Raw genomic sequence first — 288358 nt, 5'->3', positions numbered from 1 at the left:
CTGAGTGAAAAACTGAAATCTTAAGAAACTATCTCCCCATCAATACATTTCAACAAAAATATTGGAAGACAGAGAGGAAAGAACACGGAAATTCCTGCCCGGGACCATCACACAACAAGCTGTGTTCTTCAGGGCGGATTTGAATGTACCAGCTACTATCAAAATGGGTTTCAAGTGTAAGCCAACAATACAAAATAAATCCTTTAAAAATGCATAAGAGTTTACTTTCTATACCAGCAGAGGCAGGAATCAACCTGTTCAACCCACTTCCCAAAATACTTTAGAGGGAGGAGCATACTCAGCCATTTCTTTTTATGTTTCAAAGCTGTAAGAAAGAATATGAAATGGACTGGGGTTTGACTGCTTTATTGCACCAAATCACTAGGATGAAAAAGTCACTTCTGTTCCTAGAAGAGTTCAGACAGCCCAAAGGCAAGAATTTCTTTTCAGGAAGTTGGATTTAGAGGAAGTTCCAAGGATCATCAAATTAACTCAAAATGTAGCTAAAAGAAAGGGTGTAGGTTTTGCTGCTAACTTGGCAAGTGAGAACAACAACAACCCCAAAACAATTAAAATTACAAGTTGGAGCATGAAGTATTCCAACCACCGATATTTTTTTGTATTGTCTCAGTTTCTCTAGGCTTTTAAAATGTCATAAATGGCCTCTGTGCCAGAGGAGCTGCCTTTCAAAGTCGCAACTCTAAGCATTTGTTTATGTGAAATACACTACTGTGTTAGCCTTCACCCCTCAGGTCCAATCATAAATTACACTGTGGAGCAGATCTCCTAAAAGCACACACAGATTTAGCTGTGGAGATTGAAAAAAGAACACCAAAACAGGAAAAAAAGGTCACATATATTGACGGAATATTCTTTTACTTAAGCCACATGTTAAGATGTCCTCCTATATACAAATCCTCTTTCAGTCACCCAGGCAAAAGAATTCAGTCCTTCAGGGCCTTTTACAAAGTAATACAAGCCAAAGAGTCAAATTAAAAAAAAAACCAAAACAACAAAAAACCACCACCACCCTGAAAGTAATAAGGGATTTTGTGTAGGGTAGATTTAATTGGCAAGAAGTAATCTTTGTGCATAGTATGTGGCAACATGGGAAGTGCTCTGCCATTTGATGCTGCGAGCCCCAGGTTAATAGGTTAGCATGCCTAAAGAGAATAAGATCCTATGTCAGAGTGAACCTTTACACAGTTTACTTAGGATATTTTCTCACCATTCATCTTGTTATCCTTAATCCAGGCCTCTGGCACTATCAGGAGAAATAGAACAGCTTTCCTGCTTTCCTTCTTTCTTTTTTTTTGTAATGACAACACCATTTATGTAACAGCCTATACGAATATTGTATTTTTTATTTGCCTTACTTACATAACAAGCATAAAAATGTGCCTGATTTTTGTCTGTAGCAATGACTAGTTTGCAGAATTGAAGTTTAAAGTGGGTTACATTTAAAAAAAAAAACAACAACAAACCCTACCTTCTGAGAGAACTCTTCTTGCTATGAAGAGTCCTTTCAGGTTGAATTTCAATGCTTCCAGCATTCATACTCTGAAAAACACCATTCACAAAGCTGAAAAATAACACATTATCCTATGACTGCAGCCATCAGCTAGTGCTGACAAATATACTTAAAACAAATTTGAAAAGAATATTCAAAATGTGCCCAATTCAGACAAGAGGATGAGAGTTACTCCACTGCTTGCACATTTTCATTAGAACATACAGAGAATGTAATTTCTTTAACCCCCCAGAGTTAAAACATACTCTCCAGTGTATGAGACATATTTTTAACATCAAGTGAAAATAATCTTTTAATGGTTTTCGTAGCTCAACAGTAATTTACTTCTTTGTTGGTAGATGTCCTTTTTTTAAAAGAAAAAATCACAACAAACCCAAAACAAAACATGGAACTCCTTAGTTATGGGCTGAATTGGTTTTTCTGTTCTTTTTCATTGCCCTTTTAATCTTTACTCTTCAGTTTGGCTAAACAGCTTTTTTCTTTAGAGTTATAGGAAAAAAAAAAAAAAGATATGTTTTATTTACCTCCCCTACCCTGTCACTCACCCTTCCCCCACAAACTGCAATCTACATTTATGAATATTGTCCTAAGATCAAGGAAAACTAACTTTTAAGACTGTATTTTATCAAGTGAAAAGAAATATACAAAAAGCTTATGCCTGAAGTCAGATTTCTCTTTTACATAGGAAGGACTGCAAAGTTAACTTCAGTCTTCTTCATGCTCTTTTGAGAGTTGTTGAAAATTTCATTTAAAGTCAAGAACTGAGTTCTGAGAATAGGAAGAATTTGGACATGTTCATCAAAACTTTAAATCACCTCCTTCAATAACTAGTATGAGAACATTTTAACAGAAAATAAAGCAGAAGTATGCAGACCTGTTCCACGGGCACTTAAAAAACAGACTATACAAGTCATCATGCAGTTCTGTAGGGGTGTTTCTCACCTTGGTGTACCAGTATAATCATAACGTGGGCCATTGAACTACAATGATAGCAAGACAATCATCATAGTAGTTAACATTTTGCCACTGGATGCTCTTTTTTTCCCCACAGATACTCAATCTGTCTGGCTATCAACACATCTCTGTAATATACCCTTAGGGAGAAACACACTTCTACTGCAAGATCCAAGCTCTCAAAAAGCTCCTGCATTAAAAAAATTATTGATAAATTTTAAAGCTCTAAGCAAAGGTGTCAGTTCTTTGTAATCACATACTTTTTCCTCAAAACAAAAACTCTGCTGCTGTTAGCTGGCCTGGTCTTTTGCAAAACTCATCACATGACTGCTCTGAGGCTGGAGCTACTGCAGAAGCTCACCCTGCCAATACTCAGCTTGCCCCTTCTGTTGGTCATTCTTCACCTTCACAGCTGAGATCCATAACATTTAGCTGTGGATAAAAGGAGCAAATGTCTCTAGTCTGGCTGACATTGGTGTAATAACATGTAAATTTTTATATATTTTATAATTTAATATTTTGGGTGGTGGTATCTTCAAACACCGCTGTAACTTCTTTACACAGTATATATTTACAGGTTCTATTTGGTTTTACATTCCACATATAAAGACCATCAAATGATTTAAGCACAGATTTATGAATTTCCAATACAGTGATTCAAATTGGAAATACAGGTGCTGTGATCTGTGGTTTTCCCACAAACAGGATTCCATGGCAGATTGGCTGAGTACTCACGACTTGCTCCTCTGTCTGGTGAAGCTGTCATTGATGCTAGGTCTCTAGGAGAGGCACAGAAAGCCATCCTGTGGTTGCTGCAGACGCTCCCCTCTGTACATTTTCTGCTGCCTGCTGATTTTTATCATTCTTGGAGCCAGGGATTCCAGATGTCTCCTCCAAATTAATACAAACAACTGAGAAGTTTACAGAAGTCAGATGATCTAAAAATTTCTCTTTCCTTTCAATTTTTTCCCTGCAGTTTCTGATATCCACAGAGGACCTGCACATAACATAGACTTGCTGCCATAACACAAACACCTACAACAACAGCATATACAGTCCAAGTGTCACAGAACACTACTTTCATGTTCCAGAGACAGTCCTTGATGCTTACAAGCAGCGGTCAGGCCACCGGGCTGAACTGTCTCCTCCTAGCACCCAGTTTTCTTCTGTTCATACTCTATCATCATGCCAAAACAGGGAGCTAAGGCTTGATCTGACATTAATATCCATCATCTCAGGGTAGCCACTGGCACAACAAAACGAGATACAGAACTCAATGCATTAAAATTTGACAAAAAAATCACTGCAACGTTTTTCTAGCCATCCAGTCCTACACTACCTTGAGCAAAGGATTCTACTTCGTTTGCCAAAGAAGTCATCTGAACACATAGAGAATGTAAGATACACAATTACACTTCCAAATTTCATAATCATGTTTTATTATACAATGAAACCCTGCCAAGTCCCTTTATCAAATTCATCAAATATTTTCCTGATTCCATTGAAGAATCAATGCAGACACCCTACTCTTATTTAAAAGAAATTCAAACAAACGAACAAAAAACACAAAACCAAACCAAACAAAACAGATTGTGCTGAGGAATCCAGCTTCAGTGACTGCTGTGCTTTATTGAAGGCCTCAAACTTCTTGCAGCCAGCAGCTCACAACAATGGCCTCTGAGTATACATACAGGCATTTACTTTTCAGTGACTATTTTATGAAGATATATACGCACAAAACAGGTCCTATGCATGCATTATTTACAGCCTTCCTTGCCTCCCACCAGAATTTTTTTTTCATCTTCAAAACAAAGAACCATGGATTTTCCAAATGGAACAAACATTTCTAAAGCGACGGAAATCTAGCTGCAATTACGCAATATTAATCAAACCACAGTAACAAAGCACAGAGATGATGCTATTTTCTAACCAACACAGCAGGAAGGGCTTTTTGGAAATACTTCTAGTGATTTTTAGCATTAGCATAAAATATACTTCTGCCTGTCAGACTGATGTTCACTGTTCCTGAAAAAATTTTTGAATTCTGCTTTCAAAAAAAAAAAACCCAAAACAACAAAACCCCTCACACACAAAAATCCAAAAATACAAAAACAAAAGCAAAACCAAAACCACCCTATGCACTGGAGCTAAAAGACACAGCCTATCTGCAAAACAGAAAAAAATTCAAATTTTTTTCCAGGAGCTGACATCGGAAAGTTCAGAAAAATTACTTCAAACACAGACAAGACTTCCAAGACCTTGAACTAGTATTAGTGAACAAAGGCACAACTTGGAACTTCTGGCTGAAAATGGGACTGGCAACTTTCCTGCTGCATGTCAGAACAAACAGATGTGACTTTTGTTTGCATCAGCAATTCTATTCTTGTCAGTCTATAGTACACAGTAATGAAAAATACTGATTTTATAAAGCTTCAGGTTTTAAGAAAGTTTATGGAAAATTATCCACTTGATATCAAGCAGTGTCAACTGGTAAACTGCAAACTGAAACAACTGCAAATTATTTTGGAGGATATTTCACAAGTGGGATTTGATGAAAATATATTTTAAAACAGTCTTGGCACAACATCATTTTCCAAACAAGCACAGTGAACTTGCTATTGACCAACATTCAAACCACTGCCATAGGAGCATTATCATCAGCCTTCCATCTGCTCAGCACCTCTCTATTTTTCTTCCTTTTTTGAGCTAAAACTAATCTTTAAACTGTGAGAGGAACAGTAAGACTTAAAATCTGAGATGAGAGACTCTGCTAAGAACTACTGGTTTCTTATTACTCCTAAGATGAGAAAAAAAAAAATCAAACCTATCACTCACTTTCAGGAAGAATCTCTTTTAACTTACAGATCAAGCTTCACTATCCTTTCTCCAGCCCTACACCACCACAGAATACAAGTTGTTGCTTTCACTAAAATCGTAAGAGCACCCTCTTCATAGAGGATTACATATTGTAATTCAGACTTAAAATAATGTTTGAGTACTAATAATTTTTTGTAACATGTAAACATCAGCTTATAGCCGCAAAACAAAGAACTGCATGAAGCATTTCAAAGGTGGCAGCTATGGGTAAGCAAAATACTGTGTTAGAATGCTGCACTGACAGAAGCTACATAATTCATAGTTTCTACAACACTGCAAACACCAGAGGGTATTTCTAATACAGTTGAAGCAGAAGTTAAGCAACATTGAATGCTTTTCTCTGAATATCGCTGCAGGAAAGCTTCCCACTCAGCAAAGACCGAAATCTGCTCTTGATCAGTAGCATTCAATATGCTGCCAAAAGCTCCAAAATATCTGCATGATTTAGAGTCCCAAGCTTTCATTTTATCCTTCTGCAAAAAAACGTAGTTTCTCTCAGCCTTTTGTACTTTAGAAAGGACAAATCACCTACTGAGGGTTGCTCTGCACCAAAAGCTGAGCATCCTCCCTATAACAACGCAGAACAATTCAATCTACCTTCTAAAAGCAGCAAGCAGGCAATTCTGTCCAACTACAGCTAACAGTACTAGATAATGTTAAAGCTAGCATTTGAGAACTAAAGATGAGGATAACGCCCTGGGATAAAGCCTCTTATTTGGTTAAAATTATAAAGGCAGCCTGTTAATCAGCACAGCTGCCATCGACCATTACTGTGCAACTCTAAATGGTCAAGCGCAAGTCAGCAAAATGTTGTAGCAACTCAAAAACTCAGACTAGACCTTTATCAAAAAGATGATCAGAAGATCACAAAGATTTGTGTATCCATTTAATTAAAATCATATGTTCTTTACTACAGTATGCAGTTCATCACACTTTAGCAAACATTAAACCAGCTCTCTTCCATCACTGTTCAAGCAACTTTTCCATGGCAAAACTTCTATTCTGTTATCATAAATTTAGATCAAGTGATAAACATTTTTACTCAACAGACTTTTTTCTAGACTATGTCACAGAAACATCAAACTGTTAAGGCTTTTAAAGATAGATATGAGTCTGATTAGCCATTTTATTTCTTCCTCAAATCACAGAATTTAATCGAATGAAATTACAAGTAGTAAACTACCCCAAAATACTTAGAAATTAAAAAGCAGAACAGGAGCAGCACACAATTCAAAAGATTCCTCCATTTAAATACTACTGTGTCCCAAATAAGAGTAATGTTTTTTTTTCCAAAAGTAATTAGGACAATGACAAAAGGTCAAATGTTTTATCTGCTGTGTTCTATCTCTGCTCTCTTCTAGGAGACTTTTAAAACACCTGAGGCCAATATTTGTTAAGATTTCTCTCTGGGCCTCTTTTAACATTTTTTTTGTTTGTTTGGGTTTTCATTGTTTGGGGTTTTTTTTTTGTTTGTTTGTTATTTTGTGGGGTTGGGTTTTTGTTTTTGTTGGATTTTTTTTTTTTTGGACTTGAGAGGTGAAAAAAATGTCTCAGACCAGAGTTTTTCACCTACTTCAGTGGACTCTGGACAGAGGTGCATCAGCAGATACGGACATAACCTTTCTTCTTTCAGGCTTTGTTGCATGCACACAAACGTTATAGGAATAGCTCCTGAAAAAGCCACAGCTGTTTCTCGCATTAAATCCAGGTGGATCATGTAATGACTCTTAGAGTTGTGCTGATTGTTCCAAGTTTGAACACAGCCAACATTTTAAAAATGCCTAAAAACCTTGGGTGGATCAGGCCACCCTGGTTGGAAAATCTGACAAAAGACAGAACTTTATCTAATTCTCACAGACTTAGGCATGCTGCAAATTGCTGGACCCTTATAATAGACACTGCGTCACTGAGCTCTGTGCCAGTTAGGAAACAGGACTAACACATAGAGAAACAGCTAAGAAATATTCGGTTGATACATATAGATTAAATTCAAGTGGAAAACGGAGTCATCTTCTCTTCATCTAAGAGTCGGCTATTTTGACTTTCACACAGACAAGAATGGAAATAATATGAATATCAAAGGCCCATTTTTTTTACCTATTTTGAAAAGTGATCCTTTATTAACCACATGATGCTTTACTATACACTAGCTTCCATTGAAACAAATTGTAAAGACCCATGCCACATTATTTAATATCTTACGTTAAACAAACCAGTATGAAGTCAAACTTACATGGTCCCTTACTGAAGAACGGGTACAATTACTTTGAAATCAATACTTAAAATTTCATCACCTGGCATAAAAAAACAGAGTTCCATCGTCAAAATACCACGGCACCATTGCCAGGGCTATTAGTTTTGTTTCTACTGGCATGGATAACACCACAAAAATATGCTTCTAGGTGAATCTACAAGCACGATCCTGTAAAGAAATGTGCAACTATGGTCAATACCAATCAAAACTAAAGAAGCTCATATAATTTTCAGCTCTTATGATTTTAATCGTGAGTCATATCTGGTGTTTTCCTTGAGTCATACATTTAGAACCTTAGCAGTTGTGCCCATAATTACAATTTTTGTTGTGGTGGTGAAGAAGAAAGGAATCTGCCCTATTACAGATCTGGATCCAGATATGAAAAAATCAGGTGACACCCTTGGTCACATGTCAGACTGCTGGATATCAGATTTTGTTGCACAAAACCCAAGAGATTGTTTCATCTGGTAATGATGATTTCTTAGTGACAGTGCACTAAGATTCACATACACAAATTCCAACATGTGTTCTTTGCTGTATCTCTAATGAGAGAATTCCCATCGTTTTCCCTTCAGAGAAAAATAAGTATTTATTTATTTGACAGCTTATAACTGCAATGGTATGATATTCCACCCATGAGTAAGATGGAACAACTCAAAAAACTGCAAAAAACACAGATGAAGCTATATTTTACACTTTTCCCCCGTTCCCAACCAAATAAATGTAATTAGTATCAGTAAGAAAACAATATTGTCCAGGCCACTGTTGTTAAAAACTGTTAACTCTGTTGTGTGATTTGAAGACCATTCAAATGCCATTCAAGGTGCAATTTTGATTGATCTAAGAATCAATAGAAATATATAGATATGAAATATACTTAGACATTTTACAATTTATATGCTCAAAGCTGTTACCAAGCTTTTGAAAATCAGCTTATGCAAGCAAACTGCCTGTCAGTGTTCACAAAGTCCTCTCCAAAGCCTGATCACTGAAACATGTATCACTACTCCAGCAATGACATAACAGTTTAAGTCAATGGAGAAACAAGAAAAGAAAGAAGGCTTCTCCTGTCCTTATTTCCAGCAATTAAAGTATTAAAACTTCCTCTCATGTTACACCCAGTAGGAAGCAATTCTGCTTCAGCAATGGATTAAGTGGACGAACTAACAGATTCTCTCTCACGTGAAATTTTGATGATGTTCCACATTTTAACTAACTTGTAATTTAAAAAGGAAAGCAAGAAAGACCTCAAACTGAATTCTCTCAGATTCAAGCAAGAATTATTTTAAGGGTTCCATAGAGTCAGATGCACTAAGAGAAACACAAAACCAAGGATAAAGTTCTAGAATATTCTATTACTTGCTAAAAAAACGTGCTCTGGCTGTTATTCTTACAAACATCCCCATCAGGCCTCATCAAACAAGGCAGAAAAGTGACGCAATTTTCATGGCACCCCCATCCTCAAAGCAAGACACTCCAACTAGGTCTCAGCATGCCCCTACAGACATCTTCTCAAATAACCACTTCCCACCAAGACCTGAAACTGGCTCTCTTTCACATCTGTTAATCTAATTGTTTCCTATGAGCCTGACACAATTAAACCTGTTATTGCAGGGAGCAACAGGGGAAGGGAATATTACATATGCACAGCTGGGCTGTTAGCAGAACAAACACACTGCATCAGACTCAGTGTCTCTCACCAAAATCCAGTTACTAAGCTGTGAGAACAAGCCCTAAATAAAGCAACTGGGCTGAGCTCAGAGCACTTACCAGCTGCTTTGTCACAACAGTGATCATGAGGAGAGGGCAAAAGGCTTCAGAATTTCTCTAGTCATTACATTGCACAATCTTGGAGGAAAGTCCAGCTACAGTTGTGGCTAATGTAGAGTGAATCACACATTCTAAGAGAAAATAGAATTTCTGTACGATACATTATGAAGTTGGCAATTTTTACTTCGCCTGTATTAAAAAGGAAGAAAAAAATGGAATCAGTGTCTCTGCTTAGATTTAATAGAGTTTCGCAAAAAGTGAAGTATTACAACATCTGAGCATACTCAAGTTCGTTACTTAGGCAAAATACTTCAGTGGATTGAAATTTGAAGTAAGGGTTTTTTCATCCAAAAGAAAAAGAAAAATGGAACAAAGCAGTAGGCAGCTTAGTATCAGTCCCAGTCCCATTTCCACAGATACTTACAGATGCCTCTCTCTCTCTCTCTGCGTACTCACAGGAGATTCTCACCTTCAGAATGAATTCTCATACATCTAAGTGATGTACATATGGGTTTGCAGAGCAAGAGGTGTAACATCTTATCTATCATAAGAATCCAGCAATAGGAGAGGAACTAACACTTCATTCTAAGTTTTATAAATCTCTCTTAACCTAAACAGCCTGAGAAAGCAAGCAAGCCTTCCCAGTTTTCTTCCACTGCACCAGATTAATCCCTCATATAGCTATTTTTTCATCCTTTCTACAGCCTAGTTCTAAAACAACTTAATGAAACACTTTTCAAAATATTTCTACTCTGTGCACTCTTCTATGCTTTCCACCCCAGTTTTTGTCACCTAAGCAGCTGGGTACAACTCTGTACCAAAGTTACATCACTATGACCCCTGGAAATTCCTCATGAGATCTTGCAGTATTTTAACAGATTATGTGCCTCACAGTTGAGACATTACCAGTTCCCATCTTTGGGTGTGTGAAGAACCACAAGTATTATTTACCTTATGGTAAATACCTTACCTTATGAAAGACAAGGAATTAATAGCTTTCAATATTTGTTTCTTTAAGAACTTTCTAGCCACTGGCTTTTATTTTTTAAAATGTTTTGCTTGTCATTCATCCCTTTCTTAATCTGCTCCTCTAATGTTAGCCAACTTCTATGAAATTCCTCAAAGACAACTTTTAAAACAGAAATGTTCCTAACAGGAAGTTGACACTTGATTCTTTTTAAGTGCAGAAAATGTTTCACTTTTCCAGAGTACCTCTGAAGAAGACATATGTATCTGAAATTATAGCCCTCTCTCCTCTTTTTGTTTTCCTTTCTGAATTTTAGATTAGATTTTTGTGATTAGACCACCAAAATTATGGACACTTACTACTAGATTCCATAATGTCAGCCAAGAATTCATCAGTTAAATAATTCCTTTTCTCTGATGACTACAAAACACTTCAAACCTGTATTAATTATACTTCATAATAATTCCAAATAAAACTCACTAATCATTAAAAGGTATGTACTGTTGTTTGATGTTCCAACAGGTAAAATTATTAAAAGTGTGCTGATGTAATTTGGTTTCTTTTAAGAGTCCTCAAATACCCAAGACTCCTAACAGGGTCTCTCTGTAGATGCAAAATTCTGAGCTGTGCCTCCAGGCACATCTGCAAACAGCACTAGGGATCTATTTGCATCTTTGGGCTCAAAAACAGCTTTTAAATTAATAGCCTTGCTAGACCATCATTTCATGAAATGTCATTTTATATCATTTTCTGATCATTTACTGATCTCTAGTATCTTCAGTGTTTCAATAAGCTGACTCTATTTTCTCTGAGCTTTTATCTATTTTTTTATCTCATTTTTATTTCTGCTATGCCTAGACTGTAGACTAAGCAGCATCTCCCTATATTTCGTAAGTATTAGTATGCTAGGAGTACCTCTTGAAGCGGAGACCCTCCACAGCTGCCAGGAAAACAGTCATCAAGAATAAAATAAACTCAGCAAACAAGACCAGCTTGATAAATAGTCATCAGAGGATGGACTGGTGAGAATGCCAGGAAGGCGAACCATGAAATGCTTTAATTGTACTAAATATAATGTTGTCTTGACTTACGTTCATGCAAGAGTACTTTATTATCATATTCCTAATGGATTTGACAGTTTTGGGAAGGGATATGAAAGCTATCCAATTTCCAGAGAGAAATATGCTCAATGATATCTGGAAAACTAGCAGGATTTCAAGTGATATTTTCAGCCACTCTAGTATACAATTTCTCTTTGTTCTTCTCAGCCTCAACTTTTCCAATAAATTTAAAGAACAATCTGCAGGGAGGATTTTTTCCTCATTTAATAAAGTCTAAGAATCTTTGGAGACTATTATTTTTTTCATTTTCTACTGCATTGAATTTTACGCCCAGAAGATTCTTTATGGACATATTTGTCTTTCTGTATTATTTGTCTAAGAGGTGGATTTAAAAGCAATCCAGTAAAGGTCATCTGCAACATTCTACCAATTAGACAAAACTATTTTGCTACAGGAAAAACAAACAAACAAACAAAAAGATAAAAACCAATACAAAAAATGCAAAACGAAATAAAATCAGCAGCCCACATTTCATACAGTGTATTTTTCAATTAAAGCAATATCCTATTTTATCAGGAATTAACTGTATTTCATCACAATATCATTCTAATATTTTAGAACAATAAGATACTAATTTTAAAGACATTTTTCATGGGTAACTTAAAGCACTTTAGCATACATCCCATCCACTCATTCAATTTATTCCATTGCAGTGAAATTCAGTAATATTTTCTCACTGCCGTTTACTCCTAAGTACTCCTGCATTACCTTGCTGAAATCTGTGATTACTGTTCTGCATAGAAGCACTGCTTCTATACAGAGCTGCAGTGGCATGACCAGACCACAAGTCTTGAGTGTCAGAGATTCCTGACTACATATATCAGTAGACATCCTTGATTAATTCACATCTCTACTGATCTCCTGGTATTTTAAAAATCAGTTGAAATCAGGATTTGGGTGGTTCCCTGGGATTTGTAAAAAGTTCAGCTAGTAACATTTGCTAACCAGGCAGCCCAGTTCTGTTTGTAACCCTCATTTAATGCTTTTTCCATTATCTGCCTGCATAAATTATTGGGGGAAAATACATATTGTTCTCTTGAGCTTCAACTGCAATATTTAGACACTACAGGTTTCAACAACCATCAACAGATTACTTGCAAGCTTGCTTAGAGGCCCTAATACCTCACTCTCCCTTTAATAGCTTTGGAAAGTAACTTAATGAGTCCAGTTGCTTAAGCTAGAGAGGGCCAGAAGGATGTAAGAGAAGAATTCTCCTCTGTAAGGCACAGAGAAAAAAAATAAAAACCAAGAAATGAAAAAGGAACTATTTCATTCCAGTAGCTCAGTTCTAGTTGGCTCCACCACTGAGCTCTTTACACTGCTCTACTTTCAGTGTAAATCACAGCCAGGACAGAAAGCAGGCTTCATTGACAATAGTGGTGATTCCTGACAACCTGACAACAGTCCTTTTTAATCTATGTAGATTTCTTCTTTCACTGACAGCTTCTTCTTAAGAATATCTCTTTTCCCAGACTTTACGATGGCCCCCGTTTTTCAGAAACTGTTTGTATGCACAGACTAACACATCTGCTTATCTTAAGACACATCTAGCGTATGAAACTCACAGAACTTGTACTTTTAAAACAAGTCAGTGTGCTACAGCATATGGGAGAAAGGAGAGGGAGAAAGGGAAAAAGGTAAAACATAGTCTATTTAGCACATCTGAAAATGAGCTCAAGCTCTTTTTAGTTCCAGCAGCTGCCTATAATGGAAAAAATGAAGATTGGCTGTTGCCAGAAAAGTGGGTAGTAAGAAATAACAGATGTGAAATTTCAGCAACATCATTGGCTATGTCAGTTGTACAGACAGTTTCAGAGCCAGGGTCCCTGTTGGCCTGCACTGTTCCCAGAGGCACGCTTGATTTTTGAGCTGCTGAACTGTTCCCTTTGCTTAGCTGAATTTACTCAATGACCTCACCCATGAACGTGATCGTCAGGAAATATTCACAACCTTGGAATCATGTGTGGGCTGTGTGTAAAAGCTCCTCAATTAAAGCTGGGGCCTACATTTTCAAAAATCATTTTAACATTTCGCTTCCCTTCCTCTGTCCCACTCACCCCTCTTTATTTCATTGCCACTTAGGATGAGTGAGGAAGAACAGGCAGGTCCTTCAACACAAGATTTTATTACCTCAGACTCACAATGAAAGTGAAATCAAAGAAAGAACCCAGTGTATATATTTTTAAGAGAAAGGGCAGTGGATGAAAAACGCCCTTCAAAGAGTCAACTCCAATTACAGAAGTAATTTTCAAAGAACAATTACGTTCCTTGACAGAGTTTTAAAGAGAAATTATTAATACAAGATCTGTAAGAATACAGGACATCAAGAGCAACTTCTCTCAGCTCAGTCTCCAAGATTAAATGGGCCTCGATTTAAATTAATACTGAATAAAATCAAAGCTGCATTTCGGCATCAGAAATAGGCCTTGAAACTGTAATGTGGATCACAAAGATGGAAAAAAAAAATATAAAGCCACATTATGAGAAAAAATATCCAGTGAAGAATATTTAACACAGCAACTAGCATCAGCAGAGTTGGAATTGGGCTGCCACATCCACTGCAAGCAATTCTACCATATTGAGAATCCGGTTGTACAATGCAGCTCTTAATAAGCCTCAGCTTGCATGCTATGTCTCATCTGGTGTACTTATTACCTGTCACTGAAAGAAACAGTACTTCTCCCCCCACCTACTTCCAGCTGCTTATTCCCTCTTTGTCCCTTGTGTTATATCTAGTAATTTTTCAGTCACAGAACAAGACAAGCCAGCATAGATGTTTGAGGTAGCTTTCCTTCCTAAGCAGTTAGGTATTTTTACTGAATCAGCTGCTTACCTTGAACTCATCTTGGGTCTGGGGGCTGATGTGAGAGAGTGGAACAACAGCCTGAAGCAGTACTGCCCCTTTGGGCATCAGCCTTGAATTGCACACGACCAGATACAACACTTAACAGTGCTATGAATAGTGCTACTGGCTTTCTTCTTGCAGAATGAATATTCGGGTGCGACATTCAGTAACGTCACAGCTAGACAGAAACTCTACAAGGGAAAATAGTAATACTACAGCAATACAGACAGATGAACTGAGGTGCAATATCTGGACAAAAGGCCTTGTAATCTAAACAGGCAAAAAGAGTACAATAGCAATTAACTTTGTTCACAATATCACAGTATATCAGAGGTTGGAAGGGACCTCAAGAGATCATCAGGTCCAAGCCCCCTGCCAGAGCACTGTCACTTAGGGTACTCTGCACAGGAATGCATCCAGGTGGGTTTTGAAAGTCTCAAGAGAAGGAGACTCCACAACCCCCCTGGGCAGCCTGTTCCAGTGCTCTGTCACCCTCACTGTAAAGAAGTTTCTCCTCATGTTGAGGTGAAATCTTCTATGTTCTAGTTTGAACCCATTGTTCCTTGTCTTATCTCTGTGAACCACCAAAAAGAGCCTGGCCCCCTCCACTTGACACCCACCCCTCAGATATTTATACACATTGATCAGATCACCTCTCAGTCTTCTCTTTTCAAGACTAAACAGCCCCAGGGCTCTCAGTCTCTCTTCATAGGGGAGATGCTCAAGTCCCCTAATCATCCTCATGGCTCTCTGCTGGATTCTCTCCAGCAGGTCTCTGTCCCTCTTGAACTGGGGAGCTCAAAACTGGACACAGTATTCCAGGTGTGGTCTCACCAGGGCAGAGTAGAGAGGTAGAAGAACTTCCTTAGACCTGCTGGACACACCTTTCTGGATACATCCCAGGATCCCATTGGCTCTCTTGGCCACAAGAGCACATTGTTGTTCCATGGAGAACTTGCTGTCCACCAGCACTCCAAGGTCTTTCTCTGTGGAGCTGCTTTCCAGCAGGGCAGCCTCTAACCTGTACTGGTGCCTGCTGTTATTCCTCCCCAGATGTAGGACCTTGCACTTGTCCTTATTAAACTTCATGAGGTTTGCCTGCACCCAGCTCTCCAGCCTGTCCAGGTCACATTGGATGGCTGCACAGCCTGACAGGTGTCAGCCAGCCCTCCCAGTTTTGTATCACCAGCAAACTTGCTGAGGGTACTCTCAATCCCCTCAACCAGGTCATTGATAAAGATACTGAACAAAACTGGACCCGGTTCTGATCCCTGGGGATCAGTAATCAGTTAATATCACTTAGCCAGTTGTGTCAGCGTGAGCTGAAATTCCCCCCACACCCACAATAACCAGGCTAGCTCAGTGTGGAAGCGAATGAAAGCTGTATTTACAAGCAAAATCTACAATCTATGATGAAATGCAATGAATATGTACAAATATACAAAATTCACAACATTTAAAAATATATACAATCAACAGAAAAGCACAACCAAGTTCCCTTTGCTTGCCCCCAAAGGGGACCTTTCCCAAGGGGCCTCTCTCCCAGGGGCCTCCCTCCAACACCCCCCTGGCAGAAAGCAGAGTTAGTTAAAGCAGAAAAGTTGTTAACTTAGCTGCCAAGGTCAGTGTGTTATCTTCAGCCAGAAGAGAAGAAGAAACAGCAGCCAGACAGCCCAGGAAGCTGCCCTGACTGCAGACTGCCCCACTCTGTTTTGAGTAGTAGTTCTTAAACATTTCTATCTATCCAATGGAAGTGTTTAGAACAATCGTTATTTTGCTTTCTTACACCCAATAGTGACTTATTTACACTCTTTAGCGTTCTCTGCTTGAACTTTGCAAAGAAAAATTAAAAAGACAGTTTCAAACCATCACAGTACTGTGTTATTAACACAGTGGAAATCAAATGCAAGAGTTAGGTCAGGCAATTCTACCCACTGTGTCACACTCCTTCCTGTGGCTGCAATTTCTATTTATGCACGCTGGCAGAATGGCATCTCTGTATCAAGAACTGCATAAGGTTGCAGAAATAACAAAATTAAAATTAGCCATTGTATTTGCTGCTTTATAAGCAAATTATCAGTTCAGTGTGATTTACAGTATTTAAGTTTCTAGTGCCTTCCCAAGGAAAGAACTCCAAACCTTAATGTTTTCCTGATTTGGTAACTCTCTCTCCCTAGTGGTAACAGACAAAGCAAAGAAAATTAAAAATATGTCCACTGCTGGTTTCGTTTCTTTTAACTAGAAGTGGGGTGCAACTGTGGATTAATTGGATAAATTGTATGAAGGGGAAAAAAAGGAAAATACAGAAAATAGATTTGTCATAGAGGAAAAGCAGTGCAAATATATAATTTCCTATTTACTCTAGCTGTTAACAAAAACGAGTAAAACCAGCAACCCTGGCCACAGCTCCAAACAAAACCATATATCCCAAAGCAAACATAAAAATCAACTCTTTGACCTCAGCTGTATTCTGCTGTGAACTATGTGGGGTTAATAAAAATGGCCATTTTAGTCACATCAAGACTATTACCACTTTCCCAGTTTCAGACTTAAGATCATGGCAAGGCTTCATCAGAAGCCCAGAACCTAATTCCTGACGTCATAAAGCACTTTAATTAGGCAGACAAACTTCAACACATAAACAGGATGACAGCTAGATGACCTTAGGTAAACCATGACTTTTCTTTCACTGCAGATTATCACAACACAAGGAGACCTTCAGAAAGACACTACTCGCTTTCCTTCACTTGGTTTCTCCCTGTTGTTCCCATGGCAAGAAGCATAACCCTTGTCCTCCAGTGTGAAACAGAACTCTATGCAGGAAAGCTAGGTTAAGCATTATTACCTGAGGAGGAACCAGACTGGCTGGGCAAAACTTATTCTCATGAAACAGAGTATTTGTCACATGGGCTGGCAGGTTCCAGAGTAGCTGGAATGCCAAACTCCATGGTCCAAGAACTGCAGTTATTTATCATCATGTGGCAAAAACACTAGCAAGTGGCTGGTGAAACTTCAGCTATTCTAAGAGGGGATCAAACTTCAGCCATCACAGTCCTTAGGCTAACATTCACCAGCCACATTAGCACGTTACCTTCCAGAGAGGTCCAACACTGAAGTCTACTGCAGCATCTACACAGGCACCACACAGGAGCACAGACCAGTCAGCTATGACATGCAGGTCCTAGAAGGAGTGTAGCACCCCTGCATAAAGCAGTAAATTCTTGATTGCTATTATTTTAATTTTACATAAACTAACTTGTGTTTTGTTGCCCAGAACAAATTTGTAGACTTTCATGTTTACTAGAAAAGGCACTACAAGCCTGTATCCTCATGTACTCGTATTGCAACAAAAGGAGCACATTCATGTCAGAGAGTATGTGAATGCTCTTACAATTAAATTGAACCTTGGGGAGAAAAAAAAAGAGGAAAGAGTAAGACAAAATACTAAACATCTCATCAAGACTTTATCAGAAGGTAATTTTTATCCTTTAGATTTTTATCTCAGTTGCAATTGCTTGCTTACAGTTACAATTTTATTAATTATTTTATTGCAACTAGAGTGAAGATTTTTATGGAATTAAGTGATTACCTGTTTTCCAATATTTCCCCAAGGCAATTTGTGCCAGACCTTTGCTGTGCTGTTTCATTACCACATCCAGAGAGAAACTGTATTACTTACATACTTTGTTTCAATTGTGTTTCAACATATTAGATCTACACAAAGCTAATGTTATTAACGGTACAATTTTACTATCACCATTATACTTAACCCTGTACATTAACTTCCCATCTACTAATGCTGACAGTTGCTTAAGTTGTTTAATGTATGTCCTAGTGGTTCTGTTATGTTGGTAAGTATTACAGGACTCCCCTCTTTAACTACTTCAAGGCATATTACTATAAAATAATCCATACTATCTGTAAACACTACCCAAGAAGCAATTTTAAATTACTTGGAAGACTCTGTAATTCTTAACTATATTTCACATAAAATGGCTCTGTTATAGAAGCCAGAGAAACAGAAATATTACATTATTTCAAACAACTCTCTCAGCAAGAAAACACAGTTGCTTTTCAAAAGTATTATTATTATTACTATTCTTATTATTATTACTAACATTGTTAAGTACAATTAACAGCTGGTAAATTTATCTTCGCATTTCTAAGTTCTTTCTGCCACTCTACACCTACAGCCATGGAAATGCAAATAGTATATTTATAAATCCATTACTAAACAAAACTGAGTCATTTTGAAAGTATTTGAAACTTTTAGAGTTCTTACTTAGGTCTTCCATGTGCTCTGTAACTGGCATATAGGATGCCAAGAATCAGCCATACACAGAGCACAGGGGATCAACAAAATGATCTCCCACAGAAACAGAACCATCCAGCTTTCAGGCTCCAGGGAGTGCCAGAGCCTTTCAATGGCAGTGGGTGGCAGTAGCAAGAAAAGCTCTGTGTGGTGAGACCAGGTGGATAATCTGCTCAGCCTGGTTGCAGAGCTGCTAATTAGTATAAAGATTAAGCAACATCAACAAGGACTGACTGGTGAAGCCAGGTTCTGCGCTCCCTGAGACAGAAACAGGAACACCCACAAGAAAATAAAACCAAGATCAAAGGGACCCTAAATCCTTCCCCTGCCAGGCTGAAGGCATCAGCTTAAATGAAAGGAGTGATTGGAAGGAAGCCAATCCTTGGGACAGCAAATGAAACCCCTCCTTCTCAGGTGCCTCTGTGCAACAGGCATGAGGGTCCAGATGTGGAAGGCCAGTCAGTGGAGTATCTGCTCAGTGTCCCTTAGTGAACACTGCAACTGTGTTCCTGGAGTGGACCAAATGCACTTGTCTGTGCCCAGTAGAGGTCCTGTTGGAACACACCAGCGTTTCCTCCTTATCTGCACACCCAGGTTTCCTAACAAAGACCAGAGCAGCTGGGGAAAAGAGTAAAATGTTGCTTCTCAACACTAGGCAGTAGCCAGAGGACATGTCTGGTCCTACTGAGAGCAAGGAAGTTCTCTCAAATCTCCAAGTTTAGATATAGCAAATGGCACTGCGGAGCACCTCCACAGAACCTCTGAAAAAAACCTGTTTCGGAAGGGCTGTGCTGCCTCTGCAGTGAACGTACGTTTCTGTGGAGCAGAAGCCTAACTTGGCTCCATGCTGTGAACTTCCTCCCATGGCAGGGTTACATTTTGTGTAGCAGCATGAGCGAGAATCTAGAGACATAAACTTCCCAGAATAAGGCAAACTTACAGAAACGTTCAAAAAACCTAACAAGGAAGCAACTTGTACTCCTGTAACCTTGCCAGACTTTAGAAAGTATCCAGAAGGTTTTATTGTAAATGCCATAGAGCCCTACACCACTTTTGCCTGTTCTGCCCTTATATTTAATCAGATATCCCAGAGACAATGTCTTAAGTGAGTAATAAAACAGGCCCTTCAAAATATTCCACCTAAGTGCACCTAAGCTGTTGCTCTTCTACTGGTCTGTCCTTCAACACAGAGCATTCTGTGCTGGTCATGCTCCACCAGGCTGGTGGTTATGAGCACACTTCTCTCTCTCAGCCTGTCTACACAAGTTTTCACAATCAGCACAAAGGATGCACTAAAATAAAACATTTGCTCTTTATTTTCCTTGTTCAAAATAGATTTATTTGTGGTGAGATTAAATGGAGCTAAGTTGGACACAATCCAGGTAATTTATTCTAGTAATAAAATTAAACAAAAAATAACACCAGCAATGCACATATCAGCCAGGAAACACATTTAAAGAGATAGTGTGGTTGACTTGGCAGGCCATTAGCTTCAGCCTCAGAACACAAGGGCTGGATTAGTGGACCTGCTGTTTTCTGATGACCTTCGATAGGGTTATTCACTTTGTGGAGTTGTTCCCCCACCCCAGCTACCTGTTGTATGGAATAGTAATACATAGTCTAAATATCTGAAATTTTTTAACCTCTGAGGAAGAGCCACATCTAAGAAATACTAGAAAGAGTAACTGACTTACATCATGGTTTGCATTTGGAAGCAAATAAGCTATTTCAGCTTTCTTCTTAGCTTCCGTCATGGGACATTTTTAAGGACTTGGACAGCAAGTTCTCCATGGAACAACAACATTCTCTTGTGGCCAAGAGAGCCAATGGGATCCTGGGATGTATCCAGAAAGGTGTGTCCAGCAGGTCTAAGGAAGTTCTTCTACCTCTCTACTCTGCCCTCGTGAGACCACACCTGGAATACTGTGTCCAGTTTTAGGCTCCCCAGTTCAAGAGAGACAGAGAACTGCTGGAGAGAATCCAGCAGAGAGCCATGAGGATGATGAGGGGACTTGAGCATCTCCTCTATGAAGAGAGATGAGAGCCCTGGGACTATTTAGTCTTGAGAAGACTGAGAGGGGATCTGATCAATGTTTATCAATTTCTGAGGTTTGGGTGTCAAGTAGAGTGGGCCAGGCTGTTTTCGGTGGTTCACAGTGATAAGACAATGAACAATGGGTTCAAACTAGAACATAGAAGATTTCACCTCAACATGAGGAGAAACTTCTTTACAGTGAAGGTGACAGAGCACTGGAACAGGTGGGTTCTGGAGTCTTCCTTCTCTGGAGGCTTTCAAAACCCACTTGGATGCATTCCTGTGCAGAGTACCCTAAGTGATCCTCCTTTTGCAGGGGGATTGGACCTGATGATCTCTTGAGGTCCCTTCCCGCCTCTGATACACTGTGACTACAGCAAACGTCACATTCTAACTTTTTTTTCCTTAAATCTAATACAGGATATGCTAACTGATATCTTGAAGTTAAGGCATTTGGTGTTGTGTTTTGGTTGGTTTGTTTGTTTATTTGTTTGTTCTCTTCTTCTGCCTAATCACTGATAGAAAAAAATGTATTTTATTGATTCCCAAATGAAACTGTCACACCTTTGTGCTTCTAACAGTAGCACACTTACTGAAACACCAGTCCACTTAAGTCAGTAGCAAAAATTTCAGTTTATTAGGCTGGTATTCTCCTTAAAGACTTCATTGGTCTAGAAGGAACAAGAAGAGAAAAAGTTATCAGAGCCTTGAGTTCTCTGAAAGCCACGGAATTTGTTTAAATATAAAACTGATTGAATCAGCTTTTCCTTATAAAGTTGTACCATTTTTTAAATGGAAAAAAATTAAGCTTGTGATAAATGGCTTACTTATCTTAAATTTATTTTGAAGAATTTTGTTACCTCAGCACTGTTTTTCTCTTGTAGGACAGCGTCCTTCATACCATCATTTCAGGCCATAAAACACAGCCACATTGCAAGAAAGCGTAAATGCAGCCCAAGTCACCATGGCTAAAAACTGTGCTTATAATCTTCATTGTCTTCTAATGAAAGGATTGAGGGTGATGGGGAAAGTGGGACTGGAAGAGCAGAAAAATATTTTAAGTGATACTTTAAGGTGAGGAGCAATTACTACTAATTACAAAACTGGTATCTCCTCCCACACTGTAGTGCTGGAGTTACTTTTTGGCACTCCTGCTGAATACAGAAGGAGGTATCTGAGGTTCTTTTTGTGTCCTTCCTGCATTTTCATATCAGCCAAAGCTTGGATGCTACACCTTTGTTTGCAGTTTATCCATGAGCTGCTTTTTCTGTCCCTGCACACTGAATAACCACCTGAACTGGGATATTTATCCGGTTTCTTTCTTCTACTCTTCTCTCTCTTTTGACAGTGGCCAGTGATGGTTGCTCTTTTCTTTTTCACATGGAACTGCCAGCCTGTCCTTGTTTCCTGTCATAAGCAGGAAAAAGGATGCCTCTAACCCTTTGGCAACCCCTTTTCTTTCTCCAAGGACAAATAATTTGAAAAGGACTAACTGAAGTCTTCCCAATTCCTGAGACACTTCTTACTCATAGATAGGATCTATTGCAGCATTGCTGCAACTTTAGAGGCCTCCTTTTCTGCAAGAATGCTCACCCATTGCTCCGGCATTTATGCACATGCTCCACCTTCTGTCCTTGCACAGGGTTCTCTCTTGCCCTGTAGATGACTTTTGTTCTCTGATCTGCTTTCTACCATTGCAGCAGGCACTTCAATGCCCTCCTCATAAAGTAGCTCTCTTTTAGCACCTTTCTTCTCCACAACAACCTCAAAAGAGCAACCCACTCATATACAGAACTTCCAGCAAAATCTAGCTCAACTCTCAAAACCTGTGCTCCTCTCTTCAGTTTACAGCAGACGATCAACTCCTACTAACAAAGACTTCCCTTGCCCCCACTAAAATTCTATCTGTTCCAGATGACTCCTGAGGCCTCCTTCTCTCTACTCTCAACCTCCTCCTCTCACACTACCAAGTTACTCCAGAAGAATTTTCCTTTGTATCAGAAGGAATTTTTAATGTCTCCATTGCATCATACTTTAAAATTACAGCCCACTTCTTTTCCAGCCCAGCTGTCATTGGTTACCTAGGCATAGCTGAAGGGATCTGCTGGCCATGGGACAAAGTCCTGGAGGGAAGAGGGGCCCAGGACAGTTGGTCAGTGTTCAAGGGTTACCTTCTCTGTGTCACGGAGCAAAGTATACCAACAAAGAGGAAGGCAGGAAAGAATGCTAGGAGACCTGCCTGGATGAGCAAGGAGCTCCTGGACATGCTATCACACAAAAGAAACTGTCCAAGGAGGAAGAAAGGACAGCTAGAATGGGGGCCACATAAGGAAGCTGCCCAAGCAGCAAGAGACCTGGTTAGAAAAGCTAAAGCTCACTTAAAATTAAACCTAGCCAGGGAGATCAAGTGGAACACAAAAAATTTCTATAGGTAAATTAATGGTAAAAAGACTAGGGAAGGTGTGGGCTAGTGAGAGACTATAAGGGCATGTAGTGATAGGAGTAAAGGCTTTCAGTTTAAAGACAGTAGACTTATAAGAAATTCTTCATTGGGAGGATGGTGAGACATGGGATCAGGCTGCCCAGAGAAGCTGTTTGCATCCTATCCCTGGAAGCGTTCAAGGTTACACTGGACGGAGTTTTGAGCACCGTGATCTAGTGGAAGGTGTCCCTGCCTGTGGCAGGAGGATTGGAACTAGATGATCTTTAAAGTCCCTTCCACCCTAAACCATTCTATCATCTATTGAAATCATTATATCATTCTATGAAGGAGTTGAATACATTGAAAATTATTTGCATATCCTGTTCCAATGTATAACAACACTGAGCAGGTGTTGATCTGTTGGAGGGTTAGGAGGGCCCTGCAGAGGGACCTGGACAGGCTGGATGGGTTGGCAGAGGCCAAGGGGATGAGATTTAACAAGGCTAAGTGCAGGGTTCTACACTTTGGCCACAACAACCCCATGCAGAGCTACAGGCTGGGGACAGAGTGGCTGGAGAGCAGCCAGGCAGAGAGGGACCTGGGAGTGCTGGTTGACAGTAGGCTGAACATGAGCCAGCAGTGTGCCCAGGTGGCCAAGAAGGCCAATGGCATCCTGGCCTGTATCAGGAATAGTGTGGCCAGCAGGACAAGGGAGGTTATTCTTCCCCTGTACTCAGCACTGGTCAGGCCACACCTTGAGTACTGTGTCCAGTTCTGGGCTCCTCAGTTCAAGAGAGATGTTGAGGTACTGGAACGTGTCCAGAGAAGGGCAACAAAGCTGGTGAGGGGCCTGGAACACAAACCCTATGAGGAGAGGCTGAGGGAGCTGGGGTTGTTTAGCCTGGAGAAGAGGAGGCTCAGGGGGGGACCTCATTGTTGTCTACAACTACCTGAAGAGAGGTTGTAGCCAGGTGGGGGTTGGTCTCTTCTCCCAGGCAACCAGCAGCAGAACAAGAGGACACAGTCTCAAGTTGTGTCAGGGGAGGTATAGGCTGGATATGAGGAGGAAGTTCTTCACAGAGAGAGAGATTGCCCATTGGAATGGGCTGCCTAGGGAGGTGGTGGGGTCAACATCCCTGGAGGTGTTTAAGGAAAGACTGCATGGAGCACTTAGTGCCATGGTCTAGTTGATTAGATAGGGCTAGGTGATTGGTTAGACTTGACGATCTTGGAGGTCTCTTCCAACCTGGTTGATTCTGTGATTCTGTGAACTATAGCATTCCCATAGAAATAAATTCTGCATTTTTGCACATCCATCAGGACAGTATATATGAAAAGCCTCCCCTTGCATGGATGGACAAAGTGAGTCTGAAGGTCTGTAGACCCTAAGAAAGAGAGATAATGTGGCCTTGGTGATGAGGGCTTAACAACAGAAACATTGGTGCAAAGTTCCTAAAAACGTGTGATGCTAAGGACTGAGAAAAACGTATGGGGAGCATTGGAAAGTCAAGCATGGCTCGAAATGGCCTCTGAATTCCTGGCACGTCGTATATCCCTCCAGGAAAAAGACAATGGACTGGATTAAGTAGCTGTGTTTACTACTAGTTTTCTGTCTCAAAAGCAGTTAACATGGCAATGAAAATAAAGCAGTGTTAGCAGAGAAAAAAGGGCCAAATAGTTTTCTTTTAGACTCTAAGACTCAATAATGGTTTGTCCGTTTCTAGTATGTGGAAACAATGGACTGCTTGGAAAAATTAGCATTAAGTAGTGCTTTTAAGGAAAATTTCCTTGCCTGGAGTCTGAGCTTCCTGCAAAAGAGAAGTGATACAGGCAAGGTTAGACAGGATCAGCTCGTACCATGGAGGCTGTAGAAGAGCCTTCTCTTACAGTGCACATGCTTGTCAAAGGCACAGCAATGATATTTCTCACCCCCACACAAGAAATTTGAAAAAAAAAAAAATCCAACAAGACCAATCAAGTATGATATTAGAAACAAAAGCTCTCTTTTGCCACCACATTTATACCAAAGATCACAAGAAAAAACTTTGGATGCCTTCTGCTGCCCCACCACCATGCAGGCACTGTGCGCTTTCCTCATGCTGTAGATGGCAAACTGAAACAAATCCTCCCAAACAAAGAAGAGTGAGAAAAACACACGTATGCTCTTACTCTCTCTCTCAGGAACTCTTTCTTACAAATTTTGCAATAGCTCAGCTATTGCTTCCTTTCTGCTCAACTAGCTGCAGACTGGGCTACATCAATTCCACCACTGTGAACACATCCCTCCCTCCCCAATCCACCGCTGATTTGAAGTTCTTCCCTTACAGTCATCACAAGCAAATAGACTGGACGCTGTTAAGAGAACACAGCTGGTTTGACAACAGCCCCATACTACATACCCTGTGTCTTTGCTTACAACAGGAACTGGATATACTTAGGCTTCCCAGCAAAAACAAAGCAAGAATACAGATATATCTGTTTTATCTTAAAACATCCTTTTCAAGCAACTTTTCTTCAGATATACTACTGTGTAACACTTCCACGTATTATACAACAGCAAGTATCGAAATAAAAGAAATATTTACTTACTTCACAAAGGTTTGTATGACCAATTATGTCACCATGAATAAAAATAATTCTTTCAATGGGTTCTTTGTCTTTTGTTATCAATGCATAACAGTACAAAATTAAACAACAACAACAACAAACAAAACCCAAACTCCAACTATGCTATTTCATATGCATCATTAAGGCAACCTTCAGTAATAACACCAAAACAAGAAGGGGAAAGCATTTTCTTTAGGGATACACTCCTAGCAGGTTAAAGGTAAGAAAAAAACACCTCTAAATTAATTACAATGCTAAACGCTATAGGAAACAACAGCTCAATGTGCAAGAGATTTTTTTTTAACATTTCTTCTTAGGCTGATTATTGTCTGTTGCACAAAAACCTACAGGGGAAAAAAAATCCAGTTCTGCTTTTTGTGTTATCTATCTAATTTGTTAAATCTAGAAGTTTGAAATAGTCTAGAAGATCACACTACATATCTATATGCATGTAAATTAAAGCAAATTCAAAAGGCCATACCATATACAATAAGATAATTTGCAAGCTATCTCAATGAGAATGAAAGGTATCTCACTTTTTCACCATACAAAACATTTTTCAACCAAATGCACCCACCTTGCAGTTTACACCTAATAAAAGTCAGGTGTATTTCTAATACACTGCTGATCCCTGCTCTTAGTGCCTGTTTTCCCACTGTACCACCTTAACCAAGAAAGTGGTGCAGCATAGTTTTACACATCATTAAAATGTTTAAACCAAACATCACATTTTTATAATCGTAGTAATTCCCACAAAATTAAACAGAATAACTACAGAAGCCTTAGGAGAGCTGTACTGTGAATGAAAGATTCCTCTTAGCCTGTTATCTAATACAATAAGCACCTGAGTTATAATTGAAATTAATTACTACATTTCTTTAACAAGCAAAACACATGCAAATTTATTTTTAGTAAAGTTATTATGTGAAATTACTTTTGTCTGATAGAGTTTATTTTATCAAAGCATAAAATTGTATTTGAAGTTAGTAATATGGAACATCAGCTGGGAGCCCAGTCTCACATCCACTGAAATCTGTGACAGCTCTTTTCTTCAGTGGTGCTCATGAGGATACAAGGACATAAATCGTTAAGGAGGCATAAAAGCACTTAACAAGATCAGTTTCTGACATGCTGCTTGAGTCCCACCTCTGTGTCAAAGGCACAGTAAAGCAAAAATATACGTGAACCCCCATGGTAGCACCCTGAGCTATATCACAGCCAGTACTTTGGTCTTGCTCCATACAACCCATCACCTCTGCCCGTCCAAGGCAACCAAACCCCATCCTAGCCTCCACTTTGGCCATAAGGGTGCTCTAGGTGACTGCAGCTCGGCCACCACTGAGAAAGCCAAGAAGTGACTCAGAAAGTGGCTTTTCCCCAGAGCCAGCATTGATCAGCTTACCTGCTGCATGTTCAGGTATCTTTCCAGAGCCTTTCCACCCTCAAGGAGATCAACACTCCCACCCAATCTAGTGTCACCTGCAAACTGACTGAAGGTGCACTCAATTCCCTTGTCCAAATCACTGATAAAGACATTAAAGAGAACTGGCCCCGAGCCCTGGGGAACACCACTAGTGACTGGCCACCAAGGGGATTTAACTCCATCCCCCACAATTCTTCAGGTATGGCCATCAAGACAGTTCTTAAACCAGCAAAGTGTCCACCCATCCAAGCCACAAGCAGTCAGTTTCTCCAGGAGGATGCTCTGGAACAGAGTGTCAAAGGCTTTACTGAAGTCCAAATAAACAACATCTACAGCCTTCCCCTCATCAACTAAGGGTTCACCTTGTTGTAGGAAATCAAGTTGGTCAAGCAGGACCTGCGTTTAATCAACCCCTACTGACTGGGCCTGATCATCTGGCTGCCCTGCACATGCTCTAATGGCACTTAAGATGATTTGCTCCATGAGCTTCCCTGGCACTGAGGTCAGACTGGGAGGTCTGTAGTTCCCTGGGTCCTCCTTATAGCCATTCTTGTACATGGGCATTAAGTTTGCCAGTCTCCAGTCATGTTCCAATCATCCAGTAGCATGCTCCTCAGCAATGAGCTAGGATCACTTGGCAAACTCTCCATTCTTCCGAAATGCAACTAGGTTAATAAACAACAACTTTTGGTGAGTACTGTTAGCATCCCAATTATTGCCCCCAGATTACCACACACTGTGGCCTGCAAAACACCAAGTTTACAAAGCTGTCTGCTGTCAGAACTGGAACAGGAGAATTCCAAGTCATACAGCCCAGTTATCTTTTCCTGAAGGCCAGAAGATGGCAACTGTGGGGTTTTGTGAAGGCAGAAGCAATTAACAAACTGTTTTATTGAACTGAGAGACAGTCTGAGTCTGTTGAAGAAGGCTGCAGAGCTATCCCATCATGAGAGAGTCTGGAAAAAAATAACATCTCACACACACACACACACAGAGACTATTCAAACCAGCTGCTGTAGGGTTTGTCTTGTTTTCAATCCAACACCTCCTTCTCAGGCCAAAATTATATTCAGATTATCATCCTACTGATGCAAGCTGTGACTACTACAAGTCAGTCACTGAAATGCCCCAACTTCCTTGTAAACTTGCTGCATTTTCAAACTAGGAACCTGCTTGTTTTGCAATTTCAACCTAAACTATGCCTTAAGCATAAACCCCTCTTCAACAAAGAAAAGCAGTATTAACGTTCAACTTCCTTTACATTTAAGACAAGATATCTAACAAAGGGACCAGATACAGAACTAGGAAGTGATTTACTAATAGACAAACTCTAAAGAGTCCTCAAAATACAATTTCAAACTTCTCCATGGTACCAGGAAAATAACATTATTTCAGACATTCAATCTGGCCTCCAAAATAGTCTATCTGAACCTTATCTAATCAACAGGCCTATCATGTAGACAAGACCTTAATTTAAAGCTACAAATACAGCTTAGACCACACCAATTGCTTATTTTCTTCTCTTCTCCAGCTCATGTCCAGAATTTATTTCCTACCCTGTTACAAAACAAAACCCAAACCTGACATAAAGAAAAACTAAATAAAGATGAGCCCTTGAGCAACATTCCATGTGCCTTTCTTAACTGGAAATGGAAATTAAAACCCTTACTCATGTCTTATCTCCCCATTTTTCCCATTCTGGAGAATATCCTGCAGTTTCTACAGACTTCTGAGAGTCTTGAGCCATCTCCATCCAGCCTGCTTTCCCAGAGGAAACTTACAAGCCCACAAAAAGGCAGTGCACTGCTTTGATGCTAACGCAAGGAATTGGAAAAGAGCTAGTCACTGATTGGTAAGAGTTAAAAATTACACTCAGTTTGCAAAAGGAGGAATTAGCTAGCCCCAAGGATGGTGAAAATTGAATAGTAACTAAAAAATATATTAACTGTGGTTTTGTTCAGGACAAATAAGTTTTCCTTTGCCTTTTAAATTGTTGTCATTTTAAGCCTTCTCTCAAGCCAATTTGCTTAAACACTGCTAGAGAGAACATCTTCTTTTCAAAAAGTGAAAAACACCTGGGTTTACCTTTTCCTGCAGCCATTAACATCCTCTTTGAAGACTGTCACAGAAAGAACACACTTTGTAAGAAGTTCTAATTATTCTTTATTCTTAAATTATTCTTTAAAATACATTTGAGATATAGCCCCTTGACATGTTAGGAGCTCCAAGTTGTTAACATTGTATTTTCCCTATGTTTCTATTATTTTTACTACTGAAAAGAAGATTTTCTTCACGTACAGATATACACAAAAGAGAATCTGAAAAGGTCTCCTGATTCAGCAGGCAAAAAGGGATCTCAGTTTCTGCTTGTCTTTTGCCTCTCAATATTACTACAAGGTTAATTCTTTTGCAATTTGTTTAAACTGTCTTCAATGGTCAGTTTATAGGTTGAACCTATAACTCCTATAACTCTATAGCTATACCTATAACTCTAGCTACAAATAACTGAATATAAATTTCAGTCAGACATGTTTCACTTGAATATGCATTCTTGGGCTTCCTGCTTGCTTACCTTCTTTCTATCTTTACATTCCCAAAGGCGAGTAATCAATGTGCAAGAAAGTTTATGGTAATCATTGAGATTTCTTCATCGAAACTCATGGGAGGGAGTTTTCCTGATCCAAACTTTTAAGTTTGATGGAAGCACTTTTTTTAAATTCTTTGATGTTGTGGCAGTGTGCTTCTCCTCCCACCTTCACACTGCATTTTATTTCTCCATAAACCTGCCCAAGTGATTACATCCAATGGCAGTTGTAATGGATGTGTCTGGTCATGAGATGGCTGCATTTGGCTCAGAGTGGATTCAGCAGAGACAGATAACACCACAATAGCTGAGGGCTAGTTGAGCATGCACCAACCAAAACACAGCTGGCAAGCAAATGTACCATAAGTGGATCATCTTACTTCATAAACAGTGGACAGCCCCAGGCCTGTTGAGCTCTCCTGAATGGCACCAGGCTGCCCTCAAGTAGCGATTACTCTCAAGGTTATTTCTCAAGGGCGAGAGAATCCTTATCAAGTCAGATACTTAGTAATTGATTTGGGAATAAGCACACTGAAGCTTTGAAATCTTAGGTAACTGATACAAAAGAGTGATAGCATATATATATAATCCTTTATATGTAAACTTTTGATCAAGTCTGGAACCACCTAACTCCCCTCTGAAAAGGGGTTTAGAACACAAGGGGGTCCTTTTTGAACCTCATGACACAGCAGAAGGGTCTCACAGTTTTGTCTGGCTCTGTCTTCTAGGCAGTAAATACTCAAGTGTATCTTACCCTTGAGCCTTCTTAAACCACTGTTGAATTTGCCATTGAACTTTATTAACTCACTGTTGCACATCTTTAAAATACATTGTTGCTTCTCTCTCACAAGTGTAATGCATGAGTCCCTCTGTGACAGCTATCTCCCCCTTTAATTTTTGTCAACAACTGTGGGAGTGAAAGAAGATTCCTTGCTTTCCCTCTGTTTCCAAATGAAAAACTGAGCTGGTGATATGAATCAGTTCACTCAGCATGGGCTTGTTTTATAACTTACAAAAAACCCACTGTACTTTCTCATTAAATATTGATTTTCTAAAATAAAGCAATGTATTATGGAAAAAAACCCACTTACAGATCAGGTGGTATTCTCCACCAGATTCATAGAGTTTGGAAGTTTATTGGTAGCTTGGATTCCTAAAGAATGGTTATTTTTATATACACAAATATTTTATATATATATACACACATGCACATATGTACAAATTTTTATATGTGCATATATAAATAATATATATATACACATATAATTTTCAGAAGAGGAAGATTTTTGGAAGTATCTTGTAAATCATCTTGAGCCTGCTGGGCAATACTTGTTGGGGGCATCACCCCCAATAACAAGATATGGTGGTGACAAATGCCAGAATAAGCTCAGAATATATCAAAAAAGACATAATCAGCCTAGAAGACAGTATTGCAAAATTCTTAAGACTCCAGTGAAGTGTTATTTTGAAAACTACAAAGAATTCTTATTACCCATAACTGCATTTAATACCTTGATCAGTGTATATTTAATAGCTTAAAGCCTTCTGTTAAAACCAAGACACACATTCTAAGTCCATTTTAAATCCTCTTGAAGTACTGAACATCAAAAAATACTGTTTCTCATTTGAGCTTTTCTAGCCCCATACAACAGTACTGGTTGTATCCCATGTTTTTGATTATTAATTGAAGGTCTTGGTCATGCACAAGATACCTACATTGACTACTTTTACTAAGTTTAAAGAACATTAAATACTTACCCATTTATGTCATTCTAGGCAAAGGTTAAAAACCAAGACAACAGGGTATAAAGTTTATTTTGAATGTTATTATATCCTTTTCTCTTTCGCGAAGTGTGTAAGCAAAGTAATATCCATGAAAGAAAGTTATTTTGAAACAAAACAAAAACAAAACAAAAAATCAAACAAAGATGACATTGGTTATTTCAAAGAGCAAAAGAAAAACAGCCTCAGGAAATACATACAAAATATTTTTTTAAAAGAATGCATAAACTCTCTTATACCCTTCACAGATCTTTCCAGCAGTCAAGCTAAGAGATAACACCTCTCTGGAACATAAAAAACATTTCTGAAAGCTCTTCCTGTTTTTTTCCATCTCTCAAAACATCATACTTTGCTATTTTATTAGCAATGAATGTTTTAATTGGCATAATGATGAACATGCAAGGTGAGAAGTTAAGAAATAGCCAGCAAGGCAGTGAGATGGAGGACTCCCCCACCTAATCCTTGGAAGGCAGGAAAATGCAATACTACTGGCCTCCCTGCATCCCACTTCAAGTTGCAGGGGTGACTCTAAATATTTTCCAGTGAAAAACTATCTGCAGCTGCATCCACAGCCCTCCTAACCCTTCAATATAATACAGCAAAGCTAATTTTAAAGCTTCCAAGGAATGACAATAAATCCAGAAACAATATATAATTATTAAGTTTGTCAACATTTAAAAAGCAATAGATTTGTTAGGTTCTTTCCCCCTCCCCCACCTTTTTTATTTTTTTGCAGGTTCAGGAAGGTAAACTATTTCTGGTCTACACTGGATTAAATAATTTAAAATAATCCTACACTAAAAAGCTACATATTTTAACGTTTTCAATTCTGCAGCAAATGAACATGCGGATTCCTATTAGTAGACACTATTTTTCAAAACCTCCATAAATATCTATGAGAAAGGGCAATCATACTGGGAACAGTTATCAATAGTCCTGTACTCGTGAGCTTACTTATCAATCAGGAAGAAATTCATCTCAAGAAAAGTCATCCAACAATTCCTTAAGTCTCAGTGACTGTCCAATCAACTGATTCAAAATCATAATTTTGTACAGTTTGAAGTTTTACATTCCAGAGTCCTTAAATAATAAGCTTTTCTCCAAACTCGCTTCCTTCTTCTCTGAAAACTGTGTTTCTGAAGTATTTTATGGACTATCTTTTTAAGTGATTTTTTCCCATGAAGGCAGAGGTTTAGAACACGACATGAGTAAGTTTTTTGACATAATTGTTTTCTTATGGTATTCCAGCAAATGAACACTGACTTGAATCTCTTACAGGCAGAGCTGGCTGGTTTTAAATGATCATTTTTCAAAATACACAAATGATACATGGCTACTTTATTCCTAATATCCTTTACAGTATCAACACAGAAGTAAAATTACACATATATACAGCATCTCTTCTTCATATTCATACACATAATATATCCCAGCTCCACTCAGGTGGTCTCCTGAGGTTTTAGATCTCCTGAAATAGTTAAATATCTGAAACAGCCCCTTTTCTTGTTTATTTATTGGTACTGTTTTCAAAGGACCATTCAGAGAATGAAGCCTAAGAAAAATGCACATTCTCCACTCCACACCCGACTAACAAAGCATCCAATCAGTTCCCACTGAGCTCCAGTTCCTTTCGTGTCCACATGTAAGTGATTAAAAGTACATTGTTTGAAACTTAATTCCACATCTGTTCTTCCGTGGGACTTCGAAAACAGATGAATTTTTCTGACAATTGTTTGCAGGGTGGATAATCACAAGCATGTGTAATAGTATCCCAGAGTGCAAGGGGAGAACACCATGAATCTAAAAAGCTTTTTTTTTGCTGAATGATTTTGTTTCTTTTCTAAGTAAGATAAAAAAAACTAAGATGCTTTCAGATGGAAATCATTAATAAATGCTTCAGAAATTGTCCATTATAACTAAACAGGCAAAGAAAAATCCAGCTTTTCCTCATAACAGTCACCATTTCATGTCCTAGTAGTTTATCTCAAGAAACAAAAATCCAGTTTATGGGCTGTCATGTAACTCAAAAAAAATTATGCAGAAGTGGCAAAACCATGCAGAACTGCAAAACAGAAAATACACAGTTTTGTCATGGAGCTCTGCACTAACAGAATGTTCCAGGTTATTATGGCACAAGAGTCAGCATCTTTTGAATGGATCACACATTTAAGCAATAAGGATGAATTTTGTTTCAATTGCTACAAAATGCTGATAAACACAGAACGGAAGAATACGTAACAAATCTTCACTGTATTTGCTAATGCAAGTGGTGACACTCTCAAAGCGTACTGGGGAACGTAATGTTCTAGAAAGCACTTTTTCCACACACAATGAGGTTATGTTGATGAGATCTGGCAGTTTGCTGTGGACGCTAAATTCCACATTTCCTCAAGACAGAATAGAATAGAATAGAATAGAATAGAATAGAATAGAATAGAATAGAATAGAATAGAATAGAATAGAATAGAATAGAATAGAATAGAATAGAATAGAATAGAATAGAATAGAATAACAGAACAGAACAGAACAACAGAACAGAACAGAACAACAGAACAACAGAACAACAGAACAACAGAACAACAGAACAACAGAACAACAGAACAACAGAACAGAACAACAGAACAACAGAACAACAGAACAGAACAACAGAACAACAGAACAACAGAACAGAACAACAGAACAACAGAACAACAGAACAGAACAACAGAACAACAGAACAGAACAACAGAACAACAGAACAGAACAACAGAACAACAGAACAGAACAACAGAACAACAGAACAACAGAACAGAACAACAGAACAACAGAACAGAACAACAGAACAACAGAACAACAGAACAGAACAACAGAACAACAGAACAACACAACAGAACAACAGAACAACAGAACAACAGAACAACAGAACAACAGAACAACAGAACAACAGAACAACAGAACAACAGAACAGAACAACAGAACAGAACAACAGAACAACAGAACAGAATAGAACAGAACAACAGAATAGAATAGAACAGAACAACAGAATAGAATAGAATAGAATAGAATAGAATAGAATAGAATAGAATAGAATAGAATAGAATAGAATAGAATAGAATAGAATAGAATAGAATAGAACAGAACAACAGAATAGAATAGAACAGAACAACAGAACAGAACAGAATAGAATAGAATAGACTAGACTAGACTAGACTAGACTAGACTAGACTAGACTAGAATAGAATAGTATCAAGAAGGCTGGAAAAGACCTCAAAGATCATCGAGTCCAACCTGTCACCCTAAACCTCATGACTATCTAAACCATGCCACCAAGTGCCACGTCCAATCCCCTCTTGAACACCTCCAGGGATGGTGACTCCACCACCTCCCTGGGCAGCACATTCCAATGGCCAACCACTCTCTCTGTGAAGAACTTTCTCCTCACCTCCAGCCTAAACCTCCCCTGGCGCAGCTTGAGACTGTGTCCTCTTGTTCTGCTGCTGGTTGCCTGGGAGAAGAGACCAACCCTCTCCTGCCTACAACCTCCCTTCAGGTAGTTGTAGACAGCAATGAGGTCACCCCTGAGCCTCCTCTTCTCCAGGCTAAACAGTCCCAGCTCCCTCAGCCTCTCCTCATAATCAGCCAAGTTAATTAAGAAAAGATCCACTGACAGTCATTAACTGCAAAAACTGCCTCCTTTGACTCAGTAAGTCCTCAGCATCTAGAGCAGTGGAGACTATGAAAGCATCAGGGTTAACTTGCTGTGTACTTTAAGCCACTGGATATTATCTGATACTGAGTTACATGAACTTCTGCTTAACTGTTTATGGCTTTATGACATTATCTTGGACCTTTCTTCAACCCATACATATAATGAATGCACTGACTGAGGAAAATTCACAGGGCAGGCTCAGGGTACATTCATAGTGTCATACATTCATGGAATGGTTTGGGATGGAAGAGACATTAAAGACCATCTAGTCTAGACCCAACCACCTGCCACAAGCAGGGACACCTTCCACTAGACCAGGTTGCTCAAGGCCTCATCCAATCTGGCCTTGAACACCACCAGGCAGAAGGCATTCATGACCTCACTGGGCAACCTATTCCACTTTCTCACCATCTTCACTGAAAGGATTTCCTTCTAGCATCTAGTCTACATCTACCCTCCTCTAGCTTCAATCCATTCCTTTTCATCCTATCACTTGTAAGAAGTCCTTTCCCAGTTTTCCTGTAGGCCCCTTTCAGACACTGGAAGGGTGCTACAAGGTCTCCCTGGAGCTTTCTTTGCTCCAGCCTCAATTCCCCTAGCCCATTTCCTTAATTCTGAGCTTAAAGTAACAATTAGTCATCTACGAAAGGCCAAAATTGCAGTTCAGTCACACCAAACTGATGACTCAGTTAAATAAACCAGACACTGCTGCCAGTGTTACTGGAAACTTCGCAATACTTGGTGTTTTCTTAAAACTGCAGAAGCCTGCGATATGCAATTCTCTCACATGGTAAGAGGTGTTTTCAAATTTCCCTCCGTAGTCATTAGGACCAGAAGCAGGGATGACAACAGAAGCTCAACAAGAAAAATGAACCCCAATCAACCAAAAAAAGCCCCCACACCACATCAAATCACTTCAATTGTTTAGAAAGAAGGGTCATCATTTTTGGTTCTGTTTCCCCTACACACCGGCACTGGCAAGAGTAGAAATAAGGTTAAGCCTGGATAGTCCCATACATGGCCAGTGCTGAAATACTGCATCACCCTGAAACTACACATATGGGGGAAAAAAAAGAGAAAACCTGCCATCTACAGCAAAGGACACTGCTGGGTTCTAAAAGTATTCTGCTCAGCAAAAATGCAGACATTATTTAATAAGAACTTCCATTTAAATCTGTAGGATAACCAGTTCCATAAAGTAGAAGCCGCAAAAGGACCGGTTGCATATAATAATTATGTATTTTCAATTAGAATCAGAATCAGAATCAAGAAGGCTGGAAGAGACCTCAAAGATCATCAAGTCCAACCTGTCACCCTAAACCTCATGACTATCTAAACCATGGCACCAAGTGCCACGTCCAATCCCCTCTTGAACACCTCCAGGGATGGTGACTCCACCACCTCCCTGGGCAGCACATTCCAATGGCCAACCACTCTCTCTGTGAAGAACTTTCTCCTCACCTCCAGCCTAAACTTCCCCTGGCGCAGCTTGAGACTGTGTCCTCTTGTTCTGCTGCTGGTTGCCTGGGAGAAGAGACCAAACCCCTCCTGGCTACAACCTCCCTTCAGGTAGTTGTAGACAGCAATGAGGTCTCCCCTGAGCCTCCTCTTCTCCAGGCTAAACAGTCCCAGCTCCCTCAGCCTCTCCTCATAGGGCTTGTGCTCAAGGCCTCTCACCAGCCTCGTTGCCCTTCTCTGGACATGCTCCAGCAATTCAACATCTTTCCTAAACTGAGGGGACCAGAACTGGACACAGTACTCAAGGTGTGGCCTAACCAGTGCTGTGTACAGGGGTACAATGACCTCCCTGCTCCTGCTGGCCACACTATGCCTGATGCAGGCCAGGATGCCATTGGCTCTCTTGGCCACCTGGACACACTGCTGGCTCATGTTCAGGCGCCTGTCAACCAGTACCACCAGGTCCCTTTCCACCTGGCTGCTCTCCAGCCACTCTGACCACAGCCTGTAGCTCTGCATGGAGTTGTTGTGGCCAAAGTGCAGCACCCGGCACTTGGACTTGTTGAATGTCATCATGTTGGACTCTGCCCATCTGTCTAGATGGTCAAGGTCTTATAGAAAGGAAGATTTGGAGCTCAAAGCATGTGCAACATTGTGTGCCTTGGAGTAAATGTTCCTATCAAATCTGAATTAAAGCCACTGAAACATTAAAAAGATAATCAACGTTGCTTGTCTAAGGAGTAAAATACAACATTAAGGATTATGTGGACCAGCAAACAGGAACCTGTGAGGCCAGGTACTTAACTTCACACAGCCTTTACTCATATCTAGAGGTTTTTTTTTTCAGTTTTCATTAAATAATGTTAAGATGCACACCACACTTGGCTTGTTAAAATGTGTTGCCTACAATTACCAGATTGAAAGAATGAGATTCAGAAGAAGAGCTATTATTGAACAAGGAAAACAGAAACCTGTTTCTGCATCTTCAAAATCAGAAGCTCTGTGGAGCTTTTGGAAAATTTACATTCATTTAACAACAAAGTCAAATGTTAGGCTATTAAAAAAAAAATCGGTTCCTTACTAAAGTAGGTATGATTTTTAGATTTATCACAGCATTGCAGTCAAAATTCTTAGTAGCTAATTTCTTTTACTTTATTTAAAGCTTTAATTCATTTAATCTTATTAAAGCTTTAATTCATTTAATCTTATTAACTACCTACCGTTGAACAATTAAATGATTAACATTCAAGAACCTTACTTTTACTGTAAGAACTAATAGTACTGGGTCTGCCTTTTTTGGTCAAAGATTTCATTCCACCACCAGGGTCTTAACTGTTTGAAAGTCCTGGTTACTGAGAACTTTGAGTTTTATTTAATGCCTACTCACATTCAAAGAACTGAATGTCAAGACAAGAAACTGCTGAAGATTAAGAGCCCAACAGGAACTGTATGAAGTTGAAGGAAAAGTGTATCCTCTGAAACTGCAAAACACTACATTTCACCTGGAAGCTATTCAGGACCTTCACATGTGGACAGAGATTCAACACTACATGGACAACCCAAAGAACTTCTTGATAGCACTGAACTGCCTGAACATGAAGGGAAAAGTGCCTTTCACCCAAGTAAAAACATATGCTGCAGCACTATAGAGCTTGTGGCCAAACCACTCCTCACCTCCATAGCAATAGTCTGGCCACAGACAGCAATAGGGTTTGTTTTTTTTTTACTTTCACATTCATTATAAAAAAACCTCAATTTCTTCAGGATTTTTTTCTTAGGTTGCTAGGGATGTGACTCCCATTTTTGTGGCTGTGTATAAGGACAACCTTATTCAAGACTTCTGTTCAACATTAACTCTGAATTAGTATTTTTCAGTTTGTGGCACAGATGATCTAGAGTGTGTATTTAGAGAAATTACTTAACAAAAAAAAAAAAAAGAAGAAATTGGGAAGGGAAAAACACTGGTGGTGGAAGAAGATGCTTTAATTACTCATACAGGTAAAAAGGTGCAACTGTCCTTCTCTTCAATTCCTCATTTTGTGAATGTCTGTAAAAACATGTCATGGTGGGGCCAAAACAGGCCCAGCACAAACCCAGACAGGCCTTAAGGTGTCTAGACATGGTCCCACTCTCTGCCCTCCTTCTTGCAGAAAGTCACGGCACCACAGGAAAAGGAACAAAGAGGACAGGACCATACACGTCTGGTAAACAAGTTGTTTACCCGGGGTAAGAGCAGGTGTGCTGACCACTGCTCCCCCAGAAAGGGCCTTCGTTTCTGCCTTTTACGGTCATAGCCTGGCAGAATGCCTTTCCATTGGGCAGCTGTATGTTGGCTTCAGTTGCCCCATTGGCCCAAATAGATCTCAGGCAAGTCATATATGTACAAGGATGACTTGTAGTTGCCTTTGCCTTGCTTTCAAGCCTTGCCTTGCTCAAGCCTTGCCTTGCTCAAGCCATGCTTGAATTGCCTTCTTGGACCTCTCTTGCATGAAGCTGCCTCGAGTTGCCCTGTCCTGCCTAGAGCGCCTGGTCCAAAGCCTGGGATAAAGCTGTGAGCCCATACAGAGCAAGCCAGTGAAGCCACAAGCCTAGAAGTCAGAAACCAAGCCTAGCCTGCTTCCCCTTGCCACTAGAATCGTGATGTGCCTCAATTTACCCAGGACAAGCAAGTGCCCATCACGACAAGCGCTGTAAACAGCCCACTGTCCGCTGAAGTCAGATCAGCCCTGAGACAACATGGCACCCTTCTTGCTGGTAGCCTGCCATGCCAGTGCCATACAAGAGAGCCCCAAAAGCCTCTACAGAGCATACACAGCAACAGCATCCCCCTTGTGGGTAGAATCAGCTGGGAGTAATTAATCCATTACCTCTTGGGCTTAAGGGTTCGGTTCTTACTGAGTCTTCCCCGCTGTGATTGAGCGCTACCTGCTCCTGGGGACACTCTCTTTCCATGTTATTTCCTCCCGGTTTGCATAGAATTGTTGTATTTGCCCACAGGCTGTATATTCCCATTGTAAATATATATTACAACTGTACAACGATCCTATTTAATTAGTTTTGGCAATTTTTCATATTAATAAAGGGTTACTAGTATTTTTATTAATACCCGTTTGCCATATTGTTTGTTGGCTAAGTGCAATTCCTTAACAATGTCTGTCTAGATTATAAAACAAAAGTCCTTGTTATAAAATTCAGCACAGGATAGCAATTAAGCTTAATGTTTTCAGTAGAAAAACAAAGCAGTTTTGACATTTGTACAGGAAAGCAAAAATATGCTACTTTAACATTCCTACAAAACAAAACCAAAGCAAGCAAACAAACAAACAAACAAATATCTTTCAAGGCAACTTACTATGCCGTATTTATGAGGCAATCAAGTATGACTTTAAAGCAATGATTAACAAAAATAATAAACAGTAAGCACTCCTATTTAAGACTATCGTCTAAGTGTAAGAAAATATTAAATTCCTACTACTACTTTTGAATATAGTCAAATACAGCTCTCTTTACTGCTTTTTTCTTTCATTAGTAAAGAGATGAAACACAGTCCTGAAAAGAGGAAGGGAAAAGAATACCTTCAGCCCCTTAGAATTCACTTACTGTATTTATAGGTTGTGTAAATTACTATGGCTTAAAGCAAAGCATTAATTCCTAAGAGACAGTATGAAAGGCGCATTTCCTTTGCTTAAGTGTTTTGGGTAAGTAACATGCTTACCTTGCCCCTAACAGCTTTGGAGTTCAACAGCTCTACCCACTTTTACAAAACACATTCCTCTTTTCAGTCAAAAGAATATCTATAAATCAAGAGTATTTTCCTAGTTCAAAACAATGTTGATGGGATTTCCATTTGTTTCCTGTTTGAATTTTAAGGAAGGGTTTTTCTGATAAATGCATCTTTGTTATTTCTGAGTATTACCAAAAAAAAAAAATTAAGGAGCTATGTTTGCCAGATCTTCATCTGCAGGAATGACAGCAGCTCTATTCACAGATCTCCACTCCATTAAAATCCATCTGTCTGAAACGCTATGAAGTTCATATAGTTAATTTTATGGCCTATGCAGTTTAACCTCATACCTAATATTTTAATTTTCTTTCTTCATGAATTCACAGACACACTAACTATACTGGAGCCACCAAACCCAACTACAAACCAGCCACCACAGTGATTTCAAAATTATGCTTTGCCCCTCAGGAACTAGGTTATCAATGTAAAACTAGTTTAAAAAACAGAATACTTGCAGCTAATGCATACCCTTCCAGGGACACACACGTAACAGGTTATATTAGTGATACTAGGTCAGCCTGCAGCTATTTCCTGTCTCCCGCCTCTCTACAACACAAACACAAAACCCAAATGTTTAAATCTAGATGAGATCCACAGAAATGCTCACTGCTTAATACCACAAGAACAGTCTCTGGAACACAGATGAGATCTTCACACCCTTCTCCTTGAGTACCATGAGATAAATAAGGAAGGCAAGGGCCAAACTCCCACTCCTCATCAAACAAAGAGGGCTGCATTCCCAGATGTGCAGTGGTACTGCTTCAGTGGAACCAAAGAGGATGGCCCTATGCTGGTCACCCATCAGGTCTAGCTTCTCTGGCCAGGAGAGGTGAGGCAATTTGAACCACCTTACAGTGAGGACAGAAATTACAGAATTATAGAACAGTCCAGGCCAGAAGGGACCTCCAAAGGTCATCTAAGCCCCAGTCACCAGGGACATCCCCAACTAGACCAGGCTGCCCATGGCCTCATCGAGCTTCACTTTGATTATCTCCAGGGAAGGTAACTCAACCATCTCCCCGGGCAACCTGTTCCAGTGTTCTACCACCCTTACAGAAAAGAACTTCTTCCTGACATCCAATCTAAATCTGCCCTTCTCTAGTTCAAAGCCATTGCCCTTGTCCTATCACTTCAGGCCTTTGTAAACAGTCTCTCTCTCTCCATCCTTCCTGTAGGCCCCCTTCAGGCACTGGAAGGTTGCTGTGAGGTCTCCCTGGAGCCTCCTCCTCTCCAGCTGAACAACCCCAGCTCCCTCAGCCTGTCCTTTTAGCAGAGGTGCTCCAACCTCCTGATCATTTTCACGCCCCTACTCTGGACCTGCTCTATCAGGTCCATGTCTTTCCTGTATCGAAAGATCCAGAGATGGATGCAGTGCTCCTGGTGAGGTCTTGCCAGAACAAAGTGGTAGAATGACCTCTCTGGATCTGCTGGTAATGCATCTTTTGATGCAGCCCAGGATGTGACTGGCCTTCTGGGCAGCAAGCACACACTATCTGCTCATGTCCATTCATCAGCATCCCCAAATCCTTTTCCACAGTCAAGTGCTGTAATGATTTCATTACCACATATATGAGGAGCAGAAAAGCATATTAATACTCCAATTATGGCATTTTTCCCCCTTTGCAAAATAAAAAAAAAAGAAAAGTGCAGCCATTTACCCACAAGAAAGGATTCCAGTTGAGGTCTCCCTTCTGAGCAAGCAAAGTGTAAAAGCTTCATAGGGTGACAGGTTTCTTTCCCTGAACATCCCTGTCATGTTCCATTTGCTCCTCAAGGAGATGCAATAGGTGAAGTGCACCTACACTGCTTTGTCCAGCATTTTAACATCTTTGCTCTCGGAAGCAAGAAGACATATATAGACCTATATTTTTAAAATTTATGTTAAAAATAATATAAACACATTATATTTTCAAAGCAACACTAAAGACTATATAGATAGGTCGCTGCCCCTGGTTTCTGTCAAACCTGAATGCACTTGGGGATTGGATCAAGAAGTCTGTGCACTGCCAAGATACACCACTTGCAAGTCACTGCTTGCGTTTTGGAAGCTTACCTTTTGTCTTGGAACGAGCCTCCTTCTGCTGTGTTTTGTCCCTTAGCTACATCATCTCTGCTGCCCCTGACAGCTGTTTTCTCTCCCCACACCAATAATTCTCCCCCCATAACCAATGGTCTGTACCAATGGTCCTTACCTTTGTTCCCTTTAATGTGAAAATTAAAGTTTCTTGAAACTTTATGCCTGCAAATGGCAGCTAAGGAAACTGGTTTTATCTAGAACACAGTTCTTACTTATCTCTGCCTACTGGCAGCCACTTCTCATCTATTCACAGACAGGCTAGCTCAGCCACCCCAGTCCCCTTGCAGAATCAACATGCAGGGAGGGATGTAAAAATACTTACAAGCATATGAAAAGCTTACAAAATTATACGAATTTTGCACACAGACAACCTCCTCAAATTGTCTCTACATAAGGATTGGAGACCAGAGAGACAAAGTCCCTCCCGCTGTAGCTGAAGACAAGGTGTGTGATCATCTGAGGAACCTGAAGATATATGAGTCCATGGGGCCCAATGAGATGCATCCCAGAGTCCTGAGGGACTTAGCTGATGTAGTTCCCAAGCCACTCCCCGTGATATTTGAAAAGTCCTGGCAGTCAGGTGAAGTTCCTGGGGACTGGAAGAAGGGACACATTAAACCCATTTTTAAAAAGGGTAGAAAGGAGAACCCTGGGAACTACCAACCTGTCAGCCTCACCTCCGAGCCAGGGAAGATCATGGAACAGATCCTCCTAGATGCCAAGCTGAGGCACATGGAGGACAGGGAGGTGAATCAAGACAGCCAGCATGGCTTTACTAGGGGTAAATCCTGACTGACTTTCCATGATAAAGTGACTATGTCAGTGGACAAGGAACATCCTATACGGATGTGATCTATCTGGACCTCTGCAAGGCCTTTGACACAGTCCCACCCCTGCCCACCAAGTTAGAGAGACACAGATCTGATGGGGAGACTGTTCACTGGATAAGGAATTAGCTGGATGATGACATTGAGAGTGTAGTGCCCGATGGCTTGAAGTCCAGACGGAGAAAGGTGACAAGCAGTGTTCCTCAGGGATCTGTACTGGGCAATACTGTTTAATATTCTTATCAACAACATAGACATTGGGATCAAGTGCACCATCAACAAGTTTGCAGATGACACCAAGCTGAGTGGTGCTGTCTATATGCCAGAGGGACAGAATGTCATCCAGAGGGACCTGGACAAGCTGAAGAGGTGGGCCCACGTGAACCTCATGAGGTTCAATAAGAGCAAGTGCAGAGTTCTGCACCTGGGCTGGAACAATCCTCACTATCAATACAGACTGGGGGATGAGGTGATAGAAAGCAGCCCTGTGGAAAAGGACTTGGGGATGCTGATGGATGAGAAGCTGAACGTGAGCAGATAGTGTGTGCTTGCTGCCCAGAAGGCAAATCACAACCTGGCTGGCATCAGAAGATGCATTGCCAGATCCAGAGAGGTCATTCTGCCACTTTGCTCTGGTGAGACCTCACCAGGAGCACTGCGTCCAGCTCTGGAGCTCTCAATACAGGAAGGACATGGACCTGATGGAGAGGGTCCAGAGTAGGGCCATGAAAATGATCAGGAGGTTGGAGCACCTCTGCTAAAAGGACAGGCTGAGGGAGCTGGGGTTGTTCAGCCTGGAGAGGAGGAGGCTCCAGGGAGACCTCACAGCAGCCTGCCAGTACCTGAAGGGAGCGTACAAGAAGGATGGAGAGGGAGGCTGTTTACAAAGGCCTGAAGTGGCAGGACAAGGGGCAATGGCTTCAAAATAGAGAAGAATAAATTTAGATTGGATGTTAGGAGTTCTTTTACACTGAGAGTGGTGGAACACTGGAACAGGTTGCCCAGGGAGGTGGTTGGGGCCCCATCCCTGGAGATAAGCAAAGTGAGGCTCCAACAGGGCTCTGGGCAACCTTGTCTAGTTGAGAATGTCCCTTCTGACTGCAGAGAGAGTTGGACTAGATGACCTCTGGAGGTTGCTTATGACCCAGATCATTTTATGATTCGACTTACGATCTTTACTTAAATATATTCAACAATATAATATTTTTAAGATTGCAATAGAAAGAGGGAGGAAACCTCTTGATCTTTTTATTTTAACAGCATAGTTTTAACCCCTATTCAAATACGTTTGGCTAAAGAATACATTTTCTAGAGTATTATTTTTAGCTTGCTTAACACAAAGAATTCACTACAAGCTCTCCACAGCATGGAACACTGTTCTCACCAGTCTCTCTGTTACAAATTAATGAAAGCCTGGCTGTTCATTCTCTGCCTAAAGGCATCTACCATGCATCATAAACTTCAGTCGTATGCACTAAGGAGCAGGTCAGGGTATAACCTTACGCAAACAGCCCAAAGGAAGCTCTTTGCTTCACATTCATTTCAGCAAGACAATCTCTTGAGCATTCTACACAATTAATTCTCCTGTCCTCTCCTTCCATTACCAGACTCCTCCAAAACAGTCACATGTTCACAAAAATTACCAAATTCTCTAATCCTTTTTAAAGCACGGTATGCAGGACAATCACATGTATTTTTAATAGCCACAGTCCACCACCAAAATGCAACGCTGAGTTTCGAGAAAAGCATAAGAATCAGCTATTTATAAAACCGCATCAGAAAGAATTAGGGGTGATCTTGCATTTAAAAGCCCCACTCTAAACAAAACCTATAAAGCGTTTTGGCTGTGTACTTTGGAACGATTCCTGAAAACAAGGCTACAAAGAACCCCCCACCCAAACCACTGCCCTTTTACTGGTATTTATCAACAGCAAAGCAAATATAAAATTGTAACATGAAATTACTTGGCTATGAAATAAAAAAAAACAACATAAATCACTCAAGCAACAACAAAATATGTTATATATTCTAAGTAGATTTTTGAAGTTCTAAACACTGGCTTAATTCAACAGCTCCTATTTGTATCAGTGGGAATAACTTTAAGGAATTACTGCCTACTGTAGAAAAATTAAATCTGTTTTAATGCTATGCTACATTCGACCTATTTAGCTTATGAGTTTTCTAAAGAAAAGGGACATTTTACAATTTAAAACAGAGAAGAGCCAAGGGATTGTAATAATCAAACAGTGTGAGTTATTGGATAACACTACAAGCTGTTTATTTTATTTACAGAGACATGGTGGGATGGGTCACAAGACTGGAATGCTGTCACGGATGGCTGCGTAGTTTTTCAGAAAGATAGGCCATCAAGATGAGGGTGGTGGGGTTGCTCTTTATATGGCACATATTGAGCTTACGGGTAAGAATTTCAAGGCAGGCTAATATGGGTGACATTGTAGAGGGTGTTTACTACAAGCCACCTGATCTTTAGAAAAAAGAAGTTAAGGAGGCCTTCTATAGACAGCTGAAAGTAACCTCACAATCATACACCCTGGCTCTCATGAGGGACTTCAGACACCCTGATACTTACTGGAAAGGCAACACAACAAGGAACACACAGTCCAGAAGGTTCCTGCAGTGAACTGATAGTTTTTTTAAAAAAGGTGGTGTGGGAGCCAACAAGGAGAGGTTTGCACAAAGTGAACCTTGTGCTAAAAAAAAGAGAAGGTCTGGTTGGGGATATGAAGGCTGGCTATCAATTTGGCTGCAGTGACCATGAGATGGTAGAGTTCAGGATCATTAGAATAAGTAGCAGGGCACTAAGACTAGAATTCTGTACTTCAGGAGAGCTAACTCGTACCTCTTCTGAGACTTAATGGAGAAAAACCCATGGCTAAGGACTCTAGAAGGTAGTGGGGGTGAAGAGAACTGGTTAATAATCAGACACTGCCTCCTCAAGATCAGATGCCTCCTCAAGATGCTCAAGATCAAAGCATCCCTATGAGATGAAGGAGATCTGCATGGATAAGAAAGAAGCTTTTGGTAAAACTCAAATACAAGAAGGAAGTTTACAGTATGTGGAAAAAGGGACTGGCCACTTGGGAGGAACATAGGAACATTGCCAGAGTATGTAGGAATGCAATGAAGAAAGATAAGGCCCTCTTGTAAGCAAATCTGGCAATGGATGTCAAGGACAACAAGAAGGGCTTCAAATACATCAGTAACAAAAGGAAAATTAGGGAAACATGGGCTTCTGAATGAGGTGGGAGCCCTGGTGACAGACGACACAGAGAAGATGTAGTTATTGAATGCCTTCTTTGCTTCAGTCCTTACCGCTTTGACCAGCCCTCAGTTCCTGGTGGCAAGTCTGGAAGAAGAAAGACTCCCTCCTAGTCAGGGAGGATTGGGTTAGAGATCATCCAGGCAAGATGGACACCCATCTCGGTGGTGCCCAGTGACAGGAAAAGAGGCAATGGGCACAAACTGGAACACAGGAATTTCCACCTAAGGAAAAATATCTTTACTTTGAGGGTGATGGAGCACTGCAACAGGTTGCCTGGAGAGGTTGTGGAGTCTCCTTCTATGGAGACTTTCAAAAGCCAGCTGGACACAGTCCTGTGCAACCTGATGTAGCAGGGAGGGTTTGACTAGGTGATCTCAAGAGGTTCCTTCCAATCCCTACCATTCTGTGATTCCTTGATTTTAAAAAACATCATTTACATCATCATTTACAATCACCGACCTAGAAGGCATTAGCCTACCTGTCAAAACCTATGGTTTGCTTTTGATTTCTGCAACTCAAAAAAAAAAAAAAAAACATTGATAAATACACACAGAATAGAACCATAAAACAGTTTCCCTTAATTTTAAGTTTGGGCTTTCATGCCAGGCCACATATTGGCTCTACCTTTCACCTATCAACTTAGTCTTTATTCTGCTTTCCAGCAGCATCTTTTCCACAGTTCAAGTTGTTCTAGGTATGCAGTTCAACATAATACAGTAAGTAGACAGTGACATGATCCAGCACAAACTTGCAGCTTCTAGCACAGAGTTGCAAAGTGCACATACATAGCATCCTCCATGCAAGCTAGTAAGCAGCAAGGAGAGATGACTCATTCATCAAATCCTTCACACCACGAAGGCTCCTAATACAATGCATGAAGAAATCACACAAAACAGAGATATTTAATTGACTTTTAGGGGAATAAAGTCTGAATTACTTTAATGAACGTTCATAGTGTTTGTCTTCTAATGGAAAACTTGCATCTGAAATAAGCCTTATACAATGACTAATTCCCCAGCTATGGAAAAGCAATTAAAGCTAGTAGTTGCATGATCTCTACCACCAACAAAGATTATTTCTGTCAGATCCATGCTTCACAGATGATCAAGACTTCAGACAGAGTGTTTTACAGCCTTTCTCTAACTGGCCAGCTGGTTTTGTAAAATGGAGGTAGCCTGTTAGTTTGCAAAGTCTGTCTTTTTGTTAGCTGAAATCAATCAAATGAACAAAAAGAAATTACATAAAGAAGCATCTACAGATCACAGCCCAGAATCCTAAAAGCTAAGGGGAAGACAATGACCTGTAACAAAAGCTGCACAAAAGGCACTTGCTGTCAGGAATGGCTATGCGCTATGCATGTTTCTTACCTCTTAATACCACAGATTATTTTCACTCAGTACAGGAGTCTGAACAAGTCTCAGACATTTTCCTTGCCAGGCCACATGGATCAAGTCCCACCAGCCTCTCTGCTTAACTTCCCACCACTACCCACCACCTCATGACCAACACACTCATATACAGCTGAGTGATGGGCACTACCAAGGCACTTAGATAAAATCTGCTTACAGGCTCGACAGACTATCACAGTTAAGATCTAATTCACCATCAGGTAAATGGATGATTTTAATTTCTTTTCAAGAGTTTATTATTTCAAATTCTAAAGTAATATTGCTCCTATTTAACTGAAATTTTACCTAACATCTTGTTTTTCAGTCTCATCAGCTGCTCATCGACATGCTACTGTGTCCAGGAGCTCCTTGCTCATCCAGGCAGGCCTCCTAGCATTCTTCCCTGCTTTCCTCTTCGTTGGTATACATTGCTCGTGGACACAGAGGAGGTGATCCTTGAATACTGACCAGATAATGCTATAAAAGCAGGGGTTTTCCCCCCTGTATGTTAAAATTCCATCTTCAAATTTCTACCTATGGATGGAGTTGCTCATTCTCTATGCACTACTAAATTTCCCCTAGTTCTCACCATAAATTTCTGAGTAACAAAAATCTACCAAACCATATCACATATTGCTGAGGATCAGCTAGGTCCACAAAACGTGCACACTTCTAAATCGTGTCACTGTTCTTCAGTGTGCTTTAATAAAAAAATTCTATAAAGTGATTGCAAACTTGACAGTGCAAGCGAAGACTGTGTGCAGTTTTGTTTAAAGCAGAAAAACAGAAACATTCTCTGCAAATGTCCAAGCTGTGCAAAAGCTTTTCTTTGTAATAAGACAGATTTCAGCACTGCTCAAAACTGATTTAGTGAAATCAGTTCTTGAATCAGTACTGCTTGAGGCTGCTGTAACACACGTAACAAAGGCACATTTCAGGCGATAACAGAATATATTTTTTGATCCTATTGTGACTGGTCCCAGGTCACTTTGAGATCAGGCAGGCCAGTTTGCTTTACTTAGCTTCAAAAATCACTGCAATATTATTGAATGTGAAATGAGTGGGAGCACACCAGTTAGTAAGTTTACGTATCACTTAAGGAAGAGATGAAAAGAAAGGAAACAACCAAGTCAAATGAATCATGAACACTTGGTAAAAATTTTTGGGAAATTGAAAGAGAATTCTTTACATTTCTGGATCCTGTCTCAATGAAGATACATGCTGTGGTAGTTTTAGGCTATGCCTTTAAAATTTTTCACAGATCTTGACCATAAAGTAGTAATGTAAATGAATCACTGTTGGGTGTAAAAAGGAAAATAAAGATAATTAAATAATCCCATTGGGGGAAAAAAAAAGGTGACGAAGCACTGGAACAGGCTCCCCATGGGGTTGTAAAGTCTCCTTTTCTGGAGACTTTCAAAACCCACCTGGATGCATTCCTGTGCAGACTATCCTAAGTGATCCTGCTCTGGCAGGGGGGTTGGACCTGATGAGCTCTTGAGGTCCCTTCCAACCTCTGATATACTGTGAGACTGTGATGCTTCTCAAAGTAAGATGCTGTAATAAGATTGCCTTCATTATTCACAAATTTGTATATAAAAGGTGGGACCATTAAAATTGCACTACTGCAGAATCACAGAATCAACCAGGTTGGAAAAGACCTCAGAGATCATCAAGACCAAACCTATTACCTAATATCTTCTGACATCTAAACCATGATTCCAAGTGCCACATCCAATCTTTTTTTGAACACTTCCAGGGACAGTGAATCCACCACCTCCCTGGGCAGCACATTCCAATGGCCAGCCACTCTCTCTGTGAAGAACTTTCTCCCCACCTCAAGCCTAAACTTCCCCTGGCACAGCTTGAGACAGTGTCTTCCTGTTCTGTTGCTGGTTGCCTAGGAGAAGGTACCAATCCTCACCTGGCTACAACCTCCTTTCAGGTAATTGTAGAGAGCATTAATGTCTCCCCTGAGCCTCCTCTTCTCCAGGCTAAACAACCCCAGCAAATGGTTTGAGCAACAAAAACACCTGTAGAAATATCTTTCATCAAATAATAGTAGCCACCATTAATGACTATGTACAGCACATAAACAGAGTAACTTCAGTAACATACTACTTGTGGAAGTCAACATTTCCAGAATTACAGATTGGTTCCTCCTTAATTTATACATGCCATCTAACTCATGATACATAAGCACAGGCATTAACAAGGCTTCACAGATCTTTAGTTAATTAAAGAAATATTAACTCAGTTTTCTTGGTAGCAAAGTAAAAAATTCAGTGCCTTGGCCACAAAGCAGATGGCAGTGCTCTCACAGTGTTGTGAGACTGACCTTTCTATTGGAGTACTTTCAAACCTTCCAAGACTAAAATGAATGGGAGTCTTCAGCAAAGATGGAAAGTCTCCACGGAGAAGAGCACAGGTTACTGATGTGTGAAAAGTCAAAAAGAACTATTTCTTGTAAGAAAAACCAGTGGGCAGATCATCAAATGGTACATCTCTAAAAACCAAGAAAGTGCTTTTTCATTACAATGTATACTTGAGTTATGACCTGTTGGCAAACGTGACACTCAGCTACAAGAAGGGCCAGAAGGAGGAACCAAGGAACTACAGACAATGGGGGCTGGTGATGGGTCTGGAGAACAAGTTTTATAAGGAGTGGCTGAAGGAGTTGGGGTTGTTTAGTTTGGAGAAAAAGAGGCTGAGGGAAAACCTCATTTCTCTCTACAACTACCTGAAATGAGGCTGTAACAAAGTGGGTGTTGATGTCATCTCCTTAGTAACGAGACAGTATGAGAGGAAATGACCTCAAGTTGCACCACGGGAGGTTTAGATTAGGTATTAGGAGAAGATTCTTCACATTAAGTGTTATCAAACACTGAAATGGCCTCCCTGGTGAGGTGGCTGAATCACTATTGCTGGAAGTGTTAAAAGAGCATAGACGTGTTAAGGACATGGTTTAGCACCCGACTTGGCAGATTTAGGTAACAGTTGGACTCAATGATTTCAAAGATCTTTTCCAGCCAGAACAATTGTATGATTCTATGGCAGCAAGACATTGAACACCCATAAAGTACAAATGGATTAAGAAAAAAACTGCAATTTTTTTTAAAAGCACAAATCCTTGGGTGCAACTTTTAGCTAAGGAGGTCCCTCAAGCACTAATTAAGGGACCTAACCATAGGGGAAAAAATATCATTGCATATACGTCATGCATTTCCTTACATTTTTCTATCCAAGCATTTCTAATAGCTACTTTTGGAGAGAGTATAGAACAAAATGGACGCTTGGCCTGACTAGAACATGCCTACACTTCTGTTCTCATGAAATACTGGAAGATGTGCCAAATACCATATGAGGGCAGATAAAGCAACAGGCACAAAATGAATGCAGACATTAGACTCTTATTTCCCTCCCAGTTTACAAACAGCATTAATCATAATTTCTGCAAACAGCATCATATAATATGAGACGCAACAGATTTGGACAAAGTTATGTATAATTATTGTGAGAAACAAAATTACAAATCATAAAAAACATTTTCCTCTCTAATATGAATGATTTCTTTTGCTACTGGGAAACAAGCCATGATGCATGGCCAAGTCTTAAATAGGGAAATGAATTAGGGACAACCAGACTAAAAAGCTGAGGCTGTATTCTACAAAGAGGTCAAATGCTGGTCCACTTTTTAAAAGCTTTTCTAACTCAGTGGAAGTCAAGAATGGAGAGGTGGCCCTGTATCTGAGGAATGCCCCAGCAGTGTACACAGATCCCGTCCAGTACACAGGATACAAAACAATACAAAATCAGAACGCTGTGCTGCCTGGGCAGGCTGGAGTGTCGCGTGGGGAGAAACCTAATGAATTTCACAAGGGTAAGTGCAGAGTCCTACACCTGGGGTGGAACAACTGCATGTCAGTATAGGCTGAAGGCCAACCTGTTGAAAGGCAGCTCCAGGGAGAAGGACCTGGGAGTCCTGGTGGCCAACAAGTTTACAATGAGCTAGCAATGTGCCCTCGTGGCCAAGAAAGACGATGGCATTCTGGGATACATTAAGTAGAGTGTGGCCAGCAGGTCAAAGGAGGTTCTACTCCTCCGCTACTCTGCCCTACTAAGGCTTCTTCTGGAATCTTGCACACTGTTCTGGGCTTCCTAGTTCAAGAGAGACAAGGAACTACTGCACAGAATCCAATGGAGAGCTACTAAGACAATTAGAGGACTGGAATATCTCCCTTATTAGGAAAGGCTGAGAGAGCTGGGTCTGTTTAGCCTGGAAAAGAGACTGAGTGGGGAACCTCATTAATGCTTATAAATAACTAAAGGGCAAGTGTCAGAAGGATGAAGCCAGACTCTTCTCAGTGGTGTACAGTGATAGGCCAAGGGGCAATGGACACAAATTGGAAGACAAAAGGCTCCATGTAAACATAAGGAAAAGAGGGTGGCAGAGCACTGGAACAGGCTGTTCAGAGAGGTTGCAGAGTCTCCATCTCTGAAGGCATTCAAAACCGGCCCAAATATGTTCCTGGGTGATTTACTAGAAGTGATCCTGCTGTGGTGTGTAGATTAGACTAGATAACCTCTAGATGTCACTTCCAACCAGTACAACCCTTCAGTATAATAAAGAGTAAGAAGCCATCTAGGCCAAGAGTTCTGTTTCCTGTCTCTTAAATGTTACTTTTCTTTTGGCTGGCTAATTGTCAAATTTCCATCAAAATCTACAATCCCTGAATCAGTACTAGAGATGAACCAAAGGAGGCTGAGGGTGGAATATCCAGAAGGGATATTAGTGGTTCAAATATTTTTTTAAATATTAATGAAGATACTTAAAATAAAAAATAGCCCAAGCCACTACCTTATTGCTTACCTTCCAAACCCTGTCAAGGGGCAATTAAACAGACTGGTTTAAGAGATGCTTAACACACTTCTGGGCAACTGAGTAAAACCCTTTGGCAGATCTGGGACCTGCTCAGATACTGCCTTCAAAAGGGAAATAGGTCTGAAGCACTCCTTATTGCAATAGCAGGAGGCTATTGTGCTAATGGAAGTGCCATTAGCTCTCAATTGCAGTCAGCACTGCTTCTTCCCTGCCAGGTTTTGCCAAAATGTGAGCACCTAAGAAGACCTGTAGTTAAGAAATTCCCCGTTACACTGAGTGACAGGTCACTCTCGCAGAGACGTGAGTCACAACTCATCCTGAGAGCCTGTCAGGACACAGAGAACCCAGCAGGAATAGCATGAAGGAAATATTCTGTAACCACTTTGAAGTAAACGGAAATGTCAGGTTTCCTAGAATGTAGGCTGAACACTGGATAGGGCATACCAAGTCAACATCACCCCACTAATATGTGTTATTACACATTAATTAGTCAAAGCAACCTGCTGGTAGTGCCAGAAACAACACTATCATATGTGCACTGATTTAGATATTTGGCACACTGACCTATTTAGCCTTCAAGGCACTTCACAAGGTGCTTTTCTCCATTTTAATTTTTTATTAATAGTTTCTAGAGAGTAAGAAAACCAAGACCAAGAGACAGACCAAAAACTACATCCCCAGTTGACTCAGCAGACAGTTCTTGGCGTTTATGCATGCTGGTTCCATTCTCCATCAATGACAGCTACCACTACGGATGCTGATTTAGGTTAACACATGTACTGCAGAATCAAACCTACCTGTAGAACAGAAAGTGTAATAATAAGGTTAATCCCTTTACCTGTACTCACTCGTTAGTAAAATATTCATACTTATTCTTTTAGCTTCATTAGCTTGTGGCCTATGACACCCTTGTGTTCAATGCATATATGGCACTCAAGCAAGTACAAGGCCTTGCATCTTCTGTATACTGTCAATATAGTGACATATCTCATCAGACAGAAGAGCACTAGAGCAGTTAGAAGACTTACACAAAAATCCATTTAGAAGAACAGAACTGAGTACTATCATACTAGAGAGAACCACAGGAATATGCATGGATAAAGAAGGACTGGAACAGAACATTTCTTATCCCTTACTCCTGACCAATGTCCACAATTTCATTAGTTAAATTCAGACTGGGTTTTTTTGGGTTTTGTGGGTTTGTTTTGTTTTATTTATTTGTTTTTTAGTTGTTTTGTTTGACAGCACTAACTATTTATACCTTAACATTCAACACAGACTTGGCTGGAATCAGTAATGCCTTTACCATGACATATTAAGAGTCATTCAGAAACAAAGCTGGCAAGGATTCTTGATCTATACTGACCTATGCTGACAAGCATCTATTTAAGTAAGCAGTAATCCTTACACTGGGATTTGGATCAAAATTCTACTGGACAGGATCGAGATTATACTATCTATATTGGTCTTCAAATACACAGTACTGAATTGAATAAATTATTTTTTATTTATAAAGTTATATATTAGCAGAAATAAATCATTTTTCAGAGAACACAGGAGTTGAAATTAGAATAGACAGTCTCTTACTAGTTTAAGAAAAGGAGAGATATACTGACTGGCTAGGACTGACTCATCCTTCGTTCATGAGTGACATGCTTCTACTGTAGTTGCTTTGTGTCCATGTGATAGATAAATCATACTGCTTCATCAGTTTTTTTCAATGATTCTGTACAGAACTAAAGGTAACAACACAGGGATAAGCTGTAACACACTTCTCTAAAAGACAGCATGAGGAAAGGAAAGTCAATTATTTAAATTAATAGCTGTCTTTCCAGTACTGAAAAATATCCACCTACTATTCACATGATAACACATGATAACAAAACATACTGAAAAAGAAGTAACAGTGCCCTGACCCACAGCTCATTCCACATTTTCCCTTTCTACAATACGCATTTTTTTGTATAGGACTTAAATAAACATTTTGTTTAAACAGATCCTTCAGTTTAGGAGGATGGTTTATACTTCCCAGTTTAAACAATTCCAGTGCTGCATACTTGACTAATGGCTTGACTTAGCAGACCTTAACAATTCACAAACTTGAAGAGGAAACATCACAGCAGCAAAAACACCAGTGTTTGAACTAAACACTGTCAAACTGAACAGTAGGCATTGGTATCTAGTTTTACTTCATAACAAATCAATAATTTTCCTAAAGATGTTCCAAATGCAGTGCTAATTCCTTTTCCCTAGTTAATGATAGCATAAGTAGAAAATTAAATAGAATAAGATAATGAAATAAATACAAAATAGAATAAGTCACTGTAATATCTAGAGCACAGCAGAGAAATCATAATTGTTAGCTTGTTTCTTTAAGATAACACAGAATACAACTGGAAAGAGAGATCCTCTTTATAAGCCTCAGATAAGGAGATGATGAATCATGGAAGGAAAGGTAATAAATTGTGAAGGAGGTAGTCTTCTAGAAGTCAAGACAGAACACAGAGAGTCTTCTCTGTCATTTAATTATGACTTTCACTAATGAGTCCACACCTCTCTGAGCATTTGTGAAACTCAGGGTTAACTAGTGAACAGCCTGAGGAAGAACATAGGAGCCATCACAGCAGGAGGAAATCAGGGGGATCATTCTTGAAGCCAGATGATGAGAGTACTCATGCAGAAGAGACATTTGCATATATTAGCATGAGTTCCAAAAGATTAATGGATATGTTAATGATTTATTGGAACAGCAATGAATACGGATTGATGTGTGTTTTATAAGACCATATCCAAACCCTGTTTGGCATGCATGAACTTTGCAAAATTATTTCTTCATGCATCAGGCTGTAAATAAATGCCTTTTTGCTCCCTAAAACTTTCAAACTGGTCTTAGAGAGTTTGAATCTTACTTTCAATAATACTACAATCATTCAGTTCAATAGAAAAAGGCATGTATTGGAGATGAATACAAATGAAAGTTTTTACTAAGGGTATGCCAGGGGTATCCTGTTTTCAGATGCACGTTTATTACCTCAATAACCATACAAACCCATGTCATCAAAAAACTCATGTTTCTAATGACACTTTAATTCATGTAACCAGAAAACAAAACACGTCTTTCTGAATCATAGAAACAGAGTCGCAGAATTATGTTGGAAGGGACCTTAAAGATCATCTAGTTCCAACCACCCTGACTTGGGCAGGAGCACCTTCCACTAGATCAGGTTGCTCAATGCCCCATGGCCTTGAGCATTTCCACAACTTCTCTGGTCAGCCTGTTCCACACTGGCGAGTGTCTCTACCATGCTCACAGTGAAGATTAGTATCTAACCTAAATCTACTCTCAGTTTACAGCCACTACTCCTTGTCCTACCACTTCACTCCCTTGTAAAAAGCCATTCTTCAGCTTTCCTGTAGGCCCCCTTTTTAGGTACTGGAAGGCTGCTACAAAGTCTCCCTGGAGTCTTCTCCTCCCCAGGCTGAACAATCCGATCCTGTCTCTTAATAGAAAAGGTCTTCCAGCCCTCTGATCATCTTCATGTCTGTCCTCTCAACTCACTCCAACAGATCTATGTCCTTCTTATGCTGGAGGCCCCAGAGATGAATGCAATACTACAGATGGGGTCCTCCTTCCTCTCTCAACCTCTCATTATTCAGACTCCTTCATCACCAGTTTTCTCAGAATCCCAAGTTTTAGTACTGGCTGTCTATGTGAGTACTCTAGAAAAGCACCATCATTTGTTTTATCTAAGGCAAAGGAAAATATATACATACATATGCAGTGGATATATTACATCCTTACAAAAATAACCCAAAAGCTGATAGCTTCTCTTCAGAAAAATAACCTATCCTTTTGATAATTTCACAATACATCCTGACACCATATGTTTCATTTGTGTTGGTTTGGGGGTTGGGAGGTTTTTTCCTATTTTTGTTGTTTTTTCTCCCTCTTGAAGGTCTAGAGCAAGCTCTGTTATGCATGGATTCGGAAAGTACAATCAGCCAAAAGCTGCAGATGTCTCAGGACTGACGTGTCCATCTGTCAGTTCACAGCAGGAGAACAATAGCAGCTTCGGTATAGACACAACAAGCTCACACAATCCTTCCACAGCCAGACAGAAAATCTGCCTTAGCTGATAGCTAGCTGCCTTTGAAACTCCAGACAGATGTTCCTGTGTAACACCAGGATCAATTGCTGCTTCCTTGTTTCTGTCTTTTTAAATTCCTCATTTGTTCACAGCAACCAAAAATACAGTCAATTTACTGCTTGTAACCTCTACAGAGCTTTGGGAAAATCCAATTTCAGAACTCAAGACACAGGAAGCATAGCATACACTAATTTGCAATTTTTCTGCTCTTGGGGCCTGTTTTAAAAGTAGATGACCCATAAAGCTTGACAAAGACTGTGCTTGTAGTTGTATAATGATTTTCTAGAGCTATGCTCAGCAGCCTCCAAAGATTTTCATAAATCTGTTTAACAAAGAGCACATATTGTATTGCTTCTCTGCTGTTGGAAAAAAACAAACCAAAACAAAACAAAAAAACCCACACTGATTTTTTTTTCCACTTCATATTTATAGATCTTGAAAAGTTCTAGAGAGAAAAACGAATTATTTGTAAAACACTCTAATCTAATCTTTAAATGGCCATGCAGAAAAATTGGCAAAGCACTGATGGAATTTCAAGTAAAAGAGTTACTGATAACACTTAATGAATTTACAGGTCTAAAAATAATCTCACCATGGCCACATGTAAAACTTTTGTTTCAGCAATATATGTTTGTTTTCTCCCTTGACATTGAGTCTCAGTAGGTTTTGATTACATCAAATTTGCAACACTGGCTCCTTCACAGTTCCCGTATTTTCCAGAAGTAAACAAATGGCTTATTCTAAACAATAGGATTGTGTCAGTGTCCTGTGCCCTACTGTAAAGTTTGCCTCACTTGAGAACAGGCTTCTAAACCAAGTTTAAGTGCTAGTAAGTGGGGCCACAATGAAAATGGACACCTTGGAGTACCTTCAGAAATCAATGCCAGGATTTAAAACTAAGCAAATCCCCAATTACTCAAAAGAGGCTCAAAATGAAAAACTTTACAAGAAGGCGGCTGATCAGTGACCCTGTAAAAACCCCACTGGTTTTTGTTCAAGGCAGCTATTATCTGTGTTTCCTCTTTTCAATGACTGCAAAGACTGAGAATGGTAACAGTTCCAGAAAGTAAAGAAAATAAAGCCTGGGAAGGAGCAAGAATAAAGTGCTCAAAAGACAAACATGGAATGGAAGGACATGCATATTACTGACAGAAAGTATGCTTAATACAGTATTAGAATTCCAAAGTTCAACTTCAAAAATTTATTAGCTTGTCTCAAATACTTCTCAACATTTTTCAGGCACTGGATGTAAAGTTCTCCTTACAAAAATCATTTCCCATTTTTGAAACTACAAAGAAAATTCATTTACTTTTGCCATCCCTCAAAGATGTAGTTCAGCCTCACCTAACTAGCAAAAGCAGTTAATCATGCATTACTTCTTAGTTCTTTAAAATTTGCTGGGTAGGAATAAGTGTATAAGACTGGAACAATGAATATCTCAAATCCCAAGACATCATATGTATGCAACAGCAGGGGAAAAAATGCAAGGAAAACTCTTACAGAGGGGATTTGTTTTAGTTTGGTTTTGGATGGCATGGACTGTGTGCTTTCTCTATTTTGAGGCCTGGAATTGCCTGAAGCCATGGATAGCACAAACTGAGGAGGAAAAAGAGTGCAGTTGGAAAAGTCAAAAGGTAACAGGAAATCAAATTCCTCACCGTTAAGCAACAGGAGTTAAACCTACCACAAAGGAAAATTAAATCTGAAATACCTGCTATTCACTCGTATAAGTCTGTTAATTCAGCTGTCACTTTCGATGTACATCACCATTTTTTGTGAGGCCAAATCATAATACATAAGCTCTGTATCTTCCAATAAGAGGTGGTTTCCTAAATAGCAGACTATTTTAAGCATAATTCAATTGATTTCTTGTTCTGCAAAACAGGCTATGTTCTACCTATAAAGTCAAATTCTAAGAGGTCAATTTCTACTGTTTAGAAAGATTAACTACACTGACTTAGTTGATGCAAACTTATCCTTCACCTTCAGGTGACGACTCCAGCTTTCCCTCTTTCCTTGTATCAGGGTTCATAGATCCACTAGAATGGGACCTGTGCTTCAAGGAAGCAGAACAGTGAAATAGTTTTCCAGTGTGGACACAGAGCATAATGTAAATGAGCATCTCCCTCCTTCCTCTGCTCTTTTCCCCTCAAAGACTACATATACTGATAACATCTGGAGTAAATACAGACACAGGCTGAAAAATAAAAGTTCACAATACTGAACAAGCACTTGACAGACAACTACATCCTTACTCAAATTCCACAACTGTTCAGAGCAGAAAGCTCCTAAAGGACTCAGTATTGCTACTAAATGGAAGGAGGAACAGTTTTCATATTAATACAAGACAGTGAGCAGCCATGACAGTTACAAGGAATGGATTTTGACAAATCTATTTTTTTTCCAGGAAAGTTCTCAAATTCAAATAAAATCTGCCAGTGGAGATGCAGTAGATCTCAAGATAGAGCAGGAAATTTTAATACAGTGCTGGGAGAAATGAAGTCCCAATACATAAACTGAAGGGCTGGAATAAAATGTGTACCTTAAAAAACAATTCAAAGCTGGGATCCTTGCAAAGAATACTTTTCTTGCATGTGTTAATATCATCAGTAAAAAATAATCAAATTTTTGCCTAAAATTCTCATAAAGAGTACTGAAGTTTATGCTTAATGTGTTTAACATGACATTTAACTGCTGGACTTCGCATAAATCAGTACAGCACTTGTTGATGTCTTTCTGAAGCCTAGCTCAGCAATGTACTTGATTATCCAAATACTTGCTTTAAACCCACATGAACCCAGATGGAAGACTACTATTCATCAGGAACCTTCCCCTGTCACAGTGCACTTGCAAAGCCTCCATATTTTGTTAAACAAGGAAGCAACAAACATATAAAAACAGTGTCATGGCCACTCCCTCACTTTTATCCTGCATTTCACTGAAATGTTACTCAAATAGAGCCTTAAAAAAACAAACGAACCAAATTAAAAACAAACAAACAAACAAAAACACTACTTTCCACTGTGTGCAGAAAGGGAGTATCATTACACAGTTTCTAGATGCAAGGAGAAAGATCATAATCTCATTGACAAAATGCACCATGTACTTCCACCCAGCTGCAAGGGCTGCTCTGCCCACTGGCACTGTCACACAAGCATCAATCACCCTCCTTCATGTAAATACAAGAAGTATGCAGACAGTTCAAAAAAACACAGAAAACTCCGATTGCCCTGGCACAGAAGAATAGTGTGCACGTCAGGAATGACTGCAGCTTTCATATCAAGTATTGTCATACTCACCCCTATGTGCTTACCATTCATGTAAGCAGCAGCAGTGTGACACTTCAGTGTGTGGCAGCTGAATGGCGCAGATCCTCCAATTCCCTTTGCCTGAACTGAAACAGCCCTGCAAGCAAAAGTTACTTTCTTTTGCAAATAGATGCAAAAATGGATGATTCCCAACAGCAGATGAGGATGCAGAAGGCAGACATTCACAGTCACCAGGTAACTCAGTCTCTGAGTATGTCTCTCTAAGACATACAGCAAATATTTTGACAGGTTTCAGAAGGGACTAGGCTTAGTTTCTGTGATATCACTCCTCTCTGCTGATTCTTCCATAACTGCTTTTCTAGGGCATAGCCTTGTACCTGGAAATGCTCATGTTAGTGTGACCAGTGCCACATCTCCCAGTCGCTCCTCAATCCAGAGTATTATGTATAGGGACCATAGCACCTCATTGCATAAAGCACTAATTAGATTTCCAGGAACAGACCAGCTTATTTTCCTTTTTCCAAAACTAACATCACTGCTACTGCAATCCTGGAAGAAGAGATACCCAGAGGGAAGTCAAATGCTAATAACAGAAGTTGTGAAAACAAAATGGCTTCCTTCCATCTGTGAAACACAACCACTGGGGAGGGTAACGGCGGAATGCTTTGAAGAGGAATCTCCACATTAACAATTTATTTAGATGTGTCAGACAGACAGTGTCCTGCTGTGCTCGTCCCCAATTATCTGCAAGTAGAAATAAGATGGGGAGCAGATTGCAAAGCTTTGATCTGAAGCAGAGCAAAGCTGGTTTCATGTTATCAGTCATGTCATGGCCTTTACAGGCAGCCAAGGCTGAGATCTGCTCCTAAAACTCTCATACATCTTATAGTCCCCTGTATCCACTGACCTCCTTTGATCACAATGATAAGTAGCCCTTTTGCACCCTAAAGGAAAGCATGTGGTAGAAGAAAGATGCCTGCATGTGACCCCAAGGGAGCAGTTTCAGGAGCAGCCAATGTAGTTTGAATGTTTCTTGCCACCCAAAGAGGAACATGAGAGGCCTTCCCACTTCTGCCCTCCTTCCCATTGCCCTGCACCTGGTCACTCTCCCATAGGCAAGCACGTGAAAGACATTCTTGACAAGACATTTGCACTTAAAAGCTTGGATAGTTACCTCTTCAGTTAGTTTTGAGACAGTTTGAAGAGCACAGCTAGCTGGGAGCTGAGCCAAAGTATGTCCTCTCTCAGTTCTGAGGGTTCTAGAATCTGGGCCACTCTCAAGACACCATCTCCTACAGCATTAGTATGGTATCCCACAACATTCCCTTTAAGAAGCTGGTGGCCCACGGCTTAGACAGGGGTACTTCACTAGGTTAAAAACTGTCTAAATGGTTGAGCCTGGAGAGCTGTAGTGAACAGAGTTAAATCCAGTTGGCAGCCAGTCACAAGCAGTGTTGTCAGGGCTCAATTTTGAAGCCAATTCTCTTTGATAACATTAGCTGGATGAGGGCATTGAGTACAGTAAGTTTGCAGATGTAACCAAATTGGACAGGAGTGTTGATCTGCTTGAGTACCCTCCTCTGCAATGTTTTGCGCGGGGTGTCTGGATAAGCTGGATCAATGGGCCAAGGCCAGGTTTAGCGAGGCCAAGTGTCAGGTCTTGCCCTTGGTTTCACACCACTCCCATACAACGCTACAGGTTTAGGGCAGAGTGGCTGGAAAGCTGCCCAGCAGAAAAGGACCTGAACTTGAGCCAGCAGTGTGCTCAAGTGGCCAAGGAAGCCAACAGCATCCTGGCCTGTATCAGGAACAGGGTGGCCAGCAGGACCAAGGAAGTGATCGTGTCCCTGTGCTTGGCCCTGGTCATGCTGCACCTCAATCACAGCATTCAGTTCTGGGTCCCTCACTACAAGGACAGAGGTGCTGGTGTCCAGAGAAAGGCAACAAAGCTGGCAAAGGGCCTGGATAACAAGTGTTATGAGAAGTGGCTAAGGGAACTGGGATTATTTCATCTGGAGAAGAGCAAGCTAAGGGGAGACTTTAGTACTCTCTACAACTACCAGAACGAAGGTTATAGTAAGGTAGGGCTTAGTCTCTTCTCCCAACTAACTAGCAGCAGGATGAGCAGAAATGGCCTGAAATCGCATCAGGGGAGATTTAGATTAGATATTAGGAAATAATTATTTACTGAGAAAGTAGTCAGGCATTGGAATATGCTGCCCAGGGAAGTAATGGAGTCACAATCCCTGGAGGTGTTAAAAAAAAAAAATAAATCTAGACATGTCACTTTAGGACACAGTTTAGTGGCCATGGTGATGTTAACAGATGTCTTTTCCAACCTTAATGATCCTATGATTCTAAGACTGACCTCTTCAAGCACAAGTGGAAATGTTTACTTCATCTATGGGATTTTGAAACGTCTCTAATTTGCCCCACTTGTAACATTTTTTCTTATATCATTTGACAGGAGTCGGGCCCATATGTTCTGTGTTTTGGGTTTGGGGTTTTTTTTTCCTGAATACTGTAGATGTCTCTGCTTTCTATTAGGTCTGCAGTAGTGAGCAAATAGGCAGCTTTGTTGATTGCTCATGCTAAGGCTTTCCGCAGCCATGGGAGAAGATAAACAGAAACTCAGATTTAGGAGAGACTTACCTAAAAATGTTATTAGCTACTTGTTTGCTTTAACTGATTGAACAGTACAACATTTTAACATAAACAAAACCATTTTCTTTTGAGTATCACAAAACACAGTTAAGTTTGTACCACACTACTTCGTTAAAATAAAACATCTGTACATTAAGTAATAAGAGAATGCTACCATTATGTGTCCTAAATATTACAACATGGACATATTCACAGTATTTTGTGCAGAAACTAACAAATGGATGTAGTTTACAAATGTTTGCATTAAATTATCCCACCTTAGGGGCAAATATATATTTCACACATTTTAGTTAGAAAATGTGATGTTTCTATGGAATATTATACCTTGTGCCTTCCACCTATTGCCATCTGTTTAAGAAAACTAAGTTTAGTAAAGCACATAATAACTCTTAATAATTTTCCCACTCTTTTTTTAGAATGCTTAATATTAAAACACAAACCTACATCTTTTATTTCCACTATGCTTGCATCCATGATCTCCCAGAATACCATGTGTACTTTAAATACTGGTTTAGAATTACAAGCTTAAAGAATAGGAATTGAAATGGCCTAAACTGATCCACTAGGTAGAAAACTAATTTATTTGACCATACCTAACCACTTTAAATGTCCCAAATGATAAAGCACTTCTGTTGTGTGATTTTTTAAATCTAAGGAGACAGCACTCAAAATGTCTCCATTTTGAACCACAGTTTGAACATCAGCAGAAGCTCTTCAGTGGCCAAATGACAATGAAAGCAAAAAAGAAATTATTTGCCTCACAATGTCTGAAAATTCCTAAAGGAGCATGTCAATATGACTTCAAGGTAGACTTGACGCCCAAGCTTCCAAAGGACAGACACCCTATGAAGCCAAATTCTTTCCTGATAAGAAACATCAAGAGCTAGCCACTACAGAAAACAGACCATTATCCTTCTAAGTGGTAACAAAGTAAATGGTGACATTGGAGGAACTTCCTGTCCCAATCTAGATAAAGAAATCTTTTTTAAAGATAAGATTTAATTTGCATCTTTGCAAGCAAGAGAACTGTCAAGCTGGTCTCTGAAGTGGTCAGAGATTTTACACACAAAAAAACCAAACACCCAGATGCAGAGGCAAAGATTCCTGTAATTCTGGCAGTAATAGAAATATATGAAGTCATACTGCATACAGAAAAACAGGCATATTAACAAAAATAGTCTAAGCAGGTTAACAGAATTCAGTCCAGCAATGCACACACCATGAGCGAGCCACTGGCCACAACTGATCAAGGAGCAGCTCAGTGGCACTCTGCTGACCACATCAATCCTGAAACTAGCCTGTGTTGGATCCTGTTGAAAACGGTGGGATGTTTCGGTTCACTGGGTCAGAAAGCCTTTAGCAGAGCCATAATTCCATGCTCTTTCCCAACTACAGCAAGATTTACTTTCCCAGAAAAAAATGTTTTCCATTGTTTTTTCCCTGGCTACAACCAGGATCCTTACAAAAGGGAAAAAAAAAACCGACACAAAAACCCTGTCCCTTCTCCTGATCAGACGTCAAATTAACTTGATCCTTTTCTTTTTATCTCTCCCCTCCATGTCAAACTTCTACTACAAATGTCGGAGAATATCTGACAGGGCTATAGTTTTAATTAATCATGACAAGGCCACTTAACACACTAAATACAGTGAAACTCAGATCTCGGTAACTGCAGGATAAACCCAACATAGTCTCCAAGACATTTGAGAATTTAAACCCATCCACCAAAGAGCTGGTTTTAAACCAGATTAATGAAAGCTGAAGCACCTCTCCTATGAAGACAGATTGAGAGAGTTGGGTCTGTTCAGTCTGGAGAAGAGAAGGCTACCAAGGAGACCTTATTGTGGCCTTCCAGTATTTTAAGGGGGCCTACAAGAAAGATGGAGAGGGACTTTTTAGGGTGTCAGGTAATGACAGGACTAGGGGGAGTGGAGCAAAAATAGAAATGGGTAGATTCAGATTGGATGTTAGGAAGAAATTCTTCACAATGAGGGTGGTGAGATGCTAGAACAGGTTGCCCAGGGAGGTGGTAGAAGCCTCATCCCTGGAGGTTTTGAAGGCCAGGCTGGATGTGGCTCTGAGCAATCTGATCTAGTGTGAGGTGTCCCTGCCCATGGCAGGGGGGTTGGAACCAGATGATCCTTGAGGTCCCTTCCAACCTTACCAACTCTGATTCTATGACTCTAAGATTTCCAATACACATGTATTTTTGTTCCTACGCATCTGTCACCTGCATCTGTGGCAAGCAAAGCTCTGTGGACCTTTAATTAACTGCATCAATAATTTAAAGTATTTTCAATGCTTAGGGAAATAAAAGCATACAAACACACACAAAATCAAACAACAAAACAAGCAGAAAAAGAAAAAAAAACCCAAACAACAAAACCTGGTAATATGAAACCAGGTTAGATCTCACTGTATTTCAGAAAAATTCTGGTAAACTGAAGTCAATAAACATTATTCCCTCACTTATAAAAGATCAAGTCCTTACAATTCCCACCACACTCTACAGGGTCATATGAAGGCTACTGCTTCTTAATTGGCAAAATATTTAACCAGTATGAATAGTCACTTAAAGATAAGCTAAGCCCTTGGTTCCAAGTATTTAAACATATTCAGTCTGCTAAAAGTATAAGCCAGCTACTCTTGAAAAAAAAAAATTGCATCCCATTTCCTTTGATGTAAAAATATATGCAATAGCCACTAGTGAATGGCAACATTTACACATGAAGTAACTTTTTTAAAAGTTTACTTTAATTATAACCAGGACCCTGGTGGTTTGAATTCCATTTTTGAGAAACTAATTCAAAACAATTTTATCAATTAAGACCTTAGTAAAACAAAAAAATCCCTGAAAATTTTGCCTAGAGGAACTGAATACATCACATTTTCTCAACTAGCACAGGACAGTCTTTTCTTATAACTCATCAGGAATGGATTAACAATTTTAGAAAACAATTTATTTATTTTTAAATCTTTTTCTGACAATCTCTACAGAAAATCAGCAGAACTCCAAGCAAATATTCTTAAGCAAGTGCCAAAAGCAAAAGATAAGCTAGAGAATAGATTAATGCTACCTTTAATACTAGCACATTTAAGAAACCCAAGATTACTTCCCTTTGATCTGTGACAAAAAGCAGTCAGGGATAGCAAGCAGTGCATCTTCCACTGATTTTTACTGGAGCCATGGGTTTTCAACTCCTTGGAAACAATCAAGCTTTGAATACAAGGAATGTCTCATGACAATGGATACATCACATACTTCCAAATATGCCAGCAAATGACATGTAAATCCCTCTCTCACTGATACTGTGAATTAGGTTTTCAAAAACAGCTAGTAACTAGGTGGGTAGTTAACAACCAGCTCACGTAAGCTGACATGTAAAATTAGAAGACAGAAAGTTAGCTTCAGTAGTAAGTCTAAGAACGCAAAGGGGCAGCAGCCAGCCTGCTCATCCACCCCACAGCACTGATGGCTCAGCAGCTGGCTCTTTGATGGGCTGGAGTTTCTTTCACCAGTCCCAAAACATGAACACTCTTCACACACAGAACTGTGCCAGAAGTCCAGTCACAGACAACAGCCTGAAATTCTGATAAAATCATGGGTGGATGTGATGCTTTACATTTTCCAGACTTTTTGGACATTTTATGTTGTTCATACATTTGAGAAGTCGCATAAAATCAGTCTTACTCGTAAGCACAGGGATCAAAAACACTAACTCCTCACTCCCAACTGCAGGCACCACTCCTAACTGCAGGCACCAGCTAAGAGATCACAGAATCAGGTTTCATCAACTGTTTCTCCTCTTCCTGGCTCTCTTACTCTCAGCATGAGAGGGTCAGCTTCAGTAAGAGGGGAACCTTCTCCAATGCCTCTCCCTCCGGTAATTCATTATCCTAGAAGTCAGGGGACACCACTTGGACATGGTGACCACACATGGGTTCTCCAGCCAGCAGAGAGATGTTAACACAGGTCATCCAATTTCAGTGCAAGAATCCCAAATGGCAGGCAAAGACAGGTGACTATACTACTTCTTGTATGGGGCAGGGCACAGATCTTCTACCTACATGTCCTCAGGAGGTGTAGGTAGATATGATCAGCACCCACCAGCCAGGTAATTCCACTCCAAAGTTAAGCAGGAGAGGAGCAACTATTTCCATGGACCACTGCAAGCCTCATCATTCCCTTGGAGACTTCTACTAACTCTACAAACATTGCAGGCCATCAACTCAGGCAATGTGAATCAGGTGCAGAATTTTACAGTTCTGCATAGGACCTATATACAGAGGTGCCTTGAAGCTGTACCCAGAGTACTTAGTATACTGGTATATCAACTTCTGGCAGAATTTTAGAGCAAGCCATTCTCAAAACAGATTTATGGAAGAAAAATTTAGTCAAGAGAGAAAATTATTCCATTTTCTCTAACATACATGAGTCATCTAAGTCACCCTAGAGGCAGAACAGTTAATTGCTAGAAACAACTGACTGTTCACTCCTTTTATTATTTAGTAAAAGTCATTCCACACTTGGACTGAAAAATCTAACATTAATTAAAACCTTGCTTGATGTTTCTAGCATTCTGTATTTATACTTGTATTTTTACTCTATTTTCAAACCACTGTTTTTGCAAAAATAACGGTAAGTCTACATGGCTCAGGCATGTTTTTCATTTTCTAGCATCTGAAATTGGTTACATCAGCTAATTGTACTATCAATTTTTTATGATAAGTATTCAGATGTGTCTCTAGAAGATTATATTTAAATCAATGTATTATGAAGGCTTTAATTCACAGCATAATGCCGTACACAGGATATTCTCCAAAGCACTACATCAGATCAATCTTGTTTTTATTTTCTATGCCATAAGGGATCCCAAACAAAAGTAATTTGGTAGGGAAGTGCAAAAAAGACAATGATTTAAATTGTTTCTGGGATTTGGTGTTTTGTTTTGACTGCAGGATTCATGCTAGAAGGAAAAGATTTAAAAATCAGACAGACCACGGGTGACATTGTAAGTGCTCAACTAATGAGATCGTGGCCAAGCCAGCACCATTAATGCACAATAGAATGACAATGACAAAAGCGTCAAAAAACTTACCTTTCCTTCTGGCCTGAAGAAACTGTGTATTTCTGCTGGGAATACACCTTTTAAAGAAATCAAACACACATGTAGGTACTTGAGCCTGGAAATAAGACATGGCAGGTATAAACAAAGCAATCCCCCAGCTGGCACAGTTTATTATTGAAGAGTAATATATCTAGAAAATTATGTGTATTTACAGACGTTCTCAATTACATTCAGGTCTTCAAGAATGTCTCATTTCATACAAGAGAAGTCTACAAGTTTGTGAGTGGGAAAAACTCTAGGCCACAGTTTGTTGCCAAGGGAAGCACTAGTGGGGCCTGCCTGACCAGCAATACTGATATTTAGGAGACTGTGCTGCAGGAGGAACTATCCCAAAACAAGCTCACCAGGGCAGAAAGCACAGCCAGAGATGCATTGCTGATAGGGACTGACAGGAAAGCAGTTCTGCTGCTCAGCTCAGTTCAATCTATTATTATTATTATTATTATTATTATTATTATTATTATTATTATTATTATTATTATTATTATTATTATTATTATTTGGTTGGACCTTCTGGAGTTCTTAAAGTGTAACATCTTAAAAGAGGATTCAATGTTCACAAGTAACTGTATGGTGCATATATTAGCGCAGAATCTGAAATATGAAAGCCACATTTTTGTCAGATGGCCTCTATGCAAATAGGTAGAAATATAGCTAATCTTCTGAACAGCAAGTGAAATGGGTCCTGCACCTGAGCTGTGGTTGCCCCTGGTATCAGTACAGGCTGGGTGCTGACGGGATCAAGAGCAGCCTTGCAGAGAAGAACTTAGGGGTACTGGTGAATGAAAAGCTGGACACAAGCCAGCTGCTGAAGCAGGTCCAACGGGGAGCCACGAAAATGATCAGAGAGCTGGAACACTTCTCCTGTAAGGACAGGCAGAGAGAGTTGGGGTTTTTCAGCCTGGAGAAGTGAGGGACCCAGGAAGACCTTACTGCAGTCTTCCAATACTTAAAGGGGGCCTATGAGAAAGACATAAAGAGAGTTTTTTCAGGGCCTCTTGCAGTTAAGACAAGGCATAATGGGTTTAAACTGAGAAAGGTTAGATCTAGACTAAACATAAATAGTATTTTTTTATCATGAAGGTGGTAAAATTCTGGAACAGGTTCTCAGAGAGGTGGTAAGATGCCCCATCCCTGGAAACATTCATGGTCAGGCATGATGGGGCTCTGAACAGCCTGACCTAGTTAAAGATGTCCCTGTTTATTGAAGGGGATTCAATTAGATGACTTTTAAATGTCACTTGCATTCTATGATTGTGAAATAGATTCATACCTTAAGGAGCTTTAAAGGAAGAACTGCTATGGAACTCAAGCAATACGACTTCCCTGAAACAATTCAGTGTTGAATTACAGTTTATTTTTCAGGGAAGAAAAAGTATAATCTTTAATACTAGATTTACCCATACATCGCCCAACTTTCTTACTGACACCCTACACCAAATAAATACACTGTAGTACATATAGTTCTCAGTCCAGTATAGATTTCTCTGGTCACAAGCAGTGTCATCTTTACTTCATAGACATTAGTAGGGTATTCCAGCAGCAGTAGTACCACTGCCAAATACATGATATAATCTCTACTCTCAGGCAGAGCAGGTATTTTTAACATTTAGGAATTGCACTTCTTCTTCCTGGGCATAATCCTATGCTGAGTACTCACATTGAGCTGATTATCTGCTACAACCCTCTATTCAGAGTAGTCATCCACCTTTCTGAGCAACCTGTTCCAGTGTCTCATCACCTTTACTGTAAAGAATTTCTTCCTAATACTCAGTCTAAATTTATCCTTGTTCAGCTTATAGCCACTAATCCTCATCCTAGCACTACAAGGCTGCTATATGACATCCTGATCTCCAAGCTGGTAGAGTATGGGTTTGATGAATGGACCATTTGGTGGCTAAAGAACTAGCTTGATCTCTGCACCCAAGAGTGGTTGTCAATGGATTCACATCCAAGTGGAGGCCAGTGACAAATGGAGTCCCTCAGGGATCAGTCCTGGGACCAGTCTTGTTCAACATCTTGGTTGGCAACATGGACAGTGGCATTGAGTGTAACCTCAGCAGGTTTGCTGATGACACCAAGCTGTGTGGTGCAGCAGACAACGCTGGAGGGAAGGGATGGCATCCAGAGGGACCTTGACAGGCTGGAGAGGTGGGCACAAGCCAACCTCATGAGGTTCAGCAAGACCAAGTGCAAGGTCCTGCATCTGAGTTGGGGCAATCCCAAGCACAAATATAGGCTGGGCAGTGACTGGCTTGAGAGCAGTCCTGAAGAAAAGGACCTGGGGGGACTGGTGGATGAGAATCTCAACATGAGCCACCAGTGTGCACTTGCAGCCCAGAAAGCCAATCACACCCTGGGCTGCATCAAGAGAAGTGTGGCCAGCAGGTCAAGGGAGGTGATTCTCCCCCTCTACTCTGCTCTGGTGAGATCCCACCTGGAGTACTGCATCCAGTTCTGGAGCCCCCTACTACAAGAAGGATCTGGATGTGCTGAAACATGTCCAGAAAAGGGCCATGGGGACCTCTCCTATGGGGACAGATTGAAAGAGTTGGGACTATTCAGTCTGGAGAAGAGAAAGCTCAGAGGAGACCTTATTGCAGCCTTTCAGCATCTTGACCAGGCCTACAAAAAAAGCTGGGGAGGGGCTTTTTAGGGTGTCAGGTAATGACAGGACTAGGGGGAATTGAAAGGATAATAGAAATGGATAGATTGAGATTGGATGTTAGGAAGAAATTCTTCACCCATGTCGGTGGTGAGATGCTGGAACAGGTTGCCCAGGGAGGTGGTAGAAGCCTTATTCCTGGAGGTGTTTAAGGCCAGGCTGGATGAGGCTCTGGCCAGCCTGATCTAGTGTGAGGTGTCCCTGCCCATGGCAGGGGGGTTGGAGCTAGATGATCATTGAGGTACCTTCCAGCCCTAGCAATTCTATGATTCTATAAGGTCTCTCCACAGCCTTTTCTCCAGGCTGAACATCCCGAATTCTTGCAGCTTATCCCCATAAGGGAAGCACTCCAGCCCTCTGTTCATCTTTGTTGCCTTTTCTGCACCTGCGCCCATTTCATGTCCCTATTGTTTCAGGGCCCCAGAACTGGATGCAGTGGGGTCACATGAGAGCAGAAGGACAGAATCACCTCCCTCATCCTGCTGGTCTTACTTCTTTTGATGCAGCCAGGATACAGTTGGCCTTCTGGGCTTAGGATTGTGCTGACCCAGGTTCAGGACCTTGTACTTGGTCTTTTTGAACTTCATGAGGTTGGCATGGACCCACCTCTCAAGCTTGTCCTGGCAACCCTAGTTTAAAGCCCTCCTCATCAGACTGGAAAACTTGTGGCCAAAGATGCTCTTCCCCTTTTCCGAAAAATGCACCACATTAGCCCCCAGAAGACCAGACTTCTCAAAGGAAGTCCTACGACATAGGTAGCCAAAGCCCTGTTCATGACACCACTCCCTCAACCATTTATTGATTTCCCCAATTCTATCAGCTCTTTCAATCCCCTTTAACCTGGTGGACTGATGAAAAAGACAACCTGTGCTCCCAAGTCCTTTACCATCGCTCCCACTGCCTTGATGTTCTTCAGATTCCTTTCAAAGTGATTTCACATGGGATGCATCCATGAAGTTGTTCATGTTTTCTTTCAGGATGAGTTTAACTTCAGAATTGCCATTAACCAGACTCAATTTACCAAACTGTTCACATCTCTGTTTTTATCTGCTGTCATTCCACTAATTCTCTATGTCAATGGCAGGGAAAGGAATGATTTTTCTATCACTGGTTGGTTTAAATTTTCATGGAATGTTCTTTTTTGTCACAGCTCAAACAAAAGTTTATTAGAAGTGTCCTAAAGCGTCCTTGCCCTGGAATTCAGGCTAACCACAGGGGTCCTTTCAGGCCTTGCAAGTTCTGGGTTTGTGACTCTTTATTGGCAGGGGCAATGGGTAATGTGATTTGTGGTTTATATCACCAATAAATAACAGCAAAGAGCCAGCAGCTTATCTGCAAACTCAGCTAAACAATGACAACACCATATTTACAGTTACAATAGGCACCTGTCATTCAGCCAGGTCCTTTGATTTTTGCTTTGATTTACTTCATCAACAAAAAAAAAAATGAGTGTTTAAAGTTTAAATACTTCATCAAAGCCTATTACATCTTGATCCATCAACTAAGCTTGTCACTTCATGTCAAAACATTATCAAGTTAATTTTATCAGATATATTTTCCACAAACCCATACCAGTTAGTATTAGTTTTATACACTTCTTCCAGTCCCTATTAATTCAATCCCATCATACAGAGCACAATGTCCTTCCCTAAAGACTGGTTTTTCCATCATTTCCATCCAGCCCATGCAGCACCTTTTCCCTCAAGGAGGCAGACTGTTGGTTTTAGACAGCATCCATTGCTTGAGGAGCAACATATTGCTGGCTACCACAACCTTACACAGAGGTCAGGCTGAAGCTGGTGACAATGGTAAATCATTTCTGGTATACCACTGCACACTACCATCAATCTGCATTTACTTCCTTAGGCAGCAACAGCAATCTGACTGCTCAGGGCTGACAACACAGTCCACCCACCCATCTGCACATTCAGCCGTCTTCCTAACATTCCCTCCTCAGCAGCCAAAAACAAAACCTAGATCCAGCCCACAAGTCTGTGTTGTACAGCATTAAGTGATCACAAGTTAATAAACTACAGACAAAACACTTACATCATATTTGTCTCTGAAACTTCTCCAGAAGTAAAAACAAATAAACAAGGAGGAGAGGTGGTGAGGATAGGGATGTACACAGCATTAACAGAGCAAGAACTCACCACTTAGGTTTTTCAAATTTTTTGGATGCATTTTCTTTGGCCCTGGTGATTTTGAAGGATACTGCCTACCTGCTGGCATCACTGGACTAGAATCTGTTTTGTTATAAACCTGTGAAAAGAGCCACAGTGTCTCTTCCAAATACAGAATAACACTATCTAATAAAAATCTTTGCTGGTTTTGCACTCTCATTTACAGTCCTACCATTCCTTTCAAGGAATGCACTAACAGTAATGCTGCTCCTCATAGAATAAACTCAATAGCCCTGAATACAGTGATCTTGACAATCACATCAACGGGGCAGAGGCTTGGCTTCTTTTAAAAAAGATTCGTAGCTGGTTCATCTTCAGAGTCCAAAGACTAAAGTCACCTGTGAGGTGACTAAGTTCTGGGAACACTGACTATTACCCCACCCTAATAAATTAAAACAGAGAGGAGTCTTGTAAAAAAAAAAAAAAACAAAAAAAAACCAAACACTCTTGGGTTTGTGCATCCTGAGCCTAAGACAGATACACTGGATGTCTTAGAAATGAACACTTCTAGGGTTTGGTAAGTGGCACTGGGAACCAATCTGAGTTAAGTGTCATGGAGCGCAAAGAGATATTCTGAGAATCTCTTAAAATCAGAAATCTACTGTATAGATACATTCAACAGCTGGAGAACAGACTTTGGAAGCCAGAGGTCCTCAGGCAATTCTGTGCTCTTAAATAATTTACAAACAAAGTGCCTGAATGTTTCTCCAGAATTTTATGACAACTGAAAATGGGCATGAGACAGGGCTTAAAGAGTGACTACATCAGCTATGGTGGGATTGGAGGCTTAATTAAATTTTCAGGTTACATTTTGCATTCCTGCATATGCAGAATTTATTTCTGCTCAACTGTGTGATCATGTATATTCTTGATGGGTAAAAACCACAGATTTCAATTAATTTCTTCTTATCCTACATAATACACCCACAAACTGAAGTCAGATCTCCACTGGCACTGCCACACTATGCCTGCCAAATAGCTAGTCTGTCTTTCAACACTTCTAAGAAAAGTAATTTTATTTCATTTTAGATCAAGAGATTCATACAAACCTAAAATAAAAACACATAGCTAAAGGCTGCCTATCGCTATTCCCAGTTATTAAAATTTCCAGCACAGGTTCCTGTTATAATTGATGCCAATACTTTTCCATAAAGTTAATAAACAGAGTTTTACAAAGGAATGGAAGACTACATCTCTTAAATGCCAGTCAGCTTCTGAAACAACTTTAAGAAGACCCTGAACTCTTATCAACATGAACTTGACACTCTGTAATAAGCTTAAAAAGAGAAGCTCCAGACAACATTGGTAATCATTCCTGAAGAAAAAGTAAAGTAGATATAATGCACGTATATTCTTTTTTGTGGTTTTAACCCCCCAAATGGAAACTGTAATTCATGGCACAAATGTTATCTAGGCTTACCATGTTTAAGAATTTAAGAATGTCTTCAATAAATGAATAATGAACAAACTAATCACTTCTGTAAGTGACTGAAAAATTTATTTTCCAACAATATTCCTATCAACCAAGTACTCAGACTAGGTCACTATTATCAATTCCAGACTTTTCTAAGCAAAATCAAATATTTGCCAAGTTGTGTCTAGTGGTTTTCTTCACAATCTTCTACAGCTGAAAGGCAGAGCAGCTCTGTGAAATTGGACTGAAGCTTACAGACAAAAGATGAGCCTTAGCTTTTCCCTTGGCCATCCATCACGTTAAAAGCTGGTACCAACATATATATAACTCAACTCCCAGCTTTACTACAGAAGTGCCCATTAAAATGCTTGTATGCTTCTCTGTCCTGTTCAAATGGTATTGCATGACCACCTCCCTGTACTGGACACCTCTGCAACACTGCTAACAGGCAGTCTCAGAAAGTTCTTCTTCTATGAAAAAAAGCAAAAAGAAGGTAACATCACTATGATGCATCCACAAGAAGTACCAATGCAAGCAGGACAAGTTCTTGCTCATCAATCATATTCTTAAAGGCAGATTTGTATTTCAGGATGGGAAAAGAAAAACATTTCAAGACTTCTCCATCAGGTATGTGAAAAGTAATGAGATTTGGATGTCAGAAGCTAACCAAAAGCACCACAAAATAGGACAACATGCCCTAAGTACATGAATGTACACAACATACATGAAGACCATATGGAAAATTCCTTAGCATACATAGGTCAGTGGATGTTTTCTCAGTAACAGCAATGCGTCTCTTAAGCAAATACATTTCTCTTCTTTGACTATTATCTGAAGTCATTTCTTTCTCAAATGCTCAACACAAGCTTTATTAGTTGACTAAAGTAATAGTACATACAGGCTTTGCGGAACTGACAAGGGCAGGAGATAAAATAATTCAAGGTACTAAAGTGAACATGCACACTTTTGAAGCATGTATCTTCATGACACAAGACAGACAGGCTCCCTTTAACAGGCATGCTTTCAATATAAACATCAATATTTGAAATTTTATTTGAAACTGACATAACCCAGCCAAGATGGCTCAAATTTCTGCTGTCCTGTTCCTGTGAAACCAAAGAAAATTTCAATTTCAAATCTAATTTTGCATCTTCATCTGTTTATAAGAGGAAAATAAAGACACTATTGGAGTCTGCTTGAAACCAAACCAAGTTTTACAAGTTTATCTTGTTAAAAAAATATCTCTAACTACAAATGAAAGACCAAATGTACATGTTCTCCTAATCACACAATATCCCTCAGTTATGTTTCAGAATACTGAGGTTTCTAAGAAGCACTTTTACTCAATAGTAGCCATACCAGAACATGGACAGTTAAGGATTTTGTTGCTTCTTTAAAAGTTAACTGACTCAAAGCATTCACAAAAAAAATAACTGTGCAGTAAAATAACTGTAAAAAGGGATAAACTAACTTTGTCTTTAGGAACTAATTTTGTTCTCTTTCGTATTTTTTTTTTTAGTAACATTCATCTTTTTAATGTATCAACCCTAAATCCACAAACTAAAAGCAGATTTATAGAAAGATGTCTGTAACTGTAAATAGGCAAGTGCTTCGTCATTTCAAAATCTCTATTTATCATAGACAAGTAATTTAATAAACCAGACTTTCTGGCAGTATGCCACAACCCATCTCTTTAGGAAACATCAGAAGAATGTATGACTATGATGTGGCTGATCCCTGAGTAATCTGCCATCCCTGCCATTGTGAGTAGCATTTATTAATTCATAAGAGAAGACTGAGTTGTGAGGTTCTGGAAAGGAAATGGATAAAGCTCAGCTGTTCCTCCTGTTCAAAAACATCTACATTAACATTTCCTCCATTTTTAAAGCAAAGGTTCTGTTTGCTTTACTGTCTGTTGGTTCAAGTCTCCAGTGAACAGTTTTAGGAACCACTTCACATCATCACACATGAAAGATGCGGACAAATTTTCTTCCAGTTGCACCACCCCTATCCAAATTATACAAGTCCCCAGTATTTGTCCATGCTTTTAAGGTAATAGTGACTTCAAATGAACTTGATGTAAGAAAATGGGATTGCATGGCTATGTCTGGTGGACATCTGACAAAATGAAGTGTCCACTTACAGTTACTACAAGATATATAGCTTGTCACTTGTAAACAACTGTATGTGCATATACATTCATACAGTCTGAATGTATAAATCCCAGTTAACATAATAGGCATGGCATGATCTCTGGCTTCACAATCAGCGTGTGCCCTCCAGTCACATGGCCATGCATCCACAATGGACCGCAGAGTCCCCACGACCAAAGGACATGGAGGTAGGATATTATTTGCAGTCATCCAGCTCACTGCCCTCTCTCTGCTTATATCTGATGGGCTTCAAAAAGGAGGAGATGGGAATGACAGGCACAATCACATTACTATACAAAACAAAAATCATAAGAGGGAAAAAATAATGGAAAACATGGGCATTTAAACACACAAAACTGAAAACATTCCCAGAGACAGAGAGTGAAAGGGTTAACTACAAATCTACAGGTGTAAGTATGGCAGAACCTCCAGGTTCTGTATATTAAAATCAATATTCAATGAATATTTCCATCACAACTTATAACACAAGTTCATGCACTAGTTAACTTTAGCACTAATGAAGTGCAAGTATGTGTACAAAACAACCAAACCCTAGAAATTCCAGCTCTTAGAAACAGTCTACTCAAGTCTAAGTCAATACAAAACTTACTTTCTGAACAAAGCATCCTTTCTAATTTTATCATATCAGACTAATGTAGTTCTTTGGTATCTGACAGGAAACAGCTCCAGGAAAAACTGTTTTAGTACACAAAGTAACACTGACACAGCCTACATTTTCATTTCATCCTATTATCACCTTGGTTCTTTGACCTCATTTCAACACTATTTAACAAAGGGTAGTTTTGTTTTCCTCATAAATCATCCCTCCAACCCTTTGATCCTTTTGACACCTTGCTTGTAATCCCTTTGATTCTGTCAACATCTTTTTATAACAGGTACCTTAAACTGCCTGCAATTCAAGCAAATGTAAATGTACTTCAGACAGAGAGGCATATTGTAAAACAGAGTGTTATAAAACACCTTCTCTTTCCCCTCCTTTCTTGGTCCACAGAATATTTTTGCAGACAAGTGGAAATGACTGTTCTTTGCTATCTCAAAATCAGATCTTATGTATTCTCCAATTTCTTTAAATACTATCAGTTTTTAGGTTTCTCAGACCTATTTGCTTTTTAAACTGCATTGCTGCATAGCCTTAAGTAACATTTTGCAAGAAAAAACCCAACATAGCATTTTTTCCTAGAGAGACTTAGTATCAGAGGCCTGATGCTGAATGAGGAATGATGCCTATCTCTACTGGTATTTTCTGAACAAGTTCTCATCTTGAGAAATTATTTATTAGTTCTGAGCAAGAGCAAACTTCAAGTTTAAAAAAAATGTTTATGAAATTAGGTCAGTTATGGGCAAATAATACTATTTTCATATGTCCAAACAAAATTAAGACTCTATGTGTATGTCAAGACTCAGTAAACACCCCAGAAGTTAACTCTGCAACAAGCAACCACATTATTATAAATATTAACATAATAAAAACTGCAACACCCACTCACTTGCTTTTATACTATTTTCCAGACAGTGCATGTGTTTAAAAATTTAACTATTCACATAATACCTTGTGTTTGAACAAATTAATGAATGAGTGATTGATCTTCCAGGTGAGCTCAGCAAAAACATTAGCACACAGTCAAGTGAAAGAGAGCCAAAATAACTTTCCTCTAAAGGCAGAAACTCATTTCAGCATACGAAACAAACAAACAAAGAGCATAATCATTAGGGAAACTAGTTTATCTTCTGCTTCTGAAAGGATATAATAAATAACAGACAACTATAGCGTGGGCCACATCCAGGAAATCTGTGAGGTATCTTTGGACCACACACTCCCTTCAGAAAGTCACATGTAGTAATGATGAAGCAACTAACCCACCCAAAGAAATGCTCAGATCACTTACACATGGCTAGAAAACTAGAGAGAGACATTCATCAAATCATTACCAGCACCTCAAGAACTTCTTCCACTGACAGAGTGAACAGTGGCTGTCCCAATGGCATTTGTACAGGCTTGAACTCCCAAATAATTCCAATGCTATAGGAAAAACAAATTCTTTTTTTACTCAAAGTCTTCTCTTGTCCACTTAATTTTTATTTTTTTTTACTTCAAGATGATAATGCTTTAAGAAATGTAGAGCTGTCTGAGCAAGTCAGGAACCAGAGAAGTAGCTACAGATCATCGTGTGTCAGCCGACAAGTTACAAACATACAAACCTCCATGAAAAACAAAACCAGCTACTTCCCAATCGTGTTAAATTACAGGACAGGAGAACATGAATTTTTTCATTCAAGAGTTGGTTCTCTTCCAACTACATGACAGGCAAAGAATGTCTGCCCTTTTTGAAAACCAAATGTACCCTATCTTCAAAACAAGATAGATTAAATAGGAGCCATTTAAAAAGTTTGCTCTCAGCAGAGCCATAATCCAGGGGGCAGACCAATTACTGAATCATTCACTCCACTGTGAGAGCATGCATACTTCACAGAAAAAGGAAAAAGAAAAAAATCCCACCAATCCAGCTTCTACTGCACACCCAGGTTTGGGCTCACTATAGTCACATATAGTGATTTTCCCTTTTAAATCTTTATCTCAGTCAAATGAAGACACACACGCAAAAACAATGCTGCACAGCAATTTTCATTCTTCTCTTGGTATATACACAACTATTACTACATCACTCAACCATTAACAGAGTAACAGCAGGTATATGTTAAAACAAAAGACACACCTCACTAGAACTAGTTAAATCCAGAGCTACTAGAACATACAACTTGTCCAGGATCAAATAATGAAGAGTTAAAGGCAAAAACAGAACATCATGTACTACAAAAGAACTTAGAACTGCTAGTTTAATAACAGATAGACTAGTAGGGACATATTATTTTCTTTTATCAAACACTGCAACTGAATGACACTATTTCTATCACTGTAATAGAATAAAATCAATTTATAGTATGGCCATTTTCTTCTCAAATAAATCAAGATCTCATCGTGATCCAAAACCACAATCAACACCCTGCCCTCACCAAGAACCCACACAGCGGCTAATAATAAAGAAGACTACAGTGCTGCCAGACGACCTAATATTTCAGATCTATCTTTGACCCTTTACCATCACATAAGACATTCTGCCTGCTCCTCTGTACAAGGACAGTCACCTGTGCACTGCACTCTTCTAGACATCTGCAAATATGAAGCAAGTGATCATTTGTTACTATTTCATGCAACGTTTTTAGCTATTCTTAACAATTACAGTTCCTGTTAAGACTCCTAAGCCTCCTGGAGGCTGAAGTGAGACCATACTGCTCTCTACAACTATCTGAAAGAAGGCCGTACTGCAGTGGGGCTTAGTCTCTTCTCCCTAGTAACTAGAGATGGGATGAGAGAAAATGGCCTGAAGGTGCACCAGAGGAGGTTTAGATTGGATATTAGGGAAAATTTCTTTACCGAAAGGCTTGTCAAGCACTGGAATAGGAGTAAGCAAGAATGGAAAGTGAAGCAGTAAACATAATGCCTGCAAATGTACTGTCCACTGGCAGAGAACCCTATGACCATAGATATGGATTCATTATAAAAACTTCAAATGGAAGATTTTTTTAGTTGAGTATTAAATGTTTTTTTATGACAGTGTTAGAACTTCCTGTGCAATTGCATCTATTTGAAATCTTTAGAACCTGTGTAAAATCAAATTAAGACTAAAATAGTCAAAATTGACAGATAACTTAGTGTTATTATTTTTTGTTATTGTCACATTCGATATTTTAAGTATGATTACTTCAGGAGGAAAGAATAGTAGTACAGATTTCTGTGGATTAGTATTTCATTAATGATCACACCTCCATAATCTAACTTCCAAAAAGAAAGTTCAACAGTTTTCTCCTAATACATATGTCCTGGATACACGGAATCTTTGAATCATGTCAGTTGGAAAAAGACAAGAGTCCAACCATTATCTAACTCTGCCAAGTCTGGTGGTAAACCATGTCCCCTCACACCACTTCTGTGTGTCTTTTAAACACCTCCAGGGACAGTGACTCAACCACTTCCCTGGGGAGCTTATATCAGCATTTGATAACCTTTCCGTAAAACCTTAGAATCACTACCATAGGTACCACATCTCAGGTCAGTGATTAGTTGGTTGACTGGTAGTTAAAGATAAGGTCATTCTTCTTCTAATATACAATATAGCACAATAGCAAAAAGTTAAAGTAGAAAAAGACATTTAAAATGTTTTCTTTGGTCTGTTTTCACAGATTTTTATCTAAACTATGAGCCTCTCAGATGTATTCCCTGAGTCTCCAGCAAGGAATCTTTCACTATTCTTCAGCTAAAATGCAGATTGTTAGACAACTCAACATTAGCTTCATGTTACCTGACATACTTAGTAGATCAGATAACGACATGACCAAACCCTCCCCCATTCATACAAGAGAGATGATGTTTGAGTCCAGCAGAGAAGCTGGTCAGTTTTCGTGTCTGAACAGAAAACTTATCTTTATCACTTTTGAAATACCCAGCTGTGATGCTGTTGACTATGACTAACTGCATTTAGCGCAGCTTTAATAAAGCTACAGAGAAGAGAACTTTATTTGCTATATGCAAATACATCAACAGTTCAAATACTTGCAGGTATCAGATGATGACATTTGAACTGAAGAATGCTTCTGGGTTTTCCTAGTTTATTTTAAAGTAGTCACAAACCACTCTGTTGTTGTAACATTAGTTAACATTCAGGCAGTGTGCAGAGATCAAAGCAGCTACTATACACAAACATCCTGACAATAAGAAGATTGTACTCTCAGTTATTTACAACAAACTTCAATAGCCTCACCTAGCAAATCTACATTTTGCCTTTTCTTCCCCACCTCCAAAGCCACATACCTCAATAAAGCCCACTTTGGTATGTGAAGTAAACTCTGGAGTTTCAGTATGGTCAGTCTACTTCAGCAGCAGATGTTGGAACAGACTACAAAGGCTCAGGAAAGAATTTCCTAATACCTGCATGATCCTTGCCTCTTTAACTTAGCGTTCACTGCAGCAGCACAGGGTAAGCAGGGAACTCAACCACTGGTAAGAAGGAAAGGTCTAATACCTGATTCAGAAAACCCTTCCATGGCAGTAAGAGCACTACACAGGCTTTCTTCCTCCAGGCAAAGTTACTTTCTCTCCTGTCTCAGACTCCAGAGAAATGGAGAATAAAATTGTTTATTGGGTATTAGAGGAATAGAGGAAACATTCAAGTAATAAGACATGCAGAGGCCTGCAGATACGGTCTGGAGTGAAAAGTATTGCTAACTTAACCCCCAGAACCACTTCAGAAAGCCCAGTGAAAGTGTGTTAAATGTATTAATACATTACAGAAAAATAAAGAATGCATGTGCAACACATGGCTGTGTCTTCATTAATGCCAGACTACCATCTGGTGCATTAACATCTGGTATGATCGCCACATAATACAAATTTACCCCAAAGCAGGTGTGGACACAATCACATTTTTGTCAATTTGCCAGAGAGCAGGATGCTGCATTCATGCCAATTTCATGCCAGCTGAAAGAGAATGAACAATACCTAGTCTGGCATTTACAGAATGACGAGATGAACGGTATCTGTCAGAGCAGAAAACCTACTTGCATTAAAATTACAGGCTGACAAAGTATGTTTACATGAGATGTGTGCATCACGTGGTTATGGGTTTGTGATCTGCCCTGAAGACATAGTAATGAATCAACACTCTACATCAGTTCAGTAAATCATTGTCTGTAGAATAAGTAACAGAGTATCTTCCTTCCTCTGCACAGTTCTTTGTTCATCAGAGATCTACGAGCTTTCAGTGTTTGCTCTAACTGATGGAAATCTCACACATTTTGTGTTCAAGTTAGCAGTTAAACTTTATCTAGAGTATTAGGGAGAAGGGCAGAGAAATTAAAAAATTCCATATTAAATACAATTTCACACACATGTAGGAGACAATAAATCGGGGGAAAAAAAAAACAGTAGTTAGGATTATGTATATAGCTGCTTAACTGCCTAAATAAGACAATATGCGTTATCTCATCTGGTAGTTTAGCATGAATGAAATTAAATGTAATTTGTAGTTGATGCTAACTGGCAGGAGACAGATGAATGTTCGTGGTAGTTTTTGTGTTTTGCTAAAAACATACTTCTGACTTAGGTTGTAAGGAAATCAAATAGAAAGCTTTCAATCTATGAAGTACAAGCTCTGCAGATGCTACCCTGAGCTGCTACCTCACAGATAAGTGTCTTGAGTTTTTAAAATTCGAAGACAAATCTAAAATTATGCCAGGTTAAACCTTCTACCCATCACCCCAGTCTTCAAGAGCAGCCAAAAGCAGATGTCTGGAGAAGAGGATAAGAATAGCATAAGCCTTTAGTCATACTTTCCCCAAATACTCTCCAGCCTCCAATAATTTGCAGCTCAGGGACTTTCGAAGCCAGAGGTCATGCTTATGTATTTAATAATCCCTTACAGACTTTTTCTTCCATTCTCCCATTCTCTCCTCTCTGAGCAGTCTTCCTTTAAACCAGTATAAATCTGCAGTAACTACCACATCCTGTGGAGTTACATAACTTAATGATATGTGCATGAAACAAAAATCCTTCTGGCTGTTCTGAACCCAACACCTGCTGGTTTCACTCCCATGCTCATTAGTTCTTGTTCTGGGAGAGACAACAAACAACTGATCTTTACCACCCCTGCCATGCCTTTCATGGTTTTATAAACCTATTATTGCAACCCCGCTTGTGCATTCTCTTTACCACCTTAACTCTTCTGTGGAAGGTGTTACACATCTCTAATTGTCCTTGCAGTGAAAAGAAAAAGTAAAATATCTGGTTGCTCTTTCTACTACAGTCTTACCTTTCCTGAATGATTTTTTAATGCCCCAAGAATCTGTTTGTTCTACAAACACTCTCCAGCAGACTTCCGGCTCAATTTCTTCCTCGAATTCTTTTCTAACATGCCTTCTTACAGACATCTAAATCTGACAGAATTCAACTTTTCTGTTTTCTCTTCACACACTTTTATGACTACAGCTACTACCCCAAAAGTGCAGTTTTCAATAGGATTTGATTATACAATGAATTAGGAATTATATTACAAAAATAGGTGAGAATTACTGAAACATTTGAGAAAAGATGTTTCCCTCTGAGCATTACAATCACCAGGAACTTATTTCCACAGTCCACAGGACTGCCAGGAGTCTAGTGAATTTCTACATCTGCGGATTCTTCAATATTCATGGCTAATTTAAATCACTTACGCTACATGAAAAAGTTTGTTCTGAAATCTCCTATCCTCTCTATTTTCTTCCCTGAAAAGGATTGTTGCCAGCAGAAAAAAAAGACTTAATGAAAAATTTCTTCCCTTTTTTTTTAGGTAAGATTTCTAAAGAATATTTGTTTCAGCATTTCACGATCTTCCTGACATGGTAAAGCAAGATATTCTATTACTAGACAATGTTAATCTGGAAAAGGTTACAAATTAATTGGAGGAAAAGATGAACATTTTAAATGGTGAACTGCAGGAATAACCTGAAAAAACAATGTCATCTTCAGTAAGAATATGTGCAAGATGCTGGAGTCAGGCTACGCTGCATGACTAGCTATAAAGCAACCAGTGAGAACAACTTAAGTACTGACACTTAATCATGCTATGACTAAGAAGGTACGAAAAGGATCCTATTCCATTTTATTCAACATCATTAAAACTTCAGGCAGAATACAGTTTCAACACAGGAATAAGAAAATAAATGTGAAATAATGGAAAATAACACAAAGAAAAGTAACAGAAATAACATGTGCAGACTACAGCACCTGTGAGGTCAAAGAATTGACCTTATAAAATTGCAGGCTATGATAATTTAGAAGAAACATAACAAACACACTGCAAGAAGAAACAAAATTATTTGCTTTGTCCAAGACACATGCAGGATGAACAATTATGGTGTTAAACTGTAAAACAAAAGGTGTGAATTGGATAACATGAAAATTTTCTCATACCATGGTCATGTAAAGGAGACTGGTTTGTTCCTTAGAACAAGTCATAGATGACAGATATGGATGATCCTAACCTGAGGCAGGAGAATGGACTACTTGACTCGTTGACTCCATAAGGCTCTTCCAGTCCTATTTTTATGATCTTTTCGTCAGCACCTGAGGCAGAATCTCCTCTTTTCAATTATTAAAATAAAATAAAATAAAATAAAATAAAATAAAATAAAATAAAATAAAATAAAATAAAATAAAATAAAATAAAATAATAAAATTAAATAAGGTAACAGATCTGCTTTGGAAGAAATGTTACAACCAACCTCCTTACACACAAAGAGTCATTCAGACTCTTTCCCAGCCCACGTACAAGAATACCATGGAAAGAAGGAAGTCTAGAAAGAAGTCAAGAATTGAAGAAATTATACTGAAAAGTGTGGACTTGACTTTTCCCAGACATTTTTAAATGTGGTTTGGAAGCAGGTGCATACTATGCAGAGTACAGTGTTTATGATGCACTCTGAAAGCACCAGATTGCACATCTACTGGGTAATGCATGCAACAGAAAAACGAGGTAAACTCTGCTGATGTAGGCTGGTTGAGTGCTAATGAATTAGTACGTTCCTAAGGCTGTGTTTTACAGCGGATGTTCACTCTTCCACGTTGACATATCCCATTCTTGCACTGAGCAAGCTCAAGAAAGGCTGGGTATTTCTGTACTCCAAATTTGTCTGTGATGAAAGGCAAGCGCTAATTCAAAATGGTCGGGTTGCCATGCAATGTGGTTTTGGTCACTCAGAAATAAAGACTAGTTGAAGGTAATTACACTGATTTTATGCAGTCATGATTATGACTAATGACTGACTAAACACATCTGCACAACACAAACCTCAAGCACACTTTTGCAAACTCCTCTGGATACCTCTGCTAATTTATCTATCATCTCAGCAAAGCAATCAGCTGGATAGTCTGTGGAAAATCTTGCAGGCCAGCTGTCATGTACTATGTCTATTAGAAGCTTAAGGAAAACCTAAAACAGAGAAAAATAAGATCTTTGTTAGCTCTTGAAAGGTAAATCATACCAGAGCAACACTATACTGACTAAAAAATATAGAGAAGAGACACAACATTGCATGAAACTTTCATTATCATGCCAAACTTGGCCTGCCACTTAATGCTGAACTCACAAGTTAAAACAATTTTCTAAAAACACAGAAACAAATCCATAAATGAGACAATTTAAAAATCTAATACATGTGCAACTAACCTCAACATGTAAAAGCTATACAAGAATGTGACCATATTTAGACTATCACTTGCATTTCAAATTCTCTTGTAAACTTTAAAGTATTGAAAGTTACCTATGTAAAACGATGCTTAGATTTTATCAGATGTCTTCTATGAAACATTGCTAAAATTATCATGGTGATGATGAATACTTACTGCTTCATCTTGAGAAGTGAGTTCAACAGAAGATTGAAAGCTGTAGTATTTGCACCAGATACCCTCCATGGCTTATTTTACAAGCATAATTCAATACATACAACATACATCAGTACTAAATAGTTGGGCTGAAAGAAGGTTGCCATTCTTCACACACAAAAATCTCTCGAGAAGGCCTGTACAAATATTGCTTTTGTAAACTCCAGGTATCTGACAAACTGTACTCTTACCTGCAGCACTTGCTGTAAGTACTTTACTGCAGACACAGTAATTAAATTTACAACACTGCATATATATCACTTATTTAACATTTCAGGGGAAAAAAGCACACCACCTCTATATATGAAAGTATTTTGTGTTGTAGCTTTCCCACCACAAAAAGCAATACACACATTCTGAGAGATAAAACAACAGTAGAAGACAATTAAAATAAAGCTTCTCTCAAATGCATCTGCCAGCATATAAAACTGGTTCAATAGCACCACCACGCACTTTAGTGATGAGGTCAGGTTTTGACAAACAAAAAGTTCAATGAAAACTCTGAAAAACCTGTTTACAGTGATCCCAGACATAAGCCTTGCAAGCTGCAATTCACTGACCTATGTAAACTGATTTGGCTTTCAGATAATCTCCCAGTGAATACTATTGCAAAATCTATAAACACAGATGGCACCAACTGGCACCTTATCTGCAGTCTCAACAGAAGATCAAATACAGCGACTGAATTCATCCTCCTACATCACAGGTGATTCCTTCCAAACGGGTTTCAGGGATTACACGTGGAAGCTGAACCAAGAACACGCTGTCACAGCTATCCAAACTCTCAGCCACTCTAAGAATATGCACTGCTCGAACAAAGCTAGTTTAAAAAAAAGAATCCTGCAAGATGAAAAAGCCAACAACCTACACTAGAACTTTAAAATAAATATCAATTATACTGTTAAAGCCTATTACACAATTTTATCTACAAAACTTACTGTTATTCATCTGGAGCAAAGTAAGAGCATTAATACTGTTACTGGCAAATTGTCATAAATTATAGATGAGAACACAAAAAAGATAGCAATGTCACATGTTAGCAAACATAAAGGGTAATTAATGAACTCTAAAGTTAATTAAACCCCAAGATGTTTTCACTAGAAAGATGTTAGCTGCCATGTGTAAAACATGAATCTAACAATATCCCCCCAGTCTTTAATATAATAAGGCAATATTAAGACAAAGTAATTTAAGAGGAGCACTGACATCAATGACCAAAGGAGGCTCTACAGATGCTTTAGCAATATTGCATCATTCATCCTTTCTGAGCACTAAAAGCTGTATAAAGGTGAAAATGAAAAGATCTGAAAATCAGTTAAAGTATGGCTTCCTTGTGTGTCTGAGTTAATTTATTACAGTAGTCCTACTGGCTACAATATAATATGGCACTTTTCTCCAGGACATGTTTTTGCTCTTTTTATAATATTTCATTTCATGTTTTCTCATTTAGTTTCCCTGCTTTCCCCATAGGCAGAGAGAAATCCTCAATGAAACCCCAACCAAAAACATTTCAACCAACATAAATATGAAATGCTTTAAGGAACAAATATTGCTGCAGCACTCTGCTTGTGCAGCTATGTTTTAAACATTCTGGATTCTTCTTTGAAGAACGCACATTTACCTTTACTATACAGTTCCAAGCTAAGAAGGATAGAATGATTATGAGGACCAGAAGACAAGAAAAACACAAGATATTAAATTTTAGCAACAGATTGTGATTTTTTTAATTGTTATTATTATCACATACACTGAATCAAAATATGATCCTATTGATTTTGTGGAGAGCACAATAGGTTCTAAGTATCTTCTCCTGTGATATTTATGTTCAGTCATGGAAAAGATAATTGCCCAATTGCTACATGTAATCTCTGAGCTCAGAATTTGATATATTTCTGACTCACTTGCACAGGTTAAGCACATCTGCAGTCATTCGCCTGTTTTTCCAGGTAATTTGTAATGTAATTGTTTTTTTCATTGCTGTGGTGGGCTGAAATTACCCCCCAACTAATTTGGAGAAACTACCCCCATAATAAAAATGGCAGACAAGCTCCAGTTTGGGATGGAAGCAAATGAGGCTGTATTTACCAGCAAAATACAATTTTGTTTTCTTTGGAATTAACTTTCATTAAATGATCTTTTAGAAAAATACTTACAGGAAAATTTATTATTCTCTAATTAACTATTACAAGAAGGATCTGGACACACTAGAACATGTCCAGAGAAGGGCCACAAGGATGATCAGAGGGCTGGAGCACCTCTCCTATGAGGAGAGACTGAGGGAGTTGGTGCTGTTCAGTCTGGAGAAGAAAAAGCTCGGAGGAGACCTTATTGTGGCCTTCCAGTATCTTGACCGGGCCTACAAGAAAAGATGAGGAGGGATTTTTTTAGGGTGTCAGGTAATGATAGGACTAGGGGGAATGGAGCAAAAATAGAAATGGGTAGATTCGGATTGGATGTTAGGAAGAAATTCTTCACCATGAGGGTGGTGAGAGAACAGGTTGCCCAGGGAGGTGGTAGAAGCCTCATCCCTGGAGGTTTTGAAGGCCAGGCTGGATGTGGCTCTGAGCAACCTGATCTAGTGTGAGTGATCCATGGCAGGGGGGTTGGAATCAGATGATCCTTGAGATCCTTTCCAACCCCAACAATTCTATGATTCTGTGTCTACCTCCTAAACATTAAACATTGAGAGAAACAAAGGCAATTTTAAAAAGATCTTGGATAAACATTAAAATGCATTAACTACTTTCAGTAATGTAACATGAATATGACTGAAACTATTTGCTTTACTTAGAAGACTATTTAAAAATAAAATAACAGGTATGTTGTTTACACATCTTTCAGAGCATCTGACCATACCTCCCCAACAACTTTAAGAGACAATTGATAGCAACATAATTTTTTATCTGTGCTTTACAAAGGCCCTACACTCAGCTTGATTTCAGCTCACCTCTATGTAGGGCAGTGACTTCGGAAGAACACATCCCACTAGCTCCACATTTACAGGGCACAGTTTTAGGCACCATGACCTGGAAGAATCCTGTCAATTTTTGTGAAAGTTGGAAAACCAGAAGATAGAAATAATCTAATAAGAGCCTTTGGAATCATTTTAACAGACTTGTCAGCTACAATCACATCAGCAATTGTCTCTGCATCAAAGAAAGAACTCTGAGAGCCAGTAACTCACCAGCTGCTCACCACCTCTGCCCTTGTTCCTGTCAGTTCAAATCGCTGACACCCCAAATAATTCATTCCCTAGGCAGAAAGCAGAGAAATGGGAACTATTGAGGGGGAAGGGAGGCACTCAAAACAGAGGAAAGCAGCAAATGGGAATATATAGCCCCTATTCATGGGGAAGGAAGGAACAGGGACACAAACAGTTTCTCTCATTGCCAAAAGCCACCAGCAGTTCAAAGCTGATCTTTGCTCTGCTCCCTGCAGGCTGGATGGTGTGAAGGGTCAGTGAACAAGAGAAGCCATGTGTGCTTGTGTCTGTGCACGAACACACGTGTACAAAGGAAGCGAGGACAGCAGAGCAGTCAAGCTCACCCCACCTCTGAGCTTCACCGAAGAGCTCTGGTACCGTTGCACTGTGAGGGGAAAGCTCATCCACTTCAGTGGGCTATTCACATGTAAGCAGACTAGACCATTTTTCCCATTGTATTGACTTGGCTTTAAGATGCTGAGGGCAACATTCCTAGAAACTGGCTGTTGCCTATAGCGGATAACTAGGAATCTTACATCAGCTGGGAGTGCTATCCCATGTTCAATACATCCCTTTGTTACAAAGCACTGCTTCTCTTCTAGTGGGGAGCCCTTCAACTGGTAATGAATGTCCAACAAAAGTGAAGCTTCTGGAAATACATTTTGATTAATAGCAATTGTGTTCTTCACTCAGAAAAATAATGAATCCTCCTTTTCATGCAATTATTATTAAAAAAGAAAGGCAAAAGCCCAGCTACAACTCAACCTGGCCACTGCAAGTGCAGTTTAATAGTGGGATCAGGCCCAGCCAGGATGGGCTCATGAAAGGCAGGTCTGCTTGACCGATATCATGTCTTTCTATGACCAGGTGACCCACCTAGTGGATGAGGGAAAGGCTGTGGACATTCTCAGTCTGGACTTTGACACTGTGTCCCACAGCATTCTCCTCGAGAAACTTGCAGCCCATGGCATAGACAGTTGGACTCTGTGCTGGATTAAAAACTGGCTAGACAGCAGGGCCCAAAGAGCTGTTATTAATAGAGTTAAGTCCAGCTGGCAGTTGGTCACAAGTGGTATCCTCTGGGCTTGGTACCAGGGCCAGTTCTGTTTAATATCTTTATTAATGATCTAGATGAGGGGATTAAGCGCACCATCAGCAAGTTTGCAGATGACACTAAATTAAGTGGGAGGCTTGATCTGCTTGAAGGTAGGAAGGAAGGCACTACAGATTGATCTGGACAGGTGAAATTGATGGGCTGAGGTAAACAGAATGAGATTTAGTAAGACCAAGTGCCAGGTCCTGCACGTTAGTCACAACAACCCCAAGCAACATTACAAGCTTGGCGAAGAATGCTGGAAAGCATCCTGGAGAAGGATCTGGGGGTGCTGGTAGACCACCAGCTGAACAGGAGCCAGCAGTGTGCGCAGCTGGCTGAGAAGGCAAACGGCACCCCGGCCTGTATCAAAACCAGTGTGTCCAGCAGGAGTAGGGAAGTGATGTGCCCCTGCACTTGGTCCTGGTGAGGGCCATAGTTTGAGTAGTGTGTTCAGTTCTGGGCACCACAATACAGGAAAGACACTGAGGTCTTGGAGAGAGTCCAGAGAAGAGCAATGAGGCTGGTGACAGGTTTGGAGGGCATGTCATAAGAGGAGCAGCTGAGGGAGCTGAGGTGGTTTAGTCTGGAGAAGAGAAAGCTAAGGGGAGATCTTATTGTGCTCTACAACTACCTGAAAGTAACCAGTGACAGACCAAGAGGAAACAGACTGAAGTCGTGCCAGGGAGATTTAGATTGGACATTTGGAAAAACTTCTTTACTGAGAGAGCGGTGAGGCATTGGCACAGGCTGCCTAGGGAGGTGGTGGAGCTGCCATCGCTGGAAGTGTTCAAGAAGTGTGTAGATGTGGCGCTTCAGGATATAGTTTAGTCATCATGGTAGTGGGGTTACAGTTGGACTCAATCATGTTAAAGGTCTTTTTCAACCTTAATGATTATATGATCTAGATACACTGTACACAGAACAAAACACTGGGTTTCTTGCCTGGTACCAGCTACACAGTCACCAGCAGCCAATCGGGTTCTCCTGATGCAATAGCATACAGCACTTAGTATGTCATTGTCCTACTGTCTTACAGAACGCTACAAGCAATTTTCACAGCTACAAGCTAGAACATGAAAAAGGATCATGGCAATCACTGGCTTCCTTTCAATCTCTGCTGGCAGTATTCCTGATCCCAGCTTACCAGCCTAGCACAATCAAGACTGACTCAGAACACACGGAGGAATACACTTTGATCAAATGGGTAAAATAAAAGGACTATAGCATTCTCACAAAGAAATGCTGCATCCAGTCCCATTTATATTCTTAAAAGCAAATGACACACTACTGTTACTTGCCTGACAGGCGGGTATATCATCATGCAAACATTTCCCAGAATGCTTAATAAAAACAGATGATTAACTGAAAAAAGAAAAGATAAACTGGGCAATTTCCTACATACTAAACTGACTCCATGACTCAGAGAGAGAAAACTTGTGAGAAAAGCAGTGATGTGATTCAACCTCAAGTGGCTGCAACTAGCATATGCAATGAAAACTGAGGAATGATCCCACAGAACTGTGTCTCAGATAAAACTCTCTCATGAAGAATTGTCTTAACAGAGCAGACTGCCAGTCTGTCTATACCCTGTATCTAAAAATGAGTGGCCGCTCCCACTTTCTAATAAGCCACTCTTCGTGCACACCCATATATTTATGACTTGATGAGCTGGAGCTCTGCAAGGTTTCTGCGACCAAAGAAAACCCACTGAAAACAACGGGGCTCCCTGCAGGTGTGAGCTTGTGCAGCCAGAACACACTGCAGGACTGGGACTGAGCAGGTATTTTTATTAAGGTATCTGTAATGGTGCCTAGGAATGTTTCCCTAAGAAGGCCAAACCTTTTAATTATACATAATGTTTTGTTCTAAATGAGGTCAGCTAGAGCTTTTTAATTGTTTTCAGTTACTCCTAATAATACATCTCTCACAAGTTTGAGCACACTCATAGCCGTCTCATCTGCCTACTTCTGGTTTGGTGCGACGGAGCAACCCCTCCATTCTGCCACCAGCCACTGGCAGGGCGCGCACTTGCCCGGACACCGCACCGCCAGCCGATGTTGTTTTACTTGACCTTGCTCCAGCGCACCCTTCTGAATTACAAGCGATGTGTTACCGAGTTCCTTTGAAGCGACGCCTGAACTACCAAAAACCTTCACTGGTAACTTGCGCCATCTATTTCTTGCCCTTTCCTAAGGGCCCTAAGAAACGTAATAGTCTCACCCCTCCCCCTCAAAAAGTGAGCCCTGAAACGCAAGGGGAAGGAAGGACACGCGGGTGCTGGGAAGTCGCCAAGGTAAGCTTTGAACCCTCGCTCCCACAAGCAGCTCCCTGAGGAACCGAGTGGCCCCCACCCGTCCCGCCACCGGCGGGGCCACAGGTGTCGCAGCCGGTGGGTGCAGGCCTGGCTGGGGACAGCGCGGCTGCCGCTCTCTCCCCTCGTTCCCTGTCCCGCACCAAACCGCGAAGCACACGCGCCGGCGGGCGGCGCCGCCACCGTTCAGCTTGCCTCGGGACCCGCCGTCCCCTCCCCGCTCCGTACGGCGATTCCCTCCCACAGAAACGGAACAGGAGGGACCGCGGCAGCTCCCCGCCGCTCACCCCGCGGCGACCGACACCCCAACAGCAACCACGACTGCTCGGTGCCGTGTACGTGTACACGGGGCACCCCGTCGCAGCGCCGCCCACCCTCAACCAGTGCTGGGCGGCGGGAGCTGCGTCCAGCCGGCGCTGGCTGCTCAGCGGCACCTCCGCGCTGACGGCACGGAATGAAAGAGGGAGAAAGGTATCCCGCCGGGTGTGGGCACCCCGCCCCCCGCGGAATCGCGCCCTATTTCCCAGTCGCGCCGTGGGGAAGGGAATAGCGGGTGCCTTCGCGCCCCGCCGCTTCCCTGGCGGATGCCTGGCAGCTGTCGCCGTGCCACAGCCTTGTTCTCGCCGTTACCTCCGCGCCGTGCCACGTCCTCCCGCGGCGGTTTCCCAGCCAGTCCTCCGGCCACAGCCCCGGCCCGATGGGAGCCGCAGCCCGGCCGCCGCATGGGCAATGAATGGAGAGGCGCCCAGCGGTCCCAGTCCTCTCTCCCTATCTCCCTCCCCCTCACCAACTTCAGCGGCGCCGCCGCCTTACCTCCGCCCAGCAGTGGTGTGTCCTTTGCGCTGGGGCTCCGCTCTCGCTGACGCCTCCGGCCCGCTCCCCGCCAGGCTCGTCCTCCTCCCGCCACGACCATACACCGAAGAAGGAGCAATGGGATCCCGGGGAGCGCCGACCCGGCCGCCCCCAGCCGGAGGGAGGGAGCGGTGGCGAGGGGCGGGACGCGGCCACCCTGCCCTACCCAGGACCGGCCCCCTCACACTGACGTCCCTCACTCTGACACCACCGGCCGCGACGGGGTGCCGGTAGTCGGGCAGGGGGACTCCCGGACCCGGGCTGGGCGGGAGTCGAGCGAGGAGACGGAGGCCCCATCCGGCCTGCTCTGGGCCCCGCAGGAAGCCACCGCGGCGGGGCGGGCGCCCAGCACCTCAGCCACAGGCGGCCTAGTATGCCCCCAGGTCAGTGTAAAAGCTGGCCAGAGGGCTGGCCAAAGGAGAGAGCCTCTGCAAGCAGTCCCGATAAACGGTGACCCACCATCCTGGCGGTCTAAATAAGCAGTGGTCCTTCATCTGCCTCCTCCGTCAGACCTGGCTAGGAAATGGTGCTGGCCTGCAACACAGGCAGTGCCTGGCTCGATATTCACTATTGCGCTTCTCATCACGGTTAATTTGCTCCGTTGGACTTGGTGATGGGAGGATGTGTCGAAGGTAAATACCGGTTTCTCCCTACACACACACCCCGCCTTTCCAAACATTCCTCTTAGTCTAGACCTTCGAAAAAGTGTGGTTAATATTTACACAATTCACATTGCTAGAAAATGTCTCAAAAACTGTCAGCAGAGCTGCTTTCAAAACTTTTCCATTCAGAACAAGTAACTTCCTACCAATCTCCCATTAAAATCATAGTTAACACTCTTCTAGTTTCAAAGCAGCACTCCGATGACCCAGGCTTTTCAGGAACTTTCTAATTTTTTAATAAGCTAAGATGTCTAATACTAAGTGCATACATATCTACTGGCAGTGATTCTCATTTAAAGCATCTGATGAGGAAACTATGGTTTCAGCTTGAGCAAGTCTCTGCATGCCTCTGCTATTCCCTGCTGTTATGCCTTTGTAAATGCTGATTGTTGCAGTGGATGACAAGTGTCTGATTTCATACAGGTCTTCTCTACATCAGCTTTACTTACTAGATTGGAAGTGGCTCTTGCAATCAAAAAGAACAGTCACTGAGAGAGTCAATAAATCTGCATATCTCAGCATAAATTAAGTGCTACAGCAGTGAATTTGCTGCAGCTGAAGTGGTCCTCTTCATGGGAAATAGTAAGGAGTTCTCTTTCTACAGCTATCAGAATGATACACTGCATTTATTTGAAGCTATGGGTTTGGGATAAATCACTCTTCCCCTCTGACAATACAGAAGCTCAATCCAAGCTGGTTTTGTACAGTCTTCAACTGTACAAGGTCACACTTCATCTAATTGTGTCCAGTTGCTGCATCTGTGCCTTTTTAATTAGTATCTGCTGCTCAGATACATAAAAGCTGATATTTTCCTAAGTATGTAGGTTAGGATGAAGAAACAAGTACAAACCCCCAAGAATTCTCATGTAGCAGAAACACTAAAAGCATACCCAGCTATCTACGCTTAATGAAAACAGAGCATATACTTTTATGTCTGATAACTGTCCAAACTTGTATCCTTATGTTACTTTTCCCCTTTCTTTCTGGACAAGTCATTAAATTAAACGTTTTTTAAAAGTTTTATTAGAGACATTTTTTGTTTGTTCCCATTAAAAACACTGAAAATTCCTTTTCTACAAAATAAGGGTGTCTTTGTAAAGCTGAACTTTCTGTGACCTCTGAGAGCAGCTACTTTAACATACAATAGGAGACAACTCAATAGGCCTGTCCAAGAATAAACATCTCTTCAAAGAATATTTTAACCCCAGAGATTTCACACAAATAGATCAGTCACAGTGGTACTCAATAATACAAAAATAATGTAATAGATGTATTAATTAAGTACACCTAAAAATAAGAGAAAAAAAATCTTGTAGTGTGCTGAAACAGTGGAACTGGCTGCACAGAGAGGCTGTGAAATCTCCTTCTCTGGAGACTTTCAAAACCCACCTGGATGTGTTTCTGTGCAGCCTGATCAAGGTGAACCTGCTTTAGCAGGAGGGTTGGACTAGATGTCTCCAGAGGTCCCCTCTAACCCATACAATTCTGTGATTCTGTAACTTTTCAAAATTGGTATCTTTATGCATTCCAGTTTTTGACTGCAGTTTTGAGCTAGTCTCCATGATAGATGCTTCTACTACTTTTGGATCACTGTTTTCCAAAACAAATAAATTGTTTCAAAAGGATGTGCAAGAACAATGATAATGCATCAATCACATGAAAACAAAATTAATAAAACCTGCATTGCAAATATTCTTGTGCCAAAGATTAGTTTTCTCATTGATCATCTATTAAATCCTAAAAAGATAAAGAGCTGGTTGATTTAATAAAGCTTACCTAAAATCACAAAATCAACCAGGTTGGAAAAGACCTCAGAGATCATCAAGTCAAACTTATCACCTAACACCACCTGACAACTAAACCATGGCTCCAAGTGCCACATCCAATCTTTTTTTGAACATCTCCAGGGACAGTGAATCCACCACCTTCCTGGGCAGCACATTCCACTGGCCAGTTACTCTTTCTGTGAAGAACTTTCTCCTCACCTCCAGCCTAAACTTCCCTTGGCACAGCTTGAGACTGTGTCCTCTTGTTCTGTTGCTGGTTGCCTGGGAGAAGAGACCAACTCCCACCTGGCTACAACCTCTTTTCAGGTAGTTGTAGACAGCAATGAGGTCTCCCCTGAGCTTCCTATTCTCCAGGCTAAACAATCCCAGCTCCCTCAACCTCTCCTCATAGGGCTTGTGCTCAAGACCCCTCACCAGCCTCGTTGCCCTTCTCTGGACATGTTCAAGTATCTCAATGTCTTTCTTAAATTGAGGAGCCCAGACCTGGACACTCAAGGTGTGATCTAATCAGTGCTGAGTACAGGGGCAGAATGACTTCCCTGCTCCTGCTGCCCACACTATTTCTGATGCAGGCGAGGATGCCATTGGCCTTCTTGGCACACTGCTGGCTCATGTTCAGCCTACTGTCAATCAGTACTCTTAGGCCCCTCTCTGCCTGGCTGCTCTCCAACCACTCTGACCCCAGCCTGTAGCACTGCATGGGGTTGTTGTGGCCAAAGTGCAGAACCCAGCACTTGAACTTGTCAAATGTCCTCATGTTGGACTCTGCCCATCTGTCCAGCCTGTCAAGGTCCCTTTGCAGAGCCCTTCTGCCTTCTAACAGATCAACTCCTGCTCCCAACTTGGTGTCGTCTGCAAACTTACTAATGACGGACTTAATCCCCTTGTCCAGCTCATCAATAAAGATATTGAACAGAATGGGGCCCAACACTGATCCCTGGGGGACACCACTAGTGACTGGCCACCAACTGGATGTGGCATCATTCACCACCATTCTCTGGGGTCAGCCAGAGAATGAAAGGATAGCAAGTGAAATGAAAGAAAGGATAATTATTAATGCATCTTTGCTATATTAATTTATTAAATTTTCTTCTAAATAGACATCCACATACGTCTAAATTACAGTTAAGTCTCACTGCAATTAACAGATGGGTTAAATGGTGATGGTTGCGTGGATCCAGTGGCAGTAGCAGCTTCTTCTTTCACCTTTAATTGTTTTTAAGTTCTTTGCTATTTAAAAATACACAGAAGGAACAGTTACACACTCATACTATCAGTGTTTGTGTGCAGGCTCAACCACTGGATGAAGTAATTACTAATTGGAATGATGGCACTGGACAGTAAGAAAATGTTAACACAGAGAACACTGTTGATAAGGTTTTTAAGAAACATTACAGACTTACAGTATTGCATGTAATATGAAGAACAGCCATGGATTAGAGCATTTAAATTTGGGCTATTGGATAGTTTGACCCCAGTGGGTGCTATCTGGTCCTCAGCACAGATATCTATTACAGATACTTTTTACCACACTATCCTGGATACAGAAACGTGGGTGGCAAACTCAGTGTGTCAGGTTGTAGGACTGAATGAGCTTATGGGTTTGAAAAACAGTCACAAGCAGGTAGTTTTAATTAGTAGGTAGGAAGCAGCATTCTGAAATCCCCCTATTTGCCCCTGAAGGCCAAGAACTGGGACCTAGACAGATCTAAGCATAGTGTACCATTTTCTTAAGTTGAAATGCGTACTTATTTGGAATGGGTGTGAGGAACTGGTATTTCCTTCTACTGAGATAGCAAAGTTTTAATGCTAATTAATTATAATACTGGCTTTGATGTGCAGCTCTAAATATTTTTGATTATCTGAAACCAAACTGCACAAACAAATAATTCATCATCAGAACTTAGCACCCATGTGTTATCCAAACAGGAAATAGAGATGTCAAACAAGCACACTTTGGATTAAGTAATATATGAGATGGAAAAGATGATATAATGTTTTTTACTCTTGCTCATAGATCTTCCCAAGTATTAACTTCACAGGCATTCATTTGTTTAGAGAATATTCCTCCCTAAACACAGGTTATTTTATAATCTCAGATGGTATTACCTGACATCATTTTGACTGATTGATTTAAATTCTCCATGGATTGTTAGAATGAAGGATTATTTTACCCTGAAATTTGCCAAGGTTCGCCTGAATAAATACAGCCTTGGATATCACCCAAAAAACATTCTCTGAAGGTTATAAGAATAGTATATAGACAGGGCAGACAAAACAGGATAGCAAAACGTACAACCCAAGAGGCTACAACATCCAAATAACTAGCAAATAACATATGGGTTGGAGGGCAGAACAGACACTATTTGGCTCAAAATGGATCTCTCTCTTTGTCTGTGAATAGCCACTGGAAACTATTTAAAATATTGGAGAAGATACAAAAATGTCTATATGGTGCCTACAAAAAGTTACAAATTAGCAAAGGGAATATAATGTACACTAACTGCAATTAGAAGTAGTTAGACTAAACAGCAAATTAATCTCAACTTTATAAGACTCAGATATATCCATATTAGATTTGTTCCCTGATTGTGTTTACTTTCCTGTGGTTTTTTTTTAAGTTGCTACCATTCCAAAACTTTCTCATTGTCAGACTGGAATAAATGTTAATATTCAATTGAAATGAACAGTCTGACCATAGACACACAGGGAAGCTTTTTACTGGAGGAAAATAATCTTGGAAGTAAAATCCTAAAATTGGAACTTTTCCTAAGAACTCCAATGAAAATGGAAAGAGAGGAGTTAAAGAGACAGAAAGTGGTGAGAAATATAGAGAAGAGAGTACTCAACTCTGAAAGAGTTGGAGGGAATTAAGTGAGGGCATAGATATTATTATATTGCAGTTTGCTTGTCCTTCTACCCCAAAGAAAGTAAGATGCAAAACATCAGTTGCGATAGATCTCCAAGAAAATGTACCTTTCTTATGTGAGGCTTGTTTTTATTTACAGCTTCAGAAATCTTAGTTCCTGCAAGCTCTTACTTATGACATTCAATTTTTCACTAATTCATTCTTCTAGTATCAAGCACTGTTCAAGAAAAGAATCTATAGCCAGTGATGCTAAGGATAAAACCACAACCACCACCACCAAAACAACAAAACCTAACCAAATAACAACAACCCAGACAAACAAAAAAGCAAAATCACCTCCCTTGCCCCCCCTCCCCCCCAAAAAAAAACCCCACAAAACCCAAATACATCTGAAGAATGGGGAAACTTACCTGTCACAACTTCTTTTAGCATAGCTTGTGGGAACCTTGGTCATAGTTCATACTCACGGTGTACTGTAAACACAGAGTAAAATGAGGGCATCCTAGCCAGACACATCTCAGCAAATCAGACAAAACCGCCTAGGAAAAGACAAGCAGAAGAATTCTGAGAACTAAACAATAATAACAATTATTGATCATCAGTTTTGGCAAAAGTATTAAAAGTATTTGGCAAAAGTATTTAAAATTAAAAGACCCAAACTGATCATCAGAGATTGTAACATAATGGACACTTTGGTAGCAAACAAGAGATGAGAAGAGGCTGTGGTTAAGCTGAAAAGGACATTCAAAATTAGTACCTTATGTTGCAGATAATTAAAACAGTATGCAAGAGCAAGAGTGGATAACAGCAGTATCATATTGAATCTATCAAGTTCAGAGAAAGGGAACTTCATAGTTCATACCCAAAACAAAGTTTACACGAGGGTTTGAGCCATGGAGAGATAAAAAATATAGTGTCAAAGTTATTAGATAGAGAATTAAGGTACAATATCAACACTACCTGCATGTGAGGACCTACAGAGAGATTGTTGCTTAGCAGAAGGAATGGAGATGTCTGCAGATTATTTTGACAGTAGGAACAAGTAAAGGGGCTGAATGACAGAGCTGCTTAGAGGTTCCAAGAGAAACTGATCAAGAAAACACTCTTCCAGACATGCAAGCATACGCAAGGTAGCAGCTTGTGTTTATCAAAATAAAAACAAAGTGCAGAAATAAAATCAGTGAAAAGAGTGCCTCAGACTGAGACCTTTAAAAAGAAGGCAATAAGAAAAGAGACTCGTTCTGGTGACTGTCAGGAGATATCTCTTGGTTCTGGTTGAGTGTTCTGGGGTCCCGCATCCCAACTCTGAACTAATCTCAGTGTTTTGGGGACAGTAATTGTTAAACTAATTTGGGATTCAGCCAGTGTGGTACAAGCTGGAATCCAACAGTGTATTTTAAGAAGGCTGTAATTGAATGCAGACACTCAGGCTCACTGAAATGATCCAGATTTATCACTGTGTTTAATCTGTATTTTTGAAACACATATTATTGTAAGTAGCATGGGGAAAAAAAAAAAGAAAGCTGTCTAGCCAAATAAATGTTCTCTGACACAACAGCATTAACAGCTGTTTTATCTCCTTTCCCATAATTTGGGGCTCTAGGACAGACAATATTTTTAAATGCACTTTTGAGACAGTAATTCATGGGAATTTAAATTAGTGGTGTCCTTTCTACCAAACTAACTGAGACACCCGTTAGATATAAATAACCAAAGAGGCTGGGTTTTAAATACGACATTCATCTATTGAAATTCCCACACTAATACCCATCTACACTAATCTATTTCTCCTCTAATGTCCTAAAATCTCTTTTCATGTCCTAAGCATTGCTAAGAGAAAACATGTAGAGTCAAATGATTCAATGATCATGAGCAGGATACTATGCATATAATATTTGAAATTACTCTACCAACTCATATATCCACTTAAAAAAAGCAACTCTGATACATTCTTCAACTACTAGCTTATTTATCACTAATGAGGCATTTTCTAGGACTTTGTCCAAAATATCCTACAGTTCTGCTGGCTGTGTTACCAGTTATAAATGGAAGTACTCTAGTGTTATTTCTAGGAATTATATATCCCCAGATTATTTAGTATTTTTCATTCATGAGTACTAACATCATTAGAGACAGAAAAATCTCAACACCGACAAGTTTTTCAAAGAAATTTAAAACTATGACATTCCTTAAGAACTGGGAAGATTCACCCAAACTACCCAAAAAAATTCAATGAAACAGCCTTTTTACTCTATAGCCCCAGTTCTATAATAATCACTTGAAACATTTTCCAGAATTAAAATGAGCAATCCTGCCTGAGGAATAACTCAACCGTGATTAAATTATGGCTTCGTAAACTCCACATGGAGTGTCAGTGCCCTGAGCAGCACAAATCAGAGCAGTTACAGCCACTAACTACTCACACTGTCATTTTGTGCTGCTTTTGAGGTAATTTGCATATATTCCCTACATTCAAGGATGGAAGTGGATTCTTAGCATATTTTATGCTTATCTGGATGGTCAGAATTGTACACACTGACCAAGGCATTACCAGGAAAAGAAAGGAGGAAAGAACGATGATGCAGATTGCTTTTTGATGGATTCTCATTCTTTGTTATGTTTCTCCTGTAAGACTATTCCATTTTCACACCTTGCATTCTAATAAAACATTTCTTTCAGAAGATGTCATCCAGCCCTAAAGTCTGCATTAGCAGTCTGTCCTCATCTTCTTCACTTGCCAACCATCTCCAAATGAAATTACATAACAGAATCAATCTATCAGCTTTTTATTTCCAGACTGTGAAAAAAAAAAAAAAAAGTGGAATTCTCAATTACATGTATATGGTTAGGTATATGCTTGAATCACACTTTCACACTGATCTTTGTTTCTCCCTCAGAAGCATTTACTTTCTGTTTTGAAGCTTACTGACTGCGAAACCAAATTGGAAAGCATGCAGTCTACAGCTTTAGACAACTATATATTTCAGTTAAAACATAACTCTGAAAATAAACCACAAAAACAGTTGTTCTGTGTTTAAATTTGAACTTCCTAAGAAGTAACTTGTTTCCCCATCTTCTTGGACCTTGCCACGAAGTATTCCAATACACACAAGATTCAAAAACTTAGCTTTTGGAGGACATATTGTACGAGCCAGCTCCATTAAGAGAATGTATTTCATTTTTCCAGAAGGCAGTTAGCACATAGCATGTGAATTTAAAAAAAATATTATTTCTAGCTGCAAAGTATCTTCAGCCTTCACCAATTATGAATTAAAAATAATAATGCTCCAGGTAACAGTAACTCTCTGAAACTAAAAGCCTTCAAGAGCACTAACACATTCTTCACATCTTGTGGAGCTACATCATGTTCATATTTAGGGGCTCACTAGAGTACTAATCTGACATGCGCCTGATTAAAGAGATTTAGATGTCCTAAGCAGCCTGTGGGCACACAACAGCCTGTCTCTTCCAAAGAACAACAGATATGCAGAGTTGTTTGGGGGTGACCTTTTAATGTGGAGGACCAATCACAGTCTATGGAAGAACCCAAATATTGCTAAAAGAAAAAATTTATAAACTAACTGGGAAAAACACCTTTTAAACTTGAAACCTGTAACTTTGATATGAACTGTTTACTGGCTCCAGACTGACTCACACCAGGACACTTTTCTCTGTCAATCATAGAATGGTTTGGGTAAGAATGGCCCTCCAAAGTTCATCCAGTCCTATTCCCCTGCAGTGAGCAGGGACATCCTCCACTAGATCAGGTTGCTCAGAGACTAATCACAATTAAGTACTAGTAGTTACAATGTAGCACTTTGCTTGGAAGTGGGCAGCTACAGAGTACTTCTTGGGACGTGGCCCCTGTGTTCTGAATTTTAACAGAAAAGCTAAACTTAAGACACTTGGCCTCAACATTAGATGCTTTCAAGGAATATATACTTAATAAGCTTGGAAGAGGGACCAACCATTGGCTTAAAACCAGCAAACAAGCTTCCTAATTTTACATTATTCTGAGGAAAACATACAACCTCAGAAGTTGTTCAGAAAACTTGAATAAGAGTCTAGGGAAAAAAAATTGTGTAAGTATACGGACAATTATCCTGGTACCTGAAGCTGTTAATGACTATGTAATGGAATTATTTCTTTGGATGATAATATAAAACTAAATGAATGAAAAAAAGTCTTTTTTTTCTTTTTATGTAGCATATTTAAGTATTTGTGTTCACAAATGAAGGTTCTTTGAAAATATTGTGCCTTTTCATTAAAAAATAGCATTTCTGTAAAGCAATAATCTAACTTTGGATTTCAACTTAATAATAGTTTGTATTTATTATTAAGCCACAAAACATTCATAGAGTGCTTTTGTTTTAAATTCCATATAATTGAGCTTATTACTTTTTAGCAATAAAAAGTCATGCTGACCAGTGTGCTTGCTAAAACAAACTTTAAAAAAAAAGAGTTTAATGACTGAGAAAACACTGCTGAAGGAGCTTGTGAATTAGGATTTATGGTATTTGCCTGTAGAGAGGATTGTCTTTCTCCAATTATTCATTGGAAGATGAATCCATCACTTTGTTTGGTATGGTATCTCTATATTTGAAAGAATGTGAAAATCAGCCTCAATATAAATAGATGAGACTTAAATAGGAGCTTTTGGTGGTCTAGAAGCTGGGGATTCTGAGTATAGGCTGCTAAACTTTTTCAGGGATCCAGCCCTATGCTAAAATACTTATTTCTCTCTAGCTTTGGCTTTCCATTAAAATAAAGGGTAGTATTTTCATAAAACTTGCTTTCTCTTTATTGCTTATTTACCGTTCAGGTGCATATTTGTATAGGTTAGAATGTGGTATCTGTTGGTTATCTTTAACTCAGGGTTCTACTTGCCACATTATAATGGCTCAGTATTTGTATCCTTGTCTTTTAAGTGTTTGATGGCTATTATGGAAAAATGCCACATTTCTCACTTCCCTTAACATTATCTACACAGTAAATGCTACTGCACCACCTCACTACAAGGCATGCAAATGTCTGTTTTAGGCCATACCTTTGAATTTGTGTATGTTCAGTGGTAACCTTGTGTCAGGGGTTAACTCGGGGTGTTAACCAGATTGCCTTCCCTGCCCTTCCTCCCCCCACTCCCCCACCCCCCACACACCTGGTGGGAGATAAAAAGGGAAAGTGGAGAGGTTTTAGTTGAATTACACAAAATTATTTACTACTCTATTGCAGAGATATCAGATTACAACAAAAGAGACAGGGAAAAAGAAAAAAAGGAAAAGATAAAAAAAAAGAACAAAAATTCCTGCAACTGCAACCACCCAAAATGAAAGCAGAAAAGGGAGCAAGAGCCCACCCTGCCTTCTCCATCCCTGACTAACACAACATCTTATGAGTATTACAGATTTCAGCCAGAATTACCCAGAACAGGGTTATATATGATGTGGCCCAAACCACTACACCTTGTCTTCTGATGAATCAATTGCCTTGACTCTGAAATAATCAAATCATTTTATTCCTGTTTTATGGTCAGTTCTGACTGCAGCATAAAATCTTTTTCTGCAATAACTATTCTTATTAAAGACAGTTAATTCATGATCTCATGAATCACACACTTGCAAGCACTAAACCAGCCTTTTATTTCTCAAAGATTCTCTCATGTCCTGAGCATTAGCAAGTCACACTGCATCTTTAACTATGTTTGTCTAAACAGAAAACTTTAAATGGCTTTTTTAGGTTTTTCATCTCTATAAGAATTAAGTTATCTTTTCAATAAGTGGTTAATGATATACACTAAAACACAAATGAAATCACTTAGCTGGAGGTAAGATTAATAAAACACAACAGTGATTAGTCATAGGAATTCACATTTGCATTATTTGAACAGATAAAGAGGGATAAAAATTATAGCTGGAAACTCAGTATTTCCATTTAGCTGCTGATGGTACCGATATTAGAAGGACACTGTAATTATTGAGAATAATAAGGAAAAAGGTATTTTAAATTAGGATTAAAGTACCACAACTAATTTAAAGTAAACATTGTTAATGATGATAATTACAGAGACGATAAACTATAGAGGAAAGAGAAAGGAAGAAACTAATTACAGAAAAAAATAAGGCACATATTGACCAAAAGCAGGTTTTGCAGTCATTATTGCATGGTTTTACTGAAGTACCAAAATATCTGTAGAGAGCTGTAGTGAACACAGAAAATTCTGACATCCAAAGCCAAAGTACTAGAAATTGCAGTTTCATTGTATAGTACTCTTACTTAGCTCTTACCTACACCTTAGGACTTGGCATCATAGCCAAATTCAATAATTATACAGTGTGTCAGCTGTAGCTCACAAAATAATATTATGCTGGCCAGGACATGGTAATAAACCTGGTTACTATCCCACTGAAACCTTTGAAATGTGTGGTTTTGCTAGGTGAGTTTTAATGAAAAGCAAATTTCAGCTAGTTCCATTTTTTTAAGAGGTTGTTTCCAGCCTTTTCTTTTTTTGGTAGCTAGTTACACAAGAAAGTGGCAGGCCCATTTGCAAAGTCACTGAGAGACAAATATGCCAAAGTTGTATCTTTACATTGAAACTAATTCAGTTGACTTTCTTCCCTGGGAGTCACATTTGGTTGTGAATCGTTGAGACAGCACTTAGAGAAATGCCTGAAGAAGAAAATTCCAAGTATAAGAAGAATTTTAAGTATAAGAAGAATGAGACCTCTTGCTAATGATAATGGTGAGCACCATGCATTGTCTGGAAACTCACAGCATGGCAGGGCTACACAGTACACATGGTCATTTTGACCTCTCTTTGAAGACTGGAGATGGTGCAAAGTCATTAACAAATGTTTCCATGCAGCAGATTCAGACCAAGTGCTACATAGTAAAAAAATGGGATTAAATCCACTATTAATATACAGAGTATATATTCTGGCTTTGGAAGAGCAGACGAAGAAAACCAGCCTTGTATGGCAAAGTTCATATGGTTTCCCAATGACGTAAAGCTGCAAAATTAACAACAATCTGAGGGTACAGCAGAAGCTTTCATGTATGTCCTCTACTTACTCTACGTATGCCAGTCTTGTGGATTTGCATTTTTGGAAGAGTCACCATTTCTAACAAATTACATTCTTGTGGGTTTGGCTGTCTGATTTCAATTGAAACATCTGACTCAGAGCCAGATCATAGTCTTTCTGAAACTGGTTGTAGGCCAAGTGGCCTGCAGGAAGCCCAGATAGAGCTCATGCTGTAAAATAAATAAAGGTCTTTTTTTTCTTTCGTTTTTCAAATTATTTAAAGAAGCATAATGGGTCTGAACCTCCATTATACTATCATAATAAAAATAAATTAACCACTCCGTCTTTTTAAAGAATCCCACACAACAACCAAACAAGCAAACAGGATTTATTTTTCCATAGTCTGATCACAGAAAATAAAATCCAGTCAATTATTATTTTGCAATTCCTAAGTCTACTAGAACATTAGAATGACAGGTGTCTTCCATTTTTCTTATATTACTACAGAGGAAAAAGAACTGTAAGTGTAACTCACAAGACTAAAAATAAGTATACTTGGGGAAACCCTGTTTAGTACCAGAGGAATGGGTGATCCGTGCTAGAATTTGAACAAATGATAATGATAGCTTCAAGCAGTGATTCAAAAACTGAATATAAGAAGGTTACACATTTAGGCATTTAATGAATCATCTGCAATGTCCTTTGCCACAACAACTAGCTTACAATAGTTATTCTGCACTCAGAAACTGTTAAAGAAAAAAAACCCATGTTAAGTATTCAGCCAAAATAACTTCTAAACAGTTGAATAAGTAAATTAAAGACTTGAGGTAATCTGGCTGTATAGTAAGTGGAGCTACACTTAATCATCTTTATATTGCTTCATTTTTCTCTTAGTGTTCAAATTAATAAAAATGAAAGACATCTTTTTTTTAAATCCATTAGTACACCATTAGAATACCATTTCACTGATTAGAATTCACCATACATTTTTTTTTCTCCAGTAATTTTATTTTAACTAATTTTAATTTTAAACTAACTTTAATTAAGGAGTTCTTGTTGGCTTTTCTTTTTAGTTTTTCTTAATACAGTCTTTGTTTAAATATAGGAGGTGTTTATATGCCTAACATCTTCCAGAACAGTACCAAAACCAGCCCTACCAGAGACAGTGAAGAATGCGTAAATGAGTGACCCTCAGACTTGTGAGTCAATAGAGAAAGCTGATATAATCCACCCTCAATAACAACAGCACATTCTGTCAACTCAGCTCAAGTTGCAAACATCATCACATTTGTGATAAAGATGCAACTATGGCTGGAAGATTCCCACAGCCCTGCCAGATTCCTCAAGGGGATTAGCACTTCTCTGATGGCAATACACAACAAAGACATTGTTAAAATATCAGTGCATCAATCAGGAGGAATTTGAAGACTTTGAAGTTTGAAAAATAAAACAACAGTGTGGGAAAATGAAGCGGTTACAACAGTTAGGTACAGTTATGCTTATTTGATTTAGTTAAATGACACGCTCTCTGATGAGACCTTTATTCTTAATTTGTCAATAAGAAATGTAGAAAGAGCTTTTAAAAAAAAATACTCGAAAGTACTTCAGCTATATGTGATTTTTTTCCCACAAGGAAGAAAATATAAAGGAATGTTAATTGCCATTAAGTATGAGTCTCAGGCTTCTAGTAACGGAATGTAGAGGTGTACTTCCTTACACCACTGTTCCTTCCTCCCAGTCACTGACTTCAGAAGGTAGTGCAGAAAGTCTAAGGTGGTGGACATAAGAACAGGGTGTAGTAGTTGTCAGTGCATTCTCTTCTAAATCCCGCTCTACTTTTTAAGCACTGCATAAATTCCAGCTGTATAACATTCACAGCTGAAAGAGTGACACTGAACAATACCCACATAATTTTCTAAGAGCATAAAACCATTATGCTGGAATTTTCTGTTTCAACCATCTTATAGTAAACACAGGAATTTGCAGGCTTTTATTTTGCTAATTTACATTAATAGTTTCTGTCACTGTTTGGATATCAAGCCAAACTAAATGTCACATAGCAAAGATGTCAACTAGAGCAATCTACTCAAGTTCAAGGTGTAAGAATTCACCAAAACATTGCTATGATTTTCTGAGAAATTTGCACTAGCAACAGAAGTGGATTTCTCAGAGCTTCTTATGCAATTCCATCAAATATCATAATTTTAAGCAATGCTCCAAAAATCAGTATTTCTAACAGGTTAATCACAAAAGTGACTGAGAATTAATAAATTCAATATATATGGGCAAAATGCAGCACATGTATTGAAAATACGGAGAATAGAAACCACAGGTTTCCTAATACTGCTCTCCCTACTACATTTATTCCTACTACAAACAAGTTTTATGGAAATTTACACAGTTCCAAATGAGTTTGCAGCTCATATCATGCTTGATAAGTCTTTCGTTCAGACACAAATAGTCTGATTTTTCCCCCCCCCTCTTTTTTCCTCAAATGGCACTGAGGACTTCGAATGAATGATGAGGGCATACTAATGGCAGCATGAACTTGAACAAATCCTGAGAGAAAAAGCAGCCAAATCAACTGGATAACTTTCTTAGTCCAGGGTCCACAGACTTTGCAATGGCCATCGTGAAAATATATATCCATCATTTGTAGCATCACAGAAAGAGAAATAAACATAAATTATACCAGCAAGTAAAACTGCATGACGATGTGCCTGCTCTATCCACTGTGTTACAACTACATTCCACAACCAGTGCAGTCAGTGTTCAACAGATACACAGGCTCATGCACCATTAGGACAGAAGTGTGCTTTGGTAGTCATACTGTGTGCACAAAAGAGATTGTCTGGTTTTAAATTGTATAGCTGGCCTTAACCATCACCATATTATCAGCAAAGGCACAACAAGTCTGTCAGAAAGAAATTACAGACTGACTAGAGTTGAGTTACTCAATCTAAGCATGAAAAGATGCAATTGTTACCACTACATAAATATTCAGAAGCATGCCACTGCCACATGCTAAGCATGCCACTGCCACATGCTTGCTAAAGAACAGAAATTTTTAAAAATGAGAAAAAAGGGAACTAACATGTTTTTAATAACTGCATAGTACTCCTATATATAAAATGTATAACTTAGCTCAGTTTGCTATAGTGGAGCTATATCTGCCTCCTAATATGAAGATCTTGGCTCTTCAATGACTCATACTATTTCTCAAGAGTTTGGAATAATAGAGCTAAATACAGAGAAACGTGGAATCGTGAATTCTCAGTGAAACGTGCATAAGTAGATGATGTGATGAGAGCAGAAACTGACAAGAGAAAGGCCAGATCATGAAGCTTACAGTTTGTACGTGCCAACAAATCATTAAAGGTGTGTGAGGATTTGCAAATGCTACAGGATTTTAAAATCTGTTCTGCCTTGTAATTTTTTGGTTTACTGCCTTTGAGAGGAGAGGAATGAAGAGTGTCAGATTACAAAGTGGAATTCTTACTGCTGACCAGAAAACATTGGATCTCCTTGTTCAGACCCTAAGGGAAAGAACAGTAGCCGCTGTTACAGCTTTTCAGAACTTTATTTTTAAGCAGTAACATAAAGCTAAACACGAGCCTGTTTTAGAACTACATAAATGTACCAGATTTACTGGGCTTTCTGTCGTTATGGTCTTCATTACAGGTCTACCAAAAGAAAATTCTATAACATATTTTTTCTTTCTTCAGAAGGATGAAGAAATGGAGATTATAACATTTTCAAGACAGTGAATTATATTAGTGATGGTTCCTAGTATTAGCAGGTCTGCTTTGAAACTGAAGTTCTATGGATAAAAGCATGCTTTGTTTTGTTGTTGTTGTTGTTTTTTTTAATTCAAATCCAACTAACATTTATTTTAGAGATAAACACACAATGAAAAAACTAAAATACCATAAAACAAGAACAGAGTGTTTGTAATATGCATAGATTTTAAAATGGTAAAGTAAGCTTCTCTTCTTTCCACAGCAACATAACAGTTGTCATCACTGAAATACTTAGATTGTTGTGAAAATTAAGACCATAATTCCACAACAAATACAACTTCATCAGTAAACAAGAATCACAGTGTTTTCTGTACTAAGAATAAGATTCCAGTTTGCCTTGTAACCAGGGATCTTTAATTCTGCTTTACAACTGGACTAGGCCAGTTCATAAAACAAGCTGGAACCATGGCTGCACTCAGGTTGAGTGACTCATGCTGAACAAAGTTCTTCCAAAAGGCGCCGGTTTTGGCATAGTCCTGTCGCTATTTCTCACAACATATTCCCCTCTTCCTCATGTCATATGAGCAACTAAACCACACTGATGTTAATTAATCGTTAATTAATTCAGAGTCCAGCTCATCGGCAAAGATCTTTTGTGAACACTACATTTACTTGAAGCTGCGGTTTTGAGTAGAATTGCTTTAACTTTCACTGTGACCATGCTGAGGGATCCATGCAGTAATCAGATCCTAAGCAGTGGAACAAAACTACTGAGGGCACTTAATTGTGTGCATTTTGGACTGAGAGTTATGGAACTACATCTAGAGTTTTGATGATTATTAGTGTGGCCTGGGTAATGTTTAAGATGAAACCGAGTGTTCCTGAAACACGTTCTGTCATTCTAATGCACATCAGCAGCATCTTTATGCAAAGTACAATGAGAATAAACTACGGATAAAACCAGCACTTACATTTAAAAATTGAGTAATTTAATCTCCGTATTTAGAACCATGGACCCAAAATGTGACATTTAGGAGTACAACAAACTTTAGATAAAATAGAAGGTTGCTTTGTTTGGATTTGGGGTTTGGACTGGGCCCAGGGTTTGGGATTGGGTTCATACATATTTTATGTCACAAATAAAACATAAAATGCATAATTCATTGAATGTTACACCAATCCCCAATAATGTTTGTGTATTAATAATTAGACTTGCCTCTTAACACCAGAGTTTTTACAGCCAGAAAGATGGCTTCTTGCCATTTTATGTAATGTGATAAATAATAAACATTTGCATAGAAAATCTTCTCTTTTCTAAGAAAATGCTTACCATTTTCTAGGAGCAGAACAACAGACAAAAATTTTGCTTTTAGCCATTTTTTACTATGCCATAGCTTGTTCTTTATTTTAAATATAGAAAAAGGATGAATGTTCATTAAATGTAAAGCAAGAGTGTACCTGTAACACAATGTACATTAAATCCCTGTCTTTTGGGGGCAGAAATAATTACCAAAAAAATCCTGTTGTTAACAAACAATTTTAACTCAAAGAAATTTCATACACCTTATTCCTGCTGCCTCTAAGAGAAAATTTTTCAATCATTCACTCCTGCAAATGTTTCTTCATAGTGGGCTACTTTCTAGGGAAATTACAGACAAAAATGCAGGCAGTTGTTATACTCTATTTCCTCCTACATTTTGCAAAATCCAGCTGGGATATTTTCCTAAGTGTTCTTTGATGTTGTAAATGTGCCTATTTTTTACTCAGACAAAGGCTGTGCCATTTCAGTTGCTCTGGACTTTTTTATTTTAGGCTGAATTCATGGCAAAAGAAAACTATCAGTAAATTCTTAGCCAGGCATCTCCATTATATTGGTCTTGGCTAGAAACAGTGTAATGGTAACATATATGTTGCTCTTATCCAATTGTATAACATACCATGACCATGCTCTTTTCATTGTGGTGTAAAGCTGAAACAGAACTGAAAAGGCAGGAGAATGACTGTTTCTACAACATATCAGTGCTGGGGCTGGAGGGGGTTGGTGCGGGGTGGGTGTGTGACCAGACCTGACTAATAGCCACCTTGGGATTATGTCAGACAGTGCTCTACCAATCAAGTATAACTTGTAAAACAGAATATTTGAAAACAAAGCAAAGACAACAAAAATTAATGTGAAAATTCAGTACATCCGTAAGGGCCACCTACAGGGCTGCAGTATTTTCATGGTTCTTGGGATAGCAGTTACTATAATTTTCACAGCCTTTTAAAAAGTCTTTTCTTACCACTAATATACAGAACACAGCAGAAGGGAAAAGATTATGATTCTCCAGAAACTGTTTTCATAAATAACCCAGCACTGGTAAGCAACATTGAGAAAACAGTTTGGAGTCACGAAAATGCCATGACTGCAATCCATACGTGTTTTACAAAATAGTTATTTGTTACAGTGAGTTAAGCAGAGTTAAGCTGAAATTGAGGCTATGTCTGCTAGAAGTGAAGTCTCTGACTTAATGCTCTCAACATTCATCTTCTCAAGATCCAGAGAGATGACCTGATAATTTTTTTCCCCGCAGTGAGGCAGGATAAATGTAAGGGTAACCCGAGGGCTCAGAACAAGCCATTGAATAAGCCATTTCAGGGCTTTATATCCAATAAAAATTGACAGTTTTTACTTCATGAGTGTGGTAAGATAATGCACACAATGAAGAAAACATCCCTGGTTAATAGGGCCATCAAGTGATGTTCCAGGCAGAATTGTAGATCTCATTAAATTATTTGGGCAGGCCACAGATGTCCTGATCAAAGTTTTCCATTCATTACTGTGGGCTCTCTGCCCAAAACTCAACAAGAATTGCTGAATACCAAACACAGCTTACTTTGTTTGTACGTGTATTCATTGCATTCTAACTCCTTGTTTGCTTGAAGTAATCACAAGAATGCATAGCACAAAGCAAGACAGAGCTCTTTTATTTTTATCACTGCCCTGAATGCCAGAATATTGCAGCCCAGGACTGTGGCTTTGGTGTAGTACCTTGTTGTGGCTTTTGAAGGCTCACCCAAATAAGAACTGTATTCCTTACATCCAAACCTAGTGATACTGGCTGTACTTTTTTCTAACTATAGTCCTGCAGACAAAATATAGCTGCCTTTTTTGCTTTTGAGTTTAGCCAGAGTTAAGGGATCAACATCCGGTAGCTGCTTTGACAATGGCAGCCAGTAGTCACTTTTTGAAAATTGGCAGCAGATGTATCACCAACCTTTCCAGTATCTCTCCACTCCACCCTACAAAAATAACACTCTCAGGAGGGAACACTAACACAACAAGAACATAATGCATCATCCTCTTTGCTTTTGCTAACCACAGAATGCAATTATCACAAGGGCTGTTCCTGAACCCGTCCATGGTTGGATAGCTGACTCACTCTGCCTGCTTCATGCCAAAATGTTTTTACTGTGCTTTGCAGCAGTTTTGATTGATGTAGGCAAGCTCACACATACGTTGTACTGCACCAGGAGACTTGTGAGAGCACTGGAATCAGAAAAAGCAGCTTGGAACCCCAGGGAACTGTCTACACTGTCCATTTAACGTTTTAACTATACAACAACCAATTTGAAACTGAATTAAGTCCACTGGCTGCAGCTGACAAGACAGTAAGCTGAAAGGGTTAAAACACTCAGTTGGAAACCTAATGGCAAAAAAAAAACTGGTTAAAAACATTCTCAAAGTTAGAATTAGTGTTTGGTTTTTTTTTTTTTTCATTCTCTTAGAGAAAGCACTACACTACAAACCACTACAAACTTCGGCTCATTTCTTGCTAGAGAGACAGAAAACCTATGGGCCCACTTACGATGGGGCTGCAGAGGGCCTGCCAAGGGAAGGGCTGGCCTGTAGAAAAGGTCCTCTGACCCTTCTATCACATCAAAGATAAGGTTAATGTTATGAGACAGATAGAGTCTCAGGGCCCAGTTGGAAGAAGCCAGAAGTGCGCTGCCAAAGGAGCAGGTAGGCAGGAAACATCCTCCCCTGACAGTTCCTACATCTTGGAAATGGTTTGGTGTTCCTAAGCTAAGCATGACTCACATATGTGGTTAGATTCTGGGTCACCATGTATTGCTTGACATGTATTTTTTCTTTGTCAAGTTTTATTTCATTTAAACTGTTTAATTCCTGTGGGTTTTGATTCACTTGCTTGTTTCTCATTTGGGTTTCCCTGGCACTAGGGTTACAAACAAAGCTACACATACAGACCAGGTGGCTGTGCATTCCAGACTCCATCACAAATGCTTTTTCAGTGGCTCCATCAGTTCAGTAAGTCTGCAATAGGGTGGTATAGGTCTAACACAAATCTCTGTGTAACCTTAAGCTTTTTTAGTGCTTTTTAAAGAAACCATGGAAGAAGTTTGGGAAAATATCTAGCAGTCTTACTACCTGTGGTAGTTATAGGGTGTGCCTAGAAAATTTTCCACAGATCTTGAACAGAAAGTAGTAGAATGTAAATAAATTACCATTGGATGTAAAAAGGAAAATAATGATAAATTCTAAATAATCTTGTTGGACGGATAACAAACATAACTTATATCTGTAAACTAGCTTTCTCTCTTTTTGGTTTCCTTGCTCTGGCATGTACTAATTTCTGGCTTTTGCTGGCTTTGCTGACCTTGAATGTGTTCTTGTTGTGGTTAAGTAACTAACAGCAACTCTCTGCTCTTTCTCTTGTGTGGTGTACAAGGGTGAAGGGAAGGGAGCAGGGAGTGGGGAAGCTATTAGTAGCCCCCTGATTTGTCCAGGGGGGTTCTTGTGCTGTTTATAAATTGTAAACATATGTAAATATTGTATATTTTGTACATACTCATTGCATTGTAGATTGTAGTTTAGCTTGTAAATACAGCTTCATTTGCTTTTCAACTGAGCTGGTCTGGCAATTTTATGTTGGGGGGACTTTTTCAACCCACCACACTACTATTAAACCACTTTGTCAGAAACTAAGATGAAAGGCAAATTCACCAAGGGCAACAGGAACTGCTAGTAGAGCTTCAAATCCACACAAACCACAAGGATTTAAACTCTGGGTTCTTCTGTTCAGAGATTCTGAAAAGGTTGAAATTCTGGCTCAGAACTTCATTCAAGATCCATCTATCAACTTTAGGAAAGCTGGACAAATTATCTTCAAGCTGAATACAGGGCCTTTGGTTCCAGAAGAGATTCAGATTTTTGGTTTTGCTTATAGAAGTGTCCCTTCCTTGTGTGCATCTTTTTGTAAATGAGCAATGCAAAATGAGTAGCCACTGTCAGCGCTCTTCCTAAACTTCCTTACTTTTCTGAAGCTTAAATAATTTCTACAATACAAAAATGAAGACTTCTGAATTCAAAATGCTCAGATGTTTGCTAGATTAAGAATTAATTTTAACTTGGAAAGGGATGAAATGAAGCTTTATTTGGAGAGTTCAAAATGCTTGCATTTTTGAATGTTACTCAAGTAACCACAAAACATATAAAGAATTCTTTATTTCCCAATTTGAAACGACTGAACAGAATGCAAATCCTTGCAGATGCCAATCTAAATGTGTCAGCCAGATGTTCGTTTTTTTCCTAAACCAGTTCAATTAAAATATTTTATGAAGGACCACCAATGGAAAATAATTAGGAAATAAAATGAATAATTATGTGTACTGTTGCTGAGAAAATAATGTATCTTTGGACTTTAAAATATAACAAGAGAAAAGAGAGGGTGAATTTGATACCTACTGAAGACAGCAACAAGCAACAGTACCTTCCTACTAGATTTATTGTATGAACTAGATTATCAGCTATAGATTAAGATGCAGATTGTAGGACACAGAGAAGAGAGAACACAAAAAAGTTCTGCTTATTCCTGAAATAAAAATTAGATGTTCTTTAGTATTTTCTAATTTTAGCCAAGGAGCTGACATTGATGGGAGACTCAAACACATTAATAACTTGAGCTTTTATCAGGTACCTGATGTTTCTTTCTTTTGCATGGAATTGGGTATCAGCATAAAAAGAACAGTACCTGTGTTTAAAATATCATTAACAAAAGTTCCCAGTTTTGTGGGAAGCCAGCACCTCTTCTCATGCATTATGAGTGCCGAATGACACACAGGAATGTAGGACAGAAATTCTCCTGCCCCCGAGACCAGTCCCTTGTTATTGTATAAACCACATCCTGTAATTGCTACTATAAACGAAAACGTTTTATGTGGGTATTGACTGAGAACAGTTAGCTTTCTAGTCTTACATGTCTGCTGGTGTAGACAGAGTGCTAAATAAATATGCTCTCTGAAAAAATCAGCCATCTCTTTCAGGAGTGAAAATAATGTAAATTCATTCTGTGTGCCTTATATATTGGGGAATGGCTGTCAACTTCTCCATCTGCATTTTGATTGCAAGAATAAATTAATCAACAATGCAAGAAAAAATTAATCACATTCTGAGTGAGCAAGGAATGAAATACTAAATTGCTGGAGTCTCTGATATTTGGATGATTTATTTTAAAAGGCATTTAAAGGATAACGTGTGTCATTAAGGCATTACATACAGAAATAGTAACTCAAGATTGCACAAAGGGATTTGACATCTTATTCTGTAAGAGTATCATATTCCAAACCATTACTAACTATGTCCTGTAGAAAAATTAGGTTGTAAAACTCAAAGTTGCACTAAACAGGTAAGTTCTAAACTAACATAAATCATTATATTGCAATAAAATAAAGAAACTACAAGAGTTTAAAAAGAGAACTGCAATAAAGGGTTTTTCTAGAGCTACTGAAGGAAGATGTGACCGTTATCAAGGTGATGTAACAGCTTATTAAACCATTTTGCTGCTTACATTTTCCATCCCTTGCTGTGGTCAGCAAAAAAATAACCCCTATGCCTGAGTCTCAGTTATCATAAATAATCTTTAAAAGCTCAAAAGTCAAACACTGCTATATCCTTTGAAGCCAAGATTGCTTGGTCCATTTTGATCTCTCAGACTTAGAGGACAACTTACACTGTACATTATATTTTGAGTACATTAGGAAAGGAGATCACATATGTGAAACAAAGGCTCGATCCCCTTCATACAGTCTACTCTGACATGTGAATTCATTAATTCAGCCCTTAATTCATGAGGTTTCTAACTTGCAAATTCTCCAATTCACAGTAACTTGTGAGCCTGTAAGTGAAATACCTACCTAGCTGATGATGAGAATGCTCATCCTTCGTTTCACATTGCACCTCACAGTATCACACTGGGAAGCATAAAAGCCTCAGCAATTTGGTTGTTGGAAATGCTTCAAAATGCTTTTCAGTAAACTGATATGTTTACTCTTTCCAACTTAGAAATTTCATCTATACCATCTCCATAAATTAGTGGAATCTGAAGGAACTGCCAGACTATCAATAGCAAGGATTATCACTGCAGGAGATAGCAAGCTGCAGGTGATAATTGCTGTGTAGTGACTTGTAACCCTTCCTGGGGGCTGTCTAGGTTGGTCTCACCATGACTTAATGGTGCTGCTACCAACACACATCAGGTCTTTGCACAAGTTGTGTGCCAGCCAAAATCTGAGCAACAGTTGAGTGAACAGCCACACATTATAGAAATAAAGGCTTAAATATGTTTCATGAAACAGAAGGAGGTATGATCAGGTATTAGTTTGGAGACTACCTTTGCAGAAAATATAAATTCTTTTTGCTATTTTAAAGATATTCTTTAACATGAAATGTGGTAAACGTAGTGTAGTAACAGCTTCTGTCACAGCATTGATATTTTACCAGTGAAAATTAAAATTACATGGAAACAGGTCACAAAAAAACTAGGGAAAGCAACGGAAAGGTGTACAACCTCTCAGAACAGAAAAAAGAGATATCACTGAAGGCAACTAAATACATAGAAGTTAATCCTCTGAGGCTCTGAGTAACAGTTTAAAAGGTGAGGGACAGTCTGAAGAGTGTATTACATATGCTTACCCTGCTTATATCCTGCTGCAACCACCTGCTATCAGCCACTGATGGATGAATGGAGGATAATGAAGCTTGGTCTGAAACAGGGCTCCAAAGCATATCCAACCAAACCACAGAGAATATACATTTGCACACTGCAGGAGAATTATTTCCTCCCAAACAATGTGTCTTCTTTTCCCTTCTTCAAGGGAATGAAGCAGGACAGAAAAAAAAAATTAAATAAAGGAATGGAAGTGGCAAAGGAGAGAGATATGTGAGGCTCTTAGGGAAAAAGACAAACAGCTGAACAGTCTTCCGGAGGGCTTTGGCTTCATTTCTACTTGTAGGAAAACATCAAAGGTGGAAAAGGCAAGCTAGATTTAAGAAAGTGCAATGAAGAATCAGCTGTATCATAAAGCAGGAATTTCTCATCATTTTTATATATATTTTCATTTTTCTTAAGTTTCTACTTTTTCAAGATATTAAGAATGCACAAATTGTATCAAGTCTGTCTCATCATGATTCTGTTTGTTAACAATTAGCAGAAGTCTGCTGAAGGAAAAATGGGAAAAGATGTGCAAAATTTTAGGATTTATAGGAGTTGATCCTGGACCCACAAAATAACCAATTAGATCCCTACTTTCTGGAGATGACAGCAGAACCAGAATTCTGGACAGACAACAGAAGTTTGAGACATTAGAGGGCTGGTGTGTTGAGCTCGAATCAGTTTGATGAGTAATACAGGAATGTTGCTTGGTCTTGTTTCTGCATGGCTCAGAGCCCACTTCAGAATGAAAAGTCTCTACTATGCTAATAAAGAAAAATTGAGAAGAAAGGGTACTCACCAGGCAAGGGATAAAAGTAAGCTTTTATTCATCATAGAATCATTAAATAACTCATACAGAAAGGGTCCTATGGAGGTCATCTGGTTGTTCCTCACCACTGCCACCAACATGGGGTCAGCTTCAAATTCCATCCAGTTTCAGGGATAGATCACATTACTTGGTGTCTTCTCCAAACAAGGACTGAACATCTCCAAGGACAGGGATGCTATAGCCTTGTCATTCACATATTTGCCAGATTTTGTGGTGTGATCTTTTCTTATATTGAATTGGAAGTCCATGTATTCCTTGTGTGCTTCTCATCTTTATGCACTTCTGAGAAGAGTCTAGCTTCCTCTTCTCTATGCTCTCACATTAGGTATCTGAAGACAGCAATTTCTCCTTTATTTTTCTTCTCCAGTATAAACTAACCCATTTCCTCAGCATGGCCTCATTTTCTCTCCTCCATGTGATCATCTTTATGGTGCTCCACTGGACTCACTTCAATTTGTCAATGCATTTCTTCTGCAGGGAAACCCAAGGTGTGATGCTGTGCTACAGTGTTGAACAGAGGGGAATATACACTTCCCACAGTGTGCTGACTACATTATCTCATATAAGTATGGACCACCCAACATGTGAGTGGTTGTCTTCACCAAGAGAGGACATGTCCAGCAGGACACCTACGTTTTTTTTTCCCCACAAAAATGCTATCTGTTCATAGCACAGCACGTACTCCTGCATAAAGCTATTCCACCCCAAGTGCAAGACTCTCTCTTTACCAAACTTCATGAAAGTTTTTTTCAACTAATTCCTTCAGCCTGTCAAGATCTCTGTGCCTGACAGCCCTGCACTCCAGGGGAACACCACTACCAACTTCCAGTTTGAAATACTAACAGTGAACAAGAATTAGGAATTTTGCTGTACTCTGTGAGGGTTTGGTTTCTTCACTGTGGTAGATTTCTGACTCCTTTCCTGAGTTCATGTTAAAGGCAAAAACTATTATATCAGTTGTACTTTTCCCCCTGTTCTTTACAGATACGTAAGAGCTTCTAGTAGAATTTGTCTTCTGGGCAAACAAGAAACCAAGAATCAAGATTTCCCACATAATGGATGTATTCTGGATGTCCCTGCTACCATGATTCATTGCAGCTCTTAAAGAAAAGTAATCTCTTTCAAGGAGGAAGGCAATGTTTTACTTTCTGCATTAAAAGTATATTCTGAACAAGGAATATTTGAACAACTGATTTATAATTTTGCCAACATTTCACATACAATTATTGTGAATGAGAGGATGGAAAAAGACTGAAAAAGATCCCCAACATATTTTAAGAGAAGAAATACTGAATTACTGAAGGAATGAGCTCACAGTTACCAACAGTTTAATAAACAAGGTAAGAAATACGTGCTAGGACCTTGAATCCATAAACCAGGCTCTGCTGCAGGATTGTTGTGTGCACTATGCCCAAGGACCCCAAGCCCCAGTTGCTGCTGGATCACAATGAGGATCCTCATCAGGATAGAACACAGGCACTGAACGTTTATAATAATACTGAAGCCGTGAAAGCAGTTTTTCCACCACGTGAGGGTATTTTTCAGACAAATCATTTTTCTCTTCAGGATCATGAACAATATCAAATAGCCAAAGTCTCTTTGTTGGTGGATCAGATGATTGAATCTTTGACTCATTGAACAAAGATGGTGGAGGGAACCAGTGACTGCAGCCTGCAGAAACGGGAAAAGACCAAGGGTTAATTCTCAGATAGGGAGCAGCAGTGTGGAGACATAGAGTTACTGAACTAGGTCCATTGACAAGCCACTGGCCAGTGATGGTTTCTGCTAACTGTACCCTAGCAACAGTCTCTCTAATTCAGGTGTACCTATACAGGAATCCTATTTATATAAAAAAAAAGCTGCACCACTGGGATTTATACTTTCGTGTTATTTAATATTATATATACATTAATTTAGTGGATTTTCTTCCTGGATTCAATGATTCTTAGGGGTCCCTTCCAACTTGAGATATTCTATGATACTATAATTTTTTTCACTATTGTGAAAAACATTTGTGTATCAAATATTCACAAAATGGAACAATATGTTGTTTGGAAGTGGCTTTTCTAGATTTTTCAATGTGATCAAAACCCAAAAAAAGTTAGCAGAGTAACTAAAAAAAAAATGAAAACATATTAAACAGAACAAAACCGTGTTTGGAGCACACAAAGGAGTTATTTCCTTACCTGGATAGCCAGTCAGTAACTTCCATTTTCCACGACGGACTGCTGCATGCATGGATATATTGAAAAGTTTATCATCCCATGGAGAAGAACTGCTCTGCGGTACATGTGCCCCGTTGTCAATGCCAAGACCTGAATGAAACAGTAAATAAAGTTAGGTGCATTCTATATGTATGAAGCAATGTTTAAAATTCTGTTGGAAAACAAAGCAGTATCATCCTTTTTTTGTTTGTTTGTAATGTATTGGATAAAGAATTTGTTATAAATATGTGTGCAAAGATCTGTGCTGTGAGATACCGGTTGTATGTAACTTGTAACTTTGAACTGCACCCCAAAACATTGCCCGTGCAGAATACCACATCTGGATAACTGTACTATTTTCATATACAGATATTATATGTGTGCCTCACATGCCTATATTAAGATTTCTCATGATTGCAATTCCTAAATTGTCCCAGTCAAGTGTCTGTATCTTTTGCCAGTTAGGAATATAGGACTGAAAGATCTCCTGACTCAATGTTACTGCCATTATTTCTCTAAGATTGCTCCAAAGACCAACTCCCTGGTCCTGACTTGTATCCACATAGGGAGAGCTGCATCTCTGGACTGGTTAACTACATTCACACAGATGCACATCTGAACAGCGAGATACTTTCATGGTATGAAACAGCATGAAGCATGTCTTCATACTGTCGTTGACAGAGCTGCGTATGACATGGTCCCATATCCAGATACTGCAGAAAACCATTCCCAGGTAAATAAGGCTATAAAAGGGGACTAGTTAATTAAAGTAGGCATATATAGCTCATCTTAGATCATGAAGCACTGAAGCTGGCAGTGAAAAACAACAAGCCTCTGTAAAAACAAGGAAAACTGTATAAATACCTTCCAGAAGACTCTTTTCTGGAAGATAAATCCCCCCACAGATATGCAGTGTCAATAGCAGATACAGTTTAAAGATTAATATTGCTTACTTTTCAACATCATTATGCTATGCATTGGTCTGGCATGCTCTTTGCTACTGGGAATACTCACCTTTGCCATCCACTTTCTTAAACAGCACAATGAAAGACATTAATTGGATGAAAAAGCAAAGCAGGTTTTTTTGAACATTACATCTCAAAATTACAATATTAAGATTTTTTATAAAGGAAAAATTATATGAGTTTGCATTCCTGAGTTTAAAGTTTAGCATGGTGTGGTAGTTTTAGGCTGTACTTTTTAAAATTTTTCCACAGATCTTGAACAGAAGGTGATAGAATGTAAATAAATCACCATTGGGTGTAAAAAGGAAAAAATGATAAGTTCTAAACAATTCCATTGGAGAGACAATGAACATAAGGCTGGTAACGTAAGCTATTTTTCTCTTTTCAGCTTCCCTGCTCTGGGAGACACTAACTTGTTCTTCTGGCTGGCTTTGCTGACCTTGGCTCTGTTCTTTGTTTTGGCTGAGTATCCCAACAAAATAACTCTCTGCACTTTTCTATTGTACCTTTGTCTCCAAGAGGGTAAGGAGGGGAGCAAGGAAGGGGAAGCTATTAGCAGCTCCCCTGGTTTTTGGCCAGGGGGTTTCTTGATCTGTTTATAAATTGTAAATACCTATAAATGTATGTAAATATTGTATATTTTGTATATATTCATTGCATTTCATTGTAGATTGTAGTTTTGCTTGTAAATACAGCTTCATTTGCTTCCAACCGGCCAGGTCAGGCAATTTCATGCTGGTGGGAATTTTCAACCCACCACACATGGAGAATATGCTTCTGATCACTGAGCTACAGTATATGAAGCCATAGAAATTATGCAAGATAAATTATTTAAAATACTTTAAATAAAGAGTATCAAACATTGTAATTTTAGACACATGTTGCAAGATATCATTAGATTGCTATGAGACTGAAAATAAGATTAAAGAAAGTAAGATAAATTTAAAAACCTTGTATTTGGTTCAGGTAATAAAACTAAACTCCTAAACTAAGAAATGCTTTTATTAGAGCTTGCAATTGAAGTTGTTTGGATATTATCTTTCAGCAAAATCACTTTAAGAGAAAAAGTTAAATTCCCTTAGCTTGAGCTGTTATAAACAGAACTCTGTCTGCTGTGTTAACTCACCCATTACAAGTACTTGTTTTGGCCAGAGAAATGTATTCTCTATTATTCAGACAGGTGCATTGCTTTCCAGGCAGTACAGGACAACTTCTATCAGATATATCAGCCATGGAAAACAGACTAATGAATGTCTGAATGCTTTCCACACTGGACATTTATAAGACTGTTTATTAAATTGTGTAAGCAGATAACAGAGCTATGATAAAAAAAAAATATTGCTTGATATGACTTTATTCATCACCTCATGACTTTCACCTTAAGCTTGGACGTAGCTCCCCAGCATTTACCTGACTTTCTCCTCCTCAGCTCAGCTGCTAAATTTTCTACCTCTGTCTCTTCATTCTTCAGTTAGTGCAAGTGAAATGCAAAACGCCTGGGTGGCCTTGTCCCTTGCCATACGAATTTTACAGGGATACCTTCCCCAGTTCAGCAAACTAAAAAAAAGTCACAGCTTTCTTGTTTTCTTTGCAAGATAAAATGTTCATGCCCATAGCATCTAAGCAGTTTTTCTCTGCATCTTTTCTAGATTGTTGGGATTTCTCTCTTTTGTTCCATAATGCTTCAAAAGAAGTATGACCAGCAGGATGAGGGAGGTGATTCTCCCCATCTACTCTGCTCTCATGAGACCCCATCTGGAGTACCGCGTTCAGCTCTGGGGCCCTGAGGAAGACACTGAACTGCTGGAGTAGATCCAGAAGATGGCCATGAAGATTATCAGGGAGCTGGAGCAACCCCACTTTAGGGACAGGCTGTGGGAGTTGGAGCTGTTCAGCCTAGAAAAAAGAAGGCTCTGAGGAGACCTTATAGCAGCCTTCCAGTACCTGAAAGGGGCCTACAGGGAAGCTGGGGAAGGACTTTTTACAAGGGCTTGTAATGATAGGATGAGAGGGAATGGATTGAAGCTTGAGTAGGGTAGATTTAGACTGAGTATTAGGAAGAAAGTCTTTACAGTGTAGAGATACTGGAACAGGTTATTCAGGGAGGTCATGGATGCCACCTCACTGGAAGTGTTCAAGGTCAGTTTGAATGGGGCCTTGAGCAACCTGGTCCACGCCAATGCCAGGGGGTTGGAAGTAGATGATCCTTAAGGTCCCTTCCAACTCCAACTGTTCTGTGAATCTATGAACAGCCAGTAACAACAACCCAGTGGACTAATTCAGCAGCCAGAGGACGATGCCTTTTATTGATCTGTGTAATCAAGTCTGCCTTCACAGGCCTTCATACTATCCTTATAGATTCAAATACAAAAAAATGTTATACTTTTCTTGTGCAAAGAGGTCAAACGTTTTATTTTCTTCTGTTTGACTATCACTGTAGCAGTGACTAACTAAATACTAAAGCTTTGTTTCTATCTTAAAAGAAAAATTCCACAGCCTTTGCCATGAATTTTCTTATTTTTCAAACAAAAGCCACTGTTTCCTGAAGCCCAGATTCAGAGCCTCACCAGATGCTATATTTCTTTTAAAGTACTCTCTTAGGAAATTATGCAACTTTTATTAGTTAAGAAAGCAGTGAAATTTAATTCAGATATTTATTTTCAAATATTTAATGCTTCAATGAATTTATTTAAATATTTTAGTGGTTTGTTTGGAGTTGTATTTCACCTAAAAATATTCAAACAGCATTTTTATCTCTACAGAAAAAACCCAAGTAATTTAGAAAACGGTGCCCTTAGATTTTATATCACATTTCAAGATCATGCTTAAATCTTACCAGCCTGAAAAATGGTTTCATGATCAGACTTTAAAAGGAACTGAGAGGGCCAATTCCCAAAAAAGTAGTTTATTATCTTAAATACTTCAAAAGCTGGGCCCTTTGGCCCTTACAAAAGCTTCAGCTTATTTATTTCCATTACCATACACTGTCACGTGGCAATGGATCCAAACCCCCTGCCCCCGTGGAAGAGGTTGAAGATGAGGAAGCCTGGGAAGAGGGGTAAGGAGGAAGGCACCTCCCCCTTTCAAGGCCATGTCAGCTGACACCTGGGCTCCGTCCCCCAAGGCACACATCAGGGCAGAACCCCAGGCCAGCACAATACAGAACCTGATGCTGGTCAGCTTCTTGCCCTTTTTTGGGCACGTGGAAACATGATCTGTGGCATGTGTGACACAGGACATTTGGCCCATGAGCTGATACAAAATGGGTTTGCTAGAGAGCACTGAGGGCTCTTCCTGGGAATTTCTCCCCCCACACATGTGGACTACACTCTGCAGTCAAGAAGGATTCCTTGAGAAACAGAGACACTAGGAGGACTGCACACAACTGGATCCAGGGTTGTGAGTATATTTGGCACATGACTGAGTCTCCCAGGAATACATTCTTTTATTGGTAAGGGGCAATATACTGCTCTTGGGCTGTATAATTTTCCAAATACTGGTCTTCAACCATTTGTACCCATTCCTGTACTCTGGAGATATTGTGCAAGCAAGGAACGAACCTGTAAATAACATTTTATAAATTTGTATGTAAGTTACGCAGGTGGTGAGACTTCTAAAGTAATAAAATAAATTATATTATGTCTATTTCCCACCTACATCCCTTTATCCATAACATGTCACTATAAACATATACATATTCCAAATCAGGATGTAAAAGCCTGTATTTACAATAGCTAAATTGTATCTTCACAGGATCAGATTTCACCTGCACAACTGGGCAATGATGTCCAGGGGTGGAAAACAGGAACATTTATTCACATTTCTTCCCTGGTAATCAATATGTGCTTGAGAATGAATCATCTATTTCTCGGCCCACACTAGCCTAGAATCATAGAATCGTTTGGGCTGGAAGGGACTTGAAAGTTCAGCTAGTTCCAACCCCCCTGACAGGGGCAAGGACACCTTCCCCTAGGCCAGGTTGCTCAAGGCCCCAAACAACCTAGTATCGAACACTTCCAAGAAGGGCACATCTACAAATTCCCTTGGCAACCTGTTGTAGCACCTCAGCACCCTCCCTGTAAAGAATTTCTTCCTAATATCTATTCTAAATCTACCCTCTTCCAGCTTAAAGCCATTCCCATTCATCCTATCACTACAAGCCCTTCTAAAGAGTCCTTCCCCAGCTTTCTTGTAGGTCCATTTTGGGTACTGGAATGCTGCTATGAGGTCTCCCCAGATCCTTCTCACCTACAGCCTGAACAGTCCCAAATCCTACAGCCTGTCCCCAAAGGGGAGGTGCTCCAGCCCTCTGATCACCTTCATTGCCCTCTTCTAGACCTGCTCTAGCAGTTTGTTGACTTTCTTATGCTGAGGGACTGGATGCGGTATTCCCTGTGGGGTCTCACAAGAGCAGCATAGAGGGGGAGAATCACCTCCCTCATCCTGCTGGTCACACTTCTGATGGAGCCCAGAATACAGCTGGCTTTCTGGGCCACAAGCTCACATTGCCAGCTTAAGCTGAGTTTTTTGTCAGCTGACACTACCAAGTCCTTCTCCTCAAGGCTCCTCTAATGCCATTCTCTGTCCAGCCTGTATTGAACCGACCCAGGTGCAGATCTTGCACCTTGAACTTCATGAGGTTGGCGTGGTGTCATGGGTTGAGTTGAATCTCTCAAAGAATATTCAATACCATGCTGACATCATGTCAGCTTCAAAACAAAATTGCTGGTTGAAGCAAAGTATTATGGGTCTGGAAGTTCAGATTGTAACATGAGAGGCTTCCTGTTCCATTTGCTGCTTCTGGTTTCTGGTTTTGGGGTACTGGTCTTTTCTGCTGGGCTGGCTGCAGGCTTGTGGGGAGAGAGAGTTGTTTTATTGCTGGCTTCTGCTGCTGTGTCTGCTTTTGCTGTGCTTTTCTGCAAAACAAGCTAAGATAATGTCCATTTCACCACAGATGACATCAGTTGCTCTTCCCATATCCACTGGTGCTATAGATCCATCATAAAAGGCCACCAAACTCACCAGGCATGATTTGCCCTTGGTGAAGACATGTTGGTTATCACCAATCTTCTTCACTTTGCATATGTCTTAGTAGAGCCTTCAGGATGATCTCCTCCAGGATCTTGCCAGGCAGAGGTGAGATTGACAGGCCCACAGGTTCTGGGGTCTTCCTTTTGTCTCTTTTTGAAGATGAGAGTTATGTTTCCCCTTTTCCAGTCACCAGCAACTTCACCAAACTGCCAGGACCTTTCAAATATGAGGGATGGTGGCCTGGCAACTTGATCGGCCAATTCCCTCAGGACCTGCAGATGGATCTTATGCACTTTGGATGAACTTGTGCACTTTGAGGGTCTTTAGATGGTCTCAAACTGATCTTCACTTATAGTGGGCAGATATTCCTCCTTCCAGTCCCTGTCTTTACCTTCTGGAACTTGGGTGGTGTGGCTAAAGCCCTTCCTGGTGAAGACTGAGGCAAAAAAGTCAGTACGTACCTCAGCCTTCTCTGTATCCCTCATGACCAAGTCTCCGTTTTCCTTCCAGAGAGGCCTCACATCTTTCCTACCCTTCCTTTTGTCACTGATACACCTGTCCTTGAATGCAGCTTTCTTGGGCCCCTCTTCCCTCTAGGGCTTTATCCCATGACACCCTGCCAAGCAGATCCCCAAAGAGAATGAAATCTGCTCTCTTGAGGTCTGAAGTAGTGGACTAGTTACATATTGGAAGTTTACCTAAAACACCTGCCCTGCTAATTTATCTGACCACTAGGAAAATTGTCCAAAAATCCATTTATTTTCTGTGTAACTCAAAACCATTTCAATTTTTCTACTACCACTGTACACCAAAATAACTTTGTGACCCTTTGCTGTGTGTAATGCTATATGGTGAAAAAGCCCAAACGCACCCAAGAAGAATTGATCCAGTTTTATTACATTTTACAGCTTTAGATGTCTATCTAGCTCTACATGTCTAGCTTTAGAAAGTTCTCTACTACTCTTCCTATATGGGACCTAGAAATCAAACTTTTTTATTTTCCTAAGTCTTACAATGTTCCTGACAGGTTTCACTGATATTCTCTGAAATATTTAATATTCAATCAACAGAAAATACTAAAAAAAATAGTATTTTTGTAATGCAAGCAAAATAAAAAAAAATAGAAAAGACAGCAAGAGGCCACTGCAGCATAGTACTTGGCAGGTAGGCTGGAAATTTCAGATCTGTCAGCATCTTTGTAAATATTTCCTATGATCTGTTTCCATGTTTTGCTTTCTACTTTGAAAAACATTTTTAAAGTACTACATACACAGAATTTGAAAAGAAAAAATATTTAAGGATAGTAAGTAAATTTGCAAGTTTAAAATGAAATTTAAAATCTGAACTCTTTTTTTGAAATAAATGCTTGGGTTTTTAGATCAGTCTAAAACATAGATTTATGGAAAGATTTTCTTAAATATAATAAATATCTTTAAAAGGATGTTTATTTCGCCTTGACTATCTAATTTTTAATCATAAAAAGGAAGAAGATAAACTAAAGATATAGGGGGGGATATCTCTCTACAATATACAATCTGCACAGATCTAATAAGCACTAATCAATTACTCTTTTGATTCCTCTTGATTTCTTCTTTACTTCAATGAGACAAACTCAAGCAATTGGTAGAAACCCAAAATGTGGAGATATAAATAAACACCACATCTGAAAATATTCTGACTTCAGTCTGTGATTAAGATGATGAAAATGCTCCATGTCAAGAAGTTTTCTTGGTTGGTAAGACCACACAGTTCTCTCTAACATGCCATTTAGTGAGGTCCTGACCACTTATGAGAGTCCAAAATATGAGAGTCCAAAACAATATTGCTTGAAGCGCTCTGTATTTCGGTACACTGTGCTCTACAACTCTAGTGAGCAGAGAGGCAGTGTTGGGTACAGGAGAGTAATTTTGGAGAAAGATAGAAGAATATTTATTTACTTTTTATTTGGGAGATAGAGCCCAAAGAGTTAATCAAAACAGCCTAAGTATCAGACTGACTATATCTCTACATTTTTTCAATTTTCTGCACAGTAATAAAAACATTCTTTTATAAGAAGCCATATATAATCAGTGCCCTTTATGGACAACAGAAGCAAATTAAGTTTCTACCTTTATTTCTTTATCTGCAAAACAAGGATGTTAGAAAGTATCTACTCTTTGTACTATATCTCCTAAAAACAAAAGTGAAAACTATCAGCATTCTCCACAGTTAAAATTCTATTTATGATAATGTAATTCAGCAGCTGATTCAGTCATATGACAAGGAAAATATAATAACAAAAAGCTTCAAGCTTAATTGAACTTAATTGAGATTTTCCCTATTCCTCCTTTTTTTGTTAATGAATTTATAGAAACATTTTTTATTACCCTTAATGGCTGTAGCTAGGTTGAGCTCTAGCTGTGCTTTGGCTCTCCTCATTTTCTCCCTGCATAGCTTCACTACATCTTTATAGTCCTGATGAGAGACCTGTCCCCTCTTCCAAAGGCCATGGACTCTCCTTGTGTTCTTGAGGTCCAGCCAAAGTTTCCTATCAGCCAAGCCAGACACCTTTCCCACTGACTCATTTTTCAGCACACAGGGACAGCCTGCTCCTGAGCCTTTAAGACTTGCCTCTTGAAGTATGTCCAGCCTTCCTGGACTGCTGTATCCTTCAGGGTGGTCTCCCAAGCGACTTTGTCAATCAGTCTCCTGAACAGGCGAAGGTTTTCCCTATGGAAGTTCAAGGTGGCAGTTTTACTAACCCCTGTCCTTGTTTCCCCAAGGAGAGAGAACTCAATCATCTGATGATCTCTGAGCCCTAGACACTCTCCAACCTTTATTTCCCCCACAAGTTCTTCTCTGTTCACAAGAAGCCCTCATAAGGGCACCTTCCCTCGCTGGCTCCCTCACCATTTGTGTCAGGAAGTTATCCTCCACACGCTCCAGGAACCTCTAGAACTGTTGTCTCCCTGCTGTATTGTATTCCCAGCAGATATCCAGGAAGTTGAAGTCACCCATGAGAACAAGGGGAAGTGATTGTGAAACCTCTCTCAATTGCTTATAAAAAATTTGATCTACCTCTTCATCCTGGGGGGATTGGGAAGGGACTCGCTTGCCTCTCCTGCCTCGCTGGAGAGGGACCTGCCTCCATTCTTCCTCATCTCCTAGGTTTCTTCCTAGGTGATAAGAAGGCATGGGATGCCCTGGTTCTTGTGCCACCCACACCTGCTGACCCTCCCGCAGGGATGGCAGAGTCTGACTCCCCAAGCCTATCTCCTCTTCATATCCCCTTATAGTCCTTAGCTTCACAACTCCTTCCTTCAGCTCAGCCCCCAGGGTGAGCAGATCATTCACCTGCTGACATCTAATACATGTGCTGTCTCTGCAACCCTCCACTGCAAGTGCCAGGATCCAGCACTCACCACAGCCAGGGGCCTGGACACCTACATGTCTGCTCAGAACCTCCGCCTGGGTACCCACAGTCCTACTGACAGCAGCCCTCAGCCCGGGTGTACCCATGGATGGGTCTCTATCACTGACTGACTTCACAGGCTGCTGGGACACACCTGGATGACTTCAACCTTGCTTGCTGAATGACCTTGCTCAGTGTACAGGGATCACAGATCCCAACCAGCTGCGAACAGCTGTGGTACCCCCTGGGGCAGCCACAATCACTGTTTGACCACCCCGTGCTGTGCTCCCAGACACTTCTTATCACCTAATCCATGACGGGTGGTACTGGTTCCGCCCACAGGGGTGGGTGGTGGGCAGTGCTGATCTCTGCAGGAGATGGCCCTTTGGTGTGTTAATGCATCGTTTAGATTTACCAGAAGGTGCTGGTTCCGCCCATTCTAGCTCAGCAGCCTGCCTACAAGCTGCCAGCTCCGGCACAGTAAAGCTGCTTTTCCCGGCTTCCAAGAGCCGTAAGAGGAGCTTTTCATTGGCTCTTTCAGCTACAGATTCTCTGCCCAGCACAGCCTTACCTGCACTGAAGCTGATCTCTGCAGCAAATGGCAATTACAGTAGACTGAATACAGTATGACTGAAAAGATTCATCAATTAGTTACAAAGTTGGGTGACATGCATTAAAATCCTCTGCTAGATATACATTCTGCTTAATTAAATCCATATGTTCTATGGAACTCCAGGGACCAGGCTGATTCCATCCCCTCCATGACCAAAGTTAGGTGCTTCCCATCTTATCCGATGTTGAGCCAAATGTAATCAAAAAATCAAAACCTTATTGTTTTCATTGATAAAGGACATCAATGTAATACAAAGGCCAAATATTTTGAGCATTTACTATTCAGAGATCATTAATTACCTTGAGTGAAACCACATAATCTTGGTAATTGTTAGTATATTAAGTGTGACTACAGTCTCTAACTGGCCTGACTAACCATCACCTACGATAGAGAGTGGCACTACTATACAGCACATACCCAAACATGCTGAAGCACTGGATGAGACATAAATTCTTTACCCAGGAAATTTATTGTCTGCTTTTGGTAGTAACACAGTAACAGTCCTGTTCTAACTGGAATAGACCATGCTCTGTGAACAAATATAATATTGCTATATCCTCAAATTCAGTTATGTGCCTTTTTTTTTTTTCAATCTGATGTTTTGAGGAAAATCTCCATATTAGTCTATTGCTTTGCAAAATCTTTTAAGTGTCTCAGCTTGTTGCTGTCAAAAAAGCTAGAACCTCTCTGAGCTTTTGGTTCCCTGCTGTCCTTATCCCTGTGTGATAAAAGAGATTTAATTTTGTCAGCAGATACCACATAGGCCACAACTGTCACTAAGACAGCATTGCAATGAAGTCCTTCTTGTTTGTGAAGACTCTTGAGAGGATCATTGGAATCACTCACGTTTTCAGGTATGTATCTGCTAAAGGAGGCTGGAGATACATATGGAGAACTACAGGTGTGGCAAGAGATACCTGTCATGGAATTCTGTCAGTTACGCCCTCAGAGCAAGGAATATAACCATAATAAAGTTGCATCACAGAGCCAGAAGGCAAGGAACTACTGAACTGCAGAGACTACTGCTTGCAGTAAGGCAGCTTTAAGGAATGAAGTGGCACTTGGGCATACGTCCAAAAGAAGATCCTGCATTTAAAATAACTCAGTCTGTGCATACAGACAACTTACTGAATACTATCACTCCAGGAAAACAGGCTTTCAAAAGGTAGTGTCAGAGGCAATGGCAAGACTCAAAGGAATTGTGGCAGTTTAGGCTGGGTGCCCCCTGCCACTGCCGCATGAGATACACCTCTGGTGTCCTGGGTGCTCACCCAATAGGGGTGGACACAGGAAACGGCGTATTTCTACCCATAAATCCTGCGCCCTATAAAGCCATCTGCAAAGTCATTTCTCTTTCTCTTTCTTCCCTCTCTGCTCCCACAGGAGATGTCCTCTCTTATCGGGTAATGCCGGGGGAGTATCCTCAAGGCCACTTAGGCCTGTCTAGGCCTAATGCCAGGAGGAGAATGGAGGGGGGGCAGTCTCAGACCTGGCCAGCCTGAGATTTGCCTAGTAGTGGGAGTGGGAAGAAAGAGCCCTGGGGGTTTGGGTTTACCCTCAGGTGGAGAGAAGGGAAGGATTGGGAAGCTTTGGGAATTCTGTGAGGGGTTCTGTATGCTTTTGGGATATTCTTGGCACTATCCTTTGTAGTCTTTTGTAGCATCACCGATTGCTTCTCCATTTAAACTTTCCATCACTCTCCAATCCGTTTGTGTGAGTGTCATTCTTTTGTCCCTTCCGGGGCAAGAAAGGATCTGTCTGGCCTCAAACCAGTACAGGAATAAACTAGATGTTCAATTTTAATTTTTTTTTAAAGCTTCACTGAGACTGTACTACTACTACACAAAAACTTTATGATTGACTCAGGAAAATAAAGCTTCTTTAATTTTTAAAATTATTTTTATTAGAGGAAAGTGAACAACTCTGTATTTCATGGAATAGAATTCTGCTTAATAGTTGAACCAGTCTCTGGGGGAAAAAAACGCTCAGGCTACTTCCACTAAAACTTAAAAGCAACAAACAATACCTGGTATTATTTTCACAATAAAGCAATGCAGATGCCTCCCTGCCTGTTTTGATCTGATTTGTAGTCCATAAAAATCACAGAGGAGATCTCAAGACAGAAGCCTGGAACTCATAGATCAAAACTTATGTATGAAACTGAAACAGAGAGTATTTCCTAGGATGTTCCTTAACTGTCTTTAAAAATACTAGTTTAATTATCCAATATACCCCTATTATATTCACCCATTTGTATATATTGTCTGACAAATTATATTGTTCTCCTACTGCTTCCATTCCAATTTAAAGGTTTTGCACATCACAGCTTCTGTTCTAATGTAAATCCATTATTGGGATTTAAAACATTTACTTACGTGATGCCCATTAAATGGAAGAGAAAGAAAACCCAAGCAGTTAAAGAAATCACGAGTGATTGCTTTTCTATCAATAGTGATTGCAGACTCCTTCGAATCACCTGAGCCTCTGTACTACAATAGCAGATGCAATAGGTAAAAAATCACAGGCTTCCTTAAGTATTACGGAACTCCACATAAAAATTACCCTCATGAAAGCAGTCTTCAGCCTTCTAGAAATCTCACCACCTGCATGTACACAAAACCTGCACGACTGGCAGGCTCACTACCCCTTACTAATGTTTAACTGTGGAACAGCAGGGATCTGTTAGAACTTGAAAAAAAACCCCACAGAAATGAATGGGAACATTTCCATTAACTCCAGTGAGCTTGGGTTGAGACTGCTTAAGCATCAGTAGTAACAAACAAGGAATTTACACCCTACCAACTTCTCTTAATCAAACAAATGAAGCTATATGCCCCTTTGTCCATACAATTCAGTAGACATTGTTTGTTTCCCACAAAACTTTTATGTGAAAGGCTTCCCTCTGTCTATTCAGAACAATAATTTCTGGAAACAAAACATACATTTCAACCACCTCCTCCACAAACTATCCTCAAATTAAAGTGATTCTGAAATCAAAACAGAAGTGCCAATACATGACTTACCAATTCTCAGAATAGAAAGCTTTAAAGAATAATATGAAAATCAACTGGGAATGGCACACAATCCCATGTACATTACCAAAAATTGAGGCTTGTGGAGGAACAGAGAAAACTGAATTCCAGAGTAGTTTTCCCTGCTGCAAAATCCATGTCACTAAGCTCTGCAGTTAAGATCTAGAAATTGCTTACTTAAATACACCGCTTGTTCTCTGCAGTACTGAAACAGCAGAGTAAAGACAGACTTCAGGTAACAGGCACCCAAACACTTGATTTTTTTTTTTATAGGATCATGCAGCCAGAACGGGAAACATGAAGTCAAAAAATGAACCATAACTTCTCTGCAGTAAAATTCAGGAAGCCACCCTATAACTTTTCTTTGTGGTCAGTGCTGCTTCCCACAACCACATCTTCTGAACTTTTCTTCAACAGTGTTTTTCTGAATGTCCAACAGTTTCCTCCCTACCAGAAGAAATTCTCAGCTCACCCCAAAAGCCCTAGCCAACTGCGTACTATATAAATTATTGCTTGTCTGATTAAACAATTAAAGGCAGGTGGCAATTCAATGCTGAACTTACTATTCAATAAACTGCAAATAAGGAAAAGGCTCAGACCAATTAATGTTTAGCTTCCAAACTTTTAAAATAAAAAATAAAATTAAACTGGAAACTAAGGATTATATTTACACGAGGATGTACCTGTTAAAACAAAAGGTTATTTCCCCCTTCCAAAAAAGTCCCACCCAACACTGCGGATATGTTTCTGAGCTTTGGGGAGTCAAATTCATGCCCTAAGTTACCCTGATTGCTACAAAAGGTTTGGAAGACAGATTTCCCAGTTGACTGTGAAACACTAGGATGGAGGTTTTCTCCATATTTTTCATTTATACTATATAATACATACAAATATTTTGAATGACAACACAGAAAACAAGCCTTTATCTTGACGATGGGCTACTCAAATGTGTTTGGGTAATTGTGATTTCCATTCACACCAAATCTGTTATAAAATTTTGAATTTATAGAAGAAAGTAAGCAAATTTGCTTAGTGGGTACATCACTTGGAACAGATTATTTTTACTGTCATCTACATTTTAGTTCAATAATGCTAGAAAATATGCCCTGTGTGCACAGGATAGTTTTCACCTGCAGGCAGTCTTGTCTATAGTTTGATTTGTGGGCAATCCACAAATACAGCACAAAAAGCAAATCGTCATATGAAAAAAACATTCACACGAAAAAAACCATTCAGATTTCCTTCAGTATTTCTCAGTTTGGAAGTTCCTGGATGTGGAGAGAACAGGCAGAAGGTGGTAGAAAAGTTTAATGTGGCAACCTGAGAACACATAAATAGCTTCTAGCAAAGGCCATTTTAGCAACTGGAAAGCTATATTCTTCACACTGTTGAGCTGTACACATAGTAAAAATAGAAGAATCTATGATCTGGGTCAGAAATGTCACTTGATTTCCATTCTGCTTGAGTTTCTTTATGTTAGTGGATTAAGCACCAACGTGCTTTACATTAATATGAGATTTTTTTCTTCCTAAATATCAGGAAAGAATATGTTGAACATGGTTCAAGTTTTTAATATATACACTACATCACAGTGGTTACAGCATCAAGAGCAGTGAAAGTATTACATTTTTAATTTCCACTGACTAAGTCTCTTCAAAACACTCTGAAAATGGTGACTGTCTCTAACAAGGTAATATAATTTATAGAGTCCCTGAAATCTTAAACCAGATGAATCAACCACTCACCTGCAAGGTAAGAGTATGACTACATTTTCAAAGAAAATTCTACTGAGAAATGAAAAAGTAAAAGAACAGAAGACATAGTTAACAGTTTCACAACTATGGGACACTTAGATCTTATATATCGCTGTAGGGAAGGGATGCCATCCAGAGGGACCTCAACAGGCTGGAGAGCTGGGCACAAGCCAACCTCATGAGGTTCAACAAGACCACGTGCAAGGTCCTGCATCTGGGTCGAGGCAATCCCAAGCACAAATACAGGCTGGGCAGGGACTGGCTGGACAGAACTCTGAGGAGAGGGACTTGGTGCTGGTGGATGAGAAGCTCAACATCAGCCACCAGTGTGCACTTGCAGCCCAGAAAGCCAACCAGATCCTGGGCTGCATCAAGAGAAGTGTGGCCAGCAGGTCAAGGGAGGTGATTCTCCCCCTCTACTCTGCCCTGGTGAGACCCCACCTGGAGTACTGCATCCAGTTCTGCAGCCCCTATTACAAGAGGGATCTGGACATGCTGGAAGGTGGCCAGAGAAGGGCCATGAGGATGAGCACCTCTCCTATGAGGACAGACTGAAAGAGTTGGAGCTGTTCAGTCTGGAGAAGAAAAGGCTCTGAGGTGACCTTATTGTGGCTTTCCAGTATCTGAAGGAGGCCTACAAGAAAGCTGGGGAGGGACTTTTTGGGCTATCAGGTAGTGATAGGACTAGGGGGAATGGAACAAAGCTGGAAGTGGGGAGATTCAGGATGGAAGTGAGGAAGAAGTTCTTCACCATGTGAAGAGTGGTGAGAGCCTGGAATGGGTTGTTGAGGAAGGTGGTTGAGGCCTCATCCCTGGAGGTGTTTAAGGCCAGGTTGAATAAGGCTGAGGTGTCCCTGCCCACGGCAGGGGGGTTGGAACTCGATGATCCTTGTGGTGCCTTCCAACCCTGACCGATTCTATGATTCTATTTCTAAACACAAAGTTTTTTCTAAAATGCCTAATTTGTTTGCCAACTGTATGGAAACATATACCTGCACTCCATATTTTTATAAACAGAACTGAGTGGAAAAGGAACTATCTCTCTCCTCTACAGCTGAAGAAGCATTAATAGCCTTAGATACAAGTAGATGAGGATTCCCCAAGCAAATTCTCACTTGCCCATAAGCAGAAAAGTTTGCACTGTTTCACATAGACGGATCAGAAATTCCACAGAGGGTGCGGTATTGGAAATTAATGTTACCATTTTATACAATGGAAACTTCATTACAAAAATAACCTTTTGCTAAACTTGATTATTTCTGTGAAGCAACCTCTTGGTTCCTTTTACTGAGAAGCACGTAAGGCAAAGCAAATTCCAGAAGCTTTAAGAATTTCTCTCTATTTCTCTGGCGTAGTGGATGTTGTGATTTTGGTGTGAATGCAACTCATGTTCCCCCTGGTACTGTTTGAGCTGTGAGATCCAGTGCACAGAGGACAGTCACCTGGGGTTAATCAGTTCTGGCTAAAAGTGCCAATCTCACTAAGACTGGTTCAATCCCCTGCACATTCTCTTAAGGTCTCTACTGATAACTACTGAATTTCAGCAAATCTCAGCCAATGAACTATCAAAATGAAACTAGAGACATTATCCACAGAAATACAAGAAATTATTAGAACTTCCTGATTATAATGGATAATGCTATAAATCATAGAACCATAGAATTGCTAGGGTTGGAAGGGACCACAAGGATCATCTAGCTCCAACCCCCCTGCCATGGGCAGGGACACCTCACACTACATCAGGCTGGCCAGAGCCTCATCCAGCCTGGCCTTAAACACCTCCAGGGATGGGGCCTCAACCACCTTCCTCAACAACCCATTCCAGGCTCTCATCACTCTCATGGTGAAGAACTTCTTCCTCATGTCCAGCCTGAATCTCCCCACTTCCAGCTTTATTCCATTCCCCCTAGTCCTATCACTACCTGATAGCCTAAAAAGTCCCTCCCCAGCTTTCTTGTAGGCCCCCTTCAGATACTGGAAGGCCACAATAAGGTCACCTCAGAGCCTTTTCTTCTCCAGACTGAACAGCTCCAACTCTTTCAGTCTGTCCTCATAGAAGAGGTGCTCCAGCCCTCTGATCATCCTGGTGGCCCTTCTCTGGCCACATTCCAGCATGTCCAGATCCCTCTTGTAATAGGGGCTGCAGAACTGGATGCAATACTCCAGGTGGGGTCTCACCAGAGCAGAGCAGAGGGGGAGAATCACCTCCCTTGACCTGCTGGCCACACTTCTCTTGATGCAGCCCAGGATCTGGTTGGCTTTCTGGGCTGTAAGTGCACACTGGTGGCTCATGTCGAGCTTCTCATCCACCAGCACCCCCAAGTCCCTCTCCTCAGGGCTGCTTTCCAGCCAGTCACTGCCCAGCCTGGATTTGTGCTTAGGACTGCCACAACCCAGATGCAGGATCCTGCACTTGGTCTTGCTGAACCTCATGAGGTTGGCTTGTGCCCACCTCTCCAGCCTGTCAAGGTCCCTCTGGATGCCATCCCTTCCTTCCAGTGTGTCTGCTGCACCACACAGCTTGGTGTCATCAGCAAACTTGCTGAGGGTGCACTCAATGCCACTGTCCAGGTCACTGACAAAGATGTTGAACAAGACTGGTCCCAGGACTGATCCCTGAGGGACTCCACTTGTCACTGGCCTCCACTGGGACATGGAGCCATCAACAGCCACTCTTTGGGTGTGGCCATCAAGCCAATTCTTTATCCATCTAGTGGTCCACCCATCAAACCCATGTGTCACCAGTTTGGAGACTAGGATGTGGTGCCCAAATGTCTAGCCTGTTCTTTCTTGGAATATATGATTTGAAGCAACATCTTTAACTCCTACTTCCATGACTGGAATTGTGAGAAGAAGAAATAGGAAGAGATAGAGAAACAGGCAGGAGAAAATGTTATGGATACTTACCATTACAGTCATATCACCATCATATACAATAAAGCCAAAATTTAGAGCTTACTGCATGTCTCAGAAAATACATGTATTTTAAAGTCTTGAACAACACTTGCTCTATTAGATTTGTAGCTGTTTTGCATCCATTGGAAATTTAGTCTTTCTGAGAGAAAAATCTACAGAGAAATGTAGATTGAAACTAATATTCTACTATGGGAAAAGTTAAATATCAAGGTTTCAGTGCCTGACTTCAATAGATGAACAACATTCTGAGCCCAAGTAGATTATTTATCCTGTTTAAAGTACAAGAGTATCTTGTTTGCAAACAGATGGCTTTTGCACAGACATTGCTTGTAATACATTAACAAACCTATAATCATTAGCTTATTCAGTGCTTCTTAGACTTTGCCTTTTTAAGAAGCACCAAAGCTAAGGTTTCAAGGTAGCTTTGAACAGCACTAAGTATCATTTTTCCTTTTCACAATAACAAACACCATTAAGGCAAGAGTCAAATGATTTCTAGGCTTATGGCAGCGCTATGGACCACGTTGTTACTGATGGTCTGTACCACAGAAGACTGACAACTCTTCTCCCTACCAGAGAAGGTTTAAAATCATGTTTCACCTCCTCACACGGTGAATTAATTTTTGCTTTTCTTGGTCTTTTAAAGCTATTTTTTCCCTTCACGCTTATAATGAATAAAACAGATTAACTCTTCTACAGTTTTTCTAAATAATAGCTTAGTAGTCAGTAGTAGCCCTTTGAAAGTGATGATTTTTCCATTTCAGTTATACCTTTATAAACTTTATCTTTGCTCATCCTCACTTACAAGATACATTTTTGAAGTTGTACAAGTGTTTGTAGGTCTGATGCTTTAAGTGAGAAAATGTGCCAGAAGCAAGGACAAGCTTGCTACAGTCACATTGAAATGCAGATTGCTCTGTGGGCTAAGAAGGTCTTTGCATATATGTACTTTTAACTGATTTCTCTTTTTTGGAACAGTGGAGTATAGAGTAATTATTTCACCTCAACGAGAAAACTCTGGAAATGTCAAGCCTATACTGTGACAATAAATCACTGAAGAAAGGAAGAGGAAAGGAAAGAAGTTTTGTGACCTTTTGCTACTTTATGATAATAATGAGTTTTCTATAAAACTCTGAGTCTTTGTGTTACTTTATTAAAATAAAATGTTTGAGGAATAGCTGTGACCTTAACCTTGAAAGAATGAATAGAATACTGATCTTGAAGAAACAGATCAGCCCTGAGACACTGTAACTTCCTGCTGTTACACTGGCAAGGCAAAGAGCTGTGCCATAGACAAACTCTTCCAGCAAAGCTTCCTCATCTTAATTAACTTAGTTGAATGCTGTAAACATAGATCCACTATCACCCCTTCTCACTTCAGTTTTCTCATAGTAATGTCTGATTCCAATGGAAAGATTTATACTAGAATACCATGCTCAGTCTCTTACCTTTCAAAATGCGCACTCAGCTTAATTTCAGTAAGGATAAGCACACAAGAATTTCTCATTCTTGTTTCAAAATATTAATCTTGATTTTTATTACAGAAGAATACACCACAGAAACAATTGAGTAAAATCCAGAATTACTCATGGCAGCAAAAAATCCCTGTAAACATCATCAGGGCAAAGCATCTATCCAGACTATTATATTTTTATACAAATAGAGAATTAAAAAAAATACAGTTATTCTAAATAAGAACAAACAGCCTACAAGGTCAAATATCAGAAAATGAGAGATAGTAAAAGGCTCAACTTTCACTTTTGATGGGGAAAAAAAAACCCAGCATTTTTTTTCTCCCCAGAACACAGACTTAGACCAAATGGAATAGTATTTATGACTTACTAAAGACATCAAAGATCATGTTGAGATACCCTTACATGAAACACATTACCCCATTTGAATCACTGTAAAGTAACAAGTGTTTGAGTTAGAGAACTGAGCAGTGTATAACTCGACCCTAACATCTTGTGTACAGTTAAAGCTTTACAGGTTTCCAGCTCAGAGATCTGAAAAATATAGTGTAGCATTTATGTCAAGCCCTCCATAAAAATACAAAATGTTAGTGTTACATTCAGTTAGGTACAGAATATAGAATGATAGAATGCTTTGAGTTGGAAGGGATCTTTAAAGGTCATCTACTGCAAGTGTCCTGGAGGGACATCTTCAACTAGATCAGGTTGCACGGTCTCATCCAACCTGATCTTGAGTGTTTCCAGGGACAGGATATCCACCACTTACCTAGGTAATCTGTTCCAATGTTTCACCATCCTCATTGTAAAAAATATTTTCCTTATATCTAGGCAAAATCTACCCTCTTTAGTTGAAAAACAGTACCCCTTGTCCTGTCACTCCAGGCCCTGCTAAAAAGAGTGTCTACACCTTTCTTATAGGCCCCTTTTAAATACTGAAAGGCTGTGTTAAGGTCTCCAATGAAGGATAAAAAAGAAGCAGCACCAAGGGATTTTTGAATTCCAGTCATTATACTGGCATTAGACACTTTTATCAAGTGACTTAAAATTTCTAAATTGTAAGGGATTATCTACGTCCCAAAGGAAGCATGGGGATTAGCATTTATAAGGCTCCCCATATGTGCAATCCCTGTATACTTAGTATTGAATACTACAGTGATGGATGGTTCACACTGACATGTATGTGGGCTAAGAGCCAAGGCAACATATAACCACAGGCCAAACTTCCCAAGAGCAAGAGCTACACCCCAGAAACTTCACACAGTCAACAGCTAAAAGAAAAGCCTCTAAAACAAATGGCAGCAAATCTGGCAGGAACAGCACCTCCATTAGGAAGCGGAGATGAGCTCTGCCCAAAACTGCCAAATCAGCATGAGAAGCACAGCATGAAGCAGTTGAGAGGCATTCATGGCTCCAGGGTCACATCTTGGCAACTCCTGCCTTATAAACTTACAAGGGGTCACTGCAATTTATGATTTTCTTGTAAGGAAAAGATGACAGAGTCCAGATGGTCTGCATGCATATGTGTAATTTTGCAGAGAAATGGAAATTTGGAGAAGCCGAGAATGTATCTGTCTTTTTACTCATCCTTGACCATTCTCCTATTCCAGCTGTCACTACATAAATTCAGTGAGCTAACCATATTGGTTGCTTCTGCACATTTTTGCCTCCAAGAGTAAATTCCAGGTCCTAGTGTGGCATAGACATGGAGTATTTTTATCCCATTTGAAGCTCATACAGCACACTCATCCAGACAGATCTACATCTTCTGCTGGTGCTAAATAACTCCACTTCTAAAGATTGTTTTCTCACTTTTTTTTTTCCACCAATAATTCTAAACCAACCAGATCATCAGTAATAAAACTGAGGAAGACATCACTTCTGATCTGCAGTCTTAGAAATTATCTTTCACCTGGGCAAAATAAGAAATAAATGGGGCCTAAAGGAGCCTATAGTGTCCGTTACTTAATCAAGATGAATCAATTTGGTATAGCACATGATGTTACAGCCATTGTAATACAATTTTAATGCCCATGAATGATACATCAGACCAGATTTCTCTTTTATAACATATCATATATTCATTCTGCATATAGCAGACCTAGCCCCTTACAAGCAATCATTTATTTTGGCAATTAATAGTGCAATATATGAGGTAATGACTTTTTTTTTTTTTTCAAATGTCAGTGTAAAGTTTGACTAATTTTGCCTAAGGCAAATAAAAGTCTGGAGAGATATCACAAAATATTCTCTGTCTTGGATGTCTGCCCCAATGAATAGATGTCTTCAAAATAAATTGACTACAATTAGTAGCCTACAATTTTATTATGCCTTTGAAGTTTTAGTTTATGGTTAAGTCTGGAATTTTAAATGAAGGTAAAAGTTTTTTCAGCCTAAAACAGCCCCACCCAACAACACTCTTATTTTGAGAGCATCCTTCTAATTTAAAGAAATTCAAACTCTTTTTGAAGAAAAAGGATGCTAGGCATTTAGTATACAAGATTTTTGAAGTCAGTAAATTCATTAATAAATTAAGCAAGCCAGATTAAAAAATAATACAGTACATACTGACAGATTCTGATTAACAACTCTGAATTAAAGGGTACGTTTCCTTTCACTCTGTCATTTAGTCCCGATTCTCAAAATAAAGTTGCCTTCAGTGAGATATAAAGTTTCAATACTGCTTCAAAACAGGCCATCTAGCAGTGACTGTGTGGTCAGAAATATGTTTGGTTTAGCAGTTAGGGGAATTTAGACTTAAATCCAGTTGGTTTTTAATTCAGCTGAATCACCAAAACTTGATGAAATGCCACAAGGCTGTCTAAAAGAGAGCAGATCTTTCACAATGGAAGAGCTGACCTCACCCGCGCAGCTGCCAAACCATCAACAACTTGACTTTTTTTATTTTAAAAACAAAGTCACAAAAATGAGGCAAACCCATTTTGTTTCTTTTTCCTACCAATACACACCAATTATAGATTTTAGTTGTATGCAACTTTTAAGTTAATTTACATGTTTTATTTGTGCTTTATTATCTATGAGAAAATGATACTGTTTCAACATAATTTCATCTTTCTGTTTTGAATTTTCCTATTTTGCTACCAAGCTCTTAGAATTAGCAGGAAATGTGAATGTTTCAGGCACAAACCTAGAAGACAGTAGATCTTTCATACAAATTACCTGCTTTTATATCATTGCAAACTCTAATAAATTACAAATCTACAGTAAGACCCAACAATTGAGACATATGTCCATTACTTCTGAAAATAATCAACAGGGAGGTGAAGAATCAGCCAGAAATATAAAAGTGATGGCTTTTAGCAAGGAGGCAGATAAGAAACCACCTTTAAGGAGCCTGGGTCCACTCCATTTGCAGAGCTAATCAGACTGGTTTAGCTCAGCCAGGTCTAACCAAAAGGCATGGTTCCTCATTCCTTCTGCCTCAGGCTCTGACTCCAGGAGCAGCCAGACAGCAGTAGGAGTGCTGGCTCTCCTTCTGCCTCCACACTTTCAGCACACCCCCCTTGCACTTTGCTTCTGCCTTTGCTGCCTCTGGCATCCATCAGCCCCTTCAATAAGTAGATTCAACCTACCTGACAGGAAAACCATGCTAGCAAGTTGATTCAGCCCATGGAGGTAGTGAAGGAGTGCCAGAATGGATACAAAATAAGTGTCTGGAGCATGCATCTGGGAATGGGGAGAGGATGAAGCAAAGTACATCACCACTAGAAACCTGCTGGATCACTTCATCATGCATAATGAAACAGATACCTCAGGGTGTAATTTCAGTGCCAACAGAATCAGTCTCACCTGTTCCCTGAAATTCCCTTTAGTCCCATGCTTTGTGCCAAAATAGTTATCCAATGCATACCCAAAAGGGAAAAAAAGGTGTGTTAAAAACTGAACCAATATCCTGACCTGACTCATTGCCACTCTGTGAGTGGCTTTGGTGACCCACGAGAGAGGAGAGTGGAGGTGAGGTGCTGTGGGAAGCATGATTTCCTCTTTGGTAGCAGCAGTGATCTACACTAGCTCAAGCTCCATGAATCCACTGCCTCTGACTGAGGTTCTTTGGAGGCCTAAGTTGATCCTAGCTGCTGGGTCTTGTGGCCAGTCCCTCCATCTACCATCAATATTCCATGCCCCTACCATGATCCCAGTCATACAGCTACAGGGCAAGTTGATTCAGCCATCTGATGTATTAGAAAACTTTCCTCCTCTTTCCTACCACCACTCAGAAAAGTCTGAAGGCTGATCTGGCAGAAAACTTGTCACCATGAGATTTCCACATCCAATCCAAGGGAAGAGTGAAAGGATGGGTGAAAGAGAGAAAACAGGCTGGTCACCTTCACAACAGCTTACCACCAGACTGGCTTTGCTACAAAGACTGCAATCCACTCTCCTACTCATCCGAGATTTTGGAGACCTCACCCCAGTTCCTAACTCCACCACCTCCTCTGTCACAGCTCCAAAAATTGCATCACTTCATTGAGAGAAATGACGGTTTCTAACCCTGACCACTCTACTGGGTGGCCACAGGTCAGCAGGACCCTGTAGTCAGGAACAAGAACCCCTTTATTAGCACTGAAGATGACAAATGAGGAATTACAGTCTAAAACACTGCAATGTGTTTCAGACCACTGAAAAGGTCAGTGTTTGAATGAATAAAGTCTGCCCTCTGAGAGAGAAGATGATTACTTGAAAGATTCAGTGAAGTAAGACCTGTCTGCATTTTTTTACAAAATAAAAGTGCAGACACAGACAAGCTATGTTACACTGGTTTCTCCTCTCACACTGTTTAGTCTTAACAAGAAAAGTACAGCAGTACTTTGATAGATAGTACTTTGATACAGAAGTACAGAAGTACTTTGATACAAGACAGGTGTAGGGCTATAGTATTTACTGCTGGACATGAGCTCCTGGAAAAAGGTTAAGTAGCTGCTGATCAGTAGATTCATCAGAACTGCTGGAGTAACCACAGCTGATGCCAGTCTGAGAACTTGAAAAACTGTGTTACCCAACAAGTATTAAATGTGCAGGTCAAGGTCAGTTCTAACAGACCACAGCCACGAAGTGGTGGTTAGACCTGTAACCAAGGTAGCATGTCCTGCCTTTAACTCAATGTTCTTTGGAATACTTGGCTGAACAGTGGACACCAAATTAACTAATTACTGTCTTTTGCACAAATTCTTCCCTGAAGGAATGTTTATTTTGAGTAAAAATTCTGAACAGAACAAAGCTCAGTTTTCCTATTTCAGTCAAAAAGTAAATTAATTATGTGAGACGTCCCATCATTCATGCTGCTAAAAATATATAGTATCAGTTTATCCAGGCAGAGATGAAGATAAATGCATCCATTAAATAAAAATATTATGCTGACAGAATGTATACATTATATGCTAAACCACTCAAGAGTTCAGGAGCCCTGAACCTGCACTAAGTGCAAGTACAAAAATAACTTAAAGCCCTATGTGTGCACAGCTACAACAGTATAATCTCTTTCTTAATAATACTATGACCAGAACTCGCCTTATTATTCAGAACAGTCCAAAAGGGTTTTTTTGGGGTATGTTTAACAGCATTTTGAGATTTACTTTGCTCTTCCACAGTATTCTGCAAACCTAAAGATCTGTGTAATTGGTACCTTTGAGTCATAATTTTACTTTCTGATTCAATTTCTGTGAAAAAGAATTAGTATAATAAGAATACATCATCTGACACAAGATGAGTTTTAAATACTCTAGTACAAAGGGTATAAAGAAGGCCCAAGACTACACAGGAGGTGAGAAAGAACCCAGCAAATCATACATATATGTATTTTAGCACCACAGGAAAAGAGTACTGTGATCTCAAATCAGTTAGGACAAAGAAACAATAAACAGTCAAGGAAAGAGCAAGACTCTAGAGTCACACATAGTTTATCCCCTCAGCGGCAGGAAGATTATATGGGTGGTTTAAGATGCCATGATTGGTGAAAATATGGAGTACTTACATATTCCAAGCATTGTGTCTCCATTAATAGAGACACCAACATAATTTATATGGATCTTAATTCAAAACTTAATACTCAGCTTGACAGATGAAAAACAGATGCTAAGTAGAAATCAGTTGAATTACATCCATGCACAGTTACTTCTAATAACTCAGACTGGTAAATACAAATTTTAGTCCTTATATGACAAAACATAATTTCACTAGCTGGGTCAAAAACAGAGTCATAAATAATACAGTGAGTCACCCTGCAAATCACATAACCATTCCAATTTCCACATAACTGATAAGGAATCGAGCATGTTATGACAATAGATGAAGTACAAAGAAAGATGGATTACCTTGTCCCCAGAAGTGGACTATAAATTAACATGCTTTGCTGCACTAGAAACAATATGTTAATTACAAAGAACAATGATGGGATGAGATTTAACAAGGCTAAGTGCTGGATTCTACACTTTGGCCACAACAACCCCAAGCAGCGCTACAGGCTGGGGACAGAGTGGCTGGAGAGCAGCCAGGCAGAGAGGGACCTGGGGGTACTGGTTGACAGTAGGCTGAACATGAGCCAGCAGTGTGCCCAGGTGGCCAAGAGAGCCAATGGCATCCTGGCCTGTATCAGGAATAGTGTGGCCAGCAGGACAAGGGAGGTTATTCTTCCCCTGTACACAGCACTGGTTAGGCCACACCTTGAGTACTGTGTCCAGTTCTGGGCTCCTCAATTCAAGAGAGATGTTGAGGTACTGGAACATGCCCAGAGAAGGGCAACAAAGCTGGTGAGGGGCCTGGAACACAAACCCTATGAGGAGAGGCTGAGGGAGCTGGGTTTTTTCAGCCTGGAGAAGAGGAGGCTCAGGGGAGACCTCATTGCTGTCTACAACTACCTGAAGGGAGGTTGTAGCCAGGAGGGGGTTGGTCTCTTCTCCCAGGCAACCAGCAGCAGAACAAGAGGACACAGTCTCAAGTTGTGCCAGGGGAGGTATAAGCTGGATATTAGGAGGAAGTTCTTCACAGAGAGAGTGATTGCCCATTGGAATGGGCTGCCCAGGGAGGTGGTAGAGTCACCGTACCTGGAGCTGTTCAAGAGAAGACTGGATGAGGCACTTAGTGCCATGGTCTGGTTGATTGGATAGGGCTGGGTGATAGGTTGGACTGGATGATCTTGGAGATCTCTTCCAACCTGGTTGATTCTGTGATTCTACAATGCATCATGTCAAATCTATCAGAAATGCAGTTCTTTACTCTCAGACTCTTTAAGAATAGTATCATAAAATTATAAACCAGGAAAAAATGTAAGGCATACTACTTTAGGTGTCAATTCTACCTGCTACTGACCAAAACTGCTATTAAGGGATAAAGTAAAACACCTGGCACCAAGTTACTTGCTCAAATTATAGGCCTTTGATGAGATCGTATAGGGGAACTCTATATGGTGCATAAGTACATGTGGGTGAATAGTAGCATTTTGTTTCCAATGACACTGGTTTTGGAAGGTACATGAAAACACTGTAAATTTACAGGCACACATACCTCTTCCTCTGCTCATGGTGCTTAAAAGTCACATCTCATCCAGCATAAAAGCTCCACTTACTACAGTTTCTGCCCATCTGCCCTACTCCCTGCCCACAATTCATGCAAGGCCCACAAAAACTAAGAACGTGCTCTATGTAGCAACAGTTAAATGTCATCAAAGTATGGCACCATGGAAGCAATTCACCAATTTCCTGAACTTAGGCTCCTGAAAACCTCCTTTACTTGTCCGCTTCTATTCACAACAGGAATTTGTCTCCCCAGACACCTGTGCTGAGCTCCACCATAGCAGTTACCCCAAGGAAAAGAGAATCTCTGAAGTGTGCCTGAGAATACCGTATCAGGGCGCAACACTGTAGAGGACTGTTATGACTGAGCATGCTTTGAAGGGAGACTAGAGCAGCTGCAGCTCTGTCAGTATGTAGGAATTATCTGCAGGCAGTGCTGTCCAGCCAGCACTAGACAGGCACAATGCTGTTCCTTCTCAGAAAAACATCACAGAACCAGATTTGCAATGCAGAAGGTCACCCTACAGCTCTCCATCCAGTTACCTCAGCACAATGTGTATCTCTCTTGCAGGCCACAGATCACTGTCCCCACTGCACTGCTCTTCCTCTGCCTGGATTTATTTCTTTATTTAATGAAATACAGCCATCCTATAAAAACACTAGAGAGTACCTGTTCCAATGTTCTGTATGAAGAAAAATCTCTGCTTGAAAAGTTTATAGTCCTTAGAAAACTAACAATGTTAAATCATAAAACAGACAGTGCTTGAAGAGCTACAAAATTGGCAAGGTTAAGCTCGTATTCATGTGATTACAGCATTAAGGATCCAACCCATGTGATTATGGAACAAAAGCAGTCACAAGGCTTGGAAGTTCTTAGCTTCTCACAAACTCAAGTTTTCCATTTGCCAAGTCATATTATATAGATTTATCAAGATGCATTAGGGAAAGCAGTTCCGTGGGAGCTACCTGCCAACCTAGACAACTTCAGACAGGGTTTGGTAGGGTTTTCTTGGCAGTGTGCCTCCCTGTGCACCTCAGCCACATGGCTGCTCCTCAACATTTCCATTTCTCAGAGTACTTTATTCATTAGTCAGCAGGGCTTCAGAGCTCTCTGAAAGAGGAAGTGTACACTGGTCATGATTCACTAAGTACTTAGAGCACCTGGGGGGTGATGCTTCTGTATTTAAAAACTATTTACTTAAAAACAGAAGGCATACTACTCGAATTTTCTTTACTTAGAAGGAAATACTTCACTAAAGGAAAATACAAAGTGTTCAGAAGATAAACGGTATGTTTAACAAGTCTTGAACAATCAGCAGCATACTTACATGGGAAATCATCCACAAACATGGGGTCTATGTTGTGCAGCAGTTCCACTCTGGGGGAAGGTCTTCCTTCACTAGGAGACATTTCAAAAGCAAATGTTGGTTTCCTTCATTAGTGTTTTGTATACTTTTTTTTAAGGCTTTTTGTCACACTAATACAGAGTGAGCTCCTGACTACAAACTAATTGCTGTCAATCTTAACCTGAATGCTCTTTACCAGCCTCACAGCAACAGCTTTTGCCCCTATCAGTCTTCCCTGCCACTGGTGTTTTTGGGATTGTTCACAAGTCTACAGAGTACACAACCGGGCCTACCAAAGCAAGGGTTTACAACAATTGACTTCAAAAAATCAAATTTTGCAGTGTATGCTGGAATGGCCCTTCCTATGTGTTCTGCATACCTGAACAAGTGCTGAAAGCACTTTGGCTGGCTGCCTCATAAAACACTATGCTTCAACAAACCCACCTTCAACTTGTAATTGAGGTCACAAGGATTATTTAGACACTTTGAAACTTCTTGTGGAAAAAACTGCTTATTTTTTTTTCCCAGTCACTGGCTGCATAGGGATGATGTGGATTGATCTTATGAACTTACCCATAAATTTTTCTAAGTAAATCCCAGTACTAAAAAAATGAGTAAGGGAAATGTATTCCTTCTCTGGAGACTTTTAAAACCCACATGGATGTGCTCCTGTGTGGCCTGCCCTAGGTGATCCTGCTTTGCCAGCAGGGTTGGACTCAATGATCTCTGGAGGTCCCTTACAACCCTTAACATTCTGTTGTTCTGTGATACATCTTGGGCAACGTGAGTAGGAAGACATTTTAGAAACTTTCAAATAACTTCATTTGTTTTCTTTTTGTTAAGGAGTTTCATTTAAGACTTAAAAATTCAACTAGGGTCCCTAAACAACTTGACATTAAGAAGTAATATAAAATGGAGTGGAAATACAAAAAATTACTATCGTTTTAATATGTAGAATATATAATTAAACAATATTTATCAGTAATTTTAAAATTCAGTTGAACTGAATTAAAATTAATATTTTTCTATTCCATTTCTCAAACCATTTCTGGATGCACTGCAAATAAACACAAAATTAACAAAGAGGATTGGATGAAAGATTAAATGTGTTTGGATAACATAGCCTTGCATCAATATGAAGGAATTACAGTAATTAACTTACAGTGCTAGCAATTCAGTGTATAAAAACTGCCACAAAAATGTTTTTCTCAAAATGTGTGTGGAAGGTAGACTTTCCCACCACCACCTTAATATCTATAGTACTCACACTTTTAACTAAGGAAGGCCTGGCCCTGTTCAAACAAATTTTGGATTAGATTAATAGACTTTTACTGTCTCTAGGTGTTTCATTTACAGCTGTGGTCAAATGTACCTTTCGCCATCTATTCATATGTAGCAGTAATGTGAATCAGCACAAGTTAAACTAGGATGCTAATTTATAGTGTATCAATGACTCTGGGGTAACTGCTTGGGGAGATACTCTTGTTTTGCAGATTCTATCTACACCTTTCATTACCCTTTTAAAAATTAAAAAAAACTACCAGAGTTACGCTAAGTAATCTATCTTCCACTCGGGTCAAATAGAGAAAAAAAGTAACACTCCTATGTGTTTCTACTGTTTATGCATGCAATATTCACACAGTACCACAGTAGGTAGAAAGTCAGAATGGAGGGTATGCATGCTGTTTGAGCAGGCTAGTAGTGCTGTCATACCATTAAGGGTAATTTCCTTTATGGCTTTTAATCTGGAGGATGGATACTGCACACTAAACATGGCTATGAATGTTTTTGCACAGCTGGTAGAAGACAAAATATAAAGATTATATGTGCATTCATTTAAGTTTTTCATGCTGAAGTTGTAATTTCTACTGAGTCAGGGCTGTTTTATGGGATAGAATAGTAGTAGAGTAACTTGAAAATGTGATTTATATATAATTGTGAGATTGTAACACTATTAATTGATACTGAACTGCTTCTTCAGTTTGAGTGTTACTCTAGTAATTCTGTTGCACACAACATGAAGATTTATAATCAGCATATATTATTCACAAAAAAATACCCAAAGGAGAAAAAAGGTGGCATGCACATTGAAGAAATCAGCTAGCTGAAAGAAAAGGACATCAGAAAGAGAGAAATGACATCCTGGGGACAAGTACAGAATTTGCACTTCTAGCAGAGTTCCCTTTCCTTGTGCCTAAACTCTGTCCTCCTTCCTATTTATAGAGCTCCATGCTGACCTTAGTCCCTTCAAAAGACAGCCTCAACAACAGATTCAGCTTGGCAGATGTTCTGTCAAGAATATTTTGCATCAGGAATATGGTCTAGCTAACAGAGCTAGAATAAGAAATACAATAGAATAAGGAATCTGGCCTTTGTATTTTAGTAGCTTCCAGTGTAAAGATACTTCATGATGCTCTAATTTTAGGATATTTGTTCTACGTTACTCCTCCTCCTAAAAAACAAGGAACTTTTTCTTTTATCTAGTTCTAATTCTACCATATCTAACTAATTAATCAGTTAAAAGGTACTGTTTTCCAAAATAGTCCTTTAAGAACATCTTGATGAAAGCATACAGACTAACTTCAGAACTGGTATTATAATCAGCTAGTTTATGCTGAGAACGTTGCTTTTTCTTCTGCTTTGCCAAGTTTTTAAAACATACAGTGAGATCTATTACTCCTTAGTAATGTGAACAAACAGCTACATGTGATCTTTGACTTTTGTTGTTGTTGTTAAATAGGAAGAAGGTGTCCTTGGGAAGGAATCCAAGGTTTTTCAGGGTAAGTAAGTTCATCTTGCACAAAAACATCCTCAGTGTCACTCAGCAAAATCTGTGCCTCTATAACCTTGCCATATATTGTATGTCTCTGGGTCATATCTGTGCATGCTTTCCCAAAATATTTCAGATATGCTGGAAATAAACACTACTTTCACATTTAGATCGCTCTCTCTTCAGCATTTATTTATACCATAACAATGAATTTTCTTTCCAAATAGTTATTTGATTCCTAAAACGAATGCAACCATTTGCTACACAAGAATTCAAGCTGATCTTTTTTCATATACTCTATGCTATGCTTTCTGACATTACCAACGTTACAAAAATACAAAAATGAGATTTGCCCTGTAAAATAAATGAGTAAAAATTGAAAGTTTACACTTGCTCACAAGCTTTGGAGAAATATTAGTTATTTTGACTGTATTTTACCCTGAATCTGTCAGATCTGAGCATACTGCTTCATGTGCTTTACCATTTGGTTCCCCATTTTTCTGTTCATGAAAAATAAAATAAATTTCTTAGTGCATACATAGTAGGTATTCAGTACTGAAATCCAAAATACATGAAAACAACACATCAACCAGGGCAAACTTCCACATAAGGAAAACTGTTTTGCCTAGTGTCTCGATTTCAATGGCGTACCAAGCATCTGGTGAACAGATGTTTCTTAAACATGCAAATGATTTTTCAGATACTTGCTTGGAAACATGCAGTACAGTTTTAGATTCTGTTACTAGCTGCATTTTAGTATTGTTTTCTCTTAACTGGTTTTACTATTCTCAATTACTACTCATACAAAATACATTAGTGAAATGATCACCATGTTTTCAGAAATAATATGTGCATGGTTTTAGAAGTTCCAGCTATACTGGAGTATTAGCCACGGTAATTTAAGAGGTGGGGAAAGTGCAATCTGCTTTGATCTATGTAGAAGATTTATACCTGAGATTGGAATGGTCTGACAAATATTAAAAAAAAAAAAAAAGGGTTGGTACAGTGATATTATCCTAAGTATTTTTTTATTAGAAGTTAGAGACATAGCAAAGAGAAAGTTAAGGTTAATCCCAAAAGTATTTGGAGGAAAAAAAGTTTAAGGACTACTCTTTTAAAGATGTTTGGTACAAAATTTTGCATGCAAAATTTTTCTAGCAGCCACCTATCTTTTACTGTAGAAAACTGTGTCAGAAAGGCCAAGATTGCTATGAATGGAGAAATAGGAAGATCTGCATGGGGAGACAAAAGCATGAACACACAGCAGGGAAAGGGCTCTCATAATGGGTGGTGTTAACAACACCCAGATTAGCAAGTCAGCAAGACCCCAACAAATTTAGACCAGTTTCACAGGACAGGGATATTTGGAGACAAAACTGTGATGACAGCTGGTGACTCACAGAGGTGCTAAAGGCATAACCAGAACCTGTGTGTGTGGTAAAAAACCTAGTAGAGAACATCTTAGAAGGACTTCATAGCTGGACCTCTGCACCATTACAACAAAACCTGGGCCTAACATTTGGTCACAAGCATCAATGCTCCTGCCTACAAGAGGGATGTCTTGAAACCCCCCTGCCCTGGTGCCTGGCTGCTGGGCAATTCTTAGACACATACCTTTTGGTAAGTAAGAGTGTCAGTCTGTGAGACTGTGAGATAAAGTAAAACCTACTTTATTTCCATTACTATTTTAAATAAAATCACATTCTTGTTTTAAGTATCTCATTCCAGTGTTGCAGCAGTATTTCCTACACTGGAAAGCAGATCAGCAAATCAATTTGGAAATAGCAGACAAGCTTTTGAGTTCAAAGTCCATGTCAAAGAGCTTTCAAGTAGCATGCAAATTTTTACCTAAGAAGTTCAAACAATGAGATCAAGAACATCATGTTTCCTTAGTTTCATGCATTGTATGAAAGAAAGTATTTCTAGCTAAAAAGAATGCAAAAGGAGATATTTTTGTCTACAAGAAACATATGCTCTTGAATTTTATCTTTTCAGGTCATTTGGTCCTAACCATTAACTTTTTTCTGGTTCAAGTCAACATTAAGTGGAGTGGGTCTGAAATAAACAGACGGACACACATATGGCTTTTGGCACACCTATTTACTACAAGACCTTAATATTAGTCAGTGTCACGCTAATGTAATTCCTAATTTGGACTACCCACCACCTCAAAAGAAAGTTCATTTTTGTCTATGATTTCTATCATTATGTTCAATTTTATATAGATTTATTTCAAGAGCTATAAATATAAAAATTAAGATAGAATATTAAGAATACATCCTTTAAATACTGATCATTTATAGACAGATATCATAGAGATACTGAAATGGATCAAATATTTTGGTGATTTCTGCAAGTATCTGCATTGTCCCATGTATTTTTTTGAACATCTAAATCAAAGTTCCAAATTTATGACCTTTTTCTTTTTGATTACAAACCTATGAAACAACAGGCTCAAGATTAAAGTCCACCAAAAAGAAAAAGAAAATACAAGAAGCATATGAAGCTATTTGTATTAGACTTGACTGGAAAAAAAAAAAACCCAAATGTAACACAATGATTGGCTATTAATTTTCTTTTTTTCAAATAAGGTAGAATTTAGCAATTTACAATTTCACTCATTATGAGCTGTCTGGTCCAAGAAAAGCAACACACTTTAACTTTCCATCGGATGTCACTGAAAGGGCACTGTGCCTTCTTTGTTTGCTATCCAATATTCAAGTGACCTTTTGAGTTATGATCATGAAATGTAATGCACTCATTTCTCCTGATTACTTGGGAAAAATCATGTGAAATTTGACATTTTGGCTACAAGGCCAGCCAAAGAGCAGCCTAACAATTCACAAAAAGTCAGTTATTTCCTCTCTGGACAGAGCCTCTCTCGTTGTCACATATGAAAACACTGGAGGTCATCCATTCCCTAGCAGTGCCAGTCAACGTTCAGTTGCCCCACAAAGGTTCAAGCGCCAGGCGCATGCAGGGGATGCAGAGCTGTACCTATCCTTCCCCACATACAATTTGCTTCCTTGCTGACGCTGTTTCTTACAGTAACACTAACATATGTAACATTTTACTTCCTCTGGTTGGACAGGCATCTTCGTTCCTTCTTGGCACTTAATGGTTCCTTGCCTCAGTTATACACATCCCTGTCTTCTTCCACATGGAAGAGTTGTGCTTCCTGTGCATAAGGCCATGAGCAAACTCCAGCTAGTGCAGAAAACTACCTCATAGCTCCTCAGAAGCAGCACTAAGAAAGAAATCAAGCTAGCAGCTTCAAAACAGGTAATCCTACTAAAGGTAGAAACAGAACAAGCCTGAACTCCAAATATGAGGCTTAGGTGGTGGGGTTTTTCGGACTGGGAAGGCAGGTTGGTTCTGTTTTGTTTTTTTTTTTTTTTCTTGTTGCTTCTTACTTCAAGGTCTATAGAGGGCTAACTAAGGATGGGTAGATGGGTTCAGCTCTGCCTGCTCTGACACTTAATTTCTCATCTCAGTCCCTAACCTAAGCAACAGTCCTGCTCATGCTTGTCTAAGAACAAACTCTGGTAATTCACAGTCTAGTATGATAAGACACACAAAGATCAGTATTTGCCACAATGTGCCATGTATAAATATGCAGAAAATGTAGTAACTGCTACATAAATAGCTGCATTTCTCCTGCAAACCGGGGTGGGGACCCTGAGAAGGGGGGACAAAAGGTTATAACCCACATAATATAATATTGTCTGACTGCTTTAAAAGCAGAACAAAGACTATAAAATGAAACAAAACACTAATTCATGCTATGTAGGAAATAGAACTGCTAGTCCTTTTACTTTGGCTTTGCAGTATTAAACTTTCCGTCCTAAATGATTCTTATGCAAATTAAAACTATATTCAAGGACCTGCTAAAATATAACTGAAGACCATATACAATAGGATTTAGCCACATTATATACATGCAGCACAGAAGAAGAAACAAGGGAATTTAAAACAGTGTCACCATGTAATTTTTGGAGTTAAGTGCTCATCACAGAAGCTTAAAATTCTGCAGAAACAGATTTTAAGGACTTTGTATTCCATCTTAGTAGAATATATGATCATTAGAATAAAATAAAAGCTTTGAAAGATAAGGACTTGATTGAAGGAATGGCAAAGTGTCAACACTAGAGTTTCTTCTGGTAGTGTGTTCAAGTGAAAAATCACCTTTAAGGGTTAATGCCAATTTCACTTATTCTTTTACATTCTCTTCTACTTACTCTGCTGAGCCCAATGCTCCAGTAATAAGCATATAGTTAAATGTGCCCAGAGCACCCAGTATTCAGCATCTGTGGTACCATTCTTATTATTCTTTTCCAGATGAAAAATGTATGAGATTTAACTCATGAACCAAACCAAGTTCTCTTTTGTACTTATCCTCAGAGGGTTTTTGAAGCAGCAGAGAGCACGATATGATGATATTCAAACAATTACACTGTGAGTCAGACTGACAGGTCCTGTAGTGAACTAACAAGCTATCAAAATGGAATTCATGCTCAGTGAGTTTAATGTCTGCATATATTTCATACATGCCCAGTTTCAGGTGCATACTGTGGAGACACCCAGCTGGGCTCTGTAGAGGACAGGACTGGCTTATATTTACTAGCTTATAATCCATGGTCTGCAACATCAGTTGACATAGATGTGGCTCACAGAGCGTTCTTGAAAAAGTTTGCCATGTCTGTGTATTGTTGTGTCCACACTGATAAATTCAACATACTGAGTTAAAGCTGTATGGAGGTTTTGCATCTGTGACCAGGATGAGTCTGCAACCTGGATAACTCGCTTATGGATAGCAAAGTTAACTGCACTGACACCTTCCCTCTATTTAGGGAAAGAAACACATAACATTCCCCCATTCAGTTCCAGGTCTGTTCTCTGGACTAATTAAATTCTTATCATACCAGAATGCTGACTCAGTGATTTGACATGCAAGTTACCTGATAGTTTTCCAAACATCAAAGCCATCTAAAGGCTTAGTGCCATTGGTATGTCCTCCAGCCAGGTGCACCAGTGTTGGCAGCCAGTCAGAAATATGGATGAGTTCATGACTTTCTACACCTTTTCTTTTCAGCAGAGGGCTTGCAACAAAGCCTACTCCTCTCACTCCTCCTTCCCAGAGGGTCCATTTTCTTCCTCTTAGCGGCCAGTTATTCCCACCTGCCAAAGTCTGTCCTCCATTATCTGGAAAACAAGTTATTAAAAAAGAATTATTGGTAAGAAGGAAACAAAACAATCTGCCCATTTGCTCAACCATTTGAAAAAAAGTATTTTCACAATATGGGTACATCATACAAGTACTTGCATAGTGATGTTAAGCGCTCATACTAAGTATGAGTTCCCAGTTCAAGCAAGACAGGGAACTAAGAGATAAATGGAGGGCTACAAAGATAATTAGGGGACTGGAGGATCTCTCTGTGGTAGTTTTAGGCTGCACCTTGAAAATTTTCCACAGATCTTGAACGGAAAGTGATAGAATGTAAATAAATCACCACTGGAAAGTGATAGAATGTAAATAAATCAAAAGGGAAAATCATGATAAGGTCTAAATAATCCCATTAGACAGATAACAAACATAAAAGTTAGTTCTGTAAACTTTCTCTTTTCAGCTTCCTCACTCTGGCAGATACTAACTTGTGCTTCTGCTGGCCTTGCTGACCTTGAATATGTTCTTGTCATGGTTAAGTAACTACAGCAACTCTCAGCTCTTCCTCTTGTCTGGTGTACAGGGGGGAGGAAAGGCAGCAGGGAGGGGGAATTAGCCCCCTTGTTTGTCCAAGGGGGTTCTTGTGCTGTTTATAACTTGTAAATATTGTCTATTTTGTACATATTTATTGCATTCCATATTTAGATTGTAGTTTTGCTTGTAAATATAGCTTCATTTGCTTTCTAACTGAGCTGGTCTGGCAATTTTATGTTGGGGGGAAATTTTCAACCCACCACACTCTCTTATGAGAAAAGCCTGAGAGACCAGGTGTTGTGTAGCCTGGAGGAGACACTGAGAGGGGATCTTATCAATGCCTAAAAATATCTAAAGGGCAGGTGTTAAGAGGACAGGGCCAGTCTCTTTTCATGGTGCCTAGTGATAGCACAAGGGGCAACAGGCACACACTAGAGCACAGGAAGTCCCACCTATACATAAGGGAAAACTTCGGAACAGGCTGTCCAGAGAGTTTCTGGAATCTACTCCTCTGGAGACTTCCAAAACCCATCTGGATATGATCTTGTGCAACCTGATCTAGGGGATCCTGCTTTTGCAGTCCACTTGGACTAGATGATCCCCTGAGGCCTGCTCCAACCCTGTCATTCTGTGACACCACTCTCTGAATACGGCACATGTTCAGAGGACAGAATCACAGAACCATAGAACGGTCTGGGCCAGAAGGGACCTCCAAAGGCCATCTAGTCAAACCTCCCTGCAGTCATCAGGGACATCCCCAACCAGACCAGGCTGCCCAGGGCCTCATCAAACCTCACCTTGAATATCTCCAGGAAAGGGGCCTCAACCACCTCCCTGGGCAACCTGTTCCAGTGTTCCACCACCCTCACAGTAAGAACTTCTCTTCCTAACATCCAATCTAAAACTACTATTCTCCAGCTTAAAGCCATTGCCCCTTGTCCTGTCACTACAAGCCTTTGTAAACAGTCTCTCTCCATTCTTCTTGTAGGCCCCTTTTAGGTACTGGAAGGCTGCTGTGAGGTCTCCCTGGAGCCTCCTCCATGCTGAACTCTCCCAGCTCCCTCAGCCTGTCCTTGTAGCAGAGGTGCTCCAACTCCTTGATCATTTTCATGGCCCTCTTTTGGACCCCCTTCATCAGGTCCATGTCCTTCCCATATTGAGGGCTCCAGACCTGCACACAGTACTCCAGGTGAGGTCTCACCACAACAGAGTAAAGTGGCAGAATCACCTCTCTGGATCTGCTGGCAATGCATCTTCTGATGCCAGCCAGGTTGTGATTTGCCTTCTGGGCAGCAAGCACACACTGCCTGCTCACGTTCAGCTTCTCATCCATCAGCATCCCCAAGTCCTTTTCCACAGGGCTGCTTTCTATCACCTCATCCCCCAGTCTGTATTGATAGTGAGGATTGTTCCAGCCCAGGTGCAGAACCCTGCACTTGCTCTTATTGAACCTCATGAGGTTCACGTGGGCCCACCTCTTCAGCTTGTCCAGGTCCCTCTGGATGACATCCTGTCCCTCTGGTATATTGACAACAGCACTCAACTTGGTGTCATCTGCTGATGGTGCACTTGATCCCACTGTCTGTGTCACTGATAAAAAAACCAGCACAGGGCACAGGTCCCAGACAGACCCCTGAGGGACACCACTTGTCACTACTCTCCATCTGGACTTCAAGCCATTGAGCACGTTTAACAAATATGTTAATTTTTGCCAGAATCTTACACATTACTACGATGAAAAGTTATCAGTAGCCAGAGATTGTACTGTATTACAAGCCAGTGATTTAGAAACATTTTAGTAACAACCTCTGACACTTATTCTCAGTATCATTAGACATGCAAAACTTTCAGAATCAAAGACTTAAAAAATATAGTCCTAACTACTTCACAGACCACAAGAAGAGTTGCTATCAACGGCATCATTAGTACTCAGCTTTCCAGAGTGGTTTGTTATACTCAAAATGGAAACCTGTGTTCCAGTGTCAGGACAACACCTGTACTCGTAGTTCAGAACCACTTTTGGACTCAATTTTGAGGCAGCCATACTGATTTGTAATGTCACACAAATCAAACAGAAGGAGAAAGCCATAACAAAATGAGTTGAAGATAATTAAAGTAATTGAAACAATTTGGAAATACACTGAATTTATTGTTCTTGGTGAGAACAACATATGAGATGGTTACAGAAACCATGGTGACTACAATTACTCAGAAGTATTTACACGAATTAGAGATAGCTTATGTAATTCTTTTTTCAACTCTCTCTGACCAAGCTTCCAAACTTAGAATAAAATCCAGATTCTTTAACAAAATTAGTAATTCTTTGAAGTTACTTTTAATACTGCTCTACAGATTCTTGTTCAACAGTATTGTAACAATCCTGGAAGATCATTACAACAGCAATTCTTTCAAGCGCGTTTTTTCTGTAGTTTAATGAGGTTAAAGTTATTTAAATAGCAGTTGCTGACCTGATATTCAGTGTAATTTGACATATCTATATTATTTTTTCTGACTAAAACACAGGAATTTGAGGGAAGAAATAAGAAGTATATCACGTCCAACACCTTACAGAGGAACTTGACTGTAACCACAACAAAATGATCTCTCTTCTATTTCATCCATTAATGTGAAACCCTGCTGGGAACATCTTTTTCCTGTGCACAAAAGACTCTTTTTGCTTTACCAAGGAATAAACTAGTGCATGTCTCTATGACTTTAAAAGGCTGAATGAAGCACTTTGAAAAAACAGCATGATTTGAAAAGTTTAAAATGTTCTGTGGCCAAACTAGCTTCCTGTGTGTCCAGCACTCTTGGTTTAAAAGTAAATAAATTAAGAGCTTTATTGTCTTCAGGAGGAAATGCAGGCAACAAAATACTAGCTACCAATCTTTCTTACACAGCAATGCTGAGCATTGAGATCTGAGAATTTAAGCAGTTGCTGATTAAAAAAAAAAATCAATCAACCAACCAAAAAAAAGTAGTTTCAACAATTCCCTCTACTCTTACTGCAAACAGGAATTCCTGTCAGGGATACTTGTGGGACAGAGCTTTCAAAGCTTTTAAACTTTAGTGGCCTTAGAATCAAAGGTGTATTATCTATGCTATATTAAAGCACAGTTTGGATATACTGTGGGATCAGATCTTAAGTGTGTAAATTATATCCTGTCCATATCAGTTTAATACTAGCACATGAAAATTTATTTTTTGATCCTGAATATCAGCAACAAAGTAGCAGAGAAATTATAGAGGTAGATTTCTTTTTGAATAATAGAGGAGAAAAGTTAGAATCATAGAATCATAGAATCAAGAAGGTTGGAAGAGACCTCAAAGATCATCGAGTCCAACCTGTCACCCTACACCTCATGACTATCTAAACCATGGCACCAAGTGCCACGTCCAACCCCCTCTTGAACACCTCCAGGGATGGTGACTCCACCACCTCCCTAGGCAGCACATTCCAATGGCCAACCACTCTCTCTGTGAAGAACTTTCTCCTCACCTCCAGCCTAAACCTCCCCTGGCACAGCTTGAGACTGTGTCCTCTTGTTCTCGTGCTGGTTGCCTGGGAGAAGAGACCAAACCCCTCCTGGCTACAATCTCCCTTCAGGTAGTTGTAGACAGCAGTGAGGTCCCCCCTGAGCCTCCTCTTCTCCAGGCTAAACAGTCCCAGCTCCCTCAGCCTCTCCTCATAGGGCTTGTGCTCAAGGCCTCTCCCCAGCCTCCTTGCCCTTCTCTGGACATGCTCCAGAAATTCAACATCTTTCCTAAACTGAGGGGCCCAGAACTGGACACAGTACTCAAGGTGTGGCCTAACCAGTGCTGTGTACAGGGGTACAAGGATCTCCCTGCTCCTGCTGGCCACACTATTCCTGATGCAGGCCAGGATGCCATTGGCTCTCTTGGCCACCTGGACACACTGCTGGCTCATGTTCAGGCACCTGTCAACCAGTACCCCCAGGTCCCTTTCCACCTGGCTGCTCTCCAGGCACTCTGACCCCAGCCTGTAGCTCTGCACGGGGTTGTTGTGGCCAAAGTGCAGCACCCGGCACTTGGACTTGTTGAATGCCATCCTGTTGGACTCTGCCCATCTGTCCAGCCTGTCAAGGTCCCTCTGCAGAGCCCTTCTACCTTCTAAGAGATCAACACCTGCTCCCAGCTTGGTGTCATCTGCAAATTTACTGATGATGGACTCAATCCCCTCATCCAGATCATCAATAAAGATATTGAACAGGATGGGGCCCAGCACTGATCCCTGGGGGACACCACTAGTGACAGGCTGCCAGCTGGATGTGGCACCATTCACCACCACTCTCTGGGCTCGGCCCTCCAGCCAGTTCCTAACCCAGCGCAGAGTGCTGCTGTCCAAGCCACAGGCTGACAGCTTGGCCAGGAGTTTGCTGTGGGGGACAGTGTCAAAGGCCTTGCTGAAGTCCAGGTAGACTACATCCACAGCCTTTCCTACGTCCACCAGGCTGGTTACCTGATCATAGAAGGAGATCAGGTTGGTGAGGCAGGACCTGCCCTTCCTAAATCCATGTTGGCTGAGCCTGATTCCTTGGCCATCCTTCAGGTGCGCAGTGATTGCCCCCAAGACAATCTGCTCCATGATTTTCCCTGGCACTGAGGTCAGGCTGACAGGCCTGTAGTTCCCAGGTTCTTCTGTCCATCCCTTCTTGTGGATGGGTGTCACATTGGCCAGTTTCCAGTCTTCTGGGACCTCTCCAGTGAGCCAGGACTGGTGGAAAATGATGGAGAGAGGCTTGGCTAGCTCATCTGCCAGCTCTTTCAGCACCCTAGGATGAATCCCATCAGGTCCCATGGACTTGTGAATATCCAAGTGACTCAACAAGTTGACTGGGTTACAGTCAAATCTTTATTATACTTGGCTTTTCTTTACTTTCCATAGCTGGATGTAAGGCATTCATATTGTAAGACTTTTACTTCATAATAATTCCCTGATACTACATGATACTACATTACACTACTGATAATTCCCTGTAAAACCTTGTGTGTGATATCAGCATTCAGACACAGTGCAATGAGTATTAAAAGGGTGGGGAATAGCTTTTCTGATAGATTATTTGGTAAATACATGAAAAAACTCAACATACAAGGCTCATCTCACTTGTTTTGACTTCTCATTTTCACATTGCTAGAATACTACTATTTCCTTGTCCCTCAGGAATTCATGCTTAATTTCATAGAATCACAGAAACATTCAGGTTGGAAAAGACCAAGTCCAACTGATAACCCTACTCTACAAATTTCACCCCCAAACCATATCCCCAAGCACCACATCCAAATGACCTTCAAACACATCCAGGGTTGGTGACTCAACCACCTCCCCGTGGTTCACTCTTCTGTGAAAAATTTTTCCTAATGTCCAGTCTAAACCTACCCAGTCACAGCTTGAGGCCATTCCCTCTTGTTCTATCACTAATTACCTGTGAGAAGAGAGCAGCATCAGCCTCTCCACAACATCCTTTCAGGTGGTTGTAGAGAGCAATGATGTCCCCCCTCAGCCTCCTCGTCTTCAAACTGAACAGCCCCAGCTCCTTCAGTCACCCTTCCCAAGATTTATTCTCATGCCCTTCGCCAGCTTCGTTGCCCTCCTCTGTACTCACTCCAGCACCTCCACATCTCTCCTGTATTGAAGTGCCCAAAACTGGACACAATACTCCAGCTGTGACCTCACCAGAGCTGAATACAAGGGGACAATGACCTCCCTACTCCTGCTGGACATAGCATTTTTGATACAAGCCAGGATGCCATTGGCTTTCCTGGCCACCTGGGCACACTGCTTGCTTATACTCAGTTGCTTGTCAGTTAGAACCCCCAGGGCCCTTTCTGCCAGACAGCTTTCCAGCCACACTTCCCCAGACCTGTAACGCTACTTGGGGTTGTTGTGACCCAAGTGCAGGACCTGGCACTTGGCCTTGTTGAAGCTCATCCCATTAATGTTGGCCCATTGATCCAATCTATCCAAGTCCCTCTGTAGAGCCTCCCTACCCTTATGCCGATCAACACTCCCACCTAACTTGGTGTCAGCTGGATTTAACTCCACTGACCACCACTCTCTGGGCCCTCTCACCTAGCCAGTGCTTTATCCAACAGAGTGTGTGCTCATCCAAGCCACAAGCAGCCAGTTTGTCCACGAGAATTCTGTGGGGAAGGGTGTCAAAGGCTTTTTGAAGGCTTTTTCTTGATTCATTAATCAAAAAAAGTGTTGAAGGAGGGAAAAGAGTAGTTCCTGGTTTGATCACTTAATTTGTATTGGGTTTGGCTGAACTGGAGTTAATACTCCTCAGAGCATCTTTCTAGTGCCATGTTTTGCAGTGCTGTAGCATCAGTGCCAAAACATCAGTGTTTTGGCTACTGCTGAGCCAGGCACCAAGGCTGTGCTTTTCCAGCATTTCCCCCCATCAGCAGTAGACTGAGGGATGAGCAAGATCTTGGGAGAGGACACAGCCAGACCAGCTGACCCAAACTGACCAAAGGGGTCTTCCATGCCATATGACGTCAGCTCAGATATAAAAGCTAAGGGAAAGGAGGAAGTGGGGAGGGCATTTGTTGATGGCATCTGTCCTCTGGAGCAACCACTACACATATTGGAGCCCTGCATCCTGGGAGTGACCAAACATCATCTGCTGATGGGAAGCAGAGAATAATATTTGTTTTTGTTCCTGCTTCTGTGAGTGGCCTTCACTTTTGTTTTCATCCTAGTAAATTGCTTCTATCTTGACCCACAGGACTTCTGTTATATTTTCCCTCTCCCCTGCCCATCTAAGAAGGGGAGTGATAGAGCAGCTTTGGTGGGCATCTGACCCCCAGCCAGGGCCTAACTACCACACACTGGCAGTTCATATATAAGTGATACCCTTTTTCAAAGTTACAGACAGCTAATTCTATACAGTATGAAATATTATCTATGGCTTCAAACATCAACAATTTGTTAAAGAGGAACAAGATACATAACAGTGAAAGATCATGAGGTCTGTATTGATGAAATATTAAGCTCACCACTAAATAACAAAGGGGAGAGAATAAACAAGAAGTTATAAGGTATAGACATGGGAGAAAGGCAGCCAGGAACAACCACCACAGGACTGTAACTGGAGTTCCAGACAGTCTTACCTACAAGGGTATATCTAGACAGCAAGATACCTGCTCTGTGTGTGTGTGTGTGTGTGTGTGTGCATGTGTGTATTCAGATACTTCTCCCTTTCAATACTGCTGTGCATGTATACAACTGATGCTTTTGCTTGCATTGCATAGCCTCAGAAAGCCAGTGGAGAAGTTAAAGATTAAAAAATAGTTCATAGTTCTTACATGACAGGCATGACCTCTGTCTCTGGAATATCTTCAGCTGCAATGGTGGAGATTTGAGTCTATGCAATATTATTGTCGAAAGGCATAAACAATGAGTCCAAACAATCCTTCCCAGGCACATGCTACCAGGCACTGACATAGCAAAGGGATACTTGGCTAGATGGATCTTTCATCTGTGGAAGCACAGCCATTCTCAGGTTCTCCCAATTAAGCTATTCCTTACTAAGTCCTCATGCTATTTTAGCAAATTATCTCAAATATGAAACAAATTCCAAATCCATATGGAAACTCCCGGTACTTCAAAACATACACTTAATATTCACTTAGGTAAGAGGATCATTGTTGCTTCAGGTTTTACATTTCTTATCAAATTTTAAATCCACTTCAGAACAATATTTCCTGAGTGATTTACTATCCATTTTTGCAACTGTTTCTTTCCATGACTCATTCTGATACTTAATCTCAGCAGACGGTCTCCAGAGCAAACCTTCTGGAATCAAGGTACCTGCAGCCAGAGGCCCTGGTTTATAACATTTCTTATTACTAAAGCCTGCTTCAGCTGAAAAACAGGCCTCCCCCAAGCATGATACTTCAATTATCTCTTTCCTGGAGACAACCCAAACATTATTTTCATTAAGAATAATAGTGAAATAGTCTGGAAAATGTAGCATTTTTCCTATCTGTAAAAATAATTCTTGTAACTACATCTATGTAATTTGGACTTCAGTAGTAGGCAATGTACTATGTGCCTTAGAAAAATCAAAACAACAACCAGCTCTTGTGCCTAAAGATAGGAAGAAAGCATAAAAACTATGATTATACTTAGAAACTGTGGTACTTGACATATACATTACCTAGTTAATTTATTTGGGTTTGTTTGGGGTTTGCTTTCTTAAATAGAAGCATCATAGATAAAAAAGAGGTTTGTTGTTCACTTGGTTTGGCTTATTTGATAGGTGGTTAGCTACCTTTATTTTCTCACAAAGATTTTATCACTCCCATTATTCCATGCTATTTTAAGGAGAGGGTTACTGAGATGCTTCTTTTCCATTCTGACAGAATTTTCTTCTGCAAGCTGAAATTTGTGACAATTAAAAGAGAACAGTAGGGAGAGACATTCTCACTGATACAACGATGGGCTGAAATGGTTTGTAGCAGGCTTTACCACCACCAAGGACAATACTCACAGAAGACGTGCAGGAATAATGTCCATATTCTAACAACAGAATAAATGAGAGAAACAGAAGTATCTTGGCTGGTTTTGAAAGATAGTTCCAATCAAAGCTGTGCAGTTTTGGTGCTGGGGCCTGTCCAGAAAAGGGCAACAAAGCTGGTGAGAAAGGGCAACAAAGCTGGTAGGAGGGTCAGGAGAAGAGGCCTTATGGGGAGTGAACTAAGGTTGTTTAGTCTGGAGAAAAGAAGGCTGCTCTCCAGAACTACATGAAAGGAGGTTGTAGCAAGGTGGGTGTTGGTCTCGTCTCCCTAGTAACACGTGATAGGACAAAAGGAAATGGCCTCAAGTTGCACTGGGGAGGTTTAGATTGGATATTAAAAGACATTCCTTCATGGAAAGAGTTAGGGAGGTGGTTGAATCACCCACCATCCCTGGATGCATTTAAAAGATGCATACATGTGATGCTAAAGGACAGGTTTAGCAACAGACATTGTAGAGTTGGAAACTATTTGGTATGACCGATCTTAAATCTCTTTTACAACCAATATGTTTCAAAGATTCTATGAATTAGCATCAGCTTTGTTGATTATAGAGAAATCTGTGTAATGTAGTAATTGTATCACAAATACCAATGATATGCTGCACTGATTTGGGAAGAGGTGTTATTCCTGCTTTGGAAGAGAAAGCAAAAATCCTAAACAGAAGTGGAAGCATGTTGACATTTCTTGCATGTGGGAGGGAGCCTGCAATGGTTAGATCTGAAGCAACCACATAGTCACAGACAGAACAGTCTCTTAAGAGCAATAAATATTTCTGGGGGTCAGGAACTGATCAAAAGAACCCCTAGGTAAAAAAGTCAGGCACATCTCTAATATTGTAATTCCCTGCCAACTTACACAACTCATGTGAGTAGCATAATTCTCTTAATTTTGTGTTGTCCTTGAGTATCCAAGGAGTAGGACTCTGATAGGATCTGAAAGTATCCTTAAAAAAAAGTTTAATAAAAGCCACATTGAATAATTTCATTGGAACTGATACTAACAGAACTAGTAGGTCTAAACTCTGGTCCTCCCAAACTAAGTGCAGTGCTTCCAAATCTAAAACACCACAACATTTTATATTAGTTTCTCTACGTAAGTCCATCTGTGGGACATGCATCCTGATTAAATAGGCTGCTATAAAGCTCTCTGGATAAAACAACTTCTGTCTTCAAAACAGTCATGTACAGTACACCATCCTTTGGAATACTTTTTACAGTATGGAAAAGTTGATCATGAGTAAATACTATGCATTGTCACAGCAAAAATAAAATTTTGAACTGAAAACTTCTTTTGTTTTGATTAAAATATCTGGAAAAAAATCAGTTGTTTTCCATTTTTTATAGGACTTTTTCTGCATTCTTTCACTCTCATACACTTATTTATATCTAATCACAGGATCACAGGATGTCAGGGCAAACCCTTCCAAAGAAGGGACCCAAAGAAATCATTGAGTCCAACCCCCCTGTCAGAGCAGGACCATACAATCTAGCTCAGGTCACAGAGGAACACATCCAGACAGGCCTTGAAAGTCTCCAGAGAAGGAGACTCTACAACCTCACTGGGGAGCCTGTTCCAGTGGTCTGTGACCCTTACAGTAAAGAAGTTCCCCCTTGTGTTGAGATGGAACCTCTTGTGCTGCAGCTCACATCCATTGCTCCTTGTCCTATCACAGGGAGCAAGTGAGAAGATCCTGTCCCCTCTCTCCTCATACCCAGCCCTCAGATATTTATAAACATTTATTACATCCCCTCTAAGTCTTCTCTTTTCCAGACTAAAAAGCCCCAGGTCACTTAGCCTCCCCTCATAAGGCAGTGCTCCAGTCCCCCAGTCATCCTCGTAGCCCTCCACTGGACCCTCTCCAGCAAGTCCCTGTCCCTCCTAAGCTGGGGAGCCCAAAACTGAATGCAGTACTCAAGATGAGGTCTCACGAGGGCAGAGTAGAGTGAGAGGAGAACCTCCCTTGATCTGCTGGACACACTCTTCTTAATACACCCCAGGATCCCATTGACCTTCTTGGCCACAAGGGCACATTGCTGTTACCCACCAGGACTCCCAGGTCCCTCTCCACAGGGCTGCTCTCCAGCAGATCACCTCCCAGCCTGTACTGCTGCAGTTTATTATTCCTTCCCAGATGCAGGACTCTGTACTTGTCTTTGTTGAATCTCATTAGGTTCTTCTGTGCCCAGCTCTCCAGTCTGTCCAAGTCTTGCTGGATGGCCTCACAGCCTTCAGCTGTATGAGGCAAGCCTCCCAGTTTGGTGTCATCAGCTAACTTGCTGAGCAGACACTATGTCCATCAGTCCCCTCATCAATGTCATTGATGAAGAGTGAAGATGTTGAACAGGACCAGACCCAGCACTGATCCCTGGGGGACTCCACTAGTTACAGCTCTCCAGCTGGACCTGGCACCATTGATCACCACTCTTTGAACTCTATCTTGTAACCAGTTCCTTATCCACCTCACTGTCTGCCCTTCCAGCCCACACTCCCTGAGCTTGCTCACTAGGATGTCATGGGAGATGGTGTCAGAGGCCTTGCTCAGGTCCAGGTAGACTACATCCACTGGTCTCCCTGTATCTACTCATTCAGTTATGGCATCATAGAATGCTATTGGATTAGTCAAGCATGATTTCCCCTTGGAAAATCCATGCTGACTACTCCTGATAACCTTCTTCTCTTCCAAGTGCCTTGAGATGCCCTCCAGAAGGAGCTGCTCCATCATTTTTCCAGGGATAGAGGTGAGGCTGACTGGTAGATAGTTCCCTGGAACCTCTTTCTTGCCCTTTTTGAAGACTGGAGTGACATTGGCTCTCCTCCTGTCCTCAGGCACTTCTCCTGTCTGCCAGGATTTGGCAAAAATGATGGAGATTGGCAGTGGGATAACATCTGCCAGTTCTCTCAGCACTCTTGGGAGCATCTCATCAGGGCGCATGGACTTGTGAATACTCAATTTGTGCAACTAATCCTTAACTCAGTCTTCACTGACCAGTGGGGAACATTCCTTCCTCCAGGCTTCCTCTCCTTCATCCAGGGTCTGGAGTACATAGGGGAGTTCAGTCTTAGGTGTAAAGACTGAAGCAAAGAAGGCATTCAGCAATTCTGCCTTCTCTGAATCCTCAGTTATCAGGGCTGCCTCCTCATTCAGCAGTGGCCTCACACCTCCCCTATTCTTCCTTTTCCTACTGATATATTTGAAGAAGCTCTTGTTCTCTTTTACTTCCTTTGCCAGTTTCAGTTCCAAGTTCTAATTGCTTTCTCATTCATCTTAAAGTCCATACAATGCTGTTCACATCAGGACACTTTAATGGTTATAGTTACGGTATCCACCAGGCAAAAAGCTCTGTCCTCTGCTCTCACCAGAACGGATGTGGAAAATCAGACTGAGCTGCTACAAAGAAAGGCAGACATATAAGTTTCAAGATGCAGGGAGTGTCTGAGTACTTCAATGGCAATGGGTGGCAGCATTGACAACAGTTGTGTATGGTGGGACCTAGTAGACAATCTGTTCAGCCTGCTGACAGAGCTGCAAGAGGAAGTAGAAAGCTTAAGGAGCACCACAGAGGATGAGCAAGAAATAGACTGATGAAGCCAAGCTCTGCCCTCTCTGAGACAGGAACAGGAGTATCCACAAGCACACACACAAAATAAATCAAGGAGACCCTGTGTATCTCACCCCTACTAGGCTGATGAGAGCAGCTTAAATGAAAGGAGTGAATAGAGGGAAGTCCACACTTGGGGTGGCAGATGAACCTCCTTCCTGCCATATCAGATTCTTCTGTAAACCCCTTGACATGGTCTCTCTAAATGGAAGAGATATGGATTTGAAGGGCAGACTGTTTGGAGGAAGAATTGGCCGGATGGTCACATCCACAGGGTAGCAGTCAACAGCTGATGTCCAGATGAGGATCAGTGACACTGGTATCCCTCAGGGGTCCATACTGGGACCAGTGCTATTATCCACATCAATGACATAGCAGGATCAAGTGCACCCTCACCAAATTTGCAGATGACACCAAGCTGGGTGGTGCAGCCTGAGGCATGGAATGCCACCCAGAGTGACCTGGAGAAGCTGGGGAAGTGGGCCCAGGTGAACATCAAGAGGTGCAACAAAGGCAAGTGCAACAGTTGAGGCAATATGGGCTGGGGGATGATGGGATTGAGAGCAACCCTACAGAAATGGACTTGTGGGTACTGATGGATGAGAAGCTGGACATGAGCCAACAATTGCACTGAGTGCACCCTCAGCAAGTTTGCTGATGACACCAAGCTGTGTGGTGCAGCAGACACGCTGGAGGGAAGGGATGGCATCCAGAGGGACCTTGACAGGCTGGAGAGGTGGGCACAAGCCAACCTCATGAGGTTCAACAAGACCAACTGCAAGGTCCTGCATCTGGTTCAAGGCAATCCCAAGCACAAATCCAGGCTGGGCAGTAACTGGCTGGAAAGCAGCCCTGAGGAGAGGGACTTGGGGGTGCTGGTGGATGAGAAGCTCAATACGAGCCACCAGTGTGCACTTACAGCCCAGAAAGCCAACCAGATCCTGGGCTGCATCAAGAGAAGTGTGGCCAGCAGGTCAAGGGAGGTGATTCTCCCCCTCTGCTCTGCTCTGGTGAGACCCCACCTGGAGTACTGCATCCAGTTCTGCAGCCCCTATTACAAGAGCGATGTGGACATGCTGGAATGTGGCCAGAGAAGGGCCACCAGGATGATCAGAGGGCTGGAGCACCTCTCCTATGAGGACAGACTGAAAGAGTTGGAGCTGTTCAGTCTGGAGAAGAGAAGGCTCTGAGGTGCCCTTATTGTGTCCTTCCAGTATCTGAAGGGGGCCTACAAGAAAGCTGGGGAGGGACTTTTTAGGCTATCAGGTAGTGATAGGACCAGGGGGAATGGAATAAAGCTGGAAGTGGGGAGATTCAGGCTGGACATGAGGAAGAAGTTCTTCACCATGAGAGTGGTGAGAGCCTGGAACGGGTTGTCCAGGGAGGTGGTTGAGGCCCCATCCCTGGAGGTGTTTGCAGCCAGGCTGGATGAGGATCTGGCCAGCCTGCTCTAGTGTGAGGTGTCCCTGCCCATGGCAGGGGGGTTGGAACTCAATGATCCTTGTGGTGCCTTCCAACCCTGACTGATTCTATGATTCTGTGATTCTATGATTCTATGAATGTGCACTTGCAGCCCAAGCAGCCAGGCATAACCTGGACTGTATTAAACAGAAGTACGACCAACAGGTCAAGGGAGGTGATTTTGAACCCTTCACTCTGCTCTGGTGAGACCCCACTTGGATTATTGTGTTCAGTTCTGGAGTCCTCAGCACAAAAAAAAAGACAAAGACTTGTTGGAGTGAGTCCAGAGGAGGCCACAAAAATGATTATAGGTCTGGAAGATAGCTCCTATGAGGAAAAGCTGAGAGAGTGAGAGTTGTTCAGCTCCAGGGAGACCTTGTTGCAGTCCTTCAGTATTGAAAGGGAACCTGTAAGAACTATGGGGACAGTCTTTTTAGCAGGACTGGTAGTGTTAAGACAACAGGTAATTGTTTTAAACAAAATTAGGGTAGATTCAGACTAGATACAAATAAGCCATTTTTCACAATGAGAGTGGTGAAGTACTTGAACAGGTTGACTGGGGAGGTGGTGCATGCCCCATCCCTGGAGACATTCAAGGTCAGATTGGACGGGGCCCTGAGCAACCTGATCTAGTTGCAGATGCCTCTGCTCACTACAGGGGGGTTGCACTAGATGAACTTTAAAGGTCCCTTCTAATCCAAACTATTTTATGATTCTAAGTGGAAGGATGCTTTTAAAAAATTTATTTACTTTAATAGAAACCAACAAAAGCAAAACAAAAGCACAGTAAAGCTTGCACATCTTGAATATACCTTTAAAAATGAAGGCAAATGTTTTCTTCACAGAAGCATCTGTTTTTGTAATTAATATTTATAGTGATACACATGAAAAAGAGTTTAATTTGTTAAATCTGTAATTTGTAAACTGTAAAAGATGTTTTGCAGGAGTTCTTAAAGGAATCAATAAACAAAACTAAACAGAGAGGCCTTTCTGTTTCTCTCAAAGGCTTCTCTGAAGAGTTGCCAGCTGCCAAACACTTGGACTAGGGCAGTGTGTGTATCCAGTGATGTGGGATGTATGTAAATAGTAAACATTTTAATGACTAAAGCCTCTTTGAAGAGCTGTCAAAGATTAAAAACAGCAATAAAACAATTCTGAGAGCAGTAACCAATGAAGCATGTATGAAGTCTTCAGATGGACTTCTTTTTACTGAATGACCATAGAACTAAAGCAACAGTCTGCTTTGTACATAAGCAATAGATTCTTAAAACCATGTGGATAGCTTCATTTGGGATTTATACCTCATTAGGTAACAGAAAAAAAAAGGAAAACCCACTGACTTAACAAAGAAACCCTGAGAAAAGTCCTTCCCAAGATCATAAGTGCCTGTCACCCACATGAATTCCTCACTAAGACAGAGAGTTACTAAAATCAGGGGCAATATCAATAGTATTAATAAATGTGTCACAACTTTGTGCATCAGAAATTCCTGCTCTGACAAATTCAGTTTACATTGACTAACAGGCTTCAAAGTTATTGTTGGGAGATAAAACAAGTCCTGCTACACTGTACAAGGCCAATTCTTTAAGAAAGTAAGCTTAACCTTCCCCAGTTGGATGTACAAAAATCATTACTGTTTATGTAGTGGAGTGAAAAACTTATTTAAAAACCTATGAAGAGACCTTTGTGTTTTGTTTTTTGATGGTGGGCAAAACACTGTTAAGTGGGGTCTTCAAAGAATACTTAAGTACAGTATGGCAAACGTTAAATTTCTTCACTGCATGGATAAGTGGAAAAGGGAAAGGGAAAGGGAAAGGGGAAGGGGAAGGGGAAGGGGAAGGGAAAAGGAGAAGGGGAAGGGGAAGGGAAAGGGGAAGGAAAGGAAAAGGGAAGGGAAGGGAAAAGGGAAGGGAAAGGGAAAAGGGAAGGGGAAGGGGGAAGGGGAAGGGAAAAGGGAAGGGAAGGGGGAAGGGGAAGGGGAAGGGAAAAGGGAAGGGAAGGGGGAAGGGGAAGGGAAAAGGGAAGGGAAAGGGGAAGGGGAAGGGGAAGGGGAAGGGGAAGGGGAGGGGGAAGGGGAAGGGGAAGGGGAAGGGGAAGGGGAAGGGGAAGGGGAAGGGGAAGGGGAAGGGGAAGGGGAAGGGGAAGGGGAAGGGGAAGGGGAAGGGAAAAGGGAAGGGAAGGGGGAAGGGGAAGGGAAAAGGGAAGGGGAAGGGGAAGGGGAAGGGGAAGGGGAAGGGGAAGGGGAAGGGGAAGGGGAAGGGGAAGGGGAAGGGGAAGGGGAAGGGGAAGGGGAAGGGGAAGGGGAAAGGAAAAGGGAAGGGAAGGGGGAAGGGGAAGGGAAAAGGGAAGGGGAAGGGGAAGGGGAAGGGGAAGGGGAAGGGGAAGGGGAAGGGGAGGGGGAAGGGGAAGGGGAAGGGGAAGGGGAAGGGGAAGGGGAAGGGGAAGGGGAAGGGGAAGGGGAAGGGGAAGGGGAAGGGGAAGGGGAAGGGGAAGGGGAAGGGGAAGGGGAAGGGGAAGGGGAAGGGGAAGGGGAAGGGGAAGGGGAAGGGGAAGGGGAAGGGGAGGGGGAAGGGGAGGGGGAAGGGGAAGGGGAAGGGGAAGGGGAAGGGGAAGGGGAAGGGGAAGGGGAAGGGGAAGGGGAAGGGGAAGGGGAAGGGGAAGGGGAAGGGGAAGGGGAAGGGGAAGGGGAAGGGGAAGGGGAAGGGGAAGGGGAAGGGGAAGGGGAAGGGGAAGGGGAAGGGGAAGGGGAAGGGGAAGGGGAAGGGGAAGGGGAAGGGGAAGGGGAAGGAAGGAAAGGAAAGGAAGGAAAGGAAAGGAAAGGAAAGGAAAGGAAAGGAAAGGAAAGGAAAGGAAAGGAAAGGAAAGGAAAGGAAAGGAAAGGAAAGGAAAGGAAAGGAAAGGAAAGGAAAGGAAAGGAAAGGAAAGGAAAGGAAAGGAAAGGAAAGGAAAGGAAAGGAAAGGAAAGGAAAGGAAAGGAAAGGGAATACAGTCACCCTTGCTGACTACATTTAGTGTGTAAATTATGTCAGGCAGTGAGACATAAAAATATGCAAGTTCACATAAACTGTCCTTAATTTCTATTTACTTTAAACCTTCCAGTCTTGTAAGATGATAAAACCAACAAATTTAAGTTTGTGATGTTATTACTATACAACTTTGGTTGCAATGGCAGAATTGCAATCCTAAGTATGTGTCCTAGTAACTCTACTTACCACAGCAAGTTTAACAAGTTTTTGGCATCTGTAGAGAACAAAGAGTGATCCAAAAATATGGAAAGTATTTGTAAAAATAACTCTGTAAAATACAGCAGTAATTACTTATGTCCTATCAGAAAAATAACAGTCTTAAAAGAAAACCACAAAAAACCCAAACCAAACCAAAATCAACCAACCAAACAAAACAAAAACAAACACCAAAAAAACCCGAAACCCTCACTTTCAGCACAACAATCCAATAGTATAAGTTTTTTCTGGATGGCTTTGCATGGTATGACTCACAGCATAAAAAATTCTACATAAATTAATTTTAGCAATAAGTAACAAAATACCAAAATCACTTGATATGGCACCAAAAAATCAACATAGAAAATATTTTATGATAATGAGGTTAATAAATTTAAAAACATAACTTCTCTTCCTAGATTAATTTTTTTTAAATAGCCATCCAAAAGGTTTAAGATATTTGTTCATATGTCATACATCCACAGGGCAAGAAATTAAAAAAAAAAAGAAGAAAAAAGGAGAGAAAAACCACATGCTATGTGCTAAGAAAGTCTGACTATGCAAACACTTTTGTCCTCTTCAGAGCCTAGCACAAAGCAAGCATTTGAAATAATACATACACAAGGGCAAAGTGGAGGAAAACTTAACTTTTAAGCATCTAGGGTCACATAAACACAAGAGTACAACTTAATTTCACTAGCAGTTTGTCATGTTCCTGGTGCTTAACAACTTTAATTAACCATCAGAGACTGTAAAGCTCCAGCCTAACATTTCTGGCTCCCAGCTAGGTCTCCTATTTGCCTGAAAACAGTTACATAATACTTGCCAATACTCTTACTGTATCCACAGTACTTTTCAAATCCAACATAGGCATGCCCCAGCTTTTTTTTCTGTTTTCTACCTGTGCTTAAGCTCCTGTTTTCCTGAAATGACGAATTTCTCTGAAGCAGCAAGAGAAAACTCCCATACCCTTTAATTTATCTCCATGGGCCCCTGCAGTAAGCTGAGCTAGGACACATCTGTCTGACACATAAACCATGGCAAGCTCTGTTTGAACACGGTATTTGCAAAGTGAGTACAATTCAGAAAAAAAAAAAAAAAAACAACACTAAAAATCCAACTCCAATTTATTTTGTAGTGCAGATTTGGGCATTTCAATACATTATCACATTAAAACATCTTCAAAATAATAACAAAAGAACCTTCTCAGCTCCTCCTGCTCCTGAAACTAAAGGCTGTTGTCATACTAAAGGCATAAACTGCATGTAATCTAGCATGGAGAATGTGCACAAAATGTTTGTAGGGAAAATGCAATCAATAATAATTCCTGGTACTTGTTCCAGTTTCTTGCTTCTAATAGATTAATAGTTTTGTGAATAGAAGAATAGAAGTAAGTCATTTTCTCTTTGCTAAAACGAACAATGGAGTCCCTCCGATACATTCCCTCTTTCCATTTAAAATAATGTTGTAAATATAGCTCAGAAGAACACTAAGTTTTCAAGTGCATCCTGCCTCTCTCACTAGCAAACAGAAGACATATGTTCATGTGGTAGATGGACACTCAATAAAAGAAGGACAGGATAGGACTGACAAGTGAACATAAGCAGTCTGGGAAGCACTGAAATTTTCTAAGCGCAGAGACTGCCCAGTGGCTGGCTACATCTAGGTGCTTTTATTCAGTAAAAGCATTCGGAAGTTTATTTTGAATACATTTGGGTTTCTTCCTCTGCTTCTGGAAGCAGCACGGCTCTCTTAGCACAAACCTAGTGCTGTTATGGATCTAATTAGGGGGCATATTTATAGCAGCTTTTGGAGGAAAAAAGGCAGGAAATCAGGCCACTTGCAGGCACCCCGTGTAAGCAGCAATAATCCAAAACTAATGCATCCATACTTCCAGAGGTATGGAAAATACCCAGCCTCGGGCCTGCTGGTTTTGTTCTTCAGGTGGTAGTTGTAAACTAAGAAAAGAGGATCTAATACCTACTGTGAGGACAGGACCTGGCAGAATACATCTACTATTGATCAGGGTTGTATACAAGAAAGGTGACTTCAGATGCAACAGAAGCATTAAACTGCACGTGGCCTGCAGGGAAGGCTGCCAGCCTCAGGAGATCATTATTTTACTTTCCCCCAGTTTTGTCTGTTGAGAGGGAGGGAAGGAATGACTACTTCGACCTAACACCTTTCTTTTTACCCTTTAAATAGAAAAACAAAACCAACAACCACTTCCAGAGATACAAAGCTGCCAAAACTTAGAATTACATCCAAGGAGCAGAGACAAATAAGCTAACATACAGGCATTAAAACCTCAGGGATGTGCCCCGAACCCACATGTTCCATCCTAATATCCTGTAGCCCCTCTACCTTGGTGTTTACTTGAAGGGAAACTGTTCCTGTTGCCTTTTGTCACTTCTCTCGTACGCAATAAACAGAGCAATCTGGAGCTAATTTAAGCGGTTTAGCGCATCAGGATACAGCTGGGAAAGGTTTTGAGCAAAAGGCTGCAGAGGAAGAAGAGGGTTGTGAATGGTTCGGTCAAGCCTGCACACAGGAAGCTGGTGCAGATGGGCACCTTCCAACATCACCACCTGCAGCCAGGGAAAAATGCCCTGTGCTGAAATGCTCCAACCAGCCCCAGAACAGTAGAAACCTCAACATGGGGAGTTAAGAAGTCTGCTCCTTACAGCAGGAGTGGCAGAGCCACCATTTAGTGTCAGGAGCATTTGAGCTGATTCTTGGTCATCCAGCAGTAACACAGCTTTCTCCTTCTGTGTGTCTACAACTTTTATATCGCATCCACTGTGAGCGAGATGTCTGTTTTTCTTCTTGTTATTAAGTGCAGGCACATGCATTGGCTTTACACAGAGCAAACTTTAACTTGATTCTGGCAGTTGGACAGATTTACATCTGTTTTTCACATCACTTTTCGTTCAAAGGAGTGACTCAAGTTTTTAAACACTTGGGGCCTTAGCTATACCCAGAATATACTGGATCAGTTCACTAGCAGAAAGAAACATTTGTCTGCTGGCATAAAGATATAAAAATGAATCAAAACTCTTTAGTTATTACTTACCATGCTGGACATTTGGAAAAAAGGGCAGCAATAACAAGCATCTGTCCCTAAGCTAATTCTCACGCCAAGCACATAAACCACAAAACCTGAAATTCCATCCAACAATTGATTAAACCACATACATGAAAAAGAGAGTAAAGAAAACATTCTTTATAACACTAGTCTTAAACTTTGGTGGCAGAGGGGAGGGTGTAATTAGTTTGTGATCTGTTGCAACTATTCTGTTTCCTGTAGGCTGCTTCATTCTCCTAGAGATTACTTTGAAATGAAACAGGTCAGTTTATTCAGTATCCATTGACAAGGTGGAAAACTCATCAGTGTTGTATAGGCACATTCAGCAATGTCCAAACCTCTCCCAACAGTTACCTTGGCTTTTGCTAAATACAATCAGGTTTACAGGGGAGTAAAGAGATTATTCAATAAATTAACATGGTGACATAGAAACACAGGTAATGAAGGAGTTTACATAAATAATTTCCTTTCCCTTTAATGATCTAAGCAGTGTTTTTAACTAGGTTACACAAATCTCTTTTCCAGTGATGGATAATGTTTTCCAGGTGATGAAGTGGCAGAGAACATACTTGCTGAAGGAGTACTTCAGACTAACTTTTTGTTTGTTTTTTGTTTTTTTAACACCTTTTTTGAGTGACAGGTAAACGGGATGAACAGCACTCTGATGAATCTAAGAAAAAGGATGTTAAGATGGATAAGACTGAACCTAGTTTCTCCAATTAAACAGAAGTACATCCAGTGTTTAGAGTGTGCCTAATATTCTCCCCTTTCTTAATTTTGTCACATCAAGGCTACATTCAAGTGAGTGACAAGAAGGAGCACTCAAACATCTTAATTTACTAACAATTATTTTATTCTAATTTTGTGATTTATTTTTTTCCCAGCTCCCACTTTCTTCTAATTGCTCCCATGCCTGAATCTCTGCAATACATCTGCAAGACACCGTGGCAGTTCAATAAGGTCACCAGCAATTTCCTCTTGGCAAGATCCAACTTTTCTCCAGTATCATCATCCTTGAACTTTCTACCGTTTTTGATCATATTTCCTGATTCCTGAAGTTGTGAAATCTCTCCTTTTGGCAACTATCTAGCTTAACAGACCACATTCAGTCCCAAAAATACACATATAACCCTCAGTGATTTCAAAGGGGAGCTCTTCACAATCACAATGGAATCAACTGTAGACTTCAAAGGAATAGTCAAAGTGCGTATTTTGTTCTTGGTGAGCATTTTAGTTTTAATGTTTTGACTAATGATTCCTTTAAAAGTTTATCCTGGAAACTGTATCCTTTACAGGTTAACTGGTTTCCTTTTCTTTTCCCATTACTGAGAAAGGAGCAGAAAAATCCATAATGTCGTAACAGATTTCTTTGCTCCAAGACGCCATAAAAACTATAAACAGAACTTTAGCCCTGTATAGCCAAGTGTTTCCCAGAACAGCCATGCATCAGAAATATGTGAATCCTTTCCTTTTCAGAAGACATCCTGCCTTCTTTTCTCTGCAAATTCCTTATCCAATGTAGTGATATAAAAGTCGTGATGTGTATCCACTTTATGGTTCAACCTGTACTTTCAAAAGGAGCCTGCCAGGTATTGTTCGTCAACCCTGATGCCACCAACAGTCAGAATTTATAATTTCTTTCATATTAGTGAAAAAAACCTTAGCTCCCTCAGTGCAGGCTTGTATTAGCAAGATCTACTGTTTCAGTCAAATGAGCAGTCACTGCCTTCAAGAGTGGCTATAGGCATCCTGTGTGGTGATCCCCAATACCCATAATTATAGCTGCAGTTTTATCTTCCTTGTAAGACCTTCTGCTCTTCTGAGTAACCACTACCTGACCTGTACATGTGAGTCCAGAAGTCCCACCTTCCTCATCCTGCCACTCTGGCAAAGCAGTTACTAATTCTTAGAAAACCCAGCTTCAAGTCTTTCTCAGTGACTCATTAAATTAGTCAAGGTCACTAGGTCCATGTTTTCCCAAAGCTCCTCTCATTTGCCTTAGCCTGCAGCTCTTGCTGGCTGTGACTAAATTAAAGAGTTAAGCTAATTAAAAGCTTTCAGATAGCAGAAGAGGTCAATGGTCCCTAAACAAGGCTGGTATAATTGTGTGTGTACTTACTCTAAATGGTTCCATCAAAATTATCTAGATTAATAAATCAAAACCACTGTAACTATTAAAAATGTCCAATCCACCCATGCTCACTTGGGTAGTCACAGGAAGCCACATGCAGTCCCTGAACACAGCTGACAGACCTCAGGGGCAATCACCTGTGAAGAGAGGCACATGTGGGCTGAAAAAGACCCTAACCTTTGTCTACTCATCAGCATCACTGTCTACACAGCTATTGTTTCTCCTGAGGCATGCATTTTTCCTTTTTTTTTTTTTTTTTAATTTGCATTTGCATTCTGTCTGTTACCTTTGCTTTCTAGTGCACTGTAACTGCTGGCCAGCAGTAGTTTATGCCTCCTAGTCAACGTGACCTATTTGTGGTCAGTAAAATGCAATTGTTAAACTGCTTGAAACTAAAAACTTTGCTTTTCCAATACATTGAAACCACTGGAATACAACTTGATGGCAATGCAATGAGTGATATATTCAAACAGGCAGATACAAATTTCTATCACTTGCAGTCACAACTGCAACTATGGCCAACTTTCACAAGAAAAATAATGAATCAATGATACATTTTCCCTATGTTTCTGTATGGATTCCTAGAAGCAAAGGTTGTCCATGATTGACAAAGTAAGCCTTTTGGAGAAGCAATAGTCCTAGATAAATACAAAAGCTTTATGAGAGACTCTTCTGTGTTGTTCAAATCAGCATTTATATTCAGTTAGTTTACTCTAAAACCTAAGTAAAATTACTGATGTAGATTTCTGGTTCTTCCCAACCCAGGTTCAAGCAGCTCTGGAATCTCAATACAGAATTCAGGGTCAGCTCATTTCAATGTACATAAAGCATGTAAGAATGGTTATAAAAGAAATATAAAAATAATGGTATATTCTATTCAAACTTGACTCTATTTGCTTTTGTTCTATTAAACCAAGAAATACTGAAAAAATAAAATTACTAAAAGATAAGCATTTCTATTTTGACAGTTTTGTATGATTTTCTATAATCCCCTGGTGGAGTCATGAGGTATATGCGCTAGGCAAAGAGCAAAGTCAGGACCCTGAATTTTAGAAAATCAAACTTCCGACCGTCAAGGAGTTAGTCAACAGAAACCCCTGGGAAACTGCCTTTAGGGACAAGGGGACAGAACAGAGCTAAAGATCTCTAAGAACCTCATGAGGTTCAACATGGCCAACTGCAATGACATGCACCTTGGCTGAGGCAATCATCATACCAGTGCATGCTAGAGGATAAAGAGATTGAAGGCAACGTACTTCGGGCTACTGGTGGATGAAATGCTGGGCATGAGCAAGCAATGTGTGCTCACAGCACAGACATAACCTGGACTATGTTTAAACAAGTATGGCAAACATGTCAAGGGAGATGATCCAGACCCTTTACGCTGTGCTGGCAAGACCCCACTTGAATTACTGTGTTCAGCTCTGGTGTCCTCAGGCCAAAAAGGACACAAACTTGTTGGAGAGAGTCCAGAGAAGGCCCACAAAAATGATTACAGGGCTGGAACACCTCTCCTATGAGGGAAGACTGAGAGAGTTGGGGTTGTTCATCTTGGAGATGTTATAGTGGCTTTTCATCCTTTAAGGTGCTCTTATAAGAGATGGGAACAGACTCTTTAAGAGGACCTGTATTGATAGGACAAGGGATAATGCTTTTAAACAAAATGAGACTAAATATAAGGAAGACATTTTTCACAGTGAGGTTGGTGACATATGAGAACAGATTGCCTAGAAACATGGTAGATGCCCCATGCCTGGAAACAATCAAGGTCAGATCGGACAGGGCTCTGAGCAACCCGATCTAGTTGCAATGTCCTTGATCACTAGGGGGGGTTGGACTAGATGACCTTTAAAGGTCCCTTCCAATCCAAACCATTCTGTGATTCCATAAACTGAAGCTATTTCAGGAAAACATAATAGCAGATATTAAAAAAATATTAGTGCTCTGTGTGACTGATTTAGTATCTATCTACTCTGCTGAGTGATTCCTAGTCATACTAAAAGCAGTATTATTCTTTTCCTTGTATACTTAAAGTTGAAAAGCTGCCCATATAAGAAATTTAAGTTCTAAAAGAATAATGGTAATGTGCAAAACCCATGTTGCAGCCTCCCTTCACAGAATCACACAGTATTAACCATGTTGGAAAAGACCTTCAAGATCATCTAGTTCAACCTATCACCCAACACTATCTAACCAACTATACCATGACACTAAGTGCCTCGTCCAGTCCTATCTTAAACACTTCCAGGGATGGTGACTCCACCACCTCCCTTTGACAGCCCACTCCAATGGCAAATTACTCTTTCTGTGAAGAATTTCTTCCTAACATCCAGGCTAAACCTCCCTTGGTGCAGCTTGAGACTGTGTCCTCTCGTTCTGTTGTTGGTTGCCTGGGAGAAGAGACCAACCCCCACCTGGCTACAACCTTCCTTTCAACATTTGTAGACAGCAATAAGGTCTCCCCTGAGCCTCCTCTTCTCCAGGCTGAACAACCCCAGCTCCCTCAGCCTCTCCTCACAGGGCTTGTGCTCCAGATCCCTCACCAGCTTTGTTGCCCTTCTCTGGACACGTTCCAGCATCTCAACATCTTTCTTGAACTGAGGGGCCCAGAACTGGACACAGTACTCAAGGTGTGGCCTGACCAGTGCTGAGTACAGGGGCAGAATGACTTCCCTGCTCCTGCTGGCCACACTACTGGTGCAGGCCAGGATGCCATTGGCCTTCTTGGCCACCTGAGCACACTACTGGCTCATGTTCAGCCTGCTCTCAATCAGTACCCCCAGGTCCCTCTCTGCCTGGCTGCTCTCCAGCCACTCTGTCCCCAGCCTGTAGCACTGCATGAGGTTGTTGTGGCCAAAGTGCAGAACCCAGCACTTAGATGTGTTGAATCTCATGCCATTGGACTCTGGCCATCTGTCCAGCCTGTCAAGGTCCCTCTGCAGAGCCCTCCTAGCCTCTAGCAGATCAACACCTGCCCCCAGCTTGGTGTCATCTGCAAATTTACTGATGATGGACTCAATCCCCTCATCCAGATCATCAATAAAGATATTGAACAGGATTGGGCCCAGCACTGATCCCTGGGGGACACCACTAGTGACTGGCTGCCAGCTGGATGTGGCACCATTCACCACCACTCTCTGGGCTCAGCCCTCCAGCCAGTTCCTAACCCAGCGCAGAGTGCTCCTGTCCAAGCTACAGGCTGACAGCTTGGCCAGGAGTTTGCCATGGGGGATGGTGTCAAAGGCCTTGTGAAGTCCAGGTAGACTACATCCACAGCCTGCCCCACATCCACCAGGCAGGTTGCCTGATCACAGGAGATCAGGTTGGTCAGGCAGGACCTGCCCCTCCTAAATCCATGCTGCTGGGCCTGATCCCTTGGCCATCCTGTAGGTGCTGTGTGATTTCATTCAAAATGACCTGTTCCATAATCTTGCCTGGCCCTGAGGTCAGGCTGTCTGTAATTCCCTGGCTCCTCCTTCCAGTCCTTCTTGTGGATGGGCATCACATTGGCCAGCTTCCAGTCATCAGGGACCTCACCAGTGAGCCAGGACTGGTGGTAAATGATGGAGAGTGGCTCAGCGAGCTCATCTGCCAGCTCTCTCATAACCCTAGGATGGATCCCATCCAGTCCCACAGACTTTTGGGGATCCAAGTGGCTCAGCAGGTCTCTTACTGCTTCTTCTGGATTACAGGGACTATACTGCTCCCTGACTCCATCTGGCAGCTCAGGAGGCCACTTGTCTGGAGGACAAACTATCCTACTATTGAAAATTGAGGCAAAGAAGGTGTTAAGTACCTTTGCCTTTTCCTCTTCTATTGTTACTATATTCCCCTCCACTAAGGAGTGGAGGTTCTCCTTGCCCCTCCTTTTGCCATTAATATACTTATAAAAACATTTTTATTGTCCTTCACAGCAGTGCCCAGTCTAAGTTCTAAATGAGCATTGTTAACATTCATTGAGAAACTACTTGATCAGTAAACTACAAATACTTAGTACCTTTAATAATATTTGGTAATTTAACAGCACCCAATACCTAAGTAATTTCCTGGTGGTAGTCTAAAACAACATACAGGACAAGGAAGAAATACTAAAAGTTGTGCAACAAAGAATTGCAAGGGAAAACAGAGAAAGTTAATTTACTCAAAGCTTTTTCTAAGCTTTTTTGAAATCACCTGCAGTGTTACTTTAGAAGACAGTCTCCCATAGAAAGTGGAAGACATTTCACAATTTAGATATCTAAGATGGGCAATCAGGGACACTGACAGAAATCCATATTCACCAGGTCCTACAAAAATAAGGCAGAAGAAAATTCTTTAACTCTTCTCAAGTTTCTGATACATTTCCATGGTGCAACACCTGGGCTCAGAATGATGAAAGTTTAAAAACTCAAACTCCCATGCTTTTGGGAATTTTTTCCCCATTTCTTGTTGTGCTACTTTAATAGCAGATTTTATGAGTTGTAAAACACATTTCTAATCCTGAATGTCACAGCACCTGAAATGATCTTACAACTGTGCCACCACCAGCCAAGTGGCACTATTCTGTTAACAGAGGGTTAATTACAGGGGAATATGGATTGAGAATAGATTTTCACAACCTTTATCTCACTGATAGAAAAAAAAAAGTGTGAAACAATAAATCAGATGATGGAAGATGTTACTTCTTTCTCTCCATTGTGTAATTCTGTCTGTTTTCCAATACTGAGTTTCTGGGTTTTTTTTGGTTTGGTTTGTTTTGTCTTTTCTTCTCTCTGGTATTATAATACTGCATTTTAAACATCATTGGCAATTCAATCTTGAATACTAGTGACCATACAAGTTTCTTTAATCCACAACAACTAAACAATAATAGATGTACCACGTATAGGAAACAATGGTAAAAATAATATGGCATATCCAATACATACACAGTTTAATTCTGTAAACATTTGTCACATTATACATCTAGTGCTCCTTTGAAGGACTGGGGCTTTACGAGTAATCGTACTCTTACACTTAATCAGAACCACATGGAGGCCAGTGTGAGGGTCCATCCAGCTGAATAAGAACTGGAAAGCATATTAAAAGCCAACTATGAAATTATTTCATATGTAACTTACAGAGTTTAAAACACAAGTTAACAATGTTAGTGTCTCAGTATTGTTGAAAACAGAGAATGGCAAAGAAGTGACTTATACTACCTACCATATTTCTGCAAAGCAGATTTCTGAAGTTTGCAAAGAAAGATAAAGAAGAGGAGTAACAAGCAACACAGAAACAACCTCAGACAAACATTAAAAAAAAAAAAGACAGAAGATGGGACAAAACCCATATCCCTCTGCCTTTGTTGCTGTGGCCTATTTCTGATGGAATGACTGCAGAAAATCAAACCTCGGCGGTTTTGTTTACATTAAGTGCTGACATCTCCTTTCCATAATGCAGAACTGGGCTTTGCACGATTTTGTTTTAAATACTGTTGAAATTCTAGATGCAGTCAATAGTTTGTAGTAATAAAAAGCAAAGAAGCAGAACTACAAGCAACACTGATACAGCAGATTATCACACACATGCCTGCCTCCCCCCACCACAGTTATTTAGCAGACGTGATACTACTACATACCATTTAATGTGTACTTATTTCAAAATGAAGTGAGGGGTATGAGCAGGAAACAAGTCTACATGAATAAATCTTGTACACAGGAGTTTCAATGTAACAATATGATCAGTCGCCAATATCAACAAAACAAGCAGGAACTTAGATGTTGCTTCTTTTATGGAAAAAAAATAAAAGCTTTTTTAATTTTCTGTGTGAATTTTGTATATATGAAAGAGAATTAAATAGCACTTACGAGTGCCAGACACAATACAAGCAAGTACCAGACAGCTTCAATGCTCAGCTTTGTAAATGCATCTTATTTTTGACCTCCAACATTCTTGCTGAAAGTCTAGGTCACAAAATAGGACTTCAGCACCCTTCCTCTGCATGATTTAAGATCATGGTTGTGACTCACAGTTAAACAGAAAGCACTGTCAATAAAAAGCAGTAAAGGATCAAATTCAGGGAAAAAGTCTCCCCTCTGATCTTCACAGCATAAATAACGCTTATTCTGTACTTGTTCCAAATGCAGAACTCCCATTGAGGTTTCACAAAAAAAAAAAAAAAGGTACAGAATACACAGCAGAGATCTACACTGTGGATAAGAGACTCACAGCAGGAATTAGAGAATAACTTTGCCCTTAATTTGAACTCACGTTCTTCCCTGCTTATCCGTACTGCATCTGAAACACACATTTGTGGCTGCCTTTTTCAGTCATGGCGCAACTGTGACAGAAACACAAGCATGCTCCATCTGATGACTAAAACGAAACATGTATTTCCAATGAAACAAGGCAAAATAATTTAAGATTAGTAGATGAAAAAATATCTGTTGTGTACTTCAGTCTGATGCTGTACTTTCTCAATGGAAAGAGTAACCTTGAAGGTTTGATATAGACAGCAGAAAAGCCACGCAAAAATTGTCTCTAGAGTGCTGATGCATTATTGTTTTCAGTGCTTAGTACAGACTTTTTTGTGTATGCTTGTAATGGAAGTACTACTGAAAGCCTTTCCATTAGAGGACCACAGAAAGCAACACCTTCTACTATAAAATTCTGCTAATGTAATTCTTGTGCTTTAAGTACACCCATATGGTTTTTTTTCCCATTGAGGGAACATAATACCTCTCTTCATTAAAGCATCATTTGCCGAGCAACTTTACTGAGCATTTTACAGAGCAACTTCACTGCCATGCTCAGGTAAATCAACTTCTACTTATTTTTGAAACTCACCAGAAATGTCTCTTTATTCTCCTGACTTTTCTAAAGTGGGAAAAAAAAACTCATCTAATGAAATAAACCCACATTTGATGTACATAAGATTCCAACAGTTACAAATTTAGACCCACAAAAGCTGTGTGAACAATGTCCTTTTTCATCCTATTGAATTTTTTCTCTCCTTTTTTTTTTTTTTTCTCTCAGTACAGCATTCATGATAGGAGCAATCCCAGTGCAGACAATTTTCAGGCAACTGTGTTCATTGTTGTTCATTAATAATTAAACAGGTTTCAGTATTTCTAGTTTGCTCTAGATTTTACAATAAACACAAGAGAAACACAGAGGGAAATTTTAACCCGAAAACAATGGGAATAATCTGACAAACTGTTCATACATCTGCAACAAGCAAGTTAAATGAGACATAGTTGAGAAAACTTTGGACTTCACTCAATGAAAAAGCACTGAAACTGACCACGGATGCAGGTGTAGAAGATTCTGATACAAAGAAAAATCTCTTCTTAAACATTGTTATGGAGAACAATGCTTAATTGTAATCATAGTTTAAGACAACTATTTGAGAGCAACTGGAAATTAGTAAACATTAACACATGAAATTAATTCTTTTCAGTGCTCATCTCAGTTTGAGAAAAAACTTGTTACAAAATCTATTGGGATGCTAAAGTTAAAGCCTTACACAAAGGAAGGCAGCTTGTGACTCTGGGCAAAATTCACTTCTTAGCAAAATTTACAAGCCAACTTCATTTTACAGACTGGTATTTGCTAAAAACAGAAAGAAAAAGTCAAGATTCCACTTACACTGGAATTTTTAAACACAAAGGAAAACAGAAGTGAGTGTCTCCAGCATAAGGTGACACTGTTCAAAAACTTGGGTTTGGAATGTTAGATTTTGCATTGAAAAAGCAGGATCGATGGGGAGGGATTAATCACAGAATTACAGAATATTACGGGCTGGAAGGGACATAAAAAAATCATCTAGTCCAACCTGCCAGAGCAGTATCACCTAGAGCAGATCACACAGGAATACCTCCAGGCAGGTTTTGAATATCTCCAGAGAGGTAGACTCCAGAACCCGCTGGGCAGCCTGTTCCAGTGTTCCATCACCCTCACAGTGAAAAAATGTTTCCTCATGTTTCCATGGAACTTCCTATGCCTCAACTTCCACCCATTGCCCCTTGTCCTTTCATTGGAGAAGAGTCTGACTCCATCCTCTCAGCACTAAGCCTTTACATATTTATAAACATTAATGAGGTCACCCCTTAGTCTCCTCCAAGCTAAACAGACCCAGCTCCCTCAGTCTCTCCTTGTAAGGAAGATGCCTCTCTCCCTTAATCATTTTTGTGGCTCTGTGCTGGACTTCTTGAACTGAGGGGCCCAGAACTAGAAACAATATTCCAGATGTGGCCTCACCAGGGCAGAGTAGAGGGCAAGGAGAACCTCTCTCGACCTACTGACCACACCCTTTCCAATACAGCCCAGAATGGCATTGGCTGCCTTGGCCACAAGAGCACATTGCTGGCTCATGGTTGACTTTCCATCCATCAGGACCCCCAGCTCCTTTTCCCCTTCACTGCTCTCCAGCAGGTCAGTGCCCAACCTATACTAATACCTGGGGTTGTTCTTTCCCAGGTGCAAGACTCTACACTTGCCCTTGTTGAACTTCATTAAATTTTGCCCTGCCCAAGTCTTCAGCCTAAGTCTTGCTTCATGGCAGCACAACCCTTTGGTGTGTCAGATACTCCACCCGGTTTTGTGTCCTCAGCAAACTTGCTGACAGTGCTCTCTGTTCCCTCATCCAGGTCATTGATTAATATATTGAATAGAACTGGTCCCTGTACTGACCCCTGAGGGACTCCCACTAGATACATGCCTCCAACTAGACTGCATCCCATTGACCACAACTCTCTGACTTCTTTCCTTCCATCAGTTCTCAATCCACCTCACTACCTGATCATCCAGACCACACTGCCTCAGTTTAGCTGCAAGGATGCTGTGGGAGAGAGTGTCAAATGCTTTACTGAAATCAAGATAAACCACATCCACTGCTCTACCGTCATCTATCCACCTGGTTATGTCCTCATAAAAGGCTATCAGGTGGGTCAGAATGACTTCCCTTTGATAAAACCATGTTGACTGCTCCTAATGACCCTCTTGTCCTTGATATGCCTAAGGACAGCACCAAGGATAAGTTGCTCCATTATGCCAGAAGGAAGGGAAGATAAATAAAGTTTCCTACAAAACATGTGGAGTTTTCACAGAATTTTAAAATGGGAAACAAAAAAAACGGAAAAAATTGACTATGAACATCATTTCAGTTTTCTTTCTGAAACTAATTTCCATCATAGAATAGTATTTCTGCCTTTGCTAATATATTCTTACAAATCAGTCTAGATGGCTATTATTTGCAGCATTTTCCAGAGAAGATATTCTATTTATAAAAAATATATTCTTACCATCTAAAATCTATTCCTACCATCAAGCTAACACTGGAGCATAAAACACTAACCACGTGCACCTCTTAGTATTTATCATTAATGTACAACAACTCTGACCAATGCAAATACTTCTGCCTGTACAACAACAAGATTAAATAATCATGAAATAGAAAAGTAATATTTAGGGATATATGGACTCAGTTATTGTGACTGAAGGTGCATTCAGCTAACACACCTGTGCTTACTTCCTCTTAGAACCTTAGGAAGCAGCAAATGCTCAGGCAGTAGATGCCCAGGCATCTTCCTCACTGGCAATGCACTGAATCTCTCAGAACCTTCTGACAAGATCAATTACAGTAGGTCTTCAGGTCTGTAATTGACTAGGTTTACTGAAAAAATCTGACAACACAAACTTCAAGTTAGCACTTCCGACACCACCACCAGAGAATAACTGTTCTAACTAATCCGTCTTTCAGCTGGCTTGCACAGTCTGCAACTAAAAGTCTCCCCGAGGTTGCTTACTAGCAGAAGTGTTAAGAAGCAGGAGTTTATTCAGGAGCAAAGATATCAGGTAGGAGATTAAAAACTGCCCTTAGGGAACCACTGACAGTCAGATCCTTGTTTTCTACCAAAGTAGGATCCGTAAATAAGCAAACAAAGAGAAAAAAGTCATGATACTTTATTAGACAAAAGCCACAATATGCTGGCTGGAATGAAAAACAAGGGGAAAAAAAGAAAAAGTCTTTATGAGGGCATATCTTTGGGACAAAAAGAGGTGTGAGAGAGACTACATAAACACCAGTAAGTATGTACAAAACAATCTGTGCTCTTATTAATCATAACTGTAAACTGATAAAAAGATCCTCTTTTGGAGTGAGAACAGTTATCACTGTCACATGCTCCATTATGGGGAAGGCTTTAAATGTTTTTCGCTTAGCAATGTAAACCAATGCTTGAAATGTTCCACATTGCTGTTCAAAGCCCTCTTATGGCAACTACCAGACACTACACTACTAATCTGAATTTAAGAATTAATATACATACTGGAAGAAAGAGCACTAGTGAGTTTATTTAATTCATTAATAATCTGAAAGCTAAATAAAGGATAGTAACTTCAACACAGAACTGAAATGAGAGGTCAGACTCCTTTGCTCTAACGTTGATAAATTCCCACCAGAACTACTTGCAGAAACTACAAACACATAGTACTTACAGCAAAGGTCCACTTCTCACCTCAAGTCACGGGTCTATATTTGAAGCAAAACTTGGACTCTAAGGCAGTGTTAATAGTGCTGAGGTAAATTTGTCCCACTTGAATGCTTTTTATGACCTTTATTTATTTTAAATCAAGGCCCTATTCAGGAAAATTGCAAGTTATAATCCCTTACATTTCCTATCAAGAAAAATAAATGCTCTGTCTTCTTGATTTCAAGTGGACAAAAGGCCATGGGAACCCAAGACATTGCTGCATTCATTTTTATTAATTTTGTTTGAATAGGCAGTGATTTCATTTTCGCCCCTGATCTCACTAGTGTAGACTTACTTATATCTGCAGTATAGAAGGTGCTCCACAAAAGCAAAGTCTGTTTCACATCACACCACTTAAAGAATTTTCAAGGTGCTACTTGATACAGAAATGTAACACCACATACCATTGAACTAGCTCTTCTTTTTCTTCTTTACCAGTAGAAATAGCTTCTACTGGTCTCTTTGAGCAGAGATGCTCAAAAAGACACTAGAGACGCTGATTACACAATATGCTGAGAGTCAGACTTTGCTAACGACTAGATTGGTTCATTTTTGGCCTGGTGTCCCCATCAGGCCACTTGAAAGAAGAACTGGGAGTTCTTCTACACATTTTACCAGGCTCTTTTAAAATGTATAGTATTTCCACTTCCCAATCAGCACGTTTTCAAGGCAACCCTGGTTAAGCTGTAACATATACAAGTACGAAGAAATAAAAAAGAGTTTAATAAAAATACATCTGCAATGACAGCAAAGATTATTTCAATCAGTACCCTCTAATAAGACATGTCTAATTCTGGGGACAACACTTTACAGTGAAGGAATCAGCCACAAGAGTGCACATTCATTGCTATGCTGCTTGTTATACCACACAATAGCAATGATCACTTGTAAATTACTGGGGCAGGGGGGATGGGAGGGCCAGTTTGTAGTAGCTGGAGATGCAAATGTTGAAGTGTGGATTTTGGCCACAACTAAACAAGGTCTAGTAATTAATCCAGTAAAATCAACTGTAAGAGTGGGGTCTTCACTTCTTTTTCTTCTATAGGTTTCCAACACTATAGTTACAGGCTCTTAACAAAACAGAGAGTGCCTTTACGATCCTGTGTCTTTAGCTGCTTGTGCTACTATTTCTTCTAATAACATAGGTACTGCTTATTAAAATTATGGATACACTTTTCCTTCTCTAGATTCTACCTTGAAGTCTTAACCCCACAAAATGGAAGAACTTTCTTGAAGATAATTCCTGATCACAGAGAAAAAAATCTTTCTCACTTGCCATAATGAGCAAGAGGAGGGTCTCCCAGTCTTAGGCAAGCACCTGTGTCAGAGAGAGGGGACATAGCTTCCTTGCACAGACATGCCATCAAGAGCTGCAGGTAATACTGTAATATTCACATTACCTACTAGTGCACACTAGGGACTCCCAATTACAAAGGACTTGAAAGCTATGCAGAGAGATCTCACGTAGCACAACTCTCTGCATGTGGTGCTCAACTGCAGGCCTGCTTGTATTTCTTTTCAACCATGTTCAATCATGCTCATTTTAAAACACATCAACTGCAAAAGCCATAAATAGAAAAGCGAAACAGATTTCACTTTTTTTTGGCCTTTCTTTAATGCTTAATGGTCTCAACATTTGGGTTTTTTTGAAACTGGGTCTTTAATATATGCAATGTTTATGCCTGTAAAGGATAGTTGCTTGAAGTAAAGACAGAACACAGAAAAAACTGAATCACTGTCCCCCAGTCTGCTTGATCTAGGCCTGATTTCTCTGTATTTCCTTCATATTAATTTCCACTCCCTGCAGTTTAAAATGTCAATTAATTCAGGGTAAGTCCTATTAAATAGGGCAAACAACGAATTATTCTAAATGTTTAACTCCTGTTGTAAACTACCACTAATTGATAGCAAGATAACTACTGTTAAAAAGTAGGCATACTGTCACTGTTTGGAAAAAAATTTGTTTTGTAAACAGAAAATAGATGTCTTTTTAATTAAGCCATACCCTGTAATTCCAACTCAGATGTCTTTAGTTTTATTCCACAGCATACTGAACAAACATTAGTGAAACAACTCTACCAGGACCCCATCACAAAAGACTAGATTTTTTCCATATGGAATAAATATTGGTATCATTTTCCATATGGCTATGCTTACTTTCAGTTCTAAATATGAAAACACTGCAAACAGAAACAGGCACAGCATAGTAATGGATTCTTGTTAGAGCCAGAACCTGAACACAAATTTAACACCATAAGGCAAGCAGGTTTGTACTCAAAATGAAATTCCAAGATTCCAAGTACTATAGGAAGCAGCTGCTAAACTCAAAAAGATACCATTGCATTTTCATCAGACTCTGGGTTTTGTTGTTGTTGTTGAGTTTGTGGAGTATTTTTCCCAAGTGTTCACACAAAATTAATTTGCCATTTTGACAGCCTTAACACGTAACACCTGGTCAAAAGAGCAACTGTTAAGCACTGAGAGGCTACTATCCACTCACAACCAAACTGGAGAAACTATGTTCCTGAAATCCACCCAAGCAGCTGTATTTCAAAAAGGTTCTGTTCTATGCCTAATTTGGAAATGAAGGAGGTGACTTGGTAATGTATGATTTGCATTACCCTAATAATTTAGAAATCAGGTTGTCTGCTAGTATATACAAAAACCTAGCCTGTAATTTGACAGCTCAGACTGTATCACCATATATTACACTTTTTTATTAGCAGACCCTTGCTTCATGGGAGTAAGGTGCGAACCATTTCAAAAGAGAAGAAAATTACATGTACATGGGAAATAATTTTAGCTTCAAACTGCATGCTGTCTGGCTGTTCATACTTCATGCAACACGTGGTAGTTTATAGATTGACCACACAGATACCCAGAGCTCAGTACAAATGAACCTAGTGCCTTTCTACAATGGAGTGACTACATCAGTGAACAAGGGAAGGGCACCTATCTGGACTTGTGCAAGACCTTTGACATGGTCCCCCCACAACATCCTTCTCTCTAAGTTGCAGAGATATGGATTAGATGGGCAGACTGTTCAGCAGATGAGGAATTAGTCAGATGGTCACATCCAGAGGACAGTGATCAATGGCTCGATGTCCACATGGACATGGGTGACAAGTACTGTTCCTCAGTAGTCTGCACTGGGACCAGTACAGACTGTATCATCTCCCAGACAACCAGCAGCAGAATGAGGGGACATAGTCTCAAGTCATGCCAGGGGAGGTATAGGCTGGATATTAGGAGGAAGTTCTTCACAGAGAGAGTGATTGCCCATTGGAATGGGCTGCCCAGGGAGGTGGTGGAGTAGCCATCACTGGAGCTGTTCAAGAGAAGACTGGATGAGGCACTTAGTGCCATGCTTTAGTTGACTGGATAGGGCTGGATGATAGGTTGGACTGGATGATCTTGGAGATCTCTTCCAACCTGGTTTATTCTATGATTCTATGATCTTCATCAATGATACAGACAGTGGGATTGAGTGTACCCTCAACAAGTCTGCAAATGACACCAAGCTGAGTGGTTCCAAGCTGACATGCTTGAGGGACAGGATGGCACCCAGGGAGAACTGGACAAGCTGGTTCAACAAGGCCAAGTTAGGGTATCAAGGATAACAAGCCATGTTGTCAATACATGCTGGGGGATGATGTGATAGAGAGCAGCCCTGCACAAAAGAATTTGGGGCTACTTGTGCATAAGAAACTGGACATGAGTCAACAATGTGCACTTGCAGACCAGAAGGCAAATCACATCCTGGGATGTATCAAAAGAAACGTGTCCAGCAGATTGAGAGAGGTGATTCTGCCACTCTACAATGCTCTGGTGAAACCTCACCTGGAGCAGTATGTTCAGCTCTTGGGTCCTCAACACAAGAAGGACATGGACCTGATAGAGTGTATCCAGAAGAGTGCCACAAAAATTATCAGAGAGCTAGAATTCAGGCTGAGAGAGTTGGGGTTGTTCAGCCTGGAGAGAAGAAAGCTCTCAGGAAACCTAAGAACAGCCTTAAAGTTCCTGAAGGGGGCCTGCAAGAAAGCTGAGGAAGGACTATTTACAAAGGCATGTAGCACAAGGAACAATGGTTTTAAATGGGAGAAAGGTAGATTTAGACTGGATATTAGGAATAAGTTCTTTACTATGAGGGTGGTGGAGCACTGGGAGGTGGTGGAGGCCCCATGCCCAGAGACATTTAAGGTCAGGCTTGATGGGACTCCGAGCAACCTGATCTAGTTGGGCATGTCCCTGCTTACTGCAGGGAAGTTGGACTAGATGACCTCTAAAGGTCTCTTCTAACTCAATGCATTCTCTGATTTGGTATATTGCTCTCAGCAGGGATTCGATTCTGACAGACACTCAGTAACTGCAGTGACAAGTAGGTAGTGCTGGTTTTATTCCAATAGGAGTAGTCTCCATTTGTGCAGGCACATCTTCAGAATTGTTTTTGTTATACCTAAGAAAGCTGTAAGAGGGGCGAGAGAAACTGCTCCTGGTTTACTTTCATTGCTCTTCTGTAGTTAGAAATTATGTGGAGGAAGGACAGAGGAGCCATGAGTCACTTCAGTCAGTTTGCTAGACATTGTATCAAAGATGTTACTGAAAGAGTATTTAAATTAACATACCTGTAGAGAAAACAAGAACTGTGTTGTCCCAAAGACCGTATCTTTTCAGAGCATCAGTAAGATTTCCTATGGCTTCATCCATGAGAGTCACCATCCCTGCGTAACGCCGCCTCTTTGCATCTTTAATAGAAGAATACGGTTTCAGGTACTCTTCAGGGACCTCAAGGGGTTCATGGACAGACTGAAAAGCAAGGTAGAGAAAGAGGGGCTGGGGTGGAAAAGATAGAATGGGAATTACTTGAATATACAGTACTAAATGTAAAAGTCAATGCAGCAAGAGCAGCCATCATACATTAATAGCTGCAAGCACTATGTTCTGATTTGTTCTACATTTCTCTCATCTAATCCCTAAGCATAAATAAAACTTTGACAAAGCAGTTTCACAAGTCTGTGGAAAAAAAATCAGGTGTATCCTCTCTTTGTAACACAGTTGGTAAGTTTCTTTCTGTGAAACTTCTCCCATTAAATTTTCCATTCTCTTTTCAGAAGAGCAAAATACATCCTGAATATTTCTATAAATTCATCTACTTCTTTCATTATTAGAAGAATCAGAGAAGGGAAGTAGGCCAGGGCTGTGCCATCCAAAGCTGATTCTGACAGCAGACAAGTTTTACTGGGGCTACTTCTCACATTCAACTCTATGTACCCTGCTGAACAGCCCTGAATTACAGCTCAGCCACAGGCCTCTCCATTAATATTTCATTAACATTTTTTAAAACATTCCTTGGTGCTGAAGTTGTCAAAGTAAGAGCTGCTTGCTGTACCTTCTCGGTTTTGTGACTGGCTATAAGATCTATAGCTCGTTCTGTGAATAAATTAGTGGAATATATGTTTTTAAACCCAGTTGCAACTTCTTCTCCATCTCGAAGGTCCAGAGCACAGCGTGTTATGTTTTTCGCTTTGATGAGGACACAACGGTCATGAGAATAATAATCCTCACTCCCTAGAAGATAGCCTAGAACAAGAGAAGATGTCAAGTAAGTGAGCCAATGTCATGATACATAAACATTTACATCAAGAGGGGGGAAAAAAAACGCACAAATAAATGTCAAAACGCTACTGATTTTGAGCTGAAACAACCCAGATTTGACCATCTGTGGTAATATCCCCTGAGGTGTTTAAACAGTTCAACATTTAATTATTCGTAACTTGATATCAAAGACCTTAGCCTTAAACTAGTGCACTCATAGCAAAGGCACTAACCTATCCATTTACTACTCTGTTTTCTAGCTGGTATGATCTTGTATATTTGTTTTCATGTGAGATTTCTCTCTTATTAGAAGGTTTGATTTTTTTAGGTGAGTATTTACTTATTCAAAACCAACCAAGATGAAGTATTTTTTACACCAGCAATAAAGTGATTTCTGATCTGCTGCTGACACCAACTGGTGAAAAAAGGACATTATTCAAAGACACCCAAAAGAAAAAAAAAAAAAAAGGCAAAAATGCTACAGGTGCAGATTTGCTTCTACCAAGTTCTATCCTGTTATATATGGAGTATCCTTGCTTTTTAATGGTCAGGAAAAAATCTCAGCAATCAGTTTGAGTCTCAGTAATTATTCACCTTTAAAATTAGATTTCTGATTTATCCCCCAATACCATGAAAAAAGATGAACCTGCATGAACACATTCTTAAATTCAGCAACACCAAACTAAAACTGTTGATAAAAATACAAAATGGAGGAACTTAATTTGAATTTTTATTCAGCAGTTTCAGGTACAGCTACTTCTGCAAGAAATTATGTACAGAAATAATGAAGCTCTGTTTTCAATACAATCTTCTAATACATTTTTAAGAGGGAAAAGTTGCTTTTCTTTGAAAACACGAAGACTGGTTTTGTGGGCAAACTGCCTGCATCAATGTACTCAGCCCTGCAAGGTGCATTTTGAGTGCCCGTGGTGGGAGGCACGGTGTCAAGTGTGATAAAGATTCAAATGCCCCTAGTTGCAATCAATGCCTACTGAAATTACATGAACACTAACAGGATATTAAACTGCGACATCCTGTGAAATATAATGTCACACTGGCCACTTGCCCTGGTTTGAGGTAGGACAGAACTAATTTTACTTTTCAGCTCAGTCTCTTCCAGGTAACTGCACTTTCTGAAGTTAATGGCATATCTGTGCAGTGTCAGCTTCTAGAAGTGATAACACTTGATGTGTACAGGTACTACTAGGATTGGTATGCAGAAGGCTCTTGTTTATACTTGCTTCTATGTAAAGCAAGGGCACTGTTAAATGTTGTGTACCACGTTGGAGTGCTCCAAGTGAAAATGTCACATACACAGGGAGGAGTAGACAGAACAGATGACACAAACATGATGAACAAGTTATTCTATTCCATATTGTCACATTCAGTATAATGCTGAGAAATCACAAGGGTTAAGCCCACTTCTTTAATGGCTGCAGTCTGAAGGACTTTGCCATTCTTCTGCCTTTGATATCAATCTGTGTGTTCCTCAATCCAGCTACTGAATCCAGCTCCTGAATACATCCTCATCTGCCACTGAGTCAGTCTGGGACTATTACTATTTTCCTTATTTTATTACGATTAATTAAAGAAGTTTTAGTTTTCTTTTCCAATACATAAGTATTGGAAGTATCTTCCCCTTTATCTTCCCCTTTGAGAAGGGAGAGGGATTAATAGAGAGCTTCTCTCTTTTGTCCAGCGGAAGGCTCAGCCCTAACCTTTGGTAGCACACAATGACTGTGTCCAGAGCCAGCCTGTATTAACCCTCCTTCACTAAGAGCCTGCACAATTATAGGGTGAGATCTCTCATGGAGCAGCAGCCTACCTACATCAGCCTACCTACATCTGTGATGCCAAAAACATCCCAAGCTCCTGAGACAGGACAGGAGGAAACATACACTTTTAAGCAGGAAAGCACTGTTTTATGATCCATATAGGACAGCTTAATTCAGTTGTGAAACCACAGCCACAGGCTACCTGAAGAGTCAAAAGAGATAAACCAATCCCTTTCCACCTGAAATTTGGATCGACATTGTCTACAAAGGGCACATAGCCAGCCTCTTCTTTTAAGTAAGTCCTGTTGTACAAGAGTGACACAGGCTTCTGCTTAAGTTTCTCTGTAATCTCATTTTCTCAGTTCTAGAAGAAAACAAGAAGTATCTCATTTTCCCAGCTTGCAGATATTTTGAAGACAATGAACTGTTCTGAAATTTTCCATTCAATGAAACTGCCTTATAAACAAGCAAGTGGAGATGGACCACTTGGCATTCAGTACCATGCAGAATGGGAGGTAATGCAGACAGCCTGATTCACGTAACATCTGTGACACTTGTGCAAAACTAATAGAGGCCCAATCGATATGGAGGTAGGACCCTTCGCAAGAGAAGGAATAAACAATGTGTTCCTACAAGGTGCTTTGTAGGTATTGCACTCACACTTGCACAAGTTAATTCTGGCATTAATTTTTAAGTCTGATTGTTTGGCTTCATAACTTAGGAGTTCCTGCAGACAGACCTTTTGGATACTGTTTTACAGCAACTCTGGAAAACCAATGATAGTCTATTCACAAAGCATGAATACAGCATGGTATGATGTCTATTTTTATCAGCTTTCAGAAGTGTAATTATTTGAAGAGTAAGTCATGTCTGCTCTCTGATCTAACACAAAATGCTCAGAATAAAGACACTTATCAAAACAAACCAATTACTACACTGTAAATTTTCTAATTCAAATTAATTGCACATGATAAGAAATAACTTACTTGGAGCCACTCAGTAATTATGGCATTTTCTTCAATATGTTGTAAGACTAGGTAATGCATCTAAGGCACTTAGTTTAAGCAGTTATACTTTAGAAATATGCATGCTTAGGCACTGATTTACTTACACACCAATAGTAAATCTGCTGTTCTTAGACAAATGAGTCAGTTTCTCACAAATTTTAATACTGCATTTATTGCCCATGTTAAATCTGACCATTACCAAAGTAAGTATCAAATCCTCGGCGGGTTGGAAGGCATTCTTTTCTGTACATCCCTAAGTGCCACTTCCCCACCATGTGAGTAACATATCCTGCCTCTTGAAGTAGCTCTGGGAGGAGTTTCTCATCCAGTGGCACACAGCTGGGCTGGCATGGCCAAATGATCTGGTGTTGTAAACCTGTATGGATCTAGCAGAGGAAAGGATTAGTTACAATGAAGCAGGGTGTTCCCATAGGGTACTTAACAAGCAGGTGGAGAAAGAAACAGCTACAATGGAGGCTCACATTAGTTTTAGGGATTCCTCTTTTCTACCAGTGTAGCACCAAGGATGACAAGGAACCTGCAGGTAAAGGGCTGACGTAGCATGGAGAAAGACAAAGAAATAGCACTGCAGGGTTTAACAAGATCTGTACAGCCAAAGCAAGTGCAATAAAACACAACAAAGCCTTTTGTGTCCTCATCTAAAACTTTTAACAGGTAACAATTAGCACTATGTGAAGGCTAGAGACAGTATCTCAACATGGAGAATGAGATTTTAAATGGGATAGAGATGGGCAAAAAGGTGCATGGCAGATGAAGATACCAAGCTTTTGCCTGAAGAATCACCAGAAGAAAGGATGATGAAAGATAGTTAATTTTTAATTACTTTTCTAAATGGACATTATATACACACATTTATATATTTATTTACATAGTTACAGTGAGGGTAAGCACCACAGAAAGAAAAAACTTTTGGATACTGGGGATGACACAAGATTTAGACATGGTCTAGATCTGACCTTTCATAGTCCCACGTAAGTTTCTGATCTTAACAAGCAGTGAAATCTGTATCTCTTTACAGAACTATGACTGACAATGATACTCCAAGTGGTACATTTTGCTTGTCGCAAAGAATCTCCTCAGTCACTGTGTACTGTAAGCTGACTTCTGTTATCTTTAAAAAAAAAAAAAAAAAACAGCACTACCCTAAACCTAGACCAAGGCTATACATACAAATATAAATAACTTGGTTATGTACTAAATATTTCCAGTAATCTGCCTCTGTCAAAGCACAAAACCTTCAAGACCCCTAAGATCACAAGACACCAGATTTTGCAACTCCACTAAGCGTTCCAGTGTAGCAAGCTCCACAACTAGTTTTTAAAGTATCCCTTGAGCAACACGTTGAAATTACCTTTAAACCAAAGAAGCCCTGATCTTAAGCAATTATGTATGTACACTCTTACAAAGAGTCTACTAGTTATTGTCTTTGAAACCGGGGCTGGAAAAAACATAATTTTTTCTCTTTTTCTATAGGCAGTATAAAAAAAAAATCTTATTAATGTAGTGAATGACAGAAGCTAAACAAAACAAAATCCCACATATTTACTACATAATTATTTCCTGCACTGGAAGTCTCCCCAAATGTATTTTAAAAATTAGTTCAATCTTCTAGTATTATTTTACTCACATGTAAAAAGGTCTGCAGAAAGATGATTAAATTATCAAGTTAGATATTTAAATCTGGACTAAACTATGAGGATATCCAACTTCGACTTTTAAGATTAGATGCAGCAATACCTAGCTAACCCTAAGCCATTTCTTACTTAAGTTCTGTGTTTTAGAAAAGGCCCCAGCAAAGAATTCATAGAATCATCAAATTGTCAGGGATGGAAGGGACCTCAAGGATCATTTAGTTCCAACCCCCCTGCCATGGGCAGGGACACCTCACACTAGATCAGGTCACCCAGAGCCACATGCAGTCCGGCCTTAAAAACGTCCAGGGATGAAGCTTCCACTACTTCCCTGGGCAATCCATTCCAGTGTCTCACCACTCTTATGGTGAAGAACTTTTTCCTAACATCTAGTCTAAATCTACCCTCCTCTAGCTCAGATCCATTCCCTCTGGTCCTATCATTACCAACACCCTAAAAAGTCCCTCACCAGCTTTCTTGTAGGCCCCCTTCAGATACTGGAAGGCCACAATAAGGTCTCCTTAGAGCCTTCTCTTCTCCAAATTGAATAACCCCAACTCTTGCAGCCTGTCCTCACAGCAGAGGTGCTCCAGCCCTCTGATCATCCCCATGGCCCTTCTCTGGACATGATGCAGCACATCTGTATCTTTCCTGTAATAGGGGCTCCAGACTGGACAAGTGGCATCTCATGAGAGCAGTGTAGAAGGGGAGTATCACCTCCCTCGACCTGCTGGCCAAGCCTCTCTTGATGTAGCCCAGGATATGGTTGGCTTTCTTGGCTGCAAGTGTACATTGGCAGCTCATATTGAGCTTCTTGGTTTATTTAATAAAATAATTCAAAAAGTTGGTAAAGTTGGTAACATCTTCCTATTAATTTTTATTGTTTCCAGGAATGGAACCAGTGTTGCTTGCAAAGAGTATCACCTTAACAATCTTTCTGCAATAAGAGATAATACCCACTAATAGACAATGACATTTATCTTCATAGCCAGTTTCCTTGACAAATCACTATGGTTAACATGTATGTGCAGGACTTCTTTTTGAGGGAGGGGAGGTTTTAACTCTTTTGTCTCTGCTGTATCCTTCTCACACCTCCCCACCTGTTTGGGTGGGAGAGTTTTGCTTTGATTTTGTTTTTGTTGCTGTTTTTAAATACAGCAGTAAGAAGGGGAAGGAGAAGTACAGCAATGCGATAAAGTCCAATTCTTATACCTGTGCAACTGAAAAAACCACCAAACTACTGCACACCCAGAATAACAATCAGTTTGTGAGCATTCCATCAAGGCATGCATAAACATCTACACCTATGACATCATATGAAGGAGAATGTAGGTGTTAGGATGCATTTAAACACTGCATTTGAAAAGATGCTCCGAGACCTGAAGACCTGGTGCCCATCCATTCACCTCGACTGTGTGCCTGTTCAGTTCAGGTGTACGTAACAGTAAATGCCTAGGTCAGACATATTTTTTTACATGCCGCCACGCATGTTAATCCAACTGAAGCACAGAGTGCACCTCAACTTTTCTGAAACAGAACAGCTCGTACTAAGCCCACGTGTATTCCCGAGCTAGCAAACCGAAGTGAAGCAAGCTTGCATATAGAAGCAGCTGTTCTTCATACGGTAGCCTTCTTGCAAGTGCATCTTTACAACAGGCCGAATTACAAACGACACGGAGCGTTGCTAAGAACAAGCAGAAGGGAAGCCCGCCAGCAGCTACCTGCTAACACGCCGTGGAGGAAGGCAGAAAGGGGACGTGGACGGCGGGATGCAGAGATAAACCGCGGGGGCTCTCCCACAGAACTCGCCGCGCTGGGGCCACAAGCCCGGGACTGCGCTTCGACCCGCGCCCTACCTGGTAGCGGCCGCTGAGGAGCTGGCTGCGGGAGGGGGTGCAGAGCGGCTGGGTGTAGTACCGCTCCAGCCGCACGCCGCCTGCCCCCAGCGCGTCCAGACGCGGCGTGCGGATGACCGAGCCGTGCCAACCCACGTCGCCCCAGCCCAAGTCGTCGGCCAGTACCAACACCAGGTGCGGGGCGGGCGGCCGCGCCGCCGCCAGCCGCCAGAAGCAGAGAAGCAGGCAGAGGAGCGGCGGAGCCCCCGCCCGCGACGCCATCCCCGCCACCAGGAACTGCACCGCGCGGCCCGCCCAGCGGACAGGCAGTGGCACCGCCCTGCTCCGCAGGCCGGGCGGGCCCGGTTGAACGGCGGGGCGCTGGCGGCGGTGGGGCGCGTCCGTTGTCGGCGCCGCCTGGTGGGGCGGGGAGAGGTCGCTACCTCCGCATCCTGAAGCAGCTGCTCTGTCAGCGCTTGTGTAGCGGCCATGGAGGGGTGAAAGCGGTTTAGTTTTGGGCCAGTGAGTTTTGGAAAGAGTTTAGGAAAGAAAATGTAACGTTGTTGCCAGTGTTAGCTGGAGATCCCTTCTAGCATTGTCTTTAATTCCTACACTGAACACCTGTTTTGAACCAGGGAGCCTTTCCCAGGGGAACTAGGAAACTTCTGCAAGCTTGTGTTCGAGCCAGCTGTGTTTCCATGGAGGCCAATACAACAGTTTGAGTAGAGGAGACTGCATTCTCCTACAAATAACTGGATTGTTACTTCTGTCTCCATACACGAGACCACAGTAGCTCACTGCCACCCTTTATTCTGTGCATAAGCAAAGTGGGGCAACTGCTTGCTGCTTGCCAACAGGTGCTACAGCCTGAGAAAAATGAGTTGCCACAGTTACTGAAGGTGCAGCTGAGCAGTGTGTGATGGCAGTTATTTCTGCAGGAGAAACTGCATGGCCTCTTTCCTTGCCATTGTTACCTGCTGCTCTCACTCCCTCTCCTGTCTGCCTCTTCTGCAAAATCAGAAGCGACTCTGTTTTTTTTTTTCCTCCTAGTTTTGTCCATATGGATGAGAAGTCTTAATCTAGGTTTGGCTGTAAGCTGGTATTTGTGACTGTTACTCTGTAGGAAGGAAGTGAAGCAACCAAGAAGCAAAAATAACAGCTATGTCAACAGGGCTGTTTCTTCAAAACATGTAATATTCTAAAGCAATACTGTAAATGACCACTGCCTTAGTTATAATCATGATGCCAAATCTAAGATCACAAAAGAAGAGAAATAGCTGTTAACACTGATCAAGTTTGTTCATCCATGGAATGCATACAAATGTCAGTGTCCAATTAAAGATCAACCAACCACGTGTTTCACATTTAGCTGGAATGGTACCTACAGGAAGGCTGGGGAAGGACTGTTTAGAAGGGCTTGTAACGATAGGATGAGGGGCAATGGTTTCAAACTGGAGCAGGGTAGGCATAAGGAGGAAGTTCTTTACAATGAGTCTGGAAAAATACTGGCACAGAGTGCCCAGAAATGTGATGGAGGTCCCATGCCCAGAAATGTGATGGAGGTCCCATCCCTGGAGACATTCAAGATCAGACTTGATGTGGCCCTGGGCAACCAGATCTAGATGGAGGTGGCCCTGCTCACTGCAAGGGGGTTGAACAAGATGACCTTTGAGGGTCCCTTTCAACCTGATACAACCTGTGAATCTTTGCATTCCTAAACTTATATAGCCATTTCATAATAGGGGAATGAAGAATCCACATTAAAAACTGTATTTCTTGGTAAGAAACTCAAATACTGAGTATGCCAGACCCCTGTCAACTTTCTTTTTGATTGACAATGCTCTGTAGAAAGATAGTTCCTGCTCCTATGCGTGAAGTGTGCCCAGGTGGCCAAAAAGGCAAATGGCATCCTGGCCTGCATCAGGAATAGTGTGGCCAGCAGGAGCAGGGAAGTCATTCTGCCTCTGTACTCAGGACTGGTTAGGCCACACCTTGAGTACTGTGTCCAGTTCTGGGCCCCTCAGTTCAAGAAAGATGTTGAGTTGCTCAAAGGTGTCCAACGAAGGGCAACAAAGCTGATGAGGGGTCTGGAGCACAAGCCCCATGAGGAGAGGCTGAGGGAGCTGGGGTTGTTCAGCCTGGAGAAGAGGAGGCTCAGGGGAGACCTTATTGCTGTCTACAACTACATGAAGAGAGGTTGTAGCCATGTGGGTGTTGGTCTCTTCTCCCAGGCAAGCAGTGACAGAATGAGAGGACACAGTCCCAAGCTGCACCAAGGGAGGTTTAGGCTGGATGTCAGGAAGAAATTCTTCACAGAAAGAGTAATTTGCCATTGGAATGGGCTGCCCAGGGACGTGGTGAGGTCGGCGACCCTGGAGGTGTTTAAGAAAAGACTGGATGAGGCATTTAGTGCCATGGTATAGCTGATTAGGTGGTGTTGGGTGATAGGTTGGACTACATGATCTTGAAGGTCTTTTCCAACATGGTTAATACTGTGAAGGGAGGCTGCAACATTGCTTTTGTACATTACCAGCTAGTTTTGGAACAAGAAACCACAATGCTGTCCTAATGTCAGTTTTCCCTGAAGTAACTTACAGGAATGGTGACAATCTGGTATGTGACCATGAGTTGTATCTTCTTGGGATGTGATTCATACTGTTCAAACGGCCGTAATTTCCACTTTATCTTGTTTTTAGCTCAGATCCTGTCACCTGTCACAGCTGTCTCACTGAACTGATTATTTTACTAACTTCTTCCATGTTCTTATTGTAGCTAAAGTTCCATTCAAATGTTAGTATATTCCCATGGAAAGCACTCTTGTTCCTGCAAAATAATGGCTTCAAAAATCTACACAGTGCTGGCGAAATCAGAAATGTTGGATACAAATCTTGCAGTAAAATTCATAATAGCTATTAATCTGGCATGTTTCCAAAGATATCATGGTGTTCCATTACAGTGGAACTCGTATTCCCTTGTTGAGATTTATTTGCTGGTTATCATGCTCCACCAGAAGTGGGTGATCTGGTTGCCTGACCTGCAAGAGCTAAAATGTTAGTTTGAACCATCTGAAACAAATGCAGAAGATACTGCACAGTCACAACCTGGATGTTGCTGCCTGTCATTTTATCAGCATTTATTTGTTTGTTTGTTTGCTTTTTTGTTTGTTTGTTTTCACAGAATCACAGAATTGTCAGGATTAGAAGGAACCTCAAAGATCATCCAGTTCCAACTCTCCTGCCATGGGCAGGGACACCTCACACTAGATCAGGTTGCTCAGAGACCCATCCAACCTCGCCTTAAATACCTCCAGGGATGGGGCCTTCACCACCTTCCTGGGCAACCTGGTCTAGTGTCCTATCACCCTCATGGTGAAGAACTTTTTCCTAACATCCAATCTGAATCTACCCACTTCGAGTTTTGCTCCATTCCCCCTAGTCCTCTCACTACCTGACATCCTAAAACATCCCACCCTAGCTTTCTGTAGGCCCCCTTAAATACTGGAAGGCCACAATAAGGTCTGCTCAGAGCCTTCTCTTCTTTATTTGTTTTTTATTACTAATTAAGGAGTTTGAAATCCCAATTAGAAAGTACTGTTTATATCAAAGCCATCATTCTCTTGAATAAAAAAAATAAATCCTGGAAATGGTCTGTGTTCAGTCCCTTATGTTTCAGTCTGCCTTTTCTCAATTTGGGTCAGTGATTAATGAATTCATTAGAGTGACACACAAGATTTTGGTATCCGTGTTGATTTATTGTTCCAGACAAACCACAAACTTGGCACTTCTTGTCATAGAACACGCAAACTTGGAACAAAAATTCAAATGGGAAGAGTAATGTCTACTCTTGTATAACAAAATTCTCTGGAAACAGAAGACGACCAAAGGGAAAATGACAAACAAAGAAACAATTTCAAGAAAACTGCTTTTTGATGTCCTGACCTTTCCACACGCTGACATTTTTCCACTTCATTACAGAGGTGTCTCCTCTGTTAGCTAGTGGACTTGCAACAGACTTAAAATATGTCCCTGCCAGTTTTCTTCCCTGAAATTTCTATTTGGTTGGTTAGAAGCCCTTTCAAAATATGGATGCACTACTGAAATATTCTTGCTCTCATTCACTTCCTCTTGCTCTATCTTGACACCACAAGGTTATGCAACACCGTATTACTACCTGTAATAAAAAGCAGTAACAGGAAGCTACAAAAGCTGTTGAATGTCCCCCTTCTCATTTCCTCATCTGGGTTTTTGGTTTGGGTTGTTTTATTTATTTATTTATATGTTTGTTAATCTCTATGTGGGCTTAGTTTGTAATGCTTCATCCCCTTACAGACTAGTATATCTGTGCTGTCCAAAATGCTGCAATGTTCAGTTATCTAATGAATACTCAGTAAGCTGACTTGTATAACAGAGCAGTATAAAAAGAAGCTAGGTCAACGAGGAAGCCCTATCAGGCATGTAACTGTCATAGCTATAGCATTTATAATACTCAGCCATGCTCCTGAATGCAGTTAAACAGAAAGTACAGCCATTCTGAAGAGGTAACAGAGTGCAACAAGCTCTCAGATACTGCATTTGTCTTATTTGTGCTCAGTGATGAACAGGGAGTTGGTCTTTGAAGCTGGTTGCAGGAAAGAAAATTTACTTTGCATTGCCTTGTCCCAGAAACAGCGTGAGACATCTTTTGTCTGCCACCCTAAGTCTTCAAAGCAAACTAAAACTAACTGGCCAGGGCTGAGTCTTTGTAAGCTTTAGATGACAACATAAGGAGATCAGTGTCTGCATCTGTATACTGCTATGCTGCAAAATGAGACAGGTAGCTGTCTGCCTGAGCTACATGGATAAATCAGGTATTGGGAGGTTACAGACAGAAATGTGGTACAAGCTCATGGAGGATGAAGTTTCTAAGTTCACCGGAGTGGAGCAGTTACATCTGTGATTTGTTACCTTTTACTCAGGCTGCAGAAAGCCTGCCCCTTCTGCACAGGCAAGTTGATCTGGCTGATATGTTAATGAATAGTGGGTTTCTTCCAAGCTGGAAAAGAAGTTACAAACATGATCCTAGCTTTCAGACTGGGACGTGGAAGGCATCATTGAACCAGAGATTTGGCATAGCAAAGCTTATTAGAAAAGTATATGTGAGACCCTGTTTCAGGCTACCAACTGTACACTCCAGGATGTGGTGTCTAGTGAAACCACATGTTCTTGGGAAATACTGAAATTCAAAACTATGTTCCTAGGAATCAATTTTCTCCTTCATAGTCTAAATAAAAACATACAGCATTGTATTGTACTTTAGATTTCCTAAAGCAGATTTCCTTGAGCAGAAACATAGCGGCTACACAGCTTGTTACAAATGATGTCACGTTTAGAAAAAGTAAAATCTCTGATTGGTTCACCATAAGTAGAACTAATTACTTACAACAGCATAAAGGGGAATAATTTCTGAATGCATTTTTTCACTCAAGATGGAACTACATGCAAACCTGCCACAATCTATTTTATTTTGATCTGCTTTCTAAATATTCAGAACAGCACAATGTAGTGTCAGCTTACTTTAACATGAGTTAAGTGTTCATTATTCAAATTGTGTTTGTTTTGGTATATTCTATTTATACTTCTGCTTCTTAGAGAGACTTAGGGTGCAGACTTGGGCAGGGCAAAATTTAATGAAGTTCAACAAGGGCAAGTGTAGAGTCTTGCACCTGGGAAAGAACAACCCCAGGTATTAGTATAAGTTGGGTGCTGACCTGCTGGAGAGCAGTGAAGGGGAAAAGGATCTGGGGGTCCTGACGGATGGAAAGTCAACCATGAGCCAGCAATGTGCTCTTGTGGCCAAGGCAGCCAATGCCATTCTGGGCTGTATTGGAAAGGGTGTGGTCAGTAGGTCGAGAGAGGTTCTCCTTGCCCTCTACTCTGCCCTGGTGAGGCCACATCTGGAATATTGTTTCCAGTTCTGGGCCCTTCAGTTTAAGAAGTCCAGCACAAAGCCACAAAAATGATTAAGGGAGAGAGGCATCTTCCTTACAAGGAGAGACTGAGGGAGCTGGGTCTGTTTAGCTTGGAGGAGACTAAGGGGTGACCTCATTAATGTTTATAAATATGTAAAAGCTGAGTGCTGAGAGGATGGAGTCAGACTCTTCTCGGTAATGCCCAATGATAGGACAAGGGGCAATGGGTGGAAGTTGAGGCATAGAAGTTCCATGGAAACATGAAGAAAAATGTTCTGTGAGGGTGATAGACCACTGGAACAGGCTGCCCAGGAGGGTTCTGGAGTCTCTCTCTCTGGAAACAGTCAAGACCCACCTGGATATGTTCCTGTGTGATTTGGTATAGGAGATCCTGCTCTGGCAGGGGGTTTGGACTAGATTTTTGGAGGTCCTTTCCAGCCCCTAACATTCTGTGATTCTGTGATTCTTTGCTGAAGATTTAGAGGCTCCAGCTCCTTTGGAGAAAGTACACTTTAAACATTATTCATATGCACTTTGGAATTTTTTTTGTCAGTGGCCTAGAAGGGAGTGTTACTCTTTGTAAGCTGGAAATTGTGATGTTGCTACTAAAAAGATTTGTTGAGCATATCATGCAGTTTGGAAAAGTGTTTTAATAATTTAGTATGTTCCAATCATATGCATTATCCTGATCCTGCTTATTTGGTTTATTGAATATATAACACTAAACAAAGCTCCTCTGCTGTGCATTTGATTATATTCTGTCATTCTTAATATTTTTGTGTAACAACATATGGCTCTTACTATAATTAACAGGAAAAGGAAGAACAAAATTTCTCTGTCAGTCTAGCACTTCATATTTAGAATGGTAGATCCATGATACAGTACTTCTAAGTACTGTCCAGAAATTGAACAATAACATGCTGTGTGTTGTGGAGTATTACATTTAATCTACCAGCTCATTCATATAAAATAATGAAGAATGAGCTGCCTATAACTGTTTCATTAAGAAGACTTAGTTTTTGATCTTCTGTGAGAATTTCTGCCATGCTGACACATTCAGAAAAAATGCTAACAGTTCAGTTTGCTTTTAATATTGCCTTTATTTTTTGTAATGGTTGCTGGGATGTATTTCAATTCCTCGGGAAGCATTCATGTGCAGAACAGTAAAGTTATTTTAATGATAAGTTTGTAATGTCCTGTTTTAAGGAGCCAGAACAAGCTAATTTACCCTGAAGGCAGGGAAACGAGGAACTGTGTTGAAGAGGACGAAGAATTTGCTGTTGGCTCATACCAAGAGCAACTTTCTTCTTTGTGTTAATTCAGATATGCCAGCCAATGTGGGAACACGAGTCAAAGATCTGATTATCCCCTGCCACTTTCTACGCGTAAGTGCTACTGAGAAAGGGTTCATGAACTCTGCCCAGATCTCTAACGTGAGCAGCCCGTACAAGGAAGCAAGAGGGTAACACCACTGAATTTCTCACTGGTAATGAGCACGTTATGTTTACTAAACAACAAATCTGAGTAGTCTGATTATTTTAATTTCATGCATACTAATGATACTATTTCCTCTTGTGCAACTTGCAGTAGGCTCATCTGTGTTCACATTTTGGGATTTTCACCCTTCCTGTGAAGGCGTGTTCTTGTTGGTTCAGTCAGCACCAGTGGCTCTTGTATAACAGTTGCTGGATAATTTTTTCCTAAAAGTTCAACTTCCAATTTCTGTCCAACTTTGCTGAGTTCTGTGGGAACATATGCGAAAGCCAGACTCTGCTGAGCACTGTAACTGAAACTTCCAGATGTGGTGTTGCCAATAACCTGAAAAAAATCACAAGCATTTATCTTTATTTTCAAGACGCAATGACATTTTCTTAAATAAATAATGATAAAAAAGCAACAATCCAAACAACTGAACATCTCATATACTTCTTTTGGTTTGCACACTTCAGTCATCAAGCAAGTTTCAAGTGTGTCATGCAGTCCATAATCTTTTTCTGCCCTGGGTGATGTCACCCTAAGCTGGGAAATTTTGGTCCTTGAAAGAAGACTACTCCTATTGTGTTCAATGAAATTTTCACCAGAACACACACTACATACATGCATAGCTTTGTTACATACAATAATTTAACTGCTAGTGAATGTTTCAACACGTAACCTGAGCTGAAGTGTGGAGGCCCAAACTTTCTGTTGTTTTTTTTCTTTTAAGTGAATACCAAAAGTTTGTTAAGACAATGGTGAACTTGCAGAAGAAAAGACGAGATGGCAATACTTGAGTCTGTTCCAACACTAGTTTCTGTGGTTTGATGGCCATGCCACATTTTCTTTGCAGATATTTAGTTAGTCTTTGGTTCCTGTGAAGTGTTTACCGTAACATCAAATTGTTCCGTGCCAGTGAAAGAACAGTAACACTTTCACATTTGAAGCACAAAGTTAGATACTCTTCACAGAACATTACCAATAGTTTCTTTTAATGTGATCTATAGTCCTTGCCTTGCCATTGTGCCACACACTTTCATTTCCTTCCGGATCAATGTCGTCTGTTTCCAGGATGAGGTATACCAGTCGTCGTTTGAGCCCCTTTTCTTTAATCTGCATTAATGCCTGCTTTCCTGTAAAGTCTGCTGGCTGACAAAAATAGACAATAATGATGATATATGGTTATTTGTGTTCTGCAAAAATTTTAGAGATACCAGCATTTAACTTTACCTTAATTTATTTTCCTATCACTTAAGTATTCTGTATGAAATATAGATTAAATAAAACCTTTGATAGATACTGTATCTTGGTATTTTTATACTGGTTTATTACATCTCATTAACTTTATTCAGTATATTAGTTTTTCTAGATCTTAATCCTTTAATATCCATAACTCCAAATGTAGTAGAAATATGGTTGTAGTAAGATGTGTCACAAAGACTGCCCAGTTAAAGTTGTGAGCATGAAAACTGTGTATCATTTCAGTTTCTACTGAAAAACTGGAATTCCAATACCCAAGTTCCTGAAGTCCAGGCCCCCCCTTCTGTGGGCATACATCATTATTTGGTGCCATAGTTACTACTTGTTACTATTCCAATTTGGTGTCTCTGCCAGGCTCCAGAGCTAGCAGTTTGCTCCATATTCTTGTTTTAATGTTTTTCTTCCTCCCATATATGCCATTTTGAGGGATACTGCAGCATGTTAGTTAAAGAACATTGCTATTATTTAGAGTTATCTTCTTCAACTTGGCTAGGAAGGTAGTATATTCTTGTATTTCCAGTAGCAAGCCATATAAATGTGTGACAAGCACAAGAAGAACCATCACTAAGTCTCTGAACCCTCAAGAGTACTATAAGACAGTATTTATTGTATATGCTAATGCTGCGCTGATTCCACTGAGCTAGCTTGATTCCATGGCCAGGTTCACAGATAGAAACTTATTTAGCACACCAGTAGCTGTGAACCCAACTGGTTTCACACTGCTATCTCCTAAGTCTTAAGTGTATCTCAGACAACTTTCTTACTTATCTGGCTGGTAAGAAAATAAATTGGAAAAAGAAGTTATGGGAGGAAAAAAGCGTTGTGGTTCTGAACAGAATGCCTCAAAACCCAAGAGAAAACCCCCTTCAAAGATGCTGACAGTTTGGACTGAGGATAAAATAGTAATAAAGCTGGATATAATTATTTCCAAGAAATGTGCAGCAAATATTAGGAACAGTGGCTTACAATATTCGCCTATTCCTTTTTTCCTTAAAGGTAAAGATCAGACAGAAAAAAATATTTGTATTCAATGAATACAAATCCAGATCCACACCAGCCTGCCTCATGGGCAAGAAATATACCAGCTGTTTGAAGGTCCTCTAGCTTTCCAGCCTTTGCTGAAAAGATGACTATCAGTGACAGCTATTTAAAAGTTGGTCTTAGGTCTGAAGCAGGAATTATATTAATTTGATTAATGTTTAAGAGCAAAGCAGGGAAATGCTGTTGAAGACATCACAAATACTATTTCTGGTAAAGTTCTTTAATGTCTGTAGAGAATATTGGTCTGTCAGAATCAAAAGCAACGCATATTGTTCTTGGAATAGATTATTATGCAGTTAATTACTGTGTTCTTATTTCTGTGGTTCTTGTTCAGATTCATAACACCTCAGTGCGCAGGCTCAAAAGAAATTACTAAACTGATGAAGAGCTTTTGATCTTTTAAAAGTGTCAGTTGATGCAATAAGGCATCTAAAACAGCACTGTGAATATAAATTCCCATCTTTAGGTCTCTTAGTAGTAAGAGAGGCAACAGAGAGGACTCTCTCAGAACCAGCTTCTGACTGCATTCTTCTGCTATGACCTTTTCCTCAGCTGAGTCACCACTGAGCTTCACAGAAGAATTGTAATTGGTGACTTTTGTGCACGGGTGTTGCTACAGTTACACTAAAAGCATGTCTCATGTTTTCTGGTGTATTCAGATACTTGCACGTGCATAAAGCATAGAGATTAAAACCTTATAAAACATTGATTGTTTTCATGTTTGGAGTTGTGGAGCTTTTTTAACTCAGGATTTCTGGTTGATTTTTACCTGAATGAATTTATCATTTAGAAATGGAAAAACAGATTCCATAAGGGTTAATGCAGCAATCATAATCAGAACCTTGAGTAAGACCTGGGAACAGATGTATACTGCTTGAATGGGCCACTTACAGATTAACTGTATAGATGACAGTTAACTCCTGATTATATACTAATTACTGGAACCTTGAGGTTGATAGCAACAATAACTTTGTTTTCCATTTCTTAATTACCTTTTAAATATGGAAACCATTCCAGCAAGCAGATAGCAGGCTTTAGAATCTATGTATCTCTGGATCACTACTTGCCTGTTGGCTAGAGACAAAAAAAATGAATACTTACCCAATTAATTTTAACTGGGCCAGGCTTTTAGCCATGGGGAATAAACAATGTATTTTTTGTGCTAACTGGAGATGGATTTGGAGGATTTAATTGGATTGTTGTTATTTTATGTTCCTTAAAGGCTAAGAATTCACTTGTCTTTTTAGAATCATGGCTTGGAAAAATAACCAAGAGGTAACCATTAATTCAAACTCTGCAAAACATACAAAAATATACAAACATACACAAACACACACAGAGAGACTCTGCAGGTTCTTTCCAGTGTGTCTGATAGTCTGTATAAATTTACGGAATAAATACTCTGGTTTATGACCTTCTGGATGTGATATGAAGCAGCCATATAATATAAATTTATTCCTAAATTTTAATTTGAAAGGGATTTACATGGAAAGGTACACTGAATAGATGCTATAGGGATAACAAACGTGGATTGAGAGAGGGAGGAAAAAGGTACCCTTCCTCCATCTCAAATTTCTAATATATTTCCATCACATTTTCAGATCTCTGCTTTTCCCCAAGTTCTTTATCCCTTCTTCAGTAAAGTCTGTGCTCCTTCCTTCCATGTATTTAAAAGCATAGGGTGCTACCAGAACAGAACACCAGCATTTCACATGGATGATGATACAAATTACTACATATGCTGCAATGTTACAGACACCTAGACCCAACAGGTACACCTTCTTTTCTGACACTTTCACCATGCTCTCTCTTCATCTAGTGCTGGGTGGTGGTTGTGACGAGGCTGAAAATTCAGCCAGTGCCCCCATTTTGGAGGGCATGGTCTCTGCACTTGTGGCATTCTTTTTCCAAACTGCATCTGTGAAATGACAAAAATAAATCCTTTTCCCTTAAAAAAAAAAAAAATATTGCTTTGTGGAATCAGGACATATCACCTTAGACCATGATAACAAAATGAACAAAATGAGATGGACTAACACAACCGAGAGGCACTTCTAGCAGAGTGGCCTGGAGGGAAACAGGTAGTCACAAAACTGTTAAGTTTTCTGTGAGATAACAACTTATGTATAGATATGTTGGAGGTTTGGTCAACAGTCAATAAACATATGTTGTCATTCACTCATATGTGTGAAACTGCTGAGCTTGCTGTAACTTCTACTCATAATGAATGCTGAAGCAATTAAATGGTCATGTGTGGAGACACAAACAGGAATAAGCAGACAGGGAAAAAGAGTATGAAAAAAAGAAAAGGGTGAAACAAATAAACAAACCAAAGCCAAAGTTGATAGATTAGACCCAAGAAAACGTGAAATATTCTTGTGTATTGTAAAATCTGTTAAGAAGCTTGGAAAAAAGAACCTGCCCTAGTAAATGAACAGGGCTGCAACAAATAGACACAGAATCACAGAATGTTAGGGGCTGGAAGGGACCTCAAAAGATCATCCAGTCCAACCCCCCCTGCCAGAGCAGGATCACCTAGAGCAGATCCCACAGGAACACCTCCAGGAGGGTTTTGAATATCTCCAGAGAGAGACTCCACAGCCCCCATGAACAGCCTGTTCCAGTGTTCCATCACCCTCACAGAGAAAATTTTTTCCTCATGTTTTCATGGAACTTCCTATGCCTCAACGTACACCCATTGCCCCTTGTCCTGTCATTGGGCATTACCGAGAAGAGTCTGACTCCATCCTCTCGGCACTCACCCTTTACATATTTATAAACATGAAAGAGGTCACCCCTCAGTCTCCTCCAAGCTAAAGAGACCCAGTTCCCTCAGTCTCTCCTCATAAACACTACCTCTGATAAACAGTATTTCCTCATTTTGGAAACGAACACTAAAGCTTAGCTAAGCACTCGGATCTCCATCTGGAAGAGTGCGTTAGTCCCAAAGAGTTTCCATCATCTGCCGCTTTCTCTCTTCCCAAATCACAGTGAGCTGCTGCTGCAGAGGGAATGACCAGCAGATGGCAGTCTTGGATACAGCAAAATAAGTCGCAAAGCTACGAACAGTTACCTACGGACTTCTGCAGTTGGATGACTGATGGGACTACTGGATTTGTATGGAAAACCTTTCTGAAAGGTTCATTTCTGTGAGCAGCTCAAATTAACGTGGAAGTTTTTCACTCTAAATTCAAGTTTTACAGGGACTTCTGGTCCATTTTGCTCAGGATTAAAATAGGTTGTTTTAAGAATACTGTATTAACTAAAAATAATCAACCACTTCAGAAGACCAAGCCAACACATGCCAGCAGGTTTTGAAGACACAGCCATCTTCTGACATAAGGAATGTTTGGGTTTTTTTCTACGTCCATAGTGAACATAACAATCAGTGATAAGTTTAAAGTGTAGCAAGATAACATTTTCTAACATAAGGATAGCAATCACTAGAATAGACTGCCCAGAAAGTCTGGAACGGGATCCTCATGACTGAGAGGTCTAATTTCACACACAAAATTTTTACGCATATGGCAAGGTAACACAAATGTAGGTCATTCTGTCACAGAACACAGGACTAGAGTCAATTAAAATCTGATGATTGCTTATCTTCTTATGTGACGATGTATGAAAAATCTATTAAATTTAAGCCAGGATTTTGAAAAATAAAAAGCTTTCCAAAATTGTATCTTTGACAATTTGAATCTGAGAAAACACAAATGTACAGCAGAATTTAAACAATATTCTGCAACGTGGAGAAAAAGAATTTTTCCTCTTTAAAGACACTGTGAATTTCTTGACACAAAGACCATTTGGACTCTTATCAGTTACTTAGTAGCAGAGTGCTTATTCAGGGGATTAGGCTATCTAACAATTTATCTAACTTACTAAACATAATTGAGCAACCAAAGAAAGATAACCGGGGGGAGGGGGGAGGAGAGGGAAGTCCATCCAATAAACAAGCATATTTTATTGTGAATTCATTAAAATATTGTATACTTTAAATTAGAAATTAGTCCTGTTACTGTCCTTCCAATTTGATTTATTCATTTATCACCCTGTTCATCTGTGCAAAGAAGCAACTAATACAAATGTTAGACAAAAAAAGGAGTATTGAGCAGTGTTTAGAGGTAATCACCTAGAACAAAAAACACCTCTTCATTCTTACTGATAAAATGAAATCTGGCACAGAAATCCTGAGGAAACAGAATGTACTTATTGGCATGCTGTAATTTAATAGACTGTGGGTAAAAAGAGACTTGTCAACTTAATTTATTTCCTATTACTCATCACAAAAAAATTCTAGTCTGTATGTACCTGAAAATCATGCATACACTGAACTATGCAATTACACAGAAATAATAGGACTTTATTGGGAATTTACATCCCTTCGTGTTTATTCCCCAGATACCTGAATGTTCTTCTGTAGAAGTTGAAATACTTTTTGATTGTGTTACCTTTACTGGGATTTGATTGTTCATTCAGTTTAATTTGTTTAGAAACCGTTTACATTTTCCATGACATGCAACTCCAGATTCACTTATGCTGAAATATTTTTGGGTATTTTGTGAACTATTCTAGCTGCTTGTTGCACAGCAAGAGACACCCTAGCAATTAACAGAACAGTGCAGTTTGGTTTCAACTTGCACAGAAACCAGCACTTTTTCCCAAGTTGGGGAATAATCCTTGTTAGGAATCAAACAGACCAAGATGTCAAAAAGAAATATTTAAGTTTCTGTTGCTTTTAGGTTTTATCTTGTTAGCTCTTTTTGTGAAGAAAGTTACGCTAAAAATAGGAACAGGTTGTAATAGAGTGTTCTGCCTCTCTTCAGCTGTGGGGGCCTGTAAAGAATGCTGAAGTCTATGTCATGCCAAATGGACACCAAAACTAGAGGGATGGAATTGCGACTCACAGCCTTAAATTGCCAAGAAGTAGAGTAAATAATCTCACATTGCACTTCATACTACACTGTTTAGACTGTTTCCAATATCTGAATTAGCTCAGGTGCCTCTGCAGTGTCAACATAGAGTCACAATTGCCCTCATTTGAGTCAATAAACAAACATGGATTATTTCCTTTTTCACATTAGTTCAGCAAAACTGGCAAATGCTTTAGGCTGAGATCCTGCTTCTACGTTGGAGATTCGTTTTATGCCCGTTCATCTACAATGCAAGTATCTGCTCCGGAAAGCTGTTCCAACCCTGCATTTCAACCATGCAGAGAAGTGTGTGTAGCAATAATTAAGTGCTTCATGCACATTAGTGCCTTCAAATGTTCTGCACGGGCATCTTGGCAAGGGGCAACTTTCCCTGCTTAAGGCTACTTCCCTGCTTATACTCATAAAATTAAAAAAAAAAAAAGTAGAAAATTAACAGATTTATTAAATGAAATACAAAGATAAACTAATAATAGTAGCATTATTTTTTATGGCATTCCCTTGTAATCCTGCTAATGTTTTTCTCAAGACAAAAGAAGTCCTTGGTGAGTAAATACAATATAAGACTGTATTTCTGTAAGACTGTATTTCCCTTACATGTGTCACTTACTCTGATTAGGGCAAATATACTACCTAGTGGAGACAGCTGTAACTCTACTACATGAAGGGACTGCTACTGATATCCCTGAAAGCACCTTGTCTTGATCCTGCATAGGGTAAAGAATTTAAACATGTATAGATGGCTTCAGCAGTTGGAGAGGAAAAGCGTCTTCCTGGGTTTGTCCCTGTTATGGTCAGTAAAAATATTTCATCAGGATAAAAGCTTTTTTTTCTTTTTTTTAGGTTTAACATGCCTCCATAATTCTTGCCTACCCAAAGTTTAAGATCTGTTGTTTATCTGAAGCTGTAATTTACATTTTGTGATTATTTCTATCAGTTCTACAGTGCCTCCACATAACATGCCAAAAAATGTCAAGGGTCATTTATTATCTGATTTATTACCATTTCAGGTGTAAAGAGAACATAAATAAGAACAGGGTTTGTCCCTGTATCACATTCCATATGGTAAAGATGAAATGTTTAAAAAACATTCATCTTTCTTCTTGATGTCACTCATGTCAAAATGTTGGTATTTTATTTTACAGACAAAAAACAGAAGTAAAGAGATAAAGTCAGAAATAGCCCTTCATTTAGGGTACCTGACTTGAAATATCTACGTCCTGATTTTTAACATTAGAAACTTCACATCCACTATGCAGGCTTTTTGTTGATGGGCTAACTGCTAGCAACAGGTGGCATTAGAGCTGCATAGGAAAATACTTCAGCAGATTTCATGGAAAGGTCCTCAATTTGACAGAGTTTAGACATTTGGTATGGGATTCATTTGAACTGAAAAAGAGAATTACAAGCAATTTCCGTATCTACTAGACTATAAGAGAATTTCATCTGGTAAACCTGAAAAAAAAATTCTGGTTCTTATAAATATACTAAGACATACCTTGTTTAGTCTTACAAAGTATTCCAGTCCCGCTTCCAAGGGATTAGTGTCACAGTTCATCTGTTGAAATACACAAATTCACCCTACATACATGATGGATCATCACAGCCTTTGGGTTGGGGGGTTTATTCATGCTACACACCCTATGTGCTCCATTGTCCAAGTCTTTTATGTTGCACATGTGCAACTTTTTCTTGAATACACTGCAAGCTTCCAGTATGTAATTTCAACAAAATTATCTATAATTATGCCTAACATATAGATTGTTCAATAATGCATCTAAGTTTCAATACGCAGTAAAAGTAAACACATTTAGGTAAGAAACAGGATTTTTTGCCAAAGCAGAATGGAACCTGCAGCAGATTGAGTAACTGGGATATGTACATTAATTGCAACACAACAGAATGTCTGCTGTGACAAGAGAGGACAGTGTGTAGCTGGAGAAAAAAATGAAAAGCAAAGCCAATTTTATTCACCACCTTCCCATTAGGTGTAGGGGGAATGACTTCTCAGGCAGCATTTGAAGCAAGAATTAAAAGAATCATCACAGGGAAGGAAAAAAGAAACAAGAACCCCTAAATGGCTACTATTTCACCTTCTTGAGTTCTTTCATTTCCAAAGGAATTAGGAAAAATTTCAAGTAAGAAGAAATTATACTCTGAGTGAAAAAATACATCAGAAACAAGCTAACAGGAAATGAAGAAGTTAAAAATACATTCTTAAGTAAGAATAATTTGCCTCTCATGACATATTTATTACAGAAATAAAACATTTTTGGGATTGATCAGCCAAACCTTTGATTTCAAAACACTAGAGCTCAGCAAAACCCTCATAATTTTGTTACGTGTAAGAGAGAAAACATTAGTGAATCAAAGGAAGTGTCTATTTGCCAGCAGTGCAATGAAGTATACTAGTTATTTTTATTTAGAGCATACACTGTTCAGAATTGTAGCAGCTTTTCCTGTTCAAGGTAATTTTTATTTTCATGCCAAATTGAGAAATTGGAATAAGTAGCATATGTGTTAAATCTGACTAAAAGCTGTATAGTCATAACGATTCATAATGTCATAACAAACAGAAATAAGAATAAAGAAGTTGCATTTCCTGACCTCTGCCCCCCAGGCTCGGAAACCCTTTTCCAGCCTTAAGGCATTCAGAGCATATGTTCCAAAGTTGTCGATTCCCTCTTTTTGGCCGGCTTCCATGATTGCACTGTAAAGAGCTACAGAATCTTCTTTTCTATGATAGAGCTCCCAGCCCAATTCACCTATTATACAAAAAGGACTAATTTTTTCATGAAGTCATCAATGAAACAATCCTGATAAATACACCTATCCTTGGTGGGGGTCAATGTCCTAAGGTCATATTCTAAAGTCAAATCTGATATCATATAGCAAGACCAATTCCCTGAAAGCACCCCTAGACGACTTATGTCCTACATCTTAAACAGTGGTACTATTATTCTAATTTAATGTTAACTGAAATATGAGTGGAAAAGCAGAATAACCAATAATAAAAGGTCATCTAATGAAGTTACAATGAGACATGAAGCTTAAGGGCCTTGCAAACAGATTATGATGTGACAACTGAACAGCAAATGTAACCAAGTGTAAATAAGCAGAAAATTATTGTATCATATTTAGTACAACAGAAAGAGAAATCTGAATTACAATTATTTCAGCTGCTTCAGAATACTCTGAATTCAGTCTGATGCAGCAGAGATGGGCATAAAAAGATGTAAAAATAAAAAGTAACTGAGAAAACCCAAATACTCAGCACTATAGTGTTACATTTTCAAGGCACTTGACAAACACTAGTATGCAGTAATCCAAAACCAATTCTTGACGTTGGTTTTGCAGCAAATAACACAGAGGTTATCATAACTGGCCTTTTGTTCTGTAAAATAAATATTTACACTATAGGGTATCCTAGAGAAAAAAGGTTTTGGAAAACTCAGCACAGACCCTGACCACATTACATTCGAAAATCAATGTACTGTATTTCCTCACACATGTATACATGAAATGCAGTGAACCTTTTGCTTCCGAATACATGATGAGATACAGTTTTCAACATAGTTGCAGTTATTATTTCAGTCATTGTATCTTTCCTTAAGAGTTATTTTCTCTATTCCTTACCTGTGTATGATATTCGAATGGCAGTAACAGCAATATCAGAAAGTTTCAGATGTCTAGACTGGAGAAACTTAAATGAACCATCACTCAGATCCTCATTTGTTAACTTCTGGAGGACCTGTCGGGCATATGGACCTGCTATACCAAGTACTCCCATCTCATCTGTGATGTTTTCTATTTCAACTTCATATCCACCACTCATTACCTTCTCTTCTATCCATCTGCACATAAAACACAACATTGATATTAATCTTTTTAATGAAAAATAACTGATTAAGATAAAATTTTAAAGGGAATAATTCTTTGTTAGTGTTCATCCTCACAGCAGCTCCCAGTCCCACACCTTCTCAAAACCAATGGAAGTATTTGATATATTAGATAGTCAAATGCATCACTGATGGTAAACAGTGTTCTCTGGGCATGCGGGATAGTCAGGAAAGGACAGAATCTCAATGGGTGGAACTGTTTTCAAAATAAGAAAATCACAGAATCAAGAGAAGGAAGTGATTTCATAGGACTGAACACTGATTTGCCTTTGGATTGAAAATGTGTTAATAAAAAGAATAAGGAATAAACACGATGAATGAAAGAGAACTCCAAATAAATTCCTGTGTTAACAGAAACGTACAACCAAGTTTGTTCCTTACTGAATACAGTGCTTACAAGTATATTTTAAAATCTTGCAAAGTACTGCTTTGTAGAGCACTGTTACAACATCTCAGACACAGGGGAGCATCAAACAGGACTGTACAAGTAAACTTCTGTAGAAGTAAAATTCTGTAGAAGTAAATCTGGTTCTGCCATTTTGTTCCTGAACATGCCAATGGTCCTACCGATTCTCATGAGACTGTTATGGAACAGTACATTATTCACTGTGTGTTTGGGATTGCAAACTTCAACCTTTTATGACCTGATTCATTTTCAGTAACTGAAATTTCCTAGCAATCTCCAATAAGAAACATTGGTTTTCTCATTTCTTGTATGTATCAATAGAAATGTCATTTCCAATGCTCATTTATGTAAAGCATTTTAATGAAGTCATCCTGCAACTGTTTCTACTTCCTTTCTTTCTGTGGTTTCACATTGTGACCTCAGAGACCAAAGCAGAAGCCAGTATCACAGTATCAGGAACACTGCACTACCCATCTATATTGGCCAGGTCAGTGCCTCTGAGTTCATTCATGTTTAAAGCCAATTTACTTCTTTGCGTAAGAGAAAACACAGAAAGGAACAATCATGCTGTGTTCCATCATACCATGCCAAACATGAACAGGTTCAACAACAAAACAAGAACTACCCCATTAAAGTGTATTACATAACTACCAGTAAATTCTCCATTTTTTCTACATCTGCAATAAGCCAACATGCAACTGCTTATACTTCAGGTTTCAAGACAGTTGAGTTTCTACAAAACCAAAATCAATAAATAAGTAGAATTCTTGTGAACTTAACAACAGGTTTTTGAGCAATTATTAAGAATCTGGCACATAGCATAAAGGTTTCTATATTAATGTGACTGTATAGTACTATGTATTTACTCTATCAAAAATAAACTAACCTCAGATCATGGAGTTCTGATCCTGATCCAGTTACAAGCATAAATTCTCCAGGATGCAGTTGAGAGACTGTTAGCTCAGCATAAACTTTTCCTCTTGGTGTTAACATATGGCTTATATTTGTGGAACCCACCTACAGAGTAAAACTTGCAATTATTTACAATTCAAAATAAAACTTTGGAATTCTTAAACATTATGAAATAGAAATATCTCTTCAACAAACAAATGTTTTATGTTTGTTCTGCTATGCCATAATAGGAGTGGACAGATCCCAACAGGCCACGTTTAAGCATTACAGTGGAAACTTCAAATTTTCTTTGCAGAAAATGTTGACATTTTTAAAATTAATCAAGACCTTTATAAATATTTGTTAATTGTGCTAGACAAGGTGTTCCCAGGCTACGTTTGATCTAAGAACAAAAAAATCTCTGTGTGTAATTCATCTAAATATTCCTTTTCCATCATGTGAACAAGGCTTTCAGATCTCAAAAGAATAGCATATACTTTGCCCCTTATTTTAAAGAAAGAAATACTGAGTTGGTTTCTGCTTTGTGGCACTAATTTATGAATGCTTTTATATTTTATGTGGTTGCTGACTGTGAAGCTGTATCTCTCTATATTTTAATCCACCTCTCTAGAGGCAGAATTTCAAGTAACAGTTACTTGATTGTGACCACAAAACATATACATGTTCATACAGATATCATTCATAGAAACATAAATATTAATGTGCCATAATGTTGTGCTGATCTGGTTCCAGAGGTAGAACTTCAGTCTCTCTCCTTACTTCACTCTGCTTTCCTAAGGACCTCTTTGATCACTCATTCAGTGCTCAGATTCTGGACAATGAATGGGAAAAAGGAAAAACACTGCAAATACTAACAATCTTGTTACATTAACGTAGGCACTGGCATACTATGGGCACATAGTTGAATTTTCAGGATCTGATGCGAGTCACAGTCAGCCTAGCTGTGATACAAATTTATCTTCAGTAATTTCACTGAATTATTTTATGATGCAGACAAACGTGAATGGTACCAAAAAGCAGATGGATTAAATAACCAGCTGCTGTGAATGCTGGATTTTTAAGCGGACTCATAAACTGTTTGTCATCTATCTTTCGCTTCCCCCTTCATAACACTGATTAAACTCCATAGAATGCAATTGCTGTGTTCTCATAATTCTATTTCATCTTGCTTTCCCTCTATCACATAAATATCCACCCCACTGATGACACAGTTACCTTACCTATAGCACAATCTAGAAAGAAGACAAACTTTTTTGTATTGCTATGACAAAATTAATAAATAAAATAAATTAAAAAAAGACTACATGGCAATTCAGGTTCTTCTTTCTGCTAAACCTATAGGATACCATTATTGTGTACAGCACTCCCATTCAGTTGGCACTGACCTCTGAGAAGTTATCTAACCCTGTAATTACAGCCTCAGTTTACCATTTCCTTATACTTCCTCCCTCTGGTGTCTGAAGCAGCGAAACCCATCATCTACAGCAAAAAAAATAATGAAATTCTGACATGAAATGAGCAAACCTCATCTCTGTAGCATGCCAGAAAGAAACAACCTTCTTGCTGCAGGTTTATCTCTGAAGTCAAAGACAGTACATGAGAATGGCTGGCCAACCAGGAATATGAAAGGACTCATGGAGCACTACTATGGACTGAGGACCAAGAATAAGAAACTTGGAGTAGTTTGTTACAGTATGCCAGTTTTGAGAACGAGATCAAATTCTGAGGATCTGTGAGCAGCCAAACTTGTGAACAGGTATGAGCTGAAAGCTGAATATCCTGAATACTTGCAACCCTGCCTGCTCCAGGCAGCCAGCTGAAAACAGTCACTGTGAGGGGATGGAAAACAGGCATAGGTCATATTAGGAAAAACCCAACCAAAAAAAAACCAGCAATAACAAAGAAGCAACACAACTCTTGGGCATCCAGGAAGAATAGATCATCCAGCCGTGGTCAGGTAAGAGTACCTTCCATTGTTCTACTCTGTTGCCGCAAGCTGCCACGGTGCAGCACAGGCAAAGGCGGGCAGTTGCCAAGCTGTTCTGTTATTTACTGCTGTAAAACAATTTGAGGTGAGAGTCACTTGGATTTCTTTAGACAAAAATTTGAAACACAGGAGGTTCTGTCTGAATGTAAGGGCACATCTTACTGTAAAGGCAGGTAAGTGGAGGAACAGGTTACCCAGAGAGATGGTGGAGTCATCGTCCTTGGAGATACGCAAAAGCCATATGAACATAATTCTAGGCAATGAGTTCCAGGTGACATGCTTGAACAGGGCATTGAACAAGATGACCTAGAGAAGTCCCTTTCCAACCTCAACCATTCTCTGATTCAATGATCTGTGCCAAAATGTACATTTAGTTATGGTTGTTATTGTAGTAACTCCACTGTTTGTGCTCTTAACAGAGTGAAATACATCGGCTGACACAGCAGCCTCTCCAAAGGATCTGAGTGTTTGGTATTTGAAAGAGATGGCAATATTGTGCTTCACTTTCCATGCCTGAAACAGATCTCCCTTGTCTAATCCTACATTAAAACAGTTATCACTGTCCCATTTACCTTTGGAACAACATTTGCAAATAGATGATCCAGCAGCTTAACAGAATCTGTGCCTTTTACTTTAAACTTGCCAAATGGTGACAGGTCAATCACACCGACTTTTTCCATAACCTGTTTATACTCACGACCCACAGGGTCAAACCAATTTGTGCGCCGAAAACTGGGTCTGAAACAGAGCATTTACACACATAAAACACTACTTGGATTTTTTTGGTGCTCTTTTCAGCAGAAAGTAGTCTTCAGTTTCTTCAGTTTAACAATCATTCAAAAGAGACAGACTTTACCAATTGTAGGTAGCTTACCCAATATTTTCCTTGGTCTAACATAGCTTAATTATTAAAGTTCTTTAAGACAGAGAGAGAGATTTTATCAACCATTTTCTTCAATAAACTATGAACTGTTCAGATGTTAGAAGAAGTAGTAGTCTGTCAAGTGTAAATTTACAGCATTTGTGATGAATCATTTATTTGAGTTGAAGGTGTCATAGGCTTTATTTCTGAACCACAGTATGTTTTTTTATGCCTTTATGAGCCTCACTTACACTGGGACTCCAGCACCTCTGTGAAAAACATTCATTTGCTTCCTGGTGCAAGCATGAAACTAGGTGGGCAGGTACAGAGGGAAAAACAAAATAAAATAAAAGAAAGGAGGAATGGTCTTTGCTTTTCCTAAGAATTATACAGAGAGGAATGGGCTTTTTCATGAAAACATTATTTGATCAGCAGCACAGTATAAGAAAGGAAGAAAAAACACAAATTCATAATGAACAAATTCTTCTATTATCTATTTTTTGAGCTAGACTCCTCCCTGGTACCCTAAACCTATTAGAGTTACAGGATACCTTGATGTGTATTTTGAAATGTCTGCATGATCAGAATGAAATTCTGATTCTGAACTATGGCAAAATCAAGAATGGAAGATCAACCTACGAGATACCTTGAGCTGAAATTAGTAGTAAATGTATGTTTCTCATTAAATGTAACTCATCCAGCTCTTGCTATCATTACAATTCATCTTGGGGGAAAAGATAAAAAATTAATCTTTCATTTACTTGTATCCAATCTCATCTCCAGGTTTGTAGAACCAATGAGGTTGCTCCCATCCTGCGTGAAAGCCCATTGAACATTTTGATTTCAGCAAATCATACAGCCCACTGGTTCTCTCTGTTGGTCTCCCAGCAAATCTTTCTTCTTTAGGGTAACCAACTAGAGGGGGGAAAAAAAGCTCAGATAAAAACCCATGGCGTATCAAGATCATCACCAAGATAGAACACATGTACAAACAGAGAAATCTAGGGGTAGGCTTTGATGGAACACATTTTCAGGATATAAACCTATTTTTAAAAATGCCTTCTTACCAATGTTATTAAAACCGTAAGACTCTCTTGCTTTGGCTGCTGTGAACTCTGTCGTTGTCCACTTTCCATAGCGGTTGGGATCTAATTCTATCAGGTCAAATGGAGGTTCCCCATCAAGGATCCAGTCACTGAGATATTTTCCTATGCCACCAGCATGTATAATACCATACCTTAAAAACAGAAAAAAAGTACTGCAATGACAAGCCTTTTTTGTTTTGTTGTTAAAAATTAGTACTATCATGTACCACTAATACACCCCTAAAGCACTCCAAATTTTCCCTCTGTTTTTGTTTGTTCTGTTTTGTCCTGTTTTCCAATTTTACATGCTTTATTGACAGACATTTCTACTGCCCCACTGTTAGCAGCAGAACTCCGCTGCTAATACACATCAGTTATGGTGCTTGAGATAAGAGCAAGCTTGCTCTTTCCCTGAAGTTCAGAATTTAACAGTCTTTTCCAGGGACAAAGAGAGTTTTGCAAACTCTGACGTCCATTAAATACATTTTCTAGTCATAAAATACTTCTTTTTTCAGCCAGGTTTGATTAAACCTCAATTTTGACTTGGATTTGAAAATCTGTTTGAGACAGTTTAGCAGTTACAGTATTTACATTATAGTGACAAGAGCAACAGCAGTACAAATCAGATAGTTTTAAAGAAGCTGAATTACCATCACTCCACAGAAAACCAGGGAATGTGGAGGAAGTAGGGATAAAATTAGACAACTTCTTTCCAGTGGTGCCAGAGTTTGAAAGCTGTCTTTTCTAACCTGATTTACCTTCTCTGTTCTCTACTACATCTACTACTAAAACAACTGGTTCCAAAAAACTTATGCTAACAAAATGAACTTATAGAAAATTTTTCCTACCAGTCTGTAGCAAAAGCCTGCCCTGTTTCTACATAAAGAGTGTGTGAAGGATCAGACTGTGGAGATCTCTTCTTAGAAACCCTGTATTTCAGCACCCCACACCAGACAGCAAAGGTTGATGTCCAAAAGCTATGAAGTGATAAAGGTTTCCTTACTTAATCATTTTGTATTTAACTCAAACTTTCAAAATCCTTGACATCTTGGCAATCACAGGGAAAAAGCTGTGCATAAAATGTGCTCCTGCACATGTCCTGGGGACAAGGGTCTTTGTTGCCTTGCAGTATGTGTTGCTACTCAGTCTACATACACCCCAGATTTGACACCAAAACATTTAATGACAAATAATTATTTATGCTAAATGTTTTAAAACTTTTTATTTTAATACCTCTGTGAATTAGCTTGCCATGTGAAAAGAAATTCTTAGTTATTTGTGAAATGCTCCAATGAGCACAACAGAAAAATCCTTGCAAGTCTGCCCAAAACCAAGTTTAGGTTAGCACACAGCCATTAAACCATAGATACTCACACTGAATAAACAAATAAAACAAACCTGTGTTGCTCTTCATTGAGTCTGCATTCTGAATTCTATGTCCTCAGTTAAATAGGCACAGATCTTACAAAAAATAATTATGCAATAATTCAATTCTAATGCATGTATGTAAGAGGGATTAATTCAGATTATACAGATAACTTATTTCTAGCACTTTTAGAAAGCCTGGCTTCCTAATATTCATGAGATTACACTTATGTACTGGGGCTTTGTCTAGAAATTATTTATTTAAATAAAACAGCTGATTATGTGAAGTAGTTCTGCCAAACACACTCCTTAAGGCTGTTCAGCACAACTCTTCAGACTATAAGCGCAACCTTCTGTTACCACGGAGTAAGTGCTTGTAAACTGCCACTCTGCAGGTACTACAGAAGAGTTGCCCACTGCTGCTATTAATTTGTCAGCCGTAAGTTATTCATGGTTATAATTTATGTGATCATGGCTACAACGCCTTCAAAAGTTTTAGTTAGTTTAAGTCTCCGTGCCCCCTTCAGAGCAGCCAAGATCACATGGGAACACAGCACAGAGACTGATGCATGACTATGGGTGGTGACAGACCAAATATGAATTTTTTAACTTCAGCTGAAGACTGGGGCAAGACAGCCTGGGAGGCCACCCTGAAACGTGGAGTTGCTGCCGCAGGCTGAGTGGTCTCTGCACTCTGTGGAGCTTTTCAGCACTGACTCTGTGCAAACAATTGATTTTGGCACTTCTAGCTGGGCCTGCATTACCTGGCATTTTAAATTACAGCAGGGTCCCCAAATCCCTCATTACCTCAGAAACGGATGTTACCCATTAATACCTAATGGGTATTAACATATCCGCTATAGCTCTGCTACACAAGAATGAAACACATGCTGTACTGGGAAAGATTATTACAAAAACTTGAAAGAGTGGTACAGTCTTCACATGAGGATTTAGCGAAAATATTCCTAATGAACGCAAACTCCTTTCTCTGTTTTTCTTCTCTCCTTCCAATCCCTGCCAGATTACTTTCCCCCTTGTTTCTGTTCTATTCTTGTGTATTACTAGTTTATGGGTCTTTGCTTCTGACTGATTTTTTCCTATGAAATCTCAGTCCCTGCACAGCATGATTCCTTTTCTAGTGTCTTTGTCTGAAGTTTGGTAATTTTTCTACAGAAAAACTCCTGTTGAGTCTCTGGCTATGGAATACTACTGCAAATAGAATCCACGAATCTTTATGCAAGATCAGTAAATCTCTAGGAAGTGTTTATGAGCTGTAACTTTATGAAGGCTTACGAATAGGACGCATGGATTGATTTTGTGAAGAAAATCAGAAAGACGTATCTTTGGGAGAAAGGTCACTTCTTCCAAAAGCTCAGTTCATTTTCAGAAAAGAGAGATGAGCTTTTAAAAAGTCTTAACACAGCAAAAATACATACCATCCAATAATCTCATTCTTCAGAATGGTTATGCTGCTTTGACTTAAACTTTTCTGAATAAAATACTAGTCTACTCTTGTTTAAGTTTTTGAAGCTGTAACTGAAAATGGGAAGCATTGAGCAACCTTAATAATAACCACTGCTACAAGCTCTGCTAACTATACTTATTAACTTCTTTACACATTAAAATGCCTACCAAACTGCTAATTTTAGATAACAAAAATCCCCTAAACTAACAGCACTAAGTCCTCTTTCACAATGTCCCTGCTAGTTGACTACAAGATAAGGATTTGCTAATACACATAAAAGATTACAACACTGGTAGAAACATTGCAGTGACCCATAAGTATATAACAGAGTCAAAAGTCCCTGAAAAGCAGACAGTGCAATCCAGTGACAGCAACATAATGGAGACCTCTGTCTAAACATTTAGAGATTAATCAAATTCCTGAAATAAGTTGTTTAAAGAAACTTAAACTTATAACACTGGTCTTCACTTTTTCCTGTAGGGACCTTGATTCTGCTCCCATTGACACTGATGAGGGAATACGGATTCTAGGCTTTGGCAGCCGAGTAAAGAACTTACACGGTCTTTTTGGTGAGCAAGGACTAGATAAACCACTTTTGTAACTGTAAGTTCTGCAAATGTTACTAAAAGATAACAACTTAAAAAAAAAAAAATCCAAGCAGCAAAGGTGAATACCTTTCACAATGAATCATTGCAAAATTACCAAACCTTTTTCTTTTGAGGGCCTGGAAAAGCATGTTAGTGGTACTGCCTTATCTTATGAACTGAGCGTTTGTTTGTCTTGGATTAAAACAAACCTGGATAAAGCCGAGCTGGATTTTGAACAGCAAATTAGGCAATTGGAATGACAATGTAAACAGAATGTGCTCGATAACAGGTGTCTGAAATTGTATTCAGTCCATTCTACCCATCTTGAATCAATGGTCAAATTAAGGTAACTAATGAGAAGTGGTTTACCACTGGCTTTAGTGCAGCCAGAGTACATAAATAAATTGCATTCAAAGAAAATAAAACAATGGGCAAGAAAATGAGACCAGTAAAACACTCCTTCCTGCTGCCACACTGCCCTCTCCATTTCTTTCCTCTAACACCCAGCATCATAATTTTTCAGCTCAACCTTCCACAGTCGAAACCAATTCTGTCTTCATATCCCTAGAGCAGTTACCCAGTATGCTGGCAATGTTTTCTGCCTAGCGTATCTTCAACTCTACACCAAAAAGTTAACACTTCATATTAAGAGTTCTCCCTGTACCACTCATTCTTGCCCAGCTTCAGCTTCTGCATAGACAAAACAATTGTTGACACACTGTAATGAAAAGTAATACGTAAAATTACCTGGGAAGTCTATTGTAAAACCCAGCACTTTTATGACTTTAACTTGCCACAAAGACAGTAACAAGTACTACTCATGACTTACTGCTTCACAAAGCCTCACAGATACTGGCCTCCTGAATGGAAGGAGGAAGCAAATTGAAAAAAAACAGTGAGAGTTATGAAGAAGTAAGACAGAAGGATGAGCTGCTGTAGTATGCTGTAGTTGGCAGTAACTAAGACTATTTCCAATTACATTTTACATAAAATGTGTGCAAAACAACCCCCCAACCCATAAAAACATGCGCAGCTTAAGCTAACACTTTACGAACATGAAAGAAAAAAGGTTGTCACAAACAATATACTCACCCAAAACCAATAGCTACCCAGTAATTTCTGACACCCTGATGTGGTCCCACCATAGGAAGAATGTCTGGAGAATAGGTGATAGGACCAGCAATTGTGTTTACGATATCTGCTTTTTTCAGAATGGGGACCATTTCCATAGCAGCCTCAATATGCTCCATTATTCTGTCTAAATCAGGCTCAAAAAGCTCTTTTCCAAAACCTGCACAAATATTTGACTCATTATGTACTTAATTACGTTGATATACTTATTTACATTTTAAATACAGTTACGCAATCATAAAAATTATATGGAATTCATCAGTATGTTCAAACCTCTGCCAGCCTACACAAGAAAAACAGCATGCATAAATCCCAAGTTACCTGCAGGATCAAGTTTATTGTCACTGCAGTTATTCTATCCTCTATACATATTTGTTTAACCCTAAGGTCACACAAATTTAACAATATAGTAGAAAGGAAGTGAAGAAACACAGAAACTTCCTTCTAAGTTAATAAAACCTTTTTTTTTCCATGGTGTTTAGTGAATTTCCAGAAGTATTTCACCCATCAGTCTGGGCTCGAAGCATTATTAAACATCACTTTGTAGAGAGGCTTAATAACTGCTAGAGACAGTAAGTTCAGTAAGCTTTGCTAGTGCAATCCAAAGCCCAGCAATGCAGGAAATGCATTTTGGTCTTTTAAAACAGCAACACTATTGACTCAATATAACTTGTGAGTGAAAAGCTGGAGCCTAAATATAACATAGCATTTTTTTAATCTATTATATGAAGCGGCATGTCATAGTTACAATTTTTGTAATACAGAAATTCAGTACAAATCTACAAATCTCTTGCACTTATAACTGAGCACAGCATTTTTCCCAAGACATCCCTTTGCTATACCTGTGTTCCTATTTGCCAACCACATTATCTCTGAGGAAAGTGAAAAAATTCAGAGTCCCTGTCAGTATGTTGGAGAGAACTGTAGCTTAGAAAAATCCCTATTCAGATGCAAACGTCTACATAACAGATTTGGTGACTACATCTAACCACAACACTTCAGCACCTGTTGAAAGAGTAGTATAAGACTATGTGACAGATGTGTGTTCTGTGCCTATTTCATTTTTTTTAATGGGACATTTTAAACTCTGTTCGCTCGTGTCTTTAAAGTAAAAGTTATCCTTTGAAACAAATTTCTGCATTACAGTCATACACCACAAATACTTTATATTTTCCATCAAATAAGGCAGCATGATGGGTAAGGATTACACTGTCTGCTAGTGTTTATCAAGTTTAAAGACTTAATATTCTTAACTACCTGGTGGGACTCCATTTGTCACCCATGAGTCCTGCAGCTTCATCTTTTCCTCACTTTCATATGGACCAAATAAAAGACCATCTCTTTCTTGCCTTAGATAATATGATCCTTCTAAATCACGAATCACTGGCAATTCTGTTTTTAGGGCTTTCACTTCAGGGATAGTTGATGTTACAATGTACTGATGATGGACAGGTATGAGAGGGTGCTGCAGGCCAATCATCTTGCCTACATCACGAGCCCAGAAGCCTAGAGAAGACCAAAAAAAAACAAAATAGAAATATTGAAATACTAATTTCAGTGAATGGAAAATAACAATTATACATCTTCAGGAAGCACTGTGCTTTATTATCCATACTTTTGTTTTCCATACTTTCAATATCTTTCATTCCATACTTTTTATTTGCACATTATTTTTTGTATTACTCAGTAGAATTTTCTCACTATAACTCCTCATTCTTGTTTCTAATTATACTACTATATATTATTCTAGTATACACATATTTCAGAAATAATTGGTAATATATAAATTAGGTCTCTAAAAGTTTAGAAGATAATTTAATTAACAGTCTCACAAACCCCATGGTTTATTTCAGTAAAGGAAATGTCATGCAGGCCTAGAAAAGTAAGAGACACTTAAAAATTAGAATAAATTAGCTCACACCATAAGTGTTAACGTAGCCTCTTTACTATCAACCAAATGAGCCAGCACATTTTCCCAAGACAGTACTCAAATTCTAGCACCCCAATAGAGAAAGACGATATTTTTAGTCAGGTAATCTCAAGAATGTAAGTCTCCCTCTTCCTTCACATGCATCATAAAAGTCACACTAATTATGGCTCTCACATAGCAATCAATTCATTATAATGTTCATATTGGCCAGTAATCAGCATGCTCTCCCTTAGTTGGCCAGTTAAAAGTTCTGATACAAACTGTGACAAGAGAATGCGAGCAACAACCTTCCTGCCCCTGCAGTCTGCTTAAGGTCCTTCATGTAAACTACTAGGCATAAATTAAAGAATATATAATTTTTCTCTGTTCAGGTTAAGCTGGTAAGATACATTGACTTAGTGAGGTACCTGTGTCAAATTCAAGGAGTGACTACCTTACTAGTTTGGGCTCTGCATGACAGCCCACATCTGTTAGAACATACAGATTTTCAAATCAGACAGACAAAACTGACTGCAAAGGCAGCTGCCCTGTGCAGCTTGTAATATCCCTCACCCCAGTCTCCTTACTCTGCATCAAGGAGAAGAGGTCTCAGAAGTAGAAATGAAGGGCAAAAATCTAATGAAGCAGGAGTTTCCCAGGAATCTGGAAGTAAGGGTTGGGAGAAGGCAAAATGAAAGCAGATGAAGTATCAGGGCCTTACAAATAAAAGGCTATGTGCTGTACCCCACCTAAAAAAAGGAAGGCAGGTCAGCCTGGTTCCTACATAACCAACTGCCTCCAACCTGCATATGAAAAAAGTATCTCCAGCAAGATTTGCTGCCTAACGTAACTGCCCTTTCTCCTGGGACACACTGCCCAGCTTAGCATGAAGCATAACTTCTCTTCCTTTTGGCTGCGTATTTGTCTTACCTAAATGATCCTACCTTTCTCTTCAATTTCATACTCTTCACAATCTGGTCAAAATTTAACCCTCAGAGCCCTGAGGGCACTACCAGACATTAGCAATCCTGAACAGCCTCATCTGGGACTTCTGCCCACACCACTGCCCACAGGCCCAGAAGCCCCATTTCAGGTCACCCTGGAGCGTTCAGAACTTGCCTGCGCTGGATGGACTGTAGGTGTGTCTGTGTACCGCTCTGTCACAACCATGCCTGTGTCTGGCCATGGACCTCATTGACCCATACCCTGATCTGTGGACTACTTCTTTGTGGTTCTGCCTGTTGACCAGGGGGCAGTATCTGACCCTGATTACTGTCACCAGACTTGTTCCTGACTTTTGGATCCACTGCCTGGCTTGGCCTCTGCCTGACTTCCTCACTATGGTTCCGTCTGTGCCTCATCCCCACATGCCTGTCTGTAGATACGGATTGTGGGCTGACCCCAGCTACCAGGCTTGGGCCTGACTTGCCCTCTCTCTTGCACCCTGTACAACAGAGCCCTTGCTGGCTTGACTCCTGCTCCACCAGCCTTGTCACCATGCTTGGCTCCCTGTCTGTAGGAAGAAGCTGGTCAAGGCTGCTTGCTGACATTAACTTGGGGAGTACATCCTCTCATCGATGACACTGCCTAAAGCCCAGGCAATTAGGAAAACTGAATTGGGCTATGGTGGCCTTGTGCCATTCACTCATGCCAGGAGGGCTGTCAATCTCTTATTTAATATTACAGATCAGTCTCACAGTCTAACAGCCACAAGTTTCTCAGGAGAAAAGTTTTCTGTGGTGACTCACTTGGCAATTGCCAATAACCACCTAAAGAAGGGGAGCAAGAAATCCAGAATCATGACAGAGATCTCTTCAGTTAAAAGCCCCTGCCCTGAAAATACTAAAACCCAGTATCTATTGTTCTGCATTTATCATCTGTAAAGGTTTGGCTTCTTAATGGCATCCTCACCACTTCAAAGGAGATTTATTGACAGAACACCTGTTAAGTCTTAAATTGGCTCAGGAAGATCATGCCATAGTCATACAATGAGTGAATCAAAACATCCTCTACTGAAACCTGATATTTGCTTCCTTATACAAAACACAATCAAATTCTGATGAAGCTGAATTTCTAACACATCTGCAAAGGTTTCATCCATTAAATGTGACAAATAAAAATGTGGGGTTACATGGAGGGTAACAATCTCTAGGGAACTTATTTTGATTTGGACATTTCCATGTCATCTACAAAGAAAACTATTTTAAGATGAGGGCAGCTAATGATCCACAAAGGAAAGGTGAAGCAGCAGCAAACTCCATCTCTGCTTTCCTTCAAAAATTGTTTTGACTTAAAGAGATATTTGGAAAAGAAATAGTACTCATTAAAACAGAAACAGTGGGATCATACAGAAAGCAAGCATATTCAACCTTCTCAAACAAAATTAACATGGTAGACATCATCTTAGGTCTTTGAAACTTAACTTTGTTTCTTTCAAGGTAACAAATTTCTTAGCCTTTAAGTTTGCAGAAGTACATTACAAACATAGCTGATTTTAAATTGGTTTTGAATTAAAGGCAAATAGTTTAGATTTGCTCAAAATCAAATCCTAAATATTGTACCTCTAAAAAAAATCACACATGGTAAATGCTTATTTAATCCTTGAGAACAACAACAGCTGACGTTTACTAAATGAAAAATACTACAGTTTCTTTGTTTGAACTGTGTGCAAAAGCTATTACAAACACAAAAATGGCAAAAGGGTGGATATATTCTCTGAAACAAAATTCTGATTGGAAGTGGTTGTCAAGTCCTATCACACATGGCAAAGATAAAAGCGTAAATTATATCTCTAGGACATTTGTGAAGATTAATTGTAAAGATTGCAAACATCTGATGCTGAAATGTTTATTGGGGATACTGCTTAGCATATCTGCTGAAATATGTTATCTGACTATCTTGTTTTTAAAAATCTTCAATCATTATGCATATGTGTATACATACATGTCTGCAAATGCGTGCTTAGATACACACACATGCTGTATATATAAACTAAATTCTCTATTTTTGCACACTTTAATCAAACATTCTGTTATAAATAGGCTGCAAATTACTTCAGCAGGCTCAGTACAAGTTAGTTCATGTCAGGGATTATTTATTAGGCATCTGCTTTCATCCAAAATGGAAATATCACATAAGGAACAGCTAGAGATTGGTTGCAACCAGTTTGTTCCAGTTCCACAGCAGATGTCAGTTGGAGGATGAGGGGGGAGAGATAATGTAGAGAATCTTCTGATACATTTTTCTGTGCTCATATTGCAACATGAGCCCAAAATACAAGCTCTGAATTACCCCAGTCATGATTGGTAGTGGAATGAAGCAAGGCTGAGAAGAATGTATGTTAGCTGAGAGAACATTTATAGAAAACATATGTTATACAGTATTGTATATTCTTAGCCATATGTGTGTCAAATGTGCATTCTGACTGAACACAGGAGAATTAACTAAATATATTGTTGGTTCAATAACTTATTAAACAATAAAACCACAAAAATTTTATATCAGTGTGCTGTAATTTTTGCAAATAAACTTTGAGAAGCATTTACTAGAAAACGTTCTGTAATGCCAACCTGGTACGTAAGCCAAAGTAAGTACACTATCGAAAAACAAGGAAAATATCACACTTGTGATAATTCATGCATATGTTGCAGAGCTAATAGGAATAATGAATGCCTAGCAGTTTGTGTTCTAAATAAGAAGTTTGATTGCCAAAAGAACCACCTTTCCATTCCATAATTTCAGATCAGTTCTAGACAAATATATCCACACTGTATAGAAAATGACATAAATATCCTATTGGCATGACAGCTTGTGATTTTGCAACAGAATGCTGTTTCATAATTCACACCTGAAAGCCATGAACTGACATCACCTAGTAAAGCTCATCCTCTCATGGTTCAGCCCTTTTATCCCATTTGCTCCAAATTTCTCTCCATCCCAATCTTTTACCATCCTCATCTTTTCTCCCACACCTGCTTTTCTTTTCCGGTGTCTTAATCTCCAACCTTTTTACTCCAAGACTTATATCCTTCTTCAGCTATTTTGTCTCTGTGAGCAAGTCAGTGTCCCTCATTTGCCAAATTCTGTTCCACTGGCATTCTCTTCTTTTCAAACTACTCCCATCTACCTATCCCTTGCTACTCTACCAGTCTTTCATGCACAGGCAGTTTCAGTTTTCCAGTCTCAGCCTGACACACAACCAAGAATCTCTCCTAATACTGTTGATTAAAAACCTCCTTCTCCCTTTCCCTTATCCCTCTTCATGATTCATCCCTACTGCTGCCCTCCCAACAAGTGTCTCCTAGTTTGAGCTTCATTATTCAGCAAGTCCTCTAGCACATAGGTGTACCACTTGCTGACAGTGCTCCCAGCCTCCTCCAGGAACCTTGCTCAAGCATTTCACTCTGCCAGTCTATTGATCTTCAAGTCCAACTCACTCATAATTCCAGTTGTCAGATATGGTTACTCTACGCATCAACAAGAAGAGTTCCTTTCTCACTCAACTTCTTAATTTTATCAGTTCTGCACCAGAAATAGATTTTTTTCTTCTTCTTTTTCACTGCAGAGATGTAAAAAGGAATTATAAGGACACATCCTTGCTCTCAGGTCACTTGTCCCACCTGAGCAAGAAGAGAAAGTCCTCTTGAGCCATCACTGAAGCCTGATTACTCACTGGAATGGATGTGTGAGAAATTCATGCCCTAAAAATGCAGATGTGATTTGAGACTGCAATAATTTCATCTAAACGGTAAGTATTTGGCATGTTTTCAAACAATTGAAAACACGAAGTCCACTAGCAAGCAGATGGCACACTTCATGTAGGACCTGCTAACAGTTTCAACAGTATTTTTCTACAACATGTATAAAGCAGCACAAAAATAAGTTGAATTTTAGACTGAATAAAATTTTCCAGACCTATCAACTTGTTTAGAAAGCAAACATGAATTCCAGTGACTCTTGGTCAAAAGCTCTTTGAAGTAGAAATAATCACTTTAGCAGCTTTAATACAATGAAAAATAAAAATAGTATATATAAATAAAAGCTCTTTTGAGTTGGGAGATTTTGTTACATGAAAAATATATTTTTAAGACAAGTGCAAGTTTAAAATACTACTCAAAGGGCAACAAAACTCTTATGTTTCAAGGATAGAATTAAATCTTAGAGAAAGGTAATATTGGCATAGCCATTTTTATAGTTCTTGCTGCAAATCCTCAGTCTCTTCAAAAAAACAGTGAGATATTTATACTTCATTTGTACATCCCATCTCCCCTCCTAAGTAGCTTTTGTAAGATTCTAGAGGACAATATTCATAGACAACAGCCTCTCTTCTACACAATTCACCATAGACAAGTTAAAGTCTCTTTTGCTATTAAAATTTAACAAGACAATCTGACTAGTAACTGCTGGAGACAAACCATAAAGAATTATTTTTAATGCCTAGTCAAGGCCAATTAACATAAGAGCGAAATATTCATGAACCTGTAAACTAATGAGTGCAAAGTACAATTTACTTCAAACCAAGTAAATGTTCAAAAACATTTATTACTTACTGCAATATACAGTTCAGTACAGTTGTGCCATGTTGGCTAGTTTGTAAATCTGAAGATTATGTAAATGTTTATGTTAAATCCTACCTGCAGTATTCACAATTCTCTTTGCTAGAATTACTCCCAGTGGAGTTTCAACTTCCCATGTTCCATCTGATCGGGAGTTCAGATTAGTCACTTCAACAGGGTAATTTAATTGGGCACCATATTTTCTGGCTCCTGCAGCCAAGGCCATAGTGAGAGAATAGGGATCAATATGACCATCTCCAGGGTTATACAGACCAGCTAAAACCTAAGTAGAGGTAAAATTACACAAAATGAAATAAACTAAAATTTATCAAAACAAACTATTTTTTTAATCCCTTATTTCTTGAGTGCAAGTAAACCTTAAGGAGTCAAATAAAAAACATAAGTTAATATAAGTTTCAGAAAGTGTAACAGAATCATGGCTACAGCCGTCCAGCTTCACAATGGTCTAACAAAGTAAAATTGCTCAGTTTTCCCATGAAATCAAAGGTTGCAATGCTTTAATGTTATAATATTATTATAATTAACACTATGCACACTGACATACAGTATGCCCTAAAGTGCATGTGAATTTAAGTTTATAATGTATCTTTTTTCACTGAAAAACAAGAATTTTTTGTACATTTTATATAAAGGAAACACACCTTATGTCTATATATCTGATAGACCAATGTTTAATTGCAATGGAAGTTATTTTTCATAAAATATTCATACCTTATCCATGTTCAGTAAGGGAAATAGCTCTTGAACTTTCTCAGGCATGATTAGGTACTGCTCTGTGGGATGCCAGCCAACACGAGTCATTTGGTATTTGAATTCATCCACCCTAGTAGGGGTTGAAGCAATTCTGATGCTTCCAGGCTGATGAAACCCCACAGCCTAAAACAAAGACAAAAGTGAATTACAGAGACTTTACTTATCTCCATAAATGCATGTTCCCGTCCTAAGGGACGCCTATAGGAATTTTGCCAGTAACATCACTGAAAAGAGATTCAAATTCCTTCCCTTGAAGGAGTAGGACTTAGCCGTTATCGAATTAACTTTCTAGGTTAATACTATCTTGAAAACAGTTGTAAAAAGCTTTTATTGAATATCATGATACTATTATTTGTATTAATAATTAATATTTGCATTTAAGCACTCATATGCTTTCAAAAACAAATACATCTAAAAAACAATTTATAATGAAGTCTATCACTTGCATAATTTTCTATTGAGATACTGCAGAATAAATTTAACTAACTAGTCACCTTCATTGACACAATAAATAACCAACTACCTCTTTATGTTGTTTTTATATAAAAGAAGAAATCCTTATACAGCTGGGAACTGAATGCTCACTTTCAGATATACACTATTTTACTTCATCTTTTCTATCTTACCTCACAGGATATTAATATGTCTGAATAAGTTTTTTAGTGGAACTCAAACTGATAATCTGCTGTAGTATCTTATCTAGCTGTGCAGCAAAAGGTAGAAAGCATTGTAGACTAATACAGAGAGGATCACGCAATTTTTGCTTCAGACTGAGCAAGTCTGAGTTTAGAACATGAAATCTATATGGCTCAGTGATGCCAGATAAAGATTACTCCTGTGCTTCTCTGCATAACCATTCCTTAGGCCACTAAAAAAGACACCCTGAAAGGGATGGGAAGAATTGCAATAATTTTCTCAAGTAGCTATAGCATTACATCATATAGTGGACATATTTAAAGCAGGAATGTATTATAATTCAGTCTATGCATTATAGATTCTTGATGCTATTTTAACTCCCATACCAAGCTAAAGACTCTCAGTCTGCTGAGGTTCTGAGATGCTTCATGAAAACAATTTCTTTACACTTTAGAGAGATCTGAGAAACTACCTACAATATTTAGTGACTAAGCAACATATTATTATGGATATTGGAGCAGAAGAATATAGTTCAATAAAAAGGGAGCATTTTGAAAGTTATGAATATGCAGGCACATACAACTTGTCCACTCCATTTTTTTTTAAAGATTGTTATTAAGGTTAGTGTTTAACTGAATTAACACTTTAAAGGTTAGGGAGATTACCTGTCCAGTCTCTCCTTCCAGCTTTTCATAGAGTTTGATGCTGTAAGAATGGATTTTCTTCAGGTTTATTCCAGGATGAAAATAAGTAGTTAAACCAGCCTCAAATAAGAAATATGAACAACATTGAGATATGATTAGAAATGCAGTATTTTTAAACATTCTTCTAAGTGTTATTCAAAAAGGAACTGTCAAGATAATGTAAAGGAAAACAACACATGGATAAACTGCTACAAAGGCAAAAATAAAATTCTTTCCCTACTTATGACATTCTCTGAACATGCACTTTAGCACCTGTCTTTTCTTACCAAATTTGTTGAGCTATTATATTATTGCATTCGTTCTCTTCTACAGTTTTTGTTCTTTAAGTTATTCAGTTGTCATTTTCAAATCTTTTGTAAGAGACAGACAACCTCAATCCTGATCAACTAAATCAACTGAAAAACTCCAGATGTCCTTTTTCCTTCTTGAAAATGTAGATGGGAAAGAAACTAAAACTTTACAAAGATTGGCTCTTAACAGGAGTTACTACTTTCCTGGGGTGTGAAGAGTAGGGCATTGGAAGTCAATATTCTTCTATTCTCAATGCCTGTCTCCTGGGGAAGTTAAAAAGCAATTGCTGCATTTCAGAAGAAGCTTAAGAAATTACTCTATGTATTTTGCACACCATTTTACCAAGTCTGACTTCAGAAAGCTTTTATGCAACAGTAAAATCAAGAACATACTGCAGCCTCTGGTATGTTTAAGGAAACTGTTCATCTGCCTACAGGAGAGTAGATCCTGACCATCAATCTAGTAATGCTTAAAACTGCAGACATTTAGCACTTTAAAAAGGCAGAATTAAAGTGTTACTGAAGCATAGGTCTTTGTATCCCATGAATTTGATGTCTCACTAAAAGCCTTCTTCCAAGTAATACAACAGAAATGTAAAATTATCTTAGATTTTCAAGCTAAGTAACACTGACTTAAATATATATATACTACAGGGTTTTGCTAACTAAAATAGAGTTTATTCATAGATGATGGTTGCTGCCCCTAACGGGACTAGATGCCAGAGTCCACCTTTGAGTTCACTGTCATTCAGAGAAAAAAAAAAAACACAGAAGGAAATTAGGTGAAAAGAAACACATAGTTTTGATTGTTTAGTATGCACATCTATTGACTACTCCTGATTTTGATTTACAAGCTATGCTCTGAGCTGAGTATTTTAAGGCTTTAACTTTTAAAGTTGGTGAAATAACCATGTATGTGAACAACAAAAGCATGATTCAGTGGGTTTTAAACATATATTTTAATTCAAAGTAATTTAATTATGCTAAGAACCTTCTAAATGTTACACTTTCATGATCACTATCAACATATATTGCATTAATTAGACAACATATCCTCACTTTGTTAAACCATGGCCTCTTTCAACCTGTCTTTCTTGGTATAGCCTCACAATTAAGACCAGATGTTTTTCTTCAGAAACAATTAGCTTCAAATTACTCTTCGCAAATAGCTCAGACTCAGATACCAGTTCCATGAAAGCTGTAAATCACACTCACTGCCTGAGATGACAGGTACTCAGTACTTTCCAAACAAGAGTATGATAAATGCCTGGCATTTCTGATTGTATGTCTTTTTGCTAGCCATAGTGCTAGAACCTTTTCCTACCTTTCTTTATGAGCATTTTGTCTTCCTGATATCATAAAGTCTATATAATATACCATAGTGTACCACATGACTGCAATAGCAAAATAAACCAATGGAAAAAAGTGCAAAATCAATCATTTACCAACACTATATTTTTCAGTTGTGCCTGTTTTATTCATAAATTTGGCTCTGGTTCCTGAAGTATGTTTGGTACTGTTCATTTTCTAAACAATCTGAATTTAAGAAGTGATCACACAAATCTGCAGTAGGGAGAGGAATCTATTAAGAGCCACATTAAACACAAAGTGGACATGTTGATTCAGAAAGTCTATGGGATAAATTAACAGCCTGGAAAAACACTGCTTGTCCTTATTATCAAATTGGATCATCATGGAGACATTTGACTAAATGCATTTTTTAACTCATTTGTCACATGTAGTTTCACACTGTTGTGAACAAATTTATTGTAATTACCTCAGACTAAAGCCCATGTCTCTTTCACTGCTGCATTTGTAATGAAAACTTGTTTCTTAACAAATATGACCTAAAGGTTGGGTGGGGCTTTTTTGGGTTTTGGTTGGTTTTGGGTGTTTTTTTGTTTTGTTTTGTTTTTTGTTGGTTTGGTTTGGCTTTTTTGCTATGTATGTAGAATAAAGAAATAAACTAGGCTGTGAAATGTTTACATTTCTTTAGCCATGTCCAATCCATTACCTGTGAGTAATTGATTCACTTGTACCTGCAAATTTTGTCATCACCTATTATTCTTACTGTCTTATTCATGTAAAAATGTTCTGGTCTTCTGTTATTTTTCCAAATGTAACATAATTTCCAGATATAGGGAAATCCCATTTTAGTGGTCACTGTTACCAGTTTTAAACAAAATCAACCATAAATCACTTGCAAGTTAGCTTTCAAACTACATAGATTTGAGAGCACTAAGCTGTAGGAATTAAATGAAAACTTCTGACATATTTAAGTGAAGAAAATAATTTCAAACACATCTGATGCCTTTGGCTTCAGATAATTAATGTTTCTGGTTTCAGGAGTGAAGTTGGGAGACAGCTATAACCTGACTGGACTATATAAAAAATTAATATAATAGAATCATAAAATAATGATAATGAAATAATCTTAGAGATCTTATGAGGTTTCTATCCAATCTTATACTCAGAGCATGGTCAGCTATGAGGTTAGACTACATTGCTCAAGATCTTCTCCAGTCGGGTCCTGAAAATCTCCAAGGACAGAGACTACACTACCTCACTGACCAAATACAGAACTTTGCATTTGTCCTTGTTAAATCTCTTGGAGTTCCGTTCCTTCCATCCTGTCTAGGTCCTTCATTGTGCATCAGCTGGTCTTGAGTGAGTCAACTGGTCCTCCCAGTTTGGTGTCAACTGCAAACCTGATGAGCAGTCAGTCACCTGCTCCAGATTATTATTAAAGATATCAAACAAGGCAAGTCCCAGGACACACCCCCATAACTCTCCACTTATTTCTAGGCTTTGGGTTGAGTATGACCTATTAACCACTACTATCTGAGACCAACTATCCAAACTGGCTTTTAATTATTTAGTTGTTCAGCCATACAGATCATTGTATCTTCAATTAAACATAGGAATATTATGGGAGACTGTCTAAAATCTTTCCAAAATCCAGGGATGTTACAAAAACTGTTCTCTGATCTATGAATTCAGTCATTTTATCACAGAAAGCAATCAGATTTCATCAGACATGATTTGCAATCAGCAAATCTACACTGACTGTTCCAAATCACCTTTATTCTCCTTTATAGTCCCAGAACTGAAACTCATTCCATGATTTTCCCAAAAACCAAAGTATGCCTAGCTGGGCTTTAGTTTATCTCTTTGGCTTTTTATAAGGAGGCATACATATGCCCTTCTTCAAATGTTGGACACTTCCATCTATCTCCACAGTCTTTCAAAGGTGATACATCTTTAGCCCTGCAGTGCTACCAGTGGCATTCTTGGATGCAGTCTATTTGGTCCAATGTATGCACACAAGTCAATTTCTCTCAATAATCTGTGGCTTGATCCTCAGCCACTACCAGTAGTTTCTCTTCGCTTTGAACCCTGCTCAGAGCACGTAGGCCTGAGAAACTTTGTTAGTGAAAACCCATGTGAAGAAGGCATTCAGTAACTCAGCCTTACAGTACACTGTGACTAAACTACCCACTTCATTCAGCACGTCCTGTACATTTTTTAAATAGCCTTTTGTTACTAATGCAGCAGCAGGAGGTCCTCTTATTGCCTTCAATGCTCCTTACAAGTCTTAACTCCATTTGAACTTTGCCTTTCCTAATATCCTCTTCATATGTGCAGGCAATTTTTGTAACTTGGTCCTTCACAGCCTTTTCCTGCTTCTGTCTCCTATATACTGCATTTTTGCTTTGAAACTCAATCATGAGCTCCGTATCCATCCCAGCTGGCCTCCCAGTATGTCTACATGTTCTCCCGAGTTTCAGTGTGAACCACCCCTGTATTTAAAAGAGATTTATTTTGCCCTGCTTTTAGTAAGGGAGGGATTTTGTAACTGTAAATGAACACAGTCTGGGAAAATAATTTTAAGAATGGGTACTTTGCTAGGAGAGTTGACACACATATTTCAAAGCATTTTTATAGTTTAAATTTTTTTATGTTGAAATGTTTATATATCAGTTTTGTTCTATTCCAATCTGTTTCGGATTTTATACTAATGCCATTATTAAATTAGCATTCGGGGAGGGAGAAAGTATTAACACTTTTACACCTTATATTCTCTCTTCTTGTAAGTTTGACCAAGTTATGATGAGTTATAGTCTTGTGCTATGCTTCGTTGTCAGCAGCAAAAATCAACTGCATGTTGCAAGAAAAAGTACCACATACTAGAATATGCTAAACATTTTCTCAGAAAAAATCTTTTTAAAAAGTAACAACACAACAAATGTATTTGCTGAGTGAATTCTATAGGCCTTGCTCATTCCTGACGGCTTCAGTGAGATTGCACATGATCTGACCTGCAGAAGAGTACAACTTTAAAAACTATGAAAGCCTAAGTCTTAATTTACACACACACAATAACCACTACTTCATCATGGTTAGATAGGTACAGAAATGAGCAGCAGTTGCTCTGTTATTTTTATCTTCTTATTACTGCAAATACAAAAAGGTGCACACTTTCTGTGCTGTTGTAATAATACACATGAAAGTCAGCCAAATCTATCTCAGACCTGAGAAGAGGTAGAAAGCTTTACAGTAACACTAGCAGGAATATGATCTATACGAATGTGATCCTGAACTGACTAGACTGTGAAAGAGGGAAAATGTGGTGTAGTACAGCAATGTCTGAACCAGACTTTAAATATTTGTGGACACAAGCAACATACTATGTACCATTTCACATGCTAACTATATGTTATCTGTATCTAGTATTGTATCACTGTGAGGAAATGTTATCTGTATCTAGTATTGTATCACCTAGTATAACAAAGAACTCACAGTCAGTTTTCATCTTTGTCATCACCTGAAACAAATTTATTAACTTGTTCCTTTTCAGACAGAGCACTCTATGAGAGGAATGAAAAGAGACAGCATACCATGTAGTTTACCTAACAGTAATCCATTTTAACCTGTCCCATAACTAGAAGACTTGCTATGTTAGTATCTAATTCTGTTGTAGTAAGTGCCACAAGGCAAGCCTTTTCGATAAAGGTAGTGCAGGCATTTTCTCTGCTGTTCTGGCCTCTCTGCTCCACTAGAAAGCAAATACTGATGGAGAGGTTTTACATAGTCATAAGCAATAAGCTAGAGTGAGTGAGTGTAACACCATGGACAAAAAGGGAAACATTTGGTAACATTCTCCAATTCATTATTTTGGCTTTCTATTCAATAAAGAGATTTTTTATTACTTTTTACACCTGTTGTTCTGTAAATAGAATTCAGTCTGAGCCTCACAGTCCAGAGGGATATGGGTCAGGTGGAGTAAGATCAGGACCCTGAATTTTAAGAAAGCACAATTCTAGCTCTTCAAGGAGTTAGTCAGTGGGACCCTTGAGAGACTGCCATCAGAGACAAGGGAGCAGAACAGACTGGCAGATCTTTAAGGAAGTTTTCTTTAGAGCACAAGAGCTCTCAATCACCATGTGTAAGAAATCAGGCAACGAAGGCAAGAGATGAGCATGGCTGAGTTGAGATCTGCTGGTCAAACTAAAGAGCAAGAAGGAACTCTAGAGGCAGTGAAATCGGGGACATGTGTCCTGGGAAGAGCATAGAGATGCTGCCTGATTGTGTAGGGAAGAGGTCAGAAAGGCAAAGGTGAACTTGGCTGCAGCTGCAACTGAACTTGTCAAGAATAAGGAGGGCTTCTGCAGGTATGTTAGCCTGGAAAGGAAAGACAATGTACCCTCCCTGATGAACAAGACTGGCTAGCTGGTAACAACAGATGAGGAGTAGGATGAAGTACTAAACAACTTCTTTGCTTCAGTTCTCACTGGCAACCTCTCTTCCCACACCTCTCCAATGGATGGATCACAGGATGGGGCTGTGTGGCAGTTTAGGCTGGATGCCCCCTGCCACTGCCGCATGAGATACACCTCTGGTGTCCTGGGTGCCCACCCACAGGGGTGGACACAGGAAACGGCGTATTTCTACCCATAAATCCTGCGCCCTATAAAGCCATCTGCAGAGTCATTCTCTTCCTCTTTCTTCCCTCTGCTCCCCTGGGAGATGTCCTCTCTTATCGGGTAATGCCGGGGGAGTATCCTCAAGGCCTCTTAGGCCTGTCTAGGCCTAATGCCAGGAGGAGAATGGGGGGGGCAGTCTCAGACCTGGCCAGCCTGAGACTTGCCTAGCAGTAGGAGGGGGGGAAGGAAGAGCCCTGAGGGATTGGGTAGACCCTCAGGTGGGAGGAAGGGAGGATTGGGAAGCTTTTGGGAATTCTGTGAGGGGGTTCTGTATGCTTTAGGATGTTCTTTTCCACTATGCTTTGTAGTTTGTAGTTTTCTGTAGCTTCACCAATTTGCTTTTCCATTTAAACTTTTCCATCACTCTCCAATCCGTTTGTGTGTGTCATTCTTTTGACTCTTTCGGGGCAAGAGATGTTCTGGCTGGCCTCAAACCAGCACAGGCTGGAAGCACAAAGTCCTTCCCACTGTAAGAGAAAAACAGGTTCGAGACCACCTGAGGAACCTTAACATACATAAGTTTATGGGGCCCGATGAGATGCATCCCAATGTTCCAAAGAAATTGGCTGATGTACACTCTCTGGAATATCTGAAAAGTCCCCACAGTCAGGTGAAGTCCTTGGAGTCTGGGAAAAGGGAAACCTCCTGTTTTTAAAAATGGTAGAAAGGAGAACCCTGGGAACTACTGATCTCTCAGAATCTCCTCTGTGCCCAGTAAGACTATGGAACCTAGAAGCTATGGAACCTAGAAGACCCTCCTAGAAGCTATGCTAAGACACATGGATGACAAGGAGGTGATTCAACACAGACAGCATGGCTTCACAAAGGGCAAGTCCTGCCTGACCAACCTAGTGGCCGCCTATGATGGAGTGACTACATCAGCGGACAAGGGAAGACCAACAGATCCAGAGAGTACTGGTCAATGACTTGATATCCACCTGGAGATTAGTGGCAAGTGGTGTCTCTCAGGGTTTGTAAAGGGACCAGTGCTGTTTCATAACTTCATCGATGATACAGACAATAGGGTAGAGTGCACCCTCAGCAAGTTTGCAGATAACACCAAGCTGAGTGGTGCAGTTGACATGCCTGAGGAACCTGAACAAGCTTGAGAATGGTCTGTGTGAACCCCACAAGGTTCAGTAAAGCCAAGTGTCCTGCACCTGGTTTGGGGCCACCTCTAGCATCAATACAGGCCTGGGGGATGATGTGATCGAGTCCTTCTCAGCCCTGTAGACTTGAGGATACTGATGGATGAAAAGCTGGACATGAGCTGGCATCCTTGGCTGCATCAAAAGATGCATGGCCAGCAGGTCAAGGGAGGGGATTCTGCTCCTCTGCTCTGCTTTGAAGTGACTTCACCTGGATTACAGTGTCCAGCTCTTGACTCTTCAGGACAGAAAGGATATTAACTTGTTGGGAGTGAGCCCAGAGGAGGCCACAAAAATGATCAGAGTGCTGGAACACATTTAAAAGTCACTTCCAACCCAAACTAATCTATGACTCCATTAAGCTATGATAGCTTAACCAACTTTCCAAAACTCATATAGCAGATCAATGCAGATCTTCATGTTAAAGCTTGTATCTATGAGATAATCAAAATATTTAATCTCTAGAAAGCCAGGGAATATAAAGGGAATGAAACTTCCACCACCCTTAGATACACAAAGTTCTGGCAATCCAAGAGATTAATGAAATATTTCTTACTGCATGCCAAGTAGATCCTGCAGTGAGCTCAGATTTTTCTAGCAGAACTACATCCTTCAAGCCAGCCTTAGCCAAGTGATAGGCTAGACTCACACCAACGCAACCACCTCCAATGATCACTGTGTCTGCTCTGTCTTTCCCCAAGGAAGAAGATGAAGTTTTTTTCCTGGTAAAAACAAAACAACAAAAAATACAGAGAGTTAAAAAAAAAAATGAACCTATTCGCTCTTGCCTTCTTTTAAAGTTAATGCTATCAAAGGGTCATACACCTGAACAGTAATACTACCAAAAAAAAAAAAAGAGAAACAAAATAAGTTCCCTTCCACCTAACAACTTAATTTTTTTTCTGTTTGTCCCACAAACCTTTAATGTAGACGATAAGAAATTGTACCCCTGAAATAAGTGTGAAAACCCGATTTCTCAGAAGTGCTACAGAATACATAACAACAAGTATTAAAAGCAGTTTGCTTAGAATGGCTCCTTAATAAATTTCTAAAGCCAATGTCAGCAGACAAGGTCAGTGTATGTGTTAACAAACAATGAAATTTAATATATATTATCATGGTCTATTTTGATGTGTTCTACTTTGCTGAAGTAAAAACATTACAAAACCAAGTTTTTATTAATTGTCTTACATGATACCGCATTTAAAGCAGCATAAACCAGAACTGCCGCCACAGGCAGAGGTGTTCTCCATCATCTCATCTGATCCTCCTCTTTACTGCCCCATCCATAAAGCAGCAAGATAGATCAGAAAATTTATTTTTTTTCATGAGACAAGACAGGACCTCTCAGTACAGCAGCAGTACACACTACTGTGAAACTGTGGTATCTCTTCAAGGCAGTTAATCAGTACTCAGATTTATCTCCCTCCTCCTTGTACATTTGCAACTTGTCTGGCAAAAGGCTTTCTACTGTTTAAAGCCTTCGATTTATCTTCCACTCTCATCATATGACACCTTAAAACACAAATGCAAGATGAATATGCATCATGCTTGTTCACTATGTGGTAATGAATCAAAACTAAAATAAACAGGGGCAGTGGACACCACTTCTCTGTTTGGTGCACCACACACACACACACGTTCTTTATTGAGATAACGTATTAATTTTTTTCAGGTTAACAGTAATCTGTTTAACAGCCAGATGGAAGACATGCCAGCTCCTCTACTGAATTTTGAGGTGCATGGTAACCAAGGTCAAGCATAGAGGCACTCCTTGCGCTTCTTTTAAGCTGTACCTTGATACTTCCTCATTGGACTTGCAGCTCATTGCAAACCTTTTCTTTTCGGACACTGTAGCCTGGTAAAAATCCACAGAGTGCCTTCTCTGTGAGCTACACGGTTCACCCAGAGGCTTGATGGTGCCAGTAAAAATAAGTAATTTTTCTCTCACTGATAAGGCTCCGAAGACAAGAGGAATCTCTCTGTATGAGGCGTGGGGCTCAGCTGGGGCTGGGTCAGGTCTGACACAGGAATGCGAGGTGTACGGGAGATGCACCTCCTGCCCGCAGATTCCGGGAGCACCCCAAGCCGACGGCGGGAGCCCACCCCCATTGCCTCTCGCAGTACGCGCCGAGCAGCTTGACCCGTGGGTACGGCGCGCGGAGGCCACGTGCTGACAGGCACCACCAGTAACCTCCGCTCGTGTCTCTCGTTGACCCCCGCCCGGCCCGGCCCGCGGACCCACACTCACCGCCCCTGGGGGCTCGCGCCGCCGCTGAGGGGCCGCAGGGCAGCCGCGGCGAGGGCACCGGGCCGGCCACCGCCGCGGGGGGGCCGCAGCCGCTGGAGGGCTCCCCGTAGCACCGCGCTCATCGCTCACACAGCCCGCGGCAGCAAGGATGGAGAGCGCTGCCTACGGCGCGTCTCCCGACAGTAGCCCGGCCGGGCACTTCCCTGCCGCTGCCGAAGCCAGCTCTCACAGAGGAGGGCGCCGGCCCGCCCCTTGGCTCGGAGGGCAGCCCACAGATGCAACCAGGCGCCTGCTGACCTTGAGCCGGCAGGCAGCCGTGGCAGGAGGGCGCAAGGTAACCCTACGCCGTGCTAGGGCGCTCCGCGGGGTCAGGGGCTGGGCCAGGAGGGGGTGGTGCCCTCAGAAATGCCCACCACAGCCCGCCTCCTTCCCGGGCGATAAAAGGGCGGCGTGAGGACTAGAAGGATCTTGAGCTTGGTGCTGAGACGTCGAGGGAGACTCAGGCAGCCGGCGTCCTTGGGCGAACAAGATGCTGCCGATCGGGAAGACCACGAAGCAGGGCAAACGGGTAATTCTCCCACCTCCCTTCCCATCTCCGCCTCGGTCCTCTGCTTCCCGTGGGCTCGCTCCGCGCTGTTGCCCGAGAGAGGTGCCCTGTTGCGGTCCCCTTCGCCGCCCGCGGCGATGCGGGCACTGCCCCAGCGGGTTCGGGCGGTAGGAGAGAGGCAGCCCCGCGTCTGTGCTATGGGGAGTGACAGGGACGAGGTTGGCTCTGGAACGGGCCGTTACCCCGCTGAGCCCTGGCGCCTCTTCCTCCTCCTCGAAGCCCTGCCCGGAGACTTTCACGGGGAGCTGCTGCTAAGCTGGCACGGCCCGCGCACCGCCCTTCTTAACCTCCAGTAAGATGCTCGGTATTTCTTAGGTGAGGCCCTACTGTGAAAAGATAAAGTAAGGCCATAATAATAACTGTACCTCTTCAGTATCCAGCCATGAAAGACAGTTGGACACCATTAAAGAGATAGGGTAGACGGAACTTAATGGTGTAGCAGCTCATAGCATTTTTATTTCTCTGAACACATAGACTGGAGACACCAAAGTTCAAAACCATTTTGTTTAACATTATTTGATGTGCAAACTAAGCAGTGATCAGAACACATTAAAACTAAGTATTTTAAGCATAAATTTTCACTGGACAGGATTTCTGTTTCTAGCATCCTTATAGCTCTGTTTGAAAGCCCCAAACTGGTTTATGTGACTGAATACCAGTAGTGTTTGTAGTATGAGCACAGCCTCCAATATATTCAAGGCCTTTGCACCCTCATTAAGCTACAGAAATAAGCTGGTATAAAAAGTTACCCAGACATCAATCATTCTAGCCTTTGAGGCACGCATACAAGAGTGTAATCACATATTCTGCCTTCTTTTCAGAAGGACAGTATTATCATTAATAGGACATCATCATTATTATTAATTACTATTATCAGAACTGGTTTTACTCTTTTTTAAGTGTAGCATGCAAGTCTAGAGTAAGAGAACAGAAGTATCCTTCTTGAAATAATAGGAAGAAGGTGGGGAGGTATTTGTTCTGCTTTTTGGGTTTTTTTTGGTGTATGCTCACAGCACCCAACTTCAAACACCTAGCAGAAGGCAATTACCCTAAGTTCCAACCTACCACCCCTGTCAGTGGACAGAGAGAAGCTTCTCTTGAGGGTTTAGTTAAGATCTTATTTTGGGATAGTTGTTTTCTCTCTGCTGGTGGGAAGCTGGGATAAAGGTAGACCAAGGAAGATTTTCACTTATGTGAAAGGTGTTTCAGGAAATACCATCATACAGGCATTGGCGCTCTCTCCCTGGATAGATGTATGAATTATGTGGTTCAACTTCATTCATTGTAGCAGTGAAAGAAATGGCTCAAAAAGCCTTGGTTAGCTTTTTACAGATACAAATTCTTTTAATGTAATACCAGATCTGTGCACTATTAGATGGCCTGGTAGTACAGTTTTCATCTAGATTATACATGAGTCACACATACAGCCACAGGCCTCCATGGCAGAAGAAAACGATGATGCTGATCATAAGTTAACTGTGTGCTGTTTGACTGGATAGTATTTTACTAGTATAGATAAAGTAAAAATGGGATTAAGAGATGATATCAGACCACTAACAAAGTTTGAATAACAAAGTTATTTCCATTTTAAGCCAATCTGAACTGACAAAGTAAGCTTGTATGAAGTACTTCCTGATTTATAGTTATGTCACCTGCTATTAGATGCTCTGATGCTATGTTTAGTATATCACAATATATTAAGATACTATGGTTTATGATATCATGGCTTACATTGTTTCCGTGTGTCAAAAGTGATTATTTTAAAAGGCAGGTTAAAAAAAACCAAACCCAAACCTAGAACTGTGAAGGAAAACCGCTGTTAAATTCCGTAAGTGACTAGTTAAAAATACCTGTTAGTTGTAGTACATTTGAATATAATACCTAAATATGATATCAACATGTATCTATGACTTAATGGTCATTAACAAGCAGTGACTGAGGCTACTTGGAGGCTTAAGATATGTTTCCCTCTGCACTCATCTGCATTTTGAAGAACCTGTGGAAGGCAGAGGAAGCAGACATTCAGCCAGAGATCCCTTGAGTGCCTTTCTCTGACTCCATTTGAGGCATTCTGCTCCAACTGCAAATTAGTTAATTGCAAAACAATGTTTGCAAAGTCTCCTGACATTTACACTAAGAACAGAATTGCGTTAATAGACAGGCATGACTGGCAAACTCATTGAAAATTACTAAATTTTGAGGCTGAGTCTTGGTGTTGATTTTTGCCATGGTCCTGCTGAAGTAAAGATAAAATCTAGCATAGTTTATTAAAGTTATAAAGTTAATCAGGTCAATATTTTGGCAAGAATGTGATGGGAGGTGGAACATGATGCAGAGATTTGCAAGCCAACACTTGACAAAGCTGATATATCTGCTCAGCAGATTGGTAGAGAGAAGACCTGCCACCTTGCCACCATGTCAGTGCCTGAGCCAAAAATGCTGACCCTTTAGCCAGGCTTCATGGCTTCTAAGTAGTCTTACACTGCTGTGCTTGATACTAAACTGGCATAACTGGCACAGTGCTCCTTCTTGTTAGAAAGGTGTACAATCATCTTGCATAACTGGTGCTGCTGAGACGTCATGTTTGTCTTTTCTGGATATGTGGTGTGAGATAATTGAATTAACAGAGAAATTATCACACAAAAAATAACCTACTAAAGGTTGGAGGCTAATTGTTAAAACCCCCTTCCTCTCAGTGTAAAACCCACACTAAACTCTGTGCTCACAGGGCTTTTTTTTTCCTTCTCCCTCAAAATTCATTTAGTGTGCCATCAAGAAAAGATAACTATGGAGAGAAACTTCAGTCTTACCTTTGATTACATCTTTTTCTACACCCACTACCATTGTTAGTAGAATGGGTCTACATTCATTCACTTTTTAAAATAAATAGAATTATAGTGGTAATCCATCTGTAGAAATTAATCTCTGGTTGCAATCATTCTGCACAAATTAGTGCTATTTAGTGTAATAGCAAGTGAGAAATTAAGGAAATTAATATCTACTTTTTATATAAATAAAGTGTAATCAATATATGTTGTTCTCATGTTTTAAAATTTTACCAGAAAGTTATTACCACTTCGCTTGCAGTAGCATGAAGTTCAAGGCAGATGGAAGGTTAATCATGGGGTGCTGTAATGTATGTAATTTGGTATATTAGACTATTTCAGGATAGTACAAAACAAGCAGGATTTTCTTTCATTTTGTAAGTCTATGTAAGCAAACCCAGGCCAGTAAAAAAAGTCATGGAGTCCGGTCGAAATGGAGTCCAGTGTTTTGAGATGTATCTTTCTTGGTAGGAAAATAATACATGCTTACTCGTTTATGATGCCTGTTGTGCCATCAGGTTACAACCTGCTTGTGCTGAGGCTCTGTCAAGATTGCATCTGTAATTTAAGAGCAAATAAGCTACTAAAGAGGTCAGTGATACTAGTGTTTAATTTTTAAAAGGTTTTCATGTATTTTACAGGAGTATTTGAGGTGGTGTTTTACTTTCATAGGAACGGAACTGGACTATTCTAGTTCTTGGAAATTGATCTGGAGTACAATAAAACTGACTAATGAGAAGTGTTATCAAACTTGCATAAACATATTAAAGCCTTATAGTGCAAAACAGACCGTTCATTAAAGAGAATTTCAAGAAGAAGATTTAATACTTTTTCTTATTAGGGCAAAGGTGGTTCTTGTAGTCCACAAATATTTGCGTCTGCTTTGCAAATACAGGAAATCATGGCAACAAAGACAAAGGAAGACTGCAAAAGTAAAGAACTGCAATTATTAACCTTTCTTTCTGTTTTCTTCAGGGCATTCTAGAGCGCTTAGACTCTGGAGAAATTGTGATTGGAGATGGAGGCTTTGTCTTTGCTCTTGAAAAAAGGGGATATGTAAAGGCTGGGCCTTGGACTCCTGAAGCAACAGTAGAACACCCAGAAGCAGGTGAGTTTTCATGGTAAAAGGTAATCCTGTAGTGAATGTAAATGTGGTTGGCTAAATAATAAGTATATAGGGAGTTGTGTTAGGTTTCTGTGTATCAGTGTTCCTTGATGCTGTAGAATCACATTGTAAAGAATAGCCTAAGAATCTATAGAACAGATGCTTTTTCTTGCTCTAACACTGGTCAAAAGCAGTTGTCTGGGTAAGAATATTAGTCATGCAAACAGTAACATCTCTCCAGAGTGCTCTCCTAGTATTCAATCATTTGTAGTCCGGGGACTTTTTGACATTGATATAGTATCCTGGTATTTAATAACACTCAGTGATTTCTCACTCATAGATGTGTCCAGTCTGTCCCTGAGCTGATATAAAGCTTATAAATTAAAGCATTTCATGGGGAAAAAAAAAAGATCTGCAGTTAACTATCTATTCTGTCGTATTCCAGTCATTCTAGGACTTTTATGTTATTATAAATTAGTATCGTTTGTTTATTGATTCTTTCTGGAAAATAGAAGCTTTTAATAAACAGTGGAATGGAAGAAGAGGATTTAATGTATCTCACTCCACTGTGAAACAGGGAATGATAAATCTCCTATGAACCTAAGAACTGCAATAAACATTTAATGGAGTAACTCTCTTAAAGTGGACGAAGGCAAATGAGCAATCATTCCATGCCTTCCAGCATGATGATTGTAGTGTTTAGCATACACAGTGCAAATGAGATACTTTTGTCTATTTATGTGTGCTTCATTACAAGAAAGCATTTACTGTAGTAATGTGATGTGCAGTTAATCCCAAAAAACAACTTGGAATATCCTGGTGAAACATAGCGTGTTTGATCTATTTTAAGTGTTTGCCCTTCCAAATTAATCTTCCTTTATACAGAGGAGGGAGAGAGATGTCTGTTACATTGCTTTGAACATGTTATTTATGCACCCTAATCCTTCTCAGCCTTCAAGTGTCACTCTGTAACATGGCTAACTTAGGGTCATGGAAAGCCTTAGATAATGCAGAGCTCCAGTGAAGGTGTAAAGGGTGGTAAGCTAATTTGATAACTAATCTCCCCAAAAGACTTCACATCATCTCGCTCTCTGTTTCTTTCCACTCTACTTTTGTCTGCCCCTACACATTGCATCTTACATATTCTTTATTCCACTTCTGCTTATTTTAATTCACATCTCAAAAGCTCTTGCCCTGCTCCACGTGTGGGAAGTGCAGGTCTCACCTGGGGAATGTAAGACAGAGGCAATTGCAGATGGTTTAAACTGGCTAAAGAGGTGCACAGCTCTGCTTTAAAGAAGTGATCAGTACTCATAAGTTAGAATACTGCCTTCTAAGCATTGCTACTGATTTGCTAGAATGTGTTGTTCATGTCTGTATCATAGTTAAAAATGTTTCATAAGTCTCTTATCAACTATTTATAAATACACTCTTCACTGGAAATGTGTTAATTTATTTTTGTGCAGTGTGCTGCCTCCCCTCCGTTGCTGCTTTTTTGCTCCTGTATGCTCAAGGGTCATGTTACTTTGAAAGCAGGTGTGATGAACGGAAAGAGCAACTGGATGAGCCAGCTGGTGTAAAAACCATTCAACTACCAGACCTTCTTGTCTTTGTAAGGAAGAAGGGAAAAGGACAGAGGTTTTGAGAATGCAGCCAGGAATTTAGAAAGAAAGAAAAAAGGGGGTAGGGGAGAAGTGAGTTCCACACCATTATTTCCATTACAGAACAGAAGTTTTGCCAGACTCAAGTTTAAAATGCATGTTTAAAATGAAATCTAAGTATTTCTTCTGAGTCAGATCAAATATTGCTTAACAGTGAGCATAGGTACTTATTGCCCCTGTTTCCAGTTAGCTTAATCCTGTGTAGCTCATGGTACATTGAAATGAAAGTCAGTGCTATGCATCTGACACCTAAAATGCATCTAGTTGTTAATAATTGTTTAGCCCTATGTGTGGCTGTTATGCTGGAGGAGAACACAACTTGAATAACATGTTGGAAGTCATACAAGAATTAAATTACTGGGTGACTTCGGTTGATAGTACGAACTGCCATGGGCTTGACAGCAATAACAGTGTATTGTGCTAAAAACAATTTGCCTAGGGTTGAATGAGATTTGGGCTGATAAGATACTATTCTTTCCCTCAAAATGTAGACTCATTCAAGAGTTTCCTATTTACATATCTGATAGTTTGGGATATGAAGCTCCTTATTCATGTATGTTTGGTTGTTTCATTAGCTTATCTATGTTACTATCCTTTTTCTCACAGGTTCCAAGCATTCTTCTAGGAATGCAAGAACCGTATTTAAACAGCACTAACTGTAGCAGTAAATAAACTAGTTTATTACAGAAATATCATAGAGCATTTTTGAAAATATTTGTAGATTTTTTTCCTTGTCCCATTTCGTGACCAGTTTTCATTAATGATTTTCCATGACAGACAATAGGAAAACAAGCTAGAGAACACTAGAAACATACAGAGATAGCCCTTTTAGTTGGATCAGTAGCCTATTTCAGTGCTGTACAAAAAAGAATACTCCCTGCACTAGGAATGTTTTGTCTGAGTAAAGGTTGTAAGACTGAAATTTGACCCAGGTAGTTTGGGCATATTCTAAGGGGCTTTTTGAACTGTATCTCAGCGGTAATCTGTGTTCCTTTGTGACAACTGGGAGAAGCAGCATTGTGTTAAATGGCAGTGTGGTTACCCAAGGCTGTAATTAGAAATGAAATAATGTACAAGTAAAGAAAAGCAAGTGACAGTATGCTGTTACTTCAAAGAAAATAGAAATGCTCATGTGTACACAGATTGACTTTAGCAACTCAAACTGTTGCTTGACCTTCTCTAGCATAGAAGGTTGTGTTTCTTGCAGCTAAAGAAAGTAACATTAGTCTCATGACACCTTCATACATTTCCATAATGACACCGATTGTCTGCAGACAATGAGGTGTGATAAGTTTTAAGGAAAACTTTTCAAAACATCTGCCACGGAAACCATGGTGTTCTTGTGTCTGTATACACTATCTAGGAAATAAATTATTGCTGTATTTGCTATAAGCTGTTGAGCGTTTTAACTTTGTTGTATATGATCAGTAATGTTCTTGAAATTAGTATAATCATTCTTCTATGGGTATACATTTAAAGTCCATTGAGAGCTCATGTTTTCATAGAATGATCTGGATTGGGAGGGTCTGTGATAGTTATGATTATTAATTTATGAAATTATGCTATTAGAAATATTAATAATATTAATTATTATTAATATAAAAATAGTAACCTTTTGACAGTATATATATACACTGTATATATATATGTACATATATATAACATTTTTACAGTGTGTATATGTACATGTGTATATATATACACACACACATATATATGCAGATTCTAGTGTACAATCGTGAATATATCCCATAAACTGGTACAGTGTAACAATTTCAAATCACATTAGAAAAATACAAACCAAGTTATTCAGTAAGAACCAAGGCTAAAATTCTGACGTTCGTCCACCAGCTGGCGACTCGAGATGCCTGGCGGCTTGGCTAGGTATCAGGCACATACAATTAAGGAACCTTGCAGTGGCTTAAATCAATTTTTGATCATGAATTATGGCTGCAGGCATTCCAGAATTCTGCATTAATAAACCATAGATCACAATACCATACAGGCTAAAGCACGGGGATTTTAAACAGAACCACAACTGGTGTTAAACATGTGAACACTGGAAAAGATAGTTTCCCTTGTCAAACTGGTTGCTGTGGCTGACTGCTCAGGCTCATGGGGCTTGGTGGGACTGTAGGTAATCACTGCCAAGGCTGGCTTCGGGGATGGTCCCCTCCAGACTTGGTGGAGGCAGCCTTCTCCCACTACTGCAGGGGTTGGTGTAGAAGCTCCGTGGGGGTGTGCTGGAGGCTGGTTCACCTGGAACAGGCTCTTGAGTGATTCCCGATGTTGGTGGTGCTGTGGAGTCTGCAGGATGCTGTGGGGTGGGAAGTTCCCCTCCTGAAAAAGCTGGAGAGGGCTGGGGGGGGGGGCATCATGGAGCAGTGCAGCTTTCCCCTTGGCTCAGCTCAGAAATGAGTGAGGGACTGGGACACTCACAGGCAGTCCCAGCAGGGCATGGAGGATGCTCTGAATCTCATGGATAGGTGCACACGTGGGCCAGTTATTGGCTCTTAGGTCTGCAGCTTCGTGCTGCAGGCACTTAGAACTGCCGAAAGGGATTCAGGCAAGTTGTCCCTTGCTGGATGGGCTTTACCAACAGGGTCTCAGTCCCTGCAGGACGCAGCGGCAGTTTCTTCCTACCAGCAAGACTGCAGATATGATGCTAAGCTCTAGTTCAGTGCAGCTTACACAAAGGACTCTTTGCTGGTTTCTGGGTAAACTGAGGCACGACATCACTTCCCGGGTAGCAGTCTTTTCTCTGGACTGCAGACAAAGGCAGAACACATGCATGAGGGTAGAGCATATGCAAGGAGTGAGAGCAGAAGAGCAAAAGAGCAATAGCAAAAGAACGAGTTGTTTACAATTTGGGTAATATTTATAATTTGTTTGAGGCTTGGATTTAGCCTGTAGTCAAATGCCATCATTAGCCAATATCAAAGCATATGGGTAGAATTATGCCCAAACTTTGAAGAAGCACAAGCACAGCACAAGCATCCCATAAGGTGGGCATGTGCTTTTGTTTACCCCAGAGAAGGCATGTTGGGTTGTTTAACCTGGCTTACTGACACCTGGCCCTTTGTTTCACAGTGTATCAGAGGCTGGAAAGGACCTCAAGAGATCATCAGGTCCAATCCCCCTGCCAGAGCAGGATCATGTAGCATAGTCAGCACAGGAATGCATCCAGGTGGGTTTTGAAAGTCTCCAGAGAAGGGGACTCCACAACCCCCCTGGGCAGCCTGTTCCAGTGCTCTGTCACCCTCACTGTAAAGAAGTTTCTTCTCATGTTGGGGTGAAATCTTCCTATGTTCAAGTTTGAACCCATTGTTCCTTGTCTTATTACTGTGAACCACCAAAAAGAGCTTGGCCTCACCCACTTGAACACCTACCCCACAGATATTTATGCGCATTGATGAGATCCCCTCTCAGTCTTCTCTTCTCAAGACTAAACAGCCCCAGGTCTCTCAGTCTCTCTTCATAGGGGAGATGCTCAAGTTCCCTAATCATCCTTGTGGCTCTCTGTTGGATTCTCTCCAGCATTTCTTTGTCTTTGTTGAGAACTGGGGAGCCCAAAGCTGGATGGAGTATTCCAGGTGTGGTCTCACCAGGGCAGATTAGAGAACTAGAAGAACTTCCCTAGACCTTCTTGACACACCCTTCTTGATACATGCCAGGGTCCCATTGGCTCTCTTGGCCACAAGAGCACATTGTTGTTCCATGGAGAACTTGCTGTCCACCAGCACTCCAAGGTCTTTCTCTGTGGAGCTGCTTTCCAGCAGGGCAGCCCCTAACCTGTACTGGTGCCTGCTGTTATTTCTCCCCAGATGTAGGACCTGCACTTGTCCTTATTAAACTTCATGAGGTTTGCCTGCACCCAGCTCTCCAGCCTGTCCAGGTTACGTTGGATGGCTGCACAGCCTGACAGGTGTCAGCCAACCCCCCCAGTTTTGTATCATCAGTGAACTTGCTGAGGGTACTCTCAATCCCCTCATCCAGGTTATTGATAAAGATATTGAACAAAACTGGGGAACACCACTTGCCACAGGCCTCCAAGTTTAGGCCTGGCTGAGTACCCACTCCAGAAAGGAGGGGAATGGGAGGTGTTGATCAAAACATGACAGACAAGTTTTGGCAATATTTGGGGCATAATTCTGGGCATAGGTACCCTTCACCACAGGGACCTCCAGAGGTCATCTAGTTCAACCCCCCTCTGCAGTAAGCAGGGGCATCCTCAACTAGATCAGTTTGCCCAGAGCCCTGTTGAGCGTCATCTTGAATATCTCCAGGGATGGGACCTCAAACACCTCCCTGGGCAACCTGTTCCAATGTTCCATTACCCTCATGGCAAAGAACTTGTTCCTAACATCTAATCTAAACCTGCTCTTCTCTAGTTCGAAACCCTTGCCTCTGGTCCTATCACTACAGGCCTTTGTAAACAGTCCATTTCCATCCTTCTTGTAGGCTCCCTTCAAGTACTGGAAGGTCCTTATAAGGTCTCTCTGGAGCCTTTTGTTCCTGCTGTGACTATTGCAGTGTACTGCTTACAGCAATGAAGGCAAAAATACTATTCAGAGCCTCCTAGAGTCCTAATGCAGGGAAATTGTGCATTAAAATACTGCCAACTTTTTCTTCAAAAATGTGTTGGCTCTGCAGTAAAACCATCATGTGCAGACTTAAGAGAACAATTAAGTCTGTGTTACAAGTCACTCTTCTGGAGCAAGCTATCACCTTTTAACTAAGGGATGTATTTAGCAAAGTAGAGCTAGATTCAGCTAGAGCTTTGGAAGGAGAGGAGAGAACTAAAAAAGACAAAATAGGAGAGACCTCTATATTCTTCCATAAAAATACTATCTTGTTGCCATGATACTTTATTCTGTTTTCATTTTCATAATCTAGGACCTAAGAAAATACAACTTTTTCATTTGTTAATCTTTTTGTCTGGTATTTCTTGTTATGCTTTCTTGTTCTTTGTCAGATGTCTGCCTTTCCTTCCTAAACCGCTATACAATTAAAAAGAAACTAGGAGGTCTGAAGGACTGAAGAAAATAGAAGATAGGCATGGTGGCATGCAGTACTGAATCTACTGATAAACTAAATGGAAATCACTACTCATTCTTAGCAAAGAATAACTAAGACAAAGTTTTCTACCTAATGTTCAGAGAGCAAGAAGAAAGAAATTCTATGCAGACTGGAGCACATGCTTTTACTCTCTCAAAATGGCTCTTCTAATAAACACAGTATCACTTATTTTACAATAACGTTACTTGAATAAGCATTTTATTTTTTGATTATTACAACAGTAAAAACTATACCAAACATCTCTTGTTTGTCTCTTTTAATTCTTTGTAGTTCGTCAACTTCACCGGGAGTTCCTTAGAGCCGGATCCAATGTTCTGCAGACATTCACCTTTTATGCCAGTGAGGACAAACTAGAGAACAGGGGCAATTATGTAGCTGAGAAAATAAGCGTGAGTAAAATTCTGTTTTGATGGAGATATGAAACAAATGTCCAAAGGAACAATTTCCAAAGGTTTAGTGGAGAGATTATTGAGTACTTTCACATTTTGTCATAATAGTTTTGGCTATGTGTGAGACCCAAAGAATAAAATGAGGCAATTTCAGAATTTGGAATAGTAAGAAAGACAAGGTTAAAAGTAAAAAAATAACAAAACAGGGCAAGGATTAAAAGAGGAGAGAGGATGCCTACATCATATTTTTCCCATCCAAGTTTACTGGAGTTTTGATACAAAAAGTATAGAGAGAAATAAACGCACAGAGAAAAATCAGTGGGGGAAAACAAACAAACAAAAAACCAAAAAAAACCCCCAAACGTTAAAATCTTGAGAAATAAATCAACTACAAAAAATGGTGAAGAATCCAAGAGAACAACCAGTGGCTAATGAAATGAGATGTTTTTTTAGAAACATATCTTCCATAAAATAACAACTGAAAACTCCAAGGAATACAATGTGGTCAATATTCCCCTTCTTGTGTGTAAGTGTAATTAGTGTTGCTGTTTTTATACCCCTTACACAAAGGGGTTGTAGAATGTTGGGTGTGTTCACTAGTCCTCAGCTCCACCAGGATTTCTGGCACAAGAAATTTCTAGATAGTTCCTTTGACACTAGATGTGCCATTGAATGTTTTCTTCGATCCTTTCCCCTTTGGTCCTAGCATCTGTTTCAACCTCTGCAGAGCAGAGAAAATTCTCCAGTGGGATGGCAGGAAGAAATAATCTTTGTATCTGTGGAGATATTCCAAGTCAGGACAACACTTGAAGCTTAAATACGAGTTCATACCAAAATGTCATATGCCCAAATTTATCTGAATTGCTGTACCTTTAAATTGAATAGATGCATCAAGGAAATGCCTGAACGGCAGTGCCTCTGGAAGAAGCCATGCTGCAACTCTTGCTACCAGGCAAAATTTACAAGAAAAGCTGGCACAGCACCTGGTATTGGGAATGCATTGTAGCAAAGCTTTTCAGATCAGTTTGCTGCAAGTTCTAGAAACAGGTTCCTCCAGGCTTTAATTGGTGTATGGGTCCAGCTCCCAGAGTTCCCATACATGTACCTGCACATAAGTGCAAAAGGAAGACCATCTGTCATCAATAGCCTTAAAAACCATCTAGGTCTTTTGAGGCACCTGTGGAAAACTTAATCTGCGAGAAATGTGTCTGGGTTCTAAGCAGTCCACAGGCTGCAAAGAAACCTGCTTTAATCAATACTTGTTATCTATCCCAAATTTTTTTCCCAAATTTTTTTTTTCCCCAGCATAACCTCTTTCACAAGCTGTTCTAGTTATCCTGATTTAGGTATAGTGGGAATATGTCTTTCAGTCATTTAATTTGTCCTGCATGCTCACGGAGCATTTTCCGTCATAGAATGGTAAATTTCCTTTTACTGTTCTAAAACTGGTAACTTGAACATCAGATAATTAATGATATTTTTAAACACCTTAAGTAACTATATGAATATTATAACTTCAATTTTGAAAATTATTTAAATACTAAAGTAACATTTTTTAAAATAATGAAAAATCAGTTGCATTGACTGTATATTTTGTTTTCTACCCTGTTTTCTACCATTTTCTACAAAATGCCAGATAAAAATATACACTTAATCACAACAAACTCATTTTCTAAGAAGCAAATTAAATTCCACTTGCTTTTTATAGACTATTTGTGTTAAGACATATTAAAGGTAATATGGTTTTTTTAGTATTTGACAATATGATAACTTAGAGGTGGCAAGAAATTAGTTTCCCAATGTTTGTTTGTTGTTTTTTTATGTTTTTTTTTTTTTTAATATATTGCTCTTCCTAGTTAATATTACTATAAAATGTATTTAAATTATAAGAGAATAATAATAAGGTATTATACCTTCTGGCTGTTTTTGTCATTTTTGTGCTCTGAAATTACACGTGTGCCTCTGATCAGGTAAAACTGATCTATATTTATACAGTGTCAGAAAGTGAATGAAGCTGCTTGTGATATTGCAAGGGAAGTGGCTAATGAAGGAGATGCTTTAGTGGCTGGAGGAGTCAGTCAAACGCCATCATACTTAAGCTGCAAGGATAAAGCAGAGGTTAAAGCAGTCTTTCGAAAACAGCTAGATGTCTTTATGAAGAAGAACGTGGACTTCCTAATTGCAGAGGTAAATATGTAAAGTACACAGCCTTCAACATGAACAGTGTAATTTTAATGTCTACCCTCCTTCAGGGAATACAAGCATGTATTCCTCTAAAATTTTATGTCACTCTTTTACGCAAACAGCATCAGCTATAAGTACACAGCAGCGTATGCAAGCATCCTAGAACAGGACACTGAAACCCAATTTTCTACCTCAGTCAAGTCAAACTGTACTGGTACAAAGAGGATTGATGAATGTGATCTTGACTAGTTCACACTTTCTCCCAGACATAATAGCTAATCAACTTAAGGTGACTTTTCTAGATGAAAATAGTTATTTGGATATAAATCCCTGATGAACCTCCTGTATAGGTATTTGTACTCTGGAACAACAGTATCATTTTTCATTTGGTTTTACTTTACTGTCTTTTAAAAATCCTTTTGTAACTGTGTGGTCAGTGAAGTCAATTGAATTCTATTACTGTGAATCTGAAAAGAATCTAGTCCTTTTATTACTGATGAATTTGGGGTCTGGATTAATGTGTTTAAGCTTCATCCGCATAAAACAGAAGTAGCCAACTTTTAATTTCTTTCAGTATTTTGAACATGTGGAAGAGGCTGTCTGGGCAGTTGAAGTCCTAAAAGAATCTGGAAAACCAGTTGCAGCTACAATGTGCATTGGTCCAGAAGGAGACATGCATGGTGTGCCCCCTGGACAATGTGCTGTCCAACTCGTAAAGGCTGGTAAGAATCTATTTTAATACATTCTTTTAAAGTGTGGAAAAAAGTAAAGTCCTTAAATATTGAGATAAATGGACGTGTGTCTCAAATAGATATCTCAGTTATATCTGATAAAAGTTTTGACCTTGTTTTTGTGTGTGCTTTACTAGGGCAGTCTTACAAAGCACATAGGAAAATGCAGATATGAAATCCTTGTTAACCAAGATGATATTGAGAACGATAGCCACAGGCAGTTGGTACTGAATAGGGCAAAATCATAAACCTACTCAAATTTGGTTTCAGAGCCAACCCCAAATTTTGAAGGCATGAGCAGAGAATCCAAAGCCACCTTCAATTATTTGTTCCTGTTTTTAGAATTCTTTGGAGTACACTTCAAACCCAGGATGCAAGAATAAGAGGATGAAAAACTGAACTTTTTGCCTATCACAGGCTTGTGTTTTCTGCGGGATGAGAGGAAGGGCAAAAGAAATTATCAGGAGCATGATGAATGTTGGTACAGGGCATTATTATGTCTGTTCTGAACTACTCTTTTTCCTTTGGAGTTAGAGTAGAAATGCAAAAGCAGAAGCTGTTTTAGATACCTGCTAGGTTTTGTATATATGGCTGTACATAATTAGTCTTCAAAGATTGGAGACAAGGACAGGCATAGTGCTCTGCAAGGGGAACTGGACAATGGTAACAATGATAGTTCTTCCTTCTGAGAGGTGTCACCAAAGTCTAGTCAATCTGCCCCCTGTGTTAAAGCCTCCTCTGTAAGGAGTGAAAGACAGGTCATTGTCATTGGTGACTCACTGCAGAGTGAGGGAGCAGAAGGCCTGATACGCAGACTGGACCTGCTACACAGGGAGGTCTGCTGCCTCCCAGCGGCCCAGGTTAAAGATGCAAGGGAGAAGCTCCTGTCCCTAGTATGGCCCTCAGATTATGATCCCCTTTTGTTGTTTCAAGTAGGTAGTGATAAAATAGGAAGAACTTCTCCAAGGACAATGAAAAAGGACGTCAGAGCCTTGGGATGTCTAGTCAAGGGATTGGGTGCATAGGTTATGTTCTCCTCCATCCCTCCAGCTGTGGCGAATGATGAGGGATTGTCGTGGTTTAAGGCCTGCCACAGGGATTAGGCAGGATATGCCAGCAGATTAATACCTGGCTCTGAGCCTGGTGTCACTGGCTGGAGTTTGGGTTTTTTGACCACAGCTTGATTTACAGAGGCCAGGCCTGTTGGCAACAGATGGGAATAGCCTATCCCACAGGGGAAAAAGGGTTTTAGGAAGGGAGTTGGCAGAGCTCATTAACAGGGCTTTAAACTAGATTTGGAGGGGGAAAGGGATGTAACCAGTCTCTCCAGATGGGAGACCGAGTGTGGTAGGTGAAAGTCAGGGGAGAAACGAGCAGCCCAGCTGAAATGCATGTAGACTAATGCACACAATATGGGTAACAAACAAGATGAGCAGGAAGCCTTGGTACAGCAGGAAAGCTGTGATGTAGTAGCCGTCACAGTGGTGGGATGACTCACAGAAGTGGAGCCCTGTAATTGATGGCTACAGGCTCTTCAGGAGAGACAGACAAGGGAGAAGGGGTGGCCCTGTACATTGGGGAGGCTCTAGACACCATAGAACTAGGGATTAAGGACGATCACGTTGAATGCCTGTGGGTGAGAATTAGAGGGAAGGCCAACAAGGCTGACATCCTGGTTGGGGTCTGGATGAAGACCAGATGAAGAGGTCTTCAACCAGGATGAAGAGGTTGATGAGTTAGTCTATAAGCAGCTAGAGGTTGTCTCAAGATCACCAGACCTTGTACTTATGGGCAACTTTAACCTGCCAGATATCTGCTGGGAACTTAGCAGAGAGGAGGCAGTCTAGAAGGGTCTTGGAGTGTGTGGAGGCTTCTTAATCACTGCTGCTGTGTGAGCCTAGCAGGGGTAAGGCTTTACTGGACCTTCTTTCTACAGATAGAGAAGGGCTGGTGGGAGATGTGGTGGTCAGAGGCTGTCTGAGGTCCAGGTACCATGAAATAATTGAGTTTTCAATATGCAGTCAAACCAAGAAGGGCATCAACGAAACCTCCACTCTGGACTTCTGAAGGGCAGACTTTGTCTTATTTAAGGAACTAACTTGGAAAATAGCTTGGGAAACAGCCCTTAAAAACAAAGGGGTCCAGGAGGGCTGGACCTATTTCAAGAAAGAAAATTTGAAGGTGCAGGAGCAGGCTGTCCCAGTGTGCCAGAAGATGAACCAACAGGGAGATGGCTGGCCTATATGAGAGCTTCTGAATGAATTAAGGGTGAAAAAACAGAGGGTGTATCACCTTTGGGAAAAAGGGGATGTAACCCAGGAAATGTTTAAGGATGTTGTTAGGTCATACAGGAAAAAAATTAGAGAGGCAAAAACCCATTTAGAACTTAGACTGGGCACTGCTGTGAAGGACAATAAAAAGTGTTTTTATAAATATATTAATAGCAAAAGGCGGGGCAAGGAGAACCTCCACTCTTTGTTGGACATGGAGGGGAATAGAGTAACAAAAGGCGAGGAAAAGGCAGAAGTACTTAATGCCTTCTTTGACACAATTTTCAATAGTAGGATAGTTTGTCTTCCAGACAAGTGGCCTCCTGAGCTGCCAGATGTCTCAGGGAGCAGTATAGTGCCCCTGTAATCCAGGAAGAAGCAGTAAGAGACCTGCTGAGCCACTTGGATCCCAGCCTATGGGACCAGATGGGATCCATCCTAGGGTTGTGAGAGAGCTGGCAGATGAGCTCGCTGAGCCACTCTCCATCATTTACCACCAGTCCTGGCTCACTGGTGAGGTCCCTGATGACTGGAAGCTGGCCAGTGTAATGCCTATCCACAAGAAGGACTGGAAGGAAGAGTCAGGGAATTACAGACAGCCTGTCCTCAGGGCCAGGCAAGGTTATGGAACAGGTCATTTTGAGTGCAACCACACAGCGCCTACAGGATGGCCAAGGGATCAGGCCCAGCAGCATGGATTTAGGAGGGACAGGTCCTGCCTGACCAGCTTGATCTCCTTCTTTGACCAGGTCACCCAGCTGGTGGATGTGGGGCAGGCTGTGGATGTAGTCTACCTGGACTTCACAAGGCCTTTGACACCATCCCCCATGGCAAACTCTTGGACAAGCTGTCAGTCTGTGGCTTGGACAGCAGCACTCTGCACTGGGTTAGGAACTGGCTGGAGGGCTGAGCCCAGAGAGTGGTGGTGAATGGTGCCACATCCAGCTGGCAGCCTGTCACTAGTGGTGTTCCCCAGGGATCAGTGCTGGGCCCCATTCTGTTCAATATCTTTATTGATGATCTGGATGAGGGGATTGAGTCCATCATCAGTAAATTTGCAGATGACACCAAGCTGGGAGCAGGTGTTGATCTGTTAGAAGGTAGAAGGGCTCTGCAGAGGGACCTTGACAGGCTGGACAGATGGCCAGAGTCCAATGGCATGAGACTTAACACATCTAAGTGCTGGGTTCTGCACTTTGGCCACAACAACCTCATGCAGTGCTATAGGCTGGGGACAGAGTGGCTGGAGAACAGCCAGGCAGAGAGGGACCTGGGGGTACTGGTTGACAGCCAGCTGAACATGAGCCAGCAGTGTGTCCAGGTGGCCAAGAAGGCCAATGGCATCCTGGCCTGCATCAGGAGTAGTGTGGCCAGCAGGAGCAGGGAAGTCATTCTGCCTCTGTACTCAGCACTGGTTAGGCCACACCTTGAGTACTGTGTCCAGTTCTGGGCCCCTCAGTTTAAGAAAGATGTTGAGTTGCTCAAAGGTGTCCAGCAAAGGGCAACAAAGCTGATGAGGGGTCTGGAGCACAAGCCCTGTGAGGAGCAGCTGAGGGAGCTGGGGTTGTTTAGCCTGGAGAAGAGGAGGCTCAGGGGAGACCTTACTGCTGTCGACAACTACCTGAAGGGAGGTAGTAGCCAGGTGGGGGTTGGTCTCTTCTCCCAGGCAACAGTGACAGAACAAGAGGACACAGTCTTAAGCTGCACAGGGGGAAGTTTAGGCTTGATCTTCACAGAAGGAGTGATTTACCATTGGAATGGGCTGCTCATGGAGGTGGTGAGGTCAGCGTCCCTGGAGGTGTTTAAGAAAAGACTGCATGGAGCACTTAATGCCATGGTCTAGTTGATCAGACAGGGTTGGGTGATTGGTTGGACTTGATGACCTTGGAGGTCTCTTCCAACCTGGTTGATTTGGTGATTCTGTGATTCAAATCTGTGATTAAACACTAATAAAAACAGCTGTATGAGGGTGAAAATTGTGATTCATTATAACAGTAAAAAGAGTGCAACTGAGTTATAAATAGAATAATCAACCTCAACAGAGTTGAGACGGGCTGTAGTTCAGCTGACTTGTTATCATAATACTGGTGCAAAGATGGACTGTTCTCACTCTGTAGTGCTGTGGCTGAGAACTTTCACCTCCTACTTCCTGTGGAGATGTGACTTGAACTTATTTTCCTCCCACTAGGTGCTTCTATTGTTGGAGTCAACTGCCATTTTGATCCCAATACTTCCCTGAGAACTGTGAAACTGATGAAAGAGGGCTTGCAGGCTGCTAAACTGAAAGCCCACCTGATGTCCCAGCCACTTGCTTTCCATACACCTGATTGTGGAAAGCAGGGCTTTATTGATCTTCCAGAATTTCCCTTTGGTAAGACAAGTGGGGTTTTTTTGTTTGTTTTGGTTTATTGTGTGTTCCTTTTTACCCCCAGATTTTAGTGAAGCAGAAGCTGGAAGGTGTCCTAATACAATAAGTCAAGTCCCAGTGACCCTATCTGTCATTATTCGTAGAGGGATTGCAGTGCAATTGTGGATTAAAGGTGAACCATATAGTATTTCAGTAGTGTTGCAGCACATGACTGAAATTGAAGTTACAATCAAAACAGTGCAACAACCTAAACTCAGTTTAAAAATACAGTTCTTTCTCATGCTGTACCTTGTTCAGGACAGCTATGAATAGTCCAAAGAGCAAATACACTAAAAGCCTCCCATCATTCTAGGTTGTGACATCTATCCCCCAAGTCCTATAATGTTTACCTGTGTAGGAATTTAATCTACAACACATATGCAGAACTAGATATAGGTGCGTGATTATGGCCTTGCAAGTGTCAAGGTTAGAGATACGCCAGAAGAGGGAATATGTTCTTTGCTAACAATTGGATTAACAGTTTGGAGATGGAGTCATTATATGTATGTTCAGGAAAAATTCTACAAGGACTGAAAAATTAAGACATTTTGTGTATATAAAACTAGTGTATTTAAGGCTTTTTTTCCACCATGGGTGGAGAAGATTGTGTGCTCTTACAATAAGAGGACAAAATCAGCTTAAACATTTTCAAATTGGTTAGAAAAATGTTTTCATTTTAGGTATCATACAATCGTTTTTCCAAGATCAGACTATAAAATAAAGCATTAAAACATTACAGACTTCAGTTTGTAGCAAAAAAATTAAAAGGAAGATGTGACTTGTATGAAGATTTTTAATTCTTCTCCTTACATAAATGAAGGAGCAAGAATAAAGCATGAGCCTGAGGCATTCATTAAATTATAATAACATGTCTGAGTTCTGAAAATATTCTGAGATGTTTGGAACTGTTAGGAATTAATTTATCCTATTCATTCCTTCATATAACTCCTCTGGTTGCAGAAGAGATGCAGAAAGTAATCAAGTGAATTCAAGCAGTCATTCTGGTTTGTTATGCTTCTTGGCTTGTGTGTTATAGGAAATTTTCATGAGATCTCAGCCTTTAGAAATTTTGAGTCAGTTGAAGTCTGGTTCTGTGAATGTTTTCAATACACAGAAGGAACTCCTGATCACTTGATGGAAGATAAACAGTCTGGTAAATCATTGGTAAACTGACCCAGTTAACTCTGCCTTTTGTGGAAAGCAATATGCACAAAATGGCATTTTGATATTTGAAGTGTACATAACCCCTGTACAGGCCAGCTAGACCTTGGTCTCTGTGAAAGCACCAGGCATGTTGTGTTGGCAGATTCCAACATCTGGATGCCAGCAGTATTTATTTATCTGTAGAACTCTTTCCGTTTTTTCCCCTCTGTGTTACTGCAATTGCTCTGAAATGACAGAGAGGTGGTGGAGTCTCCATATCTGGAGTCATTCAAAACCCACCTGGATGCTGTCCTATGTAGCCTGTCCTATGTGAATCTGCTCTGTCAGGGGAGAATTGGACTAGATGATCTCCAGATGTCCCTTCCAACTCCTATCACTCTGTGGTTCTGTGACACCAGTTAAGCAAGGACAGTGTTTTAGAAAGAAGTGTCCTGGTGAGTCAAAGCATACCCAGTTAAGAATAGATATCACTTATCACTGGTCTTCACCTAGGTGTTGAGCTGTTTGAATGCAACCATCTAGCCAATTTCTTATCCAGTGAATGGTCCATCTGTCAAACCCATGACTTGTCATTTTAGAGACAAGGATGTGCAGAACAGTAAAATTTTTTGCACAAGTTCCTTTTTAAAAATGGGGATTATGTTTCCCCTTTTCTAGTCACTGGGAACCTCACCAGACTGCCACAGCTTCTCAGATATGATGGATAGTAGCTGAGCAGCCTCATGTGACAATTTCCTCAGGACCCGTGGATACATATCTTCAGGTCCCATAGGCTGTTACAGCATTGGTAATGGACAAGACAGGGAAACACACTTCTGTTCCCCTGGAGTTTCTTTGTTTATACAGGTATAAAATGAGCACTGTTGAAACTTTTGTATCAATTTTGCATGATCTTCTTAATGGCACGTGGGAGACAAGGAAACAATGAATTTGTCTTTCTGACAAATTCTTGCATCTGCAGGACTGTACACAAGGTTAGTTTTATTCAATCAGCACTCTTGTGCTTTTTTCCCTTTAAGGTGTGCTTTTCCTTGTTGATTTCACTTTCTATTCCTTTCCTTCCACAAGCTCTTAATTTCAGATCTGTTATCCCTTCACTCTGCTCACCACAACCTGCAACTGAGAGAAGGGTTCAAAATAAAGATTTCATCCTAACTTAACACAGAACTTTCCACATGGAAGTGGTTTGAGGCAGCATGGTACTTAAGGCTGAGATCATAAACTTATTAATGTATGGGATAAGAAACAGCTAGAGATCCCAGCTGTCAGTGAAACAAATGGATACCACTACCTGATAGTGGGGACAAGTGTAGTAGGCATTCTGCAAGAATAATGTGTAGGTTTATTCCTGTTGCAGGTAGGCTGATTCCTTCTCCTTTCAGAGATGAGAATACTGATATTGGAAATGCAGGTGTAACATTGAAAGGACTTCAACATTGCAGTTAAGAACTCTGTCAGAATGGCAAGTATGTGACTTAGGGCTTAATCAGTCTCAGAAGATGGTAGGTGCTGTTTTGCAAGGCCAAAAATGCTTACAACAGGCATAACTCAGCAGAGCACAGCAGAATCTGTAAGTTAGACCTCTGAAAGTTTGCATCATTAATTCTAGCACAGACAATTAAACCATCTGCAATTAAAACATCTACATCTACAACCAGTTTTGCAAACAACATGCAAGTGTTTCAACAGTGTGACTTCTTACCAAAAGATGTGCTGAAGTGGAACACGGTGTGAACTTAAAATGTTAATGTCTTTGCAGGTCTGGAGCCAAGAATTGTAACCAGATGGGATATTCAAAAATATGCAAGAGAGGCCTACGACTTAGGAATTCGTTACATTGGAGGATGCTGTGGATTTGAGCCATACCACGTCCGAGCAATAGCTGAGGAGCTGGCTCCTGAAAGAGGATTTTTTCCAGAAGCTTCTGAGAAACATGGTAGATGGGGGGAAAGTCTGAGCATGCATACCAAACCCTGGGTTAGAGCAAGGTATGTATATCTGACCTGAAAAACACACACACATACTTCTTGCAAAGACTAGTCCATGCAGCAGACTAGCTTAACTGATACAGAAGTTTAAATATCACTCTAAACATTCTATGTGTAAGTAATTTTGAAAAACTAAATCTGATCTGGGACCAGATAAAGGGGTGAAGGGGCAGTAGAAGAGCTCCAGAAATTCTTATCCTTTTTTAACATGAAGATTTGGTCTGAATTAATGTGAAAGTAATGAAAGTCAATATCAAAAACTAACAGACTGCTGTTAAAGTTCCTAATGGTAAGTGGCTTACAGTGTTCCTTTCAATGATGGAAAGATATTTTTAAGCATGTAGCATTTCACTGAATGCTTTCATTCATGCTTCTGCATCTAAATACCAAGTCAGTCTGTGCAATGGTCCTTTGCAATGGTCATTTAAGTCACGTTTCCTTTAGTAGTGTGAGGTACTGGGAAAATCTCTTAATTTCCTTTTCTTTCTTTAGGGCAAGAAAAGAATACTGGGAGAATCTGAAGCCTGCTTCAGGCAGGCCATATTGTCCTTCAATGTCAAAGCCAGATGGCTGGGGAGTGACCAAAGGAGGCAAGGAACTGATGCAACAGAAAGAAGCAACAAGTGAACAACAGCTGAAAGAGCTCTTCCAGAAAAAAAAGTTCTAATCTGCTGGAGTTGTGTAAATGTTAGAATGATTTCTCTACAGACTATCTCATGCTTCATGAGAAAATCTGTGAAAATCCTGTTGATTTATCAGTTAACATGTACTGAAAGGGACAAAATGCAGAAAAAAAATTGTGATTACAGTTTAAATATGTCAAACTTTAATAAAATTTTTCTCTGGACAAATAGTTTAGAGAATACACAGTCAGAAGGAAGTTTGGATTGTCATAATCAAGCTTCTGCTAGCTAGGTGCCATTAATTGAATAGGCACAGAAATACATGGAAAGTAACAATTGGCTCAACTATCTCTGGTAAGAGAGAGCCATCTGTAAGTACATTATCAACAGACTTCCACTCCTGAATCTGTTTTCATTTGGGGATTATGTAGGAGCTTCCTCAGACCTCAGCATTTGTTGAGGAATGCTTCAGGGACATTCAAGCTGCCAGTGGTTCAGACACACAGTTACCTACAGGCACTTTCTTGACTTAAAGAGAATAAATGTAAACTAGAAAATACATCCTTAGAAGTGGGATCAAGAGATAAGGAGAATGAGATCTTGCAGATATTTCTTATATGCATGAGAAAAGTTCAGAGAGCTTTTAGGAAAGAAATATGACAGTTAAATAACTCACATTTTTTTGTGTCAAGATACCATGTACACAAGATTTACTTCTCTGAAGGCTTAAGAGATTATTCTGAATTTTTTAAAAAATCAAATAAATAAAAAATAATATGATGGAATAGTATTGTATTATCTTCACATCTTAAATCACAAGAGCTCAAAGAGAATAACACAACCAGTAAACAAGTGATTTTCAAATTAACTAGCTGATTTATGGTTATGTCATTGGAAACACTGGGTTATCACTGGGTTACAGATAAAGGGATGTAGGCAGGAAATGGACAAAATATAATCTATTTTATTAATTTAGGGATCCCGCCACCCTTTTTGTATACATACAGATTTATAAATTATTATTTACAGGTTTGTTGCTCGGTTGCACAATATCTCCAGATTACAGGAATGGGCACAGATGATTGAAGATCAGTATTTGGAAAATGACATAGCTGAAGAGCAGTATATTGCCCCTAACCAACAAAGAATGTATTCTTGGGAGACTCAGTCATGTGCCAAATACACTCACAACCCTGGATCCAGTTGTGTGCAGTCCTCCTAGTGTCTCTGTTTCTCAAGGAATCCTTCTTGACTGCAGAGTGTAGTCCACATGTGTGGGGGGAGAAATTCCCAGGAAGAGCCCTCATTGCTCTCTAGCAAACCCATTTTGTATCAGCTCATGGGCCAAATGTCCTGTGTCACACATGCCACAGATCATGTTTCCACATGTCTTGGGGGAAGGAGCCCAGGTGTCAGCTGACACGGCCTTGAAAGCTGGGGAGGTGCCTTCCTCCTTACCCCTCTTCCCACACTTCCTGATCTTCACCCTCTTCCCTGACTCCACAGGGTGAGGAGGGGTCTTGGATGCATTGCCACAAATCTCAAAATAGCAGATTTTAGAAAACCACCTGTTTTCACAAAGCTTAGAACAGGCTGAAATAGATACTAACTGGAAATTTTGCCTGAAAAGCAAAAGTAGACAAGAAAGCAGACAGTTTTGAAACAGAGAATATTTGGAAAGCATCCATGTGCTACATTAAACTCCTTTTTCTCCTAGACCCTTCTGGATATTCTCCTCACAGAAAGTGGAACAATGCAAAATCTAAGACAAAAAAAGCCAGATCTTTGATGACCACAAATACGAATACTACATTAAAGACGTATGCATAATAAAGTGGCTTAAAATAAAAACTACAGTTGATAAGAACTATTTTGAACAATCATTACCATTTTAGTCACTGCCTGTGGTGCAAAGAATGTAGCTTGACCATCATATTTTCTAAAAGCAGCTGGACTGGCTTTCTTTTTTAACTGTCCAAACATTAAGAAATCTGTATTGAAGTGGATTTCAGTTCACAACACAGAATACTGAAGAACCATAGCATTTAAGAAGATGATCAAACATGATTATAAGGATCCATTTTTAGATACCGATTTCAAGACGGACACATTTTGACAGACACTGACAGTGATGAGAAATATATAAAAGGCTATTTGAAGCCATTCAAAGCAAGATCTGACCAAAGAGGAAAGCTATACAAACCCCGTTTGATTCATATCACAGGCTGGGCTTAGAAATGAATTGGCAGTGGAATGAAAACAAGTTGACACAGTGTTTTGTTGATTACTCCAAAATCTAAAAAAACCAACCAACCAACAACCAACCAACCCGAACACACACTTCCCTCAAAAACCAACTGAAAAAAACACCAATATACCCAACTAAACAAAACCCAAGCAGCAAACACAACAAAGCTTTATTTCCCATTTCTTTCTGTGTTAACATCTTTGTGAGGGGTAAGGAAACTCTTAGATTGGTTAGAGCTTTCTAATGATTTATTACATGACTTGTTAAAGAAATGTAACAAGGTGACAGTGCGATCCTAGGAAACTTGTTTCTCTAGAAAGCCTGTCTTAAATAGGAAGGGAAAGGGACTTTAGAAGGCCCATTCCTGTATTTATTACTCTAAAGAAGGATTAGCTATTCATAAGGGACTGTATTTGTTTAATCTGTTTGGAAACATACAATGGTGGACCTTCTGTGCCAACCTCAGTAGACTGGTTGCTTCACTAAACAATTTTTTCCTAATCTATTTCTTCGTGGAACTTAAATGCATTATTTCTTTCCAGCTCATTCCAGATACAAAAAAATTTGTTCCATTTATTTTTGCTGAAGTCTTTTATACATTTGAAGATTTGCATATATTCCTTATTTCTCTCTAAGTTGAATAGATCCTATTCATTCATGCTTTCCTTGTCTGTGATTCATCATAAACCCAGATATTGTAAACCTCCATCAGATCTTTTCCCACAGTTTCCTACCTTTATGTTTGGGGGGTGTGTGTGTTTGTTTTTTGGTTGGTTGGTTGTTTTGGTTTGGTTTGTTTTTTGGCAACTGGGATAAGTTTTCTATGACATAACACTCATAGAATCATGATATTAGATTTTCTCAGTGGTGTGTACCTCTGTTTGTACACGGCTCCTGAGACAAATAGCAATCAATTGCATACCAACTTTAGGAATCTGGATGGACTTTCTGTATACTTCGGTCAGCTTCACCTCAGCGTTTCTGTGTCCAGTGAAGCTGTAAATGTGAACTGAAAAGCAAATTTGGGTAGCAGGACTTTATGCGATAAGAGTAGGGGGTAGTTGCTAGGAAATTAATTTCAAACTACACTGAAGAAATGTCTGTTTGGGATAGGGAGGAGCGGTATGATTCTGTCTCATGACTAACAAAACAATAGCAAACATGCATCCATCAAAAAAAAGCCTTACAGGCATAACCAGTACTGGTGGGTGGTTCAAGACTGTTTTGTAGCGTTTGTTTACAAACATTTGAATGTCATCACTTCAGTGTAATTGAATAGAGAGATCAAGTGACAACTGAAATAGGGAGGTAAATGGTGAAAGGCAAATAAAGCTCTGCTTTGCAATTTACCTGTTTGCAAATCAACAGAGTACTAAAGAGATGGAACCTGTTAAGCCCAGTAGGCTAGTCTTTGCCTTTTGGCATGCAGAGTAGCAAGCTTTGTAAGAGGTGTTATGCAAAATGCCTTGACTGATTTTTATTTCTAATCAAACAAACAAACAAACAAAAAGTAGAGCAGTGAAAAAAAGTGAAAAAAAAAATACTATACCGTTATTTGGGTCACACAGCATTCTTCTGCCACATTTGGAAAGGAAGTCTTTTCCTGTAAAAGGAAAGGCTTGTACACAGGAAAGTTTGCCTGTTCTCAATTATATCAGCAGATCCTGCCTGCTCTTTCTACAAACCTTTCTGTAAAAAAGCACTTCTCACTGCTATCACAGTACTACAGCTGCATGGAAAATCAAAGATGTGTGCTATTAAAGCAGAAGCCTTTTAAAAATCTTGGGGTTCACTGTATAATTTCTGCTCAAATTTTTCCTGTATGCTGAAATCTCATCAAATTGTTCTTCAAATATCGGTTTGTGGTAATCTATGTAAATGCTGCCTCCTGGCGACTCATTGTATGCCTACAAAATGGGGGAAGGTGGAACCTCAGATGGATTATCAGGTTTGTATACACAGAGATCAGAAGAGTAATTAATTTCTGAACAGGCTTAATTACATCTCTATTTTTTATGTAACAAGGAAGTCTTTTCTTTACAAGAACTGTGAAAGCTAATTACATCACCAATTGTGCAACGTTTCAGTCTTTTATTTTACAGCCACAACAAAAGGGCTAGACTGAAGTTTTCCTTTGACTATGGCCAGCTCAGCTCTTATTTAAAAAAAAAAAATCATATAGCATATAATGTAGACAGATGTTTTTAATGGACACACAAATGGTCCTGTTTCCACCAGAGTCAAGAGAAGAAAGAAGTAGGAAGATAGTTAACAAACACAAAACTGAAACTGTATCTAAACCCTGCCTTCTCCTTGCCTCCAGGCACTACTCCAAAGTCCTGACATTAATAGACTGTAGAATTTCCAAAGTTTCATTCTTAGTAGTTAAGAAATTTAACTAGAGGTCCTTAAATCTGCCTACTTCTGCATTAGTCCTACACAGTGAGTAATACAGAGGCAAAGAGACGCTGTGTGTATACTCTGTGCTGTACAACACTGCATCTACCACAAAGCAGAGCAGAAGGTAGATGATGACAGGCATGCAGTGCTGCATCCACTGTAGCCAATGCTTTCTGCAAGGCTAGACTTTACCACCTTTCTGCCTGTGATCCTAGCAAGACTGCCTAATAACCTCACAGCAAATTGAGCCTATATTCCTTAAACTGTCTGCTGCCTTTCCTGATGCATTTATTCATATAAGAATTCCTGACTCAGACAAATCATTGTTATTCCATACTGCTTTCATACAGCTACACCTGTGTTTAATGTGACTGGTTCTGCTGGTTCTGCTGGGCAGACAGGACTCTTAAAGATAATTAGTATTTGCACCATTGACCTGAAAAACAATGTGCCCTTTTTTTTTTTTGCCCCTGCTGTGAAGCTGTCTGTGCCCTATTCCATTCTCCTCACAGTGATACAACAGCACAAAGGGACAGAATCTGGATTGTCTGTGTGTTTGCCTGGGGTGAAGCAATCCTTAGGTGGCATACTGATGATAATTCTGAATCTTACCTACCAGCTTCTTCCCCACATGTGGGAATATGGAGTATTGGAAAGGTGTTAGATGTGGCTTGGACAGCTCACATACCACACACATTTGTCTGGAAAATTGAAATAGTTCATCAGTTTTGACATACAAGCCCGTGGAAGGAAGGTTGCATAGGACTGCAAAAGTAAAGAATTCTAGTTTGTTCATGCTTTACATTTATGCTGGCCAGAATTGTTACAAACTGCCCAAGGCACAACAGCATAGCAACTCTGGCCTTTGATTTTTACTTCTAATTTTTACCAGAATATTCACCTTAAGAGTACTCTGAGGTGTTATTGAAAGTTGTGTCAGGAAGTTGTCCTCAGCTGAGGATAAAATGGAGGTAGGAATATGCCCAAATGGTAACTGCCAACACTTTTCAAACTGTATGCAGAAAACTGGTCAAACTAGGACTTGGCCCTTGGTTCAAAGTTTCATGCATAAACCATACAGAAATCCTCTGCAAACCTATTTAGCTATTCTGGTTTCACTGATACCTGCAGAAAATCATGGATCTAAATCAGTATTTCCTTGGGTTATTAATAGTCAGGCTATCACACAGGTGAGCAATCAACACTGACAGACTAAATCACTTCACTTCAGACCTTTGGGCCTGTGTACTTCCCTGTGGCATAGCAGAATAGGCAAGGGTCAGACATATAGGCACAAGGGTAGCTAAATACAGCAGAGAGACCTGAAGTAAGGATGGATTGAGTTTACTAGTAGGTATGTCTTTGCTGGTTGTGGCTCAGTTTAAGAGTCTGGCTAGAGCATGACATGTTTTAATATGGTGTCTAGTTAACAATCATTCATCAGAAGCATAAAGAGACTTTGGAGTAACTCAGCCTATTCCATTACTCAGCTAGCTAGTTGTAGCTAATAAATCAAAGCTCTTTTCATTCTTTTGCCTTAATATCTTGGCCTTGTTTCTAAAAGTATTGCCTGAATGTGTGTTGTGCATGTGATAAGACTTACTTAGGAATCCAACCCTGTGGGCATCCTGCAGCTATAAAAGGTGATTTGCAGACACATCTGGCAGGACGTTATTTTTCTTTTTTCTATTCAGAGATAATGTATATACCAATGGTATATATTACTGTAGTGTTGGGTTGACAATTGGACAAGAGAATCTTAGAGGTCTTTTCCAACCTTAATGATTCTATGATCAAGCTTCCATAAGCCAGTAAAAATCACATTAATTTACAGGAGCACAAAGTACATTTTTGTTATAATCTGCTGTGACCTGGTGCATGGGATTAATTAAAATAATAAAAGGTGTGACACTCACCTTTTATTATTTCATCTCAAGATTTCCTTACACATGAAAAACAGTGTTTTCCATGTGAAAACCTACTGCCCCTCAGTGGTTTCTAAGAAAAAAACAGAACAATGGCTTCAATCTCTCAGGACAATTACAAGCTCCTTAGAATCCAGTCCTTTTGGTTAAAAACTAAATTAGCAGTTATTTGGTTAATAACTACCAAGGAATACTTTTAAACAGTGAACTGACAATTTGCTCTACTTATTTCCTGAGCCTATTAAATAGTCTCATAGAATGATCTGGGCTGGAAGGGACCTCTAAAGGTCATCCAGTCCAACCTCTCTGCAGTCACAGGGGACATCCCCAACTAGACCAGGCTGCCCAGGGCCTCTTCGAGCCTCACTTTGAATATCTTCAGGGAAGGGGCTTCAACCACCTCCCTGGGCAACCTGTTCCAGTGTTCCACTACCCTCGTAGTAAAGAACTTTTTCCTGATATCCAACCTAAATCTGCCCTTCCCTAGTTTGAAGCCATTGCCTCTTGTCCTGTCACTGCAGGCCTTTGTAAACAGTCTCTCTCTCCATCCTCCCTATAGGCTCCCTTCAGGTACTAGAAGGTTGCTTTTAGGTCTTCCTGGAGCCTCCTTCAGGCTGAACACTCCCAGCTCCCTCAGCCTGTCCTTGTAGCAGAGGCGCTCCAACTCCTTGATCATTTTAACCATCATTTCTCTGGACCCTCTCCATCAGGTCCATATCCTTCCTGTACTGAGGGCTCCATACCTGCACACAGTACTCCAGGTGAGGTCTCACCAGGAGTGAGTAAAGTGGCAGAATTGCAGAATGACCTCTCCGGATCTGCTGGCAATGCATGTTTTGATGCAGCCCAGGATGTGATTTGCCTTCTGGGCAGCAAGCACACACTGCCTGCTCACGTTCAGCTTCTCATCCATCAGCACCCCCAGGGCCTTTTCCACAGGGCTGCTTTCTATCACCTCATCCCCTAGTCTGTATTGATAGTGAGGATTGTTCCAGCCCAGGTGCAGAACCTTGTACTTGCTCTTGTTGAACCTCATGAGAATCACCTGGGTCCACCTCTCCAGCTTGTCCAGGTCCCTCTGCATGACATTCTGTCCCTCTGGCATATCAACAGCACCACTCAGCTTGGTCTCATCTGCAAACCTGCTGATGGTGCACTCAATCCCAATGTCTATATAATTGATAAGAATATTAAACAGCACAGGTCCCAGTACGTTCCCCTGAGGGACACCACACCACTTGTCGCTGCTCTCCATCTGGACTTCAAGCCATGGAGAACCGCCCTCTGGATGTGACCATCTAGCCAATTCCTTATCCACTGAACAGTCCACGCATCAAATCTGTCTCTCTCCAACTTGGCAAGCAGGATGTTGTGGGGGACTGTGTCAAAGGCCTTGCAGAAGTCCAGATAGATCACATCCATAGATCATCCCTTATCTACTGACATAGTCACTTTATCATGGAAAGCCACTAGGTTGGTCAGGAAGGATTCACCCCTAGTAAATCCATGCTGGCTGTCTTGATTCACCTCCCTGTCCTCCATGTGCCTCAGCTTGGCATCTAGGAGGATCTGTTCCATGATCTTCCCTGGCTTGGAGGTGAGGCTGACAGGTTGGTAGTTCCCAGGGTTCTCCTTTCTACCCTTTTTAAAAATGGGTTTAATGTGTCCCTTCTTCCAGTCCCCAGGAACTTCACCTGACTGCCAGGACTTTTCAAATATCATGGAGAGTGGCTTGGCAACTCTGTCAGCTAATTCCCTCAGGACTCTGGGATGCATTTCATCAGGACCCATGGACTTGTATATCTTCAGGTTCCTTCCATCTAAACAGCATTTGTTGTCATTTCTCATAGGGTGACAATGAACCTTGATTTAGATGGTAGCTTCAAGTCACAGGGAGTCCTGGAAATATCAAGGAGGGAGATGCTATAGTAAAGAGATTCTGAAACCATTCAGAAAATTGCTCCTGATATTTAGAAGTGTTCAGTGTTTGCAGCTATGGATAGAGCCAACGTGACCTGCAAGCAGTTTGCAGGTAAAACAAAATTCTTTGTTGACTAAAGAAAATAACACTGAGATTCCTCATCTGAGACAACATCTAGTCTATGCAACCACTAATATCATGAATAAACAGAAAAGGCATAGCAGAAAGTTATGGTCATGAAAGTGCAATTCATCGGAAGCAGCTTATATAATTGGATTACGTTTATATAACCTCCCTTCTTGCAATATCTCAGGGCTTCTTTTAAACTATTCTAAAGTGTTTAATTTTACAGGAACCCAGTGAGGTAGACAGCTACTGACCATCTATTTTACCTTTACCAAACCAAAGAAAAAGAACAGGGGCTACATTCAGACTCGTTCATGTAAGTTAACTTCACTGTCATAAAATACCTACTCCACTGGTGCCACTAGAAGCTGAGTCTTCCAGTCTTCTATAAACAGTGCTCTGAATTGCTGAACAGAGCACTTTTAAATCTAGATGCCACAGCAGTTGTGAAACCAAAGGTCTGTACTGATACCAAGTGGTCTGAATAGAGCCCTAAAGAGCTTTTCCACAGTCATGCTGAGTTTGAAGTAGAACAGAAAGTTGACGTTGGATGCTTCCCAAGCCCCACAGGGCTTGTAGGAAAAATCTGTGGAAAGCAGAATTTCTGAAAATAATCCTTTAATGTAATGGATGTTCTAGGTGACTCAGAGGAAAGCACAGTCCCCTTAGCTAGCTTCATCACAAGGTCCTGTAGGAGCTTCTGGCAGATGTTCACAAACTCACTTTGCCCTGGGATTTCTTTCTTCCCAACAGCCAGTTAGCTCTCTCTGCTCTCTGTGACTTCTTTTTTTTCCATTTATGAGACCAAGAGTCTCATTTTCAGTTCAACTGAAGATGATTATAATTGATGTGAATTATGCTAACCCTTTTGTTGCATTTTCCATTCTGGCACACTCAAACCCCTGGATCTAAACCATCAATATGTAATGCTCTTCCAGATCTGAATCTACAGAGCAATCCCATTTCTAGTTTCAGAAATCTTTGTCTGTTTGATCATATTAGTAATTATGTTTTGCATGAATATAAGTTCCTACATTTAAATTTGAGGCAGTGGATGAAAACCATGAGATGAAACTGTCCTTTTGTAAGCCCTTTGCAATCCACAAATAACTCTGCGAGAGCATAACAAAGGCCCTTTGTGTTATTGCACAGTGCAGCCAAAAATGTTCTTGAAACAAAGTTTGTTTTCAATATAATTACATACAGCTCATACATAAAACAGCTTGTGGCAAAGCCAAAAATGTAGTCCTTTAGATTCTATGAATATCTTCATCTGTCTATATTAACAGAAACAAATGCAGAGTAAAACCATTTGAATTTCACTGGTTCCTTTCTTTTATTCTATTTGACACATTACTTCTTGCTTAAGAACACAGTATTGCAAGAATCTTACTGCTGGCACAAATGTCTGCTGGTACAAATGGCCTTGCAGCACTGCAATTCAGTGAGTGAATTCAGGACTGTTTTGACATCTTTTGGGATAGTGCCTGTTGATCCTGACAGCAGACATAAAAATCTGCAGAAAATGCAGCAAGTATATTTTCAAACACTATAGAAAAGGCTGAAAAGAAACACTTAGATTTTAATTTTTTAAAAGTTTATTTAAAAAAAAAAAAAGTCTGTTAAGAACAGGAGGATGTATTCAAACTTTCCGGTGAAATCTTAGATGCCTAATATTTTATTTTAGGAACCTGACCATGTCTTCAGCCATCTTTATCAGCTGAAGCATCCTGTCAGGATGGTACATTTGGGGACATCTCAACAATTAAATAAACATTCTGCACTTGAAATGATGGAAACAATTTTAGATCCTCCAATGCTGGTGGGAAAACCGAACTCCCTGCAAGAAAGTACTACAATTCAGTTAGGAAATTTTGTTCTCACATTAGTTAGTCATTTGTTCTCACATCCCCGGATACCTCCATTCTACAGTGCAATGTCTGCAGAGCCAGATGCCAATAAGATTCTAATTCTCCATTGTGTTCTCTCTTGTATTTTAGCATTTAATATTTTTATTTTTAAAAGCACTAGTGGGAAAGAGAACGCTGATACTCCACAGCACCATATCATTCTTCAGTAGCATATATTTCTCTGCCACTACATCTGAGTTTCTATGATTCCAGAAGAATCACTTTTTACAGAAATAATTTTCCCCGTATAGAAAGACCAGTGAAGGGCTGCTATAGTGATCCATCCCATCCTCATCATTACTCCTACTAAATGGACAGAAGATGTGATGTCTATGACACAGTGAGAGGTGAAACACACCAAAGGACAGTGGTAGCTAAAGTACTTAAGGAACATTTAAATGCTGTCCTTCTCTTCCAAGGACAGGTCAAATCCCTGGAGGCCTCAGATCAAAGTAGGCAAGAGTTGGGCAGAGCATAATTTACTTTGGTAAGAAAGAACAAACCAGAATGCTACTATTGGAAAATTTCTCTTACTGTTGGGAAAAGAACCTTCCCTTCTAAGTTTCTGATTTTTGTTTTTTCTTCTCAAGAAGCAGACCCTGACAGAACCTACACAACTAGAAGAGGTTAGGAACTGCATCATCAGAGATCCACAGTCCTCTGATTCTCCCCTTTCACTTCCTTCCACTACTCTGGGAAAGATTCTTGCAAGTATGCCACATTACTGCTACAAAATCTAGCACCTAACCAGGGTACAGCTAACGCTCAAGCACTAGCTGGCCCACCTCTGTCAGAAGTGCCTCAGCACCTATACAAGAACTGCTTGTAATAAAATAAAGCTTGTAGTAGGTTTGTTCCCTCTGCTGCTATCACCTGCATCTGTTTATGCTCTGTGGTCTACTCGACTGGCAGCAACAACCAGAAGCAAGAAAGACAATCCAAAACCCAAAAAATTCACATACACACAAGTAGGCCACATCAGCCTTGTCCTAAATCACCATCTATACAAACACAGCCTGGAAATCATAGAATCATGTAGGTTGGAAAAGACCTTTAAGATCATAGAGTCCAACTGTTAACACAGAGCAGCCAAGTCCACCAATAAATCATGTCCCTAGGCACTGCTTCACACATCTTTTAAATACCTCCAGGGAAGATGACTCAACCAGTTTCCTGGGCAGCATATCCAATGCTTGATAACCCTTTCAGCGGAGAAATTTTTCCTACCATCGGGTCTCAACTTCAGTTAATAATGACAACATAAAATTGTGACACAGGGCATGTAACAAATTCCTCACTGGCTGAGAAGCTTCTGGTTGTGATAGCAATAAGCAAATCTCTGGAATACCTCTTTCAGTGGCATTCAAAACCTGAAACTAATATCAACAAGATTAAAGAACATACATTGCAAAGGCACATTCAACCCAAAATCTAAAAACTACCTGATCATTACTTTGTAGAGGGCAAAAAAAGTAAATTCTGTAAAACTGAGTAAGTGCAGAAATACAAGCTTCCTAGCCTTGATAGATGAAAAGTATAACTTAACCCATTTCATAGTAAGGAACATCACAAGGGAACAGGTTATTTTGGAGGTATACATTAAATAGACCTCTTCATCAAAAAGAAGTAAGACTTGCTCCAAGAATCAATATACATTTCATATTTATTGCTAAATCTCTGGAAGTGAAATAGTTTAAATGACTGCTTGTCTAAGCAGTTTCAAGCTAGTTCTAAGCTAGGCAATCAGTTGCCCTAACTAAAATACTTCATTTGAGAGCCAGAGAAAAACTAAACTCAGCCATGAGGAGTGTTCTGTGCTAGGGAAGGAGAACTATTCCCTGTACACATTCAAATGTGTGTCACAGATAAAAGTTGGCAAATACGTGATCTAGCAGAGAAGAACCCACAAGGCTTTCCTTTAAAAATTAAAATTGCAGTAGAAAACAAAATCTAAAAATTAAGAAAGGAATTTTTGACTCTTGAAACTTTCAACAGTGGGGAGAGTGTGCTGAAGCAGGACTACATGCAGCAAACTTCAAGGTAATGCTGCTCTTTAGTCTCAACACACCACAACCATCTGGAAACTAATAACACACAGATGAGTCTGGACCCTAAATTCTATATTTAGGTACTATCCGCCTGCACTTCAGTGAAAAGTTGAAACTAAAATAATGAAAATAATGATAAAATTCACTAGATACTCAATGGGAAAAAGAACTAGACAGGTTGGCTTGAAATTTTTACTAAAAAATGTCATTAAAGTATGTGACATTTAGACAGCCCCATGCTCACTGAAAAGCAATCCCAGAAGTAGAACTAATTCCCTGTGTTTTATCCAGTTTCCTCAGACATAGTCATAAAGAATACTCTCCAGTTAAATTCCTAGTAAACAAGTCTTTGATCTGTGGGCAATTGCAGCACTTCATTGAAGTTGCTGGCATGATAATTATCTTCCACTGAGCCTATTCTGGGAAACAATTTAGAGGGACCCCTGTGTTCAAGATGGCTAAAACTGCAGCAAATCAGTCACACAACAATTAAGCCACACTGAGGGTGCAGCAACAGTGCTGTAGGATCCCATGGGTTCTCCCCAAGTATGAAAAATAGCACAGAGATAAGGAATTGATTTGAATGTAGAACAATGTGTGCATGTGTAGGCTCTCATATGTATACATGTTTTTAGACAAACAACAGTGAAGATAAGCTCTGCAGATGCAGACAAGTAAGTTGGCAGAAAAAGCAAGACACAAACAGCAAAAGAGCAGCAGGAACACAACCATAAACAAAGTAAAAGCAGCTTCTTGGCTGCCTGTGCTGAAAGATTTGGAACTGAGAAGAGAAAAACTTGCTTCTGTTACTTGAGTTCAAGCATACTCAAAGAAATATGCTTGGCCTCTCCAAAAGCCCTGGGCTGCATCATAAAATACCTAGCTGCATCTTCATTTTGTTCCTTTACTGGAAATACCCTGTGAATCCTCGGAAGCTCATGAATTATTCATGTCAAAATGGAGAAAAAAAATTAAGGTAGAAAATTTGGTAAGCTATGGATGAGCTGGGATTAAAATCTAAAATTAGAAGGTTAACTGGAATGTACCTGCAACTAGTTTAATTTCTGAGATTTGGGTGTATACTTTTGAGATTGAAATAAGGAATGTCTTGATTTATGAAAACTGCACAATGAGAAGCCTATATTTCATTTCTATATAAAACCATTGAATAAAACCCCCTAAAATACTAGTTTGGAATTAAGTTTTCATGCAGACGGATTTCCTTTTTGCTTTCTCTAGTGGCCATACGGCTACCTCCAGAATGCAGATTGCTCTTTTGGTTCTGCCAGCCTCTTCCTCATCTCATCCGTCTATCAGGAAACAAACTCAATGCACATTCCAACAGCATGAGAACAGTTGTTGTTACTGAACAAAATCACTATATTAGAAAAGAAAATACAACACACATACATTATAAATTAATTACATAATTTGCTTGATTGCCATTGCCAACAACAAAGATAAAAGGAAGAAAGGGCCCAGTGATTTAACCAGATCGATGTATTAAATTGTGTCTTGGGGTATCTACGCTGCTCCAGACACAACCATGATTGAGATACAACCTATGTATTTGTTGAACACTGGAATATACTTAGAATATTATTTTCCTCCCCACTGTTATTACAAGAGTTTACAAGAGATTGTAAATGACGTCCCTTTCATAGAGATGACTTTGCATTGGAATCAAAAGGTTACAAAATGTGCCGCAAACCTTGGGAATTGTAGCTAGAAATCAGAAAAAAAACCTCTCCAACTGGCAGTCACAATTTCAAAATGAAAGCAAATGGAAATAAAAAGTATGCAGAGAAGAGCTGATCAGAGATGAAGGCACAAAAACTATTGCTCTGATTTAAATTTTAGTGATTTTAAAAAGAGGAAGAAAATTAATTATTTTTAATTATTTTTATTCCTGCAATTTATATATTAATAATCAAGGGAGAAAACAACATGGAACTTGAAAAAAATACCATAGGCTCAAAATTTTCTCATACATCAGAAAACATTTAAAGTCAAATTACACTAAGGAAAATGTAGTAGAGAAAAACTATCTCTTGATCCAAAAGTGTGTTTAAATTGGGGCACTGAAAGACAGGTAAGCAACCAGAATACAAGTGGTAGAATCAGAGGGAAAACAGTAACCAAATTAGGAAGAAAACAAAAGCAGCAAAATGAGAACAGGAGGAAACAGTGAAAGAAACATCTTACCTTTTGCTGCAGTGCTCTGAAAGCTTTTCTCTTTTACCTCTCTCACACTCACCATGTCTTCCCAAAGGACCTCAGCATTTCACAACTGCAGAATAACAACTTCATCGTAATGAAAATGCATTTGCATCACAGTGTATCTTATATTTTTCAGCCTTCCTTTTTCTCAACTTGCTCCACCATTGACTACAGTCCATTAAAATTACTTAGAGTGCATTTCTGAAACATCAAGCTGTCTCCAACAAACTCATCACTGCAGATTCCCACCCAGCAATTTCCTACCCCTCTACAGCAGCACCTTCCATTTCCCTCCAGGGTGCAGCTGCTCTTGTTGACAGTTCATAGGTGGTAAAATGCATTCATGCAGCTAATTTGGAGAAAATACTTCTTTCAGGGCATTACCAAACAGTCCTCAGCCCTCATTCAGTTATCAATTAATTCCTCCTGGGCCTTGAAACCATTTTCTTGTTTAGGTTGTAGGCAAAGATACTTTTGTAGCAAATTAAATTTGAAACCACTCAGTATTTCACAGGGAAAATGTTTACATTATTTAAAAGATTCCTAAAATGTAAGTTTTCCTCTGACCTTTGGAAAAGAAATAAAAATGATACAATACTTTTCTTGCTTTTCTACCTAATGTCAAAGTGTAGAAGAAAATTTACAAAATTGAAAAATGTCTTTGTTTTTTCTTAAAAACTTTTAATACAAAATCAGATGGGTTTGCCTGCAAGCCCAAAGCAGTAAAAGGGACTTGTCCTCCCACCAAAACCCTGACCTGAGGGGCAGAAACACATGTCCCAAGTTGTTCAACGTACAGAAAGTTCAGCTTAGTCAGTATGAAGAAGACATGCAGTTAATTTGAAATTGTATGGTAAAGATGGGAACTACTAAGTAGACCATGGAATGGCAAGTATCATTAAACGTGGGTTAAGAGATCATTTGCTATTGGCCGAAGAGAAAACACAGGGCTTAGGTGCCTGTGTGGACGCCCAGCTAGGTCAACTGTTTTGAAAACCAGCGAACAAAGAAGAAAAGTCATTTGGCCCTAGAAGAGGCACAATAAAGTAAACATGAAATAAACTTTCATGAATTTTTTTATGATGAAAGTGGTGAGACATTGGAACAGGTTGCCCAATAAAGTTACAGATGCCTCATCGCTGGAAGTATTTGAAGTCAGGTTCAATGAGGCAACTTTATCAAGTGAAAGTTGCCCTGCCATGGCAGGGGCATTGTCAACGCAATCTTTAAAAGTCCTTTCCACCCAAACCATTCTGTGATTTCTCTTATAAAATTAGGTTCTCCTCCCATGGTAAGAAATAAAATTGTTAATGATGGCTAGCTGATGGTTACCCTGTATACATTCCAGACTGTGTGGCAAGCAAGTAGATCGACTGTGATCCTGCATGGGTCTTCTTTCCTCAGTCCTACGACAGACCCTGACTAAACAGTCCCTAAAGGAGGGGTGAGTGCATGA

At 40.0% G+C, this 288358-nt stretch overlaps 3 protein-coding genes across 3 annotated transcripts; 1 reads left to right on the top strand and 2 right to left on the bottom strand.

Annotated features, from left to right (window-relative positions):
• Window positions 1–119755: 119755 nt before the first annotated feature.
• On the bottom strand, window positions 119756–201748 carry ARSB (arylsulfatase B). Its single transcript, XM_054397557.1, has 8 exons — window positions 201488–201748; window positions 198179–198365; window positions 194992–195182; window positions 194228–194435; window positions 156329–156572; window positions 148583–148653; window positions 120537–120665; window positions 119756–120021 (listed from the first exon to the last, which is right to left on the bottom strand). Exons 1-8 carry the CDS (start codon window positions 201746–201748, stop codon window positions 119756–119758), a joined length of 1557 nt encoding a protein of 518 aa, XP_054253532.1.
• A 7267-nt stretch (window positions 201749–209015) lies between these two features.
• On the bottom strand, window positions 209016–249193 carry DMGDH (dimethylglycine dehydrogenase). The gene is made up of 16 exons (XM_054397918.1): window positions 249072–249193; window positions 247377–247542; window positions 239360–239458; window positions 238017–238181; window positions 237363–237567; window positions 231078–231326; window positions 229782–229980; window positions 225255–225424; window positions 224949–225102; window positions 223898–224063; window positions 221313–221443; window positions 219758–219975; window positions 218729–218886; window positions 217620–217679; window positions 209904–210038; window positions 209016–209231 (listed from the first exon to the last, which is right to left on the bottom strand). Exons 1-16 carry the CDS (start codon window positions 249191–249193, stop codon window positions 209016–209018), a joined length of 2613 nt encoding a protein of 870 aa, XP_054253893.1.
• A 407-nt stretch (window positions 249194–249600) lies between these two features.
• On the top strand, window positions 249601–272316 carry LOC128979501 (betaine--homocysteine S-methyltransferase 1). Its single transcript, XM_054397750.1, has 8 exons — window positions 249601–249639; window positions 253479–253611; window positions 260619–260737; window positions 262733–262924; window positions 263496–263643; window positions 268111–268293; window positions 271253–271481; window positions 271974–272316. Exons 1-8 carry the CDS (start codon window positions 249601–249603, stop codon window positions 272146–272148), a joined length of 1218 nt encoding a protein of 405 aa, XP_054253725.1. The 3' UTR covers window positions 272149–272316.
• The last annotated feature ends 16042 nt before the right edge of the window (window positions 272317–288358 follow it).

The sequence above is a fragment of the Indicator indicator genome, chromosome Z (genome assembly GCF_027791375.1).
Source record: "Indicator indicator isolate 239-I01 chromosome Z, UM_Iind_1.1, whole genome shotgun sequence".
In the NCBI taxonomy this organism is placed as follows: domain Eukaryota; kingdom Metazoa; phylum Chordata; class Aves; order Piciformes; family Indicatoridae; genus Indicator; species Indicator indicator.
Note: the sequence above shows the minus strand (reverse complement) of the source record. Positions and strands in the feature narration are given on the sequence as shown.

Bases quoted from the DNA above. Each gene is read 5' to 3' on its own strand.
- ARSB (XM_054397557.1), bottom strand. From the start codon at position 201,748: ATGGCGTCGCGGGCGGGGGCTCCGCCGCTCCTCTGCCTGCTTCTCTGC. The intron at 195,183-198,178 runs GTAATGGTCAGA...CTCTTGTTCTAG, and splicing joins AGGATTTGATACTTACTTTG to GCTATCTTCTAGGGAGTGAG. The intron at 120,666-148,582 runs GTAAGTATGCTG...TGTTTCATTCAG, and splicing joins GTTTGTGGATGATTTCCCAT to GTCTTGGCATTGACAACGGG.
- DMGDH (XM_054397918.1), bottom strand. From the start codon at position 249,193: ATGAGCGCGGTGCTACGGGGAGCCCTCCAGCGGCTGCGGCCCCCCCGC. The intron at 238,182-239,359 runs GTAATCTCCCTA...TCTTTGTTTTAG, and splicing joins TGGAAGGAGAGACTGGACAG to GCTGTGGGGTTTCATCAGCC. The intron at 229,981-231,077 runs GTAGTTAAGAAT...ATATTTGTGCAG, and splicing joins GACAAATGGAGTCCCACCAG to GTTTTGGAAAAGAGCTTTTT.
- LOC128979501 (XM_054397750.1), top strand. From the start codon at position 249,601: ATGCTGCCGATCGGGAAGACCACGAAGCAGGGCAAACGG. The intron at 260,738-262,732 runs GTGAGTAAAATT...ATATTTATACAG, and splicing joins ATGTAGCTGAGAAAATAAGC to TGTCAGAAAGTGAATGAAGC. The intron at 263,644-268,110 runs GTAAGAATCTAT...TCCTCCCACTAG, and splicing joins TGTCCAACTCGTAAAGGCTG to GTGCTTCTATTGTTGGAGTC.